The sequence below is a fragment of the Ascidiella aspersa genome, chromosome 2 (genome assembly GCF_963924565.1).
Source record: "Ascidiella aspersa chromosome 2, kaAscAspe10.2, whole genome shotgun sequence".
In the NCBI taxonomy this organism is placed as follows: Eukaryota; Metazoa; Chordata; class Ascidiacea; order Phlebobranchia; family Ascidiidae; genus Ascidiella; species Ascidiella aspersa.
This window is the reverse complement of record NC_139448.1, coordinates 10373268-10605831: the sequence shown is the minus strand read 5'-3', so window position 1 is coordinate 10605831 and position 232564 is coordinate 10373268. Positions and strand designations below refer to the sequence as shown.

General features: G+C 36.3%; 15 protein-coding genes across 18 annotated transcripts; 8 read left to right on the top strand and 7 right to left on the bottom strand.

The window, feature by feature from the left end:
• The first annotated feature begins 986 nt into the window (after positions 1-986).
• LOC146163577 (rho guanine nucleotide exchange factor 7-like) lies at positions 987-14849 on the top strand. Of its 2 annotated transcripts, XM_083383158.1 has the most exons (18): positions 987-1165; positions 1642-1750; positions 1828-1922; positions 2373-2566; positions 2915-3052; positions 3276-3399; positions 3904-3963; positions 4589-4732; positions 6298-6463; positions 6863-7047; positions 8299-8425; positions 8797-8912; positions 9271-9376; positions 9575-9655; positions 11959-12052; positions 12451-12505; positions 13002-13075; positions 14505-14849. In XM_083383158.1, exons 1-18 carry the CDS (start codon positions 1070-1072, stop codon positions 14572-14574), a joined length of 2034 nt encoding a protein of 677 aa, XP_083239284.1. In that variant the 5' UTR covers positions 987-1069; the 3' UTR covers positions 14575-14849. The 2 variants fall into 2 exon arrangements, with proteins under 2 accessions (XP_083239284.1, XP_083239283.1); XM_083383157.1 differs by lacking the exon at positions 14505-14849 and having other exon boundaries at positions 13002-14109.
• Positions 14694-16093, bottom strand: LOC146163576 (large ribosomal subunit protein mL48-like). The gene is made up of 4 exons (XM_083383166.1): positions 15868-16093; positions 15579-15763; positions 15157-15361; positions 14694-15051 (listed from the first exon to the last, which is right to left on the bottom strand). Exons 1-4 carry the CDS (start codon positions 16036-16038, stop codon positions 14965-14967), a joined length of 648 nt encoding a protein of 215 aa, XP_083239292.1. The 5' UTR covers positions 16039-16093; the 3' UTR covers positions 14694-14964.
• A 3443-nt stretch (positions 16094-19536) lies between these two features.
• Positions 19537-33878, top strand: LOC146163575 (DNA repair protein complementing XP-C cells homolog). The gene is made up of 15 exons (XM_083382390.1): positions 19537-19668; positions 20175-20306; positions 20493-20638; positions 20771-20912; positions 21487-21621; positions 22141-22821; positions 22984-23052; positions 23326-23506; positions 24858-24934; positions 25446-25682; positions 29548-29781; positions 31136-31291; positions 31968-32137; positions 32854-33037; positions 33708-33878. Exons 1-15 carry the CDS (start codon positions 19549-19551, stop codon positions 33876-33878), a joined length of 2835 nt encoding a protein of 944 aa, XP_083238516.1. The 5' UTR covers positions 19537-19548.
• An 8961-nt stretch (positions 33879-42839) lies between these two features.
• LOC146163574 (ubiquitin domain-containing protein 1-like) lies at positions 42840-52113 on the top strand. 2 transcript variants are annotated; one of them, XM_083381234.1, is made up of 6 exons: positions 42840-43022; positions 43437-43559; positions 43858-43968; positions 44356-44503; positions 46265-46385; positions 47848-52113. In XM_083381234.1, exons 1-6 carry the CDS (start codon positions 42956-42958, stop codon positions 47989-47991), a joined length of 714 nt encoding a protein of 237 aa, XP_083237360.1. In that variant the 5' UTR covers positions 42840-42955; the 3' UTR covers positions 47992-52113. The 2 variants fall into 2 exon arrangements, with proteins under 2 accessions (XP_083237360.1, XP_083237359.1); XM_083381233.1 differs by having other exon boundaries at positions 43858-43972; positions 44360-44503.
• Positions 52114-53003: 890 nt separating this feature from the next.
• On the bottom strand, positions 53004-54137 carry LOC146163573 (uncharacterized). Its single transcript, XM_083380543.1, has one exon. It carries the CDS (start codon positions 54135-54137, stop codon positions 53004-53006), a length of 1134 nt encoding a protein of 377 aa, XP_083236669.1.
• A 1086-nt stretch (positions 54138-55223) lies between these two features.
• Positions 55224-81973, bottom strand: LOC146163572 (cubilin-like). 2 transcript variants are annotated; one of them, XM_083381971.1, is made up of 78 exons: positions 81821-81973; positions 81056-81183; positions 77020-77112; positions 76753-76891; positions 76429-76458; positions 76306-76332; positions 76033-76154; positions 75708-75806; positions 75411-75555; positions 75307-75339; positions 74978-75096; positions 74724-74807; positions 74471-74600; positions 74176-74309; positions 74033-74116; positions 73821-73950; positions 73702-73728; positions 73481-73599; positions 73309-73401; positions 73076-73214; positions 72994-73014; positions 72781-72902; positions 72580-72693; positions 72343-72472; positions 72189-72206; positions 71973-72085; positions 71765-71857; positions 71510-71636; positions 71350-71388; positions 70991-71115; positions 70769-70864; positions 70439-70577; positions 70273-70302; positions 70028-70152; positions 69750-69833; positions 69508-69634; positions 69232-69368; positions 68829-68915; positions 68585-68714; positions 68286-68315; positions 67856-67974; positions 67563-67658; positions 67306-67432; positions 67159-67179; positions 66776-66900; positions 66559-66642; positions 66276-66405; positions 66006-66032; positions 65723-65835; positions 65388-65477; positions 64816-64936; positions 64620-64649; positions 64451-64546; positions 64116-64240; positions 63889-63984; positions 63537-63675; positions 63371-63400; positions 63126-63250; positions 62843-62926; positions 62596-62722; positions 61968-62104; positions 61569-61655; positions 61330-61459; positions 61034-61063; positions 60599-60717; positions 60304-60399; positions 59983-60106; positions 59836-59856; positions 59421-59545; positions 59206-59289; positions 58920-59049; positions 58690-58716; positions 58406-58518; positions 58090-58179; positions 57625-57745; positions 57429-57458; positions 57211-57354; positions 55224-56362 (listed from the first exon to the last, which is right to left on the bottom strand). In XM_083381971.1, exons 1-78 carry the CDS (start codon positions 81903-81905, stop codon positions 55770-55772), a joined length of 7953 nt encoding a protein of 2650 aa, XP_083238097.1. In that variant the 5' UTR covers positions 81906-81973; the 3' UTR covers positions 55224-55769. The 2 variants fall into 2 exon arrangements, with proteins under 2 accessions (XP_083238097.1, XP_083238098.1); XM_083381972.1 differs by lacking the exon at positions 76429-76458.
• Positions 81974-93253: 11280 nt separating this feature from the next.
• On the bottom strand, positions 93254-95420 carry LOC146163571 (uncharacterized). Its single transcript, XM_083382272.1, has 3 exons — positions 95239-95420; positions 93727-93859; positions 93254-93410 (listed from the first exon to the last, which is right to left on the bottom strand). The coding sequence occupies exons 1-3, from the start codon at positions 95376-95378 to the stop codon at positions 93321-93323; spliced, it is 363 nt and encodes a 120-aa protein (XP_083238398.1). The 5' UTR covers positions 95379-95420; the 3' UTR covers positions 93254-93320.
• A 12-nt stretch (positions 95421-95432) lies between these two features.
• Positions 95433-96644, bottom strand: LOC146163570 (18S rRNA aminocarboxypropyltransferase-like). Its single transcript, XM_083382271.1, has one exon. The coding sequence runs from the start codon at positions 96412-96414 to the stop codon at positions 95653-95655; it is 762 nt and encodes a 253-aa protein (XP_083238397.1). The 5' UTR covers positions 96415-96644; the 3' UTR covers positions 95433-95652.
• Positions 96645-97096: 452 nt separating this feature from the next.
• LOC146163569 (sperm flagellar protein 2-like) lies at positions 97097-126043 on the top strand. Its single transcript, XM_083381340.1, has 40 exons — positions 97097-97228; positions 97837-98000; positions 98289-98363; positions 98782-98898; positions 99024-99130; positions 99381-99540; positions 100292-100434; positions 100640-100793; positions 101249-101332; positions 101677-101781; positions 102353-102540; positions 104420-104570; positions 105255-105377; positions 106181-106376; positions 106550-106645; positions 107191-107306; positions 107935-108137; positions 108618-108745; positions 109477-109620; positions 110455-110588; positions 110989-111119; positions 111455-111574; positions 111991-112236; positions 112857-113013; positions 113569-113727; positions 114446-114600; positions 115304-115383; positions 116309-116513; positions 117604-117725; positions 118150-118372; positions 119024-119210; positions 119704-119836; positions 120214-120335; positions 121110-121292; positions 121949-122080; positions 122551-122627; positions 122762-122834; positions 123813-124022; positions 125124-125249; positions 125907-126043. Exons 1-40 carry the CDS (start codon positions 97171-97173, stop codon positions 125988-125990), a joined length of 5571 nt encoding a protein of 1856 aa, XP_083237466.1. The 5' UTR covers positions 97097-97170; the 3' UTR covers positions 125991-126043.
• A 2344-nt stretch (positions 126044-128387) lies between these two features.
• On the top strand, positions 128388-129756 carry LOC146163568 (uncharacterized). Its single transcript, XM_083380542.1, has 3 exons — positions 128388-128507; positions 128888-129004; positions 129532-129756. Exons 1-3 carry the CDS (start codon positions 128388-128390, stop codon positions 129754-129756), a joined length of 462 nt encoding a protein of 153 aa, XP_083236668.1.
• A 15653-nt stretch (positions 129757-145409) lies between these two features.
• Positions 145410-174212, bottom strand: LOC146163567 (ephrin type-B receptor 1-like). Its single transcript, XM_083381797.1, has 21 exons — positions 174024-174212; positions 173246-173349; positions 172823-172949; positions 172087-172268; positions 171346-171579; positions 170837-171027; positions 169948-170171; positions 169191-169304; positions 166274-166490; positions 164354-164477; positions 163722-163886; positions 161340-161505; positions 159922-160067; positions 158596-158737; positions 156028-156177; positions 151759-151835; positions 150531-150781; positions 149009-149201; positions 148164-148295; positions 147292-147443; positions 145410-146617 (listed from the first exon to the last, which is right to left on the bottom strand). Exons 1-21 carry the CDS (start codon positions 174082-174084, stop codon positions 146263-146265), a joined length of 3507 nt encoding a protein of 1168 aa, XP_083237923.1. The 5' UTR covers positions 174085-174212; the 3' UTR covers positions 145410-146262.
• A 2282-nt stretch (positions 174213-176494) lies between these two features.
• Positions 176495-180308, bottom strand: LOC146163566 (large ribosomal subunit protein eL6-like). The gene is made up of 5 exons (XM_083381441.1): positions 180268-180308; positions 179715-179946; positions 178234-178426; positions 177267-177451; positions 176495-176688 (listed from the first exon to the last, which is right to left on the bottom strand). The coding sequence occupies exons 2-5, from the start codon at positions 179925-179927 to the stop codon at positions 176536-176538; spliced, it is 744 nt and encodes a 247-aa protein (XP_083237567.1). The 5' UTR covers positions 179928-179946; positions 180268-180308; the 3' UTR covers positions 176495-176535.
• An 855-nt stretch (positions 180309-181163) lies between these two features.
• LOC146163565 (failed axon connections homolog) lies at positions 181164-187976 on the top strand. Its single transcript, XM_083382445.1, has 9 exons — positions 181164-181233; positions 181556-181679; positions 181832-182028; positions 182248-182383; positions 182471-182552; positions 182837-183058; positions 183290-183394; positions 185924-186030; positions 187114-187976. Exons 1-9 carry the CDS (start codon positions 181223-181225, stop codon positions 187162-187164), a joined length of 1035 nt encoding a protein of 344 aa, XP_083238571.1. The 5' UTR covers positions 181164-181222; the 3' UTR covers positions 187165-187976.
• Positions 187977-194080: 6104 nt separating this feature from the next.
• LOC146163564 (failed axon connections homolog) lies at positions 194081-201363 on the top strand. Its single transcript, XM_083380541.1, has 7 exons — positions 194081-194116; positions 194588-194784; positions 196851-196989; positions 197096-197177; positions 198829-199050; positions 200362-200615; positions 201343-201363. Exons 1-7 carry the CDS (start codon positions 194096-194098, stop codon positions 201361-201363), a joined length of 936 nt encoding a protein of 311 aa, XP_083236667.1. The 5' UTR covers positions 194081-194095.
• Positions 201364-205710: 4347 nt separating this feature from the next.
• LOC146163563 (failed axon connections homolog) lies at positions 205711-232302 on the top strand. The gene is made up of 9 exons (XM_083380539.1): positions 205711-205791; positions 206829-206952; positions 207363-207559; positions 207964-208099; positions 208213-208294; positions 208467-208674; positions 208859-208988; positions 214923-215029; positions 232269-232302. Exons 1-9 carry the CDS (start codon positions 205781-205783, stop codon positions 232300-232302), a joined length of 1029 nt encoding a protein of 342 aa, XP_083236665.1. The 5' UTR covers positions 205711-205780.
• The last annotated feature ends 262 nt before the right edge of the window (positions 232303-232564 follow it).

The window sequence follows — 232564 nt, the reverse complement described above, 5'->3', positions numbered from 1 at the left end:
ATGCAGCACAAAAATCAGCCTTGCGAAAAGTCTGACACTTCCTTGCGATTTTTTATCAATTAGCTTTTGACGTTGGCGTTCTTTCATAAAGAAACAAAAAAATATTTTTAGCTATCACGTTCAACATTTTTTTTATTTCTACATTTTACTTTTTGACTTTTAACTAGCAAAACCGTGACATTGTGTTTCTTGTCATAAAAAACGCGACAGATGGGAATATTGTGTTATGTTCTCCCAGCGGAACAAAAAACGTACAAGGCTTGATATTACTTGAAATGTAATACACTTGAAAATTGTTAAAGCGGCTACAAATTTATACAAATTATTCTTAATAAGTGAGGTTTATTCCTTTTCTTTAATTAAGGTTATGTATATTTTACTTTGAAGTTGGCAATATTTGCGTCGGATATACTTGTATTTCATTTCCTGCTCTTGCTCTTTGTTTGCGTTAGTTTACAATACGATTGTTCAGGCCAAAATTATTTCTAAACTATAAACCTTAAATCTCTATATTTGAATTTGTATTCTTTATGTTAACGTTTATACACTGTCATTTGTTTGAAACCAAGTGTTGAGTATTAGTGATTTTGGCACTGGTCTGGAACCCTGCCACTTTTTTATAGTAACGAAACGAGTTGTCAAATTTGAAATTGCTAGAAAGAAAGAAAATGGGAGAATAAATATATATCAATAATACTTGTCCCACTCAAACCCAAACGCCAACTCGGACCCTAACCTAAATAATGTTAACCTAGCAATATAAACTCACAAACAAAAATATGGCAGGATAGACCAGCGCTGTCATTTTTATTACACTTATCTTGGATCACACTGACTGAAAATAAATAATAAGCACACACATCGGACTAAACTTTTATTTCTAAATTTATTTTAGTTCAGTGGTAAACAACTTTTGTTGGATGAAATAACTCATTGAATTGAAAAACAATGATTATTTTTATTTTCTAGTGTTATTTTTCAGATTTGTATATTTATAAAAAGACCACATGAAAGACATATGAAACGTAGTTCAACATTGTGATTATTTCAGCTCGCATTTGTAAAAAGAATGGGGGAGTTTGTTCTTCCCAAAGTAAAGGCCAAATATGCATATCAGCGTCAAAATGAGGATGAGCTGACATTTGGAAAAGGAGCTATTATACAAGTAAAACTATTTTTGCTGTTGTTTGAGGGGTCAAAGTAGCACTTAAATACCTCAGTGTTCAAAAAAATCTTTTTGTGGAAAAAATTAATCTGTTTGGTTTGCCAAAGGCACATGTATTTTATTTTTGACATAGCTAATTTTTTTTAATTTACCTATTTTTTTACAACTTTCCGGTATCTATTTTATTCATGTAAAATACTTTGAAGTGTTCTTTATTGCCGGGGTGTCAATTAGGTCTATTGTATTTCAAATACGTAAAACAACTAAAGTCAACTACTTTGTATTATATTAAGCTTGGTATTATTTACCTTCACATAGTGAAAATGCTGTGCTGCGATACAAAAGATTGGCTAAAATGCTTAAATTATTATGTACTACTATAACTTGATATTTGTATAGACCTAAATATGATAATGAGAGATTTTCCTACATGAATACCTCTAAAAGTGTTATACCTACACATTTCCTATGTACAGTTAACCACAAAAGATGATGGTGGTTGGTCAGAGGGAAAGTACAATGGCAAGGTTGGCTGGTTTCCAAGTAATTATGTCAAAGAAATCAAAAAGGTCAAAGGAGAAGCAGGTACATTTTAACACCAAACATCACGTGCCTACTTGTCTTTTGTTTTTATTCTAATTGAATGGATTGGTACTTTTCAGGCGACCGGTCAAACAGTCCATCCACTCAAAAACAAGTACAGGCTAAAGAAGATGCAGCCCAGTCCCTAGAAACGAAACAGGAATTTTATCAGCAGGTTTCTAATAAGAAAATTACATTAAAGTTCAACTGTTGTGGTACTAAACATAGCTTTACTAAAACGTAAAATAATATTTGAATAAGGATGTCCAATATTACCAGATGGGAGCCGATACCCGATGCAAAGTGTTGGTATTGATACTCTCAGATACTAGGCTTCTATTGCTGTTGATCGGATACTAAAATTATAATTTGAGCCATGACTTGCAATTTAATGCAGCAAATTATTTAAGTTTATTAAAAAAATAGTAGGTCAACAGCTGATTAGGCAAATTTAATCTAATCCCCAAAAAATGTACTGTGAACAGTTCAGTGTCATCTATTTTGCTTGTATGACCAATCACATTATGTTTGCTAATTAGCAGGATCAAATAAAAAGTTAAATATCGGACATCGCTAGTTGTGACAATACTTTTTCCAGTCCTCTATAGTTTCTTTATTGTTTTAGGTTCTGCAAAATTTCCTTCAAACAGAATGGGAGCATGTCAAAGGGATTCAGACATTGCTAAAGATATACCTCAGACCACTTAGTTCTCAGCATGATATTTTGGCTGCGAAAGACTTTAAAATGCTTGCGGGAAATCTAGAAGAAATATATGATTTTCAAGCCAAATTTATGAGAGAAATAGATGATGTTTCAAAGTAAGATTTTTTTTTTAATATTCATATATTTTTGCTTTCAGATCGATGATCATTTTGTTTACATTCTTTGTTGATCTTAGCAATTTATTATGGTTAAATTCATTATTATTACAACAACACTATTAACACTATGCTCTCTCTTTTACTTTTTTCCTATTTTTCCAACAACACATTGGCATATTGGTCTGGCTTTCTATGCTTTCTCACAAATTTTGACATCTCTTGCATACATAAAAACACACTAATTTTTAAATATTTTTTAAATTTATGGTTGGCTTAATGTGCTATCTAGATTTTTTAATTTGAATTTGATTATCACATATTAAAGATTTGTTTTTTTGATTGCAGAATGCCCTACTTACAGCAACATGTTGGCCAAAACTTTGTGAAAGGAAGTGAGCGCTTTGATTCCCTTTTCAATGAGTATTGTGCTAACCACCCTTCTGCAGTTCAAATCCTACAAAAGAACAGAGAAGCCCTTACCCGGTACCTTGACTTTTTTTAAAGCACTACAGTTTTACTATTTTTTTTGTAATATCGAATCAACCGCATAGATGTATCATTCATTTGTTTACTGCATATATACCTCAACTTTTCTTCCTTTGCCGGACGCCTATCCTTGTCAAATGTAAACTATTTTTTCAATGGTGAAACCTCTAAGAATTGTGTTGTATTTGCCCTATTAAATGTCAATTACATTTGGGCTCAGGTATATGGAGAGTAAGGGCGGAACTGCTCCTGGAAATGTTTTCCTCACTTCCAACCTCAGTAAGCCATTTAAGAGGCTCGAGCAGTACCCGAACATACTTCGTGAGCTGGAACGACATATTATGGTAACTACATCATATTAACATTTCCTTGCCGCTGTACCATTCAGTTATAATTTGTTTGCATTCATTGTTAAGAAAGTTAATCAGTAAGCACACCTAAAAAGAAATCTCTTTTTTAGACATAGATTTTAAACTTCAGTAACGAGATATTAAACCGATATATTTTTTGCAAGTTTTTATATATGTACAAATTTCCGAAATAAAGTTATCCGCAGTACAAAATGTATCATATTTCTAAAAGAGAATTAAATGCTCACAGTCACTGCTTGACTGCTTGTTCTTTTTGATGTGATCTTACTGTTACCATTAGTTTTTTTTATAAAGCGGTGGTGTATTTCACTACAAAGGAGAGCTTGAGTATACTACTATACTATATATATATATATGATACATTTTATGTAATAACTGTAAATATAAATGCCTTTTAAACAGACTGATATCTGTTAATGTATTTTATGTTTTTAGTTTACTTTGATTTTAACTTTAAACCTGTTTTTTTGTTCACAGGAGAGCCATCCTGACAGACCACACCTCACCAAGTCTATTTCGCTTTTTGAAAAAATTAAGGTAGCAAATTTACATCTTTAACATTGTATTTAGGTAATACTATTATGTTACTCTACTTAGTAAGTAACAGAAAAAGTATGATTAACTGAAACAGTACTATATATAGTTTGGTATGACTCACCACTATTAACACAGGACTTCCCTAGCATTAATTCTTTCAACTCTTTTAATATAATAAAGCTTTCTGCAACCCTTCAATATATCTTTTTTGATTAGTATTTCTATATATTTTATAGACGATAAGTTGCAATGATTTTAGATAAAACCAAACCTTGTCTTTTGATGGGATCAAAACATGTCATAACAACAACTGCCAATATAGATATTTAAATGTAGCAATGAATGTATTATATGATATCATTTTGTTAAGTTTTAGAAATATGCTTTAAGTAACTTCAAACACTAAGTAGATAAAACAGTTATATCTTCTATTTAAATGCAGTTATATCTTCTATTAAATGTTGAACCGAAAAAACAAAAATGTGTCTTATTTGTAAATTTATTGTGAGCTTGTTTCTTCGCTAAACAAATAAAATCAGAAAATCCCTATTTAAAACTTGAAAAATCTTTTGTTTTTTCTGTTTCAATTGTCTTATTTGTATTACAATTGTCCACATCTTTTCAGCTGGTGAGTCAAGACACGAGAAAACGGAAAGAGGCAGAACAGCACATGCTCTCTAGCTCCATCCAGGGCTGGGAAGGGGAGTCGCTGAACTCTCTAGGCCAGGTCATCTACTCATCTTCCGCTGTCTGCCTAATCGGAACAGAGGTGAGCTAAATAGTTTCTTATAAATGATAGGTTTTTTATTATAAAATAATTGTAGTTCTTCACAGTGTGCATGTTGAAGGTGTATTGAAAAATTATGAAAATTAGAATATTTAAGTTTGGAACTTTCTTTAATCCAGACCACCTAAAGTTGCTTTAGTTTGTTTGTCAATGTGTGAAACAGGCAACAGCTTTACTATAGAGATGATTCCTAGTATCTATTTATACATGGTTCATTTTTAGTCTAGTTTTGTGTTTAAATTTGAAACAGCAGCAAAACAGGTTTATTACCACTGATTCAAATCAAAATAGTGAATTATTAATTATTTATGTCTTTGTTGTATTTGGGGATAGTTTTTATCGTGGAATTATTTTTAACATTTTTTAAAGTTAGGGTATTCTTTCAAAATCAAGATTTTACAAAGAGTAAGAAAATTGTGTAGTTTCAATCTGCTCTTAAATGGGCCTCCTAATGACTACATAGCTGACGTACTTCTGTCAGACATGATTTTAGAGCCCTGCTGCCTATATATATGGAAGTTGACTTCCGGGTATTGTGATGTAAAGCGGGGTTTCCTGACAAACATCAGGGATTGAAACCTACTATGTTCTTGTACAAGACCTTATTTTACAACTACCTGGTTAAATCTAATTTTAGCTTAGTCGCCATTAGACAAATATTTGTACTTTGTGAACCTAAAAAAAGAAAACTTGGGTTGTTGAACAAATTACTTAACACAGTGTCAACTGTAGTAAATTTAAAGTTGAAAATTATTTCAGTTATTGGGTCGTATCATAAAAAGGAACTTTTACCTTCATTAATAAAAGATAAACATATGTTTAGCATTTGTATATAGTATGTGTGTAAGGCCTAATTTTTCTTCTATGGTAAAATTGAATGACTAATTTAAAAAACTATGATCTTTCCAAAATGTCACCAAACCAGCACTTTTGATCATTTAAGCTAAATCTAAATATGGAATTTTACCTAAAATTATAATAAACTGCAATATAGACATACAGTTAAAATTTTCAGTATATAACTTGTTAAATTTCAGTAAACATAATAAAGCCTTAATTTTTAATAAATTTGGCATTTCATTTTTCCCAAACGTTTTGGTAAATACCTCATGCCAACATCAATGTAAAAAAATCATGTGGAGAAAAAAAGCGATACCTTTGTAACTTTGTAACACCTTGTTTTACCAACTGACTTATAAATCGCCTTCTTACTCTGTTACATTTGTCCTTTTTTCTCTTTTATGTTTTATCACTTTGTTCGCCACTTGAATTTTTACACTGATGGTGGCATGAGCTATTGCCTAAACGTTTGTGAAAAAGGAAATGTCAAATTTACTGAATATTAGGGCTTTAATATTTTTATCGAAATTAATCGAGAGTTATTAACTGAAAACTGCAACTGTATTTCCAAATCTCTTGTTTGCTGAAAATGTTGATTATATAGAATATTAACACTTAAGTATTTTTTATTTAAATTACTAAGAAAACATGTGTATTGTGTTCCAAAACTCTTGTTTGTTTTTTAAATATCAATTTTATTAAATTAGGAGCGCAAGGAGCGGCATTTTCTTCTGTTCCAAAGCGCCCTGCTCATGCTTTCATCCTCTCCTCGTTTGAGTGGCTTCCACTACGAAGGAAAGCTTCCACTCACTGCCTTGCAAGCCAAAAAGCTGACCGACTGTGCCTCGTATCAGCATGCTTTTGAAATATCAGGTATCAGGTTTGCACTAATTATTCTGTAAAACTTGGGGCATTGTATATTGTTTGTTGGTCTTGGTTTTAGTATGACTGTAACCTTTATTTATTTTCAAACTTGATACTACATTTTAAATTTTGGTAAAAAAGTTGTGCCAGCAATTTCTGTTGCATCCACTTGGCTATGTAAATAATTTTAAAAATAAATGTGTTTTTACTTTTAAGTTTGTTCGCTAATGGTTTGTGAAAAGTTTGAACATAAAAGTTTCCGTTTTACTCATTCAAAATATATCAAAAAATATGTCATCAGCCAGATCCTATTTTAATCAATTTAAATCAGAAAAATTGCTCAGCAAAATAAGTTACCTCTTACCTGTGGTTGTGCAAACTTTGACCCGGTATTCCCTTCATTCTCAGGAAACCTCTTTGAGAAGTTCATTGTTATTACCAAATCTGCGGACGAGCAAAAGAGCTGGCTTAAGTCGCTGGAGACCCAGTGTGAGAAATACAAGCGCACCTCACTTGCCCCCGTTGCAACCAAGCCAACACCCTCACCCATTGTCAAGCAGTCCCCTGTGACCCAGATCCCTCCCCCACCAAAGGTTAGTGTTTCAAAACTTATGTTGTTACTATAATGTTTCTTCAGTTGCAAAAGATTGATTGAGTAACAATTTGTTTCTATGGATTTCATAACACTTGCAACTGTTTCTAATGTTCTGTGAATTTTCCCTTAGTTGCTATTATTGAAATCTTAGTTTCTTAATCACTTATATCAGGGGCGTGCAACCTGCGGCCCGCGGAACCAAAATAGGTGGCGTGGGGTGGAGTGCTTTGATTTTTGGCCCACACCACAAAACATTTAGATAACTGTTAAAATATTGAAATTTCCTGACAATTCCCAACTCTAGGTCACCTTATATAGCATGTAATTTTTTGGTTCATTAAAATAACCACAGTACGAGGTGGGAAGCGATTTACCTAAAATTACGGCCAACAGTCATTTTAACCTTAAAGCAAATTATAATTCCTCCACGAACAAAATAGCCTAAAACGATAGCCTTTTGTATTGCCATTGTTTCAAAACAACCATGGAATTATCGCTGCAGTAGCTGTTAACAGTTAATTACTATAGTTTGTTTATAATTTTGAGTCAAACTTTATAGCAAAATTCCTTGGTTGTCGGAAGAAAAAACGAAAGTAATTCCAAAGTAATGTGGCCTGTTAACAAGATAAAACTACAAAAATGGGTTTTGGATGCTGTTGTGGAAAGTGTATGAGTTGTGTGAAAGTTGAATGTATGTATTGCCCTGAGTGCTGCAAATTTTTTTGTTCTTGAAATGATTTTGATATTGTGGTCCATATAGCAATACAAAGCATAATAAAGAATGGCAGCTTGATCGTTTTAACTCATTTGAAATGTAATTGTTTTTCAATCAATTTCAATGTTCATGTGAGTTGTAAAAAAAAAAAAAATTCTCTCTGCGCACAACTAAAAAGTAGTTTTTTTCCCGCAATCATCTCAATCTAAATATATAGACCTCGGGTTGCCAGCACTTAAATTCAAGGTAACCTGGATAGGATGGTTTGTGGTTGGGAAAGCAAGCCATTCAAAGCTCTCAATAAAGTGATTTTAAAGCTTTTCCGTTGAATCTCAATAAACTAAAAACGAAACGGTTTTCTTTTCGTGATGGTCACTTAAACGGGTAGTCGACGTGATATATGCAAGCGGCCCATGGTCTAATCCGAATACATATATTTGGCCCGGTTGTATAAAAGGTTGCACACCCCTGACTTAAATTATTTGTGAGTGTTGCTTTTACTTTGAATATTCTAAACAAAATTTTTTGTGTTAGCATGCATCGTCAGTGCCTGGCATACGGACACCACCTGTTGGTATCAGCTCGATACGCGCTCGAGGAGTAGAAGTGATTACCCACATATCACCCACAGTATCACCTCCCCCTTGTACTAACTCCGCAGGTATAAATGCTCGAAATTAAGTGTGTTAAAGCAAGTGTGGCCATGTTTTGTTGCAATTTTTTCAGCATTGTTTAAGTTTATGTGCCAACTTTAAAAGGCCTTTGATTTGGTACACAGGTAGGGTAAGGCGTTAGGATGTATATTAGGTAAAATTTTATATGTTTTAAAGATGCCTACCTGGCCATTACAGTTCCTAACCCAACATTGTATCAAGCACAGGAGGTCTGAAATCGTTGTCTATATTTTACATTGCACATTATAACTTCAGCCTGACAACATTGGTCCACATTTTAATGTATAGATTCAGTGGTTGCTGTCACTTAATGAGGTAATATTACCTTATATACATGTTTACAAATTGTCTCCAACAGACGGACACATTCATGTCTCAGCAACGGGTGAAAAAACCTGGTGTCAACGATGTCTTCGACCTTCTGCTCCAAGTCGCAACCTCAACTTAAGCAATGGAAAAGACCAAGGGACAGTGGTAAAACAGACCTTTGTGTTTTATGTATGCCCCCAGTATGTAATAGACATAAAATAAACATAATGATATTATTATATTCAAACAAAGGAATTACTCTTAAGCAGTTATTGGTCTAGCACCCAAAACATTTTTTTTTGCAGACAAAACATTGCTCTTTCTGGTTATCTGTGAAAATATGTTTTTAAAAAGTGATTGTAGGCTGAATGTTTTTAATTCTTTTTTAAAATCAAACTTTCATTTGTTTCTCTATATCCAATCTATACATCTGACATTTATTGCAAACTAGACATCAGATTTATTTAAATTTAGTGATTAAGGCTATGATTTATTTGTCTTAAAAATATTTGTTTTATTTCAGGAGAGAAGCAAAAGCCCAAAGCAGAACAAGAAGAAAAAAAAGAAGGATAGAAAACCAAGTGAGATCGATGAAGTTATTAATGTGGAAAAACCTGTTATTGACAAAGGTACTTCAAGAAGTAAATCACGATTTAATTCGAAAACAAGGGTAGTCTTTATTATTTCAACAAAAAAACAAGTGCTAGCAACTCTTTACATTTTCACTTATACTTTCCACCTTATTGTACATATTTTTTCGTTATCTTCTTTACTTAAATTTACACCTTGTTCTGTTTCCTGACTGTGTAATTTTGTATTGTCCACAGGAAAGGCTGAAGAGGAACAGGAAATTTTGGGCGTACTCGACAGTTACTGCATTCCAACTCTACCTAGAAACACAATAAGATGTAAGCACAAACAAAAAACTTTTTATGCTTAACTTCCTTTTTTCAAATTAAAAAAAATAGTGTTTTGATTTTGTTCCTATCATTAGTAAAAATTGCCAAAAATATTATGATTGATTGGCGATTAAATATTTGTACATTGCACAGTTAAAAGAAACTGAGCAACCACTGATAAATTTTAACTCTGAGAGTCTACCCAAACTAATTTTAGCATGAAAGGCAGAAACCAGCCAATCGTGAGTATCCGGTTTTGTGTTCCCACGACTGCTCGCAGCCAAAAACATTTAAAGTGCCACTTTGCAAGCTCTACATTGGAATACTTTAGCTGACCTTGTCCTGGTTGTTGTTAACTGTTGACTGAGAATGTAGAAGTATGTCACCAAGTCTTCTTACTTATCACCTAGTTACATGCGCGCCACAGCGCAGATGTGCAAGTAGCTCATTATGTGTCAGCAGAATTGTGATGTAATTTCCTGCTTTGTCCACCCAACGATGCGAAAGTGATTGTTGTGTATAAATATAGCATGCAATCTGTGAGGGCCTTTGAAGGCGTTCCAACTTATTTAGTCTGGGCAAGTATTGCAGTTTACTTAGCCTCGGTTTTGAGTAAAATGCTTTTATTACTTGCATGTATGAGGTGAAAAATGAGTTACTTGCTGAAAGTAAGTTCATTAGTGATTGTTGTAGACAAAACCTTGTTCATTTCAAATATTTTTAGTTTATCCATGTGTTTAGTAAGATCTTGATCTGCAAGTATCAGCAAACTTACAACAATATAAATTTACTTTAAACAAGTGCAACTAGTTTGGAGTGAAATTATGTTGTTTTTTTATTCGGAGAAATGCATTTCAACCACTTGCCATATGCTGTTTTCAGCAAGACGAATATAAAATTTATGAGATGGAGGCATTTAGCTAATGGTGATGTGCGAAACATGCTAAATTATTTATTGTGAACGTTTTGGGGTCTCGGTCAGTCTGGGTAGATGTTAATGTAACATATATCGTTTTTAGGTATATTGTCTTTGTTTAATTTTTGTATTTGCATTGTGTTAATACTACCAAGAAACTTGTTTTGTTGGCAGTAATCACCTAAGACCAGCTTAACCAAAGTAACCGTATATCTATCAAAAGCTGAAAGTGATTTTAGTTGAGCATTGTTGATATTGCCAGAGCCAGTGTTGACATTTCTGTTATCACAGTGTTTGTACTTGTCGCACAGGACATAATTGGGTAGTGGCTTGGCTTGACCCAAACAATAGCAATTTTATGCAGAATCAGTCATTTTTTTAGGTTTAGCATCATAACATTTTAGATAAAATGAGCAATACCTGAAAAGGTAATGCGCTAATGTTTGACTCTTAGTTTTAAGTGAGTGAATATTATAACGAGGTAGAGATGCTAATATTCACTTGTTGTGGTTAACAATATATCAATACTATTTCACTTTTTTTTTTTGTTGTTTAAAATGTTGTTTTACAATCAACCATTGCCTCTTAGCAATATTTACTTATGACTAAATCGCAACTTTGCTTAAATTAAACATTTCAAAAGAAGAAAACAGTGTAGAACATGATTTCCCTGGCCAAGACACACTTGTGCAAATATAAACCTTGTCAAGATTGGAAGAAACTTTCATTATTGTCAAGACTTGTCAGAATTAGATATAGCTCGTCAGTACACCACTGAAAATTCTGACAGGTATCGGTTGTAACTTTTTGTAAGCTTGCGGTTGTTAAGTAGATACATTAAACTTCAAATGTTTATCTTTCAGTGCAATTTTAGCTCCATGTTTTAAACCAGAGTAAACAGTATGCTGTGTTCACTGTTCAGTATTACTTAGATGTAGAAACATTTGATTATATTGACTTTTCAGGCCATTGCTATGTTGTAGTACTCTTGTGGTATTTTTGTAATTAGTATGTAGTTATGTTCATTTGATTAATTTGGTATATGAATATTTTAACCTTATCTGACAAATGAATTTCTTTCGTCACATTACTTCTGACATGCATGAGAAGAAATCTCAGTCACAAGGTAATTTAATTTGTAGACAGTATTATTGGCCAATAATTAAGATTATGTTAAATAATAAGAAAATTGTGTTAAACATTTTCTTCAGGGCTTTACGTAGAACAGAAATTCAGGTTAGTTTGGTTTTGTCCTGCATTAAGAAATAAGCAACCTCTATTAAGTAACTAGTGAAAAAATGTTTTACTCATACCAAATGTTATGGTTATAAAAATTCTCATTTGTTGCTATAGTTTACTACTTGGCTGAGAATTGGCATATGTTTTACTTTTTTAGCTTCTCTGTTCCAAGGAAAAAATCGCACAACTTCAATACTTGAAGAGAAGATCATTGTTGAAGACCCTGAAAATGATGCACTTATTGAGGAAAAGTAGGATTTGTTTTACATTTGTACATCTTAAATATTTTTCTTGACATTCCCTTAATTGTTGTTTACTAGACATGTCAACAAAACAGTTATAAAACATACAAACACTTCTTAAAATATAACACAAACGTTTCGCCATAGGCATATAGGCATCACCACAGTGGTTAATTTTATAGGCGGTTTTACATATATTTTAACTATATTTTTTGTCATTTTTATACACAGTGTTTTTTTGTACATAAACTAATAATGCTAGTTTATATGGCAAAGTATATATTTTTTTGTAATATTTTATGTTAACGTTTTTTTTTATAAACAACCAAATATCATCTGATTCAAAGCCAGAATCTTTCTTTAATTTTTTACATTGGAAAGTGATTCAGCTTATTATATTTATTTAGGAGTTTGGTCGACACAGTTTACGAGCTAAGAGATCAAGTGAAAATCTTAATACAGGTTTGAAAAATGTTATATGCAATATTTTTTTACATAAAAAAAGAATGTGTTTGTGATTTGAATATAAGAAAAATATAAACTTAATTAGAAAACAAATCTAGTGATGTGTAATCAAACTATCATTTCACATTTCGGAAAAAGTATACCGATGTTTTATCAAGACTTTTTATAAGAAAGCTAATTTTTAGGACTTGCTTTAAGTAGTTTTTTAAACCATGCAAACTAATCTTGGCTCACTAGTAGGTTTAATAATAAATTGGTAAATTGCGAACAGTAACCTATCTAAAACACTAACATTACATGATAGGTATGTATATTATCAGGGACTTGCTACCGTTGGTGTAAAGTTTAGTGAGCTGAGGTGGCTAAAAAATAAGTTAGCTTTGCTCCATAAACTTTTTGCCAGTAATTATCGCAGGTCTTTTAAGCAGAAAACTCCCTGTTTTCAATAACTAGTTTAATGCAATGAGCATATAAGCTGTTGTTTTTTCTGCAGGACCAAAGAAAAATGAGATCAAACCTGGAAGAAGAGTCCAAGTCACGTAGACGCCTTGAAGCCATAATACGCAGGTTGGAATCAAATTCTGCTCTCAACAATCATGCCTCCAACCAGAGTAGTCGAAAGTCCCCTGCTGACTGCTAGCATCAAAATTGCATGGTTCAGTTCGGTTTATGTTTGCATCAACGTTTTCAGTTCTCGGTTGCTATGTGCTGTTGTTGACGTTGCAAGACAATGTGGCCCAGCCTAGACCAAATGGATACGGCCATTAAAATCAACCTTATGCAACTAATCTACTTCTTTGAAACACAAGACATTTGACATTGGTATACCATTTAGTGATGACACCATTTTGTGATTTCTTCATAAATAGTTTTGCTCTGAATAAAATAAGCAAATTAGACCCATTTTAAGGCAGGACTTTTTGTATACTACACATCACGACACTAAATTTTGTTCTGTAATTTACAAACAAAGTAAAATATTATCTCAGTATTAACTTCTTTCAACCACTGCAAAGCTTTCAGTTGAATTTTTTCGTTTTATGTGTTTGCTTGAGATATGTAAAGCTGCGGAAACATTTGCTATCGTGTTCATGTTAGTGTTTAACATGAATAGTATGGGTGTTTTTAATACTATATTGGTTGTTGCAAGACCACAGTAACCAACATTTATTGTTAACGGTCTAATTATTTGATTCTTTGCAAAGTACTAAATCAACAGACTTGAAAATTCCAAATGAATCCCTAATATTGCACATAACTCTTGAAATAACGACCATACTGACATTCATAACCAAATCACTGTTTATGCTCATGTTTAAATAGAATGCTACAGTTAAATTATGTTTCGTGAAATTTTGCAGATATGCGTACAGTACACATGCATAAAAAGTTGAATTTTTTTATTTACTTTAGCAATCTCAGTTGCGGCATGGGTAAATCACCAAGTCGCCTTAATCATAATTTCTGCTTTCTGTTACACGCCTTTGGTAAAAGGTACTTTGCTGTCACTACATAACCTTTACTGCTTTACTTTTGTTTTGTTGTAATTGCGTAGCGGTATAAGCCGAATCCAGAATATAACCATTATTATGTTTTTCATATTTTTTTTGCACTTACAACTAGCATTATGTACTAAGCCCTTACAGTCAGCGAATTTCATTAAATTGACTGCTTGTAGGTAAACAAGTTTAACACCTATTGGAGAAATAGTTAGTCAATGTTCACTAATAATGGCATGCTCACCTAAACAAAAATTGTAAAATGTACCAAAGGCAAAGGAGTTTCAAAAGCTGGGACTATTGTTTAATACTTTTTGTTCAGTGGTTTAGTTAACTTTATCCAAGTAAAATAAATAACTATTGAGTTGTGGTAACCAAACACAATATTATAACTGAGATAATAATATTTTTACTTTGATCTGCTACCTTTTTTGGTAGCAACGTTACCAATGGTTGAAGCGTATTAGTTTTATTTGTTAAATAAGATATACATTTAGGGCAGCAAAACTGACTGATTCGGAAAACCAAGGGTCGTTTCGGGATCACAAAAAGACTGCATCGAGGTGAAGAAGTAAACTCTTTCAAAGAATGATTTGTAACCACTGGCTGACAATTATAAAATATGCTTTGTCATAATAACTGCTCAGTTGTACCCAAAAACCGGTACTTGTAAGCAAACAGCTGATGTATGTATTTCCCTACTAACAGTCAATAAATGATTGTTTTCTTTAACATTAAAGCTCTTACTTTATATACTTTTGCGCAAGTGGGTTGTAAATTTTTATTACATGCAATCAGTGTACATTTCTGCGAAATGACATGTTAATAAAAATAGCGCAACCTAAAAATGTGTTCACTATAATAATACAAAGTGTGTCAATAAAAATCATGGACCGTAAGCTAGATCTTAATTTTATATAAACTGTTTGATCAATGAACAACAAGGGCAGTTTATTATCATTTTTTGACACTTGTAATTGTTTCCTTCAAACGTTCCAGTCCAACTCGTCGCTTAAATAGGATTTCGGTGTCCTTTTCAGTGAACTGTTAATACAAATAAATGTTTAACAATGACATATTTATCATTATGTAACCACTTTCATTCTTTAAAACAAAAAATGCCTTGAAAAATTCCGAAAATTGACAAACCTGGTCAACTTGCAGGTCCACTGATTGAGGAACGAGTTGCATCAAAACTTGACATAAAATTGGTAACTGAATTGCCGAAACCTCCCGGACTTTAATAACCCTAGTGTGATAACTCATCATAAAATAAGGCGATATGTCTTCAATTTTTGCATCCAAACTGCCCTTCAGTTCTTTAAGATGTCTTTCGTAAGTTGGTTCTGCGTATCTGAAAATTTATAACAAAATGTTTTTTTTTGGCAAATTTCAACTCCTATATGCAAGAATATTGCAAAAAAGGTAAGTTGTTTAAAGTTATTTTTTTCAATGAAACAAAACAGAAAAATTATGTTACGGTGCCACAAAACCCTGAATTTCGACCCCAGAATATGTAACGTCTGACACAAAAAACAAACACTTTTTTAATGCTTAAAGACTGTATTTACACTTTATCAACTTTGACCAAGTATCTTTGCATCAGTCGATGTATGGCTGTTGCAAGGGATTCAACCAGAACCATATCAAAGCCCTTAACTTTAAAGCAAAGACTAGGGTAGTTTTCAACATGTCTCGTCATTTTATCTGGAAGGTCGTTAACTGGATCTTTTGTTCTCACCAAATGTCTTCGACTCTGAACACAAATCATAGTAAATGTAAACACAAACTGTTGGTTTAGTGACTCCCAACAATAAATACCATGTAACTTAAAGGTAAGGTAAATAGAGTAACACATACTTCTTCGCCGGTAAGACCTTTTATTCTGTATATAATTTGCTCTGGTGCCCTTCTTCGAAACCTTTTGCAGATGTATGGCAAAGCACATGTTGTTTCCACTCTTGCAGCAGGGCTGACAATCTTTGTTAAAACAGAAATTCCAGGCCCAGTACGAACAAGATTGTAAGACATTTTGCAACAACCTTAACTGATGGTTATGTAAATAAGTTTTACGTCACATAATAATCAATCTGCAAATTTAAAAACAAACAAGCTTTGTTGCAGCAATCATGATAATTACTCTTGCACAGTCACATACAACAAAACTATAAATTTACTTTCCAAACTTGTATTAGTATTATACAATGACATACTAGCGTAAAACAGCGATCCATGCAAATAGATAATAGGCACTTATTACACAGCTGACAAAGTAATTCAAATAGATTACGAAATAATGCAAAACTCTGGAAATGCCCATACCCTAATGTTAATCATAATCTTGTATGAGACTATGGATGCAAGCGTAAGAGCGATCCAGGCAAATAGCGACTTTGTATTCTTTAACCCCAATAAAACCCCTTTAAAAGTGTGGGGTACGTGTAAAATTGGTTGTTTTCTAACTTTTTAGCTTGTGGTACACTTAACAAAAACATTTGCAGCATTTTATTTTAATATACAAAGTAGATATAGGTGAATATCATCATATTATCAGTTATATGAATGGTGTACATTAAACGTTTGCATGCTTACCCTTAAAAATAGGTTATGTTCCTTGTTTACAAAAGTTCAGCGGCACACAGTTTGAGAAACACTCGTTTAAAGTATTGTGTATAAGGTGGCGTACCTCTAGCAAAGAAGAGGCTATTTTTCCAGCTCACCCATTTACCAAACAATTTGCACTACTGTAAACGGATCTGCCAAATTACAATACGATTTACTGCTAAGGTTATTTACAGTAGGCCTATTGCAAACTTCGAAGTTCGATAAAAAGCTTTATCTATAAATCGTATTGTAATTTTGCCAATGACCCGCTCTTACCCTAACCAAGTGGTTCTCAACCGGGGTTCCTTTTCTTATGCTTAATGGTGCCGTGAGATATTTGAGAATTTTTTAGAATTTGCACATTAATCTTAGCAATATACGTTTGATAAATAGGCTACAGTCACTCAAAAACCTGGTCTGTCGAGTATATATAGGTGGCCTTAATTACAAAAACTACAGTACATCAATAAAATCAAAAAATTAAAATTAATTATAAGACACGATAAAAAGTTTATGGAATAAAACAGTACTACGAGTTTAAGCACATGTTTAAAAAAATTAAATTATTGTAGTAGCGAAAATGGTGATTTCCCTGTTTGGTAAATCACAACATTAAATTAAAAATGTTATTTTAACTTAATTATAAACAATATAAAGTTTTGACTTACATGCGATCAAAGTAATAGATGTATTACATTTATATCTCAAATTTAAATATATAACTCCTTGAGACCACGTTCTTCGAATTAGGTCAAATGAGATTTGTTGTCGCACGTGACTTAGTTTCGCGGGAAGCTATTTAACAACTACTGTGATATTGAACTACAAATTCTTTCAACTTACCTTATACCAAAATTATAAAAAGTACCACACGATATTTAGGTTTGGTTGGATAAGTCGTAGTTTTCTGCAGATGTTTTGGGTTGGGCTCTATTCCCCAGTCTTGTATTTTATTAATACATAAGCTACAATGTCTTCATCGTTAACATAAATTTTTCTATTTTCTGTGGGCCAAATGCAAACCCAAGCGAAACACGTAGCCCACCACAGGCTTCAGTTTTAGGCAAAGACTTGATTCTCTGACAAGCAGTCTTATGGCCTATTATTTAAATTAGACATATTAATCGCACAATCAGTTTTTCAGGCTTTTATATGTAAATCGGGTGGTACTAAATACCGAATGGTACGGAATGGAACCAAATGGTACCCTTTGTAACTCGTAATAGAAACACTAAATACCGAATGGTACCGTATTGAATCCAATAGAACTCATTGTAACTCGTAATAGAAATACTGAATGCTACCGAATGGTACCGTATTGAACCTAATATAACCCATTGTAACTCGTAGGAGAATCATAGAAACACTAAATACCGAATGCTACCGTATGCTACCGTAAACCTAATATAACCCATTGTAACTCGTAGGAGAATCACTTAATACCGAATGGTACCGAAATACCGTATTGAACCCAATAGAACCCATTGTACTTCTATTTTAAGTGTCAATTGGAATAAGTCCTAAACCCGTCGGAATAAAACAGAGATGGTCGGAATCAGGCCTAAAACAACATTTAACCTTACATTCCAAAGTATATCACTAACTCTCCTAGTAATTGTAACTCAACCCAATTTCTAACCCCTACCGTTTACCCCCACTAACCCCAAACAGGTGTGAACAATCTCGTGTCAAAAGAGCGGTGCCCTAACGGTGCTGGTCAAACTAGGGTGTCAAACGTTGACACTAAAACGGCCGATGCCAGAACAACGACCCGCGATCGTCCGTTACCCTCCCCTTAAGGTATCGGACGTTTCAGCCATTTTATGAATTAAAGGTCTAGGTATGTCCTATTTAGACAATTTCGATCTTATTCTGTCATGGATATCACTATGATTGTATAGATTTTTTGTGCTTAAGGTAATGTTACTTTGTAGGTCTTATTGTGTGTTCCGCTGCTACGTTGCAAGAGAAAACAGTGCAATGAGCGCTCTTAAGCAAGAGGCATCACAAGACTCTTGAATAGAAAGAAAGTAATTTTTTGTAGGACATAAATTAAATGATTCACTTTTCAAGAAATGGCCCTGAAGCAATAATAAGAGCGCGTTTCAAACAAGCGTTATTGCAATACTTTTAGAAAGCGTCATTGCAATTTTCACTTTTAAACGGTCACTTAAAGCTTAATCACTTCTTATAGTATGTTTAACAACTAACAGATAGCCAAAGTTTGCAGTATATCGCGTTTAATAAGGCGGTTTAACAATAATCACTAGGGCGATGATTTTGACTTAATTATAAATTTTGATTCGGTACCATTCGGTATTAAGTAATTCTCATACGAGTTAAAATGGGTTCTATTCGGGCCCATTAGGTGCCATTCGGTATTTAGTAATGCTCTTAGGAGTTCCATTGGGTTCTATTCGGTACAATTCAGTTTTTAGTGATTCTCCTACGAGTTACAATGGGTTCTTTTCGGTTCTATTCGGCTCCATTCGGTATTTAGTGATTCTGTTACGAGTTACAATGGGTTCTATTCGGTACCATTTGGTATTTAGTGATAATCCCATGAGTTACATAGGTCCTGTTGGGCTCCATTGGATTCCACTTGGTACCATTCGATACCATTCGGTGTTTAGTACAACCCTGTAAATCTACCGAAAACAACAGCACAAGGTTTGATGTGTTTGCATCACCTTGAAATTGTTTCTGTACATGGCATGGCAACTTTGGTGGCCGTAAAATTAGATTTTGGTAATTTAGATGAGCTTTATTTAAATTATAGTGAACCCCGTCGATCAGCAGAAATGCACTGTAATTAGCATACCTATGTTTGGTCTGTAGGTTTGTATAACCTGTCTTTAAAACGTTGCACATCCCTGGTATACAGTGTTTGTTTTATATGTTTTAATAAACTGATTAAAGCGTGAAAGTACTGATAGAATGCCCCGCAAGAAATCATTAAAACTTGCCAAGGAAGCTGCCAGCAGTGAAGATGAATGGGAAGATGTAGCGGAGGATGAAACGGAAACAACAGATGTTAACATAAAAAGTGATGTGGAGGTATATATTTTTAATTTTTTGTAATTTTACTCTGTTTAGTTATATTCGTTATGATACACTTTATTGGTTAGTAAGATTTCTAGATCACACCTAAACACAAAGTGCTGTGTTGTTCTCCCCGTCTAGGAAGGATGGCAGATCTTGACGAGATTTTGTGGATGCACAGCTAACAAAAATTAGGTCAAAAGTGCACCCTGCCATTATAGCATATAGGAAAACCGCAGGCATATTTTTTTTCTGGGGGTACAGGTCTAGTTTGTTGGTTCACTTCCCATACTTTCCATTGTGTTTTTTCATACTTAATTGTAATTCATTTTTTTATACTCCTTGTAAGCCAAGGACAAAAATCCAGATATTTCTCCTGTTTTTTAATTGTTATTTTTCACATAAATCACTTTAATGATATTAAACAAGTCAAGGTAAACTTTTATTTAAAATTTTGTGTATTAACAAATTACAATATTATATGTTCAATTTGTTTACTGGGCGTAAATAACTTTTAATAGATTGAACTTGATGTTCCAAATGTTATAACAAAGCATCAAAAGAAGCAAAATCAGATGAGAGAATGGCTGGAAACTATGATCAAGCGGGCATTTAACAAGGGAAAAAAAGAGATTCACATAAAAATGCACCAGGTTTTCATAAATTTTATCCCAATGTTTTGTTACCCATATAAAAAAATCGAATCAATCCACCTGTGTTAATACATTTTAAGTTAAAAATGATATGAAATACATTTCTTAACTCACTTAAAAAACTACTGGCTTACACCTTTGTGAAACAAGGTTTTTATTGCATGTTTAGCTGTTTGTAATCAACAGACCCACTTGTTGTGTTTGCTGTGTATGGGCTTTCAACTAAATGATATTTGCAATCACCCTGAAGTCCAAGCGAAAGCTCTTTCAATTCTTCCTCTTCAATATGCTGAACTGAGTTCTACCAAAGTTACTTTAAATATTATTCAAAAGTAAGTTAATGCATTTAAACCTAAAAAATTATTGCTAGTTTTCAATTTACTTGGTTACAAATTTGTTTTTATATTAAATTTAATATGCCATATCTGGATATTTTTGTATTGTAATCTAAAATAATTTTTTAGACTAATGCAATGGATAAATGAACACTTCAAAGACAAGATTATCATGCAAAAAAAGAGAATTTTGAACTTAAACACAAGATTAAATGTCCTCAAGGAAGTCTCGGAAAAAGGAAAACTAGAATTGAAAATAGATCTGGTTTTGGTATGTTTTTTTATTTTTTCTATCCAGAGACTACTAGGTCTGTATTTTAATTTACTAAAATTAGGTTTAATTGTTTATCTCATAAATTCTGTTTTTATAGTTATAATTGCAGTCTGATTATATCTGTTTGCAGCCAAGTGGTAGTATTAGCAATAGTCGGGGAAGTATTGGTGCTATTTTAATACCAAATTAGTTGAGGCGTAGCAATGAATTTGGTAGCTGTGCAGCAATTTGTACTCTGAAAAAAAAATAGTAATTTAGGTTAATGACTGAAGCTATCGCTAAACTACATTTTAGGCTAATATCCTGAAACACATTACCCCTTGAATGTTAAGCATAGTAATGACATCATTTAGTATAAAAATGTTATTGTACATCCCTAATTACCAGTGATGCTAGAAAAGAAGAATAGTTGGCTGTGTGAAACAAAAATTAGAAGCCACACAAAGACTAATGTAATCTCACTGTAATTATAAAGCAAAATCTAAATGTCAGAATGATTTTTTTAAGGTTAAACACATTTTTTTATATTCTTCCTAAAATGAAAGCTGTAAATTATTTCTGTTTTATAAAGTTTCATTTAGCCATTTACCGAGTTTTGGGAATTCAAGCACGATTGGTGATATCCTTACAGCCAATCTCATACAAACCTCCATCTAAAAAGATGCTAATGGAAAAAGCCAAACATGTAATCGCCGTCAGGGAAAAGGTTTATTAAACTGTTGAATATGTTTACATTGTATTAGTATTATGCATAATATACTGTCTCACTAATATGTAACTGCATCTGCAAATGTAGATCAAAGGTGACAAATAGACTATTTGTTTATGGCTGTAATATTAACTTTTTTACAAGTTTAGTTTAATTTATAGCATATTCTAAAATTATCATAAAAATGTAAAGGGTTATTTTTACTTAAATTTTTCAAAAAAATTAGACCAGTGGGTTGGATTAAACTACTGGTCATACTGGATCCAATCTGTGGGCTATATTTTAGTCAGGTCTGGGCTTGGGTTTGTTAAGAGTTTATGTTCATTTTTGTCCTAACCCCACCCAATTTCGCTTCAAGCTTTAGTTCTTAATAGAGCCCAATATTTTAAAGTTAGCCACTGTATTTCACACCTGATACTAACCACATGTAATATGTCTATTTCTTGTAATTATATAATTAACTTCATTTTTTGTCGAAATTATTTTCCTAAATTGGTTTACCTGTTGAAATTGCAGATCAAAAAGATGCAGAAAAAAATTGACACGCAACATGAACTTGATACTGTAAACATTCCGCAGTTAGATGGTGCTAATGATATACCGCCTGTAAGACGATCACTAAGGAATCGTACATCAAAATCCAAACCAGTTCCTAATAACAATTCAATGGAAGATGATAAAGACTTAACTTCTGTGAAGTCTAAATATAACTTTAAAAGGCAGACTGCTGAATGTGATAAATCACAATTGCCGTTAAACTCAAACCAAAACGGTTCTAATCACATGGGACTTTCGCCTTCCAAAAAGATCAGCCAACTGGCCAAAGCAAATAACAGCAATGGTGATTCAGTTGACCAAATCATTTCCCCAGCTAATTGTGGTAAAAATACGACAAAAGAGTCAAAAAACAAAAACAACTCTGATGACCTAGTACTTTCACCAGCTAAGAAGATTAGTAGAATGGCTAAGATGTCTCATAATTCCTTAACTTCCGAAGAAGACGAATTCATTGAAAAAACTAGCAACAAAAGTGTTAAAAAAATTCAAAAGGTTGCTAGAAAAAATGCAGCTGACACTAAAGAACAATGCCTTGAAGTGGATTTCACATCAATCGATAAAAAACCTTCCAGCGGCAAATTGAAACAGTCTGTAAAACAGTTGCAGGAAAAAGTTGAAAAGGGTTCAACAAGGCCCCCTGTAAGTAAAACCTTTTCCAAATATCATAATGACAAGCATCAAGATTCTTTTGCGAATGATAAAGAAAATGTGTCTTGTCGTGCGCTTCCAGCTGTTACTTTGGTATGTTAAATATGGTGACCGTTTTAATTTAACATTTTAATTAATTTGATTGCTACTAAGGTAAAAACAGAAGCCTTGGATTGCGTTCAACCAAGAAAACTGCGGACATCAAGAAAGAGACAAATTAAAGTAATATGTCAAATAATAATTTGTTGCTTAATATTTACAGGTTAAGAAATTAGAACTAACTACCCTAGGTCTGCAGTTGTTAAGAATTTTTGTATGTTTGCCATGTTTGCATTATTTTTACTTAGGCTTTTGTGTTGAACTTGTAAATTGTATTGAGAAAAAATGTGTGATTTGTAATCCCGCCCAGTCAATTTATTTGGCCTTTTGGTGCGTATATTTTTTCGCAGCAACACCCTTTTAAAAAAGCTCATATTATTATCTTTTTATCCGAAGTCCAAAGAGTCGTCTCCAGAATACAGAAACTCTGGCGTTTCTTCAGCGCCACCCTCGTCTTCAGAAGACGACGACTTTGTGGAACCGAAAGCAACCAGTAAAAGACGAGCTCCTTTGAAGACAAGCTCTTCTTCAAACAAATCAACTTCAAAGAGAGTCAAGCGAGACGCTTCACTGCCAAGTGAGTTTCACATTTACAAGATAGATCAGCGGTTCACAAACTTTTCTAAAAATTTTGCCTAGTGGACCCGTCAGCAAATATTTTGATATTTTGCAGCCCCCATAAAAATTCAAGGATCATTTGAACCCCCTAGGCCATGAGCCCTTTTCAGGGGGCCAGGAAAGAATTTCTAAAATAATATGTTTTTCTAGTTTATTATTTCTAGGTCTACTCTACTATAACAAAACAAAAAAATTAAAATGTAATGAAATCTTGAAGCCGCAAGAAGATATGGCAACCCGATTGAGCTTTGAGAAAGATAGTTTGGCCACATTTTGGGCGAAACTAAGCAATTCATACCCTAAGCTTAATGTAATTGTCATGTCATTGCTGTTTGCACATCGTTGTAAATGTGGGTTTACAACACTGTTACTTCTGAAGACAACGCAGCGCAGTGTCTTGGATATTCAATATGACATGCGGCTGGTTTTTTCACAACTAACGTACAAAATGCTAACTAAGAATTGTGTTATTAAACTGTTAGAACAACTGAATCAGGCGGGCCTCGTATATTTTTTTACACTTAAAAACGTGTTTAATTACATTTAAGGAGGCAGTAAAGTGTTGGCGCAAAGCGCAAAAAAACGTTTGTTTGGTTTAAAATTCGAGTTCACACGTCTTCATCCATACTACTAATAAAATGTAAACAAAACTACTTCAAGGAACGCGATAACCTATAGTTAGTCGAGTTCAGTTTTTATTAACCTTTTTGTGGCATGGCGCACCTGGCAAGCGAAGCAAGCGCGATTTTGTTTGGTATACCCTGCATTTTCTTTTAATTGCTTGCAAGTTTTTATTACGCTGCCGAAAATAAAAAATAAAAAAGTTTAAAAAATATATGCCCAATATTTTTGAATGTGTTTTTCGTTTGTCCGCGACGTACTTGGCAGCTTTTCGCGGCGCAACGGTAAAGTAGCGCTGATCTAGTTTAAAAGACAGCATCAAAACGTAAAAATGTTGAAAAACTTAAGGACTAATTCTTATTGCGGACCCTTTGAAACTGCTATACGGACCAGTTGGTCCGCGGACCCCAGTTTGGGAACCGCTGAGCTTCATGCATTTACCTTATCTATTTTAGTAGGTAGTCTCAAAAACTTATTTTCCAATTGTGTAATTGTATCTTAACAATTTGAATAACAGGAAGGATACGTATAAAATGTATATTTCGAAAATTACAAATTTGTTTCGTATTTTCAATATATTTTGTGTTGCCGATTCTAAATGCAAGAATTATTCTGACTATTGGAATGAAAAAAAATTCAACACCAATAATTTTGAAAGTCAAATGACGAACACCATATTTGTTGTTTAGAACACAAGTCCCCCGTGCGATCGCGCAAACCGACACATCCACTTCAAGACGAATGGATAGAAGTTTATATTCCCCAGGTAAGGCGAACATTGGTTTGCCATGCTAATAAATGAAACCGACGTTTTGTTTCCTGTTGAATGCCCCTGAGGCCTGCGCATTTGCGCAAGTCAAACTGGAAAGGCGATTGCTGTGGGACATTGTAGTTTTGGCCGTTAAAGATTAACAGGGATTAAAAATGCCCAGGTTTTAAATAGAGTTTGATTGATACACACACGCACTAGAGTTAGACCTATTGTAATTTGCAATTGTGATGTAATTGAGGCATTTTCATTCTGTGTAATTCTAATTGTTGTTGTAATTTGCTAAATTTTGGCTCAATACATTGATATTGCAAAAATTGAAGTTTCTATGCCAAAAATTGTATTTGATGTAATTAATTACAGCTTTTAATGTAATTAATACATTTAAGGGAGTAATTGTAATTGCAATTGTAATTGAACTGAATTAATTTAATTGATCCAACTCTGACACACACAAAATAAAATAGGACACCTAAAAATCGCCATTGTTTATTTGTGCGCCCTGCAGACCGGTTGGGTTAACTTGGACTGCGTCAACGATCTCTTGAACGACCCGAAGTCGGCCGAGGCCAACGCCACCCAACCTCTTCACTACGTCATAGCCTTCGACGGTGACGCGTGCGTGAAAGACGTCACAGCACGTTACGCTTCCGGTTGGCTGACCAGCACGCGCAAGTTACGCATAAGTTACGTGGAAGCCGACTGGTGGAAAGAGACCCTGGCGCCGTATCAGACCGAACGAGAGGTGAGCAGTCTGTGTAAACAACTAGCTCTTGTTGACGACAAGTGTCCTCTCGACCAGGGGTTGGCAAATACGGGGTCGCGACCCAAAAATTTGGGTCGCGGGACCATTAAGTTTGGGTCGCGAAAGCCTTAATATATTTTAAAAGCGGCCTATATTTAGTAAGTTTTTTAATCGTTTTCATGAAGAGCCGTCTTACTTTGAGCGCGACTAGAATTGTCAAGCGAAATATATACACCAAGACCCGTGAAATATCGTGAGACCTTTGTTCAATCCAGGCTATGGGAAAGAGCGCTCGCAATCCAACACTGTTATGGACATTTACCACACCAAACTGATCTGCTGAGCCGGAATCTGGGTTTACTTCCTAGTTCCTATTATGTGTTTTTTTTTAACTCTTTTTATCCCATTTTCTGTAACCAAAGCGTCGTGAGCACGTTGTTCTCTTAAAATTAAAATATGCAAAACTTCAATAAGATAAATAATTTTATTTTGGTAGCCTAAATGCGGTATGTAATGAGCATTAATGTCTCTACTTTTGATATTGAAAATGAATAAAGAGTTATTCGAAACGTCCAAAATGATACCTACTTCTGTATGGGCTTTGATATTCTTATTACGTCTTACTACAACCTCCAACCATTATGCTCCAAAAATGTCTTTACTAATATTAAAACTTTTGCCAACATAAACTGCTTAATCAGGTAACCGGGATGCAGTTTTTAACGAACTTTAACGATATAAACAAGCTATTATAAAACGCTTTACGTGAATCTTTATGTTTGCAGAAATATATTTTTCGTGTGGTCAAGGGTTGTCCATCTTTTTAAATAAAAAGTTTTGGTAACTGAAACCAGATGCAGGCAATCTGGTTGCGCTCGTTGCGGGCCGGCCCTGCAGTGAAAATCATCCGACCCCGAAACTCTTTTACAAACTGTACACAAGGCAATGTCCCATATTTTTAACTGTTTCAACTGGACGAAAATGCACAAACTTTTAGCGCCCCGCACGTATCTCATTTGACTTTGAGTTATATTTGCGTTTTGAGAGAGTCTTCTCGGACCAAAGGTGACGTGCGCATGACAACCATAGGCCTAAGTAGGAAATTTGTCGTAGCATGAAAGCTAATTAAGTAGGCTATAAGAAATATGTTCATTTTTTATTTTGTGTGTGCCAAATACGTCACGTCTCCTCATTATTAAAGAGTTTGCCAATTTAAACCAAACAATCAAAACATATCACTGAATAAGAGTTATTATATTAAAGTGCTTAAAAGTCACACGTTTTTATAACAAAAATGTTAGTGGAAATTTAAAGCGCCGAGAACTTGCTGAGTTTGCTTTGGCCCGCGACTTGGTAAAGGTTGCTGATTTCTGTCTAAAAATGTATATTGTCCCCTGAAAAATCCTTAGATCCGCGCCTTATAATGTTGAGCTTATAGTGTTGAGTTTCCTAAAACGATTGCGAGACGTCGAGCATTTTTGGTGAGTTGCACCCAGTTTAACCCTGCAGCACCAAAAAATCATTACACACCTTGCCAGTAATTATTGCACTAAAGTAAGTAGGAAGCGGGGGTTGAAGGGGTTTGAGTTGGTGGGGCTCCTACCCCAAGAGCACATATTGGTTGCTAAATCATATTTGTCATCCGAATGAGACGTATCACAAGTAGTAAAACTCGAGGCATCTTTTAGTTGTGTTACAGAACCCTTTCTCTTTTAAAATGAACAAAGCACATAACATAGATTTGTCATAATAAATAGAAACACAATAGTTGCTAATTTTTAGCAAAGCTATTTTGTTAAAACCATCTCGAAGAATTTGGGTCGCGAGACCTCGGTACTAGTAATTAGGGGTCGCGCCAAAAAGTAATTGCGGACCCCTGATCTAGACCAGGGTTTCCCTAACTTTTTTGGACCACGGACCACTATTTGTGAATCTATTTTTTCGCAGACCGCAATACAAAGCAAAAAATAAATGAAAACAAATTTTATATATTTACAAAACTGACAACATCAATGGGACGGAGAAGATTGCTTCCCTCTGCTTAAATCATTAATTCATCATAAATTGAAAGCGCAACAAGTACGATTTACGATACTGGATAGCAAAAGCTTTCGAAATCAATAAGTTGTGAATAACTGCGGCAATTTAATTATCTTTGAAAGAGTACACATACTGTACAACAGGGTGAGAGGTACTCATACTGTACAACAGGCAGTAAAGTGTTGCCGCAAAGCGGGACAAAAAGCGTTTGTTAGGTTCAAAATTCGAGTCCACATGTCGTTATTCATATTGAAAAGTGTAATAAAACCACTTAGAGAAAACGCGATCACCTTATGGTTAATCTATTTCAGTGTTTGTTAACGTACTGTATTTAAGTCCGGGCGCACCTGGTGAGCGCAATTTTTTGGCGGGTATACCAGAATTTCTTTCAAATTTCTTGCAAGTTTTTATTACATTTCAAAAATAAAAATTAAAAATGTATGTCCAATATTTCTGAACACGTTTTCCGTTTGTATGCGACGCACTTTGGCACTTGGCAGTCAGTCTTTCACAGCGCAAGAAGCGCTAATCTAGTTCAAATGGCAGCATCATAACGCAAACAAACCTGATGTATAAATATCGTTAACGCATAGAGCGAAAATGTTTCGCACTTACATAGTTAAAATAGTCAAAAAGTAAGAGAAATGGACTCGTGTCTAGATTGTCAAAAGAAAAATTACATTTGCGGGCCGGATCCGGCCCGCGGGCCGTAGGTTGTCGACCTCTGCTGTACAACATATATGTGTAACTTTTAATTTCTTGTCATATCGCCACGGACCACCTGTGCAATCGTCGCGGACCACAGTTTGGGAAACCCTGCTCTAGACCAGTGCTTCCCAACCTTTTTCAGTTCGCGACCCACTTTTAATGCAAGTTTTATTGTGCGACCCACAATGAGATATGACCAAACGAATAACAAACAAATTAATGAGGAAATAAGATTAAAATTTACATAAAACCTGCATCTTCACTACTGGCGTTCGTACTGAAATAGAATGCGACCCAACACATCTAATTTTTACATATTTGTTATATTGTTGTATAAATGTTACGTAATGATAATTTCTCTAGTAGAAACAGTAGCATTTAGAAATGCTTCGCGACCCACTGGTTGGGGAGCACTGCTCTAGTCTATACAGATATATGTTGATTAACTTACACTCTTGACCTTACCACAACACTTACACATTGTGATTCACATTATGACGTCAAATATACCGTTTTTGTTGGATGTTACCTGAATTTTAGCCTGGCATATGAGGCGTTGGCTTATATCAGTGTTTCTAAACCTTTTTTGCGGCAACCCAAATGTCAAGCATGGGTGTATAACAGCAAAGCTTTGTGAACCCAAAATTCTCCACTGGACTTTTTGTGGGCGAACCAATTACAAGAAATTAGCATTAATAAGATATTTTGGGAAAAATCACCATGGCCAGAACTTATATATATATATATATAAATCTAACCGTGTGATTTACTGTAGTCGGCGACACAGCCAAATCTAACCGGGAATCAATTTGCATCGCGGCTCATTGGTCGAGACAAAATAACTTATTATATCGATCGGATCATGCGTAAAAACCCAGAGTTTTTTTCTTTGAATCGAATTTTTCAATTACCGGAGTTAGCATTTACTGTTCGCTAACTGTAACAGTGTACTCAAATAGGTATTCCATTAGCGCACAATTTAGTCTTCAAAGGTGGCACAGGACGAAAATAAGCTCCATGAAGATTTAAAAGCCACAAAGCCGCCTTTATAAACCGATTTAAAGTTTTGTCAAAAAAATGTCCGATTTTTTTCTCGAATTTAAACGTCGATGCACAGGCGATGGACAGAGAAGAAAACAAACAGCTGGAAAGCGACCTGCTGGCCCAGCCTCTTCCCACGAGCATCGCTGCCTGCAAGGATCACCCGCTCTTCGCCCTTCGACGTCATCTGCTCAAGTACGAGGGGATTTACCCTCCCGACGTGCCAGCTATCGGCTTCGTACGCGGAGAGGAGATTCTGCCGCGATCGGCCGTCCACCTTCTACACACCAGGGAGAAGTGGCTACAGTCGGTGGGTTTTATTTAATTTTTTGTAGTCGCTTGTTTGTTTAAAGTTGTTTTTTCGTTTGTGGTTTTTGTTTAAGGTCGTTTTGTTTTGTTGGTAGGCAATTTGAAGATGTTTTACAGGTTTTGGTGTTTTTTTTCTCAGTTTGTTGGTTATTTTGTAGTCGGTGGGCCAATAAGTCGTTGTCCAATGTCTGGCGTCAGGTCATTTTGCAAAATAAATTAAATCCAGTTCATTGCCTGCCCAGTCAATAGCAAAAAAGTCATTGGCACCAATATTTTGTTAAACTATTAAAATTTAAAAGGTAACTTCAGTCGGTGTGTTTGACTTGATTATTTTTTAGTCGGTTGTTTTGATTGTTAGTTTGAAGTTTGTTTGGCGTCGGCGGTTTTTGTTTAAGTTCGTTTTGTTTTGTCGGTAGGTAATTTGAAGACTTTTTGTAGTCGGTAATAATTTCTTGACTTTCTGTTATCTGTTTTGGTGTTTTTTTAGTTATTGGCTATTTTGTAGTAGGTGGACCAATAAATCATTGTCCAGTGGCTTCAGGTCATTTCCCAAAATAAATTAAGTGCAGTACAAGGCCTGTCCAGTCAGTAGCAAAAAAAATAAAATAAAATAAAAAAATGGTTAAACTATTAAAAAAGTCTGGTCGGTAGGTAATTTTTGAAGATGTTTTGACTTTCTGTTATTGGTTTTGGTGTTTTTTTCTCAGTTTGTTGGTTGTTTTTGGGTCGTTGGGCCAATATATCATTGTCAAGTGAATGAAGTCAATTATGTTTTTTAAATAAATTTAGTCCAGTTTTTAAGGCTATTCAGTCAATAGCAATTCAAATCTTTGGCTTAACTATCAAGTTAATAATTTTTTGTAGTAGGTTGTTTGTTTGAAGTTGGTTTGTCGTCGGTGGTTTTTGTTTAAGGCCGTTTTTTTGTCGGTAGGTAATTTGAAGATGTTTTGCAGTCGGTTATTATTTGTTAACTTTTGGTTATTGTTTTTGGTGTTTTTCCTCAGTTGTTGAATATGTTGTGGGCAGTGAGTAAATCTTTGTTCAGTAGTTTAAGTCAGATCATTTTGCAAAACAAATTAGGTCCAGTCCAAGGCCGTTCAGGCAATAGCAATTCAAGTCATTGGCACGAAAGTTAATCTATTAAGTTAAAATTAAATTTCATTCACGACACTATTTTCGTCTCCAACATAAAAAACAAACAAAGAGTGTGTAAGTTTTCCGTTTTTTAACTGTGCAACACTCAATGCTTAGCATGAAGGTAAAAAGGCTAGAAATTGTCAAACGCAAACTGTCCGTCACGTGAAAAGTAGCAAATAAAGTCGACATATAAAAAAAATTAACTTAAACACTACCAGGCGATGTCCGTTCGGGATGGCGAGGAGCCGTACAAGATGGTGGCCTCCTTTCTTCTAAACAAGAAGCTCAACCGGGATTCAGACACTCCATCGCTTCCCCTCTTCGGCAAATGGCAGACGGAGGCCTACAAGCCGGCTGTGGCTAAGGACGGCAAGGTAGGGTTTTTGAGGCTGATGCTCAGCGTAAAACATCTTGCGACCAGACTGGGTAATTTCTCGTTTTGACGTTTTGCGCCTAAAGGCCATATATCATATCAATTTTTATTCCTGTGGCTGTAACTGGAAAACAGTTGGCTCCTATGCAGTTAAATTGTATGTTTGTCAGTTGGCTCGAAATGCTTTAAAATTATGTTTTTAAACGGTGCCTGTAGGACAGGTTTATATTTTGACCAACTTACAATCGAAGTCAAACTGTAACATACCATTTGACACTTTGTATTTTAAAACGTAGAGAAAAAAATATTAAATTTACGCAAATGGAAGAAAAATAATTGAAAGGTATCGTGCAAAACCAACATTTTTTACAAATATACATTTATCGGTGGCGGCACCTGGAAAAAAGTTCATTTTTATTGTCGCTGTAAAATTTTGACAATTTACGGTTTGGGACGCAACCTTTTTCATTGTACATTATTTTGTCTATTCAACTGCCATTTTAACACATTTGCTATTCAACTATTTATTGGACTTGTTTTGCGAATTGCCGGACTCTAACTTCGTTTTAAATTGACATTTACATGACTCCTGTTTATTCTGGTCTACCCCGCTTTAATTCACTTTACTCTCTTTCGCGGACAAAACAAAACTTTTAAAACCTAAGTATTTATCACAGGTTCCGCGAAACGACTACGGTAACGTCGACCTCTTCCAGCCCAGCATGCTTCCCATCGGCTGCGTGCATCTGCGTCTGGCCGGCCTCAACACTGTGGCTAGGAAGCTGAACATCGACGTTTCGACCGCCATAATTGGCTTCGACACACACAGCGGCTACCCGCACCCCGTGTGAGTAGACATTTATACAATTTGGAAAATTCAATCGGCTAAAAAAAAATATTGACTCCGAAAGCGAAACCACCTCTCTGTTGACCTTAAATGTTTCTCTCTGTTGACCTTAAAGGTTTAAAGCATAAAGATTTACCTAAAAAACGTTTTGGCATACAAATACAATTACAAAACAAAATACCGTTAAATAAATATGTAAAGAACAAAGAAATGATAAAAAAGCTGAAACAATTCGACCAAAAAGCGAAAACAAAGCAGCGATATAATATCGGTAAAAACCCTTCAAAAGCAAAACAAAATCAACTCAAAAAGCAAAAATAATAAATGAACCCGTAACAAATATCTTCTAAAAAAATCAAAATTTGACAACACGGACGGGTACTGGCTTGCCAGGACTGTTCAAGTTCAACAATAGGCCTTTCGATTTCAAAGATTCCAAATAGCATCTTATATTCACGTTAAAGATGTAAAATTGTATACACATACCTTGTATTTGCTTCAAAAATCCAGTAAACACACTTTTAACAAAAAAGCTTTTCGGTGTGCTCAAGTTCGACATATAGCCTTTCGATTTCAAAGCCTCCAAATACCATTTAATATTCACGTAAAAAATCTAAAAAAATTACTCATACCTCGTATTTGCTTGAGCAATCCAGCAAACACACTTTTAGCAAAAACATTGATGCAATATTAGTATTCATGTTTATGAATGACAGTACGGACGGTTACGTGGCTTGTCAGGAGCACGAGGCAATCCTACGCGAGGCCTGGGCTGAGGATCAGCAGCACGCGGCCGAAAGGGCCAGGAATAAGCGCGATCAGCGCATCTACGGTAACTGGAAGAAGCTGATTCGCGGCCTTCGGGCGCTGGAACGGGTGCGGAGGAAGTACGACAACAAGGTGGGGAGAGTCTTATTTTTGGTAAAAGTTTCTAGTTCTAACCAAGGCTTGTCTTGCTTGCGAAGCCGCTGGCCTTTAAAAGTCACCTTTAAGACTGTTGCTCTTTAGGTTGTAAAAAGGGAAATTTTGAACCAATGAGCAATTTTGGAAGTCAAACGATTTAGTCTGAATCAATATGAAGGCACAAAGTTTTACGGAGAACTACTTGTTATTTATTTTGTTTTTAATAGACTATACACTTATACAATATACTAGCGTACACATAACACTTGGATGATATGTAATATGTGATTCGTTTTATTTGAATACATGTCTATGATTTTTTAAAGTCATTGTCACCTTGTTTAGTTTACCAGTTCCAACTCCTGTTTTATAGTTAGGAAAACAGTTTTCGATAAGTCCGACAATTTCGATTATAAACGTAGTCTACACATATGGGTCAACAAACACATAACGGTTTTACTGTCAATCAGGCGCGGATCCAGGATTTGACGTCAAAAGGTATAGGGCCTACGTCATAACGGGAAGTCATAAAGTTACTGTAAAGCGCGAAAAAAAAAGAAGCTTACCAAACAGTTTCTTTATTTTGTAAACTCTATTTGACTGATGTCAAAAAAGTCGGTACCGGCAATAAAAAGTCACCTCTACAAAACCAATTATTTTACAACAGAAAGATGAAAACGTCTCCCTGGAAGGGGCACCGACCACCAGCGACACCGCGTGGCAGGCTGAGCGCCTGGAAGAGGCCAAGAAGCAAGAAAAGTCAAAGTCGCGAAGACGAGGCCGTAACTCGAAGAAAAAGAAAAACGAACTTTTACCGTTTGAGTCCGAGACGTTGTAATCGCCAATACTTATTTTTTTCTAACTTTCGTTTGATAATGATAATTATTAACAGCAATTGACGATTAATCCACATTGTGCTGTCTATGTTGAGATGTTAGCTGTTTGCGAGTTGAGTTTAGGTTCTACCCGATTTACTTCAACTCCGCAAGTCGTGAAGAGTTGTAGTTATTTGTGAGGTTCTCTTGGTTCAAATATTTGCTTAACGAAGAGATGCAAATAATAAAGTTTAAAAGATAGAATAGTTGACGTTCGCTGTGCACTATACAAAACGCATCGTGTGAAAACTAACCGAAACCGTTACTCTAGAACCCTAGTCCCCGAACGTCCTTTTGATTTCCGATAAAATTACCTGCAAAGTTTTACGGACAATAGATAGTTTTCAAGTCAGGTAGATAAATAACTTGATCCACCAAGCGTGCAAATCCGTCCCTTTAAATTTTCCACTTGATTAAATTCGACGTTGAATAAATTTAGCGGACCATATTAACACTAAATTATTTTTCAATTGGAAACTATTTTACAATGACACCGTTTGTTAAACATCGTATATGTTGACAAAATACTTTTGTTGGGCGTTAAAATGGCCTAAAACACAACAAAAATGGCGTTATTACGCTTAAAAGCAAAAAGTATCAAAAATGATAGAATCGGATGAGTGAAAAATGTTATCTTTTTTTGTTAAAGGCGATGGATTGTTGCTTTAAAGCAAAGAGATTGCTTTAAAGTGAACTTAGTTGCAATGTTTTATAAACGAATCTTCGAAAGCAGGGATGCACTAGATTTTTTCTCGTAGATCTAGGTTTTTTGGAGTTAATCTAGGTTTCCAGCTTTCTACATTAAAATGAAGACGAGTCTAGGTTTTTTGAATTTACAAAAGCTTTGTATCTAAAAAAGAAATAAGTGACAACATTTTAAATTTCTTTCAAGGTAAAATTGTATTTCACGGTGGCTAAAAGCTCATACTAAATGTTAATGCAGCTCTGCACACTACAGTTCAATTAGGAAAAAGCGACCAGAAGCTACACAGCACCAAAGCGCTAGCACAAAAACCATAAAGTAAAAATAAACGTATTTACGACCAAAATTTTGAAAAAAAAATTATACCACAATACTAATACTGGCCTATACTTTCTGAATATAAAAAAAATATATAAAAATTATGAAAAATATTAATATTCAATATTAATATTCGTCATAAATGACAAGATGAAAACATTTCCGCACCGTTTAATTAACAAATTGTTGTAGACCTTGATCGCACCTTTCCAGTGATACCACACTCGATGCCACTAGTATGGGGCATAAGGGTTTAAATCGACGATAACCGATATTAATATTCATAACATATCGCGATAATTTTTAAACGTCTGTAGCATCCTCAATTCGAGATGGAATCGAACGATATTTCGCCACGGCGCTTTAGACTATCCTACCTGGCCAAAGAAAGAAAAATTTTCAAAAAATTCAAAGATTAAAAAATTCCATATTTATCACTGAATATGAACAATATCGCGATTTTTGCTCCCAGCAAAGCACCCCCCAAAAAAGATTAAATTTTCAATTCCGCACCGTTTAATTAACAAATTGTTGTAGACCTTGATCGCACCTTTCCAGTGATACCACACTCGATGCCACTAGTATGGGGCATAAGGGTTTAAATCGACGATAACCGATATTAATATTCATAACATATCGCGATAATTTTTAAACGTCTATACCATCCTCAATTCGAGATGGAATCGAACGATATTTCGCCACGGCGTTTTAGACTATCCTACCTGGCCAAAGAAAGAAAAATTTTCAAAAAATTCAAAGATTAAAAAATTCCATATTTATCACTGAATATGAACAATATCGCGATTTTTGCTCCCAGCAAAGCACCCCCCAAAAAAGATTAAATTTTCAATTCCGCACCGTTTAATTAACAAATTGTTGTAGACCTTGATCGCACCTTTCCAGTGATACCACACTCGATGCCACTAGTATGGGGCATAAGGGTTTAAATCGACGATAACCGATATTAATATTCATAACATATCGCGATAATTTTTAAACGTCTGTAGCATCCTCAATTCGAGATGGAATCGAACGATATTTCGCCACGGCGTTTTAGACTATCCTACCTGGCCAAAGAAAGAAAAAATTTCAAAAAATTCAAAGATTAAAAAATTCCATATTTATCACTGAATATGAACAATATCGCGATTTTTGCTCCCAGCAAAGCACCCCCCAAAAAAGATTAAATTTTCAATTCCGCACCGTTTAATTAACAAATTGTTGTAGACCTTGATCGCACCTTTCCAGTGATACCACACTCGATGCCACTAGTATGGGGCATAAGGGTTTAAATCGACGATAACCGATATTAATATTCATAACATATCGTGATAATTTTTAAACGTCTGTAGCATCCTCAATTCAAGATGGAATCGAACGAAATTTCGCCACGGCGCTTTAGACTATCCTACCTGGCCAAAGAAAGAAAAATTTTCAAAAAATTCAAAGATTAAAAAATTCCATATTTATCACTGAATATGAACAATATCGCGATTTTTGCTCCCAGCAAAGCACCCCCCAAAAAAGATTAAATTTTCAATTCCGCACCGTTTAATTAACAAATTGTTGTAGACCTTGATCGCACCTTTCCAGTGATACCACACTCGATGCCACTAGTATGGGGCATAAGGGTTTAAATCGACGATAACCGATATTAATATTCATAACATATCGCGATAATTTTTAAACGTCTGTAGCATCCTCAATTCAAGATGGAATCGAACGAAATTTCGCCACGGCGCTTTAGACTATCCTACCTGGCCAAAGAAAGAAAAATTTTCAAAAAATTCAAAGATTAAAAAATTCCATATTTATCACTGAATATGAACAATATCGCGATTTTTGCTCCCAGCAAAGCACCCCCCAAAAAAGATTAAATTTTCAATTCCGCACCGTTTAATTAACAAATTGTTGTAGACCTTGATCGCACCTTTCCAGTGATACCACACTCGATGCCACTAGTATGGGGCATAAGGGTTTAAATCGACGATAACCGATATTAATATTCATAACATATCGCGATAATTTTTTAAACTTCTACACGGCGCTTTATTCTAAAACCTTCATCCGTGAATGTAGTGTCAAAGAAACATGGCTTTGTTCGAACCACATCCTCGCATTCATTGTCTTTCGTGAAGCTTTTAGAAGTCTCTGCGTCAGACCATTGTTCTCGTGCTGAAGGATCTATTATCTTTTCGCACCAACTGCTCGTGCCAACCATGTAAACCGAAAAAAGGTCCTAGGATGTTACTATCTTTAAACCCTGACCCGTCGCGCGGTGAAAGTTGGGTGACCTTGTTAAAAAAATTAAAAACAAAAAACATATCTAAGAAAGAAATTAGATGCGAAGTTCGAAGTCTTAGGGACTTTTTTGCGCAACATATTCATGCATTTAATGAAATTCAAGGTGAGGAGAGTTTGTCAGTTGTTAGTTGTGATAAGACTAGTGGCGCTATGTTGTGTGAAGACAGTTGTGGTAGTGAAGGTGGCTCTTGTTTAGATGTTGAGGATGTTTCTCGTTTGGACGGTATGAAAAACGTGAGAAAAAGTAAGAGGGATGTTAAGCAGGAAGAAAAAATTAAGTCAATAAAGACCGCAATTCAATCGTTTGATTTTGATTCCTCGAGCGGTGCTAGCTGGGTGACTTTGTTAAAAAAATTAAAAACAAAAAATATGTCAAAGAAAGAAATTAGATGCGAAGTTCGATGCCTTAAGGACTTTTTTGCGCAACATATTCATGCATTTAATGAAATTCGATGTCTGTCAGTTGTTGAATGTGGTAACACTAGTGGCTCTGTGTCGGACGCGGAAAGTTGTCGTAGTAGCAGTACTTCGGGTGTTGAACTTAGTGACGATGGGTGTTGTGAAGAGCCCGTGTTGTGTAGTGTTGTTACAGGTGATGAAATTATTGACGATGTGTGTTGTGAAGAGCCCGTGTTGTATAAGAGCAATTCGCCGTTTATGAACCTATGTCACCACATGCCGTCGTATGAAAAGAATGAAACAGTCGAAAATATTAGTTGCGAGTTTTGGACCCCTGATACAAAAATAGCAGAACATCAAACATTTGAACTCACCGAATCCGAGTGGATTCCGTTAAAAACATCCGTAGTTGGCCGAAGTTTTACGAATAAAAATTGGTGTGATGTGTTTCGTCAAGCACTTAAAAAACGTAACCCGTTCTGTAGTTTTGCCTTTAAAAAGCATTTCTGGAATGATCAAAAAAAAGTTGAAACTCGTGCTTTTCACTGTGAAGCCTATTGTAAATTCGAATTTTGTACGTGTAATGTTAGCATCGATTTGCTCAGTAATACCAGCAAAACATTCGCGGTTACATACACGGGTGATGTAAAACACAGGAAAGGCGATATTGTGGCATGTAAGTTGAAGGGTGATAGAAGAAAAATAATGCAGGAAAAGTTGGCCAATGTTTTGCCCCGTAGGTGTAACCTAAACAATTTAGACAAGTTGGACTACGAAGTTGAAGAGTCAGGCAATCGCGATAACGCGCCTATTTATAACGTTTTAAGACAAGCGAGGGCGGAAGTTAATAAAATAAAACTTCCTTCGAGTAATGAAACGGACGCGATTAAGGCAATGCAAGTTGAACAAGCGGATAACTGTATAGGAAGCAAGTCCTCGTTGCCAGGAACAATTCGGTTTCATTCTAACATACCAAGTAGCCTTATGCTCTGGTCGTTGGATACTTTGCGCATTTTTCACGAAAGAACAAAAACAGATATTATGTACATAGACGCCACAGGAGGTATCACACGGAATTGAAAATTTAATCTTTTTTGGGGGGTGCTTTGCTGGGAGCAAAAATCGCGATATTGTTCATATTCAGTGATAAATATGAAATTTTTTAATCTTTGAATTTTTTGAAATTTTTTCTTTCTTTGGCCAGGTAGGATAGTCTAAAACGCCGTGGCGAAATATCGTTCGATTCCATCTCGAATTGAGGATGCTACAGACGTTTAAAAATTATCGCAATATGTTATGAATACTAATATCGGTTATCGTCGATTTAAACCCTTATGCCCCATACTAGTGGCATCGAGTGTGGTATCACTGGAAAGGTGCGATCAAGGTCTACAACAATTTGTTAATTAAACGGTGCGGAATTGAAAATTTAATCTTTTTTGGGGGGTGCTTTGCTGGGAGCAAAAATCGCGATATTGTTCATATTCAGTGATAAATATGGAATTTTTTAATCTTTGAATTTTTAAAAAAATTTTCTTTCTTTGGCCAGGTAGGATAGTCTAAAGCGCCGTGGCGAAATTTTGTTTGATTCCATCTTGAATTGAGGATGCTACAGACGTTTAAAAATTATCGCGATATGTTAGGAATATTAATATCGGTTATCGTCGATTTAAACCCTTATGCCCCATACTAGTGGCATCGAGTGTGGTATCACTGGAAAGGTGCGATCAAGGTCTACAACAATTTGTTAATTAAACGGTGCGGAATTGAAAATTTAATCTTTTTTGGGGGGTGCTTTGCTGGGAGCAAAAATCGCGATATTGTTCATATTCAGTGATAAATATGGAATTTTTTAATCTTTGAATTTTTTGAAAATTTTTCTTTCTTTGGCCAGGTAGGATAGTCTAAAGCGCCGTGGCGAAATTTCGTTCGATTCCATCTTGAATTGAGGATGCTACAGACGTTTAAAAATTATCGCGATATGTTATGAATATTAATATCGGTTATCGTCGATTTAAACCCTTATGCCCCATACTAGTGGCATCGAGTGTGGTATCACTGGAAAGGTGCGATCAAGGTCTACAACAATTTGTTAATTAAACGGTGCGGAATTGAAAATTTAATCTTTTTTGGGGGGTGCTTTGCTGGGAGCAAAAATCGCGATATTGTTCATATTCAGTGATAAATATGGAATTTTTTAATCTTTGAATTTTTTGAAAATTTTTCTTTCTTTGGCCAGGTAGGATAGTCTAAAGCGCCGTGGCGAAATTTCGTTCGATTCCATCTTGAATTGAGGATGCTACAGACGTTTAAAAATTATCGCGATATGTTATGAATATTAATATCGGTTATCGTCGATTTAAACCCTTATGCCCCATACTAGTGGCATCGAGTGTGGTATCACTGGAAAGGTGCGATCAAGGTCTACAACAATTTGTTAATTAAACGGTGCGGAATTGAAAATTTAATCTTTTTTGGGGGGTGCTTTGCTGGGAGCAAAAATCGCGATATTGTTCATATTCAGTGATAAATATGGAATTTTTTAATCTTTGAATTTTTTGAAATTTTTTCTTTCTTTGGCCAGGTAGGATAGTCTAAAACGCCGTGGCGAAATATCGTTCGATTCCATCTCGAATTGAGGATGCTACAGACGTTTAAAAATTATCACGATATGTTATGAATATTAATATCGGTTATCGTCGATTTAAACCCTTATGCCCCATACTAGTGGCATCGAGTGTGGTATCACTGGAAAGGTGCGATCAAGGTCTACAACAATTTGTTAATTAAACGGTGCGGAATTGAAAATTTAATCTTTTTTGGGGGGTGCTTTGCTGGGAGCAAAAATCGCGATATTGTTCATATTCAGTGATAAATATGGAATTTTTTAATCTTTGAATTTTTTGAAATTTTTTCTTTCTTTGGCCAGGTAGGATAGTCTAAAACGCCGTGGCGAAATATCGTTCGATTCCATCTCGAATTGAGGATGCTACAGACGTTTAAAAATTATCGCGATATGTTATGAATATTAATATCGGTTATCGTCGATTTAAACCCTTATGCCCCATACTAGTGGCATCGAGTGTGGTATCACTGGAAAGGTGCGATCAAGGTCTACAACAATTTGTTAATTAAACGGTGCGGAATTGAAAATTTAATCTTTTTTGGGGGGTGCTTTGCTGGGAGCAAAAATCGCGATATTGTTCATATTCAGTGATAAATATGGAATTTTTTAATCTTTGAATTTTTTGAAATTTTTTCTTTCTTTGGCCAGGTAGGATAGTCTAAAACGCCGTGGCGAAATATCGTTCGATTCCATCTCGAATTGAGGATGCTACAGACGTTTAAAAATTATCGCGATATGTTATGAATATTAATATCGGTTATCGTCGATTTAAACCCTTATGCCCCATACTAGTGGCATCGAGTGTGGTATCACTGGAAAGGTGCGATCAAGGTCTACAACAATTTGTTAATTAAACGGTGCGGAATTGAAAATTTAATCTTTTTTGGGGGGTGCTTTGCTGGGAGCAAAAATCGCGATATTGTTCATATTCAGTGATAAATATGGAATTTTTTAATCTTTGAATTTTTTGAAAATTTTTCTTTCTTTGGCCAGGTAGGATAGTCTAAAACGCCGTGGCGAAATATCGTTCGATTCCATCTCGAATTGAGGATGGTATAGACGTTTAAAAATTATCGCGATATGTTATGAATATTAATATCGGTTATCGTCGATTTAAACCCTTATGCCCCATACTAGTGGCATCGAGTGTGGTATCACTGGAAAGGTGCGATCAAGGTCTACAACAATTTGTTAATTAAACGGTGCGGAATTGAAAATTTAATCTTTTTTGGGGGGTGCTTTGCTGGGAGCAAAAATCGCGATATTGTTCATATTCAGTGATAAATATGGAATTTTTTAATCTTTGAATTTTTTGAAAATTTTTCTTTCTTTGGCCAGGTAGGATAGTCTAAAGCGCCGTGGCGAAATATCGTTCGATTCCATCTCGAATTGAGGATGCTACAGACGTTTAAAAATTATCGCGATATGTTATGAATATTAATATCGGTTATCGTCGATTTAAACCCTTATGCCCCATACTAGTGGCATCGAGTGTGGTATCACTGGAAAGGTGCGATCAAGGTCTACAACAATTTGTTAATTAAACGGTGCGGAAATGTTTTCATCTTGTCATTTATGACGAATATTAATATTGAATATTAATATTTTTCATAATTTTTATATATTTTTTTTATATTCAGAAAGTATAGGCCAGTATTAGTATTGTGATATAATTTTTTTTTCAAAATTTTGGTCGTAAATACGTTTATTTTTACTTTATGGTTTTTGTGCTAGCGCTTTGGTGCTGTGTAGCTTCTGGTGAAAAAGCGCCAGTATTTGCCTTATGTTTATCTGTAATATTTCTAAAAAAGTAAACTATAGGGCGCTCTTTTATTTTTAAACGTAGAAAGCACCACAAAACGTTACAAAATAAAAAAGTACGGTATCCGAAATAAATTACAAAAGAGTGCCAAAATATTTTTTTTATGTGCGTTCCTTTCTAAGTGCAAAAATCAAAGAGCGCCAAAACTAGTCTTCCAACTGCGTTAAACTTTTATTTTTTTTACTAGCAAAATTAGTTCTGCAAGACAACTGAAAACTTTAGTTAAACCATTTTAAACAATAGCTAAGAAAGAGGTAACTGTGAATAAAAAAACATTATTATGTGGTGTATACAAAGCTGATTATTGTATATAGACAGTGGTGTCAAATAAATGATTTCCATACTTTATAGTTTACATTAGAAAAGTGACAAGCACAATATAATTTAAATAAAGCAATAAGTATGTATTCTAGGTTTTTTAATTGTTAGTTAGGTTTATGTATAAATTTTTCGCTGGCAACCCTTCTTGAAAATTTTGTAATGAAATATAGCCTTGTTACCCTAGACAGCTATTTTTGAATTTTGACGAAGTCTGTTTTCACAACTATTTCATTACTGAAAAAATGTAGTAGGATTTTAGACCAGCCCCACTTTTTTACTAGTTGGTTTTTATTCGGTAAAATGTCTAAACTGTTTTTCAAGTTCAATAGTTGGTATGAGGGAAAATATTGGTGATACAATTCAGCAAATGAAATGCCTTATATCTTTGTACATTTAACCACAGTTATATATTTGTCTTTTTTAGACTTTTATGCTATTCGCTTCCTGTGCAAAATAACTGCATGCCTCCTGTTCTAGTTAACAAGATGTTGAATTCATTATTGTAACCTATCAACAGTAGATTTGTTTCCAACAAAGGGGAGATATAATGGGTTCCTGTTTAGGGGCAAATAGATCTAGGGACCAGCAACGGTATGGATCATCATCATATCCGGGTAAGGGTGGAAATGTTCTGATCCTTCTGCATTACACACTTATTGATTTTAAATATTCAGTTTTGCAATACATGTTTCTAAAGGTATAAGTATAATCTTGTCCCTTAAAATGTTAATATATGAACACTATATAATGCCCAAATTTAGACTTTAACTTATTATTATTTTTCCTTTAAATTTTTACCTGACAAACCTTGAAAACACCCTGGATAATCTTCGTACAATTTTAAAGCTAGTCTTGGTGGTTCGCTTTACTAGTGATAATTAATATATACGTAAGTTGTGACTTAAATAAGTTCTAAAAGGATAAAATACAACCTAATCTTAATATGACAACCTAGTATTTATATGATAAGTTTTATTTTCACCTTGTTTCATTTTTTTGAACTAATGCTCATTCTGTTGTTTATTTAGCAATGGGTAAAAACCAACCCCTGAAAAAGGAACATCCAAAATGGAAGAGTGATGTTCCTTTAACCTCCGGCCAACTCTTAAGCAAGAGGGAAGAATTCTGGGATACTGCTCCAGTGTTTGAAGGTACACTTTTTAAAATGTGAAATAAGAGTTTAATATAATCAGTCAAAGAGTTCTAGATATTTGTAAATACTTGTTAAAGCATAAAAACATCACTTTTTTAATTATTTTTTTGAAATTTTTTTATGTGTTTTTTTCATAAATGCAATGGTTATATTGAAACATTTAACATTTTTAAATCTTTATTTATTTCTAACGTGATTGTTTTTTAACATGTCATGCGATACAAGCGTTTTTCAACTTGTACCCAAATATTATTTTATGTGCTTAGCTTCATTTCAAGCCACTTTGCTTTTAACAGGCCAAAAGGAAATCTGGGATGCCTTAAAAGCAGCCGCTTCTGCATTGGAATCTGGCGATTGTTCGTTAGCCCAGGCGATTATAGATGGGGCAAATATTGTTCTTCCACACGGTACCTGTTATTTATTAGAGTTCAATTGTTTTAACAACCGAAGTTGGTGAAAACAATGTAGAATTAAACAAGTTAGATTTAGGCTTTATAATAATACCTAATTACATTGCTTTTCTGTTTACATTAATTTATCTCAAGTATTTTATCATATCATTCCTCTTTGACTACAATATTATTCTTATATCATACACAAATAATTTATAGTCTTTTTCTGACAATAGATATTTAAAAACTACTACTGTCATTGTTAATAAATACTGTGTTTTTAAATTGTAGCAATGCAAATTGAAACCTCCGTTCGGCTTGGCATGAAAATCTTCAAATTGTTGACGACATCTCTGTGTGATTCTGTTTACTTTGCAATTAACTCGGCTCATTGATTTCCAGGTACTCTCCTGGACTGCTACGATGAGTTAGGAGCTCACTACCAGGTTCCTGTGTACTGCCTCTCACACCCTGTAAATTTGGTGCAAGACGGAACCGTAAAGCGTCAGCAGTCCTTTGAAGAACCAAAAGAAATTAATGAGGACGACCAGTGAGTGCATTAATTTGTTATTGTATCTATTCTTGTTTGTCAAAATTTATGCCGACTGACATTCCCTGAGTTAATGATAAACTTTTCATTTATAGTCTTGAAAAAATATTTTGCTTGATTAAAATGTATATTCAAATAAAAGACTGTATCTACAAGTGTTATCTGCGTAGTACAGTTAGTAGTTACCTAAGCATTTAGTTATAGAGATATTATATACAGTTCAAATAATTATTTTAGGTTGATTTTTTACATTCCTTTTCTCCTGACCAATTTCTAGAATTATATGCTTAAGAATACGCATGTTTGACCAATTGATATTTGATGCAAAATACCAATCCGGGGCTTGTTACAAACTGCAGCATCTCTAAACGTTAAAAAAAGCAAAATTTTCAATAAAAAGTTCAACATATTTTTTAAACAGTTAGGTTTAACCCAATCCTTGTTGACAAGGTACTATGTTAAAATCAACAAAGACAAAATTTGACAGTTTGTTAGGGTTATTAAACAAGATATAAACCAGATGGATATTTTGAAATTTGTTTGAATCTTTCAATGCATTTAACCTACAAAGCTGTGATTAGTTATACTCATTACCGAATGCAATATTTATAGGCAAGTAGGTTTGACGTCTGTAGACTAATTAAAATGTCTATTTTTGTGTGCCTTCAATTTTGTCTAATTAAGGATGTTGTTAATTATGATAACGCTTTTTGTATTTTTTATTGGGATAATATTGTCTGAGATAAAAACTCTTTAAAATTCTGTCTAATTCTCTCCGTATAATCTTCCCTATAAGGTCATTTAGTTGTCCTTGCCTCATTTTTTCCAATATTTGGCATCACACAATAGTGTTAAAAATGTTCTTGTTCCCCCTTCTAAACTTTAATGTAACAAATATTTATGTTGTGCTCATCAGATATAGTTATTAGCTGTTTATTTTCAATTTCTTCTTGAAATGTGGGTCATAAACATAGCATTTTCACCAAAAAACAGGATTTCAAACAAGTGGGTCAGCGTATTAGCAGCAGTTTTTCAATATAGAGTTTGTATTGCTTAGGTTTATTGTAGTCATTTGAGATGAACACATCCTAGATTACATCATAAATAATGTAAAGCTTGGTCTGGACACCCCTAGTCACTTGCTATTCAGTTACTAAGATTAACCTACATATTAGTGGTCAAAACGGAAATTTGCTCTACTATACACTTTGCCATCATATTTAATTAAATTTTACAGTTTGTGGGTTTATAAAAGTTAGTTTTTTTCATGTCAGCAAATTTCCATGCATTTGGTTTAATATTGATATGCAAATGAATTAACCATCAGTTACACTAATTCGTTTAATCGTTTATAATACCCTACCATTGCAGGGTTAATGAAATCTAATTAGATTTGTTATAGCGTTGTGTTAACAGTTTTTTCACATTTTTCTAAAACACTTCAATTTTTCACTAATGTATTCAAGGCTATGTAGTGAGCTTTATATTGAATGTATTTTATTCAGCACGTTTTATTTGAGTAACACAGTTTACAGTCATAGTGTGTAGCGATCTTTACTTTCGGTTTTGAGTTACCATCTGATGACTTTTAAATAAAGGCTGATAGTGCAAATGACTTAATCTAAAATAAATGATTCAGTTCCAACGGTTCATTGTTTTCATTGTTACACGCTTGATTGTCTGACCAAAGTGCCATTAATATTTGCTCGCGGTTGTCCATCATTGCTTACAACACAATGATTGGCGTTTTTTGTTTGTCAGGTCGGCTTTGCAGGTTCGAATACGCCTGTCCACAGAAAAGGAGGTCATACTGAAAGTACTCCCAAGTGACGCTATTTCGGCGGCCAAAAAGCGGCTTGAACAGCAGGCAAGTGAAAACACGGTACGTTGTATTAGGGAAAATGTTCCTTGTTTTGCACGACTTGTGTTTTTGCTCGATCAGTTTTTAGAAACAAATTTGAAAAGGAAAAAAATGTTATCAAGATAGGTTAAAATCAGGTTTTCTTCTAAAAAAGGCCTGTCTTTAGGTGCAATTTATAGATTGTTGTCAAGGGCATTTAATATTTCAGTACGTACTCCTGTAGTAAAGATGCAGGTTTTATGTAACTATTAATCTTATTTCGAATTAGTTGTATTTTAAATTATTTCCAAACAATTTGGTGATATCTCATTGAGGGTCACACCATAAAACTTGCATTAAAGGTGGGTCGCGAACTGAAAAAGGTTGGAAAGCACTGGTTGATACCATCCTTTTTACTAACATTATTTCAGCTTTTCGGGTTTGGCTAAAAAAACAAGAAACAATTGCAGGATCCAACAAGCGATTCGCTGTCCTTTTCCATCAATAAACTCAGTAACCCCGTTTCGCTAGGCCAGCACTCCCGGTAATACCGCTGTGTAGTCTTTGTAGGATTTCCCCCGGGACTCTAAAAAGAGTTTTTGACCACCGTCGGCGGCGGCTCTCCGATCAATGCAAAACATATTACCGCGTCACGTCCATATGCCAAGTGTCTGCCTATGCAAATACTACCCGTATATAGTTCGCCGCCGTTTAACTAATTTACTTGGATGAAAAATAAACGTCGCGAGGTTGCAACCTGGTTGTATGGCCGTTATTTGAAAGTCCTGTAATGCAATGCTGCCTAGCCCACGTCGGCCTTCTAAAGTCGTCCGCAAACTATGCTAAAAAGCAAATTATACATTTGCTGTAAATTACAACACTGTGTAAAAAAATTACAAGCAATTTTTATTATTTTATCTTTAGTATTTATGTCCCAGTTTATTAGTTAAAAATTGACTAAACTTACGACGTAAACAAAAGGACCATTACAGCATAACAAATCTAACGTTTTGACCAATGTTGCGTTAACCATTAATGCTAAAGCTATCATCGGCGAATATTCTCAAAAATCAATTGTTTAAAACGCAGTTTTGAAACGTCTTTTAAGCTGTTGTGGCCTATAACGTTTAGCAAAAAAATGGCGCGCAATTAGTAAAAGGTTGTACAGGCCTGTCGTAGTACGTTCAGTCATATTACATGTGTTGGCATTACACGTCTCGTATTCCGTGCGCTACATATGTAAAGGTTGAACACACAAAACAACTTCTTGAAAGAGTGTTTAACGCGATTCTCAAGGGAATTGAGTCAGATATTCGGTACGCTCACATTTTGTGTGTGTGTGTGTCAGTGTAGTTTAAAACCAAGTAACACTGGGTTAGTTGTACAATTCGAAAACTAGCAAATTTCGCGACTCGCTTTATTAGCTGCTGTGCCTTCAAGACTGTAAAAAGGCAAGAAATGTAGGCAAAAAGCGAGCGAAAATTTATGTCTATAAAATTGCCAGGACGAAGAGTTGCCCGTTTCGCGACAACGATGGTTCTTTTCCGGCAAAATGCTCACAGACCCGATGCGAATAGAGGATTGCCATTTGAAAAAAGGCTTCGTGATCCTTTGCATTATGCGGGAGGAGCCCAAGGAATCGTCATAACCCCTTTTCTCGGAGCGTCTCCAAAGCATTCAAGATGCGCCTTGCCGTTTTGACAAGTACTAATCTCCGTAAGCATTCCTTCTAAATCCATTTTTAGCAGTATTTTTTTTTTCATTTTGTTTTACTCTTTCTTGTTTTCGCTCAGTATTTGCCGACACACGAGGCAAAATGGATGCCGTTTCTTTTTTTCGTTAATTCTTTTTAAACTTTCGAGTGTTTGTCGACGAGCGAATTTTCCGAGCAACAAGGTTTTACCCTTTATCCCTTTTAGTGTTTTTTAGTTACCGGCTGTTTGTTTATAGTGTTGCAAGCTCCGCGACCATTCGCTACCTAAGCTGTTGTTTTCTTTTGCGTTTTTTTGAGCGAAAATGCCTCACGTCGAAAGAGTTAAAAAAACAAGTAGTGCACTCTTAAAAAAATAACTCGCCGCCTTCATGGCACGAATGACCTCGCTTTATGTTTCGTCGCTCAAATGATTAAATTCTTGTTTTCAGACGTGCGGTGATTGACTCGCGTAAATCGGCGTTGGTTCGTTTTTTGGGAACCCGCCGAGTTGAGTTTCGCGTATTAGCGCGTTTCAACCGAGTCGTCGGTCGTCTCATATACGCAGTTTATAGCCACCGGAACGAACGAACGTACGTACGTAGAGAAATTTAATCGATTTTTCTCCGTTCAATTTAGCCGGCACCTGCAAGATTGCCGTAAAACGATTGTTAATGGCCCGCGGTCGAATTTCAACGTCATGCAGCTTTTTCGATGTTGAAAGGCGGTCGTATTTTCTGGAAAAGTTGCGCGTAAATGTCACTCTTGGATGTTGTTGTTAGAATTCCGTTAATAAGCCTTGTTTGTTTGTGGTGGTGCCTTTGCTTGGGTAGCGTGATGTTTCGAACTAAACTCTGGCATCTAGACCCAAAAGTAAGTGTTTGGTATTATCACGTAATCTTTTTGACGTATTAATTATATGCCCACCTAACAGCTAATTTGGTAAAAACTTTGTTGGGACTGCTAACGCTGTTGTTAAGGCAGACATTTTAATAAAAATATAAAAGCCATAACATTACGTCGATTTTTATCGAATGTTATTGCTTTCATATTTTTATTCAATGTGCTGTGAAAACCCCTTTGTCGTGTCGTAAAGCAGAAATGTTAACTAAATTATTTACTTCTTTGTCAGCCGCTACAAGTCAATTTGGGTCCGCCGCGATCGAAGTTGAACCCTGAATTATTTTGATTAGGGTGTTAAAAAGTGACAATATCTTACTTTGGCACATTGTTATTTTCTCATCGTAACGAGTCGTAATTAGCCTTGCTAAAAAATGATCCCATTTATTTTTAATAAACTGTAACAAAAAAAGACGAGCTGGATTCAGTGAACGTTACCGCATGTTCGAATCCCATTCGCCCTTAAGTAAACTTAAGTAAAACAGCAAGGCCCCAATTTTCTTCACTAAACGTTTTGCAGGCGAACAAAACATAACACACTGGCATAAATAAGTTAAGAATAAATCAATATATGCGCCACGTTTTTGTATTGCTTCTGTAGTTCATTTAAGGATTAGAGAAATCTTGTCAACCTTAATGAATCAACCAGGTGAACTAGTGAAGTTTTAGTTCGCGGCCCATAGGTTGAGAATCACTGAATTAGTGGCTCAACTCAATATCAAGGCCTACAGTGCTCGAAAAAATAGGCGTCTGCGCTTTCTCACTTTCAAGCCTTGTGCACCGGAAGTGTGATTCTATACCCATTTAATTGCACACCGGATATGGAAACTATACCCCTATAGGCACGCATTTCTTATTAAAGTCCCAGTGTTCGCTGTATAGTTGCTTTGTCAAGCCAAGGGTTTCTCCATGGACTGTTAATGATAACATAACATTATTTCTTCACATGTCACCCCAGGCCCGATTAAACGCACAATCTCTAATATTCCTAGCTGCATAAATATAATTGACCAGTGTCATGCCTGGAAAAAAAAGTAACATTTGGCTAATTAGCAATTTGCATTCCTAATATTAGTAAAGGTCGGGAGTTAGTGGCGATAAATGCTTTAAATAAGAGATTTTTTAGACGCGGTTGGGCCTTGCAATCACCTGACTTAGTTTTGTACTAAATCGTTCAAAACACAAGACCACCGAGGTAAAGTCGATTGGAATTAAACGTTTAACGGTAGATGTTAGTTGGTAAAGCTGTCCTTAACCTTTGTTCGTTTACTGGTTGGTCTTCGCATCTGTTTTTGGCCTTTTTTTTTCGGTGATATTATTTCTTCGCATAAATAATTTAACAGCGTGGTGTTTACTGCGCGAAAAACGCCCCTAAACGAACCGAAATTTCTTGTTGTTCCCGGTACTTTATTTATTGCGGTTGTGGCGTTTTCGAACAAAATCGATGAGATGTTGCAGCGATGCCTTGTTATTATCGAGGGCTCAAATTAAAAAAACGACAATAAGGAGCGAGGCCATTTACAGGGTTGGCGTATAGTCTTAAGCCTATTTTTTTTTTAATTCTTTGAATGAAGTTATTTGTGTATTAAAAGGTATTTGAAAAAAACAATTTTTTTCAAATGTCGTTGAATAGTCTTTACATTTATTTGCCGGTTTCTTATTTGCAAGTTAAGTGCGGTCAAACGAACAAGTTTTGAACTATTTTTTATTGTGTTGACCGTGGCATTTATACTGTTTCGGTTTCAAATTATTTTAAAACAGCGTCGAGCGATCCAATTTTAGTTCTTTACAAGCCTTTAGATTTTCTTTGTTAAGTTTTTGAATGATTTTAGCGCATTTTTCCAGCCAGACTATTTAAATATGTCGCTGTTTGGCAACAACTTAAACGTCTACCCAATAGATTATACTCAACCATTGACAATAACGCTTCCAAATGATTATAAAACATGGCGATAAGGCAAGAAAACAAACCAACTGTTGCGAATTCGTCAAATAAAACCGATAGTTTTCCATAAATTGATGTGGCCTGTCGAAAATATTCCGCCGTCTTATTCAACCGTCATTCATCGAAGTGTAAATAAATCTAGGAATGAGCGCTTATCGCTATGAAAAAGGAAACCGAAATATTTCTAAGTTAAGACCAAGCTGTTTTACAAGCAAACTTTAAGCCGTGGGCTTTTAGAAGTAGCTGGGTCACTGCGCCGAAAAAAATGGTCAAACATTAAAAAATCAATCCATTGACTACTTGCTAAATCTTTATCGCAATTTTGTCGCATTGGGCAGATTTGGGGAAATTTTACTGGACGTAAATTTCAATCGTAAGTTTTTGTTTGTTCGAGATAATAAAAAGGCCGGTTTAACATTATTTGCTGTCACTTTGCCCTAACTCTTTCGTGTCGCAACTTTGCTTGTCACGTTCGATACATGCATAACTCCTTACATTTATTAGTCTACTACGATTGGCTTCGTATTCTCTAACTTGTTTCGCGTTGGCAGTTCTGCAATGCACATCCACACTCAAAATTTAGTAAATGTCGGTGCGTGTAATACAGCTACTATGCTGCGATGCCTAAGCTCTTGTAAGCGCTCAAATAAGGCGTATGTGTTTAAAAGTGGCGGGTTGCAACTACAACATTTTCGAGATATCAAACCAATGTACACATGCTTTTAAAAAAAAACAACTAGAAATAGTGATTTTAATGGCAACGTTAACTTTAAGGCCGATAACAAGAAATAAGCATATAGGGCCTGTATTTTTGCAGCCCGTACAACGTTATCAATGCAAGTGGCCAGACCGTGTGAAAAACACGTGTTTTGAGTGTTTTAACATGCGGATACATGAGAACGCTTGGTATTGAACACACCCATGCGATACTTGATCTTTACCGAGAAAATTGTAGGTAATATTTGTAAAAAAACGTAATTCGTGTTTTAAACCTATTTTCGTTTGTTGTTTGTTTTTTTCTATTGAACTGAAGGTTTTATACTTTAATTAACGTTTGAACAGTTGCGTATCACTTGACGCGTTTCATTTCTGCTATTTTGTGTAAAACGTCACGTCATCCACGTTCGTAATGTTATTTTTTCTTTTTTCGAAGTGTCTTTTCGCATTTCTTTCGTTCGTTTTTATTTCTGTGTGTGTTTTTCATACGTGCAATTACAATTTGCGTCTCAAAATTACCCCGGATTTGTTTTATTTTAAGCAGTTTTTCCACGAAGCCATTCCGTGCTGCATTTGATGTTTTTAAGTTCTGTTTGGTTGAAGATAGTTCTTCTGCGTTAAATTAAAAAAAAATAAGCCTTTACGGACAGAAACTTACAGGTGGCTGATTTATGTAAAACTTTTTGCACACCACATGACAATTAGGCATTTATTTTTTCATCTTAGGTTCAGTTGCTAGCTTATTTCGTTTAGTGAAACCGTTTTTCTTTAGTCTTCTACATATTTGTCTCCCTGGGCAAGCGTTTTTCAACCATTTTTTGCGACAACCCAAGTATTGAGCGTAAGTGTATTAGCGAAGCTTGGCTACCCAATTCTTTCCACTGAAGTTTTTGCTAATTAAAAAAAAAATAAGAAACTAACATCAATGATAAAAGCTTGTGAAGCGCACCGCTCCGAACAAAAATCAGTCAGCAAGGTGTAAAACTTTAATACAAATATGCATTTCGCCTATAAATGGCATCATCAGTTTGTCTGTACAAATAAATAGTAAAAAATTAAAATATTAAAATATAAATGTAAAATAAATACATCCAAGATGAACAAAGACAAAGACACTCTGCGTATAAACCCCAACCACTACTGTAAAACAAAAGCAAAAGGAGCATGCGATACGTGTAGCGGCCACAGAAAGCCACTGATAAAAACACGGCCCAGAGGGAAGCGGTATGAGAATCAGTGACGTAGCAAAACACGGTAGATAAGAAAAGGTGCAAAGGCAAAAACAAACCTAAAACCACAGTTAGACAAGAAAACGGATATGACTCACATTCCGAAATGGAACGGCACAACGCAAAAACGAAAAAACAACAAATCCGCAAAGATATATATAAAAATATATATAAAAAGGCTACCGAATTTGGGGCAATATCATTTTTTGAATGTTAATTGAGGCTCTGGTGAGTTTGAGCCATTTAGCCTCACATTCATCGAGCTTGCTGGTGTCTGGCTCTTCAACGAAAATTACCGTAAAACATTCGGCAATATGCGGATGTTTCTTTAACTTCTCGCCATGGTAGGTTGCGTAGTGGTGAAGCAGCGCTGCGTTGTCGTTTGTTGTTGCTGAGTTAAATGTATTCCAGGTCGTTCGGTGTGCGTTCCACCTAACAGAAAACCTGTTCTTGGTTTGACCGACGTACTGGGCAGAGCAGATGTTGCACGTTGCCACGTAAATTCCGTGGTTTCTACAATTAAGGCTTTGCCGGAGCTCTATGGTCTTACCTGCAGCCTTAAGTTTACTCGATTCACCAACCATCCCTTTGTGTCCCCCATGGTGACCGCAGAGTGCGCATTTGCCGCACGGCGTTGACAAACCGACTGCATTGCCAAAGGTGTGCGCAAGTTGTCGGTAGTTAGTAAGAAGGTTACCGAGTGTATGAGGCCTTTTGTATACTATTTTAACTCGTGGTTGAAGCGCCTTTTCTTTGTTTGAGAGCCTGAGTAGATGAGCGAATGGAGTAGCCCATGCGACAACACGGTCTTTCGTCTTTTCTTTAGTGTGTCGGAGTCTCTCGGTCCACGATTTAGCCTCATTAAGGTTGTAATCCGTGAGGCCAGCGGGAAAACAGGACTTTCTGCATTTCATCTTCAGTTGCTCTAGACTTCGGTGGTAGTCCTCATCGGATTCATTAAGCCTCCTGAGGCGGCTTGCTTCACCCAACACAATAGATTTGTAAATATGCAATGGATGGTAAGAGGAGCCATGCAAAAAACATCTATTTTTTGCTGTGATCTTAACGTTGTCCCGAGTTGTGAATCCTAGTGAAGCCGTCTTAGAGTGAGCGTGAAGCACATCGAGAAATTCAACGTCATATTTAGGGTAATCCGAACAAAAAACCCGAAATGTTAATTGCAGTCCCTCGTTGGAGAATGCCGACAAAAGCGCAGATCTAATTCTTTGCGTGGTATTGACCCCGATGGATATGAAAATGAGTTTACAGTAGTGGTTGGGGTTTATACGCAGAGTGTCTTTGTCTTTGTTCATCTTGGATGTATTTATTTTACATTTATATTTTAATATTTTAATTTTTTACTATTTATTTGTACAGACAAACTGATGATGCCATTTATAGGCGAAATGCATATTTGTATTAAAGTTTTACACCTTGCTGACTGATTTTTGTTCGGAGCGGTGCGCTTCACAAGCTTTTATTAATAAATTTTAGAACTTTTATCGTCGGCATTATGTGTTCTGTTGGAGGGCCAGATTCTGTTGTTAATACACATACAAAGCTAACATCAATGAGTTCGAATTTAATTAGTATGATACAAGCCTTAGTATTGCTTTCGCGGTTTTCGCAAAGTAAATAATGTATTGTTCTGAACTACAGTTTTTCACTTATGTTACCACCTAGTTTTTTAATGGGCAAAACAGAATTGACATGTTCTTCTTAATCAGGCGATTTAGGTATACCCAAATACTTCACTGCCTGGCTAAAATAAATCCAACCTTTTCGTTTTGTTTTAAATCATGGTTTTGTTCTTTTCTTTCACTTTTAGGCTCACTAATTATTCCTGCTTATATTTTCTTATCTTAAAACAGGATTTTTTTGGCAAATAAACTCAAAAACGCCCACGCTAATTCAGGTTTTCGACAAACTGATTTAGAAGCCCCAGCTTAATGTGAAGAAATGGTAGCAATACTTAGATTTTTGTTCAGGGTAAATTCGTTTCTCTTGGGCCATTGCTCTTGTTCCCAATGCTTTGTTTTTAAACGCAAGGTGATAGACAAAAATTGCCTTTTTTGGAATCAACACCTAGTATTACTTTCATATCTATGTCACTTGCACTTCCACCTGATTGGTGTAAGGTGGTGTGAGCTCAATGTTATACTGTAACCAATTCTTCTTAATAAATTGCACTTACAGATCCGTGTATAGTGTACCCAACTAATTCTTCTTTATTGTCAAAATAATCGATAAAGTTTTGTGAAAACAATTTAAGTTGATAGAAAAAATCTAAGGCCTCTTTTTGTAAACAGCGTGATCTTTTTTTTGCAGACCAGTGATAATTCTTGGCCTGTTACCAACTCACTAGAGTTCCAAAACATGAGTAGGCCTACTACTTTATGTCAACGGGACACTATCGCAATTTTATTGTGCCATCAAATAAACTACAAGTGAACTAAGATTTCTAAATATATACATATAAAGTGCAAAATCATATTACAAACAGGAGGAAAGAAAAATCAAAGGCAATTGCGCTTGAACTTTACACAATTAGAAAAAAAATAAAATTCAGTAACACTTGCCGCTGTTTCAGAAAAAATACAAAGCATTTCATTTGCTACTTTCAACAAAACGTTTTGCGAAAAAAACAAATTTTTTTCATCAAAATGTTATCACAGTTTCGTCGTATAACAGCGCAAAAATAATTAATCGAAAAAATAGGTTTAAATGAGTGCGAAAAACAAAATGAAGATGTCATTGCACGCCTCTCAGTGACAATATCGAAAAGTGCAGTGAAGAGAGGGAAACAAATCATTCGGCATAGATGTACGTGTGCTGCGCTTCACTAGCGGTATCAAAAATACAATAAAAATAATAACTAAGAGTAAAATCATAAATATTAGCAAAATGATTAAGTCTAAAATAAACGCTAACAGTAAGTTAACAAATTACAGTAGTAACTGATAAAACGCGGCAATCAAGGCAACAATCATTTTAAGGTTGTGCGGTTGGGATGTCACCGAAGATCTACCGCTGCTAGTTGTCGGTGTGCTTGCAGTGGTAGTAGCCGCCGTGGTAACGCCTGTGGCTGGTGCAGTAGCTGCTGATGTTGGGGCGTTCGCTGTTGCATCGGTTCCTTTAGAACTCGTGGCTCCTGTAAATGCGGTAGCGTTTGTAACTGTGCCGACTGTAGATGTAGCTGCATTTGACATTGCTGTAGTTGATGTGTTGGTCATGGGGTCAGTAGAAGTAATGGCAGTTGCCATTGAAGAAGAACTAGTGGCAGTTGCTACTGTAGTTGATTCTGTATTGGTCATGGAGCCAGTAGAAGTAGTGACAGTTGCCAATGTAGAAGGTCCTGTGTTGGCCATGGAGCCACTAGAAGTAATGGCAGTTGCCGTTGCAGAAGAACTAGCAGCAGTTGCCAATGTAGTTGATCCTGTGTTCGTCATGGAGCTAGTAGTAGCATTTAGCAACGCAGTAGGTTCAGTGGTAGATATTGGGTTAGCAGAACTCATAGAAATTGTCATTGAGGTGGGCCCTGTGGAAATTATAGCGCCTGTTAACATGGTGTAATTGGCCGCTGTAGTGGTGAGTGTAGGAGTTAAGGAGCCTGTAGATAAATTGACGCCTACGGTTCCATTAGATGTAGTGACTTTGGTAATTGTGGTGGCACCCGTGGATATATTGTCGTGCGTCATTGTAGTGATGTTTGAAATTGTATTCGAGTCTGTGGATAAAGTAACGTTTGCAATGGGTGTTGTGCCTTTAGATGTAGTGTTGTTTACACTTGTTGTTGGACCTGCAGATGTAATGGCGTTTGTCAATGTAGTGGTTTTTATGGATGTATTGACGTTTGTAGTTGTAGTTATGTCACTTGTTAATTCTGTGGCGTATGTCATTGTAGTGGCTTCTGTTGAAGTAATGACGTTTGTAGATGTGATGGTGTTTGTTTCTTGAGTAATGTCTACAAAACCAGATGTAAGCTTAGTAATATAAAGAACCAAACAGTGTTGTTCACATGATTTAAGTTCCAGTCAAGTCCAACCAAAAAGTAACAAAAACCCAACGTAAAGCAAGTTAATTGTTTTGGGTGTAAAAATGAGACAAATAAACAAATACAATTTTATAAAAAAATAATTGATGGAAAACATTTAATTTCAATCCAAGTTATCTGAGTCAGTGACATCAGTCCAAGCTTAGTCATAAAGATACTTCAGACCAAGTCAGGTTATTTAAAAGCAATGACTTTGTAGAATGTAGACAGGTTGGGTACATATGAAAAACACTTAAATCTGATGCCAATGTAAGCAACTATGGCTTTATATTTGGTAGTGTATAGGTAAAGTGACAATCTAACTGGCTACAACCCCGCTTTTGAGCATTTACCTGTTGATATTGAGGCATTAGAAGCAACAGTTGTTATCGCTGTTGCACCTGTAGGCCCTGTGGTCTCCATCGAAGCATTTGCGACTCCTACAGTTGTGGTAGCCACACTCGTCCAATTACTGGATATGGTTGGACTGATTGTACCTAAAAATCATCGCATTAAAAAGTGTTATTTTTATCTAGATATCAATTAGCACAAGTTTACTCGCAGCACTTACTGTTTGCAGTTGAGTTGCTTGACACCGAATCTGTAGAATATTAAACGCACGTAAGTCTTTTTTGCAAAGTTAGAACAAACAGTAATAATATCTGTATATGCGGTGAACAGTTAAAATCTTCTATTGCCAAAAGTTTCTGTAAAGTTAAGGTTAATTTATATCGTCGGAATGTGCTGAAACATGACTTGCTTCCTACCTGTAAAGTTCCACGATAAAATAAAGCCTTGTCCAGCCACAAGTTGGTCAGAGTGGAAGTGAATGGTGAGATTTGACGTTTTGAAGTTGGTGGTGGAATAACCACATAGCTTACGAGTATTCTAAAACGAGACAAGTAACAATTGTAAAAAAAAAACAATATAACAAAATGTAGTTCAGGGTAGTCAAAATCCCGGCCCACAGGTCACATGTGGCAAGTAACATATTTATCTGTGAAGCGCGTAACATTGCCTAGATTACTTAAGTTACAGTGTTTCTGTGTGGCCCGGAAGCTTTGTAAACCACCCTGTAATAGTTAATACATAAGAGACAAATTAACAAAATAGAATACGACAGAATCGACCGTGGCGTATATAGTTAATTGATTAAATGTTGCAAACACTCAAAACCCTTAAAGACCACAGATTCGTGTACCTTAAAACAGCGTTAAATCTTTAAAACTTACATTGTAACCCGGTTCTTGAAATGCCAGATAGTCTGCATTACAGTTCATGTTACTCTCGATGTCGGATTGCATTACGTAGATTCCAACCATCTGCGTGTAAAATATGCTGCACTCAGTTACGGCTACGAATAAAAAAATAAGTATTCAAAAACAGCGTTATTCAGTATATTAGGCCATAATTTGAACCTTACGTTATGTCTGAATAAGGAAACAACAAATTTGAAAATGGAATTACACAGAGAACTAAAAAAGTATAGACGTGTTCCAAGTAATTTGCTATAAAAAGCCAATATAGCGGCAGCTATGCTGTACTTACCTTCCCCTCGGGTGGCACAATATGCCAGTAGCAGTCAAGGTTAGGTGCATATCGACTTGGATAGTTGGGGGAAGTTATGTTTCCACCCTTTCCAGTTACTGTTCCTCCACAGCCTAAAACCATATAGGTATAGAAGTATAATTTGTGTTGGTTTGGTGGACCGTTTAATTAAGAAGATTATTGTTACGAGGTACTTAACCAAATGATACATCAATTGAACATGTTTTATTCACTACATTACATTACACTGGTATTTAGCAACTGGAATTGAAACAAAGTCTTACTTGGATATAAGGCCGTGGAGTTTGTATCTGCACAATAAACAGAATGATGATATAACGACAGGTAGCCAAATATATTAATTAATGTTTACTTTTAAAAACAATGTTAATGGGTATAACCATGTGGTATTCTGGTGCAATTAAAAAACAAATTAGATATATAAATGATACATACACATACACACACATAAGTGTGTGATCCAAAATTGAAAGTCGTAAAATGATCACGGTACCTTGAAATCTCCAGAGGACAACAGCTTCCTCATAATCGTTATATCCATCGGTTACAAGTTTAATTGTTGCAGTGTTGTTTGGAATGGTTAAAACTTGATTGTAGTAATCGTTACATACTCTCTTTTCGCCCTGTGTCGAAAACAAAAACAATATTTAACGCCGGTGATACCAATCGAATAGTTTGAAATTACAGCGCCAAACATAAAATAAGAAGAAAGAAACTTTGTTATTGCACCAACATTTGTAAACAACATCTACCACATATATAATGTTCAAAATTCTTACATATTTTCCATATTGTACTCCTAGGTAATCTCCACCCTGGCAATCGTAAGACAGGCGGATCCTAATAAGAGTTAACTCAATGACCTGCAAAAGATATTTGTTTTTTTTTTATTTGTGATTTTTACTGTACAAAAAAAATAAATTCGAACTATAATTCTCACAGAAATATCATCAAGTATTCAATTATGACGTAACAACAAAATCTGTTTTCATACCTTTCCTGATAAAGCTGTCAGCTGCCATTCACATGTAGCATTGGTGGGAGATGAAAACGGAAATTTTGGCGAAGTCAGTAAACCAAAGGAAGATGTGAGGGATTCACTGCTGTAACATGATGTGTCTGAAATTTAATTCGATTAATTTTTCTTATGATTATCGTTGTCAACCTAAAGCCTAGTTTTCAAAGTTTTGCTTTGGCGGCCACTTTTGAATAAATGCATTCTCTAGAAAAATTCTAGAGAATGCATTTATTCATGTAAGTTTGTAAAAAGTCATAGTTAAGCTACATAAATAGACTATGTATAAGATACCGTTGGAGAAATTTAAGAGACGGTCTCTATTTCTTAGGCAGCTTTAATAATGTAGATTCGAAAAAAACACATACAATTTTTACCAGCACAATTTACTTACCAATAGGCTCTCCACTTGTATCTGCAAATTGAAACAGGTATGGTAAATAGAAGCACGATAATTCAAACTATTATTCACTTTGGAACGTATTCAGCATATTTGATCAACATAAAATGGAAATAGAACACAAAAAGGATTTGAACATACCTAGCTTTACCCAGGATATGATAAATCCTGGATCAGCACCAACTTCATCGGAGTGAAAAACTATCTTCACATCTGAAGTGTAGTAGTTATCAAAGTAATCCCATCGACATATCTTTTTTTCAAGCTTGAAACATGAAAATACTTTTAAAGAACACTAAAAGTGCAAATTGGTAGTGTTGCTATCACAACTGTTTAATTGGCAAGTTTGGTAACTGAAACTAATTGGCTCTTTATAAACGATGTATCATTTCTCATTAAAACACCACATCAAAAAAATACAACCTATAGCCTGTAAGGTTAGGCGAGAGCAAACTGTGTTACCTGTCCATTAGATGTATTTCCATTTACATAAAGATAATCAAAGGTGCAACCAGATACTTCTTCCAGATTTATTTTCAATAGAGATAGGCGAATATTCTGTGTAAAATAATCACATCTTTAGGTTAAAACTAAATATTAAGGTAGTTTGTTTGCAAAATATTTCTTAAATGAAATCAAAGTGCCTAAATTCACAACTATTTTTTATTTAAAAAGAAGACTTTGCAAAACGGATTTTTTTGTTATTCAAGTAAAGTTGTTACTTAAGATTATCATCACATTTGTTGCCAATCCATACCGCATTTGTTGGATTTTCAATTGTCCACAAGCAATCAAGGCTTGTAGTGTAGTTGTCAGGGTAACCAGGGGAGTAGATAAAACCCTTATTTCCATTGATATTGCTACCACAATTATAACCTGTATAATTACAATAAATGCATAAAATAGCCACAACTGTGAAGCAACAAATTATAACATTAATCATCACTAAAAGTTTGTTGACAAACTGATAGAAGTATCAGGCAATGTCATTAAATGTATGAAAAAAAAAACAATTGTCTTAGAAGTGGCACCAACAAGTACTGATAAGGTTTAAATTTTTGATTTTATTTTATGATAAAACATTTAAATCAACTATATTAGTTTACACAACTAAACACCACTACTTGTTTACATCTATCCACTTTTCGCTATTACTTAAAATTAGTATTACACTTAACTTAAGAAAACTTACTTAATGGTAGTGTTGTTGAATTTTGTGGAGCTAAAAAAATTAAAAAATGAATTAGAAATGTAACACATGTATTTTATAGTTATACAATTTTTTTTTTATAGTTTAGCAGAAATTCAGGTTTTGTTTTAAGGGTGTTTGATAAAAGTAATATTGAATGATAAACATCTCACAATCCACAACCTAACCATCTATAAATAGGTTTACACTTTTTATAGTTAAGATTATTATTTAAAGCATTTTTTTCTATATTCGCGAGTTCGGTTGGAATGTTTAGAATAAATAAATGTCTGCCGTACCCACGGACTGCCACGAAACATTGAAGGTTCCAGATTTGCCATAAGTTTGATAATAATACTCAAACCTCAGAGCATTTGATGAAGAAACAAATGATCTTGGTTTGTGGCCACCACAAAAGTAGGAGTTGAACTGTCCAAAATTATATTTTTTAATAAGCTATTATGTATATGCTTCAATTATCAAATTAAATAAAAAAAAAACAGCCATGTACCATATTTAGAAATACAAAATTACTTACAACATTTGTCCCGGTGTTGCCTTCAAAAACCGAAAACGATCCTGCATTACAAGGAACTTCAAATTCCACAAAACTAATATCGATTACCTGACATGGATAAATCATAATTAGTACTGGCTACATCTTTGGGAGTTTCAAATGGACAATATTCTGTGTAATTATCATAAGTAAACGGATGAAACCTATGTACTGTGTTATATGTTCCACAAGAGTAACAGCCAGGGCCGCCCAAGCTATGTAAGGTATTTACTGATTTTGATACAGAGTTTATTCTTTTTAAGAAGCTTAAGAGAGGGAGAAAGACACCTTATTGTTGCAGAGTTGTTGATTATAGAATTATACGGGATTATAGAACCATTTTAATTGTTTTCAGAGATTAGTAAATCTATAGTAGCTTACCATGCCAGGTTCCACTTGCACAGTCCACATGCATTGATAGTATGTGGAAAAGTTTGAAGTTGGAAATGTCAGGTTTGTAAAATATCCTGAGGTTGAGTTTAACAAAATGCCACCTGCACATGCCTTGAATGAAGAATCTATAAAAACAATTGTTTGCTTGAAAAAACATTTTTTGGTACACTTGCTTTAATGTTGCAGGAAACAGAGTCCGTTATTTTCCAAAAATGGTAACCAAGTTACACAAATTAAATAGCACTGGGGTATGCAAATTAAATACAAGTGGGTTTGTAAAGCAGGTCTAACCAGGTGATATCAATAAAGTTCATATATAATGCTATGTATCAAATACTGCCGATATTTTTACACCGGGAGGCTTCAATAGACCACCCAATTACTCATAGTAATGCAAGACACGGTAGAAAAACTTCTAGCATGCGGTAAGGTCCAAATTCACACCTTTTTTTGCAATATTTTATTACAAGGGATGGCAGATAAATAAAAAAAATTGCAAGGGTTTTGCCACACTAGTTTTTTTTGGGAATCACTGTTATATGTAGTATAACAGTAAATTGTCTAATAGTGTGTTCAGTTAAACACTGGTTTCTATGTTCAAAAAAATATAACTTACCAACAATTTGATAAGGCATGTTAAAGCCTTTTCTTCCAACAATGTGATCCGAATGAAAGTAAACATCCACATCACCAGCAAAATTTACTTGACTTATATATCGCCTTCCACAATGCACAGTCCAGTTCTGGATTTTTCACAGAAAATTGTTTTGATGCTAATTAATGTTTAACCACAATACTAATGGAACGAAAATTGTTTTCTTAATAAATACAAAATACTTGCTTCATTAATTAAACATACTCACATGAGCAATTGAAATATTAACGTAATCCCAAATGCAGTCAAAGTGTCCCTCAACATCAAAATCAGCAAACTTTAGGATGACAATCTGAAACCAGATTTGGTCAGTAAGTACATAAAACTGAACTGTTCCAACAATCACTTTGCTATACCACAACAGGTAAGGTTTATATCAATTTTTAACTAGATGATAAAATGATTACACACAAACTCAACTGCATTGCCTTGGGTCGGTAATTATCAATTTAAAAAAATGGCTTATATTTAAATTTGGATTAGGGTAGAACCTGTCCATCAGCAACTGGTATTTTCCACTTGCAGTCGAGGTCATTGCCATAAATTGCAGGGTATCCTGGCGATGTGATGTTGCCACTGCTGTTGGTTGCCACATACCCACAATTGTAGTTGGTTACTGCGAATAAATTACATTTAGTTAACATTGCAAGGCGATATCGTTCAATGATAACCAGGTAATTGATTTAGTATAGTCCAATGCAAAAAAGGAAATTTAAATATTATGAACAATGCCTACCAGGTTCACTAGAAGTCATGTTTGTTGGCTCTGAAAAATAAATATATTATAACTCAGTAGGTATAACCATAGCATGGGCGTGTCGGTCATCCCAATTTTATTATATACATATGTTCATCGTAACCAAAACATGAGGCAATTATAAACAAGCTAACTTAATACACACCAGCTGTAGACCACACAACTTCAACAGTTCCAGGATGCTGGTATTCCGAATTTGAATAGTGGTAAAATGAGAAAGTCACACTGTTAGATGTTGAAGAGAAGTTGCGGCCCGTTGTGGTGTTGCAAAGAAAATCTTTATACTAAAAAAAATATATGCGAATATTTGTTGTGTTTTTATAACATGGTAATTGGTCATGCAGTAGAATTAACTGAAACGCGTGCATATTGTAACCCATGATTGTATGGTACAAGCTGACTCGAAGCAAATGAAATATTATAAGATTAACAAAAACAAAATAAAGTGTTTTAAGGTTTAAACTTTCTGATAAACAAATGTCTTCTTTTTTACTTACCACTTGAACTGCATTCATTTGATCCTGTGTCACACTTAAATAAGTGTAGCTACAAGAGCCTGTCAGATTGAACTTATTGTAGCCAATCATAACCACCTTAAAATAATATCAATTATTTAATGCGCCTCAAATAAAACAAGTTTGTTTTTTAAACGTTTTAAAAAAGCATGGTTTGTCTAAAATTACACCTTACAGATTTTCCACACCTAAAATAAGTATATTTTTACCTTGGTTGGGTCCACAACGATTGTCCAACTGCATTGCATTGAATATCCAAGACTTAAATTAAAATTTCCACCAATTAAAAAACTACCAGATGAGTTGTTAAATGTTTGGCCAACTGGGCAATTAGCTGCAACAAACAAGTTCATACTAGTTATTTGAATTAGGAAAACAGAACTTAAATAAGGTAACACGGTACATTTTAGGCTGATTAACCCATTTACAAAAAATGAGCCAATTCGAAAAGAAGTAAAATAAAAATAAAAATAATAGTTTCAAAGGTATTCTAAAAACATAGACCACAATGAAGCATTAGCAACAGTTGTTATCGTTGTTGCACCTGTAGGCCCTGTGGTCTCCATCGAGGCATTTGCGACTCCTACAGTTGTCGTGGCCACACTCGTCCAATTGCTGGATATGGTTGGACTGATTGTACCTAAAAATCATTGTATTCAAAGTGTTATTTTTATCTGGATATCAATTAGTAGAAGTTTACTCGCAGCACTTACTGTTTGCAGTTGAGTTGCTTGACACCGAATCTGTAGAATATTAAACGCACGTAAGTCTTTTTGCAAAGTTAGAACAAACTTTAAATACTATCTGTATATGCGGTGAACAATTGAAAACTTCTATTGCAAAAAACTTTTATAAAGTTGAGTTTAATTTATATCGTCAGAATGTGCTGAAACATGGCTTGCTTCCTACCTGTAAAGTTCCACGATAAAATAAAGCCTTGTCCAGCCACAAGTTGGTCAGAGTGGAAGTGAATGGTGAGATTCGACGTTTTAAAGTTGGTGGTGGAATAACCACATAGCTTACGAGAATTCTAAACGAGACACGGCATAATTGAAAAAAACACACATTATAACCATGAGTAGGTTAGGGTGGTCAAAACCCCGGTCCGCGGGCCACATGTGACAAGCTACATATTCGGCATGTGGAACCTTGTTTATTAAAGCGTTTTCTATTCGCGTACCATTTAGCTAGTAATGTCAAAAACACATTTAGCTAGGGATGTTAAACACAATAAACGGATATTACAATATCAAATCTATGTGGCCCGCTCAATGTACGTCAATTTAGTGGCCCAAGAAGGTTGTAGTGTTGGACCACCCTGGAGTATTTAATACATATTACGGATAAGTTAAAATCAAACGACATGTTGAGACGAGTCACTAAAATCTAAACAGAAAACGATAAAATCGACATAGTCGTGAAATCATTAAATGACCACATATGCGTGTACCTTAAAACAGTGTTAAATCTGTAAAACTTACATTGTAGCCAGGTTCTTGAAATGCCAAATAGTCTGCATTACAGTTCATGTTACTCTCGATATCGGATTGCATTACGTAGATTCCAACCATCTGCGTGTAAAATATGCTGCACTAAGTTACAGCTACGAAATGCAAAATAAGTAGGCCTATTCTAAAATAGCGCCATTCAGTATATTAGGCCATAATTCGAATCTTACGTTATGTCTGAATAAGGAAACAACAAATTTGAAAATGGAATTACACAGAGAACTAAAAAAAAATACAGTAACCAGTATAGCCTTGTTCCAAGTAATTTGCATAAAAAGCCAATATAGCGGCAGTTATGCTGTACTTACCTTCCCCTCGGGTGGCACAATATGCCAGTAGCAGTCAAGGTTAGGTGCATATCGACTTGGATAGTTGGGGGAAGTTATGTTTCCACCCTTTCCAGTTACTGTTCCTCCACAGCCTAAACCGAATAGATAGAAGCATGATTTGTATTTGTTTGGTTGATTGTTTATTAAGAAGTAGATTATTGTTACAATGAACTATAACCAAATGTTACATCTATTGAACATGTTTTATTCACTACATTTCATTACACTGATATTTCGTAACGGATTTAGAACAAAGTCTTACTTGGATATAAGGCCGTGGAGTTTGTATCTGCACAATAAACAAAATATATATAAGCTACAGGTAGCCAAGTGTATTAAGAAATGTTTCGTTTTAAATACAATGCAAATGGATATAACCATGTGGTAATTGTGGTATTAAAGAGGATACGACTATTTTAAATGATCTTTCTGGTGCAATTCAAAAAATAAATAAGATATTTAAATGATACATACACACACACACGCTTAAGTGTGTGATACAAAATTCAAAGTCGTAAAATGATCACAGTACCTTGAAATCTCCAGAGGACAACAGCTTCCTCATAATCGTTATATCCATCGGTTACAAATTTAATTGATGCAGTGTTGTTTGGAATGGTTAAAACTTGATTGTAGTAGTCGTTACATATTTTCTTTTCGCCCTGTGTCGAACACAAAAACAATATTTAATGATACTAATTAAATAGTTTGAAATACAGCGCTAAATATTAAAATGGCAAGAAATTAAACTTGGTTATTGCACCAACATTTCTAAAAATCATCTAACACGTAACTCATGTTAAAAAAATTCTTACATATTTTCCATATTGTACTCCTAGGTAATCTCCACCCTGGCAATCGTAAGACAGGCGGATCCTAATTAGAGTTAACTCAATAACCTGCAAAAGATAGATATTTTTATATTTTGTGATTGTTACTGGACAAAAATTAGCTTTAAATTTAAACTATAGTTCTCAAATAGATATCGAAAAGCCCTTAATTATAATGTGGCAACAAAATCTGCTTTCATACCTTTCCTGATAAAGCTGCCAGCTGCCAATCACACGTGGCATTGGTTGGAGATGAAAAAGGAAATTTTGGCGAAGTCAGTAAACCAAAGGAAGATGTGAGGGATTCACTGCTGTAACATGATGTGTCTGAAAAATTTAATTATTTTTGTTCTATTTATTGCCTGGTTTTTAAGGTTTGGCTTTGATGGTCACTAAAGATATTATAGAGAATGCATTTATTCATGTAAGTTTGTAAAAATAATCATAGTTGTTAAGTTACAGAAGTAGACTTTTTTGGAGAGAACTTTGGATATATTTGAGAAACGGTCTCGATCTCATAGACATCTTTAACAACACAGATTCGACAAATACAACACCTACTGTTTACCAGAACAATTCACTTACCAATAGGCTCTCCATTTGTATCTGCAAATTAAAAAATGTATGGTAAATACAACCACGATAAATCAGATTGTTATTAACTTTGGAACGTATTCAGCATATTTGATAAATATATAATAGAAATAGAATACAAAAAGGAATTGAACATACCTAGTTTTACCCAGGATATGATAAATCCTGGATCAGCACCAACTTCATCGGAGTGAAAAACTATCTTCACATCTGAAGTGTAGTAGTTATCATCAAAGTAATCCCATCGACATATCCTTTTTCCAAGCTTAAAAAATGAAAATACTTAAAAAGAACACTAAAAGTGTAAAATGGTAGTGTTATTATCACAACTGATCAAACACCACATAAAATACAACCTATAGCCTGTAAGGTGAGGCGAGAGCAAATTGTGTTACCTGTCCATTAGATGTATTTCCATTTACATAAAGATAATCAAAGGTGCAACCAGATACTTCTTCCAGATTTATTTTTAATAGAGATAGGCGAATATTCTGTGTAAAATAATCACATCTTAGGTTAAAACTTAAAATTAAAAGAGTTTTGTTTGCAAAATATTTTCTTCAAACCAAGAGCCTAAATCCACAACCATTTTTTCATTAAAAGGGTAAAAAAATTGCAAAGTACTCTTTGTATTATTTAAATAAGGTTGTTACTTAAGATTTTCACCACTTTTGTTGGCAATTCATACCACATTTGTCGGATTTTCAATCGTCCACAAGCAATCAAGGTTTGTAGTGTAGTTGTCAGGGTAACCAGGGGAGTAGATAAAACCCTTATTTCCATTGATATTGCTACCACAATTATAACCTGTATATAATAAATGCATAAAATAGCCACAACTGTGAAGCAACAAATTATAACATTAATCATCACTAAAAGGTTGTTGACAAACTGATAGAAGTATCAGGCAATGTCATTAAATGTATGAAAAAAAAACAATTGTCTTAGAAGTGGTAACAACAAGTACTGATAAGGTTTCAATTTTTTATTTTATTTTATGATAAAACATTTAAATCAACTATATTAGTTTACACAAATAAACACCACTACTTGTTTACATCTATCAACTTTTCGCTATTACTTAAAATTAGTATTACACTTAATTTAAGAAAACTTACTTAATGGTAGTGTTGTTGAATTTTTGGGAGCTAAAAAATTAAATAAATAAATTAGAAATGTAACACATGTATTTTATAGTTATACAATTTCTTTTATAGTTCAGCAGAAATTCTGTTTTGTTTTTTATAAGGGTGTTTGATGTAAGTAGTATTGAACCATAAACATCTCACAATCCACAACCTAACCATCTATAAATAGGTTTACACTTTGTATAGTTAAGATTATTATTTAAAGCAATTTTGTTCCTATATTCGCGAGTTCGGTTGGAATGTTTAGAATAAATAAATGTCTGCCGTACCAATGGACTGCCACGAAACATTGAAGGTTCCAGATTCACCATAAGTTTGATAATAATACTCAAACCTCAGAGCATTTGATGAAGAAACAAATGATCTTGGTTTGTGGCCACCACAAAAGTATGAGTTGAACTATTCAAAATTATATTTTCAATGAGCGATTATGTATAAAAAATGAAATGCATTTATTTTCAATTTAAAAGAAAACAGCCATGTACCTTGTTTGAAAAATACAAAATTACTTACAACATTTGTGCTGGTGTTGCCTTCAAAAACCGAAAACGATCCTCCATTACAAGGAATTTCAAATTCCACAAAAGTAATATCGATTACCTGACAAGAATAAATCATAATTTAGTATACTAAATGCTACATCTTTGTGAGTTTTAAAAGGACAATATATATATACTGTTTAATTATCATGAGTAAACGGATGAAACCTATGTACTTGATTATATATTCAATAAGAGTAAACAGCCATGGTCGCCCAAGCTATGTAAGGTATTTACTGATTTTGATACAGATTTTATTTCAGTTAAAAAGCTTAAGAAAGGGAGAAAGACACCTTCTTGTTGCAGGGCTGGGCTTGATTTAATTTAAGAATACCATTTTAATTGTTCGGGAAAACAGCAAATCTATAATAGCTTACCATGCCCGGTTCCACTTGGACTGTCCACATGCATTGGTAGTATGTGGAAAAATTTGAAGTTGGAAATGTCAGGTTTGTAAAATATCCTGAGGTTGAGTTTAGTAAAATGCCACCTGCACATGCCTTGAATGACGAGTCTACAAAAACAAATATTTTAAAAAACATTTTCTGATAAACTTGCTTTAATGTTGCAGAAAACGGTGTCAGTTATTTATAATAAATCAAGTTTAACAAATGCAGAGCAAATTAAAAAAAAATAAATAAATAACAACTCACCAACAATTTGATATGGCATGTTAAAGCCCTTTCTTCCAACAATGTGATCCGAATGAAAGTAAACATCCACATCACCAGCAAAATTTACTTGACTTATATATTGCCTTCCACAATGCACAGTCCAGTTCTGGATTTTATACAGAAACATTGTTTTGGTGCTAACTAATGTTTTAACTACAATGGCACGAAATTTTTTTCTTAATAAACATTAAATACTTGCTTCATTAATTAAACACACTCACATGAGCAATTGAAATATTAACGTAATCCCAAATGCAGTCAAAGTGTCCCTCAACATCGAAATCAGCAAACTTTAGGATGACAATCTGAAATCGGATATGTTCAGTGAGTACAAATAGCTGTACTGTTGTTCCAACAATCACTTTACTAAACCACAACAACGTTCATTAGTTTAACTTGGTTAAAAAAATTGTTAAACCGAAAATCAACTATATTGACTTGGGTTGGTATTTATCAATTTAAAAAATGGCTTTTATTTAAATTTGGATTAAGCAAGAACCTGTCCTGCTGAAACTGGTATTTTCCACTTGCAGTCAAGGTCATTGCCATAAATTGCAGGGTATCCTGGCGAAGTGATGTTGCCACTGCTGTTGGTTGCCACATACCCACAATTGTAGTTGGTTACTGCGAATGAATTACATTTAGTTAACATTGCAAGGCAATATCGTTCAATGCTAACCAGATAATTGATTTAGTATAGTCCAATGCAAAGAAGGAAATTTAATCATTATGAACAATGCCTACCAGGTTCACTAGAAGTCATGTTTGTTGGCTCTGAAAAATAAATATCATAATTTGGTGGGGATAAACATGAGATGGGTTTTAGTCATCCAAATTTTATTAGATATGTTCAATTGTTTATCATACCCAAAACATGAGGCAATTATAAACAAGTTAACTTAATACATACCAGCTGTAGACCACACAACTTCAACAGATCCAGGATGCTGGTATTCTGACGTTGCATAGTGGTAAAATGAAAAAGTTACACTGTTTGATGTTGAAGTAAAGTTGCGGCCCATTGTGGTATTGCAAAGAAAATCTTTATACTAAAGGAAAATTTATTTGTGAATATTTGTTCTGTTTTGCATGTGGTTCCACACACCCACATTGTACCCATAACTATATGGCACATGCATGCTTACTCATAGCAAACAAGATATTATATGATCAACAGCAATAAATTTAAGTGTTTTTAGGTTTAAACTTTGAAATAAACAATGTCTTGTTCTTTACTTACCACTTGAACTGCATTCATTTGATCCTGTGTCACACTTAAATAAGTGTAGCTACAAGAGCCTGTCAGGTTGAACTTGGTGTAGCCAATCATTACCACCTTTAAACAATATCAATTATTTAATGCACCTCCAATAAAACTAAGTTTGTTCTTTCAACACTAAAAAAAGCATTGCTTTGTCTAAAATTCCACACTTCTGATTTCTGAAAAATAAACGAATTTTACCTTAGTTGGGTCCACAACGATTGTCCAACTGCAATACATTGAATATCCAGGATTTAAATTAACATTTCCACCAATTAAAAAGCTACCAGATGAGTTGTTAAATGTTTGGCCAACTGGGCAATTAGCTGCAACAAACAAGTTCATACTAGTTATTTAAATTAGTAAAACATAACTTGAACAAGGTTAGATTTATACAGTACATTTTAAGTTGATTTATGCATTTACAAAAATGTGCCAATTTGAAAAGAAATAAAACAAAAATAAAAATCAGACTTTAAAAGGTATTCTAAAGACATAGTTTGAAATATTATAGTGTAAGGGACAGAAAATAAAACTAGTGTGCATTTTATTTACATTACCTTGTTGATTGCTGGATGTTGTTGATGATGGACCTGGTCCTATAAACAGAGAAAGTGGTCAAATATATGTGTAAATTGAACTTACATTCTTAATGATTGGTTTGATTATTTGTGCACATTGTTTTCTTGTGCATTTGCACATATCTCAAATATAGTATACCTGAAGTGGAATACCAATAGATTTGGAAACCAGAAGACTCGAAAAATGCGTCAGAGTGGAAGCTTATGATAACAGTCCCAAAATAATCACCAGAAAAGTAGTCATAGCTACAATATTTTTTTCCAACCTAAAGATTTTACAAATTTTATTAACAATCCTTAAGTTAGATGAAATGTAAATTTTGTTACAATGAATTACATTTTACTTAGGTCTTTTATACAAAGTTTCTATTTTACAAAAATAACACATACTTACTGTTTCATTTCCCTGACGGATCATCACATAATCAGCAGTACAATTTGCAGATGCTTCAAGTGATAAATGGCCTGAGCTCAGGTATAACCCTTGCTGTGAAAAAGTATAAAAGTTCAGAAAACATTTTTCATAGAAAATTGCTTGAAAAGGTTTCTGACAGGCAATTTTAAATTACATTAAGTAGACAAAACAGTATACCATAGCTTACCCCGGGTTGTGCATGAATTGTCCATTGACAGTTAGTGTTGGGTGGGTAACTATTTGGATAGCTTGGTGATGTAATAACTCCAGATCTGTTTGTTAGGGTTCCACCACAGTTACCTGGATTGAAATTATTATTTATTTTTATATAACATAATGTTTTAAAAATCAATACATTTACCATAACGCATGCAAAAAATTCAAGTCAACACGATATATTTACCTGAAGTTGTTGGTGCCACTAAAAAACAAAATTAATACATTTATTATAATATTTGGTTATTGCAACAATATAAAATATGGCATGACAGTGTTTTACAAATTCAAAACATCAACAGAAACTAAACAAATTTTAGTATTTAGAATTGCATTATTACCTGTAAAATTCCAATAGATTAGAAAGCCCATGTGGTATGACTCATTATCAGACTTGAACCTAATACTCAATACATTTGTAGGTGAAGTCAGATCATTGCTAGAAGGTCGAGAACAAAGGCGCTTCACAGTCTAAAAGTAAGAAATTATTGTTTTTAAATTAGTGTGTAAAAAAATTACCAAATTCAAATTAGCATGTTTCGTTGTAACAAATCTCCAACCAGTCTTACAAATCTCACCGTCATGTTTTGGTCGGAAAACTCCAAATAGGTTCCCTGAGTGCAAACTTGACCACTTACAGAAGAATCATACTGATTGGGTAAGAGCACTGAAATGAAGCCAACTACAACAACCTGAAAAGAGACAAATGTAAATTACAGATGTTTATATAAACATCTGAATTTCATTAAAAAATTTTTGTAATTGCATGTTGTCCATACTTGATTTAAAGGGGCTGTTATGGTCCATTGACAATCACTGTTTTTTGGATAACTGGAGGGAAAGCCAGGAGAATGCAAAAATCCAAAAGGATCCGCGAGGCTTGACATGCCACATGACATATCTACAAATCAACATATTTTTACAAACGCTAGACTAAAATAAAAAAGCATCACATTTCATGTGAAATCGTTGAATAAGACTTTGAATCTTACCTGCAAGTGTCCCATTATAATCTGCAAAAAATAACAAACATGTTTAATTAAGACTAACTTTACATAAAAGTATTTATTTTACCTGATGCAGCCCACGCTAAAACAAACCCTCTTCCCGACACTGATGTATCAGAGTGAAAATTTATTTTTGGATTTGCCTCACTGAAGTAAAGTGAGTATTCATAGTCATAATACTGAGATCCACATGTTGTTTGAGGTGACTATAAAAATTAAAAAATGGATTGCGTTAAATAAAATTGTAGTGCATTGAATAGGCTAATAAATACTTTAGTGAGTCGCAATCAAATGTTTTACCGAATAATTGTTGTTGTAGTCAAGCTGTAAATAATCAAATGAACACCCAGGACCTTTTTCAATGTCATGCCACAGGTAGTAAATTCTGATGGACTAAACACAAAATACATTTATAAAATGTGAAGTGTATTGAAAACAAAATACATATTAGGCTTTTCTAAGACTTTGTCACCTCTTGCTTGCCTTTTTCGATTTCCCAACGACAATTGAAGTTGTTTGAATAGTTGCTTGGAAAGCCTGGGGATGATATGATTCCATTTTTGGCAGTCAGATAATTTGTACAATTGTAATCTGAAATTTGTGTAAAATCATATTCAGGCTGCTAAAAGTTTTGCTATAACATTTTAATCTACTTAAGGAAATAAATTCACTTCAAAATCATAAATAACTTACTTGTTGGTTGGGAAGTATTTACTGGCGCTAAAAAAAATAAAAAAATATATATCAGAAACATACTTTAAAAAGCTATTTCAGGTCAATAACATTGCAAGTATATCATTTTTGTCGCATACCAGTTGAATTCCATGATATTTTAAAAATTCCAGGAGCTCCATAATTATACCAATACTGACGAAAAATGACTGAATTTGTCCTTGCAATAAATGGTTTTATTGTGTTTCTTCCACACAGGTTGCTGTCAAACTAAATTACAAAAAATTAAAATATTTAAAAAAAATATATATAAATACCGGTATAAATAAATAATTCAAACACCATGTTATACCAAATTGTTATTGGTGTTTCCATCCACAACATAAAATTCCCCAGAACATGAAACATTGAAATTGTCAAAAACAACAGAAACAAACTGAAAGAAAAAAATCGTGTGAATTTTATATTTTTCCTCTTTTTATTTCAAAACCAAACCTTGGATGAATCAATCAAAACCTTCCATTCACAAAGATGCAACCCAGATTGCTTATGAGAAAGGGAGATACTTGAAAAGGTACCAGAATCATTGGTTAGAGTTATACCACCTGCACATGCTTTGTAGGACTCATCTAACAAAACAATGTTTGGCTAATATTTCCAACTAAAAACTTGATATAAAGTAGAACAAATCATTCAATCATCCATTAATAGGCTTTAGATTTTTTAACTGTCAAAATACTCAGTCAACACTTCCAGACACCTTACTTAGGTTGACTTGCAAACTACATACCATAAATATCATATTTCAACTGAAAAGCTGGTGCAGTTACTATGGCATCTGATACAAAGTAAACCTTTGTTTCACCCTCAAAGTACTTAGATTGGTATTGGACAGCATTGCTGCAGAATTTTGTTGAGTTCTGGGCAAAATATGGTAATAAAAAGAATGATAAAACAAATAAGGAAAATAATATTCTTATATTAAACATACCCTGCACAATTTAAATATTTAAGCTATTTTCTGGTATGAAGAATATAGTTACCTGGCTTGTTACTACTTCAATGTAGTCCCATCTGCAGTCATAAATGGGTTCGAGTTCAAAATTTTCAAAGTGAATGGCAACAATCTAGTGAAAAAAAAGTTTTTATTAGACACAAAAGTGTATTTTATCTAGTATATAGGATTTATAACGATTTATTCAAAGGTAAACAGTTTAATAAACTAATATTTTAAAACATAAATAACTTGTCAACAATGATATATGTCACACAAAATGCAATACATTTAAATTCAAACCTCCTTGTCTTTAGCTTTAATAGTCCACAAGCATGCAATATCATTTGGATAGTTGTACGGCATGTTTGGGGAACAGAATCCTCCGGTTTTATTCGTGGTGGTATAGCCACATTGAAAACCTACAACAACACAGTAGTGATTACTTGTACTCAATTATCAAAATAAGTTTGCACTGTCATTCAGACAGCATTAAGTCCATGGGTCAACGTGAACCATAATTATGTAATTTTGTTTTGTTAACTGTTTTCTTAAAATTTCTCAGTTATTTGAGTAGTGCCCATCGCGGATTGACCAAACCGTTTATATATAATGATCAATTGTTTTATTACCTGTTGGGAGGGTAGTGGAAAAATCTTGTGGATCTGTAACAAAATAAACAAAGAATATGATTCATTAAATTTGTCTCAAAGGAAAAGGTTTTATTAACACTTACCCACAGCCTCCCAGTGGACTTTTATAGAGCCTATATTTTGGTCCTGGTATGAGGAATAAGAATGTGAAGAAAATGTTATTTTCAACTTATTAGTTGTTGCAGTGAAGTTACGTGGCCGGCGATCTTTGCATAGACTTCCTTTAAACTGTAAAATCATATAATTTTAATCAAATTGGCACGCCTTGAAACATTACCTGATGTGTAGTATCAGCTAGAGTGCTAAACTCCATTTAAAGCCTTACTTTGGAAAATAAAATGAAAAACGGTTTATAGTTTAGTATTTAGTTTTGGTCTTACCACACTTTCTGAATAGTAATCGAGAAAAAACTCCATGTAGGTATTTCCACAAGCAGTATTGTTGGATAGGTCAAATTCAGGAAAAGTGATGGACACAACCTAAACAAAAAGAAATATCATAAAACATAAGCCACAAACAATAAATAGCTTTAATTAACAGGTTATACAAGTTTGCAAAACTGCGGACAGGCATAACAGTATGCAAAAACAAACTCTTAAAAGAAGAATACTTTTAACAGCGATAATGCTATTTTTGTGACCTCTTTTGGACAGTAAAAAAAACAACTTAACAACTCGATTTATTTCTGTAAAATAAGACGCTTACTTTGTCTGCAGGAACCTCAATAAGCCACTGGCAGTAAACATAAGTAGGAATTGGAGAAGTGATATTTTCTGGAATAAGGATGTCACCCGACGTTTCATTAAGCCACACTTCTTCATAGCAAGCTTAAAATGCATATGTTCTATGTTGGTTAAACTTTGTTGAAAATTGCTTACTCAAATTTATTTTTTATTTAAATAAAATATTGCATTGGTAGTTTATTTTATGCAGAGTCACACAACATCATTAATGTAACAAAACAAACAATGCCATTACCTCTAGGTATATTGTTGGACGTTGAATCTAAAAAAATAATATTTAGTGGTGAAAAAAACAAAGAAAACCATTGTGTAGAAGTTAAGTATATTAAACAAAAACAATTGAAGAGTGAAATCTTACTGTAAGATGAGGTTTTTGTAGAATTTGAATCTGTAAAAAATATTAGTGATTAAACAAAAAAACTTGACTTAGTTCCTTTAGTGTTAACCAAAATTATAAACAAATATTTACTTACCTTATAATTATTTTAAAAGTGCATTTAAATACCATTAATTTGTTTTGCTAATACAGTAATACTATTTATTTTTTGCATACTAAAATTATAACTATATTCATACTTTTGAATTATTAATAACAACATAAATAGACCGAACAGATATATAGACTTATGTATGAGAATTTACTTTGTTTTAAAAAGTATCAATTTGTTTAGTTATATGTCACCTGTGGTGTTCCATCTAATTTCGACTCTACGGAATTCATTTTCTGGATAAGATGAATTATAGAAGTACTCAATTTTCAAAACATTAGAAGTGGTAACAAAGTCTTTATTGTCAGCAGCAAGGCACAAATTAGTTTGATACTGCAAAATCAAATCAAAATTAAAGCAGTTAAACAGGGCAGCAGAGCATGTTAAAAAAACAAAAGTTAAGCGACTCGGCTTTATAGCTTTATAAAAAAATAAGCTTTATAAAGAAATAAAACAATTACCACTTGTTGAAAATCGGATCCTTGGTAAAGTTTCAAGTAGTGGTTGTTACAAGGTGCGGAGAGATTGAACCATAAGTACTTCACATCTATGAACTGCAAATCAAAATGTGAATAAGCCACAACTTCTTTAAGAGTTCACGTAACACATTAGGGACTCTCCCCACTGTGCTAACCTCGTTCTTCTTACGTTTAAGAGTCCAACAGAATTCAATATTTAAACTTTTATGAAGTGGAAAAACAAGGCGTAGCAGCATGTGGCTAATTTCAATGTAAAATCCCAAAGCGACGTTTTCGAAATAGTTAATTTGAATCTTGTTGGCTCTTTAAGCGAAACATCTACTTTCGAATAGCCAGTACAGAGAGCGAGCGTCAGTTTTAGTTTTTTTATAACGTTAGGTACCGGTATTTGTTTTGCGTGCGCACTCGCAGTCTGTTGAAAATAGTTCTGGGTATTTATTTTTCCGTTTCATCCTGTCTACTGACCAGTTAATCCCTAACGTACACACTTTTCCTGTGACGCTAGTTTATTCGAATTCGACTGCACGATAGAACAAGATGAACGCCATACTTGCGAGACGTTTTTTTACTGCGCTGCAATTTGTTTTATTAAAAGCGGAGCTATGCTGAATTTTTCGAATGTACAATAAATTGATAAGCGACCTGACAGTATGCACTTTGAAATGCGATGGCAGTTTTTTGAAATGCGATGGCAGTTTATTTCTCTTAGGTGGAGTTCAGATAGCACGGTGGTCATGTTCCCCTGTTGAAATATACACCCGGAAACCAAACCGGAATTAAATCAAATTCTAAAACCAACGTTTAGCAAAAACTGAGTGTGAACTTGGTTCGAAAGATGGGTTGCATCCAGCGTGACAGTGTTTAATAAACGCAACAAACGGTGTTTGCTAAATGTTATTTAACTACAGCATTTCCTTTGATTGCCGCTTGGACATAGGAGAGCGCCCTAGGGCCATTAAAATACCAAAGAACGCTTCGATCAGTAATTGCTAAATATTGCCTTTAACGTTTACTGTCAATTGAAACTAACATCACAAATAGGATCAGTTTTCAATGTTGATGCCTTGCGATAAAGTAACTACAAATGTTGGGCTAAGGGGTACCACCTACGCTGATTCAAAAATAAAACTAAGAATTTGCATAACGCATGGCTATTTTAATAGATTTCGTGCAACACCCTAATTTCGTTTTGTTGAATCGATAAAAGTGAAAACTGTTTGTTTGTTTACTTGGTGTTTTTTTAAAACAATCTTGAAAAATATTCAAGTTCTACCATGCTATTGCACAAAGAAACGGCTCTGTGCTTTAAATTCTCAAAAACTTGCAGCTCATAAAATTAAGTGGGCTGGCCTTTAGTCCAACCTATCGCTTCTACATTTTTCACCTATACAGTATAATCAGCAAAAAATATTACCGGAACACCGTATTTTTGGCAGCAATTAGTTTTATAAAGGCCACTTGAAAGAAATAGTTAGTTTAGCAAGCCAAATTATTTGTGTTTTCAGCAGTCGGCAGGGGCCGAAGTTTTGTCCAAATCGAGAAATCGGTTTTTGCGTGGGCCAATTGTTTAGCCCGACCTTACATCTCCTATTGTTCGCACCAGGAGAATTACTTTCAAATGCTATAAGCTTTGGATTTTGGCGAGGTGAAACTTTACTCTTGAAATCCAATGTAAAGAACCCGCGGTGGTAACTATTACCCAACAAAACGAAAAAAGAATCGTGGTATGGCCGCCCGGGCAGCAATGTACACACATTCCTTTTCGTCATTCGTAAGAGGCGCTTTTGGGCTAACTATAGACTGAAAAGCGCTTTGGTCGAAACTTCTCTCACGATATGACGATTTGTTTCACGGTCCAGTTCTCCCAGCTCTTGATTGTTTGGCGCTTATGCCACGAAAAATCATCGAAATCCCGGTGTGTTGTCTATGCTTGCGCTAAGTTGTGAGTGATTTTGTCTTTCTGTTTGCTGACCAACACGCCGATTTGATCATTGTTATATTTCCCGTGATCTTTTCTGCTACGCAGATCGCTTTATTGGCTTAAGCGGGCGTTAACCCCGTAATGAAAGCGTCTAATACAGTTTGCGAACAGTATATAGACCTTTTCTGGACACGAAAACATTTAACTTAAGCTAGCAATAAATTAACATTTTTTACAGCAGGTGTATGATAGCTGGCGATGAAGAACGATAGCTGAGCGAAACTCAATAAGTAACTTGGCCTTGGAACCTTGTATAGTAAAAACAAACATGTCAAACTGGAAAATCAAATTTACAAGTTTAACTTGTATTCCTATATCTGAAATACGTTAAAGCAAATGCGAAAACATTTAAAACCCGGAAGTCGTATACCGGTATGAACAAAATAGCACTAACCCAAGCGAGACAAACGCAGCTTGTCGATTTCCTATTTACTTTTTATGACATTCTTTAATGTCCATTTTTGTCGCGTGAGGAAACGACCTGAAATACATTCCGGTGTTTTAATTACGACATTTTGAAACGTTATGTTACAAAACATTTAGGAGACGGAAAATACGATTTGAGATTTAACCCCAAATTTTAGACAACGCCATTAAAATCAATATAATATTCACACTTTTCCTGTTTCGCAAAAATGTCCTTTACGACGTTGGCTGGTTTCGTTATCTTTTGCTTAGATTTATTTATATACTCCTATTAGGATATTTGCTTCATCCAATGAAATATTTAATTACCGAGCCTGGTTTCAAGGCAATAAAGCAAAGATAACATTTGACTTCTAAATTTATCTATCTTGTTGTTTTTTTTTAATTTCAATATAAAGTTGTTTTATTAGCAGCAAGCGTTTCATTAGTAACAACTTCTGCAACAAAGACAAAGCGTGGGCATTCTGCTGGGTCAGATAGGCTTTTTTGTTACGTGGGTATAGTTTGATTATGGAAAATCGTCAAATGGAAACAAGATTGGAAGGTGCAGCATCATTTCCTTTTTATCCTATACATATATGCGGTGCATTCTGCGAGGCGTGTATACTATAAATACTGATTGTAAATCGCAACGTAATTTTACAATTTAAAATGACTCATTTTTTTCCGAGGATTGTTGACGATGTTGTTAGAAGGAAATATATTCCTTCTGCGCATGTGCATCCTATTTCCTAGTTAGAGCTTCGTTACATTTGCGTTTGATATCTTCCAGTTTATACAGGGAATCGTTGTTTGACAGGTCATGCATTTATTTCAAAAAAACATTTTTCTAATCTTTATTCATCAACTGATTAACTAATTATTCTACAGAAAAAACTCTTTAAAGCCCAATGCCGCCCTAATAGGCCACAATCTCGATACTACCGTTCAGCGAACTGATCCAAAGAGACTGCATACCATATAGCTTCTGTGACGATTAAGCACATTTCCGAAAGGAAAAGCGACTATGTATTCTGGCAAGGATTTTACACAAACCTTCTGCAAGCCAAACCTTTAGTTCACACTACGTGTGGCCATTCTTCCAAAAAAACATTTTTGTAGACCAATAAAATATGAATAACTAAAGGATCGCAAGGATCGCAGCGATCGTGCCTTATAGAGATCCTTAATTTCAATGTGATCCTGTTTATCTTGGTTAGTATGGTTCCTAACCTTTTTCCTTGCTGCACCCCTTTCAAATCACCAAACAGTTCAAGCACCCCTTTCAAATCACCAACCAATTTTCGCACCCCCTTCTACAATTGCTTAATCAACAAAAAACATTTCAATTTTTATGGAAGTAACAAATAACACAGTAACGCGCCATAACAAACTGCGAGTTAGTTTACATTTAACTGGACAAAGAAATAAATTACAGTATTACGTTTTGTGTGTCTGATTCAGCATCCCCGCACCCCCTAGAAACAGTAACCAAATAACCCCTGGTTAAGAACCCCTTGTCTTATACGCATAGAAACAATCAATGCCCAGCCCACCGCTAAAAAAAAGGACCGCCTTTAGGAGCACCTGGGAGTCATAACAAACAAAGAAAAGCAAAAGCGCGAAAGGTACCTTGCCCTCGGCCACCGTGATCGTCCACTGGCAGCGAACTGAACTCCATTGTTCCGGTGTCGTCGTGTTTTCCGGGATGAGGATGGTCCCCGATGCGGCGGAGAGTTGCTCACCAGTAGGCGCGCATGCTAAAAGAGCAAAACGAAAGTGAATTCATTCAGTATAAATCTGAGAAGGCCGAACATTTTGAAAATTTTAGGCATCGGAGAGATGTCAAATGGATCAGCCATTACTTTTCCATTTGATTATAAAGTGATATGTAATATTTCGAAACCAGCACTTAAAATTATTTTTACTTTAATTGTCGGTTATATTTTATTTGCTATTGCATTATTATATTGGAATGTTCGATAATATGAAATCGGAGCTGGTAGCCGATGTCAGGTGGTTGTATCAAACACTATAGGGCGATACCGGTGTAGTACAAAATTATTTGTGTATTATTTCAGCTGCGGTTAGCAATCCAACTCAATTCTTTACCTTGAAAGTTAAAAGAGATATTTATAGAAAAATAATTAATTAAATATCGAACGGAATTGTTTAACGCTAAATGAAGTTTTAAACCTAAAACCACTACATTTGCACGATATAGTTTCATCAATTCTAATTTTTTGACGACGTTATTTGGTATAGGATCGGAGCGCCGTACTTTTTGTTCAAAATATCGGTTATCGGCCTTTGAATAAGTACAAAGTATCGGACAACACATTGGATATTCCGCCAAAAAATTGTCTATCCTTCTACAATAAAATCGGTCAAACGTACCTTGCGCCGCGTCTGCATTAACCAATCGACATGCTCCGATGCAGACCACTGCCAGCAAAAGTAAGCCGTGCGCCATTGACGCCATCGGTCAGAAGGGATCGTCAGCTTTTTATGAACTTTCCTTTCTAACAATTACGTTTTGACCTAACGCGATTAACCTGCCTGAAAACAGCATTATTATAGTTGCGGCTTTACTGAATGCAACTGTTTGCTGATCGTAAAGCAAAATCGTTTGAAACTTGCGTTCCTATAACAACATTTCCGTATATTTTAGGTGCTGCATTTTGTACGGCGGCTTGTTGTTTGATAAAAGTTCAAATCATATTGTTGGTAAAGGAATTTTCTTGTTCAATGTTTTTCAACTTGCTAACTGTTGGGGTGAAAACGACTGGATTGTCAATTATAGGCTTTTAAACTGTTGACACAGATCAAGTTGAACTGAAAACTAGCCACCCGGTACACAATGATGATTCACTGCAAATTATTAGGCTCGGGTTTGTAAAAACGCTTTATTATTTAAAATACATAGGGCGGTTCGTTACGTCACAGGTAACACGAGCGTAAAATACCATACGTCCGGTTTATAGACGCGGACCAAACCACGTCGAACGACTCTCCACCCTAAGCCTGCTTGTGTTTACCGGCAATCTCAATGACAATGCTCCTCCAGTCTGTTCGTTCAGTCCACACGCTTCTCTCCAATACTCAGCAATCAACATATCGTGTTCCTGCTATATGGCAAGGGCCAACCAGGATAAAGCTCAATTAAAAGGACGCCACAATTTTCGGCTCGATAAAAAAACTACTTCGTTCGCTTTCCATCCTTTCCGAATTTTCAAAAGAAGTGACCGATTTGGTTTAGCGATAACAATCTAAATTTTACCGATGGAGCGCCGCATTTTTTATGTATTTTTTTATGTCGCTCATCATACGTATAGCTTACTCTAAATTTGGTTGTAACTGGCGTCTTGATGGGCGGCCGTACATTGCAACCGCCTTTAACAATTAAAATACACCTTTGACATAAGGCGAAATGAGTACAAACTTTAAGTAGGTTTCGTTTCATGGAAAAAGTTAAAATTCAACAAAATTGTAAGCAATCGCCCACGCGGGATTTATTGACATGTCAACCACGCCTCTATTGTTGCTTGAAGGACTCTATGTGAGATAATGTTTGTCCATTTTCTCTCCGTGATCAATCTCTAGCAAAACTTTGTGAGGTGCTCATCGACCGAACGTGGCCATTGATTGAGTGAAAAACATAATAGAATGGAAACCTTGGTTTCGTTTATAGACCATCTAAGGTGCGATTAAAACCTTTTAATTCGTTCCGGCTGTTTTGTGTAGCATTTTATTAAGTAGATAAACACAAAAAAGTATCTTGTAATCCAAAAAAATTTGAAGTTAAAGTTATGTTCAGTATCGCTACATATATTGTTTATATTTGTCAATTGTTCAAAGCCACAGTTTTCACTAGATGCGGTAAGACATGCGCGATTATGTAGTCGCCTAATCCAGAATAAAATTTTCTCTATTAAACGATTTCCAAAATCACAGGGTATATTAATTTCGGAGCCATTTCACAATTTATTTCATGCTGAGTGACAAACAAACGAAAGGCTTGTGTGAATGAAGTCGTTACGTAGGGTGAATTGGAGCCACGTATCTAGAAAGTCAGTAAAAGTTGGGGCTTCAGAAAATGTATGAATTCGAATCGAGAAAGCTGTTTTAGATGCGGCCCCTCAATTGACATATTTTATTCTCAATGAAAGGCGAAAGTAGCCATTGTCAAGAATCTAGCAATATCGCGACAGGAAGCATAGCGGCGATTGTGCTTCTTGTTATGGGGTCGGCTAAAAACATCCGACATTGTAAAGAGGTAAATGCCATTCTTCTGCGCTGTGTAGGCTTGGAATGCCTATTGCCAATAAAAAACTAACCGGCAATAAACTCACAGTTTTCACCTGTTAACGTGTACAATTAACTGGACGACTTAATAAAGTATTTTAATACAAAGGCGTACTGGTTATCTTGGTTTTTTTAGTCTATCTAATAACTAATCTATATCTCAATTTTCACGATTTGATACAACGAGACAAACGGACATATTCATTAATCATATTATTTTACTATAATTTTAATTTGTTGACTTTATTTCTAGCTGAATGGCCGTTGTTGTGAGTGACTTTTTGCGATATTTTAAACCATCTTGATATGTGCTGGGTATAGTGATTTATCATGAATTTTCTCGTTGGTTCGCGATCATTGGTGGAAACAAGCCAATTTAACGATCGACAAAGCGTAATTCATTTGCTTTGGGTATTTGCTATTAACAACGCATGATATCACCTATTGGCCATCTATTTAAAGTCGCTCAAGAACGCAAGTCGCGAGAATTAATCATCACAAATTCCGAGGTAAATTTGCCTCGTCATTGAAATCCGCTTAACAACCAGCTGTACTTAGGCTACTGACAAATCTAAAATATAAACGCTCCTTGCCCTGTTCAATCTCAATGAATTCTTCTAATTAATGATTAAAACCCAAAGCGATTTTTTATAAGTAGTATTCGAACGGTGACCTGAATCTTTAGCACCCATTTGCGGCGCTAATACCTGTGCTGCCAATTCAGTAAATCTACCTTGCCACATAGAAGAAATTTCGGCGTGGGTAAGGCCCACAATAAAAAATCAATTACGAATATACGCGTGACTGCATGCCAATAGGTAACGCTCTCTTGCTTTCGGCATACAAAAAAAATACGGGGTAACGCAAGTCTGGTTTGCCTGAACGTTGCTTTCAGCCTGAATGTTATAGCTGCAACCAAAGGGGACATATGGATGTCATTTTAGGAAATATACGGTAATACGCTGATCTGCACATCTTTATTTAACTAAACTGATTGTACGTAGTCAAACTGTTTGCGATCCTGCACTGATATCCAGGCGAGGTAAAATACAATATTGAATACTTCAACTTGTGCTACGGTTGGCTAAAATTTTTCCTTTTTTACAGTTTACAGACACCTAATTTACCGTCTTTTTATTAGAATAATTAGACAAGCGCATTTAACCCCAAATGTTATCTGCAAATGAAAATACATCTACCTGCCAAAAATATTTATCAAACAATATGAATATATTTTAATCTAAACAATGAACTGTTGAACTCAATTTTACACAGCAACTGGTTTAACTTTCCAGTTTTACATTCCGTTTGCCGGATGTTGCTGTGTAGCTGTTACGTCGCCCCACCACACCGGAAACATTGCGTTTCTGTACTTACTATCGTTTTCCTGAATCATGCTACCCTGCTGACCTAATAACAAACCCTATTCTACGGGTGAGGATACCCGACCAACGAACCATGGATCCTGCTGTCTTTTCAGCAAAGGTTAGAACCCAAGGTTAATGACCCTATTACTGCAAACGAATAATTGCTCAGTTAAACCAGTGGTTTTTAATCTATGATATACACTTTAAGGAAGTCTGTTTAGGTTATACGCAAACAAATTAAGGTGTTATGAGTTCAGGAAAAAATGCAAGTGTAATAATATTGTCGAACGTGTAGGTTAATTTTTCTCATTCCAAATTAATCAACCTATAAAAACAAAATAGGTTTTATAAAAACAGTAAACCAGGTGGAACTCAGTCATGTAAAACGCCGCCAAAAAAGGTTGAGAACGCTGATTGAAACTCTTGCATAACACCGTTTAAATAGGTCACAATCATACTCTGTTTGAGGCAAAACCTTGCCCCGCTATTCTTCTGAGCTAGATGCACAGCATTTAAAATCGCAGTAGGAGCTGCCACCCACGTGCATAGCATTATTAAACTGAGGGAAACAATAAAATCATCATTTCAGGCGTTTTGTATGCAGCTGATCTGATTTAAACCAAATCGCTTTTCATAGCATTATGAGATCACAATGAAGCTACCTGAAAGCGCCGCTACTTCACAGAAACGACACAAAAACACCCAGCAAATACAAAAGGGGCGTTTTCCCCCTAAGTATTTTTACCTCACCTGGCGATACTCAATTTCAATAAAGCGCCTTTAAGATGCCTGGACATCGCATTGACTGACAATACGACATAGGCAAACAATGCTGTCTTCCGCACCATATTACAAAGGCTATTCACGCATCGCAGACTGCGCGCCCACTATGGTTTTGCGTCACTGACTTGACAGTAGAAATAATAGTTACTTACAAAGGTGCTTAAACAAGGCTTAGCACGCCGTCCTAAACATGCAGCAAGGTTACTACTACTTTTGTTTAAAAAGACTGCTTCAATAACCCGCCACCTTATTGCACAGTTTTCGCTTACACATTAATCACAAACATTAATAAGTAAAAATGACGTATGATAAGCAAAACCCTTTCTTTTGAGTCAAAAAGCATGGCGACACAGCCCTGAAGCAAATAGGATATGCGCAATCGCTGCGCGTTAAACAAAAGCACCCATTGAGTGACGTGACCTGCTGCATTTCTTCAGCAATTAAAAAGTATGTGTATAAATCTAACGTTAAAGCCAGTGGTTGCCACGGCAAAATCTCCTTATTCGCACCTTTAGTGGTACCTTGTTACATTAGCGGTACCTTGTCACAAAATTTAGGTTATTTTCTATCAGTCGGATTAAATACTTTAACGTCCGCCGCCTTATGCACCCATAGTAAGTTGTAAAATAATCATTTAGGGTGATTTGCATATTAAAGTGAAGAGCTTACTAAATCAATAAAAAATGTATATAAAGTGATTTAAGCAAATGCCAAACGTCGTTACATTTTCTAGGAAATTTATCAACACGTGTGTTATTTTTAATACCTAAGCTATATATGGTCACAGATGATAGCGAGTGATTTGAAGTACAGGACTACTAAGTTTATTTGGATATAGATTGTGAAAAATGGCGCTTCGGCGCCGATTTATGGCGCTTTGCATTGTTATGCCATTGCGGTATAGCGAACACTTGAAATTGGGAGACGATTATGACAGAATGTAGTACAGATGAGGCACAGAGATATATTCCGTTCCAACCAATCATGTATTACTAAGCATTGTTGGTCTAACTCGGTGTTTCTTAAACTTTTTTTCTCGCGACGTATACCCATTAAAATTTTATAATTTTAATTCATGTGGTTGTTTGTAACTGAAAATCAAGATCATTCGATCTAGTGTTTGTTTCAGAGGGTAAAATTATTAATTTAATTACAAGCGGCTCGACGCACAGTTTGAGAATAAATGGTTTAACGTAACCACGTTGGAAAAACGTAATGTTCTTTCCTTCGGCTTTCAACCAAGTGCTGTTATAAAAAAAAACTTTTTGTCAGCATCCTAATGTTGTGCCAACGGAACAACCAAACGGATGTGTTTAACGCCTATGTGACCTGTGGAGAAAAACACCTTGAGACGACCAATTAGCCAACGATTACTTTCAACCACAGCCAAAACATTTTGATTACATAACGCGAATACCTCGACACCAGACTAGTCGTAATAATTACTTCCGACCAAAGCAGGTGGTCCCTTCAAACTTATGCGGAAATGCTCTTCAAACTCGACCTACAACGCACATCCGACACCCGAGATAAAATTAGGGTGAATTTACTGAAGTTTAAAATGATTTTTAGATATATAAATTGTAAATGTTGCCTGTTTGATTTCATCCTTAATTGTAGTGCTTTGTTGCAGAATCATATCCGCCATTTTTTAAACATTATTTCGTAGAATATTAGATTTCAAAGTGTTATTTTAAGTATTATTGCTTAAATGTAATATGTATTACTTATAAAGAATAGAATATTGGCGCTGGTGGTCTAGAACAGTGGTTCTCAACCCCCGGTCCGCGGACCGGTGCCGGTCCGCATCAACTTCCCCGCCGGTCCGCCAAATATATTACAATTTTATATAGGATGTTAAAAGCTTGTCCATTAAATGTAGAACTTCGACAGTTCCGTAATTTGCTGCTTTGTGATGCAACATAACGTTAGTCTACTTAGGACTTTATTGTTCGTCACAATGGTGCAAGTGTTGTACGTAAAACGCCTGTGATATCAAAAAGACCGAAGCAAATTGCTTTTTTGACGTTTCCCTTATTTGCTTTAAGTTGCATATACTTTTGTCGTAATTACATTTTGAGTTGATTTTGATTTTTGAAGGTCCACCGGTCCGCAAAACTTTTTTTGAAATTTTACCGGTCCGTAAGCTAAAAAAGGTTGAGAACCACTGGTCTAGAATCCTACCACAACGCACATTTTGTGAAATTGGGTTAGGGTGTGGGTTAGCGTTTGTGTTTGGGTGGGTTAACCATATTATTCCTAAATAATAATACTTGACCCAACCCAAACATTGTGCGTTGATTTAATAATTGTTTGAAAGCTGTGGTAGGATTCTAGAACAGCGCCAAAATATTATACACTATCCATTAATAAATTTATTTATTCATATATTTTTCTCCCCCCTGGAAAATTTTCTGCGTGCGACTCTGCTAATGGGCTATATAAGTCCTAGAAGCGACTCGGGGTATTCGATTGTCCAATGGATGAACAAAAGTAGACATTTCTCCATCGCGCTAATTATACCGGGTATCCGCAAATCAAGAGGGCTTAAGTTCAGGGTCGCGAGTGCTGTTTCCGTTGCGGATGCGTTCGAACTGTAAATAAATGCGACGACCGCAGATATCCCACGTTCTAGTGACGCTTTTTGGTCTTGGCGCAATCGCGGCGAACCAGTGTCTGACCTTATCAACGAGGCGCTTAGCCTTTCTTTAAAGTCACGTTGTTATCGTTCTAATTGCGACGCAATACGCAAATCCAAAATGGCGTCGATCGTCAACAGACTTTTGCCTTTTATCTCCTCATTTGACCTTTTTGTGGTTAGGCTTTACGTTCATGTGCTAAGGTGTTTGGGTCGTGGGTAACCTACAACTTTTGAAAATAGATATTAATGGTGCATTATTAAAAACACTATGTTCATACTAAGGTGGTATCGGTACCGGGCCGATGCAAAAAGGGCATTTCATCAATTGCACGTTTTCTACCGTATTTTTCATTGACTCAGAATGAAACTAAATTTAAACTAACCACAGTTTCCAAGGCAAATACATTTTTCCAAACCCCGATGGAAGCCATTAACTTTGTATATTACTGATATTATGACGTAATATGAGATTGACCTGAGTTATGACGTAATATGATATCAGACCGGACGGCGAAGTTTAGCCCATCATTTTGGGTACGGCTTATTAACGAAACGCGACGTATGGCACATTCCTCATTTCAATGCACTCTTATATAACAATAGCTACGAGTCGTAATCCGCTGAAACCTAGGATTTAGTACTTCCAAGCGTGCTTTGAAGGGCGCCGTTTGACAGGAATTAATCACTCAAATTTGCCAACTGCGAAAGCGGGGCGTCGTTGGAGGGATTGGCCAATCAATTAATCAGGATACTTTGACTGTCCAAACCAATCAGGACCAACACGGCCGAATATAAGCCAACTCGTTAAGTTCAATTGCGCTGCTGCTTGGACAAGTCTCTCTGACGGCTGACGTATTTCAACGTCACGATGTGCACCACAGGTGCCGCGTGACGTATTCGTATCGGAAGAAAGCGATATTTTGAGACAATTATGCACAATCACTTTACCATAAAAAGACCATTCAGCTTGCCTGACACCATAGCACGTGAGTGGCCGCCGCAAAATGTATTATTTAAAGTAAACAAAGCGTCAATTCCGAAGCGATCACAAAACGAGACCCCAGTGTTGTTAACAAGCCCAAGTCCAAGTCATCGGTTGCCTAAGTCAAGTCACTTGTTTAAAATACTTCACGTCTTTTTTTTTTTTGGGGGGGGGGGGGGGCAAAAAGAGTCATTAGAGAATTGTGATTTAAGTAACTTAAATCATTAGGACACTGCAAGACCCCTAATTTTTGTTCAGAATACCACCAAATAATGTATTACAAAAAAGTATCTTTACTACAACGATTTAAATCTATAGGGTTAAAACAAATCATTTTAACAATCAGGACACCAAAGCAAGGGTATTGAGAGTTTTTGAGGGACACCCACTCTTATTAATGTTATAGGCTTAAGCGTCGTAATAAAAAAAAACATATCTACATATAATATTCATCATACGACTTTGGTACTCGTTCAGTATTACCGAATGGTATTGGCTTTCCGCTACGATGCCTTATCAATTTACGATTCTAATGGTATATATTATTAAAAAAGGTTTTGTCAACGGATTTTCCCAAATGGAAATTTACCATCTGCATTAGGATAAATATGCAAAGAATTAATTGTCTGAGTTCGGCAGATATGTTGTAGTTATCTTTAAGGTTTTCAAAAGCAATCATTTTAGCAACAATTTCGGGAAAACCGCTTTTTTTAATAGAAGTATAAGGACTAATTTTTAACAGTATTCACAATTTGTTTAATCTCGACGAATTTCTCGTGTAAATTTTAGTGTAAACACCTGGTAACTTTCGTCAATTCAGGTTTCCTGTTTTAGTTAAAAATTTTCGCCCTGGTTAAAATTATTTCGAATGTTTTTGACTTTTCAAATATTTTTATTGAGCGCGTTTTTTATCACAGGCGAAAAAAATCATTGCAGGGCTTACTGAAATTTGATATTTATAAAAAATAAATGTCGCATGGCGGAAACGCGCCACTTCCCTTTGTCGGCTGGTCTATGACGTAAATGCAAGGTTGCTTAATTAGGCTGAACTTCCAAGTTTCTGCATGTTTAATTTCAATCAAGTGCAAGTGGCAAATTACTGATTGTTTCCTTTTGGTTCACGTGTCATTTGACTGTTCACGGAAAACCGGACACACAAACCCATACATTTGTGGCATGTGCCAATAAAAAAAAACTTTTTCTGGTATTATAAAAATGCGTCATAACTAGGGCGAATTTTTTTTAACCAAAAAAAAAAAAAAAACTTACAAAAATATTGACAAATTTTGACCTAACGTGTAAATTTTGACAAAATTTTGACTTTTTTTGACAATTCAAAAAATATTCGCCCTAGTCATATCGTTTATTATTATCTTTGTTAGGCTTAGAAAATCTTAATAAATAGTCACCTTTTATACTTTAGTCACGCGATATTGCGTTTGTTGGTAAAGTCAGCAGTTGCCGTAATCTTCCGTGTTTTTCGTTAAACGCAGTATGTTAGGTTAGCTAGACAGCTTGCGAGATAATACCTTTCGTTTCAGAGATTGCCAAGGGGGTTTGGATAATGTTACCAGTATTGTAGAAAACAGATCATACTGATAAATAGAATTCAGATCATACTGACTAATATTTGCGCCGGGCAGTGGATTACGTTTAAAACCACACGAGTCCGACTTCCGAGTCCAAATGTGGTCGAAATATATGGTGGACTTCAGCCAAATTAACCGACTCTGCCGAGTCCCGTATCCGGCTCAGCAATTCTTGTAACCAAAATACGGTGGGTATATAGGCCTAGCAACCTACTTATAAGGATGTCCTTTTACTAACCAACCCACAAAATGTGGGCGGAAAAATGCTATTCCACTTTTACGATTTAGAGCAGTGGGTCTTAACCTTTGGTAACTTGTCGAACCCCTATGTTATTCTGTAAGCGTTCGTCGAACCCCAAATTTTCGCTCAGTATTCGTTTCTTCCTCCTAGCAGCTGAAACTGGGCATAATCAAAACACACACTTACATTTATATAGGTTAAATTGGGCAAACTTTCAATTTATAAAGTTACATGACACCTTGACACATAAAAGAGATTCGAGTTTAGCTTGAAATAACAGCATTTATGTTTCACAGGACGTTCTCGCCGAACCCTTGAAACAGCTGCTTCGAACCCCAAGGGTTTGATCGAACCCTGGTTAAGAACATTTAGAGTGTGCGACCATATGGGTTATGAATTGCAACTTCGCAAGCGCACGACAGACACGAAACTCGAGAAGTTTAAAACTCACATTAAACGCAACAAAAACAATGGCGTCGAAATTAAACCCAAGTAATTTCATTAAAAAACAAGATGCATTACGTTGTGGTTTGCCTTACTTTTTTGTCTGTTATTCAATATTAATAGAAATCCGTTGTCCATGCACAAAATGGCCCAAACGTGTTCAGAATCGTGAAGATGATTGTTTATCAATGATGTCACCTAGCGGATGAATTTCTTTACGACGAAAGTTGATTGCTCGCTGAACAAGGCTGTAGCCTGTAAGTTAACATCTTTGAATTAGTTTTCCCGACTTCCCCTTTTTTTGTAATGGTTAATATAGTTTTTGTTAGGGTTCAACTCGCTGTCAGTAACGTGAAGCTTCTTAAGCTAATGCGAAACCTAAATCACCAGAATAAAAAGCAGGGAGTCGAACCGTTTGACTTTTCCGGTTCAGGTTCGGTTCGGGTTCAAAGATTTTTTCGGAATCCGGTTCAGTTCCGGTTTCGGTTTCGAGCATTTTAAAAGTTCCGGTTCAGCTCCGGTTCGACTAAATTTATTTTCAAAACCGGTTTAAAAAGTTCCAGTTCGGATGCAATATGAGATGAAAATGTGGGTCAATAAATGTAGATCTACGCGGCGTTAACAAGCTGCTCGTTATTAAAATATCTGAAAAATAAAAAACTAACGTTTTATGTACCGGTAATCACTATTCATTATTTTCCATAAAATTTTGAACATGGCATAGATTAACTCTGTAAAATAGAGGTTGTGACGTCATGCTGGAGTGAACCGCTTTTATTGACAGGTTCGGGTTCGGTTCAGGTTTATTCAAAATATTGGGTTCAGTTTCGTTTCGGCTGCTCAGAATCTTACTTAAAACGGTTCAGGTTCGGGAGAAATTGGCCCAAAACCGGTTCATAAAGTTCCGGTTCGACTCCCTGATTAAAAGCTTGTTATACAATTCATAACTTTAAATCAAGTCCTCTTCTTCCCTGTTTATGCTAAAAAATTTGGGCGCAGTTAATCTTCTTGCTTTTTGCTGTCTGCGCTAATATTGTGTGTTGGATGTTGATGTAACAACGTCCTCTTCAAGTGAAGCAGATTTAAAAAAGTAGTCTCCATTTTTATAAAAGGATAGTTACAGCAGACATTATTCTGATACAACGTGATTGTACTACTGATTTCGCTGGACGGTAATTTGACTGTTTTCTTTTAGTTTTTATCCTAGTTATGACGTCAGCAACGTCAGACCAAAAAGGGGGAAATCCTAAGTTGAAAATTCTGGTTACGCCACTGCTGGTAACCAGTTAGGTTTTTAATATTTACCATGTTATTAAAGGTTACACTTACTAATAATATTCTTCTTGCTAACATTACGCTTCAATGTCGATTGAATATAAAAGAGTCCTGTCCTGCTAAAAAGATTTGGATGATAAACGGCAAACAGCGACGTTAATCGTATACACTGGTACAATACAAGCTGCCGTTACAAGGCACAATTGTTTGATTTAATTTGTATTGGGCAACTTAGAAAGACATAATATAAATTTGAATAAAAGTGGTTCTTCAATAAATCCAGAATTTGCTTGAATGCAGTTCGGTGATTCGATCTCCCGCCTTTACCCCTTCCTTTCTCATGAGTTCGCGGTTTCTTGTCTAAAATAAAAAAGTGCAATTTGATATGTGGTTATTTAATTGCAAGATGATTTGTTTAAATAATTAATGACATTTCTTTCTTGGTTTCACAACATCATAAAGAACGAGAACACCAGTGGCAGAGAATTTTTGATATATATTTTAGCAAGCGTTTAATATACCGAATGATTAACTGTATTAAGTTTTGCAACATATAGTTGTTTCATCCAAATTAAAAAAAATAGAGTTGAGTACTTTATAAACGCATGGATAAGTGATTTGTTTAAATGCGGTTTTACAGAAACAGGACACTAGAATAGGCATAAATTCCACTAACCCGAACAGGTTCTTTAATGCATTGTCGCAGATCCATGATTTCCTCCAAACAGGCTTTTTTCGAATACTTTGTTGTCATGTTCCTTGCACATAAATAATATGCAAACATCTCACGATCGCAGTAATTATGGTTCCTGAAAAGTAAAAAAACTGTACATCATTTTACAGGCAATCAAGAGCTTGTATGTAATAGTTGAAAACGATTTTATTTTTAGGCATAAATTTGTGGTGTCTCCAATTAGCTTAGAATCACCTATCATAACATGGTTACTAGAAGGAAAACTAACACATTTTAACACTTGTCTTGTAAAAAAAAATTAAGGTTATAAGCAAATAGTTGTCATTCTAGATTATTTTAACCTAGATCAGGATTATACAATCTAAATGCTAGATTGTTTTTAGATTAGTACAAAAAAATGATTGTATTATCTAAATTATTGACAGATTCACTAACATCGATAAATATTTTAATAATTTTATAAGTTTAAATTTTTGCAAATTGCAAATTAATTAATGTTAATTATGATGTATAAAATCAAAATTTCAATAAGTGGACAAGTTCAGTCAAATGTTTTACGAAACAAAAAATCTTAGATCTATGGCTTAAAGCAAGACAATGAAGCAATTTTACAGGCATTAAGCTTTATAATGTTATTTTTTTTTACGAATGTATTGAATATTTAAAAAAATTATTTTAGATGTCTTTATGAAAAATCTAGAAGTTACTAGTTGGATTTCTTGTAATTCTAGATCAGGGGTGGACAATTATTTTTTACTGCGGGCCGCATGAGAAACTTAAAATGTTGTGGCGGGCGAAAAATAGGATATGAAATACACGCATTATGACTATAGTGACAAGATGTCGTGCGACGGTGCGAGGCGCCAAAAATTTGCACCTATAGTTTATAAAGTAAACTTTAATTTATATTTGGATGTGACGCTTAGAGCACAGATCAGCAACATACATTGCTTAATATATTGGCGATTATTAAGTTGTTCGGGAAATTGAGCCAAAAGTTAAGGTTAAAAACAAAAAATTTCACACAAATAAAATACAACGTTTTTTTGCCTTTTGAGGCTTAATTTACCCAGATTAAAGCAGTATAAATCGGGAGAAACACACAGCATGGCATTAAGTAAAGTAGGTTGACAAAATTTGAATCAGTATTTAAAAAACGGTCGGTATTTCGTTCATATTTTAAAGACAGTTAAATACATTTGACGGAAGCGCAAAAATATATATATATATTAGGCTAAGTTTGTTAAATTTTTGTTGAAGAGTGCCACATTGCAGAGGACGTTTTTTGTTTGTAAATGCCGAAACATACGTGAAAGGCAACAGAAATTCGCGAAAAGCCGGAAAAACAATTTCCATTTTATTATTTAAACCAAGCTAACCGCGGGCTTGATTAAATAGCTTGGCGGGCCGTATGTTGCCCAGGTCTGTTCTGGATGTTTGCTGTAAAAAATGTCAACTATGAATAAGCATAGGTCAATCATTTTTAAAACATACATGAAAGGTCGCTCGTAATCTTTTTCCAGCATCCTCAACTTGGCACGCTCTGGCTTGTTCATGCTGTCCACAAGATTCGGCAAGGCTTGTATGACAGCCCTAGTGGGCTTCATCTTGGCCTTTTCCTTATCATAGGCCATGTTTATAAACTTACTAAGATTAAACCTGAAACACACCGAAGTTTGAAAATAACACTATGGCAGCTTAACAGTTAGGTTAATTAAATTGGATGATTGAAACAAAACAATTTATTGTTTATATATAGGTGTGCAAAAGTATTTATAAGAGTTCATATTTCACTGAGATTTGTCTATACAATACACTTAAGTAGATTTTCAACAAAGACATTTAAACCAAAAATGATATATTTATACTTGTACATTTATATAGAAAAGGCCTATGTCACAGCATTGATCATGAATTAGTTTCATCTTCAGAAGAATCGCCACTAGAAGATTCTTCACAGTTATGAAGAATTCTATTTGGATTACCGCATTCTAGACTTAAGTCAATATCTAAAGGGTCCCGATCTGAATCAGAATCTTTGTCATTATTTGCAAGCCACTCCTGTTCAGCATTAATTATATCTGCTGATGTCTTGCAGTTGCAATAAATGTCCAGTAATGATTCGTTCAAGGACAAGAAACTGTGGCCCCACTTAAAATAACTTAGAATTTTGACGGCGTCTTCACTAAATCCAGTTATATAAAGAGTTGCTGCAAATGCTTCAACGCATGAAAGTTTGCAGGGTTTGCCATAGTTTATTGGGTTGGCTGCGACAAGGTAAGGTAAAAGTCTCGGATGTCCACCCTTCATTTTTGAAAAAGGAGTGTCTTCCAACCGAGCCCATGAACAGTCAATAACAGAAACACCATTTTTCCCAACTGCTTCATTGTCACTGGCGCACACATACTGTGATGCCATTGGACTCAAAACGACTCCAGGAAAAAATTGTTGAAGGCGTAGAGTTTTGACAATTCCCTTTCGAGAAAGTTTTCTTCCACTGCATTTCTTTGGGTCGCAATGCTGCAGATCCCACATAGCTAATGGATAGCTGAAAGCAGCTTCGGTTGCGCCAAGGTCGTCTGACACTCTTCCACCTTCGTTGCCAGTCCACTGCGATTGTTTGAAGACATTCTTTCTTTTCCCTTTGTGCTTCGTATTATTTCGCGGCATAATTCTTTAGGAATATACCACCGAACAGCTGTATTTTTTAAATTAATTCTATAGGCGAGTAATAAGCCATTAACAAATTGAAAAAGACTGTTTTACAGTTTTGTACAATAACGTTTCATTTAAACTAAAAAAAAATTAGTTTTGTTCAGGTTGTGTTGTAACAATGATAGCATATAACATGGGTAAGATAAATAACAAGATCAAAAATAACACAGAAACGTAAAAAAGTAAAATTGTAGACTAATTTTCCACCACAATAAAACTTTGACCCAAAATGGCTGCTAAAGTGATTAAAGAAATGAACAACTATAAAATACTTACAAAACATTATATCACGTAAAGTTATTTAAAATTGACGATGTAAAAGTTTGGCATTATTGAAAATTAGTTACATAAAAATATTTATTGCATAGTCTTTTGTATATACTATGGTTATTGTTAGTTGATTACGCGGTATTTAACTTTTAAAAACATTAAACACCCCCACTTTATAGTTCAATCAGATTTAATAAATTTAACATTTTGCAATTTATTATTCTTAATTAACCATTAATCTAATTAAATCGTTTTATTTACATTCCTGAATATTTGTAATTATTTATTAATTTTATAACAGCTGGATTTAGTACTAAAACGATTGTCATGGCGATAATCAAATTTCATGCTCGAGTTAGTCAGTCAAGTTTTGTTTTGTGTCGGCAATTTACACTAGTTTAAAAATCTCATGCTGCGTTAAACAAATTAATAACCAACGCCATGACAGACATTCTGTGCAAATGGATGAATGATGAGGTGAAGCTTTCAAAGTACATAGGTGAGAATTTTACTTTGAAAGTAATGTTGTATTCTTCACTAAAGGCACACAGTCCAAAGCATTATCAATTTATAATGCACACATACTAACATTAAGGATATAGAGCAAAACCAGCTATAAGCGTAATAAACCGTAATGACCAGCAATCTTAAGAGCATCATCTTGTAGGTAGCTCGCAATGACCATAATATTTATATATTATATTTTTACCACTAAACAGGTATATCACTCAATCAGACAATCACTGCAAATGCAATGACTTCTTGCTTAAACATTTCGAAAATTATAAAAATAAAATATTATTACATTTAGCAAGAGCTTCCTGAATTAAAATGTTCAAGGCGTGGTGGTACTAAAACTAACAAATTTATGTAAATTGTAATATGAAAAACAAAGTAATTTTGGTCTCTCATTGAAAAAATATCTTGGGTATAAAGAAGAAAAATATCTTTAGCTTTTCCAGCCTAGTTCGTGATTTAGTTGGACTGTGAAGAATTTATTTGATTTTTACTCCAGTCATCAGTTCAGGTTTTGATTTTACGAGAAGAAACAACACCTGCAGATTTACATCATGGTCTTTAGTTCAAGTATATATATTGCTTTTTCAGAAAAAACAACATTTGCACAAGATTTTGCTTCTGGGTATTATATCGGAGAAATTCTTCACAAGTTTCAGCTCCAGGATGACTTTGACAAGTTCTCCAAAGGTCACACGGCTGATGCCAAACTCAACAACTTCACTCGTCTTGAGCCCACGCTACATCTTTTGCAAGTAAATATATTTAAATTGAATATATGCAAAACCAATTCTAAACTCAGTAATGCTTTAAGTCACTTGCGAATGGTGTTTGTTTTGTTATGTGCCATTATTTTCCGATAAAACAAAATTTTATTTATCTACCTTACCAATGGTAATGTTTAGAGAATTTCCATTCAAATGTTTTTTATATTTGTGCTATCAGTAAAAAGCGATCAGTTTAGTAATGTTTTTTTTATATTTATTCTATCAGTCTTTTCATTTCTGCTATCAGTAAAGGTTTTTATTACCTCTTCTCTGCAGATTCCATTTGACACCAACATAGCTTACAATGTGATGATGCTAAAACATGGCATTGCGACAAGACTCTTATACCAAGTACGTTGAATTATTTTTCACATATTTTAAATAGATGTTCATCTAGGTCACATCTTGTTTGCCTCTGCACTGTGATAGTAACTTACTTGCCTCTGCACTGTGATGGTAACTTACTTGCCTCTGCACTGTGATAGTAACTTACTTGCCTCTGCACTGTGATGGTAACTTACTTGCCTCTGCACTGTGATAGTAACTTACTTGCCTCTGCACTGTGATGGTAACTTACTTGCCTCTGCACTGTGATGGTAACTTACTACGTAATTCTTTAGATATTAATCACTTTTTTTTAATATTTCGCGACTAAACTATACCATTGTTTAGGTAAAAGAATTTTACTTGAATTACAACATATTTTTATTACCCAAACGGCAAAATAAATTTTATAGTGCAAAACACACTCAATTTATTTTATTTGTAGCTCTACATTGCCCTGCAAAGAAAAGTTAAAAGTAATTTAACAGGGGCAGCAATGCAGTCAATGCGGGCCTCAGCTCCTGTCAAACTTGAGCAAATAGAAAGTGGACTTTATAAAGAGGTAAACAACAATAACTTTCTTCAAATTAGATTCCTTGTTAATTTGTTGTCTTGTGATCTAACTAAATTTGCAGTTAAATTTTATACTAAGGTTCTTTTCATCACAAATGATATATTTTAATTTAGAGATTGAAAACTCTGTTGCCTCGCGAATCAGACCTCACCTTGGAAAAAGTTTCTTTAAACTTTGAAGCAAAGCTAAAAGACAATGAAAGAAAGGCAATGACTGAAAGGTACATATTAATTAAATTATCTCCATTCTATTATATATATCTGCGGGTTAGACATTTTATATATTTGATCAAAATTTCAATAATATGTTAAATTGGGGCGTGTTGTTTGAGATTTTAACTCAATTTATCTAAAAACGAAATATTTTTGTGAAATGTGTGGCTGGCTGACATCTGTGTTCCCAAAAATTATAAGAAACAAAAATATCTAGCCATTTAGGTTAAACAGTAAAAATATTTTAACTATGCTCAGGTATAAGGAGATGGAAAAATATGAGAAGATCAAGCAGGAGAACCGACATGCCGCTTTGGAGAAGTCACGCCTTACGAGGCACAAGCAGACTGAATTACTTGCAAAGATACAAGCCGCAACTGTTCACATTCCCAAACCACCTCCTTCTAAAACTTTGAAGGTAATACAGGTTATTCAAGTAACAAAGCACATTAAAAAAAACAACTCAATGTGTGTTTTGTTGTCTAGAACAAACCATTCTTGTATATATTGAATTGTATACTGCCATGTGTATATTCACGGATTGTTACTTACTAATCCTTAGCTTTGTATTTTAAGCTAACGGTATAGGTATCACCAGGGTTGCCATACCGTGCTTATTTCTAAGATTTGTGCTTATTTTTGGGTGCAGTGTCTTACAAAACGCAAATGTGCTTATTTCTAAGAAACGTGCTTATTTTAGAGTTGTGTGCTTAGTTTGTCTTATTTTAGTTTCTAAAAGCGTTCTTTATTAATTTTTAATTTATATTTACCAAGTTATTTAACCCAGATTATAACAGTAATGCATTAAATTACATAATAACAATGGATCGTGATTGTTTATTTTAAATTTAAAAAGTACATTGTAGCCTATAGAAGTGTGGTAGGTTGCTATAGCAATCAAGTAAACTTTCGGCTTGACTTCAGGACTGGCTTTTTTGTGATCAGCCCAGAGGCTATGGAAAGCACAATGCTACTACAAAAAAAATTGCTAGATGCACTACAAAAAAAAAATTTGCTAGATGCAACAGACGTTGGCAATTGCATTCTCAAGAAACTTTTTTATAAACACATAATACAAGTCCTTTTCCAAACAAATCAAGTTTTTTAAGTAAACTAATTAATTAACCAAGTTTGTAAGCTAACATCTTAGTCTTATATCATATTTCCAGGCAATGAACTTGAAAAGGGAACTGAGGACTAAAAGAGAAGCCAAAACGGTAATTGCTGAAATTTCAGGATTTGAAAAGAATCTAAAGAAACTGGTCGCGCCAACGTCTTCTGCCAAAAAAGATGATGATGAGGACAACTACAGGTAAATAATATACAAATATTAAGATGTTTAAGTAAAAGTGTACAAGTATATATTTATGTACGTCTAACTAAGACAGATATTTGCTTATACTCGGTAAAATAATTCAAAAAATTAAAAATTTTAAATAAAAAAAATTAAAGAAAACAGAGTGTTATTTATGCTACTACATACGAAGCTGTTTATGTATTTTTTATTTCTGTTTTAGCATGGATCAGGGCGATCCAATCATAGAGAGCAGCGTCGAGTATCTGAACAGGATCAAGACTCGACTGGAGGAGGACTCAACTGCTCGGGAGGAGAGAGCAAAGAGGCGCCGAAAAGTCCTGGTGGATCAGATGAAAGCTCATCATTCGCAAGAGGTGAAAACAACTAAGTAGACTAAAATGTTCGAAATTACTTGAAGCGTCCAAAAGTTACGTGTTAATTTCACGTAGAAGTATTTATTCTTTGCGTGTAGTTAAATAAGAGTCATTGCTAAGTCAAACGATTTTCACCCCAAAATAGTATCTTCGATTTAAATTTTGCAAATTAAGTGCATCTTATCACCCCCTATATATACTAGTAAATAAAATAATAATTCGCAACCAAACACGTGTAAAGGGTTATGTTGGTAGCAATGTTAATTGCCTTTACTTTATTAATTGTTATATACCAAATGATTTTAATCCCAACGTTGAGCGGCTAACTTCATACTATAGTTTGGCGATTTGAAACCAGAAACGCGGCTTTCGCGAGTTTTGTTTAATCTTTTGAGCCCTGGTTGCCCGTTTATATTAATTCCGCCTTTCAAATGAACTGTTTTTTTTTTCAACAGGAATCGCTCCGCCAAGAGCAGGTGGTGCAACGGCTGATGCGACAGTCCCAGCAGGAGCGGAGAATCGCCGTGCAACTAATGCAGGTGGGTGGGATAGCGATTTTGGTTACGATATTTCAACTGGTGCTCGTAGTCACACTGAAGTACGCGTTGCAGTGTAATAATAGTTTTTGACAGTTTTGAAAAAATAGTGCCTCGATAGGTGAATCCATGTATGTGTTGAACTATGACGAGCGTTAATATTTCCTTTAAAATAGTTCACCTTGATTTATCCCATTTATTTTTAGTGATATAGTATTGTGCACCTCGTTATGTCGCAGTGTGACTTTTGGTTTATGTTTTGCTCGTGTTAATTCGTCCGTGTTTTGTGCTTAAATAGAGGTTATAGCTTTCTCCTAAGCAATATTTATGCCATTCCTTTTGCTTAGGCTCGCCGAGAGAAGGACACCATCCGGAAGAATCGTATCTTCCAGGAGAAGCAGGTGGAGGCGAGGAGGTTGAAGAACTTCAACGAGGCGCTCGACCGGGAGGCGGTGAGTACAACGTAGAAATTTAGCTTTGACATATAGCGACAAGTACAGAAGACTCTTCTTAGATAGTCGTCAGTGTAAAACGACTATGCTCTAAGTCTATAGGAAGTGTCCAAACATAACAGCCCTTAATTTATACCAAATCTCAGATTTGCTATTTGTCCAATACAAAGATAAAATCAGTAACGGCCATTTTTTGTTGTTGTAGCCATTTTTTCAATGCTGCGATTCGATAAAAAAATTAATTTTATTTTGCATCTGAAATAACTCGACTTCACAAAGCAATGTAAGTAATGTTTCAAGATTGTTTTTAAAAGGCCTATTTTTTACATTTTCGTCAAATTACTGGCATAGGACGGCCGTAGGCTACTTGTTGTCCCCAAACATTCTAGTCATCATATTAAACATGCGAAGAAAACTACTTCCACGCGAGAAACCAGCCAGCGAGAAACCAGCTAACGAAAGTACAACTTTATAACGCACGGAAGTACATCTGACTAACCGGTTACTCGTGCAGCTTCAACAGTAATACCCTTGCTTTGAACACGCCTTGAAAACCCCTTATTTTCGGCAGGAATTCTGCAAGCAGGCGCGCGAGGATTACGAGGCTGAGATCGCCCGTGAGAAGGAACTGCACTCGCGTATTATGGCCGAGCGCGCCCACGAACGCTATCGGCGCCACTACGATCTGTGCCAGGACACCCTGGGTGCCGTGATCGACTTCGCCTGCAAGGTGGCCGAGTACCGACAGCTCACCGAAAAGTAAGCTTCGGAAGTTTTGCCTTTAAAGGCTGTTGGTTGATCTTAACGCTAAATCAAAGTGTTAATTGTGAGAAGTTTATCTGTTGTATGAATTAAAAAATACTGTTTACTATGCACTGCGAAATAAAACTTCGGTCGTTTTGCGTGTAAAGGCTGTTGATTGATCTTAACCGTCGATTTTGGTACTTTTTATTTTAAAAGCAGTTTTATGCGTGGTGAGAATCGATAAGTAATGTTTACTACGCAGTGTTGGTCCGTAGCTGTATTTATCGTATTTAAAAACAGAAAAACTACTGGTATTGGTTCAGACCCCCCCCCCCCCTTTTCGGAAGTGACATTAACGTTTTTTGTTCGTTTTAGTCAGGGTTTACCTCACCGTCCGAAGCTGCGTGTTTTTTTCAGTGTAATTGGGTCACACGTCTTGCTAATGCGACACCAAAATCAACGCCTTTTTCGTTTCTTGTTTTGTCGACCGTAAACGCAGGATATTTTTCTCTTTCGCCTTTCGTTATTCGTTCGGGTTGGCTGATCAACAAGTGTGTGTTCGACAATTAATAACAATCAATCAAGCGGTCTCTGTAATTCATCGGGCCCGCTGCCTCTACGACAAACTATACACGAGTCCATTTTAAATACTTTTTGAGTATTTTAACTACGTAAGTGCGAAATTTCGCGCTTTGCGCGAATTTTTTTTTTACGTTTTGATGCTGTCTATTGAACTAGATTAGCGCTTCTCTATCGTTGCGCCGTGGCCAAGTGCGTCGCGGACAAACGGAAAACGTATTCAAAATAGGACACATATTTTTCAACATTTCTTTTAATTTCATTTTCGGCAATGTAATAAAAACTTGCAAGAAATTTTTAAAAATGCCGTTTTCCCCCCAAAAAAATCGCGCTCGCTTCGCTCGCCAGGTGTACACTAACTTAAAAAGGTTAAAAAACTGATATACTAACTATTGAAGTGCCGTTTTTTGCAGATGTTGCGCTAATCAAATAACACCGGGCAAAAGCGATCTTCGTTTAGTATTGCAGGTGGCGAAAGACGTGCTTTTAATTTAGCGTAGTCCCGTAAATGGATTTACCAAAATCGATCACATATATTTCTCCTAAAATTAACGATTGCGCACTAAGCGGTTTCGCAGTTGGCGCCTGGCAGGATTGTCGGCGACGTGTTTTGCGTCTAAAAGTTTGCTTTTGCTGGACGTTAATTAGCTGTTTCTGATGATTTTTTTATTATTTATAACGTCATTACAATCGCTGTTTTATGACGTCATATCTGTCACTATTTTATGACGTTATTAACGTCAGACGGAAAAAAACGGGGAATGCCCGAAGTTGAAAATTTAGGACCCCCCCTTTTTGGATTTCTGGATACGCCCCTGTATGACCTGATGAAACGCGGTTGCGTGAAAACATTAATTGAGGGGTTACTCATTGCAGCCAACCTTACTAAAATTTAGGCGATTCAAGAGGGAATGGTTGTTTTTGTTAGCTTCTTTATTTATATCTTTTGAGCTATGCTCTCACAGTTCGTAAATTCTATTTTTATTTAAATGTTTAGCTACATGAAATTCTTTTGCCGTTTAATATCGCCTTTTTTCCCGGCTTGTGCTTGTGTCCCTAAAATCTAAAACTGTGTTAAATATTACCCCAGTATGTACATTTCCCTGCGCGAAAAACAAAAGAATTAGCATCTTAACTTGCACACAGAACTGCTTTAAACATCAAAATCTTCGCAAAAAACGCTTAGAAATTTTTCATTTTCGATTTTTTAGGACAATCTAACTAGCTAACTATGACCAAACTAATACTATGAAAACCTATGTATGCAGTTTTTTGTTGACATTTTTTCTTTATTTTTCATTATTATTGCTTTTAGAAAAGTGCCAGACAAGATGGTCCGTGAATGGCGCGAGCTTTTAATGTCAGGAAAGCCGCTTTACATGGACGACGGCAACGAGCAGCGGCTGATGGAAGTCCAGGGAAAGAAGGATGAGATGCTGGACGAGATGGACTTTGCAGAGTATCAGGTACAAAGAGCTTCGCGTCACAAATATTACATCTACCAATAGTTCGTTCGTAATTTGTAAAAGCCCAAAGTCTAGGTGCCGCTTCTATGCTTTTCCAGGTATATAGGCCGGGTGCGTGATTTAGTTTGCCGCCAAACGAATGTTATGACCGTGTACTCTTAAGCCAAGGGTTCGTAACTGGTCCGTGTACCCCTTGGAGGTTCGTGGACGTGTTTTTTAAGGTCCATGAAGGCCAAATAAAAATCTTGTTGCATGATTTGAAAGATGGAGTAAATTTACAAAAGAGTTTAATTGAAAAACTATTTTCTCATTTTTGACCGAAAACATCAGGTATGCAAAGGTTATGTGTTTTATAACGATAATTTATGACGTCAGATTAGAAAATTTCATATCGGCCTTGGGTTATCCGAATAAAACATATTTTTTTGTAATAAGGGTTAAAAAAATGTTTAAGAACCCCTGTCTTAAACTTTAGCAAATTATAACTCCAAGTAAAACTCAAGTTTTTCGGGACTTTATTGCTCTTGTGCACCAACATTAGCCTATAGAACTATATTTGTTTTCATATTACGTTGCTCTAGTTTTTCTCCAAACTAGGAATTACCAACAAAGGTTTGAATTTAACATATTACTTTTTCCATTGTGATTAATTTACACGATCAGGAATATCTGCTTTCAATTTAGAACATGATTGGAGAATGGGTTCCCACACAAGGGGAAGACCCGGATCGTTTGGTGAAGCCGAACAACAACAACATCTTGGGCCACATCCTGCATCGAATGTTCGCAATAGTCGCACCAACACCGGTTAGTAAACTGTTTTTCTTGATTAGGATCCAGTTATTTTGTGATGTGCCATAGAAAATAAACATCGTTCGCCGAACAAGTTTTAAATACTAATATTTTAATCGTAGCATCGTTTTATTGATTAAAAGTCAATTTCTGATGTCTAAGTAATTTTCTTATGGTCAAGCTATCTATTTCGTAGTATAACAATGTTTTACTAAATACTAACAGGAGCTTGGTTAACCGGTTAATATAATTAAAAAAAACTTTTCATTTTTCTTCCTACAAGTAAACGAGATTTCATGTTAGAGCCGATTCCGGTGTAAAAGATAATTGTAGGGCTATAAATTCTATTATATCAAAAAATCAAAAAATCACCAGGCTGATTAGCACATGCTATTGGTGTCGCTTTCTCTTCTAAATTTTAACCCAAAATTGTTCAACCTATGCAAACCGGGGCCGCAGAGTCGGAGTCGGACTCCGGCCTGGAGTATGACAATGTAAAACTAGCCGAGTCCTGAGTCCCGAGTCCGACGTGAGCAAGCGCATAACTGGATTTTAAAACTATGGCCGCCAACTGTAAATTGTAAAGGCGAAATAGCAAATGGTGGACATTTTCCAACCATGAATTGTGAGTGGATGATTTATATGATACTCCCATGAGTGGATTGCTGAATATCCACCGTATTTAGTTACGTAAATTGGCGAAATGCGGGCTGTAGAGTGTGAGCCAGACTCGGGTTATTTTTACCCGATTCCCCAGATGCAAACTCAAAGAAACCCGCTGCGAAGAGCGGATAAAACCAAACCAACCTTGCTTTCAGCCTCCCTCGCCACGACCCATCTTCCCCGAGTTCCCGGTGCGCGTTGCCGTTCTGGGCAAGATGTTCTCGGGCAAGACGACGCTCATCTCCCGCCTGGTCTCCCAGCACCGGGTCGTTCGTCTCGCGGTCGACCATCTGCTATCCAAGGCCGTCGAAGCCTTCCAGAACGGAGAACTCACCATCACGCCTCGAGACTGTGAGCATATTCTGAGTTGATTCTGTTTTTTGGGGGGGCCTTTTTATTTACGCTGTTAAGTCTTGAAAACCTGTTAAAACTATTAAATGTTTTTTGGAGTCAACTCTCTTTTAAAAACACCCAGTATTCGTGATAACAACAACATCCCATTTTACCCTGTTTTCTTTTTGCAGCTTCAATGCAGCTGGTCAACGTGACGTCGATTACAATCGAACCGCCGACCCCGGCTTTTGACAACAAGGATGCCAGCGAATTCCCGCAATCATCCGGTGAGCGAGATGTATTTTAACTTAAAAAAAGTAATTTGGGTGATTCAATCAATGGAAAAAGGCTTTTGGCTTCTGTTTCGCAACTTTCTTTTACCTTTGCTTGTTTTGTGAGGCTAAATATATGAAATGTTTTTGGATTGTATTAAGCGAAATAATTCATTTTTACACCGATTCACAAATCCCTTTTTTCTATTCCCGCTGATTTAACATGTTTCAAAAACTCATTTTTCAACAAAATTAACTGACATCGTTAAACGTTAGCTAAAGTCTACATAAACTCATGATTTTCACCTCAATAATCACCTTAACTTACATTGTATTACTAAATAAAACTGCTAGTGTTCCTCATTACTCTATTAACTGCGCCTTAGAACTATCATTTTATTTCACTAAATAATTTTAGGTAGAAAAAGTCTTAAAAATGCCTATGTTTAGTTTCTTCGCACCTATATTTACGCCTTTATAAAATGCAGGTTGGAAGAGATGCTTTCTTCGGGGTGATTTAGCTTACTGGATTGGTTAACCTTTAACTTTTTCTTCCTCAGATGAGGAAATGGAGAAACGTGACGAAGAGAAGGAAGTGTCGCCCGGGGATTCGTTCCTGTCTGCCGAGCAATCTCCAGGACTGTCGAGCCGGGCTAAACTTGGTCAGCAGGCTATGGTGAGACGCGAGAATCTATACACCACTGTAACGCGTAGTGAATAGTTCTTCTATTCCAAGCAAATACAATGCTTCGAATGACTACTATCTGTTGCTAAAACCAGGGGTGTGCAACCTTTGGACCACAATTCCAATGTCGCCCGCAGAGCAAAAATATATGGCTCGGGGAAGGCTTCAGTTAATGACTATTAGTTTTATGGCCCGTTTAAATAAGGCAAGTTAATCGCACAGTTAAAGCTTGTTGTCTGCAAAACTACAATAATAACAGCACTATATCTGTTTGATACGTCGCTTGCTTTAAACTGTTTGAGTTGCGGGCCTTAGCAACTTCTGTAGCTGTATAATTGGCATTTGTTTAACTTACATGGGTGAGTTATAAATCAATTTTTACCTATTGGGTACACCCTCATCGAACAGTGCTAACTAATGAACACCTGGAGAATTGACTTTAGGTTGTCAGCACTTTATAGTTATTGCGAATCTGATCAATGAAAAATGTATTTGTCTCGCGGTTCAAGTCGCATAGAGTTATTTCGCGCTAATATGTTTATCTGGTTTCCATCTTCACAAAAATATCAAAACGACAAACTACAACTTTAAAACTAAGCGGAACACTATTTGCTCACAGCATTACATGAAGAAAGGCCAGCCGGTTTCCGATGCGGTTCTGGTCGAAATCACCGTCGAAGCGATCCGAAAAATTCCGGACGGAACCGGTTGGGTGTTGGACGGCTTTCCCACAACCGCCAACCAAGCCGTCTTGCTAGAGAAGGCTTTGACCGGGAATGACGTGTCCGTTGATACCGGGGTGCTCAAACGAAAAGCCAGCAAGTAGGTGGTTTAAAAACTGAACAGTTCGGTAAATAGTTTAAGGAAAGGAATTGTTTTGGATAAATTTAATGTCTCTCTTTATATACACATTGGCGTTTCTTGTGATTGTGTTCTGGCATATGTTAATTTTTTCTCTCGAAAATTCTTACTAATCCTTACTAAATTGGATAAAAAATCCTCAATAAATTAATTACAAAACACATAACTCGAACACTAAGTTGAAAGTATCTAACGTAAATTTAAAACACGTTTTACCCTGCCTCTTGTAATGTAACTGTTTTAATATGCGAAAAGCGGCTTAATCATACACATTTAACTTTAACAAACTTTGAAGTTTCACTGTTATTTATATGTTTTCGCCCAGTTGAAATATCATTGCCCTGAAGAAGATTTTCTCTATAAAGTTTTTCGAAACGTCGGTACATTTAATAAAAATATTACCGGACGGACAGTTCTACAATTGATTTAACATCTTGTCAGGAAGTCCAGTTTGGTCCAGGACCCCAAGCCCGATAAACCACAACCCCCCGCCCCTGGGGGTCTCGATGTCGTCATCGTACTGGACGTTGACGACGAGTTGGTCCTCAAACGCTCCTCGGGACGCACTCGTAAGTTACACAATACACATGCCCTTTCTACTGTATTATTATCTTGTTTCAATTAGGTACTCAGACAGTGACGTTTTTGGGCAATCTGTCGCCTGAATAGAGTTGCAACTTGACGCTTCTTGCTTATTTATTAAAATTATTAAAAAACAAAAAACATTAGGGGTATGTGGGCAGATCTAAGTGCCCGATTTTGACCAAATTTGAACTTACATCCTAAAGAGAACATGTCCCGAATTGTATAATTAGCGTTTACCTGAAATAATTATTGAACTAATACAGGTTTTGTTGTTCGTGGGTTTACACACGAAAAAGGTTTTTATGTTAAATTTTACTTGGACAAACTGCCGAATTTCTGCCGACAACAGTAATTCCCAGCCAGTGTGACGAGTGATCTTTTGGGTTTTAAAAGATTATAATATTTTTCTCTATTGCTACTTTAGAACACTTGTTTTACGGTTGGAATAAAGCTTCTTTACATTTTTCACAGATAATGTATTTTTTTTTAATTTATATTATTGCGACACCACTGCAAACCACTGAGCAAAAATGCTGTCCACGTTCTATTTTTTCTGTAGAGTGCCACAAGCCAACAAACAGAGAACCACTGCTCTGAAAGTTCATTTTTGCGTACCGAAAATCTGAAAATACCCGCTTTTAATTCACTCTAAACAAGTCTTCTTACTTCACTATAAATCTTAAGTCTTCTTTTACTTATTCCCTTCCTCCTGCAGAGAGCCTTGTGAGCGGCGAGATTTACCACGAAGAGTTTCGTCCCGCTCCTCCCGGAAGTCAGACTGGGATGGAGAAGGCGGACAAAGTGGAGCCGGTCGTTGATCCAGCCTTCGACAAGGAACAAGTGCAACATCGGATCTCAAGTGCGTATGCGTTTTCCCATTCTTTCCTTTAAGGCGATTGAACTTCATAAAACAGTTAGGCAGGGGTTCTTACCCTTTTTATGTTCGTGGCCGACTTTTATTTTGAAAATATCCCGTGGCTCACTTCTTCAAGTACTGCTTAAATTGGTTATAATCAACTAAAATGTGTAATAAATTAAGAATAACTTAAAAATTTGAAAAGAAGATGAACATTTTATAATAACCCACACATAAAAATGTTCACCAACTTTAAAGTTTTCAAAATGCTCCTGTGACACACACATGGCCCACCGGTTAAGAACCCAAGCGCTAGGATATGGGAAGTTTCTAAAATACCCGGCTCGGCTGAGAAACGCAAAATATACTCTCGACTGGTTTAAAGCTTTTTTTTAATTTAATTTGATGTAACTTGCTCTTTGTAAGTGGTAATTTTGTAACATATAGAAATATGATTCAAACAAATATTTAATAACTAGGACTTTGTTGCACAGAATTTCCTGACAAAAACCTGCTCTAAGCATTTTTGGATGCCGATGTATTGTTTTAATATACTCGCCCCTTTGTTTTACTGTTTCAAAAATACGAAAAGTACAAACATATTAGATGAGAGTGTAAGCCTTAGAAGACGAACTCCTTGAAAAAAAATTCAGCCTTCCCAAGAGATAGAAAACGCTGTGATTTACATTGCAGGCTAAACTACCATATGTAGTCGCATTGATTTTTTTCTGAGATTGTTTCGTCTAAGTGCAAATTAAATCTGAATCATAAACATAATAAAGCTTTCAAGCCAATTTGAACATAACGTGCACCGTGTCACGACTGTCCTCTATCCAGGTTACCACGACAACTGGGAGAAGCTTGAGAAGTTGTACAAGCAAGTGTCGATCGTACGTCACGTGGACGCGGAAGTCGATTGTGACATGGTGTACACCGATATGGAGAAGGCGCTCTTCGACACTCTGCATAAGGTAATTGGATAGAAGGTAAACGTTGGATTGTAAGCTATGAATTTGTTTGAAAATTTTACAAATGATTTCAAATTCAAGCTTCAACATTCGGGTGTTAGTAAAAACGCATTAAACTTTACCCTTCAAATATAGACAAAAACTGAAAATAGTGTTCGAAATTACACAAAACGGAAACTTCGTTCTTTAGTATGTGTTAAACTGCTACTGGAATTCAGTACTTTTGCGTAAAGGCTATCAAGCCAAGTATTTAAAAGGCGACCAGAATCAACTTATTTTTCCCTGTGATATGTCTCTATTTCCCTCAGGCACGATGGCCGATATTTTTGTTATTCGTACCTAACCCAGATCAACAAATACCAGTTTTACACCGTGTTGTTGTAATATCGATTGTTCACTTAAGATCCAGGGAAAAGATGCGCCGGAAAAGGTGGTGGAAGAGGCTCCCAAGTTGGAAGACATCGAGAAGAAGCAAGCGGAGCAAGTTAGCACGCCTGTGAAGGAAGTGACCAGGCCAGAGTCGGTTTCCAGCAAGTGAGATTCCCGTTTGTTTTTCTCCAATTTGTTCGATTACAATGACAAAGCTTATGAATCTTTAACATTTAAAACTAAATATATTTTTTTAAAATGGAATTTGATAGATGGAAGGGAAGACACGTTTTTAGAATTGTCTTCAGGTACATCGTATTTTATTGTTTTACAATAACAACATCTTATCAATATTTATTTTTGTCTTTAATGCATGTTCAGATTTTCCAAAGAGATATATTCCTAATGTTAAAAATATATTTTAATCTGTAGCATATCTTCACTCAATATTAATGATAGGCTGTGCTTTAATGTATTTTCCACTGTTTGTTTTGCTCCAGAAAATCAAAACGTTCCTCACAAAGTCCGGACAGCAAATCGTCCGCCAGAGGGCGTAAGAAGAGCGCTGAGAAGAGCGAAAAAGGGGGAAAGTCCCGGAGTCGATCCGCTTCTGGCAAGAGGTACCTTTATGTTAACAAATCGAAGATTAGTCTGCTATTGACCAAGTTTCATAAAACTAACATCTGCCGTACAGGCGTACACCGATGCAATAAAATAAGCCATTTATATTGGCGCGTTTTTGTTTTCACGGGTTTGTAAAGTTTTCAAAGCAAGTACAGTTTGCAAGCAAGATGACATTGTTTTTTTTTGCCTCTCTTCACTTAAAATAGCTAGATTTACATACTTCTTATAGTGGTTGTAAACAAGGTAAACGCCCCCACATATTGGTCATGATCAAAAACCTAAAAAAATCAAGAAAAAATCGAACACCTAAAAAATTAAATCAAAGATCTAAACAATTTGTACTAAAAAAATGCTGTAGTGCCATTACACGGTTAAGGCTTCTTTTTACACACTCTCTTTATCCTTTAAGCAGCTCCAAGGGCAAGAAAAAGTCCCGCTCACCCACTCCCGTTCCTCAACCGGAGCCAGAGGTTGAGGAGGTCCCGGGTCCTCCGAAGCCGGAGCCGGGAGACGCGGACTGGGAGTACGTGAATGAGGAGCTTCCTCTTCCGCTGGTGCACGCCTGCGTCCCTTATTGGGAGAACGCCGAGAGTCAGTACGTGAAGAACATCAAGTTCGTCTTCCGACAGATTCGCGCCGAGCGTGAGAACATCGTCAGGTGCGTTTAATAATGTTTACAATAGGAGATATTATTCAATAGGAGGTAATAGAAGTTTTAGAAGTGATCGACAGTTTAGGATAGTTTTAACGTTTAGAAACGATTGTTAAACGTTTTTGGATTGATATGCTTTTGGGACCGATGTACGATTGTACGTTGTAAAAAAGGTATACCTTTCGGGATCGTTATTCGTTGCGATTATGTAAAACGTTTTGTTACAACCCTTAAACGTTTTGGGATCGTTAATCTTTTGAAATGTTCAACATTTTGTTGCAGTTCAACGTTTTGAGATCTTTATACGTTTTGTGTGTGGTAAATGTTGGGGGACTGTTAAACGTTTTGGAATCGTTAAACAAATACGCTGGTAAAAAGTTTTGTGAGAAAACGGTAGTACAGTCCCCTGAACGTCATGTTATCCAAAACGAGATTATTTTACTGATTTATGGTGAAAGCCAAAAAGGCGAGTAAATCGAAATCACCTTAATAATTACGTTTCGCACTTGTATCATCATCAGTTAAAGTATGAATGATGATGTCGATTTAATCGATCCTTTTTGTCTTTGATATTCTTTATTAAGGTACATTACAGATATGTTCACAGTGTACCTATCTCTCGCCAGGTACATTTACGAGATGCGCAAGGACTTCCGTGAGCACCTGAGGCGTCCGGATCACAAGCAGACCTTCGTATCCTCGTGGCAGGAGGACTTCAACGAGATGGCCGACGATTTGAGAGACGACGACGAGACGAAAGCCGAGCTGCACCAGAGGCTGGACGTAAGGGAAAACGGTGTTTTTGTCGCTCTGTGTGCTGTTTAATCTAATTTCGCTTTTTTCGCTTTTTTTTAATTTGGATAGAAGCACACCAATGTAGGTCAATTAGAAATGTTTGCAATTTAGAAAAATAATGTTATTAATTAGAAAGCGAAATATAAAAGTATTTTTGGGATTATGATCATCCATTATTACATGTTTTAAATGAAATTTTGTTGGTTGTTCGGCAAACAAAAGCGTATCTGAATTAATCGTTTGTTGCAAGCTGGTACCAATTTTAAAACCAAACATAAGGACTATACCAAAATAAATTGTTATTATTTCGCTGTAATACTGTGGTGAAAATTTTAAGTTGTAAGACATTTCAGTTGTAGTTAGAATAATGAATTTATATTACGCCAAAGCAATCGTGCCGACAGTTTATTCACAAAGTTTGTGGGAATTTACAATATAGAAATTACGGTAGTGATACGACTGGGATATTATTTGAGGAGTAGTTAGATGTCATAGAAGCGAATTTCACGCACCACCGAATCTTACAAACATAAAATCCCCCAGGACTTACGCGAGAGGTTATGGGACATTTGCGACACGCGCAAAGAAGAGATGGAGACCGAACGGAGCAACCTTATGTCCGAAGGTTTGCTGGAGGACCACCTCGGACTTCTCACCAACTTCTACCTCACTATGATGCAAGGAGAGATCGACCGCTTCCAAGTAAGAACTTGAGTCATTAGGCCAAGTTTTTCGTACAGATCAGGTTACAGTGTTCTAATGACTTAGTACCTTTAGACGTTGTTTTCAAATGACTTGACTTGACCTGACTGAAGTCTTTTGGGCAAATGACTTGACTTGATTCAAGTCATTGAGTCAAATGACTTGGGTTGAAATTAGGTATTTTTATTTAACGTTTTGTTATAAAATTGAGCTATTTATCTCAATTTTTGCAATTGTTTTTTTTGCTATTTTTAGTTAAGGTATAGCTCATAATCGTGCTATAATGCCTTCACTTTTCACAAATTACTTAACTGGGACTTTGAGTCATTAAAAAATGACTTGTTTGCAACACTGTCAGGTGGTCTCGATTAAAGTTCCTTTTCGCTAAGTCATTTTACCACTTATCTATAGACCAGGTTGCGGGGTCTATTTTAATGTTGTATTGATGACTATAGCAGTAATTGTGCTCAACTTTGTCGAATTTAAATCACGGATATAAGTATTATGACGCGTCCAAACACTTGACTATATGTAGTTTTGGCATGGCTATTTTATTTTCGATAAAACTGAAAAGTTCAACTGATTTGTGTTAAAAACGGTCGTGTAAAAAAACGCTAATCTTACAAATAAATTAAAATGACGTTTCTAAGTTGTTGCGTCTTATACTCTGCCTGACGTCGTCAAGTTTTTCAAACTAAACGAACACATTTCCTCCCAGGACACGATCCGCTTGGTGAAGGACTACTACGCCGGAATGCAAGCCAAGATCCCGGCCGAGGTGAAGACCCCCGGCAGCCTCCCACGCATGCCCCTGGTCGAACTTGAGGGTGGACAGGACGCCACGGCCACGCAAAGTGCTACCACCGTCGGCAGGTTCGTACCGTCCAAAACTGGTTTAAACCTGTTTAATTTACTATGGTTAGTTTACTTAGGAGCTAATTCGATGAACCTTACGATCTTTCGCTGTCTCCTAGGAATGTTAAATATTGCTAAACATTTTGATTTCGTCAATTTTCGTTTTTCGTTTTTTTGATGTTCCAAATAAAATCCTATCCTATCCTATAGTTCCGTGGACAAAATGTTTCTTAAAGAATCTTTGTCCATATTGTTCTAGCTAGATTCACATTTGGTAATTTCTCAAGGCACACTAAAGTGTCGCAGCACACAATGATCAACTTCTTTGTATTGTACAGTCATAAAGTACTTTAACTAAAAAATGAAACAGGAAAAAACAGACTAAATGTTTGCTTGCAATTTGGTTTTCAATCAGATGCCTGCGAATGGGCAGAAAATAGTGCATTGTTTTGTGGCTAAATACTAAGGCGTGGCCTACAGTTCGGTAACCACTGTTTTATACTCATAGAAGCGGATTTCTGTCGTTTTTTACCGTTGCTGGCGCTTTGTTAAATACAAAAACTAAACTAAAAAATAATTAGAAAAAGGAATACTAATAATTTTTAAAAAAACAGTGCGATTTTAGCCAATATGCTTTTATAGCTGTGGATGTCAAATATCAATTATCGTTATTGCTTGCCGGAATGCATTTGTTTAACACTAAACTTTCCACTGATTTTAGTGAAAGTCCCGCCGTGTCACCCTCAGCTTCGCAATCCGACACCAAGAAACCAGTTAAGAAGCCGAGTGACGAAGCCACAGGTAAAATCACGTTTTAGCATAACGTACAAAACGTTTTGTTCAACGTTTTGTTACAAATTTGGGTCTAAAATAAGATTCGATGATTTTCAAAGATCCATGGTGAAAACTAATGGATGCGATCCGATACTGAAGTCTTTATCAGTGTACACGTACAGGAATTTATTAAAACACGAAAAGGCTTAAACAAGTGGATTCCTTAATTCGAATAAATACTACAAAACAATGTTAATAAAACAGAAACAGAATCAGTAAGTTAAACATCATTGCCAAACACTTACAAGTAACTAACAAAATGAGCTCCTACCGCGACAAGGTAGTAACACCAACTGCCGTAAGGACAACTACAATGTCAAGGCACCATGTGCTCAGTAACCTTTGACCGCAAGTCATAGAATGATTTTACACAATTAAATCGGTCATAAAGTACTTACATAAACATGCGGTTTAGCAAGCTCACTGTTAATCTTAACACATGGGATGCAAATCAAAATCACACAAATTAATTTACGTTGAGCTCAACTATACTCTGTTCAGTTGAAAGTGTTACAGCCCATACAAAGCATGGAACATTATTCGAACGTTTTATGTACCTCTTTATGTAATTTCGACGGGTGACAAACTCAAAATGCAATTTTCCTTTCAAAATTTAATCTGCTGTAGTTTCTCTGTCGAAATTGACGCATTTTTCCTCAGCATTCTTTTTTGGCCATTGATATCAACCCAATCCCACGTGTGCCAAGATGGTATATATATTACAGCCTTTATATGTTCGAACAAATGTAACGTTATTGAATTTCGACGCGAAAAAATATAGTTTTTCTAACCATAATTTGTCTGTTTATGTGTGGGCGTTAACGAAATTATTTTGCAACACTTTCAATTGTTGCCTTGAAAAATAAAACGATCTAACCTTTGTATTACACAGTGGACCAGGGCTCAGCTTCCCTTGACGAAAGCAGGACCAAGATCCCGCTGGTTCAGCGGGGGGCACCGATCGGCAATATGGCGGCCGAAGACGGCGCCAAGGGTAAGAAGGGCAAGGGGGCGCCCCCGCCGGGGTCCGAGTCGCCCACCCAGGACGCCAACTTGGAGGAAAAGACGATTGCGGAGGGATTCAACTTTGCCACCAAGTAAGGGTTGATATTCATCCGCTGAGAAGGCTTTTCGTTTGAAATCGTATCTGTGCATAAAAGTAAACTTCTAGACGTCTAAAAATCAGTAGAAAACATTCATTTACCACTCAACGTGTTTACTGTTAATGCGTTGATTTGTGTAGCTCAGTTGCTAGTGCGACAGTCGCGGTATGGCCGAGGTCGTGAGTTCGAATCTTACCACAGGCTAGTTGTTTGTCTAGCCGAGCGATTTATAAACTGGGGTCCGCGACCAATTAGAGTCCGTACAGCAGTTTTAGAGTGCCGCAAGGAGAATAAGTTTTTAAGCTTTTCAACGTTAGGCTTCAGCGAATGTATTTAAACATTATCTATCATCATTATTGTATTTAGTTGTATCCTTTATTATTCGATCGTATAGTGTATTTTATGATGTCTCTTGTGACATCATAAAGCATTAAATATGCCGTACTCACCTGCAATCAGCAAATCGTTCGCATTAGCTAGAAAGTTGTTACGTTGGAAATAATGGTGACTGCGCTAGTGTACTGCAAGAAACAATTTTTATAAGGCGGACGAATATCAAAATAATTGCAACGGGTCTTTTTTTAGAAAAGTTTGGGAACGCCTGACCTTGCTTGCACAAAAATCCTTAATTGATCAACTGATTTCGGTTGGCCCCTTTGACGGCCTCCATTAAAACATATTGACATAATAATTTTAATTGCGTGACAAAAATGACAAAAGTTCGTTAACACTTGTTAGCTTACTCCGCAAAGCAGCAGCGAATGATTTAAAAAATTCTTACGAGGATAGTGATTTTTATAGGATAATCATAAACAGTCATTAGAATTACGAGAGGAGCTGTTTTTGATTAATATTACTTTGCCTGGTAGCAACAGTTAATATAGGAGTATTTTTTTACATTGCAACAATTGCGGAAGACATGGATCATATTCATTAAATTCGAATTTAATGATGCTGTTTGTCTCCATTGATCACTTTGAAGAAAATTGGGTCGGCAAAGCTGCAATGCTTTCGCTTATTTGTGTCAGGGCGAAAACAATGTAAAGAAAAACTGGCCTAATGTTTACATTACTCTCGCCCTCAGCATTCTGACAAGCTCGGTCCAGACTTGCATTAGTGAGAAAGAGGCGGAGGAAGAGGAGGAGAGGAGGATTAAAGAGGAGGAGGAGAAACTCAAACTCGCTCAAGCGAATGCCGCACAGAAAGGTGAGAGTTGAACGCTACATTTTGTTGGATGATAAATCAGGCAATAAAGTAAAAAATGTATTGCTTTGGTAAGAAATAATATTATGTTAAAAAATCAAAAAAAATATCGACTTATCGAGACGGTAAAACGTTTTGTTGGCAAAATATGTATATTTTATCTAGTAAAGCTGAAAGTGTCTCACATTGATATTTACCTTAGCTTTTAACAATGTTTTTACGACTGTCGCGTTATGACAGACTTGTTTACAAAGTTTTCTTTTTCTAAATCACTATTGTAAAAAGGATTCGGAAAAACATTCACATCGACCTGCTTTCTATTTCACTAAACGTCCTTTATTTTACTGAGACTTGTATTTTAAACTGACTTGTTACAACACTGCGCAACATGAGGTAAAAATAAAGCAATAATAACTGTAATTCACAGCGGCCGGAGCAGCGGGAGGCAAGAAGGGAGGCGGGAAGAGCGCCAAGGGCAAGAAGGGAGGAAAAAAGAGCAAGTCTCCTACTCCCATCCCTCCCACTCCGGTTGAGGAGGAGAGCGAAGAGGACAAGAAGCGTAAGGAGACGTCGGAGCGGATGAGGGATGAGTATTTCGCCGTGCTCAGAATGGAGGAGACCTCGGTGAAGGACCGACTGGACTTGATCAAGTTGGTTTTCTTTTTGCAAGTTGCTTCGAAACTATAACTTTTTAGAATTATTAGATTTTTGTTAACATTATCTGAGTTCTACATTAAACCTACTTTTTTAGAATATGTTAAAGTAAGAATTCTTAAATTTACATTTACATAATTTATACTTTATTAGAATATGTGGAACAGTAACAATCCTTAGATTTACGTTAACATCATCTTATAATAAAATTTACATCATTGATACTTTCTGTTAATTACTGTAAGCTTTTATACGATTTTACTGCTACAGCCTTTATACTAATTTGCTAACTTTAACTCTCACTTGAACCGTTTCGAACCATCCAACTTTGTGCGCTTTCTACTCTCGCAAACTACTTAAAAACATAGCCCTCCAACAGCGCTATCATGGCTTTGGTTTAATTAAATGAACTTAATCGAGTAAGAAATCAACACGTTGAAGAAAGCAACACGTGAGTGACTGCAATAAGTTTTTCGAAAACGGACTTCAACTGAATCAGGTCGACAAAGAATGTGCTTAAACCTTGCTTCCACCATATTAGGTCCGTCGCGTCGGTATAAAAGGTTGCACGTCCCTTGAAGTAATCAGTTCACACTCTATTTACTTACACCGAAAAGCCATCTATTTACTTACTTACTTCTCTGCAGATCGCGCGCCACAACGACATTGAGCGAATTAAAGTCGAACGCCGAGCAGAGTTTCGCCGACATGCTCGACTGGCTGGGCGCGCGCTATCTGCGCGAAATGGCGGCCATCGACAACCTGAGCTCGGTTGCCAGGGGCAACATCGAGGCCGGCGAGCAGCTCAGACACTACTTAAGGCTGGAGCAAGACGTAAGACCGATTTTCGCTGCTTCGATAATAGCAACACAATCTAAATTTCTCGAAACCTTTGACGATCAATTTATATTTTATCATTTTTTTTGGTCTCGATACGATTTAAAGAAAGACGAAACAAAATGGAGAGAACAAAATGCTAGATTCAAGTGGCCATTGTTATATTTGGTTCCACTTCAATATATTTTTTTTAATCAGTGTTAAATCCATAGTATGATTTAAATGCCGACAATTTACGTTAAATTTTTTAAAGGTAATTTTAAGGTTCTAATAACTACAAATTTGTTTAAATTCGTGAAAGTAATGTTTCGTTTGTACTAATGCCAGTTTCAATTGATCAATTGTAGTTTCCGAAGTTTATTTATTTAAAGCAAGTATCGAAATTACGTTATTTTTATAAATCCTAGGAAAGCGAGACTTTTCCTCTGGATAGATCGTTAAGCATTAAGGCCAAAGCATTTGATTAGTCTTCCAAGTGTCGTTTTCGCAGGAGTTCTGGGTCGACATGGGCCTCAAAGTTGTCCGCACACCAAGCCCTCCGCCACGCCCTCCAGCGGTTGAAACAGCGACTCCCGACTGCTTCACTGTGGCTCAGATCGAACATCTGCACTCACAGTTTAAAGGTATTTGATTACGTGTAATTTCGCGATTTTCTTTCTCTTGGGTGACCACGCTTATACGAAGACTTGAAGTAAAACAACTTGAATATTAAAATAATAATACGATTTATAAATAGGGTAAATACAAAGAATGATTAACAAAACAACAAAAAACATAAAAAAATATCTGAATTAAACTTTATCTAAAAAAGTATTACTGCATATCAGAGTTAACCTCTATATTATCCCACCAGGCGCCAGTCAACAAAATGTTGGTTAAATTAAGCCACCAACCATACAAAGCTCAATTTGTAAAATCGTCGTTGATATCAATACTTGAAATTGACTGTTCAACGACATAATGTTTGCAAAACGTAAATTACTCGCAATTTTCGTTGCAGACGTGGCGCCGAGTGGCATTCTGACCAGCAAGGCGTTCATCGAGCTGCTTGCTGACACAGCGGCTCTAACATATGGTGCTGACGTGCTGCCCGACATGTGGATGAATGTGTCTTACGCGCAGGTTGGTGTTCACTCTCTTATTGTGTGGTTCGTAACTTTTTGAAGTCAATCTTTGTTGATAGCCGTATTTATCTATAATTCTGAATCTGGGTCAATGCACTTAAGTCAATGTTTTTAAATGACTCGACTTGACTTAAGTCTTTGGGCAAATGATTTGACTTGAAGTGCTTAGAGAAATTACTTTGATTAAAAAAAAGTGTTTTCATTACCAATATTTTACAAAATTGACCATCGAAACTACCGATATGCTTTTAAGAAGATACCATTTTATATCATTTTCTCTTAAAATTGTCTAATTACCATCTTGGAGACTACCCACAGGAAAAAAGTAGAAAACATATCTTGGCGGGCCGGACCAAAAAGTGGATCTGAAATGCACGTTTATGAAGGGTAATTTTTTCAATAAAATATCCTATAATTAATAAAAAAAAAAGTCGGGGATAAAGAAAGCCGCGTCCGGAAAAAAATTTGCTTTGGGCCGTGATGTTTTCTGGTGTGCTTTAATTTAAAGGGTAAGTTTGAGGGAAAATACTACATTAATATCTTTATTTTGAAGAAGGCAAATAGGCTTCGTAATGGAAACCGATTTTTTTTGCCTAATATTCATTTTGTTTATTTGGCTATTCTAATAAAGACATTCGGTATCGAAACAATCGGATTCCGATACCTATGCCAAAAAAAAACGGTTTTTAAATTTTGAAATAAAATACCCACACATCCCTATAGATAGCCTAAAGTTTCCATAGCAACCAGCAGCAGCGCTTTCTCTTCCCAGCTCGTTGACCTCTGTGCGATCCTTTCGCCGGAGTCGGACTACATCGACTGGAGGAAGTTTCTCCTCCTCGCCTCCCATCCGTTCCCGAGAGCATCCGACTCCCAGCTGCTCCGAGTGAGGAGCGACTTCGTTGAGGTTGATCTTGCCAGGAACGGTTGGATCACCGAGGATCAGTACAACAAGGTGAGGAGAAATGAGTAATCTTCCTATTAATAAGCCTTCCATTCCTCTTATTTGTTTTTGGTTAAAAGTAGGCCTATAGTTTGTATTTTGGTGTTAAAAAACTGTTTAATAAGGTAAACTGTTTAATATATACTCCGCAATTTATTTCTTCACAAGGCGGACAGTTTTACATCATGGTTTCTAACTATGCTTTTTATTTTATTTATTTTTTTTTTGGGGGGGGGGGGGACTAAATCTTCTGTTCTAAAGACGTGAAAAATTTTTACGGTGAAATGGTCAGATCTTTTGGGATAATATCACATTTTCAAATACTTTTATCAAGATACAAAGGATTAGTGAAAATCTTATTTTTTAATTTATACATGTATTTCAAAAGTATTCAATGATATACTTAGAATAGCTTAACAAAGAAAAATATTGCGAAGCTAGATAAGTAGTCAGGTTGGCGCAAAACCACACGAACTTTCTTCTTAACTTTTTCTAACAAATTATCTTCCGCTTCGTAGTCCAACTTCACTGCGATATGGAGCGTTTTAGACAGTGCTTGATTCAAAGCTATCAGGCAACATAAATACAGTTCGAATAACGTCAATATTGTCTCAAACAATATTTTAGTGGCGATTCTTGCGACTGTTTTGATCATTTGTTTCCCGCAGGTCGAGCTGTGGTTCGCTGCCGACCAATCAGAACGCCCGGTTTCACCGGAAGACCCGGAGGACTCGTATCCTTACAACCGGAACGTGAACCTTCGGAGGCTCTTCTTCAGTCTCTTCGCTGACTGGGAGCAGGTAACGAGATTTGGCAGAAGCATTTTTTCACATATTCCTAAAGATGCGTGTTGAGTCTTCCGGACCTAGTTACTGGTGTTTTGTACAACCAAGTATCTTATTCGAGTTAGCTGGCGACGCGTTTAGTATTTTGATCCAATATAAGGTAGTGAAACATATATCCACTTTAGGATTAAGTTATAGATTTCTATTACCTCGATTGCTTGGTGTCAGGGCCATCATCATTCTTCTTCCTTGCTAGTTTAATATTAAAACGATCATTTTTAACCACTCTTTCTTAATAATTATTTAGTGTCAAAGCTGCATGCCTGAAATTACGCTGTCAGCCTTTGTACGGAAGTAACTGGCAGATGATTCCCAGGCCGTTGGTAATGTGGGCCTTTAATAACCTTGATTTAGTGCTATGGCTCGTTCACGACCTTGCAACGTCCAAAATGTCTTTGACTTTGTTTACGAATTTAACCTGACAGATGCCGCCTCGACTGGACTACGTGAATATGCTGATGTACTTCTCTATGGACCGCGACCCGCTGCTGGGATTTTTCAGGTAAACACTGGCGACCGTAGCCCGTTCTGTATTCCACCTGGTTGTTTTCTTTCATTGGAGTAGAATTTGACTTCTCTGATGTTGTCAAAGGTAATTTTACTCTTGTTAAATACGGACACGTCGTTTATTCGCAGAGCTCTGAGTGTGGCCTGCGGTAACCCGATGCCAAGAATTACTAGGAGGTTGGAGGGAGCCGCTGTCGATAAGGTTTGTGTGTCTATTGGGAAAATGGAGCGTTGATGCTTAAATGGAGCTTGAAGTTGCTTTTGGGGGACAGGGTTGGCCTGTTGTTTCATTTAGTTGGCATTATTAGTATTCCCGAAAATTCAATTGCTGTCTGGACCAGCCTAATAAAGCGTTCTTTAACGTAACAAACTACCCTCCATCGCTGGCTTGGAATGCAATTAACGCTGAAAATGTTTACTACTTGTGACTTTTTTACCGAACCAGTCGACCAAGAGTCTTAAAAATTATTTCAGCCGATCAAACACAAGTTTGGTATATATGCACTTGATCAACTTCATGTAAAATGCTCGGGTCAAAGTCGGTTTAAAAACTTACTTGAAAAACATCAAAAACTACGTTGTTGCTTCCCTGTTTAAACAATTTAACGATTGTAAAAGTGTGATTTCTTGTTGCTTCGGAGGCCGATAAGCGGACGCTGATATCGAATGGCACGTCGAAAAACCTTTAAGCTGACAAATAAAGTGATATTGCCGATTTTAACTGCAATATTCTGTGTTTTTACATAATGTTCTGTGAGTTATGAAACCTCTGTAGTTCTTTTTGCATCTTATAAATACAGAGAAAAGACAATCAACTAAAAATGTGGTACCAGTCATAGATTCAAAATAAATCATAACATTTTTACGCTACTATTCTAGCAGATAGACGTGGGTGACACTTTGTACATTTCATTTTCAACTGTTCCAAATGATACTGTCGATATTAACTGCAATATTCTGCGTTTTCAAATATCGTTGTTTGGATAATTAAAACTTTGTGGGTTTTTTGCATCTTAAAATACGGAGAAAAGACGTTGTACCAGTCATAGATTCCAAAATAAACAACAAAAAGTTTACGCTGCTATCCTAACAGATACATGTAGTACTTTGTACATTTCGTTTTCAATTTTTCCAATCCTTCATGCCAGATCGTTGTGACGTTAAAACATCTTATTCAAAGGAATCTGAAGTGGCACCCGAAGACGCCGTTGGCGCAGGGGTGAATGAAGTGACCCCAGGGTATCGCGAGGCCCACCTGGAGGCGGACGCGGTCCCCGAGTGCCCAGTGACCCCCCAGGCCTGGTGGTTGGCCCTCCACCACGGAAGCTCCCGGATTGGAGACTCGCATCGCTTCTCGATATCTGAAGACCCGGAGGAAAAGTTTTCGATGGTAAGTGGTATATTGGGCGTGGATTGAAAAGTGTGTATGAAGGCATGTGGAGGTGTTAGGAGTGTTGTGATGTCTGTGGTGCTAACTTGTTAGTAGGACTGTGTGTGTAAAGGCATGTTGGGTGTAGTTAGTGCTGGAATGTATTTAGGGATGACTTGTGAGTGGTACATGGGGCGTGGGTTAAAATGTGGTGTGGAGGCATGTGGTTTGTGCGTCGTTGTCATAAATACGAATGATCTCATACACACACTTGCATCAAACCTCACCCAGCACTTATCGTCGTTTCTGGTGTTTTTTCCGCCTTGTAGTGGTGAACCGGTGGGCATTTTGTAAACTTTTCGAACAAATCTAAAAATAATGGTTGGAGATTGTAGTTAGACGTAGAATGAATATAAAAGCCTATGCAAAAGTAGGTAGCATTTTTGGTGTAAAGGCATTTGGGGGTGTTAGAGTGTCTGTGGTGGTACCTTGTGAGTGGGACTGTGGGTGCGAAGGTAGGTCGATCCGGATGTGGGTTGGGTATGCTTGGTGATTTGGTTGCGAGTTTGGCTTAGGTGTGTTCGATAATATCGCAGCCGATACCCGTTTCCTGGGTAACAGTATCGGTACTCGTCCGATACCAGGGTGGCATCAGTTCTAACCCGAACCTCAACTATTTTTACCTTGAAACTGAACTTTCGGACCTTTCGCACAATAAAGGAATTTTTATCCATTTAAACCTAAAAAAATATTTCGAAAGTTTTCACTTCCTTACTTGACCATAGTTATGACGTCATTAGGAATCGAATCTTGTTACGAAAAAAATTAGGGTATCGTAAAAGTTTTTGGGGGTGTTACGTAAAATTGTTTTGGGGTGTCGGAACAAATAACTAGTGCTGGACATCCCTAGTAGCTCGATTTAATAGTGAATCGTACGCTTTAGTGTGGATATGTGTTACATATTATTCAATATGTTAAAATGCTGCATAAATGATTCAAACATTACTTTATTTTGTTTTTTCTCAATTAGACTTATGGTTCTTTTACTTGTTAGTAATGGAACTTTTACTTGTTAGTAAAGATGCACTTATTGTGAGATGCGCATAATTTCCGTCTATTCAGGATCACATTCGGTCGCTTTACGCCGAGCTCGAATCCGATGAGCGCGAGGTTCTGCCCATACAGACTCTCTTGCGACACCCGGTGTTCGAAGACGCGGCTCTGGAAACAAAGCGTCATGGGTGCCCGGTAAGCAGTGGGAAAACTAAAATCAGTTAGATAGTTTAAATATGTAAACCATAATAGTTACAGTACAAATCTAACTTGAACAAAAAAATTGTTTAATGGAAAAATTGCTAGGATGTAAATCTAACCTAAATTTAGATGAAATTTTACCCAAACGGCAATTTCGTGAACCTCACTCTTATTTTGGTAAAATTATTGTTAAGTTAACTTCGTTATTTAATCAGGTCAATCCAATGCAAGATTAAATTTATATTAACTTCCGCGATCGTTGGTGCTTCCAGTTAACTGGCCCTTTTTAAAAAAAAAGGTGTGTAATACCTGCTAGAAACGAAAATAGACAAAGGGTTACTCGCGCTTAATTCCCCGTTACTTCTGTTACCACATCGGCAAAAATCAGGGGTGGCCATTAAACAAAATAAGTACGTTCTTAGGGCACCGCGAGAAGTCGAATTTGTATTGGTGTTTAGTGTTTAAGGAAATAATTCGAGTTGGTGAGACGACTCGGACTCCACTGTCGGTTAATAAAAATCATGTAAATTGTTCATAACTTGACCCTCAATTAAATATTAAATGCCGCATAAATTGCACCAAAGGCATGATCCGGCCCTGGTTTGAATGCTTTCTGTTTAAAACTTTGCTTTCATTTTTTTTACTTTTAAGGATGTGCGATCGATTTTCACTCGGCAAGCTCTGCAAGCGTTGGACGGCGACGACGCTGCCTCCGACAACACACACGCCAACTGAATCTGGAGGCCCGACACGATTGCTTCCTAGTTTTAGCGCTGAAGGCATAAAAATAAACGTCTGTAATCTTTACTCTGACAGCGTTGGCCCATTCATCAGCCGGTAAACGTAAATTAATTCGAAAGCTGACACGCGATTTCTAGATGTCTGTGCACTTCTGCATATCACTTGTTCACTTTGCAAGTTATTTTTACTCTTTTAGCCTTGTTTAAAAAATGTTTATAGACCTATATATTTTTATTCCTAAAAAAGTTATTTTTAGTCGCTGTTTAGGAAGCTGGATTTAATATGTTTATTGAAGTCGCGTGTAATAAAAGGCGATCATCGTTTTTGTGAATTCTGTTGGCAATGAAAAAAAAAGACTGTTGGGTATATAGTTTTGTCATTCTTTGGTAGCTATTTTATATTTATTGTTCGGTAGCTATTTTTTATATTTGTTTTGTGATTGTTTGGTAGCTATTTTTTATATTTTCCACAAAACTCACACCTGTTCACAGTTTCCTTAAAAACAATAAGCAATTTTAATATTTTGCTAATTTATTTATACTTTCTGTTTTATATACAGCATGCAGTGACTTCTATATAACAGCTACTTGGTAGATTTAAGATATAACTTAATGAAAGGCGGTGCAGTCCTATACTACGCATATTCATATTTCCCATCAGAATTTCTTTTAACTTGTTTGTTGTAAAAAGTATAAAAATCTGATTCGAACTTGTGTAGCTCGTCTAAAGCAATAGGCCGGTCAGGTTTGGTGGTTGCGGTCATTTTGGCGGCAACCCTGGTGAACGAAGCCTCTACTGTTGTATGCATGGCAGAATTATATAACATAGTAAATAATTATATAACATAGGAAATACCAACAATCGTGCATGTGAATACTGTTTCATTTTCGCGCATGTTATTGTTATAGCCCATTTAAAGGATTTTTGGTCAAATGATGTGCGTATTTGACTTTTTGGCGTTTAGCTTAAACGCCAGCGGTTCTCAACCAGTGGGCCATGGCTCACTGTTGGGCCATGGAAACGTTTTTAATGGACCACAGACCAATTTAAAAAAGCTAGATTTATTAAAGGCATGTTTTAAAACACATACCGGCGGGCCACTGAATACAATTTGAGTCCACTATTTTGTACTTTGAAGGTCTAGAATTGAAGAGTTAAAGAATGAAGCGAGCAAGTTTTTTAAAAGACCTCTTCAAGAAAAAATGGAGTTTGACTTTTATGCAAATAGTATCTTCGGTTATGATTCAATTGACAAGGAACGGTAAGCTGCACGGATGCCCTACTCTGTGTTTTTTGCTTTACTTTTACCAGTTGGGAAAAGTACAATTGTCTGTTAGAATAGCAATTTAATACTCAAGTTACCTAAACTTCAGACAAGGAATGTCGTGCAATCAAAATAACTTTTCTGTCATATTTGGGTCTCAACATTTCGATGTGCTATGTGGGTCGACTTAATTGGGGTAAATGTCATTTTACACACGATTTTAAATAACGACGAGAGCTCACGCAAACATCATAAAGCATAGCGCGAAAACCACTGGTTGCACCATCTTACATTATTTATTTGCATTTAGAACGATGCGCCGATATATTGCCAGGAGAGCTGTTTGTTAAGTATGTTAGGTTTAAGTAAAACTTAGTAAAACGCGTCTAAGAAAAACAGTGACAAAATGTATGAGTTCATACACCGGAATTAAAGGTGCCGGAATTAGAAAAAAATTGTTGAACTACCCCTTAAAATGCCAAATTGCCTTGTAAAATGGTGAGAAAGTCGAGATTTTATGATTGAGATTCGATCCAACAAAATTGACTGGGGATCGAAGAGAATCTATAAAATTCCTTGCGAGAGCCATCACGGATGAAGACACTAAGTGGCCGAACCAGTGTGCTCCCAAACTTTCCGAAGTCGCCATCCATTTCATGAAGGACTGCAGCAAAAGTTTAGCTTTGCGGATTATCGAAGGACGTTCAAAAACCTTGAGGTAGGATAGTTTGCTTACCGTTTCAAACAAAGCTTGCTTTAAAGCAGGCCTGTCAAGCTTTAAATTTAAGTCTGGTCTTGCATAGCGTCACTCAGTAACGTCATTAAATCAAAATAATCCCGAAATCTTATTTTTGCTGGTCAAAAAATGCAAAATTATAAACACTATCAGGAAAAAGGAATCTGAGATGCGTTTTTTTCTATAGAACTCCAAGGTTAAAGAAATTCATCATAATTTTCATATTAAAACTATAGGTAGGCCTTTAATTAGGCATTCATGGACTCCGTAAAACTAGTCCATTTGCCCCCAAAAGATCCACGGGCTCAAAAGCCCTTGTCCTACCGGAGCTTAAGGACCTTCAAATGCTATTCAAGCAAATGACGGACGGCAATAGCTTGTCTAACATCCGATGCATTCGCTCCCCGGAACCCAGGATGATACTTCGAAGGACGATCTGCGATGCGGAAAGCACACAGACTTTGGCCTAATGTCGTTCTTGTTCCCGGACGAACGCGTAGGCGGCTTGCAGGTTGAGGATATGTTAGAATTAATTTGTTCAATTCCGGTTGGAACTCTTCTAAGTGCAATGCGTATGATGATAAGCAAGCTAAAGGAACAAGTTTTTAAAAATATAAAATTGTTGAAAGTATTTTTTAATTATTTTACAGGCTTTAACATTAAGGTGGCAAATTACCAATTACCCAGTGGGTCTGCTAGTTTTACCTTAAGCACTACTGATGTGATTAATCTTACTTGCGTGTTGTCCAAAGATAAACACAGCAATCCTTTTATTTTCTATTTATTCACTTTTAGCGGTTCTTTGCACAGCAATTAGTATTCGACTGAGATCAGCTTAGCAGTACTGTTTTTTCTAAACCCTTAAATCTGTAGCACACTTGTTTGATTCAGGTCAAAACAAATGATTGGAAAGACGTTGACACTGATTCGCAGGACATCGACTGCGTATTGATCGCCTGCGACATGCTGCAGTACATTTCAAAGGGAAAACTCAAATCCACTGCAAAAGCAAGCTACATTTTTCAAAGCCTCTTTACTTTTTCTTGTAACAAAATTGTTCACACCTATAAGTTATTTTGTTTTTTAAACATATCTTGAGTTAAGTTTTTAATAGCATCGATTCTCGACTTTTAAAATCGACGATAAGTTGTTTTAGTTTTTTGATTTAATCATGAAAAGCAGTATGTATCAGAAGACGGAAGGACATTGTGCATTAATAGCAGGCGCTGATCAAGGATTTTTGTTTTGGGTTTGACATGATATTTTGTTCGAAGATTACATCACAAAGTTACGTCATAAGATGACGTCACAACGTTAAGCAAGCTACATTTAAACATGACGTCATAAAAAGTAAATTTAAGTATAAATACAGTTTTAATAAGTTAGATCCGTCAATAATAAAAATACCATAACGCTCTGGAAAAGCAAAATCTTTGTCTTAAAAACGCAATTAAAAAGAGTTAACTTGATTATAGCGAGACACGTTCACCTGAAGCTGTTTTTTGTAAATTTATTGTCGCCTCAACTGTTTTTAGGTTTACCATGTCGCAAATCCGAGCAGCCCCGAGCTGAGATCACTCGAACGAAGAACATATTTTTGTCATCCCGATGGCGACACGGTCCTAGATCGAGACGTTTTACTAAGAGAGTCAGAGACAAACAAAAACATGGAAACGGTGCTGGATGTAATTGGACATGGGCAGCCGATCACTGCGGAACGTTACGCCCGTGCGCTTTACGCTTCTCTCTACTACGCCTAAGTCACCCGGCATTAACATATTTGCTGTAGTATGACAGCAGATCTCCGAATGAAAAATAACTTTTTGAAACAATTGGTAGTTTGTTTCCCTCAATATGAGTTATAATAACATATGTTTTTATTAAAGCAATATATTTAACACAAAACAACGACTTCGTCACCATTTCAGCGCTCTCCATTTAATAAAATATAATGTCATTCGTCTAATTTTGTACATAAAACTTGATTACATAAAAATAAACAGCGTATACACTAATAAACGGATTTTTTTCCGACGATGATGGTTTGTTTTATTATAAAATGTTAGTGATACATGCCGTTACTACGTATATTCATATTTCCCATCAGCATTTCGTTTAACTTGTTTGGTGTAAAAGGTAACAAAATCCGAATCGAAAAACTTTTGGAGCTCGTCTAAAGCAATAAGCCGGTCAGGTTTGGTGATCACATCTAGATCGGCGGCAACCCCTGAGAACGAAGCCTTTACTCTACTCTTGGCAGAATTATATAACATCGTATTTCGATCTCCTGCTGAAGATGTACACCAATACATAAGTATCAGTTTCTGGCAATATCTCCCGTTCCGGGTTTTCGCAATGACTTCAAACAGAATGAACCTACAAAAATAAGTTAATTTTTTTCTCCAAGCATTGCACAAATGAAGATGAGGCTATATATTGACGTCCTTAAAACATGTATATTTGAAAAACCTAAAATTTTCAGCCTGACAGATGTGAAATTGAAATTAAGTCTCAAATCATTTAATGAGAAGACGTCAAAGTGTTTTATTTTCAATTAAACTATTTTATTTTGAAACAATTATTCTATTTTTTAGGTTGTACACCTAGATTTTAAATAGGTATTTACGGACCCCCTAAAACTAGTCTACGTACAACCAAGGGGACACGACAGTTTAAAAAAACCTTGTGCCAATTTTGCATGGATTTATGAAGACCGACGCACAGACGAGCTTATGGATTAACTAAAACCTAAGAACTTTTCGTTTAAAGTATTTGTAAACGATAAAAAACAGTGGCTGATCTAGTTGTCCGGTTTAATCTATCGCAAAAGTGAAGTTTATCATTTTAAATCAGTTGCGCCTTTCCCGTTTAATTCAGTTTTATTATAAAAAAATGTCGCATTTTGTCAGCACGACCATATTCTTTGATCCGAGTGCCAATGACCAAGTAGGACGGACTTCAGCTGATGAGCGACAAAAACGTGTTGTCAAGTTGCAGTGAACCTATACTCCATAGCCAACGAGTTTCTGTCGAACTAATCAGCCGATAAAACAACTGCAATTCCCTCTATAGCAAATGCGCTGCAGTATTAAGTCAGTGGCGCATCCTATAACACGACAAATCTATAGATAGACACAGCTTGAGGTTTATCGACCAAAGTTACCTCGGCTCTTTATCTTCCAGTGATGCCAACAAGTGATCCCATGGGTTGTCTGCTTCGGCCTTGGTCACTTCCTGGTCAATTACGAGTGTTATTCCGTTTTCTAGTTTGAATGTTGCATAGGCGTACGTGCTGTTCGCTCGCATTTCATTGTACAACTTGAAAGCTTCATGGCTGATATTAATACCCATGGTTGTTGGGTTGCTTTAATTGCCTTTTATATCGAAATTTGATAACCTGCCAAATATTACGGGTGTTTGTATAACTTCGAATGGCAACACGTAAGAAAAACTCAGGTCAGACTGTAATTAGGTTCGCTTTTCTTTTGTCTTTTGTTAAATATTTGTTTCACATTACTCTAAAAAGGACGTGGCCTTGCGAAATTCTTGCAGTAAATTCAGGCCGATCTTGAATTTATAAAAATCTTGAATTTATAAAAGTTTTCACTGCACAGAACTCATAGTTAACTTATTATTTTCGAAGTACGCTATGCTAAATAAGATAAGCCGACATATGACACAAAAATTGTAAAACGGTATTAAAAAATAGATTGATTTACTACGTCGAACCTATGGCAACTGACGCACCGGTTAAAAAACGCTGGCTTAAATCATAAATGTCTAACTCAAATCAATATGCTGTTGCGCTTATAAGCGATGATGATGTTGCGACGAGATGAAAGTGTTTTGAAATGTAATTTCCTGTTCGTTCAAACATAAACAGTCATATTAACAGATGACCAAAAATGATGGTTAGTAACAAAACACCACCCATCTAACCAATATAGGGGAAAGTAAATTTCGTTTAACAAACATGTAGCTTTGTTGCTATTAAAAAGCTTATTATAGGCTACAAACCACTATTAAGTTACGTGAATTTAATACAGTACTTTGAAGTGGAGGTTATACTTGACTGATAAGCAGTGTTGTAGTGACTTAAGTCAATGACTTGACTTAAGTGCACTTAAGTCACTGTTTTTAAATGACTTGACTTGACTTAAGTCTTTTGGACAAATGACTTGACTTGACTTAAGTCTTTTGAACAAATGACTTGGGTTGAAATAAAGCATTTCTTCAAATATTTTTTTTATAAAATTGAGCTATTTTTCCAAATTTTTGCACAAAAACAAATTGATTGCTACATGTTCTGTTTTCCTTATTTTTTAGTTCAGTTATTGTTCATAATCATGCGAGTGTAAAAATTCGAATAGTTTAACGCTTTATTTTTATGACAAGGACATGACTTGAAGTTGACTTGCTCTAATTATGACTTGACTGGGACTTGACTTGCGCAACTGATGACTTGGACTGGGACTTGACTTGTTGTTTATTTGCAAAGACTTGACTTGAACTTAAGTTATTTTACAAATAACTTGACTGGGACTTAAGTCATTTTTAAATGACTTGTTCACAACACTGCTGATAAGGCCCCGTGAGTTTTGGAGTCGATATAGAGTTTGACCATCATTTCTTTATTTAGGATAATGAACCAACTTGGCTTCATTGTTCCAATTGGAAAATTTGGGTTTTGAGAAAAATGATTCGTTATCATCTTATATTTCGCCGACAGAAAGTCGCATATGGCATTGGCTATAATTGAAATCCTGAATAACCACTAGCAATGTCCGATAATATTGAATCGGGCCTTTACCCGGTAGCAAGTGGTAGTATCGGTACACGTCCGATAATAGAGTGACATCGGTGCCTATCCAAAACTATAGCAGTACTTTTCGCGGTGATTTTTGAACGCAGAGATTGTACCCGGAAAGGTGAATTTGATATAAAATACAACTAGAAATTTATCGTAAAATACAACTAGAAATTTATCGTAAAATACAACTAGAAATTTATCATACAATACAACTAGAAGTAACTAAACTTTTCAAAGCTAAAGTGAAATTTGGCCCAATATCAGGATAAAAAACGTTTGAAGGTTTTAAGTTCATTTATTTTGCTCCTTTGGACATATTAATGACGTCATACGTAATAAATCGGATCGCGATGCTTTTTGTAAATGGGGTATATGTATCGGATTAAAATGTCAAGGATCGAACAACAGTACATCCAGTAATACATCCAGTTGATCTGCCAGTTATGGCGCATTCCTGACACGATAATCTCGGACATGCCCAATCTTGCCTGGGAATTTTAGGGATTTGACAATTCCACCCGTCAATGTTAGTATGTTACACAACTAATTTGTTGGATAAAGTAGGACTCGAACGTGGAGTGAAAAACACGGCACATATAGACAGGCTTTGGCCTGGTAAACATTTCCTTAAACTAACGAATTACAAAAAACGGAGCCACGTTAAGTGCTTCACGTTGTTGTGCAATCTCACGCATGTCTTAATCTTGCCTGATGTGAAATATAAGGCTTGAATAACGTCGTTCGTCAATATTTTTCGGGCTTTTAATCTTTAAAAATATTTATGGTTCTTACCACGCAAATCTCTAATTAACACGGTCAGTTGTAAATCTCTGTCTCAACTGTTTTTAGGTTCACCGCGTCGTAAATCCGAGCACTCCCGAGCTGAGATCACTTGAACGAAGAACAGTCGTATTTTTTTGTCATCCCGATGGCGACACGGTCCTAGATCGAGACGTCTAACTAAGATGTCAGAGCCCAACGAAAACATGGGAACGGTGCTGGATGTAATTGGACATGGACAGTCGATCACTGCGGAACGTTATGCCCGTGCGCTTTACGCTTCTCTGTACTACGCCTAAGTCATCAGGCAATAACATATTTGCTGTAGTATGACAGCAGATCTACCTTATTGCTCGCATTACAACAATCGGAATGAAAAATAGCACAATTGGTAGTTTGTTTCTCACAATATTAGTTATAATAACATAAGTTTTTATTAAAGCAATATATATACACAACACAACGGCTTCGTCACCATTTCAGCGCTCTCCATTTAATAAAATATAATGTCATTCGTCTAATTTTGTACATAAAACTTTATTAAATAAAAATAAACAGCGTATACACTAATAAACGGATTTTTTTCCGACGATGATGGTTTATTTTATTATAAAATGTTAGTGATACATGCAGTTACTACGCATATTCATATTTCCCATCAGCATTTCTTCTAACTTGTTTGTTGTAAAAAGTAACAAAATTCGAATCGAAAAACTTTTGGAGCTCGTCTAAAGCAATAAGCCGGTCAGGTTTGGTGATCACATGTAGATCGGCGGCAACCCCTGAGAACGAAGCCTTTACTCTACTCTTGGCAGAATTATATAACATCGTATTTCGATTTCCTGCTAAAGATGTACACCAATACATAAATATCAGTTTCTGGCAATATATCCCGTTCTCGGTTTTCGCAATGACGTCAAACAGAATGAACCTATAAAAATAATTTTGTTTGTTTCTCCAAACATTGCCCAAATAAAGATAACGCTATAAATTGACGTCTTTAAAATATGTACAATGTATATTCAAAAAACTTGATATTTTAGCCTAACAAATGTGAAACTCAAATTAAGTCTAAAATCGTTTAGGGGGAAGACGTCAAAGTGTTTTTTTATCAAGTTGACTATTTTATTTTAAAACCGTTATTCCATGCTTTAGGTTATACACTTAGAATTTAGTAACAACTGCAAATCCCTCTATAGCAAATGCGATGCAGTAAGAAGTAAGTGGCGCATCCTATAACACGACAAATCTTCAATCCCTTCAATCACCATTTCCTTCAGATAAACACAGCTTGAGATTTATCGACCAAAGTTACCTCGGTTCTTTATCTTTCAATGATGCCAACAAGTGATCCCATGGGTTGTCTGTTTCGGCCTTGGTCACTTCCTGGTCAATTACGAGTGTTTTTCCGTTATCTGGTTTGAATGTTGCATAGGCGTACGGGCTGTTCGCTCGCATGTCATTGTACAACGCGAAAGCCTCATGGCTGATATCCATATCCATGGTTGTTGGGTTGCTTTGATTGCCTTTTATATCGAAATTTGATAACCTGCTAAATATCACGGGTGTTTTTATAACTTCGAATGGCAACACGTAAAAAAAACTCAGGTCAGACTGTAATTGGGTTCGCTTTTCTTTTGTCTTATATTAAATATTTGCTTCACATTACTCTAAAAAGGACGTGGCCTTGCGAAATTCTTACAGTAAATTCAGGTCAAATCATGGCCACTGCGAAAAACTATGGGCCGCGTCGGCATATATTTTACTGGTCTCCAATGCAACACGGTATGGAAAATAAACCTTGAAAAAATGTTTGCGTGCACTGAGAATATTAGAAAGAGTCAAACAAACAACAATCTAACGTTACCGTTTCAATATGAAACCAAAACATTTTTTGGTAGACCGTTTTATATCTTGAATTTATAAAAGTTTTCACTGCACAGAATTCATAGTTAACTTATTATTTTTGAAGCACGCTATGCTAAATAAGATAAGCCGACATATAACACAAAAATTGTAAAACTGTACTAAAAAATAGATTGATTTGCTACGGCGAACCTATGGCAACTGACACACTGGTTAAGAAACGCTGGCTTAAATCATAAATGTCTAACTCAAATCAATATGCTGTTGCGCTTTAAAAATAAGCGATGATGAATGTGTTGCGACGAGATGATTGTGTTTTGAAATAATATCCTGTTCGTTCAAAATAAATTTTATTTGACAAATATGTAGCTTTGTTGCTATTTAAAAGCTTATTATACAAACCACTATTAAGTTACATGACTTTAATACAGTACATTGAAAAATGCAGGTTATACTTGACTGATACGTCCCCGTGAGTTTTGGAGTCGAAATAACATTATTTCTTTGTTTAGGATAATGAACCAACTTGGCTTATTTGTTCCAATCGAAAAATTTGGGTTTTGAGAAAAATGATTCGTTATCATCTTATATTTCGCCGACAGAAATTCGCATATGGCATTGGCTATAATTGAAATCCTTGATAACCACTAGCAATGTCCGATAATGTCGGATCGGGCCTTTACCCGGTAGCAAGTGGTAGTATCGGTACACGTCCGATAATAGAAAGGTATCGGTGCCTATCCAAATCTAAACTATTATAGTACGTTCAGCGGTGATTTGTGAATAACGCAGAGATTATGCCCGGAAAGGTTTATCGTAAAATACAACTGGAAGTAACTAAACTTTTCAAAGCTAAAGCGAAATTTAGCCCAATATCAGGATAAAAAACGTTTGAAGGTTTTAAGTTCATCTATTTTGCTCGTTTGGACATATTAATGACGTCATACGTAATAAATCGGATTGCGATGCTTTTTGTAAATGAGGTATATGTAGATTAAAATGTCAAGTATCGAACAACCGTACATCCAGTAATACATCCAGTTGACCTGCCAGTTATGGCGCATTCCTGACACGATAATTTCGGACATGCCCAATCTTGTCTGGGAATTTTAGGGATTTGACAATTCCACCCGTCAATGTTAGTATGTTACACAACTAATTTGTTGGATAAAGTAGGACTCGAACGTGGAGTGAAAACACGGCACATATATACAAGCTTTGGCCTGCTAAACATTTCCTTGAACTAACGAATTACAAAAAACAGAGCCACGTTAAGTGCTTCACGTTGTTGTGCAATCTCACGCATGTCTTAATCTTGCCTGATGTGAAATATAGGGCTTGAATAATTTCGTTCGTCAATATTTTTGGGCATTTTGTTTTAAGAACAAACTGTTTCAACATACCTGGTCACCTGTATGATATTATGGCTACCTCAGTTTGCGAAACAATCAGGTGCCCATTCCGACATTTGTTTGCTTATAATATAAGTTGCAAAATTCATTCATACAATTTGTAGTTGATCTTACTTAGTAATGTTTACTATTATTATTATTGTTAATCGTTATACCCTGGGGCATTGTTCGTAAGTATGTTCTTGATTTAGAGGGTGTCAAACCCACATAAGGGACCGTTCGTAAATTTTATCGAATCCGTAACTATACTTTGTAAAACAGGTACAGCTACAATTTTATTTTAATCTTCTGTTAGCCTGTAAATATTGCAATAAAATGTACTGTTTGAGCTTATATATGTGGGTAGCCGATTAGAGAGAGAATATGGTGCGTTATTTTCCGTTTAAATCAGTATCTCTGTATACTATCGCTCTATAAACGCATAAATTGAAAGTTCAATATAGCTAAGTAGACGGCTAAGTAATATTTGCATTTAAAGGCTAAGATAGAACTTGTAAGGATAAAAAAGTCTTAAAATGCTCAGAGTTGCTTTCATTTGAGCAATTGGTTGCAAATAATGTCAAACGGTGTAATGATTTAAGAACAACAACTATACGAAGGTGACTCACTATCTTTCCTTAAACTTGGTCCTTGTTATAATTTTTTTCCATTTTAACAATTTCCCAAAAAATGGAGCTTTGTTGAAAATAAACAAAGAATTATTCGAAACGTTTAAAATGACTTCATATTCTTATTACGTTTTACTACAACCTCCAACCATTATGCTCCGAAAATTGAGCATTACTTCATTTAATTCAGCTTTGTTTTGTTTAAATAAAGTTTTAATATTTAAGTTGTAAATAAGCGATCTGGTCAAAATTCTAGGTAAATTACCAAACAGTTTTTTTTATTAGATATAGAAATCACTCTTTCTGCGGTTTCTGGCGGCGGGTACATATGTCACCAGGCGCCAAAGTACGGGGGCATATTATGTCTTAAAAAATTTACCCAACAAGGGTAACACACCAGTCACTTCCTTAAATACAATTTTCTATTAAAATTTGAATTATTTTTTCGTTTAAAAAAGTATATTATGTTGTAATAGAAAAATGTAATTAAACATGAAGGAGGGGCGCCAAATTGCGTAAAATACCCAAACTATATTGGTGACCTATTTGAAGTAATTGCAATTTTTTTTTTGAAATAGTCTGATTATGTTGCTGGAATGCCTTAGACAAGGGGTTGCCAGCCGAGGGTAATCACGGTGTTGTAAACATGACATTTTAAAAAGTCCTCCCGGCCAAGTCATTCGTAAAATAACTTAAGTCCAAGTCGAGTCTTTAAAAAAATAACAAGTCAAGTCCCAGTCCAAGTCATCGGTTATCAAGTCAAGTCCCAGTCAAGTCATTATTAGAGCAAGTAAGCAAGTCAAGTCCTTGTCATAAAAATAAAAGTTTTAACTGTTAAAACTGGTTATCTCGTTCGATTATGAGTAATAAGTTAACAAAAAATTACGTAAGCGCAACATATATCAAGAAAATTGTTTAACGTGCAAAAATTAAGATAAATTACAAAATTTTATCATTAATTGTTTAATGAAAACACTTGATTTTAGTCATTCGTCGAAACGACAAGTCCAAGTCAAGTTATTTGTTTAAGAGACTTAAGTCAAATCAAGTTTTTTTTCCCAAAAGACTTAAGTCAAGTCAAGTCATTTTAAAACAGTGACTTAAGTGCACTGAAGTCAAGTCATTGACTTAAGTCATTACAACACTGGGTATTGACTTAAGTCATTACAACACTGGGAGCCTTGGGGGTACGAGATTGAACATCATGGGGAACGAAGATCCTTGGGCCACAGAGCAGCTTTTTAAGCAGATTTCAGTAAAGTTTTCTTGGAGTTGTAAATGATGTTATGCCATTACAATCTTTGCTTTGAAAAAAAAAAAATTACTACGAGCAATTGTTGTTATTAGTAAAAAACATCATTGTCTTGTATTCTTATAACAACGCGTTTGTTTAATTGCAGATGTTTTGCGTGTTGTCTTGAGTATAATCGAACCATCGTTTGAGCGAGTTTCATCAATGAAGCAGCAACAAATATCTCACTGAAAAGTGACAAACAAATAACTGAGATTTAATTTCTTTCCGATTTTTGCAGTTTTTAGTAAAATACCGGATTACCTTTCAATTGAGCTATAACAGCAATATAATTTAGCAATATATATCTCACAAATTCGATCAGATTTTGGGGGATACGAAGAACGCTCCAACCGGACAAAGGGGTACGAGGAGCCAAAAAGGTCGGGAACCCCTGCCTTAGACCATTTTGATAAAACTGTTTTAGCCCAAAAGCGTCGAAAGATAAAAATCAAAAACTAATGTTTTGGGCAACTTAAACGATATAAACGCGTTTTACGCGAATTGATTATCGTCATACTCTTTACATTGAAAGTAACATCTGCCAGCAGGATAGTTTTGTATGACGTCACGTTTATATGTAACTTTGTAAGGTCCTATTTTGTCGTAGCCTTATGATGTTACGGTACAAAGTAACTATGTGACGTCACGTTATGTCATAACTAGGGCGATTATTTTTTGACCGTCAAAATTGAATAAAAATGCAAATCAATTGTTTACAAAATTAAACAAACTGTAGTCAGATTTTTAAAATTGTCGTTCAGTTAAAATTTTATTCAACAAATTTAGTTTTGAATTATACTCGGCGACATTTAGCTGTATAGTTAGATCTTCATTAGAGCAATATACGATATACGCGAACCGGCATAATTAACCACCAAGGCCTAGTTGATGCATTAGCTTTAGCTCGAATTTCTTTTTTGCTTTATATAGTTGTTGTTTATCTCTGATTTGGACAAGTTAATTGACCAGTATTTGCTGTCTTCGCTTGTGAATTGCAATTATCCCATTTTCTATTTCGATAATATCCCAAGTCTTTGTTAATTTTCTGCAAATTTTTATATCGAATATTTCAACAGTTTTACACAAGATATTTCTAAAATATTCAGCGTCTTGTTTTGCATAAACCCGAAAAAAATGGTTTGTGTTCGACCGGTAGTCAGTAAAATATCAAAAACGTGTGGTTGACAATTCCTTAACACTAATGCAATAGGCTACTTCGAAGAACAAAAATTTATTTAAATTAATGTATTTTTAATAGGTCAAAATTTTGTCAAAAAAATATATTTTTAGGTCAAAATTTCTTATTTTTTAGGTCAAAAAATAATTGTCCTAGTCATAACTATGAATAAAATCCATCCAATTTTAGATGGATTACCAAACAGCTTATCAGGTTTGTAGAGCTCTTCTGGCAAATGTAATTTTTATTCCGACGTTTCGACGTCCTATACAGGTCGTCTTCATCAGGGTAAATAACACTGAATGCGACTAGTACAGTGCACGATAAACAAAGGAAAAAAAGGAAAAAAAGAATGGAACGCAAGCACGTTACAACGCAACAAAAACAAAACGCGATAACGAATGATTGGGCCTCTAATCTTTAAGCAGGTGCCTGTAGCACGCTGAAAGCATCACGTCCGTTTTGATGTTCATTGTGTTGCCCCGTTGGTGAATAATCCAAGACTCAAGAAATAGTCTTTTCCTGTAGTCAGATTCCCGGGCCAAAACAGACGCCGCATTAAAATCAATACGAATCTGACTACAGGAAAAGACTATTTCTTGAGTCTTGGATTATTCACCAACGGGGCAACACAATGAACATCAAAACGGACGTGATGCTTTCAGCGTGCTACAGGCACCTGCTTAAAGATTAGAGGCCCAATCATTCGTTATCGCGTTTTGTTTTTGTTGCGTTGTAACGTGCTTGCGTTCCATTCTTTTTTCCTTTGTTTATCGTGCACTGTACAATTCGCATTCAGTGTTATTTACCCTGATGAAGACGACCTGTATAGGACGTCGAAACGTCGGAATAAAAATTACATTTGCCAGAAGAGCTCTACAAACCTGATATTATGCCTGGTAGCAATAGCTTATATATCAAACAGCTTATGTCCATAATAAAATTAAATTAACCGTTACACTTAGCTAAAAATCATTCCCATAACAATAAAGCAACCACAATACTCTGTTTTGTTAATTTTATTGTTGTAAAATCTTACAGCAACAAAGTATTTTAAAATCATAGGCCGGCTGGCTTTTCATCAAATTCCCGAAAATCATCATGTACTAGGAAGGATCTTTTCATGTGATCCCCACAATTAGAGTACATCATTCTGTCGCGTACTTTTGCTTCAGACGGATACCACAATATCAAATATACATGATTAGTAGGACATTCATCAATTGATGCATTTCCGTTAATAACGGCAAACCTGAAATAAACAGAATAGGTCAGTAAGTTATTTTTTCCTGGTGGATATTACACGGAAATTAAATTTGTTATATATGGGCTAGGTTTGATTGATTGATTGATTGATTGATTCCAGGGGTGTAGCTTATTTTCCAGGTGCCAGTATTTTCAATGTATCGGTGTGTTTTATTTTTATTTTAAGTAGTTGACTTAAAGAGATTTTGAACAGCGAGCTTCTTGAACAATACGACCATTGTATCAACCTGTAGTTTTTTTAGAAAATTGGGAAAGCGTCGATAATTGAGGTGCCAATATAGGAGTTAAACCGCTATCAGTTTGAGTTACGTTGTCAGTATAAAACTAGTTAATTACTTTAACGGGGTTTCAAAATAAAAACTAGACGACGGTCTAAAAGTTTAAAGAAATTCTGATGGATACTAATACTGATGTATATACCTGTTAAATGTGATGCGACTATATGTCTAAATTAAAAAAATATATCTTACCGACCTTGGTTAAAAAAGATGAAACTAGCGGTTTTACGTAGGCCTATGTCAATAGTTTTCCAATCAGACTTTTTTCACAATGTGCGACAAAATGTTTATATCTAAATGTGCGCATACTTGTCAATATTTTCTGATGTGTCGTTTAAAATGTGCGCACATTTTTAATGATATGAACATGGCAATATTATCACATCTAAGTGCGTTACTAATAGGGCTAGGGTTAGAGTTACGGTTGCAGTTTGAGTAGAGTTAGAGTTGGAAATGACTAGATGGCTTTAATCGCTTGGGGCGCAATTAAGTCACGAAAAACGCGAAAATTAACCAAGCATTTACCTCGGTTCCTCCTCATTTAAGGAATTCCACATGTCTTTCCATGGATTACCAGATTCATCTTTATTCACTCTCTTTTCAACAACAATAGAGGTTTGTTGTATTTTAAAGATTGCGTACTCGCAATTGCTTCCAGGCCTCCTCATGCTTCTGTAAGTTTCCATAACCTCGTCGCTGATCGCAATTTCCATTTTCTAACCACGTTTTTTTATGTTAAACTTGAAAATCTGTTAACATAAAGATCTTTAATACCCAAGATATTTTTAACCAGATTAAATGCATTTGAAACGTTTGGCTGTTTGAAATAAGTCCTATATATTTACACAAAAGAGAACCATAGCATTTGCACAACCATGGCATTTTTACGCGAGAAAACTATAAACTTTTTGCAGGAGTATACAGGGTGCCTTTAGAAAGCTTTCAAATATCAGGCGGCAAATTTGTTATTTCTATGTGACCTATGTAAGGCGGAAAGACTGAGGCCGTCGCTCTATGGCTTATCAAACAAAGCCTCAGTGAAGAAGCAAATATCCGACTTTGCCCGACTGTCGTCGATGCCCTTCACTAAACGCGATTAGTAGAAGAGAAAGGCGATGTTGTTCACCTTCAGTAGGCTTCTAAGACTTCGAAGGTTTTAGAAACTATTATTACGGGCAAAGACATGTCTATAAATGGTTCAGTTGAGGCAACTCCGGGGTGTACCGTCACGGATATGAACATAAGTAGGCTTTTATAATAGATATTTGCTCGTTCGTGACCTGTACTATGTTATACGTTAGTACAGTGCTTTCCAACTTTTTTAGTTCGCGACCCACCTTTGATGCAGGTTTTATTGTGCGAACCACAATGAGATATGACCAAACAGAAAGTAGTTACAACGTACTGAAATAGTTAATGCGGCACAACACACCTAATTGTCATATATTTGTGATATTGTTGCATAAATGTTAGGTAATGGTAATGCAATAATTTCCCGATCTAATAGAAAACTGTAACATTTAGAAATGATTCGCGACCCACCTGAAATAGCTTCGCGACCAACCAATGGGTCGCGACCCACTGATTGGGGAGCACTGTGTTAGTGGACTTCTAGCCCGTTATTCAGTTTACCCTTTTCCACGTTGTAACACAACAGAACATAACGTCCCAAAACAGTTCTCAATGCGGGGTGAAGGATATGCTTCACCCCTAAACAAGTTAAGGGCAGGTTGGCATATCCTAAGCTAGTTGAACCTTAAAATCCTTGATTAATTCAATTAACATAAGGCTACACTGACTGCATGCAATCTGACTCCACTAGATCGAAATTGAACAAACTGCCTTGATATTCTAACGAGCATGTAAATTGTATACAGATTGGGCAAAAAAAAAACATCTCGCAGGGTGACACAAGTAGGCTATTTCCACACACGAATGCGGCAAAACAAAATGTGCTCGCCTCCGCACAGCCATTGTGTTTGCGATAAGAAAGAAAATGAGAGATCACGACCTAACAAAGAGTCGGCGAGCACGACACAATAAAGTGTTCCATGAACCATAACCATGTCGTCTCATATTATAAAGCAGTGCTACGTTTCATAATACAAAACAGTGCTCCGTCCAAACTACTTTGTTGTCACGACCCCTTTTGCGTTTTCAACAACCTCTGCGACAGTTTACAATCATATCCAATTTGGAAAAATGTTTACATGATTAGACAGGTTGTCTCGAAGCTTGACAAGACTGTTGATCTTTACACCATAAGCATTCGCAACTAAAGTTACAGTTTTAAGTGCCCCATGAAATTTTATCACAAAGAAGAAAAATGTAATGTTCGCTTATGTCGCAACGATGAGTAATTAACTTTTCGTAAACTCGTAAAGTAATTAGTAAAGATTCATTTACTTTAGTGTTTGTCATTCTAATTCAGGGGTTGGCAACGTTTTTCCAGTCGCGGACCAAACCAATCCCAGCAAGGTCTTGACGGGCCACAATAATTTTCCACTAATATCTTAAAAAGCATTAGGCCTATACGATATAATATCTCTCAATCCAAAACTAATCAAAGATTTTAATACGCAATTAAAAAACGTATAATTTCATTCAAGAAAACCAAAGCAAGGTCTTCAAGAAAAGCGCGAAAATGCATTTAAAAAAATCAAACATTGATGAGGTTATTTTATTTGCCCGCAGATTTATTGCTGGACAGAAACTCCGTTAAAAGTGGTGGTAAAGCACAAAAACATTGCGGCAAAACAAAATCTGCTCGTCGCCACAAAGGACCTTGTAAAATGTTCTTTATTCACCAATCCAAGGTCAAAAGCTATCGTGTTTTTTCTTATTTGAATAACGTGGCTGCAAATTAAGTAAAAAGTAAGCTATTTCTATAAGTTCTCTGAATAACTTTTACTGTAATACATTCCTCGCTCCTCTCAGAAAAAAAAAAAAAAAAAATAGAGTAGTATTTTTTATTTAACAAAAATACATTTTTCGCAAAGCGTTTATTCTACAATTAGAGTTTTGCCAACATAACTCATCTAATTTTTGACGTGCTTCGTGTGCAGCCATACAGCTATAGGGTTAATAACCCACACCATTGGTTTGCCAAACTTTGGTTAACACCATTGTATCAAACAATGCAAGATTATTTCTTGGTATCCAATATGAGTCTCCTTTTAAGTTAACCTTTCCAATTTAACACTTAATAAAACAAATTTTCTCTTCGTGCAAATATTTTGTCGCTATCACCTTCAATTGGTTTTGTCTGAAATTTCAATTTCATATCTGCGCACGACATCTAACGATAGCCTTAGGTTTCTCGTTTTAAAACAACTCCTTATAAAATAACTTAGTGACTTCCATTCTTAAAATGTCATGCGCCCGGTAAAAAAATTATTATAACAAGACCATGCGCGTTGGCATATTCGGTGTTTATATGACATACATTCATTTCAGACACAAAATACAGCATTGCTTCTTGGGTATATGCAATATGCATCGTACACTGTTTTACGCAGTTAGTTTAAATGTTTTATCTTCGCTTTTTTCGTTTTGGGCTTGGAAAAACATCGTCAAAAACTCTTTATTTTACAAATATTAGCTACGGTTACGCAGATAATGGCAAATATATATATCTTATACCAGCAGAGGCGTATCCATGGTATTTTGCGCCCGGGGGAAACTATAAAACTTGCGCCCCTCATCCATGTTTAATCATAATTTCTATTACATTAACATACAATATCTTACTTTATACGAAAAAAACAACTCAAATTTTAATAGAACATTGTATTGAAAGAAGAATCCTTGTGAAATGTTGTAAGCCTCATTTTTGGCGCCCCTGTACCTTGGCGCCCGGAGACATATACACCCCTTTCTCAGACTATATAAAATATTCGATAAAAACGGTGAGGGATTGCTACAAAATATTTAAAATGTATTACCAAGCTTCTAGAAAAATAACGCGAACATCGAAAACAAAAAAGCACGACCTATTTCAAAAATGACCAAAATTGAAGAAGTAAATCACAAAATTCAAGCTTTCAAATAAAACAAGTTTTGTCAAAAAAGCGTAGTCGCGAGATGCATTTTCAAAAACAGTCATACGACAGCATCGGTAAAAACGGTAAATTTAGTATTGTCTAGCACGGTTCGCGATATTCTACAAGTTCGTTAATACAGCCGATCAAACGTGATTCGACAGATCGATACAGTTACCAAATAAAATCGTTGCTCGCAAATAAATCGGATATTCCAACCCCCAAAAAATGTACGACCCCCCAAAAAATGTACGAAGTGTGCTTCTGTAAAAAACATACCTGGTCGTTAAAAAGGAATTTAAACACATGTACGAATATTTGCTAGAATGTCTAAACTAAAAAAGTTATTAGTATCTATAGCGTACGCAAACTAAAACAAATTCCACTTGACTAAAAAAGTAGAGTGCACTCAACAGTTAAGGATTAAACAAAAGCACCTGTAATCCTGTATATATGAATTAGATGTGCTACAATTTCGTTAAACGTGGAAACCCTCGGAGTACCAAAATTACAAAACAAAAGTAAAGAATGGAGCATAATGGTTGGAGGTTGTAGTAAGACGTAATAAGAATATCAAAAGTAAAGAAATTATAAAATAATCTAAAAAAAGTGTACATATGTAGAAGACAAAAATATTAATGGGTTACCACCTATCCGTTACAAAAATACTTTTTTCACACTGCTTTGTGTTATTTGTCGACAAATTTCGTCCAATTTACCAAAAACGTTTCAGTTTCAAACCAAAGACGCTGCGTACTGCGAGCTCAAAGATGACGTCATTAAATCTCCGGGGAGCAGGGGGCTCTGACTACCGGCGGTGGTGGACGAATCCGCATGGCGTCGCATCGCGGTGGGGGGCGCGAGAAAGGCGGTCGACTCTGTGACGTCACATAGAGGTTTGGCGAGCACGCGGTTGCTGCCCCAGGTCGTCGAGCGCGCGATACCGACGTCATCCATGACGTCACGGTCGTCGGTGTCGGGTTGGTCGCGCTGGCACATGGTGTAGTTGTGGCGGGAGTTGCCCTGGGTTAGGGTGGGGACCGGAATTGGGGTCGATGGGTCCGAGTCGCAAAAGAACATTTCCTCGGCTCTGCACGATTCAAAATGGGGTTGTTTCAATTGTTTAAAAGCCCTGTGAATTTCAGAGTTAGTATCGCCTACAGGCGACCAAAGTACAGGCGACCTTGGCTTGTTCTTGTCTCCGGATTGAAAAATCCCTTTGCATTTCAGAGTTAGTATCGTATGACTAACTATAGAACAAACCTGGACAAACTATCCAAAGGAAGGCAAGCAGCTCGAAATTTCATCCGTGTAATATCACCGAAAGTAAACAAGATATCGATCAGAAATTTTAACGCATTACTCAAGGCGACCTAACTTAGCCAGCAAACAGAATTTTTTTCCAAAAAAATGATAAAATATTAACATTCAAGGCCGTCGAGCAATTTAATCTGACCCACAACCTATTTAAAAAAAAAACTTATTTAAGCTAAAATAAGTCTTAACATTTATTTTAATTAAATTTTTTTTATTTAATAACGTACATTGCGTTCTGACCTATTCCTACTCTAATAAGCTTTTCAAAACCGGGGCGTTCACAGCTTTCTTTTGAAAGAAAGCACACTTTATATTATATGTATTTTAGTGCCTTTTTTTAACCCAGCTCTCTCAAGCCATCAGTCAAAGATAGCTGCCCACTTCCTGTGAAACTGATTTTCTCCGCGGGCAGCAAACAACAAACTTTTTGCCGTAAAAAAAGCTCACCCTGTGCTTGCGGGGCTTGCCAGCACAAGCAGGCTCTCAGGGTCGTCAATCAGCGACTCGAGACTGGTCACCAGCTGGTCGAAGGTTGGCCTGGCGTGGCGATCTCGCTGCCAGCACGAAACCATCAACTGGTGGAGCACGGAGGGACAGTCCTGCGAAACAATTAGGCCCGGGGGGTTGGATTAGAGCAGGGGTTCTTAAACTGGGGTCCATGGACCCCTTGGAGGCTTATTTTGCTGAAGTCGGACTTGGGAATCGAAAAAGACTACTTTAGAATACAGTGCGCATGCGGAGTAGCAAATTTCACAGGTGATAAGGCCGAAAAGTGAATGTTGTAAAGATAGCGTGTGGTAAATTTTTTGCCAACCATGTATTCTGGGAGTTGAATTATGTGACATTACCATGAGGGGAATGCTGATATACACCTTATTTTTAGTTACGTAAGTGAGTGGAATATAATCTACCACATGCTATTCCATATTTAAAACTTACATTTTTTACATATTTTTTTGTGCCGGCTTAAAATTCTGTTTTTTTGTTAACCGATCGGCAGCTCAGAATGGAATGAAGGACGTTTTCGACTTATAATTTTAGGCTTAACGTAATTACCGGCTGTTTTTATCAAGATATTAAAAAAATCCTGGCCATTTAAATTTAAGAAATAAAAAAATTAATAAAAAAGTGTATTTTTAGAGTAGGTCAGCATTAAAAGATTTTTTTTCGAGGTCATTTAAAAACAAAAGTATAGCTACAATTTCTATTGATTGCAACATTTTTTCTCGATAATTTTTTTGGGGATTTTTTGGAGAAGGCAACATGCAAAAGCAAAGCACTTGCTCAATTATTTTAACCAAAAATGGAGCCCGTTATACCTCTGGCGCGGGCAGACGAAATCCCTCGTTGACGGCTTGCAGCACTTGCTGGTTGGTGAGGTCCCAGTAGGGCTTCTCGCCGTACGTGTTCACCTCCCAAGCGAACACGCCAAAGCTCCACACGTCAGACGCCTGCAAAAAAATCCAACGACAATTTTTACTTCGCTCTCTACCGTCGACTTACAGAAGGGCTGGCGCCATTAAACTAAAACTGAAGTCAAGGACATGCCTAAGTGCACTTAAATCGCTATTTTAAATGACTTGACTTGGCTTAAGTCTTTTGAACGAATGACTTGACTTGGACTTAAGTCTATTGGACAAATGACTTGACTTGGACTATAATCATTTTTCACATACCTTGGGATATTGGGATTAAATTGTTTTAGTCTCAATTTTTTTTTAAAATAAGTTTAAATGACATTTATACTTTAGTTCAGAAGGCGACCAAACCAAATCATCCGGTGATTCAATTTTGGGTCGTAACTCAGAGGTTGAGAAAAACTGGTGTAACATAATCCCTTCGAAAGGTTTTTTTAAAAAAGCGTGCTGATCAACTTGGAGTCACTGACTTCAAGTAACAATGGTGACCTATCGAATGGTGTCCGCAGGACTTCAAATAAACAAATACTTTTATAGCTAAACAGCGATAGAGTTTTGTTTATTACTAGCAACGATTTAAATGACCACTGTTTATAGCTGTGGTTCCTAACAGGAGTGCTAGGCACACGCGGTGACTTTTCAAATGGCTAAAGATGCCGAAAAAATTTTGGATACTTTAAAACGTTGCTCATTTGTTACACCGAAACTATACGAACATCCCTATACCTCTTTTCGGATATTCCTACCTGTGAGTAAGCCCTAAAAGCGACGGCCTCTGGCGACGTCCAGCGGATGGCGATCTTGCCTCCTTGCGTCGTGTAGGTGGGGCAAGAGCAGTCCGAGTCACTCTCGCGCTCCCCCATGTGGCGAGTAAGACCAAAGTCGGCCACCTTACACACGAGGTCGCTGTTGATCAACACGTTGCGCGCCGCTAAGTCTCTGAGATTTGAAAGAGGGATTTGCCAAATTGCGCGTACTTGAAAGAATTAAATTATGATTTTAACTTAACTGAAGTGGGTCACCACAGGGTAACACAGTTCAATAAAAAATTTTTGAGACTTTTTAAATAAAATTTATAGGTTTTTAAAGAAAAGTAAATTCGATCTCGAGGTTATTTATATGCAATTCGAGAACACAACAGTATAAATGCCACGGTCAACACAATAACAAATACTTAAAAATGTTGTTTTACTACCGCACTTTCTAGACACAGAACTTAAAATAAACTTAAACACTGTTGATAGACTTTTAGAAAAACATAGGGTTTTTAAAGATGTTTTATTTACACAAAGCAATTCTTTCAAAGATTACAGACTTGGTGACAGCCTTGCACCGTATTTGCACACCTTAGACCAGTGTTTCTCAACATTTTGAGCTTACGGACCGGTCAAATTTCAAAACCAATTTTGAGGACCGGTGGACCTTCAAAAATCAAAATCAACCCATAATTCAATTACGCAACAGTATGCAACTAAAACACTTCTTAGCTTTCACATACAACTGGTCTTAAAGTTTGACTTAAACGAGTTGTAGCCTACTTTTAAACAGTTGCAGCATTCTGACGTACAATTAAGTCCAAAGAATATCATTAACTATATTTACGTCACAATGCTGCAAATTACGGAGCTGGCGAAGTTCTAAATTTGATGGATAAGCGTTCAACATCTTGAATTTTGCAATTGAGATATAAATTTTAATATATTTGTAGACCGGCAGGAAAGTTGACGCGGACCGGCGGTTGAGAACCACTGCCTTAGACAACACCAGTTTTGAATTTCATTGACTAAAGGCGGCAGGCACCAGCCAATATCTAGTCGCGCTTACCAGGATTTTCAAATAAACAAATACTTTTGTCCCAACAGCGATAAAGTTTTGTTGATTACCAGCAACTTGTATGACCACTGTTTATAGCTGTGGTTCCTGACCGGGGTGCTGGGCACACGTGGTGCCATTTTTAATGCTCGAAGGTGCCGAAAAAAATTATTTTTTAATAAATTTCAAAGCCAAAAAGGTCGAGTAGATCGACAGCATCTTGATTAAGACGTTTTGATACGAACTTGTATCATTTCGTATCAAAACGTCTTAATCAAGATGCTGTCGATCTACTCGACCTTTTTGGCTTTGAAATTTATTATTAAGCTACATTACAGATCCGTGCATAGTGTACCCAAATTATTTTTTATTCTCTAAAAATCTGTTTTTTGCATTATTGAAAAGCATGTTGATACAACTCTTTGTATAAAATTAGAGTACAAAAAACGCGCTTACCTGTGCACGTACTGCAGGCTGTTCAGGTAAGCCATGCCTCGCGCTACACCCAGCATCATTCGCACCAAGGCCACGGCTGGGAAAGCCTTGTGAGCCTCACGATGCGCGCGCAGAAATGCCTCCAGGCAACCGTGATCCATGAGCTCGGTCACGATCATGAAAGGCCGTGAGCGCATCACGACCGCTTCGAGGCGAACCACGTTGGGGTGCTGGAAACGCTCCAGAGCCATCGCCTCGCGTAGAAAGTCGAGCTGTAAGGGTGGAGAAATGGATCGAGGGTTAAAAACATTTGTAACAATGGTAAAGAAATCGATAAAATTTTGGAGCATCGCTGAAAGTTGTAGTAAGACTTAGTAAGAATATCAAAGCCCATACAGAAGTAGGTAGTATTTTGAACGTTTCGAATATTTCTTTATTCATATTTAACATGGTGAAAAGACATCAATTCAGAAATAGATCGGGGGTGAAAAACATTTGTAATAATGGTAAAGGATTCGATAAAATTTTACAGCATAATGGTTGGAGGTTGGAGTAATACGAAGTAAGAATATCAAAGCCCATACAGAAGTATAGGTAGCATTTTGGACGTTTTGAATATATCTTTATTCATATTTAACATGGTGAAAAGGCAGCGATTCAGAAATAGATCGGGGGTGAAAAACACTTGTAATAATTATGAATGTCCGATAATATCAAATCGCAGCCGATACTCGATGGGTTAGTATCGGTATGTGTCTGATACTAGGGTGGTATCGGTGCCGATCCGATACCAAATTGATATATCACTTTGAGCCATGATTTGCCATCCAACGCTGTGATCTTAAAAGGTAAACTTATTAAAAAATAGTAGATTAACAATTGGAGGTAACTAGACTTCTAAACGTTAAAGCGAATTTTGGATTAAAAACTTGGAAAAATTAGCTTTTAGTGTTTCAATTTTGCCGATTTTGCTTATTAAAGCATCGTAATGACGTCATTTGCTATCGGATCGCGATATTTTTCGTCCAAAATATCGGGCATCGGAATGAAATGTCAAGTATCGGATATCGCCAGTAACAATTATGGTAAAACATTCGCCAGAAATTGCTCGTAAAAAAACCGCCCTAAAAAGTGTCTTCAGTTAATGTGACACATTGTGGCTTAGCAATTCATTATCAAGCTATAGACCCAATATATTATGCAAATTTGTAAAACCTCGAGACGCGAAACGAGGCTACAAGAATGGTACCTGTTCGTGCGGCTCGCATTGGGCGTGAAGTTGCTTGATAGCCACTTTGATCGGCTCCGTTGTGCAGTCACCAGATCCTAAAAAACAAGAAATTAAAATTCAAAACAAGGGTTGACTAATAAAGCTAACTCTGCATGGTTACACAAATAAAAATAAAGCAATCTTTGGCGTTTTGCCACTTTTCTATTAATAAGCCCTTACTTCGTCCTACGAAACTACGAAATATGTCATCGAAAGTCTTGTTTCGAACAATATTTATTACGAAATTGCATGACAAAAGACTATAAGTTCAAATTATAGCAAAAAAAATTAAAATTAAGGTGAAATGTAAATCTGAATAAAACCATAAAACCGAAAGATTTTAAAAAAAGAAGATTTTATATGTCGCTAATTTTTTTTTCAAAACACTAAAGGTATTGTTTATACAAGATTAAAACGTAACTTTGGCAACCTTTTAAGCAGTGCAAAAAAGCTTTGGAATTTTTTTTTAAGAAAAATACAATAGAAGGCGAATAAAAAAAAGTATATGACGAAGAAGGAGGTAGCATTCCTTGACACGTTTCTCCAATAGAAAAACCTGATCACTCTTATTTCAAGTTTTCAAGCTTCAAACGAGATTCTAAAAATATCTATAGTGCTTAGCAAAACGTTGCCCAGCCAGAAATGTCCTATACTCAGGCCCAGAGAGGAGCGAGTCGAAAATGCTTGCTACATTTTACATTGCTTTCAGTGTACTAGTGATAAATAAGCGGTAATAGTTGGTCAAAAAGCAGCTTCAGAAGGACTAGATTTTTGAACACATATGCGTGTGTATCGTTTATTGAACCCGCCCCTATTGAGGTAAAGGCGATATCGTCTTGCCGAAAACAACTCAATGCTTATTGACTTAGGCCAGAAATTATACATCTACCAGTAGGCCGACCTGGACCCATCGTCCTTCCTGGACCGTGGAGAGATAACAAGGTTAGATTTTGGTTGGGAAAGACAAAGGTGGGCGGCTTTTGGGATGGTTTTGTTCTTTGAGAGATACAGTATAAAAACAAGCATATTTTTTTGGCAAGTTACTTCTGCTTCTACATTTTTTAAACCGTTTACCGTCGCTTTACATATTACCACACTTTACTTTCCTCATAAGGCCATTTCGAAAAGCGTGTAAGATATATAGTGTTTAGTTGTTCTTAGGAATGTCCGATGAAAAAGCAACAAGGTCAAACAGGGTTGCCACACAGTTTTGTGAAACCAATTCAAAGACGTTTCAGGGAAAATTAAAAGCTTTTTCCGTCGCTTGACTTTTTTTTTTAATCTAATTCGAAAACAAAAAAGTAGAAATGCCATGGGCAACACATTACAAAATAGTTGAAAGGCTTGTTTAACAACGGAACTTTCTAATTACAAAACTTAAGCTTGACACAAAATAAATTAAAAATCTATTCAAAGATTTCTAGAAAAAAAGGGTTTTTCAAAGACTTTTTAATACGCAAATCAATTCGAAGACATTCAAAGACTTTACGACAATCATGTCAAATACGACTTTACAAACGGTTCGTTTCGTAAACAAGCCTGCAAATAATACCGTGTCGTCATCCAGTAAATTTCGGAAGCAAAACCCAACAAAATTATCAAAAATAAATATTTGTAAATGTTTCATCAAAATTGTTATCGGCTTGAGTAGCCATGCCTACACGAAAATACCCAGTTTAGACAAGGCTTCTGCAAGAAATACATTAAGGTGTTGGATCGTTTACCTAATTCATACAAATAAACGAAGGACCATGAAAAAAAGAAAAAAATCGGCGCAGTTCTCAAATCCAGTGAACAGCTTAGGCAGACGGACAAACAACAAACAAACTCCAATTACTAATCACCATGTGGCATTTTGCCGAAGCAACGTTTACCCGAAAGTAATTTCATTTCGTAACGGCGCGTTTCTCTAAACGGCGCGAAATTAGAGGCGGGCCTGCTGTCGGCGCCCAAGGTCATCCAGAGTCGGTCTCAAGGTCGAAGGAAGCGGCGGCTTGATGATGACGTCATTCGACGACGAGGTTAGGCACAGGACGTGATTAACCGTGGGCGGCCAAAGCGGCTTACACCAACCGCCAATAAACAAAGAGACTCGAAACGAGAAGACGACTAGGTTCTTGTCGATTTGTGACTTTCATTTTAATTTTGCACAACGCCAAATATTAAAATCGCGATAGTTTTTAACCGAGGTCCTACTTTTCAGTTATTTGGTAGGATAAAAGATTGTTAAACTTTTTCAATCTAAAAACGTAAACAGCAGATTTTGGACCCCCCTAAACGTTGTTTCAATCTATTTAACAGTCCTCCAAATTATAGCCTACTATTAGCAACTATGAATATTTTTACAAACTTAAAACAAATTTGTTCTGAAAATAAAGTCGAAGACTACTAAGGTTATTCTTGTTGTCAACACTGTCCCAAAAAATATTAATTTCGCAGTAAATTTGCAATACTCGATATAATGAGCAGTATTTTGCAGTGTTGAAATGACTTATTAATGACTTGCACTTATGCCACTGTTTTCAAATGACTTGACTTGAGCCATTTGGGCAAAATGACTTGATTTGAATTTAGTCGTTTGGACAAATGACTTGGGTTGAAATGAAGTGTTTTATTTTTGTTTTAAAATTAAGCTATTTATTTTAATTTTTGCACAGAGAAGAATTTTTCGTTATTTTTTAGTTGAGTTATTGCTCATAATAATCGGACAAGTTTACTTATTTTGATAGGTTAACGTTCAATTTTTATAACAAGCACTTGTCCTGAAATTGACTTGCTCTAATTAAGATTTGTCTGGGACTTGACTTGGTAATATTTCAAAAAGACTTGACTTTGACACAAATTATTTTACAAATCCCTTAACTGAAATTTAAGCACTTTCAAAATGACTTGTTTTACAACACTGAAAATTAAAGCAATTTAATATGAAGTAACTCAGTTTTGAACTGTAGGTGTACATTGTACAAGAAACAATAAAATTATTTTTTTAAAGATTTGACTGGGACTGCATAAAGACCAATCGACATTAAATAAAATGACATACTATATTTACATTCAAATGTATAAATAATTGACATTAAACAACGAAAGGGGTAACGAACAAGTGCTGAAGTGCGACAGTATTTAAAAAGCAAATTTAGGTCGGCAGTTATAAACAGTTTTGATCGTTTTGCTATTTACATACAATAAACCTGATTGTAAATGGTCAATTGGTCAAATTAGAATTTGTGGAATACTTAACTTTGCAAACAGACCCGGGCAACATATATAGGCGCCCACGACGATAAGTCTTAACTTGAGCGAACTCGCTTATGTCATAATTGCCGCTTTGTGACGTCACGAATGGCTGAATTGTTGAGGGATATCCGGGGAATGTTTTTTAATAGGTATTGAAAGGCCGAGCTTTTCTGGACTTTGGCCCTTGCATTCTTATAAGTAAGTTAACGACGTTTAAGTTTAGTGCAAGCTTGGAAACTCAACTGCTCGCGTATATCGCGTATTTATTTTTTGTGTGTAAATTGGCGAGCAAGTAATTTATCTCCTATTTACATTTTTTTAATTTTCTTATCTTCTAGATCTCTCCGACCGATTTTCGTTGTCCCGGATAAACTAGTATTTTGTTGCCATTTTAAACGCAAAATTACATGGTTGCATTTCCACCGGGCTATTCCAAACCTGCGAAGCCTTTTTTCAATAAATAAAAGTGTGTTTTGTACCAAAAACAGAACAAGCCAACCAGCATTACGAAAAAACGAAGTCGCATTGGCATGCAGGCGAGTGCAAAATCTCATTCACGTAATGTCACAAAATTATTTCAAGTCGCAAAAATAATTCTTTAAAAAATTTAGTGCTTGATAATGAAATGCAAAGCCAAAAAATACGAGAAGATCTACATCATCTTGAACAAGACGTTTCGATACGAGTTTGTGTCCTTTTCAGTCAATGTGACTGAGAAGCAATTCAAGCACCACTTATAAAAGGTGGGACGCAATTGTTATCAGTTTCTCAAAGTTTCTATAGTTTGGAGCATTATAGTATAGAAACTTCTCAGTCACATTAACTGATAATGATACACGCTCGTACCGAAACGCCTTAATCAAAATAATGTCGATCTACCTTTTTGGCTTTGCAATTCATTATCAAGGTACGTTATAGATCCGTGCACATTGCACAGTGAACCTAATTTAGTGCTTGTTTTAATAAAGGGACTCATAGCTGTACAATAAAAGCACACAAAGCTGTTCTCACCGATCTTGGTAAGGGTTCCTTGGTAGACTTCGCCGAACTCGCCACACCCAATCACCTTGTGGGTGGTGACTAGAGAGGGGAGGGTCTCACACTCGAACTCGTGGGGCAACATCGGACCCAGCGAGAAGGGGTCCACGTAGGTGCGTTGATCTGCGGGGACCGAAAGAGAAGGGGTGAGTATTCTGGTCTTTTTAATTCAGGCGTTTTTTTTTTTCAGCTGGTAATTAACGCAAGCAACTCTCAGTGATCCTTTTAGTTAAATGGCGAATAATTTCATAATTTATTTTGTTTTTTCGTAGTTCTTAATTAAAAAGTTTTTTTTAACGTAAGCTTGAAATAAATTTTCTGAACGCGACATCGAGCAGGCAAAATTATGATAACAATAAACGCATAACGTGGCCATATATACTATTTTCAATTTTCCACCATGGTGAATTTTTCTTCTAATTTTTTAGGCAAGGTATGGGCCAGCGCATATTGTGAACAAAGGCACTACAAATGCTCGTGGTTTCAGTGATTTTCAACCTTTCATGGGTGATGACCCCGTCCCTACGATATTAAGATATGTGGCCCTCAATCACATGAATAAAAATACTTAACGTTATTTATGACAATAAACGAAATAAAAAACAAACGAAATCACATTACCTGAAGCAGTCAAATAAGATCACTTTAGATAAAACACAATTGAATGTAATTGAAAGTGGTCGTTTTCAAAAAAGTTTAATTGGAGAATAATTACAAACAAAAAATAGGGTCACGGAACGTTACAAAATGGGTTTATGAGCTTACAACACAACCACGGGTTTTAGTTTTACTGTTCTAAAAACAAATATCGTGCTACCATAATGAATATTATGAATTTGGCCGCCAAGGAGGGCCGAGGGTGCTGGTTGCGGAACCCTGCAACTATAACTACAGTTCCAATTGATTGTTAAAAGTTTGGTAAAAAAAAGTCTTTAGACGTACAAATGTCATACCCCACGCCACTATAAGTGCAATTTCCAATTACAGTTGGTAAAAGTTTGGTAAACGGAAACAAATAGTGCGACGTACTAATGTCATACCAACAACTCTTACTGGAAATTCCAATATGTCGACTAAAGTTCGGTAAAAACAAAAAAATCGTCGGACGCACAAATGCCATATCAAGCCAGCAACGACAAGGAAGGGACAAAGTTTTAATCCCGGCCTGACAACGAACACAGCTCGACGTCGGTATTAAATCGGCATTTCGGCCGTTAATGCAATAAGACAGATCGGGCGGGGGCGGCGAGGCAGCTGACGGCCTCGATTTGCCGCGGCTAATTTGCCTAAAGGCCGTCCGTGATGAATAATTTATTACGTTGTCGAGTTGGCTCAAGTTCGTTGGAGAAGTGGTCGCTTTCAGATGCGGGGAAAATGGAACTGACATGGGTGCTGAGTCGATGGGACGTGACTACCAAACGCAATAATACACGCCCGCAGGACACGAAAAACATGTCTAGTTGCAATTTTAGGAAAATTTTTGCCTATTTTGAAACGAAATTTAGTTTTGCCAAGTTGGGTCGTTTTACCAAGTTTTTTTACTAAGTTTTGCTCATTTTTAAGCAAGGTAATTTGCTAGGCTTTGTCGTTTTCGGCAAAAGAAGTGTTTCATTTGTAAAGCCTTAAGTAGACACAGATAGGAAGACAGTTAAACTTTCACTTTTCGTGCTTACAAATATCATAAAACAAAAAAAAAACTGTTTTTAAAATAACGATCCGACAAAATTTGAAATTCTGGGCAAGTAATTAACTCCATTCGAAAAATTAATTAGAAAAGATCGCGTTGGAAGTCGAGTATGGACTGCTCGGTTTCGCACAAACGATTAGATAAAATTGACTGATGAAAAGGCAGCTGTGTCGCAAAGCTTATTGTTAGCGTATAAGCGTCCACAAAGACACCGAGACGCATACAACACATGCCAAAAACTCTCGACCGTCATAAAATTTTAACCCGAGCCAGAACCAGGGCTGTGGAGTGTCAGTTAAATAAAACGAGTCCCGACTCCGGCCAAATGTGCAATTTTGTCGAGTCCGACTCTACAGTAAGTAAGTGTCATATAACTCATCCACCCACAATACATGAAATAAAAGACAATACATGGTTGAAAAATAATCAACCATATGCTATTGCACGGTATTTGCACCTCGAAATTTGGTACTGCACAAGTGCACATGCACACGCTGGACTCGAGACTCGGGTAGTCTTATTCGAGTCCCGAGTCCGACACCAGCAAAACAAACCGACTCCGTCGAGTCCCGAGTCCGACTCCGCAGCCCTGCCAACAAGCCACAGAGACAAGCCAGGTTGGAAAGTAAGTCCTGCGCGGGGGATTTACCAATTTTAGCGGGCAAATTTTACAAATAACGTTATTACAGCCGCGCAAATTTGGGCGGAAATGTTATTACAGGCTTACAGCCGCGCAATTTTAAGCTGCAAAATAGTTTCCCCCGCGCAAAATCCAAATTTTCCAATCTGACAAGTTACCGACTCTACGGAAACGAGGCAATTGCGACAAGGCAGAATACAGGAGGGCCACTCACCTGGTATAACGGTGTGGGCGGTGAGGTGCTCCATGTGCGGCGCCAGTCCGTTCTCTCTGGGCGCATCCTGCTGGTCGTGGAGCGGCTTCTTGTCCCGCGACCCACTGGCGCACTTGAACCATAAAACGACCAGAGTGGCAACCTGCAGGGAACCGGATAAATATTAATTGACCCAAGGTCTTTTGCGACTAGAAACTGTCGAAGAGCGCCTTGCCTTTTTATGCGGTTCCTAATTTTACAAAAAATGTGGATATTTTGCCTAAATTTCCACCTCTGCTCATATAATTCTGTCTTTTTGGATTTTTTTTTATACGCAAATGACGACAAAAAGAAATGATAAAAAGGCAATAATGCTCCCCCACCCCGGGATAGGTGCCTCATTGGCATCACAGAATCGCCGAGGGTTCTCAGCCCCGCAAAAAAGATCGCCTTGCCTGACGGCGGCCTTTACTGATCCGTGATAGAAGAAGAAAGCTAGAGTGACAAACATTTTTTTTATAAGATAACCGATAAGCAAGCTTCTTAATTGTTTCCGACGGTTAAACCACTTCTAAATAATAAATTACAAAATTAGGAGCCCGATAAGCGAGCTTCTTTATTGTTTCTGACGTTAAAACCGCCTATAAATAATAAATATCTAATTACGCGCATCTTTATATAGGTTGTTTGGGGCTAGGATAAACAACTGCTTGTTATGTTTGTCCAAAATAGCCCTGCTGCTGGAGTATTGCGAGCTAAATGCATGTCAAGCAGCACTGTAAAACTGAAGTTGGTTTGACACCAATTGTATAACATGTAACAGTGCTAAGTTACAAACGCGGTTCAAATTAACCTTAAACTTTTTTTTTTTTCTTCAAATCGAGGTGTGATTTTTCTTTGCTCCATCCTTCAAAGAATAAAACATCTTTAAGGTTTAGGCCAGTTTGAAGTTCGGACGTGTTCAAACTTTAAGAATTCTATAGTTCTACGTTCCTCTCATTTTCAAGTTTTACAGATATGCTGAAGGAAAATGGGTAATATTTCTCGGCCTTGGAATCAATTTTCTAACATTTCACCTTCGACGCTCAAACACTTTCATGTATAAGGATTAAGGAATCTCCGGGAGACAATAGAACATAATATTGCTTAAAATTCGATATATTAACAGTTTAAATATAATTTTTCATGACGCAGAACATTTTCCCGGTTTCCTAATTTTTAATACAAATTATTGTAAAAAAAAATTAAAAATTGTTACCAAAAAGTGCATTTCCCGGTTTTCCACCTTTATAGCCACAAACAACATAACTTAACAACAAGAAAACAAGCAAAATTTCACCAACGCACCAAAATGAAGAGAACGGCCGCAGCTGCGATGAGGTAGGGGTGGGCGATGGCCGGTGAGCTCGGATCCTGGGATTCGGTGACGACGGACGAAGACGGATCATCGGGTAGAGTCGAGAATAGCACGAGGGGACTCAGGTCGCCGTAACCTGCGCAAAACAGGGTCGTTTTGGGGCTCTATCAAGTCTACAAATTATGCTCATTAGGATCCTACCGCAACGCGCATTATTTGGGTTAAGGTGCGGGTTAGCGTTTGGGTTAATATTATTAATAATGATACTTGACCCACCCACACCAAAACGCTAACCCTTACACAAATATTGTGCGTAAAGCATAATTTGTATAGACGGTACCTTTGTTGTACTTTTTTTCTTTTTTTTACGTACCAAATTGAAAGAGCCCTCATTTTTTAGACTCTACAGAAACTTTTCGGGCAGAGAAGACTTTGAAACGGCGAAGTAAGACCTAAACCGCGGCTTTCCCGATTTAGGGCCACTATAGCAGCATATAGGTGACTATATACCAGGGGTCGGGAACCTATGGCTCGCGAGCCATATATCATATATGGCTTTTGATAAAGGAATTTTCCCCTCAGATAAAAATAAGCTGTCATTGTAGCATGATGTGAATAAAACTGGACGCGGGGGGCCATAGCCCTCTTTAAAACTGTACCGTATTTTTCTTTTTTTTTAAACAAGACTAGTAGCATTTTTTCGCTTCGCGCGAATCCTTATTGTCTATGGTGCCGATTAGTCCGTTTGATGGAATCTCTAAATGTTAAAAAGGTCATGTTTTTTTTTTTTTTTTTTTTTTTTTTTGCGATAAAAGGGGAGCAGTCTTTTAAAAAGCAACTTTTTAAACAGCAACATTTTAAATGACTCTCATCGAAATACAAGCAAAAGTATTCCGTTTTTATGGCTCCCTTGGCTAAAAAGGTTCCCGACTCCCGCGATATACAATATACATAGCATCGGGCTTTAACTTCTCGTCCAGTTAACTTTATGTTAAATAGTTAATCTACTTGTAAAAGTATATTTGAGGGATCCAAGCACTGAAACACCGTGGGCTAAATTGCTTTTAATCCCATTCCATATAATTTTTTCACATTTAAACTAATTATTCTTAAAACACTTACACTGAATGCGCAAGGTCAATTTCCTGTTTATTAAAAAACAAGGTATACCTAAGCATAACAAGCCTATCTAACTACTGATAAAATAGGGGGTTTTAGATTGCTACCCTATTTAGGGAACGAGAAATATTTTTTGTGCAATAACTCGAACATTTTTCGAGGGGTAAATATATCCTAAAACTTTGCAACGATCTAGATTCTAGAAGATAAGCGAAATATATTAAAAAAACACTGCAGTTACCACCGTCCACGCATTTAAAACAAACCATGAAAAAACAAGGAGACTCACCGGCGGCGTTGCGAGCTCGTATGGTGAGGCTGTACTGCGTTCCCGCTTCCAGGCGCGCGATAACGATATCGTTAGAGTTGGAAGTTGCATTGGAGGCTTCGCGATCCTGAAGAACGCGCGGCGAGTAAGGGGCTTTCCCCAAGTCGCTGCTCTTCGACCACAGGACCTTGAAACAGAGAAAGACGGTCATTTTTGTAATTTCGGTAAAAATCGTGGATTTGCTGACATAGCCAACTCATTTTGCCTTTTAAAGGCAAACAGACTACTAGGGACTGTACATATTTCGACCAGTCAGCTTGCAGCGAAATCGCAGTATAGGAAACGAATGAAAAATCTTTCGGAAAATTATGGCCTCGCTAAAATCTTGCTAGCGTGCAGAATTCATTACAAAAGGTTATTCTGTTCTAGGACAAAGGATTATACATGTAATTTTGCGATGGACTCCAGCCTTAAGACCGAGATAAGAACAACACCAACGTCCAATAAAACACAATTCGGAATAAAGCAAAAATAGGACGAATATCTAATGGTATTATTACTGTCTAAATCGGAATAAATCCCAAATCCGTCGGAATAAGAGCTATAAGGTCAGAATCAGACCTAAACAACACTTTAACTAACCCAAACCCCACCCCTAAGTACATTACTATCTCCCCTAACAATTTCAACACTAACCTACTTTCTAACCCCACCCATTAACCACCAATAACCCCAAACAGGACCAAAAATCCGGTGCCAAAACAGCGGCGCCCTGACGGCGCCGGTCAGACTAGGGCGTCCAAACGTAGTCACCAAAACGGCCGATGCCAGATCGACCGATGGCCCCCGATTTTTTCTGCTTTAGCGACACTGGTTTCAAACTTTGTCAATTGCATTCTAGCGAATTTGCGAATTGCATTATAGCGAATAATAACTATAGTCTATGGGGAAGTGTTTTTGGTCCCCTTTTAGGTCATTTTGCTTCACAATGCTTGAATTTTTCCTGGAAAGAAACAGAAATGTTCCGAAATCAAACTTTCACGAAAAAAAATCGACATTACAGTGCAGTCTAACTGCATTTGTTGGAGGCAGCCTCTCTCGGCAATTAAGAAAAGAACGTGTTTGCGCGCACCGAAATACTCCAAAAATTAATTTCACGCGTTTGTTGCCGCAACAGCGGGAAGGGGAATTTTTGCACCGGCGAGCTGAGGTCTCAGTGCAGGTGAGGGCGCCACACAGAAACTTTCGCGTTAATTCCTCGGCAGCTGTCGTCTGATTTCGCAGCGGCGAGAGCTAAGCGACGGGCACGCGGTTTAATATATATGCATAATTGAAAACAAATAAGTCAGACCGTGCCTAGCTTGTTTGCTCTGTTCGGCTGCAACGTCGGTAAGCTTTGTTTACAGACAACTCACTTTTCTCGACCTCACATAATCTGATAAGCAGCCGGCGAGCTCGAAGCGGCTGCATTAGTTACACACGTGTGTATCTCCAAACAGTAGCTATTGAAAAATAGAAACTGTTAGCGCTGTGAGGTAGCTACGCGACCGATGTTCCAACAAAGTTCCAACCAAGTTAGTACAGTCGGTTTCCAATTAATCGCAATTTTTTCGAAATTTTGACGCTGGACAACCGTTTGGTTTTACCTGCGCTCATGCCTTTGAATTAACACAAATAAATAACGGAAAATTATATTTTTCTTTCAAATAAATCATGATTAGATCAGGTGCCCAGGGTATTGGTGCAGAATGAGTGAGTTAGCGGAACAAGCTTTTCGCCTTCGGACTCCAGCCATAAGACCGACATCGATATAGGAATAAAACACATTTTACCAAAATGGATAATAATTAAATAACTAATCATCGGGTCTAATCGGAATAACACCTAAACGGCCAGAATAAGGTATAAAGAACGTTTTAACTAACCACAAACCCCATCCTGAACTTCAACACTAACCCCCCTTAACAATTTATCCTAACCCAAATTTTAACACCACCCATTCCCCACCCCTAACCGCAAACAAAGAAAAACAATCTGCTAAAACAGCCACGCCTGAACTGCCCGGTTCAAGTTCGCAAACAACTGTTTCAGTTTGAGGCACACTAAAAAAATCGCAGGACACTTTTATATTCTTTAGACTTTACAGTCTTGATCGAAGTCAGTCATTTATAAGATATTTCGCCACAAAATAAGGCATCATCATTCTCTTAATTCGACTGAAGATTCCGACGATGCCTTATTTTGTGGTGAAATAAGTTTCTCTTATTAATGACTAGAACTTATAAGTTACAGACTTTAATTAAGACAGGAAAGCCGAAAGAATATTTGCTTGTGACACCCCAGTTGAGAACCACTGTGCTAAAGCGAAACTTTTGAAACACCAGCCTTGCAGTTTTTACGCACCTGGTATTCCACAGTTGGGCCGTTAGCGTACCGGGGCCTGTCCCACCGAAGCATGACGCTCGTCGTGTTGTGTGACGTCATTTTGACCCCTGTGACGACAGAGGGTAGGGTCTCCCCCGTGGTGAGGGTGGCGGACGAACCGCTGGCACTCAACAAGTAGGAAAACTGGAGAAAACAAAACCGAGTGTAACGCCAAAATAACGATTAGAAAATAGAAAAGGTAACCTTCCGTGGAATAAACAATTTCTTTTTTTTTAATTCAAATATGCAAACTTTATAAACATTCTAACTGGAAAAAGCTGTTTATTATGGTGCAGTGCAAATGTTGTACTTTTGACTGCGTTGCACTCAAATAGACGACTCTACTACATGTGCTATCTCGAGACATATATTTTTATTGTTTATTTTATTTATAGTATTATTTATTTTCCACAAAAATAAAAAAGCGAAGACACAACATAAAACAACAAAGGCTAAAATTCCAAGTTTCTCTTAGGATATTTGTAAGAATTTTTCATCTTCCTCTTAAAATTTGTTTTAAAATTACAACAGAAAGGTTCAAATTATAGCTGCCGCCTTGATCGATAAAAAAAAATCGAACAGAAAGGTGCAAAAGTTCGACAGCTCCTTACCTCTCGAAGCAGAGCCCCGGGAATGTTCGGTCCGTTGAGGTTGGCTTGGTTCCGCACCAAGTTGGTGGCGTTTGGATGACGCTCGAACGTGGCGCCGTTAAAGGCCACCACTGTGAATGTATAGCTGCGAAATCGAATTGAATCGTTTAGTTCTGTTGTTCCTAAACTGATGTCCGTGAAGACGTTTTATTAGGTCCGTGTGAATGTAACTTATTGATTTATAATGTTCATATAAGCCAGAGCACAGTCTTCACTTTGCGTTTGAATAACATTAAATCATTCGAAAGCTTGTGAAGTTTATTGAATCCTGATTTGAATATAGTAGACTAATTCCTGGAATAAGATTTTTTTTAATTTTTCTTGTTTCAAACAAGAATGTTGTTTTCCATTATTTCATGTAAGTTAACGAGGTCCTTCGACAAAAAAAAACGTTTGAGAACCACTTACTTAAGAGTTAAGACTTTTTGTGGTTCTCACAAAAAAATGGCGGTCACTTTGCATTTTTTAATGAATAACAAACCACATTTAAAAAAGCTTGTAAATTGAAAAGATCCCTTTAAAAATGTTCACTCGCTTAAAGCAAAAATACAAAACAGCTTTTCTGCGTTCAACCCAGGATACCCGCGGTTTTCAAGTTTCGTTTTGTAAAGTAATTGGATCAAACATTAATTTATAAAAGCACAAAGTGATTATATAGGTCGAAAACTTAACAACCCTTGGCAGAATCGATCTGACATTTTGGAAGCGACAACGTTGAAGTCATTTATCGAAGCATGATCTTACACGCCGGTCACATAAACTCGTGCAAGAAATAAAATAAAAAGGTAATATATAAGTTGTTTTCGCATTCGAACAAAATCGATCCTTCGCACCAGGAGAGTCACAATGTTTTTTGCCAAAATTCCAGGTTAATTTATTCAACCACTGCATTAAAATGAAGTAGTCTGGCTGTGATGGCCGTGAAAGATAACGGTTTATAATATCGATGAATTAAACAAAACATATATTAGTTCTGCGCCTGTCGTTCTGATAGGAATTTGACTCATCGAGAAAGAAAATGGTGACTGTAATGCTTCATGGTTGTTACGATTTCTTTATCGTATTTGAATTACGTGTTTAAATGACACGAGTTTTTGACTGCAGTGATTTTTGCGATTTTACAATTCATATGTTACTTTACTGATATGAATTTCGGATTTCAACGTCATCGGTTATTACAGCCTGTCGGCACATTCCACAAATAAACTTGAATTTAAATATTTATTCAGAAAACTTTAACGCCTTATTCGTCAAAAAACTTTTTTCCAATGACATTCTGATTGACTTTTAACTAAGTGCCGCTATTTGTCACCGTCTTTGTAGTATGTTAAAGATGTATTGATCGTGCCGCGGTGTCCATTTTTTGTTAATCTAAACAACTAATCAGAATTTTCTCTCGAATAACAAAATCTGCCTGAATCCGAAAGGTGAAAACAAACGATTCTAGTTGCACATCAATGATAAATATTATACTAAGTACAGAATTTAGGTAGCCGAAAATCAGTTTGTTTAAATGTTACAATAAGATAATAATCAGTATCTCAATTCGAATGAATCAGCACCCCTAGCAGAAACGCTCCGAGCAACCCTAGCAGAAACTTAAGGTGCTCAGTCCCCCTAAATAGTGATAAATCTTTCTGTAAAATGTGTACATTTTTCTGTAAAATATGTGTCGTTTGATGGGTGCCATTGTGGAACGAGTCTAAACAACTATTAACAGAAGTTGGTGATCCGCGCAATTATAACACAATTATAAGCGTACAATTCTCGGCAAAGCGAATTTATACGCGAAGCGCGGACGAAAAAAATATCTCGATTCAAGAAGTTTTCCGTCATAAGCGCGTCAAAAACAACAGGTCGAAAAATCAGCAAAAGGCTCACCTGCTGTGGCCCCTCAAGCCGCTCACGGTTAATGGGTGGGGACGTTCCTGGCATCGACGTGGATGAAAGCTGAGGTTGCTGCAATATTGGCGCGAGGTTTGGTCTTGTGAGTGGCGAGCTGAACAGTTGGTGCGCGAGGATTGAGAGGTAGTTGAAGCGGTAAGCGATGCTGATGATGTTGATGATGCTGATGATAATGCTGGTTGCAACGTTGTTGCTGCAAAATCAGTTATTTGGCGCTCTGGATCAGACAGACGTTATAGTGGCAAAGCCTATAACCATGGCGCCGAGTTTGGGGTGTTTAGGGTGCTCCGAGCATCACTAGCCTAGCAGAAACTTGGGGTGCCCAGTCCCCCTAAATAGCGATAAATCTTCCTTTTAAATGTGTACATTTTTCTGTAAAATACGTGTCGTTTGATGGGTGCCATTTGGGACTCTGAGTCAAAGACTGGTAAAAAAAAAAAAAAAAAATACTTTTAAAAGGTCCGTTGTGTCAACCCTAAGTGGACCCCTTAAAATATTGCAGGAAACCACAAACTGCGATTTTAATATAACAAAGCAAAGTTAAATGAGATGGATTAATTGCTTTGCTTTCAATCAGTTAATCTTTTGTGGGTTGAGTTTCTTTTGTATATACAAAACTTTGGTTTGCAGACCCCAATAAACTGTTTCACAAAACCTTGGGGGTCCGCCGACGTTTGAAAACACTGTCATAACTGAGCTATGGGGAGCGATATGCAAACATAAAGATACGTTCGAGTTTTACAAATATTTCTCTAAAACACCCTTCGACCATTGTGCTCCGATTATTTAGCATTTTTTATTTTTATGGCAAGGTTAGAGTTTCTCCAGAATAGGCTTTTTAAACGTGGAGGTTTGCGGTTTCACAGGAGTCCACATGTTTTTTTAAGAACTTAAGGAAACTTTTGCTTCTTACTTTTTGTATTTTGATTTAGCTCTGAGAAAAACCTTTCAGTGGTATTTTTACTGGTAGGGCCACAGAGCTATGTTAATTAATCTGGTCCATGAACGAAAACGAATTAGGAACCCTGTGTTATTTGATTTGCTTAAGTTCAACAGCGATTAAACCTTCCTATATAACTGATACTATAAGTGGATAGAACTAAAGTCAACTGACTTTTAGCGAGATTGCAAAGCTCAAAGTTTGTTTTCATGTATTTTGTTTTATTTACCGTAGGAACCGTAGACATTTTTCTGTATTTTACGCCCTCTGTATTTTAATCTTGACCAATTTCACAGCCACAGGACTTGATTTTAAGATAGGTCAAGGAAGTTCAACTTAAAAGACGCATTTCAAACAAGAAAATCAGCCATAAAATACGTTGTCTTTGGTCCATGGTCAATAAGGTAGCCTAATCTTGAACTAGACTCGAGCGCCCCGAAAATATACCGACTTCTTCTGTTGTTTTTACTGTAATTGCGTAGGCTGTAATTACGCGCGGGCCACTTCAGTAAGTCGTATTAGCAGGAAGCGTATTTAATGGCGGAGCGACCGCGGAGCGTTGAAATTCCTCACCGCTCGCCGCAAATGGCAATTACTGTGATGTGGAAGCAGATAGGTCCGATAATGGGCAGGCCCGCCTGATCGCCGTGTGATCAACAACAGGGCCTGAACGTTCTGGCAAGAGGTCTCGGCGCGTAATGTCCTTCGATGAGACAAATCGACAATCAACGATTTGAGTTGAAAACAAACGAAAAAACATCCGCTAATTGTAAGGCTTTTGCTTATTTTCGATATGCTGTAACTTTTTTAAGGCATTAATTACCTGTTTACCCAAAAGTTGTGAAGACATATTACTATTTTAAGTTGACATGGCTCGCACTTCTATGTATATTTAAAACCAAAATCTTTTTTTTAATTTTGCGTTTCGTAAAAAAAAGTATAATCATGGCGGTGACTGCCGAAGCCCCCGTTCAATAGATCAATGTCAAAATCGTTTGCCCGCAATTTTACGCCTAAGGTTGCCGCAGGGGCGCCAAGCATTGGGGCATCAGTACTATCGATTTTGTCGCGTGTACAGTCAAAAACATTTGCCTTTATAATGCTATTACTGCTGTGTACGTTAATGAGACAACAAGACGACCGCGCTGATACTGTAGGGATCAATAGTGTTTTCGATACCACAGGTTTTTGTATTAAGGTTATTTTACCCTAGCTATATTATAGCTAATTTTTGTTTTATTGTGGAGTACATTTAGAATAGTAGGGCAACTTTTAACACAAAAGTCCCGTTCTAATATACTTGGATTAAAATTTCTTTTTGAGAGAATGTGCGTTAAATTTAGAGGTTTTGCAAATCTTTGAATTGCGATTACTGCAATTAGGTCAAACGTTTTAAAAGGATAGGTAAACCAAATTATTTATGAAGGAGCTACAGTAAGCACACAATAAGCTATTTTAATGTTTAGTGGGGTTAGGTGAATTTCGAAACAAAATAATTTTACTTCATTAAGCAGTTTTATTTTACGGTTTGCAGTCGATCGCTTTGCATTTTATGTTTACAATTACTTGGTCTTACCTTTACACTTTTGCGAGAACTGTGTAATGTAGTTTTTAATTTAAATATAAAGTTTTACACATCGCCAGTTACGGCAGACTGTAGTGCAGTGGTTCTCAACCTTTTATGGCTTGCGGCACCCCTACAAAATTTTTTCGTAGGCAAATCACTAGAATGTCATAATAAACCGAACTGGAACAACATACATCAACTCTGCACAACGCAAGTTTCAATTGGATATCTTCCACTCTAATCTTACACAAAAATTTGTAAGATATGGCAAAAATAGGATTTTTAAAGATTCTCAAATATCTCTTGGCACCCTTGGGCATTAGAAATGGAACTTCAGGGTGCCGCGGTTGAGAACCACTGCTGTAGTGATAGCAACAACTATTTACCTGAAACGTTCGAGGTACTGGTACTAAGCGGGCAAGCTTGGCATAAAACGCAATAGGACACTTTTCGGCATCGACCAAACGACAGGGGTTCCTTCCAAGCGAGTTCAACTGTGCCTGAAAAAATAAAACAGTTGCAAATTAGACGTTTAAGATTAAAATAATCCATCAAAAATTCAACAAATTAGCAACTAAATTTAGGACATAAATTTAAACAGTATTTTTGAAGTTTAACTTGCCCTGATAATGCGTTTACACAGACCTTTTTCCATATTATTGATTTCAAACATTATGTTCGGTAGTTTTTTGAAAAAAAATGCGATAACGAAATTTTTCGTTTGTTTACCTGCAACCTTCCTTGTATATCTCTAAGTTCCTAGCCTAAACGCTTCAAAACGAAATATTTGTTTTGAGACAAAAAAAATAATCCAATTAAACTCTTACGGTATCCTGCGTTCAATTTGAGGGAAACTATGGCACTATACCTGTGAACAGTTTAAAAAATATATAGTGAAACACGCCCGAACAATCGCAGGACTGACAATAATTTTTCCAAGCTTTTGACTGAAAATGGAGAACGAAAACTATATTGGATCGATAAACGATCGTAGTGATCTCCGAACTGAAATCAAGCTCTTTCAGCTTCCGTGCAATCGATATAAGACAGAAAATGTCAGAAATTGTGACCAGTTGTAAAACAAATGTACAGCAAAAATTCGGCAACGGCCTTAAATGGCCGCGAAACACGTGAAGGGCAAACCTGGTTGTTTCGCGATCGGCGTCACGGTAAGTTGAATGGGGGCGCTGGGAAGGGTGGCGCACACTTCGCAGTCGTGGTGGGGCGGGGGCGCGCCTGGAACCATTGGGGAACCTTGGGCCAAAAGGCCGCCGCCAGCCCCCTCGCACCGGCACCCGGTGGAACCGGGGCGAGGGGAGAAGGAATTGGCCGGACACGGGGTGCACGGTTTGTTGCCCGAGGACGATCTGCGCAATAAATCAGACTTATTTTACATGACGCATATTTTTGTTGGATGGTGGCAGACTGCCTTGAAGCGCAATAGAAATTTTTTGAAAGATTTGCTAAATTCGATATTTGCATTTTTATTCGTTGAGCGAACAGTTACGTAAAGCAGTCGACATTTCTTGGGGGATATTTTTAGATTTTTGCGAATTCGTTTTGACGAAGTTCATTTGACTCGGATAAACGGGTCTGTTAATAGTCTCGGCCGTTTTTATCTAATATCGAGATTATTTAGATCAAAAAGTTTGCAAACATTTTCGATCAAAATTACACAAAGACCTAAAGACTGTTTCGGCATTCTAACTTTCTGGCCGAGTTAAAAGTATTATCAGGTTCAGTGTTTTTTTTAGGGTGTTTTGGGGGACCGAAACGGTCCCTTTTTTTGGTATTTAAATGAAACACTTGCGGTCTCTTAAAACTACTTAGCGGTCACCAAAACCAAACCTTAAAAAAAAAAACTGGTTTATTGGGTATTAGTTAAAATGCCCACACTAATCCTCATACCTTTAAATTCCTAAAATTTCTTATAAAAATACCGAGAAAAGACGACCACAATTTTATAACAAAGTTCATCTAAAACTATTAACTTACTATTTACACGCAAAGCATAGTTTCCAAACGCACTTACTTGTAGAAATTGACCGGGCAAGGACTACACATTGTTCTGGCAGAGTTGGGCTGGTATCCGGGCAGGCACTCGCAAGACCCGGTCCTGACCTTCCACTCCCCCGAGCTGGTGCACCGGTACAGTGGGCCGGGGTGGTCCGGGGAGGCCGGGTCCGTCAACGGTACAGAGTTGGCCACGCAATATCCCCTAACCTGCAAATACAAAATGCTTCAAAGTAAAAAAGAAAATATACGATAGCTCTTACTTAAACGAAGCGCCATTTAGGAGCTTTCTTCATAAACCTGGTAAAAGCAACTTAAACTGATTTGCACAATACTTTTGGCTCTATTGAAGTCCAAAATTATTAAGTAAAATTTGGCAATACTAAGCTTTGTGTCATGCAAGAATTAAAGTTGACAAGAGGCTAGAAGAAACTCACCTAAACAAGTGAAGTGTGATTTACTCTAAGTAAAATTTGAACCAAACCTTGTGTTATCTCTTTTATTGTAGATAAAAGATTAAAAACTAACCTCAACAAGTGAAGTGTCGTTTTGACCGGTATGGGTTGCTCTGAAGTTCGCCAGTTTGTTTGTGATGGCCGGACAAACAACGTAATACACCTTGGTGGAGACCAGGGAAATGCAGGCTCCCTCGTCCACGATTGCAATGTACATGGCTTTGTGCCCTGGTGTTGTCGGTATGGGAATGCTCACCATCTCGTGGTTGATCTTCTTCTGTGTCTCGGGTGCCTCGTTGAAGCGAACCTTAAATATAATGTATTAAAAAGATATTACATTTTTGTAGTGGCATAGTGGCTTGTTTTAGTTGTAATATTATTTTAATCTTAAACTATACATTTTCATAACGAAACAATATTTTAAAACCATAGAGGTTTCCCAATTTTTTCAAAAAAATAAAGGTAGCCGCTTGGGCTACATTTATTATGCTAACTTCAAGATTTTATCATTTATGTTGAATATTCTGCAAAAATTCGAAGTCATTTGAACAGCAATTTAAACCTTAACAATTTTGGAATATAAGTAAATCTAAACATGTGTTTTGTGACCAACATAAAACATAGAAAGTCAACACAAATAACATTGTTTTTATGTGCGAATGTTATTACCCTAAAACTTGGTTGATATTCTAATTCCACTTTTTTTAAAATTAAGGTCAATTCGACTTTATTTGCAGTTCTATGTAGACATTTCACTTTGTCTGCAAACTTCAAAAAACAAATTTCACAATATGGCCGACAATGGTACATTTACCTCGGCAGCTACGGTGTCGACTTTGATGAATTCATAGTCGTTTAGATCCACTTGGTTCGCAACTGATTCCTTTTCCTTGTTGAGCCTGTAGTATACCTTAAAGGTTTCCCGACAAATTGTGTCCTCCAAATCCTGGCATTCCCGCATCCAAAACTGCAGGTCGACATACACCCGGGAAACGCCTACAAGCAAAATCAACAGTTTATTTTCCCAAGTTCGTATATGCATCCTAACAATACAGAAAAGTGTACCACAATGAACAAAACAACAGCTTTGGTTGATTTCAAATATTAACTTAGGAGTCTAAGGAGTCGAATTCATCATTTCAACAAACCATTTACCAAACAAGAATGGATTACAAAAGAATTACAAGAATGACTAAAATTTTAGTTTACACAGTTTAATAGGGCAACTTTTCCACTTTTTAAAAATTCATTCTAAAATTAGAGGTAATATGTTTTGCACTTTGCAGTGTTGTCAACAAGTCATTAAATGACTTTAATTGTCAGTCAAGTCATTTGTAAAATAACTTAGTGAAGTCATTTTAAATACCGGTACATAACAAGTCTAGTGCCAGTCCTTGGAAGTCATCAGTTACCCAAGTCCCAGTCAAGTCATATTTAGAGCAAGTTAACTTCAGGTCATTAACTCAAGTCATTACAACACTAACCTTTTGGTAAAGGGGTATCATTGCATCTCTTTTTCTCACAGAACCTATGCTAGGGTATAAACTTACCTGTTACATTTAAGTAAGGGCTTCTCAGCCAGCTTTGGATGTCTCTTGATTTCTCTTCCTGAGTGTCGGGGCAGATTTCAAACCCCCTTGGGGTGGTGTTGCCAAAGAAAACACTTACTTCATCCCACTGTAAATATATAACATGATTTATTGTAGAATTTTAAAACAAATAAAGATATACATTAATTAATTATTAATGGTCAAAAATCAAAATTGTTCATAAATTTGAATATTTTTTTTATTTAGCCCATGGTATCAATGTGTGAGGCATATTAATACAAAGGTTCAGATCATAGTATATTTTTCATATTTTAATTTTTATATTGGTAAATAAATATATTATTTTGTTTGAAAACCTGTGTTGACATTAACAGACACATGATCATATTACTTTGAATGTAAAATATAACTAAGGCATTTTACCCCAATATGAATTGATGAATTAACCACTTTCGATCCATTGATAATAGTCTCTTTTTTCCATCCATCCAAACTAGATGCTTCAGTTGAGGTGGTTAAAATTTCCACTACAACACATCATACACAGTAGTATAAAGGTTAGTTCAAATATATAGATATATATGCCAAGTAGAAGACCATATATGGGTGTAACTTTTGTCCAAGAAGTATTAGTGTAACAAATTTGGGGTGAAGAAAGTTTAAGTAAATAATAAAACCAATAAAATATATTTTTAATGTGTTTTACATACTAAAAATGAATCTAGGATTTTGGCACTGGTCTAATCCTACCACATTTTTGTCTCTGAGTTTATGTTTTTAACATTATTTGTGTTAGGGTGTGAGTTAGGTTTGGGTGAGACAAGTATTATTATTATATTTATTCCCCCATATTTATTTCTTCCTTGCTATTTCGATTTTTACACGTTTCGTTAATGTAAAAAAGGTGGTAGGATTCTTGACACAGCCAGATTTTTTTAATTGTAGGAATTCTAAAAGCAATACTAACGCTTAAACTTTTAGTTTGGATCTGTCTGTTTCATACCACTAAATGTTTAGTTTTGAATAGTTTATCACAGGAGTAAAAACAAGTAAGCATAACATGTTTCTTTTTTACCACATATTCATTGACTCATAAAACTTCAACACACAAAGCATTTACGAGCAGGATCAGCCATAAGGTTACAATAAGTTATAATTTTTCCCCAAGTATTTATCACAAGGCAGCGTTTCACCAACCAACCTTGGTATGCTTCAGCACAAACATTTAAAAGGTATAAGATGTACACATTTATAAACTTCATCGGCAAAGCATGTGACTTGGACTTTTTGTCTTCAATAAACGGAGGTCCATCGTCCGAAAAGTATACCGTAAGTCCGCATCCAGCCAGTCCAAAATCGTCACACAAAATCAATTGCTGAGTAAATTAGGTTCATTATACGTATCTTGAAAATAAAATCCGAAATTGATACATAATTACCACATGTTAGGGCATTTCAAAAACTATTATTAGGCACATGTAAACTAGTGTTGATCCAACTTCACACATTTTCAAAGTCATTATTTGTCCTCGCTCATCGCATGCCTTTTTTAAATAGTATCTAATCAGCTATGAATTTAAACCCAGTAACGATTTTGTAGTTTCATGAACGGCCTTTAGAAAAACCCAACATTTTGTAATAAAAACAAGCTAACTTTGACTCCTTAACATGCCAAACATAACGTTTAAGAAGGCTACTGGGCCCTACCTACAAAATATGCCGAAGCGTTCTTCGCTTTTTTACGTTTGTTGTTTTTCTCTTTTGCCACCAAATTTATGAATAAAACAAACTACGCCGCACTGCCACCTAACGCCGGTAGACGAAACAAGAAACTGACAAAATACTTTTTTCAGCAAGTTTACCTACGAATCAATGCCAATCAATCTTTTCACTACAATAAGTACAAAACCCTTCTAATTTTTTTGACCAATCCTTTTGAAAAATTAGTTATTAAATATATCAATATTTAATGTCCAAAATGGGTAAGTGGCCCAATAAAGGATTTTTATCATTTTCGAAAAAAAAAAAAAATTTGGAAAAAAAAAATGTTCTAATTTTAATTCCAATCTCATTTTAAGAAGCTAAAATAAATCTAGTTGTCCAAGTCTGCGTACATAGCTGCGTACAAGTGTTTAACAACTGTGGTGTAGTTCAAGTCCTTATAAAGCTGCTCTTTGACCAACGATATTACAGATACAGTTAGTTGGCGACGGCTTAATATGTTAGTTATTTACTCATTTTTTGTACGATGATCGCAAATGGAGTTGACTGATAAACATCGGATCATATATCCGGTGTGAGGTGGTAGTAGCCTATGGGTTTTTGTCCGATACTAGGGTAGTATCGTTGCTGATACGAATTGAATATAGGAATTTGAGCCAGTATTTGCGATCCAATATGGCATGGGTGGCCAATTTATTTTGGATTGCGATCGAATAAAATATTTTTTTATAAAGGCTTTTGATAATAAAGTGACAACAACAAATGACGTGACCTGTATTTTTCCACAATGAATCCGCAAGATAACCGATACAGGTATAATAAAAGATATTAATAGCCTGACCCTACAATATTGTCACCTGCTATAACTATACTATCTTGTGCTGCTGGAGGCTTGAGCTTATCTAAGTTTATGGACTGTTTTCGTTCTATTTATATAAAGGCCTACTGCTGGAAGAAGGCTCTTTTTAGAAATCCGACACATGATCGACGCGTTGGCTACCCTTGCAATATAGCGATTTTGAAAAGGGAACATATCAAAACATGTACCGGTAGCATAGGTTAACATCTCGTGGTAACTAAATTTCTTAATGGCGAAGAACCCATTTTTACTAGCGATGGCTACCAGAGTCCCGAATCCAAAATTTGGAAACAATAATGCCACAAACTGTAAATAAAAGGGTGGAATACCGTATAATAAAAATAACAATTTCCAACTATGTGGGCTATTGTGGCATCGAAGAAGCTCTATACCACACGCATCGATTGTAGTACACAGACTTGGACAACTAGATAATTCTAGTTTTCTAATTCATTGAGTTAGAGCAAAATGCGACTAATTCTAGTTCTAACCTAATTTGTGAATTGCTTGTGCGCTCTAATTCTAATCTAATTCGGATTTTACCAAAAATGCTACTTTGTCCACGGCATTTTTGGTCTGTCAGTTCATACACAGAATTTCAATTAGAATTTTAGGTTGGAACGACTTGTATGTAATTTTTACAGTCTAAAAAGGCATAACAATTAACAGGCACATATTAACCATTCACGTTCTTATAAGAATAAATTAAGTTGGTTGTAAAAAATTAAATGTGATTTTTTTTAGAAATTTGGTAATTTCAATTCTAATCTAATTTGAGAAAACTCAAAACGATCTAATACTAATTTAGTTTTGAAAAGCTAAAATAAATCTAGTTGTCCAAGTCTGGTAGAACATCCATGATTCATCCTAATGGGAATATGTAAGAGGTTAGAAATACAGGCTGAAGAATCAGACCAATGTAGGCTACGACTTGACTTGACTAAGTTGGTAAATTACGCCGTAGTATTTAAATGGATTAGTCTAATCTTTCGTTTGGTGTCCAGCTAGAATATATTTTAATGCGTAGTGTTCTGTGGGTTAAAAAGGTTGAAACTTCGCCTTTTATAAACTTGTGGCATAAGTAAACACAATCGAGATTTTGATTTTTCTTTTATTAGAGATCTGAGAAGGTTTAAAACTTCAGCAAGTGAGGGTATTGACCAGTCTGGAGACCGAACTTGCTGGAAAGGTATCCTGCCAAGAATGTCGATTTTTTGATCAGCGGCAGCATTTGGTCATCCATCGTCTTCTGGTCAGCAATCCTCTCCTCGGAAACAGTGTACTTCTGTTAAAACACAAGAAAAAATGTTATTTTTGACCAGTTACACGCCGCCAAATAATTACATACTTAAGATCAGCCGAAGATCGACTGAAAGACTACAAAACAAAACTAAAAATATCTTAATACCCAAACTTTTGAATGGTTGACTTTATTTTACATAGGGCATTGACACCTTGATTTCCTATAGCAAGTAAATCTCAATAATACCCAAAATTGTTTATCCAGAATATAAATACTATTGTATAAAAAAGAGTGCAGATGTAACACAATTACTTTTACTTTAATATAAAAAAAATCAACTATTAAACATATTAATGCCTGGGAATTCTGGTTGGTACATTTGCGCAACCATACCCACATTGTTTATGTAGCTTAGCGACATCCCACGCATAGCTGCGACCTGCAACTATAATTTAAATTTGCCTCAGTACAAAATGATTGTTAATTTCATGTAGAATCAACCAAAGCTGAAACATGGTAACATCATTGGCAACATGGAAAAAAGTTTATAATAGGACAGTTGGTGCATTTTATTCAGTCGCTAAAAGTTGACAGTAAGAAACTAATATTAAAACACTTGCCTCCTGTCCTTCTTCGAAGATCTCTCCTTCACCGTGCTTAGGTTTGGAAAGCTTCTTCCTCCTGAAGTAGGCGTCGTTTACACGCTCTGGGATTTTCACACCGGAGATGTCGATCTTAGTGTTGGTGCCAATCACAAACGATTGGTTGATGCGACGAAGGGGAACTCCGTTCACCTTGTAAGGACCTTGAAGCATAACACTTAACAGTCATATCGTTATGAGGCATTTGTTGTAATACTTTTGAGCATACATCAAGGGTAGGCAACCTATTTTTAGTAGCGGCACAAACCAAAACTCGATTGATTTCCGAGAGCAGTAGTAAATTTAAATTCGCAATTATGTTTATTAGGTTCAAAATTTGATTTCTCCTACAATCACAACGAAAGGTGCAATAAAAATACTTAAAAAAAAAAAGAAAACTTGATATATGTAATTGTTAATCTAGTTTGTTTTTTGTAATTTCAATAGGGACATTTAACTCTCAAAAGTGTTATGTTTATACTAAAAAGCCAATGGATGTGCATTAAGCGCAATAACAGCATTTAGATGAAATTGGGCAAAACTTCCATTTTTAAGAGTTTCAATTCATGGGATGGAAGGCGCCAGCAACTTTAGGCTGAAATGATTTACTCAGAACAGAACAAACTAGAATTTGCATAAAGCCCACATTGTTTTTGCATTTATGTAGTTAAAATAGCCTAAAGTGTGAGAACAGGCCTCCGATTGTTTATAAGAGGTGGGGGCCAGATTATTTACATTGACAGGCCATAGGTTGCCAACCTTTGTCATACATTAATTAAGAATTTGTATAAAATAATTTGGCCACATGTCAGAAATGGATGTTGACGTCATTTTAATAGGATAAAAATATATTTTCAGACGGCACTTCCAGAATCATCATTCATGTAGCAACTTCACTCATTGCTTAAAAAATCTTATCTTATATAGCAATATTTCAAAAAGCTACCTGTCACAAGCAATAGACCAGTGTCAAGCTGCTTGAGGAAGACAACACGTTTTCCTCGGTTGGGTCCAGCAAGGATGATCAGGACTGTTCCTGGGGTGATCGAAGCTCGCAGTTTGTGCTTGTGCTGGCTGAAGGGCTTCTTGCCATGAGATCTCAACTTGCGTGGAAGATCCTCAGTTGGGTAGTACCTGGGCTATGAAGCAAACAATGACATCGTTTTTACTTTAAATTGCAGAAATCTATAGCATGTTTTAAATACCATGGTTTACATAAACTTACAAATACGAAATGGGTTATCATATCAGATTTGCGATTTAGGAACTACCAACAGAAAAAATTATCAGGCCGGCTTTCCAGCAAGCGCTGTTTTGTAGAGGTTCAAGCTCTAATGACAATAGATTTTCCGAATTGATTTGATAAGATAAAGTTATATTTCAAGTACTACCTTGCAATTGAATTACCAAGTGAGATACGCAAACTAGGGGCATAACTAAATTCGAGGTTTTGACATGTCAGAAATGGATGTTGACGTCATTTGAATAGGATAAAAATATATATTTTCAGACGGCACTTCCAAAATCATCATTCATGTGGTGGTAACTTAATATAGTTGTTTTGTTTTGATAATACGCATTTAGCCTAGAGAACATGTAATTTTCAAATTATTCTCAATTTTCTATTCAAGACAACGCATATTGTTTGGGTTAGGGTGCGGGTGGGTCAAGTAACATTATGTTTAATAGTAATAATAACTTGACGCGCCCTCAACCAAACGCTAAACCACACCCTAACCTAAACAATATGCGTTGTGGTAAGCGGCATTTAAAGAAAGTTTTTTTTTTATTAATTTTTACGTACATAAGTGAAAGAGCGCCAATAACAGGGTAACACTAATTTACGGAATGATTAATGGTCGGAACACTCACTAATTTGATGAATGGTCGGAATGGAATGAGCTGTCTGAATGAAAAGAACGAAGCTGTAGGAACAGAATGAACTGTGGGAATGAAATGAACGAAGGACAGTTCATTCCTAACTCTAACCCTAACAGCTTCGTTCATCTCATTCCGACAGTTTATTCTATTCCGACAGTTCATTCTGTTCCTACAGCTACAGCTTCGCTCATTTCATTCCGACAGTTCATTCATTCTGCTCCTACAGCGTCGTTCATTCCATTCCGACAGTTCATTCTGTTCCTACAGCTTCGTTCATTTCATTCCGACAGGTCATTCTGCTCCTACAGCGTCATTCATTCCATTCCGACAGTTCATTCCGTTCCGACCATTCATCAAATTAGTTTCGGCCCTATTCATTCCATTCCGACTATTCATCATTCCGTAAATTAGTGTTACCCCCAATAACACTTTACCTAACCAAACCCGCACCACCATAACCAAAACATATCTAACAATTGTTTGAACGCTGTGAAAGATTCTAGACAAAGCGTCAAAAATTATACTAAAAACGTAAACTGTTCTTACCATCTTCTTTACACGGACAAGTCGAGTGCCTCCATTCTTGTCGCCACCAATCTTCTTCTCGACCATTCTGGAGTCACGTTTCTTCTCGATCTTTGTGACGTTCTTGCGCTTTTTGAAAGCGTAGCGCTTGGCGTACATCACCGACTTGGAGTAGCGGTTGATGCCACCACCCAAGGGCTTATTTCTCGATGAATGCGGCTTCTTGGCAGCCATCTTTTAGGCCGTTCGGTTACTGCAACGTAATAACACATATAATTTAACTAAACTTACAGGAATTGTCTTCAACTGACCGCATAGCTAGCCTAAAACATACATAGTCATTAATAAAATGTTCAGCATTTCAGCAAAGTTTTACTAACTTGCCTAATGTTAAAATGTTTTACAGCCAGTTGTAGAAGAAAAATACACTTACAGCACAAAATGTTTCTCGAAAACATGTTACGAAACTAAAACAATACTTCAGCTTTTCATAGTATAAATAAATTGTAATAAATCGTAACATCTTCGGTCGATTTAGGGAGATATAAAACATGCATTACAATTTAACACCCACCCGGCCAACAGGCATAAGAAAAGGGCATCCGGGAGATTTTCGTTACAGAATCTCTCACAAAACGCCTCCCAGTGGCGATTTAAATTGGGGATATCCCAAAATACATACACATGCACGTGTGTATTTATTTATATTTTAGAGTTTGCTTAAACGAATTATATTGTTTTACAAATTCAAATTTCTGCACATATAGGCAATGACATGTTTTATTAAATTTCAATTTAACTACTGCTCTGTCTTTTTGTCGAAACATCACTTTATTTGTTATTTCACCAAAGCAATTAATCCTTTTAAAATCATTTGGTTTCTTATTATTAGGGCAACAGTAATCTAATCTAATGCGGCCAATTTTTTTAAGTTGTCATTGCTGAATTTAAAGTTGGCAGTGCTTCGACACAATTTTGTTGTCGTATGCATAAAAAATTAGCTTCACACGGTTGCTGTTTGTAGCTTTTACAAATCTGCGGCAAACACCGGAGGCAATTTTTCTGCGATGACGTAATTGTTTTGAACATTGCTAAAAAAGGGTGTTGCCGGTGGTTTAGTGGCTGACTACAGTCGGTGGCTAACTTCGCATGAGCTTTAGACGTGTTTTGTTATTGCTCGGTTATTTTAACGGTGCGATATATAATAAACTGTAGTTAATGCTAGGCAGAATTTTTGTTATCTCTAACGATTTGTTATTTATACTTCTTTTGGCGGTTAATTTCAATCGTTGCGAAAAGACCAGCATTCTGTAGTGGAATTTCGGCAACCGAATTTTATTGACTGTTGTAAATTATATTATTTATATAAACAATAATTATGAAAACTGTCATTCCAAAATAGCTTATGAAAGAATATTAAATTATTTTTGTTGTTTTTTGTAAATAATTTGTTTTACGTTTTTACGATTTAGTTGCTTTACCAATTTTGTTTAGTTTTTATCTGTTAAGCTACAAGTGCAACAGAGAAAATGTCGACCAAGTAAGGAACAATTTTGCAATCTTTTGTTTAAGTGTTTTGCATGTAAACTATTTGTTACTATTGTAAGAGTATAAATGTAGGCCTACTTGAGAAGGAATGCTATAATCTTATCTGATTCTGATATAGGCTGGCATATAAAATTTCAGTGGAAGTTCTTAATTACAAACGTTCAAGTAAAAAAATTTACACCTAAAGTCATATAATTTATTAAATTGAATTTTTTCTCAAGAAAAATATGCCAAAAATATATCTTAACTAAATCTTGCAAAGATGGTTAGAAAACTTGGGTTGATACTCACAAAAAATCTGTTTATTTTTTCAGAACCAATGATGCTGCTTGCGATCTCATTATATATCATACAGGACCAACCTTCAAAATTCCAACTTCATCACATTTTTGCCTTAAGTTGGAAACTTATTTTAGAATGGCTAATTTGCAGTACAAAGTAGGTTTACTGCTTATGTCTATTTCAATCAGATTTTTTAGAAATTATTGAGTTAAAATTAAAAATTTTTGTATTGTTTGTCGTTTGATTAAAAATTGTGTACAACATTTTACTTATTTTTTTACTATTTTTTTTTATTTTTTTGTTTGCAGCTTGAGGTTACAACAAGGAGTTCTTCCAAAGGCAAAGTACCCTTCATTACCCACAAGGACAAGGAGTTGGCAGATTCAACCTTTATCATTGAATACTTGAATGAGGAAATGAATGTTGACCTCAACTCTAATCTTTCGCCAGCAGAAAAGGGAATTGCTCAAGCATTTAAAAGACTTTGTGAAGAGAATCTGTACTGGTAAATAGTGGCTGGGAACTTTCAGTATTCATTGTCATGCATTTATTTGCTGTAGAATATTTCGTACTTTGGAATATTCAAAAACTTTTATCACACAATTTCATTATTTTTCCGTGTGCCTAATATGTAATTTTGTTCTACTGTGTGAAATATGGCTTTTTACCATTGCATATTGGTGCCAGGAAACTTGAGTTTGACTATTTTGTGAAATGTTTTCAGGGTGCAAACATATCATCGAATTTTTGTGGATTTTGACGGTTTTCTTAAAACCTTGCCAATTAAGGGATTTAAAAAGAAGATGTTACCTGTATATCTTGCACTGAAAGTAAAACCAAATGCAAAAGCCAATTTAAATGTGAGTTTTGGAGTGAAGTATATTGGAAGGAAATTTCTGATTTATGTACTATGTCCATTTTGTATTCCTTGTATTTGTTTAATTTAGGGCCATGGTATCGGCAGACACACAAAGGAAGAAATCACTGAGATTGGGAAAAAAGACTTGACAGCAATATCTGACTTTTTAGGTATAAATTTTTTTTATGTGACACTTTTATGGATTTGATACAAAGTTTGAATCATAAAAAAACATACATTTTAGGGAATAATATTTAATAATTACTTTTCAGATATCAATCAGACATTTGCCTGTGGACAACAATAACCACACTTTATTACAAACTTGAAAATAATGGGTAAAACATTAAGGAGGAGTATACCATCCTTTATAAAAAAAATAAGAGTTTATAAAATTCACACAAGGATGCATTTTTGTGCCATGTGTTAAAAGACATTGTTGTTTTCCCTATAGGTGAAAAAACATTTCTGATGGGGGATCAAGTCAGTGAAGTGGACGCTTCCATTTTCGGTATTGTCGCTCAATCCGTTTACGGATTTCCGGGATCTGAGCTGGAAGCCTTTGTGAAAGAAAGCCTGCCAAGCCTGGTGGCATACTGCGACAGAATGAAGGAGAAGTACTGGCCGGATTGGGATGAGTGCTGCTTGGTTGAGCAAAAAGACGAACAAAAAACAGGTAAGGGGCTACCCAATGTTTTGGGCCTTTCTGAGGTAAAAAGGTATCAGTAAATCGAATTGTTTTAACCAATGTAAAATATAAAGATGCAAAGATATGTTTTGTGTTGAGTTGCCCTATCCCCTATTTTATTGATCTGTCATAGTGTTTTCCACTGTAGTAAACAGCCTAAAAGCAAGACTTGAAGAAGTGGCTTTTACCAAAACATTTTTTTACTTAATACTTGTGCAGAAGAGACTGCCAAAGAAGTGACAGTGCAGGAACCAGCAGCTGGGGAGGTAAATGGGGATGCGAAAGAAGAACAGACAGATGACACACCAAAAGAAAACGGAGTTGGTGAGTATGATGTTCCCATTGGCAGAAATAAAAACAACTAAAAAGTAAGACGAAAAGTTTTAAGAGGTGATCTACGCCTAAGCCAAATTCTATTCAACAAACTCGACTTGATCTGTCATAGAAATAAAACCCAACTTCACCTCATGAAATTCTTGATAAAAATGAAATAATCAGATTTTTTTGTAATTTAAAATAACCAGAAATTCAAATGCAAATATTTTCACCTCAATCGTTTTACCTGTCTCTGAAAAGCCAACGTGGTGTCAAGGCTTCTAAATTGTTGTGCTTAAAACCATTTCCCCGATAAAAAAACATCACAGCAAAAGGTGATAAAATGCCGGCACCTGCCCGCTGCCTTCATCCTGCTACACATCGTGACAAATTACCTCGGTCGGTTTACCTTGGTTTCCACGCCCCGTGACCGAATCTTTGTTCAGTTATTATAATACCTGCAACGCTCTATGCGTTTGTGAGTACAGCGAATACCGGTAGGGCTATAATTGATGCGGGGCGCGTGGCCTTAAAAGTCACGTACGACGGCGGTCTGTTCGAGGTCGTTTAACTTGAACAACCTTCAGTTAAGATACCGTGAATAAACCAGCCGAGGCGTTAAAACAGCGACAAAGCATGTAGAAAACCAGACCTTGGCGATTCTTTACACTGGCAGCGCAAGCTTAATCATTATGTACTTTTTCGTGTTACCTGGCCAATAATTATCGGCACTTTTTTGCGGCCATATACCGATAGAGTGGGCCGATAATTCAAACCTATCGATATATCAGTATCGCTAAATAAGGATCGATGTTTACTACAATAATATTTCAAAGCGTTTCCTACAAATTTCAATACAAATATTAAATCCATAGTATTCGATAAAATCGACATTTCGCAGTTTAGACGTTTCATCACTACCTCATGCCTGCGAAATGTCGATTTTATCGAATATTATGGCTTTAATATTTTTATTATAATTATTAAAAAAAACGTGTACTGTGTTCCAAAGTTTTCCTACAAAAGTGATGTATAAGAATAAATCGGTAGATAATCGAATTCAATTTGCCTTATACGTACTATTTTTTAGAGTTGTCACTGTATTTCAGCTTTTAAATAAATTAGTTATCGGTTGTCAAAAGCAGAAAAAATGTTTTTTGTCTATCGGTATTGGTCCAAAAAGTAATATCGTCCAATCTCTAGGCTTCAACAAGTTTAGTTCGTATAGCGTTGTAAACCTGAAGTGTCAATTTCTGCTTGCGGTTGCTTGCACGCAATTGCAGCCTTCAACATGTAAAGTTGTTGCACGTCGTTTACATACATGAAAGCCGCGTTCGGGCTACGACGTTAAGCTTCCTTTGCTCGATAGTTTACGCAATTTCCGGTACAAGCGCACCGATACAAATCTTCCATGTTCTTTTATATTGCGTTTTTTGTCCAATGAGGGACGGTTTGTCGTGGATTTGTGGCTCAGCGAAGTGACGAACTTCGAGCGTGTTCAAAGTACACTTTTCCCGGTACAATGTGTTATTTTAAGCCAAAATTTGATTTAGTTTGGTTGGGTCGCTGACTGCAGTGGTTTACATGGGTATATATGTATTGAGATTGGTTCTCAGAAATATTTCTCAGAAGTTTGAGGAAATTGCGAAAGAAATACTAATGTTCGCCCTAATTAAATTCAAGTTTGTCGATGCTGTTGTGTTATGTTTTGTAACTTCCAAAAAGTTACAGTGTGTTCCGAAAAGGTACAATGTGTTAAGTCATTGTTTTCACCCCAAAATTGGATTTAATTTGGTTATATTTATTGAGATTGGTTTTCAGAAAGATTTGAGGAAATTGCGAAAGCATGTTTTGGCACTAAAAAGTCTGGCGTACATAATTGTCTCGCTAAAATTCACAACTTGCCAAAATGGGTTGAGAAAAATTGCTCAAGCAGTCATTATCTGGAAAACTAAGAATATAAGACCATGGCATTAACGTTTAATATAACTATATAATATATGCTGTATGTCGGCCTACATTTGCCTTTCGCTCACCTCGCTACGTGTTTCCGTCGATGCCAAGGTGCCAATGAAATTCAAAATAAAAAAGCATTGTATAAGTCAATGGCATATTGTAAGTTGTTAAATGTTTTTGAGCGTTTACCCCATAAATTATTATATAGAAAGCAATTCAGTTGAGCACTCCCTTTAAAAGAATGTATCAGTCCGTATACTAGAAAACTTGATGTGAAATTCGATTTTTTTTTCTAGTTTTTTAAAAGGGCGTTTTAACAACAAATTCTCGTCCTTTAAGGTAAAAATTGTTCGAAAACCTCAACGTATTTTATGGTTCATCAGGGTTGACAGTGTTACCACAAAGTCTTTAAACCATTACAAACCGATAACAAATTGTATTGAATTCTCGACAAGCTTTCGCACAACCGTGCTTGTCGAGAATTTAATAGAATTTGTCTTTATACAGTGCCACCTGATTCCTCTATTTAGCATTAGACGAATAAGACCAGTTATAAAGATTGCTAATACTTTTTGTCCCCAGGTGACGAGGAACAAGCAGCAGCCAGCGAAGAACAGAAGCCGGCCGAAGTTCAAGCCGAAGCACAAAACGGTGAAACTGGCGACGCCCAAGTTGATGAACAGCAGAAGGTAAGTTGTCGCGAATTAAGTCATTTGGTAAAATACTCGGCTTCCCCTTTTAAGCGCTTGTTATGTAATTTAGGTTGGTAAAAAAACAGCGCCAGAGACGCAAGATCAGTGCTGTTTAACCGGTGTGCACCAAAAACGTATGGGGTGCACCAGTACGAAAAGGTCTACAAGGGTGCATCACAAACTTTTAAAGAACCGATAATATTTGACATTGAATGCTGTTTTATGACATGCAATAGTACTCGCAAGCAGCCTGCAGCCATAATAATCGAACTCTCACCGACAGTGTGTAAAACTTAAACAGCCTCGCTCGGTTTAATTGACATGATATTATTAATATGCATAATGATTTTTTATATCGCTTTTTACCTCAGTTTGACTTTTAAGTAAACAGGGCGCATGAATTCGTCACAACAATTTTAAGGGTTCACCAAACCAAAAAAGGTTGAAGAGCACTGCGCCAGATCACAGTTGTTGATAAACACATATGTATGTGTATCTTTCATTAATATAGGTAACGTACATTTCTGGGCGTTTGTCAACATTTTCTAAAGATGTTTTTTGGAGAGTAACATCACTAGTCTTTCGACACTAAAATCGTTCTTGTTAAAAACAACTTCCCACCTAATTATTCGTCGAAAACCGTGGTTCTCAAGCTTAATGACTTGTTGCACCCTTCCTACAAAACAAGAATATCAAAGGCCATACAGATGTTGGTAGCCTTTTGAACGTTTCGAATTTATATATTTTTTATTGACTATGTTGAATATAAATAAATATATATACGAAACGTTTAAAATGCTACTAACTTCTGTATGGGCTTCGATATTCTTACTCCAACCTCCAACCATTATACACCAAAATAATATTAAAACTTTGACGATTGCCCCTGAAAAGAAAGCAATAACAAGCAACTTCTAATAGTCACAAGAAGTATCCATTTGTAAACGAAAATGATTTTACAAAATTGCAAAACGTTTCGCGATACATTTATGATCTCGTATAACACAGTTTGAGAATTACTGGTTTACAATAACAACCATACATGTACTATATCATTTAAGTTTTTTTTTTCCTTGACAGGCAACTGAAGCCGGTTCCGAACAAACTGAACAGACCAACGAAGCCACCTAAACACGACAGCATTAAAAACCTAACTTTAAAGGACCTTTTAACTTTTCAACCTCTCTTAAAACCTATTTCAAACCTTCTATTGCCTCTTTTTGCTGGAAAAAGAGTTTTAAGACTCGATCGTATATGAAAAGTTCCAAAATCGATACAAGTAAATCGTAGCTTCGTTGTTCTATTAGTGTGAAACTTACGACTAAATATTTTTTTACCTGTTCGCCAACTAATCTGGTGTCTAACCGATTAATACTTAATTGTGTAACCTAATAATCACCCAAACAGCACTTTTCTGTACAAGAAACAGCCTCGACTGCCCAACACACCATAGTTTTTGGCGATTTCGATACAAGTGCTGTACTTCGTTTGTAGTGATTTAAAGCTATTCTTATGTTTGCCAATTCATTGACGCACTATAATGCAAGCCAGCAGCCGTTACACAATGTACCTGATGACACCACTGCTATACTTTTAAACTCGTACTCTTATCTATTTAAAAGTTCTTTAGTTCTGTATTTGAGATTAGCTGCACACGTTTTTTTTCTGTTAAAGAGTTACGCTCTCACGTAATTACATCTAAGCGAATTTGACGTGCAATATTCGCGCTGTTAAATAGGTTTTGGTTGTTAAAAAACTAATGTTTTACAGCCTGTCGCATATGTAAACAAAATAGTGTTGTAATGTTACTGATTTTTTTTCGCTTGCCCCACAATTTACGACCAACGGTACACAATATATCTTGTAGTATGTTAGATCCGGTTTAGTTCTTCTGCAATATGTTATTGTTTTCTATATGCCCAAACAATTCCAAATAAACTATTACGCGCCATTATTTGAGATTTGGTGATTTTATAAATTTCCTATTTTTTATTGTAGCTAGCATTGCGCGCACTTGACAAGCCATAATTCCAAATAAGGCAGTATATTAGTGCAGGTAGGCTTACATTACACAAAAGTTCAAATACATTTCACGTCCGGAGTCAACTGAAATCAGTTGATAAACTGTAAGGAATAAACGAGGCAGGATTATTGTTTTCTTAACCTGTTTGACCGTCTCTTCATAATAGTAGGCTTGTGTGATTTTTTTTCCTTTTGGAGGTTCCGTGAGACCCGAGTTGTTCAGCCTACAACAACCAACCGTTTTTCCCCTAACTCTTTTACCCTAGGTTTATGTAGTATCAGCTTTCCCTATAAAACAGGGGTTCTTAAACTTTTTTTACTGCGGCCTCTAAACTTTTTTTTAACCAAGCGTGGAACACGGTCGGCAAAAAAATCCAAAATGACATCATAAATTGACGTCACAGTACAAATACACTTTATAAATCTGCTGATTTTGGTCCAAAAATGTGAAAGTGAATTGGAGTCTAAATAGGATTCAGTGCAAAACCGTATTATTTTTAATCAAACGGTTTTCTTTAAAAAAAGATTACTTCTTAAATACACACTAATATTTTAAGTAGGCCCTCATGGACCCCCTAAAACTAGTTGGCGGACCCCAGTTTAAAAACCCCTGCTATAAAAGATTGTGAAACACCAATATATACTCCGTGTTAGCTTAATGTTCATGGCTTTACATTTTGCTGTAAAATCGTATTTTAGCGCGTTTTATTTGAAAGTGACTGAGGTATGAGTAAAGGAAGTATAAGCAAATTTTATAAATAAAATCAAGGAGCAGGTAAATGACCGATTGTGTATTACTTCTAAAGAATACAAAAATTATTGCCAGATTGTTAAAAATCATGGACCTCTAAAAAAAACAGTTTAACGTTTTTTCATGCCGCAGATTTAAACACTTAATTATCTGGCGTGTCAGAGAAACTCCTGATGAATGGTAACCCCATTTATAGTAGTATCTTTCACTGTTCAAATCTCGCGCGAATGTTGAAAAAAAGGATTAAATGGTGGTTACGAATAATTAAAAAGTTAATATAATTCGCGCGAGAAAATTAGCCTTTATTAACTTTATTTTTGGCTATATTCATTAAAACACTGAAACTTCTTATAATTCGTCATATGGCTAATCAACTGGAATGCAATATACACTCCTCCTACTAAATGACTTGACTATATGGAAACACGTGAGGGGGTTTGTCAGATTAATGAGTCTTCCTTTATATAATTGCCAAGATGAATCGACCACACTCCTTCAAGATTTGAGATGGCCTGTCTTCGTGAGGCCAGACAGGTCCAATTCGTTCCTTTAGTTCAGATACATGAACAGTCCATTTTGCTGTCTCAGTATTTTCTCTCTGCACTAGGCAGTACTGGGTGATACTGGTTCAGTTACAAAAGCACTCGAGTTTGTTGTCTGAGTAAAAGCCGTAAAAGCCATTTTATATTGATTGAACACGCTATTTATAAACGAAAATCAGTTAACAAAATTTCTGCGAATAAAGAAAGATTTACGTCATTAATTCTTATAATACTTGTGTGAGTTTGTCAAGTCCGACTGTAATTTGCCCATTTACGTAACTTAGTTAAGGTGTTCAGTAATCCACTCATAAGGTTTCATGTAATTCATCCACCTAAAGCGGTTGGTGCTTTATTGCTTAGCTGCGACATGGTTAAGAGGTAGCACAAGCACAAACACGCGTTTATAAATGTACAATTGCGAAATAGGAAAAAAAGGCGATCTGCACGCTTTGGTGAACGTGGATGCACATCGGTAGGTTTGCTACAGGACCCCCCTCCAGAAGCGGGCATTTGTGAAGCTGCGTAGGTTCCAGGGGAAATTCGTCGGGTTGCTTCGTTACGTCATTTTTGAAAACAGCGACGGCATTTCGAGTCGTAGAATAGGTGGGCGGAAAATGTAGGGTGCTAAAGTTGAAATGGTGTTCGTCAGAGTTGTCCACACGTGGTCAGGGTCAAGCGACTATATGCCTAGCATGTGGGCGAGTTCAATTCGCTCTTGAGTACGCCACGTCGGTGACGAAGTGAAAAGTGCGGGTTGCATCGAAGGCGAAAATAGTTGGCGAGCTTGCATAGGCTGTCTTGGGAACGGATCCTTTGAAGGGTTTGTGCGTCGTTCGAGACGAGCGAGGAAGAGCTAGTACCAAACGCAGGTAGGCTAGCTTCCATTAGCGGTCTTAAGAACGGAACCCTGTGGATTGGTGCGACGTTCAAGACGAGCGTGATAGCAGCTTTCTTCAGCGGCCTCGTCAATCGAATATCCTCCGTCATGTGTTGTAGCCACCTGGGACGAGTGTGCCAACGAAAAAAACGTCTCGAGCAGAGCGGTCATTGTCACGTCGGGGTCACCAGTAAAGCGGTTGGTGCTTTATTGCTTAGCTGCGACATGGTAAAGAGGTAGCACAAGCACAACCACGCGTTTATAAATGTACAATTGCGAAATAGGAAAAAAGGCAATCTGCACGCTTTGGTGAACGTGGATGCACATCGGTAGGTTTGCTACACACCAACAATACATGGTTGAAAAAAATTCAAGCATATGTTCTATTCCACCTTTATATTTTACAGATTGCGCTCTATATCTGTTTCGAAATTTCGTACTGCGCATGTGCACGTCGGACTCGGAACTCGGGTAATATTTCGTGGTCTTTCCCGAGTCCCGAGTCCGACTTCAGCAAATTAAACGGACTCCGTCGAGTCCTAAGTCCGACTCCAATTCCGCAGCACAAATAGGATTCGCGCGAAATGCCAAAAATTGTGCTGTTAGACTAATTTTACGGCGTTATGACCGCGTGTATTTTTATTTGAATAATGTTAAGAAATAATAGCTTAGATTTTTCTGCGAGCTAGTTTACATCATCAAAAATGCCATGTGGCATCATCAAAGGAGTCATATATGACTCGCAAGTCATAGATTCCCAAACCCTGCGCTATGGTGACATGTAACAATATTACAAGTCGGCAAAACAGAACAATCTAACTCAGTGGTTCTCAAAGGGAGCCACTTGGCTCACTTTGATGGGAATTTTAAAGGGGAGGAAATTTGTTCCAGGGAGGAATTGGAGAGGAAAAGTGGATAAAACTTATTATTTGATAATTATAACACATAACTAACTGCTCAAAGTTTAAATGTGAACGTCTACTTACTATACGACTCAAAGTAGCCTTATGTGAAGACAATATGCTGCTTTAACTGTGTTAAATCTATGTCATAATAGACTATGTTTGGTTTACAATATCTATTGTTTCGTCACAGTAAGTAAAGTTCACTAGCACCAAGTGTCTGTTTTACACTGTTTGTTTGTTTGTTTTAGCATGGTTGCAAAAGCATGGTAAAAGTAATACGTAAAAGTAAAGAAATGGTGAAACATAAGATTGCCCAGATCCAGCATATAATTTAAATTCTGCAAAATGCCAAAGCAAATGCTCGAGAGCGACATTTTCCAAATCATTGATTTAAAAAACATGTATCTTTACAGAATTTAACTTATGAAATTAGGTTTAAAGGCGTCTCCCAGGATACGTACATTAGATGTCAGATCATTCGTAACTTAGATGTCAGATCACAGCAGGGTTGCTGAGTCGGACTCGGGACTCAAGTAAGACTAGGTAAAACTACCCGAGCCCGACATGTCAAAAAATTTTTACCAAATTTCGAAACTATTTTCCATGAGCCCTACGAAGGATTGCGGATTATCCATCTCATTTCAGTTTCGTAAATCGGTGAAGTACAGGCTGTTGAGTCTGAGTCGGACTTGTTTTTAACCGACTTCGCAGCCCTGGTTGCCAGTGCAAAACCAAACATAGAAAAATGTTTGGCACGCGAGTTGTTAATATTTTGAAATTATTTATAATTTGGCACACTGCATACGAAAGGTTGCCGGCCCTGTCATAGATAACAGTGAACATTACAAAAGTAGTGTACAACGCGTTATTCATCGTTAATGTGAACCATGAGCTTCATAACAAAAAACAATGAAAATTGAGCAGAAAAGCATGTCAGTTTTTCCCGAAGATCACCGTGTTTGCAAATGTAAAGTGTACCTTTTTTTGGTTAAAATATCTGTAATGGAACTGAAACCACATTCAACTTAATATGTGGTCGGAAATGGAAGAAGTGTTTGCTCTGCAACGGTTAATTTGGCATAATTAGCACAAACTTGTGGATCCAACCACCCTGCTGAGAAAAACAAACTGTCACGAACACAATACTGTGCCCGCTATTTTGGAATATACTTCAACTTTTTCAGCCGGTACCTAGAAGTGTTAACTGTCAGTTTCGCTTTAAGCTAGGTTTCTCAGTCGCACAAAAACACACGTGCGTACTTCAATGTGGAATGCCCTGCTTTACCGCAGTAAACATCTCGCCAATGTTAAGGCATTGCAACTTTATACAAACGGTTAGTCGTAGACAAAAAAGCACTAGAATGCAATCGGGCCATAAGCTACGCAAGGTTACACTTGACCCAAACCCCGTAACCTCAACTCCTGTCCGACCCTGTACATTTTAGATGAAGCAGGATAAAAGAGAGTTGGAGATATGCAGATTAGTAGTGTCCATAAGGGTGGACACAAGACGCATTGTGCTTTATCCACAAGCGTTGAGACCTAAAGTTAAAAAAAAAACGTTTTTAGTCAAAAAAACCCGGAACATTTAAATGTTTTAACTATTGACGCTTTCGGTCAGGGGCAAATAAATTTACCTTGACGCTTACAATGATTATTGTGCGAATAGACAGTAGTGCGAAGTATATTGTTTATTAAATATATGGTGCGATACGCATCACTGATGATGATCGAAGCTAAATAGGTAAAAAGCCCTTAATAGAAACACGCGTGATCAATATCTTCGTTATCGAACCACTGCAAGATGTTCATGTCATGTAAAACAATACTGTTCAAGCGTTTGTGGATAAGTTATTCCCTAACTTTACAACCAATAAAAAGTAACATCTCAGTTTAATTCGAAAATGTTAAAATTACTACATCGCACTATTAACTTTTGATTTTTTTAAGATAGCGTTAGCGTACGTTTGCTAGTACAATAGACTTGAAAAGTCGACCTATTTCTTCTTTTAAGGATCCACTACAATTTTTTTGAAGATCGTCTACAATAATCCCGAAGAAGAAATTCATTGCAGAAATGTATCAAGTTTACAAGTTTTGTATGCTTTGCATATTGCTCTTCAAAGGAATTATCATAGAGGGTGCTATTGGTTTGCTGAAAGCTACAGCCGACAGGACTTCCATGTAATTGCAACTCGTCTAGTGAGGATGTCTCTGTTGGTGGTGATACCCTGAGGCAGGTCGTGTAACGTTTTCACTTTAAATCGATTAATTCTCAATTTGCCTAAATAATTTTTTTTAAACTTTTTTTTGTTATAAAATTGGATTATTCTACTCTAGTATATTGGTTTTGAAGAAAGTAAACTGTTGTCTTTTTAAATAAACAGAGTGTGCGCTTCTGAAAGAAAGAAATTTCAACCTAAAATATGTCCAACAAGTAGGTTAATCATGTTAATAACCAAGGTTTAGTATTGCAGTATCGTTTTTGATGAAAATAATGTATAACAATTTTCTAATTATATTGTAGCATAACACAGCATTTTAAAGGTGTCTCACAATTTTCATTAAATCTTAAAACAAATTATTGATAATAAAATTGTCAAACCATTGAAATGCAATAATACCACAGTTTTCAAAATAAAATAGTTTAGTTAGGCTACAAATTAATCAATTAATTTTAAAATTAAAATCATTATGTTTTTGCTTGACATAAAACAGACAAATAAAGTATTTGCAAGTAATATAATTTGTCAATTATTTTTTTATCATAAATTGTAACAATATAAAATTTTTAAAAATAGTTCATAATGGATTTTTAAATATAGAAGTTTTATAATATCCTTGTAATACAAATTTTTTTAGAACCGAGCAAAATGTCTGTGATATTGTTATGTTTCACCTCGGACCAAGCTCAGTGGCGCCGAGTTTGTCTCTGTTCTGTCTTAAACTGGAAACCTACTTTCGAATGGCAAACATAAAGTATGCAGTAAGTAAATACTTTTTTAAGACATGAAATAATTTTGTGTACTTGCCCTTTTTGTTTTGCACAATTATTTCATTATAATGTTGTTGAAAATGAATAAAGAGTTATTCGAAACGTTCAAGATGATACCTACTTCTGTATGGGCTTTGATATTCTTATTACTTCATGATAACTTTTTTGGTAGTTAGGAAAAAGGAACGTAAGATGAGTGGTAAACATTAGTAATTAATTTTTGTGGGCATTAGGTTTTGTTGTGAGCATACACTTTATTTTATAGAGTGTCAATTACTATATATCAATCCATCTTTGCTTTGTGAAAGTATCCTAAACCATCTACTGTGGGACATGATACAATATTTTTTTAACTAATAAAATGATGAATGTTTAACCAGTCTGTGCCCTAACTGCATTTGTATGTTCATCTGTGGGCTTTTTTTCAATTGTTTGGTATAACTTCTACTTTTGTTTTAATAGCTTGAGACAACATTGAAAGGTTCTTCTAAAGGAAAAATTCCTTATATAACCTATAAGGGCAAGGTTGTGGAAGATTCTTCCTTTATTATCGACTTCTTAAATAAGGAACTAAATGTCGACCTTGATTCTCATCTTTCACAAGCCGAAAAGGGAATTGGCCAAGCTTTTAAAAGACTGAGTGAAGAAAATTTGTATTGGTAGGGATAATTTAGAAATTCCAAGTTTTTTAAACACAAAGCTTCAGGACATTTACCAAGATTAACAACTAGGTGCTTTCAATTCTTATTACTCAGTTACATCATCATGTCTGCACTATTTTGTTTCAAATTTACTTTCTTTTGCCATTTAATTTTAAAATTTTAAGAAAAGAGATGACGGAAATGTTGTGCATTTCTTTACAATTATGTAAATTGTTTAAAAAAACGTATATTTAAGTTTACAGATACCAAAAATATTTATTCCTAATTCTATTATTAAATTTTTACTAAAAGTGTTTTTTTTCAAATTTGTAACCAATTTTGTCCCGAACTACTTGTTACAAATTTTGACATTTCTTTTAGCTGCTTACCCTTCCGATATATCTCTATGTATAGACCCTTTAAAAACAAAGAATTGAAAAGACAAATATGTGTTTTGGGGTCAAAGCCATAACTTTGATTTGGTATAAATCAGTGATCGGCAACTTTTTTTGCCGCGGCCCAAAGTACTCTTTTTAGAGCTATTAAAGGCCCACTATGTAAACCACTAGGAAAACAGTGGCGGATTCACGATATCTGATTTTAAGGTAAAATATTACAAGGCGTCTTTATGCCACTGCTATACCATAGTGTAAAACATTCTATAATACGAAGAATATACGCGCAAAGCGCGAACATTTTTTCAATTACATAGAGTTAAAATTGGCAAATAATATAGTTCGACAGGCTCTCAGAACCACATCTGGCACGTGAGCCTTTTCAAGCTGAACCAAATTTAAAAATTCTATGACACACCAAACATTTTTTTTATTCGGGCCGCGGCCCACAGTTTGCCGACCACTGCTATAAATAAATGAACTTTAGCCATTAGAAGGCGGTTGTCTAGGTTAAATTATCGTGTAATTATTTTTTTTCCTATTTTTAATATCGATTGGCAAGTTTTTAAAACTTGTAAAACTTTCCTATATGTCTTAGCACATTTTAGTAATTTTGTGAACGGTTTTTGTGCAGTTTGTAAACGTTTTTTTGGGAAACAATTTTAGCAGTTTTTTTCGCCCTACTAATTAGGTTGCGACGTGCTCCACTGTATTTAATTAGTTGTTGTACTATATACGGAGCGCATTAACAAGGTCGATTAGCCTTAACGTTTCAAGTAACTAACTGGATAAACTTTGTACAAAAATGCTACGTTCTTCATTCATTTGTTGGCTGACTTGCTTTACCTCATAAATGTACGATTGTATGTGTGTGTTAGGCCTGCAATCGTATAAGTTTGATTTCATCATGCCAATAAACCGGTAGGAAGCCAGAGCGTACTTTTCGCGGATGGCGTTTAGTTTACCGAACTATCGTTAGCCACGATTGTTTAATAAATCCACGTTGCCAACTTCTACGTTTCCTTCAAACTGTGGTCCATGGACCCCTTGGGCGTACGTGAACTAGTTTTATGAGGTCCATGACGGCAAAATTGAAATATGAGTGTATATTTAGGAAGTAATCAATTTTTCAAAGAAAAGAGTTTAGTTAAAAATAAAACGGTTTTGAACTGAATGTATTTAGATTCCAGCATCTCACTTTCACATTTTTAGGCCGAAATCAGCGTATTTCTGAAGTCTATTTGTTTTGTGACGTCAATTTATGACGTCATTTTTGAAAATTTCTTGCCTACCGTGGTTCACACGAAGCAAAAAAAATTAAGGGTCCGCGATAAAAAAGTTAAAACCCTGCCTTAAGGCTTAAGACATCGACATTCATACTTTGTTTTGAAAACAACAAAATAGCTTACAAGCCAACTTTATGTGCACTAAAACAGGCAAGCGCGCCAAATGAAATAATCTTGGTAGGTTTAGTTTCATATCAGCCTGACAAAAGTTCGCATTTTCTTGCATGCTGACATCATCGCGTACATGCGTCTGGATAAATGTAAACAATTCAATGTTTAATAGAAAAAGCAATCATTTGTACTGGAATTTGTCAATATTGTTTTTGGAAAAATTATAGTGGGAAATGTTCAACCTAAAATTGACCCTTGCAAAATTACGAAACATTACAAATTTCTTTCCAAGGGTGCAACAGTATCAGCGCTTTGTTGTGGACAGTGGTTCTTTTCTTAAAAAATACATGCCTATGAAGGGAATGATGAAAAAAATGTTCCCTGTGTACATCCACATGAAAGCTAAGCCTGGTGTCAAGGCGAACACGTGGGTAAGTTTCGCAAAGTGGATGAAAAACGCACATACGTATAATTCAACAAAACTTTCGCTCAATGTCAAGGAATATTGCTATAAAACATTTCTTATTCAATTATCAGGGCCATGGCATTGGCAGACATACAAAGGAAGAAATCTATCAAATTGGAGAAAAAGACTTAACAGCGATTTCTGATTTTCTTGGTACGTTTGTGCTTCAAGCCGATAATTTACCTTGTTTTAAAATAACCGAAAGGCTACAATGAAACACTTGCTACACTGGTTAGTATGATGGTACGAGATTTTAGGTAAACACACTATTTATCAAAAAATATGTTTTGTGTTTATGTGACTGAAAGAAAATCCGCTAAAGTTTATTGTTGTACAGCTTTGCAAATACGTTTACATGCTCTTCATTCACGTTTTGGTGATTCGCATCCAATCAATAAAATTTTAGAGCTAGTTCAGCGGCTGGTTTTGCAAAAATGTCGCTCGATGGCTCACATAAAGCGAATGATCAATGACTTTTCACATCAACGCACACATCGTGTTGATTTTAACGAACACGTTCGTAACCAACGCGCAACGCACAAGTGTGAACCAATGTGCAATATACGTTTTTGTTTAACCTTGTTAAGAGCGTGTTTTTCTGAAATACTTATGTACAATGTTTGGTGCAGCGACGGAAAATCGGAGCGATACATTAACCAAGACATGCTTGCATTTTTCACGCCAATGCTTTTCTCGGGCCTTTTATTCACCACCAAAAAACTAACTGCACATTTTTGCGGTCAGCCCTGCTCTGTGCCACTGAACTTGCTAAAACCATGGTTTGGTGATATTTAAGCACCGCCGCAAACAGAGAGCTTGAGGCCCACAAGGTAAACGGGATGTGTTTGTTTTTGCAAAGTACTCTAATGCCAACCGCTGCAGCCGAAATCTCATGGCTAAAACAATTTTTAATCAACTATGCAAGAGTCGTCCGTTGAATCTACGCGCCGACTCAACCGACGACTCTTGTATAGTTGATTAAAAAATATTAAATCGCTGGTGTACAGTTTTAAACCATCAAATTTAAAAATTTATGTTTCAACTTGTCTTACGAAAAATCTCTTAGAGGATTACCCAATTGAGGGTTTCCACAAAGTATTTTACCCTTTAAAACCCTTTAAATGTATTTGTTTTGATTTGCGACTGAAAAGTCTTTAAAACCCCTATATTTATTCCAAAGTCTTTCGAACAGTCTTAGTATTTATTTTATATGCAGTTAAGGTTACATGTTTTAACGTCTCGTAGTAAACCTAATTTCACAATATGTGTGTTGTTGTGTTACCCGTGACATTTATACAGTTATATATTCGAAATATATTCGAAACGTCGAGCTATCCAATTTTAGGTCTTTAAAAAGATATGAATTCACTTTCAAAAGTCTTTGGATTTATTTCATAAAAAATGTGTGACAATAAGCGAGTTTTGTCGAATAAGTGTCCCTGTTCGTTTAGGTAGGAAACCCTTCAGGATGGGAGATTCATGATGGGAGATTTTTAAACACCCTTTATATAGTCTTTGAATGGATTTTATGTGCATTTTAATATATAAACTGTTGCTACCAGGCTTAGTAATATAAATCAAAAAAACAGTTACAATTACCAGAGGAGCTGTTTTTTTTATTTATATGTGCATTTTAAATTACGTGTTTTAGAGTCTCTTAGTAAACCCAATTTTAAACTATGTGGGTTGTGTTACCCGTGATATTCATACTGTGATATATTCGAAATATAAGTCTTCGAATTTATTTCATAAAAATGTGTGACAATACACGAGTTTTGTCGATTTAGTGTTCCTGTTCGTTTAGGTGAGAAACCCTTCATGATGGGAGACTTGCCCAGCTTGGTTGACGCTGCCGTATTCGGCGTGCTCGCACAGACCGTCTACTGTTCGGCCGGCACCGAACAAGAAGCTTTCGTGAAAGAAAAGCTGCCCAAACTGGTCGCCTACTGCGACAGAATGAAGGACAAGTTTTGGCCGGATTGGGATAAGTGCTGCTGGGTCGAAGCTAAAGACACGCCCAAGCCTGGTGAGGAGTTAAACTATGAACGCCGTCATTATTTTAATTGTCGCCCAAGGCTACTTGTTTCCCTTAATACAGTAACCAAACTGGTAAAAACCATGGCTGCGAAATAATGATGAAGGCTTTATCGTGGTCATGGCGAAAAATAAAAGTTTTTTTCGATTTTAGTTGTTCAACGATTCAAGGAGTATCTTTCAATTCATAAAAGATGTGATGGCAAATTTGGCCATTCCGTTTAAAATCAACCTTCTACAACAAATTATTCTTGCAATTTGACCCGAATTAAATCAATAATACCAGCCAATGGAAACACTTAAGAAACGACTTTTTAGCAAATAATTAAACCCTGTCAATAACTAACGTACTTTAGTATTTTATAAACAGGGATTACAAAGTTTTATTTCACGTTATTGTTAGGATACGGCAGTGGGAGCGCCCTGCGAGCTGCTAAATGTGGCCGAATCCCCCCTAAAGATGAGTAATTATTGAAAATTACGACCGACTATTTCGTGTTTAGGCGGCATTGGTGTTCCTGCCTCAAATAATTCGTTAATGTTTCGCTTTTCGCGACACGCTTCCTCTTGTGCGAGTTCAGAAAAAAGGCGTTTTGTTGGCGGCGGTGGCCGCACCCAAACGAATCGAACAACACACAGCAACGCAGTGATTCGGCAAATTTCGCGTGCGTGTTGAAAATCTGCAAGGGTGTATATTGATAAAAAGTTGCCCTTTGATAACAATACAGCTGCTGTGATAAGAAAACGCGATTGTTCGGATATACAGGAAGCATTCATAGGAAATTTTTTTAGTATGACTTATATTGCGATTATTTGGGTCCTAAAACATTAGCATCTAATGGGGTTCGGTTACTTATGGACAAAACGTTGAGCATAAGAGGGCAAACTAAAGGTATCTCTAACCATTAGGCTTTAGTGTGCAAAACTTTAAAATACGCTTGTACAATATCCTATAGCAAAAAAAAAACACTTACGTCGTCTTGCGTTTTGGGGCAAAAAACAGTGTATCCCTGTGGATCCTAACATTTTATTTATAGTGCGCCCCGTCCATGCGTTATAAAAATTTTGTGGTTCCCCTGTTTCAAGTTTTAAAAGCACAAGTCACTGAACTTCACACTACGAATTCTCTGGCGTCAGAATAAAAGCCACCTTAGTTTGACTGAAGAATAATTAAAGTATAATACGCGCGTGTCCCTATAGTAAGACAGCTCCGTTGGCACAGGGGACTAGAAACCCATAGACATTCCAAGTACAACATGTATTTCTTGTAATTTAAACTATTTTCTAATTTTATCTCTTGTAGAAGAGGCAGCGGCCAGCGAGGAACCAAAGCCCGCCGAGGAACAAACCGAAGCACAAAAATCCGAGGAACAAACCGAAGCACAAAAATCCGAGAAACAAACCGAAGCACAAAAATCCGAGGAACAAACCGAAGCACAAAAATCCGAGGAACAAACCGAAGCACAAAAAGCCGAGGGTGGGGATGCCCCGACGCCTGCTCCAGCCCCGGCCCCTGCCCCGGTCCCTGCTTCAGCCCCGGCCGATGATCAGCAAAAGGTACTTTTTTAGACCCATGTTTTTACTTTTAAACAGTACTATTATTTAAAAAAAACATTTTTTTTAATAAAAAAACGAAAGTCATAATATTCGATAAATTCGACATTTTGCTGTTTACAAAAGTTTCGCCAATACCTCATGCCATCGTTAGTTTAAAAAAAAGTAATGATAAAAACAATAACACATACACTAAAAAGGACAAAAATAACATGAACAGAAGGCGATTTTTTTATGTTTATGTGTAATCGTTTTTTACTTGTATTTTTACACTGATGATGGCATGAGGTATTGCCAAAAGTTTGTAAACAGTGAAATGTCGATGTTATGAGAATAATGGCTTAAGTATTTTCATTAAAATTACATTAAAACTTGCATTGTGTTCCAAGGTTGTTTTTACCTTAAATACGTACACTACCCTTCGCTCTCGAACGGAATTATGTGGCATACCTTTTTTCCGAATTCTTTGTGGTGTACAAATTAAGATGTTTTTTTTTACATAAAATGTGTTTAGAAAAAATAAACAGCTTTGTCTAATTTTGATAAACCTCATTAGAAGGTTTATCGCGATCGAATAACTTTACTAATTACAGACTTGTAAACTTATACTAAAACTGTTTGGTTTAATCATGTATAACTATTGACCTATATGACTTTACATATTATAATATTCAGTCTATTACTATAGGTAAACTATATTTTTCCAGAAATGATTTTTTGTGTTTAACAGGCGGCTGAAGATGCAGAATAGATCAAATACGCATTGACCAAGACTTAAAATTTATTTGTTTTGTATCATTCTCATATTATTTAATAATATTTAATAATAATATACTGCAATTGTTTTTCGATTATTTAAATGTGTTTATGGCGTAAGAGTATGGGCCATATCGGTTGAACAATAACTGTTACTTGTGAATATTTTTCCGTATAATTCAATTCAAATAGTACATTAAGATTTATAAGGTTTAAAAGCAGTTGGAAAATTGTAATAAATTTGCAACATTTTTTGACGTAGGTATAATTTGTGGATATCTTTCAATAGACGGGCTTCATGTGGGTTTACCCACGTTTCTGCAGTATGTTTGCAACGTCACTTTGTGCTTTATTTACGCCATTAAACGAACTATGGTGTACGTGTACCCTGAAACTAACATAAATCATGATGAATTGGTTGAATATGTATATTTATTGATGTGGAACAATTATTTATTTTAATTTTAACCATACCTTATGGTAACATTGTGATCTTTGTACAAATGTTTTTTTAATCATAAACACCTACTATCTTCTTGTACTGTACTTATAGTGGGTACTAAAAGGATATAGCAGTCTGGTGATATTTTAACCAAATACAATCGGTCAATTTAAAAAATATTAAAAAGTATATTCCTACATTACTTGTCAAGAAATTTGTTCTAATCACTATATATCAGTGCCTTTTGTTAATCTAAACCTTATGTTTTCTCTATATATTAGTAAAAAAGTTCACTATTTAATCTATCGGCCTTTTTCGACAAGTTTCATTTAACTTTCTTTATCTACATTTATCTATTAATTTTACGCCGTTTTTCCCTTTTTTTTTATATAGATTCGTTCATTGTATAAGCAATTGCGTGCATGTTGTTCAATGTTACACCCATACAAACTACTATGCATTTCGCACAGTTCAACTTTTTGTTAGTTATTTCATGTCGTTTGTGATAAAAACCCATTACACAAAATTATATCTTCATATTGCTGGTTTTGGCTTCTTTCGAAGATCGTATACAGTATTTCACTAGACGCATGTATATAAAAATATAAGCTTTGTGTCGACTCGCAAATCAGTGTTTTTGTGAGGGTTAGAGTTGTTGTTTCCGATTTCGGTGGACTTGCCTGTTTTTGTAAATATAATTTTGCTAACTTTAAAAATCTATGATATATCATACGTAACTTTTTTTAAATACCTTTCGGCCTACAATAATGTCACGACACGAACGTTTTCAGGTGAAGGTCAGATACTGTAGGCGCATAACTATAAATAAAAAAAAGTTAACGTATAAACCGTGTAAAAAACTTATGTATTTAAGACTTGAACGTAACTATCGATACTGACGAATCCAATATATTTTTCCGGCCTCGAAATCTTTAGCCTACTTTTTCAGTTGCAAGCACTCTTCGAAAATAAAATCATTTATTTGGTGTGAGCCACACATACTCTATGCCTGGTATTACAAACGGCCTTCGTTGTGTACAAATTGCCACCACTAAATAATATATTTTGTCTAATTGGGCGACCTTAACCCAAAAATCCTTTACGTTTCGCGTGATCCTACTTGGAGATTTGTCCCTTTTGAGTGAATCTGTTTAGCTTAAAGGCGCCGTTGATATCAAAGCACTCTCACATAAAAGTTTTGAAATCGTAATGAAAAAGGCGTTTTCGAATATACTAAATGTAACGCGAATATCTCATTCTGGCTCTTTTATGGTATACATGATGTACCTGACACTCGTTCTACATTGTGTGGCAGGTCCACAGCAGAGATTTTTAACGCTATTTTCGTACATACCCCGATTAGAAATTTTGCATACGGGAAAAAGGTTAAGTTGTGGTACGATTTTCATATAACCCTGATTGCACATAAAAAAATGTGCGCTGCTCGATCAACATCGGATCCAATTGGCATGAAATACAGACTGGCCTGAAAGCAGCTATGGCTTGTATAACATAAATGTATTTTTTAAAACTCAACAGACGAAAAATAATTTCAATGTTCTAAAAAAAGCAAGGCCTATAAACTTGTTTTTGGCGTTGGCTAGTAGAATCGTAAACGCGTCCAACTATAGTTGTAACTTGAATTCTTCCATTTTAATAGTGTCTGGCCGAACAGGAGACGTGACGCTGTTTTGCACAATGTATACAGAAATGTGCGCACATTTTTGAGATTTACAGTTAGAAAGGAAGAGTTGGAGGAACAGTCAAATGACGAGTTGGACTCGTAGTCAGAGTAGGATGAGTTGGTTCGAGAAAAATACTTTAAAGAATAGTTGCGGTGAGAGTAAGGGAAGAAGATTTAGGGACAAAGAGTTATTGGATAATTTTTCGTGGAGAAGAGTTGAATGTTAGAGGAGAAGAAGATTTAGATAAAAGGGTTATAAGAGCGTAGTTGGTGTAGACGACTTAGAGAGGTAGAGTTAAAGATGAAGCGTCGGGGATAAACATTAGGAAAAGAGGGTTCAATTGTTTCCGCATTACTTAAAAAAAATGTGCGCACATTTTTGAAGGCACTTTTTAATGTAGGCTAGCCTACCACATTTTTTGCACATATTCGCGTGCTCATTGTGCAAAAAATGCTCGCATCCCGTCTCCGTTGTCGGTTGATTGTGACCATCATCATAGGGCTAAAGCCGTAAACAAATACCGTAGGTAGGCCTACATGATTATTTGCATTTGCTGAAACATTGTTAACAACTGAAACTTTTTTGTGGTGCGCAGAGAAGTTTAATTAAAAAATATTAGGGGGAGGCCCATAGTGACGTTTGCTGAAGTATTTTTTGTGAACTTTAACATGAAAATTAAAAAACATACTAAAAAAACATAGGCCTACTAAGTTTTCAGTTTTAAGGAAATTTATTTAGTCCAAAGAAGCCATGCATATTATGGCGTGGCACCCAATGTAAACTTAAAAACTCTTTAAACTGCATTGTTTTGATATTTGTTTACTTTCCTGTTAAGTTAGCCGTTAGCCCATTGATTCGACATTAGCCTATACTTTTAAGTATAACACAATATTAGACCATCAAAGCAGAAATAATCTAGAATCATAATATTTAGACCACCGACATAATAAAGCCAAATTCACAGTGATAACCACGATAGAATAATCTAAAATCCTATAGATAAGATGTCGAAGTAAGCATTGATTTATCCAAAGAGGTTATAATCTCTTTGGATTTATCGGAATAAGACCTAAATGGACAAAATACCGCCTCAAACTAGATAACACCTGTCTGACATCGGCCGTTTTGCTGGCGGCGTTTGTGCGCCGCTGTTTTGGCCTTGGATTTCCTGTTTGGGGTTAGAGGAGGGTAATTGGTGAGCTTACATTGGGTTAGGGTTAAAACTATTAGGGGAGTTGATATTTCGCACTCACTTCGCTCGTCAGGTGCACCGCCACGTTTTTAAATGTCTCTAGGTGCGCCCCTAAGTGAAAAAGAAAACACTTCTCTGTGACCTATAGTCTTAACACATTTCAGCTAATGAACATTTAACTATAGCTTTGAAGCGTGGAGGGGTTGTTGGGAGCTATAGGAAGGCTGCTGACCCTATAGACGAGGGCCGACGGCTGCCTAAGTCTCTTACAAGTTCTTAATCCGACTCCAAAGGACCAGGCCGCTAGAATACCTGTCCTTAACTTCTTGTACTCTAAGCAAAGACAATCCACTCAGTAGATAGTTGCTCTTAGAGTATATTCACAAATCTCAGAAATACAGCGATAAACAGAGCGGTGATTCAAGCCGCTAATCAGTAAGACGTAAAAGTATGCTAAATGCTACAGCTTGCATCTCAATTACTACCAAACAATTCTGGTTTGTCACATTTGTTGAATGCGTGTGCCTGTTAAATTAAAAACTTGTACTGTTTTTTGGATCTGGATAGGTTAGTCGCAGCTGCACCACAAACGAACTGCGAGATGGAGCCAGAAGGCAAATACTTGTGTCGAATTTCCGCAGTGACGTAATAATTTCGAATGTAAAAAAATACGGGGTGTTGCCCACTCAGTTACAAGCAGCATCCGATTAATGTCTGGGCAGAGTTAGTTTCAGTTGATTTCCGGATTTCCTCTCAAATAAGCCCAGCAACACCGGGTTATTTTGATAGATAAAGAAAAAGTTAATTGAGCATGACCTTATTGTAGTAAAGGATGGGAAACCACCTATATCTCACTAGAATACACGATTACACGTTTATTTGCTAGTGGGCATTTCACAAATTTACTAGCCCTCAAACCGACTTTAAAGTTTACCTGGCAAGTGTTTTTATATTCGGATATTTATTTTATAATACGTAAATATATATTAAAAACATAGTATTTAATTTTACAATATTATGTTCTTGAGAGTTTTGTTGTTTTCTGGTATAAGTTGTTTTGGTTGTTAATTTGTTATCACGCCAGCAAAAAAAGATGTCCACTAAGTAAGTTTTATTTTCATAGTTACGATATAAGCAAGGTTTTTGCATATTTTAGGAATAGAATTAAAAAAATTAACTAATTAAATTATTACAGCATGTTTGCTTGTTTGATATGTTTTAAATGGCGACATGATTCTATATAAGCCTCTATTCAAGCTTTTGCAAGTTCAACATGATCACACCACTCTTATTATTAGCACAGAAAAAAACGATGGTCCAGAATCCTACCACAGCAAACATTATTTGGGTTAGGGTGTGGGTTAGCGTTTGGGTTTGGGTAAGTCAAGTAATAATAGTGTTAAATGATAATACTTGTGTGGGGCACGAGTTTAATAGTTGAAGTTTCTGACTCTCGTTTTAAAGTTGACTCAAAGGTTGCGTGCGAATAACTCATTAGCCAACCACAAGACATATAGGTTATTAGAATTGTATTATCTGATAAGCAAACAACGGTTAAACTATAGAAGACGGACAAGTTAGCATATAGTAGATGCTACTTGCAAATATCAAAGGTTGCGAACAGCAAGACGATAACTCAGAAGAAGTTCGTTTTCGAGCAGATAGCGGTCTTAAGTACAAAAATCCCTGTGCTGACCTCACAGAGATAATGCAAGTCAGTAAGTACTTTGCACTTTGGAGCGAGTAGGCAATAAATCTGGGGCATAAGCCGTTACAGCGTAAATTGCACAATAAACACAAAATCTCTTAGACGGTAAATAGTCGTGCGCTACACTAACCAACACCCTAACCCAAATACTATGCGTTGGTTTAATAATTGTTTAACGCTGTGGTAGGATTCTAGGCCAGCGCCCAGAAAAGTGCTTAGAAAATAAATTAGTTTCAGCAAGTAAGTGTATTGAGTTATAACTAGCCAATAAATCATTTTTTTGTTTAAAAAAAGTTTAGTTGTGTTTCCCTTTGCAACAAAAGCATTAATTTTCAAGGAATCAATTTACTGTTTGGTAAAAGTTTGCAGAACTACTTGGATGCACAATTTTTATCTCAATGCTTAAAAAATAACTAAATGTTGAAACTTTCAGAACAAAAGATGCCAACTGTGATCTGGTGATGTTTCATTTTGGGGCTACCACATTGGTTCCAAGTCCCTCAGCATTTTGCCTTAAATTGGAAACCTACTTTCGAATGGCGAATTTGCAGTACAGAGTAAGTCACAGACTAACTGTATAATAATTAAAGGGTATGCCTGGAATATCCTGTCTGCATTCCATCATTGTGGTGCGCCAAATAAATTCACACAAAATGTAATGGCCTGAAATCATTACAAAATGTTGCAAAATATGTGTCAAAAAGGTTGTATATTAAAAATCACTATAGTCAACATTTCTCAACAGTATGCAACAGTTCTCTTCAGATAACGTCGCTGTCATAGTGTTGGCATTCAATGCCAAAGATCTTTTGCGTAAAAACTGAAATGCAATCAAGGTAGCATGTAAGTTATTAAGATTGCTACCTCTACATAAAAAAATGAAATGATTTTTGGCAGACTGAGTCGGATAACACAGCTTTTCTACCCTTACTATAATAAAAACATTTGTTATTTATATATTTTCAAGCTTGAAGTTACATCAAGGGGTTCTTCGAAAGGCAAACTACCATTTATCACTCACAAGGGTAAAGAGGTGGCAGATTCAACCTTTATAATTGAATACTTGAATAAGGAAATGAATGTGGACCTCAACTCTAATCTTTCGCCAGCAGAAAAGGGAATTGCTCAAGCATTTAAAAGACTGAGTGAAGAGAACTTGTACTGGTAAATAAAGGCTTTTAAAATGTGTTGCATTCTTGGTGGGCTTATATAGGATGGTAACAAAACCCTATTTTAAAAAAGTAGTTAGCTGATTGCATGTAATGCATGTCGTAGTGTTATAGCTGATCAACTTTATATCAAAAAAGACAACAAACCATTAATCAAACACATTTGTTTTTACTTCTATTGGATATTATAATATTAATCAGTAACCTGAAATAATTTTGCTCCATATTGATTTAGCCAATCTGAGTCGTTGGGTGAGTATGATATCTCCCTAATAATTACTATGCATTTTTCGAATTTGTAATACCCAAATTTTACAAGATTAAATCTAAATTTCAACGATATTTTTAACAGAATTGCATGTAATACAATTCCTTTCTCTAAACATTTTTATATTTTAGGGTGCAGGTCTATCAGCGTTGGATTGTTGATAGCGGTATATTCGTTAAAACCATGCCAATCCAAGGCTTTAAGAAGAAGATATTCCCTATGTATGTTGCTCTTAAAGTAAAACCGTCTTTAAAGACAAATTTGAATGTGAGTGTTAATAAAAGTTAAAGAACTTTTCATTACATTTTGTTAATGTTTTAAATGAGGCCTAATGGAAGTTTAGGTTATGTTAACAGTTTTTACCCCTTTTTTATGGTTAGGGCCATGGCATTGGAAGACACTCAAAGAAAGAAATTTATAAAATTGGAGAAAAGGATATGACATCCATCTCTGATTTTCTAGGTAATTTGTGTTTATCATTTTCATCTGTTGTGCTGTTTTTGTAATTGCAAAAATTACCAAAATATAAAATCTGTTGCAAAAGCAAAGCTAAAACATCTATAAGGCTAATTCGTATTGCTTGGCAGCTTGTGTTTCGCAAAAATTCATTAGACACTGTTTGTGCTTTTAATAGGCGAGAAACCTTTTTTGATGGGAGATGAGGCTTGTGAAGTGGATGCTTCCATATTTGGAGTCCTCTGTCAGGCGGTCTACGGATCTCCAGGCTCTGAACAGGAAACTTTTGTAAAGACTCTTCCGAACTTGGTTACTTACTGTGACAGAATGAAAGAGAAGTACTGGCCTGACTGGGATAGCTGCTGCTGGCTTGAACCGAAAGATAGGTCGAAACCTGGTAAGGCTTTCAGTGTAAACTGTGATACTTAATAGATTTTTTTAATTTAATGGATCCAGTTTACTAATATGTCATCCAAATCAAATGGTTTTATACATTAGACACAACCAGTTACCTATATGTTAATATTTAGACGCACTGGCTCAAGCAAGCTAAGATATAGTTTATTAAAGATTGTTTTTTCTTTCACTTTGCATATACAAGCAGCTGCGGAAGATGCCAAGCCACAGGAAGCAACAGCAGGGCAGGTTATTGGAGATGAGGAAGGAAGTGCAGTTGATCCACCAAAAGAAAATGGAACAGGTGAGTAAGCTTTTTGTGTCTGTGTGCTCTTGAATTATTCCTTCTTCTTTGCTAGTGTTGTAATGGCTTAAGTCAATGATTTTATGGGTTGACTTGACTTAAGTCGTTTTAGTAAAGTGACTTGACTTCAGTCTTTTAGGCAAATGTCTTAACTTGGACTTTGAATTAGAGGTTTGACTTCGAGATGCACCAATAATATCTTGGCTTGGGCAACTGATTACTTGGACTTGGACTTAACGTGTTATGTTTAGAAAAGACTTAATTGGAATATAAGTCATTTTTAAATGACTTGTTTGAAACACTGTTTTATGCATGTTATACTTACAGTTGACTACAGGGACAGAGTTGTATACTGTTAGTGTTGAAAATGTTAGTCCATTTAGAAATGAACATGCTTGCTAAAAAAGGTACCTATATGGTGCTTCGGGTTAAATACTGAGAACTATGGCTGCAACATTCAAAAGCGCCTTAAATGGTATTAAGTAGCTCTCCGAAGTTAGTGATGACTGCGCAAAAATCCTTCTGTAACAGTCCACTCGAACTTTGACCCTTTGGCTAATAAGCACTTCAAATTAATAAAGGCCTTAGAGACGCTTTAGGATGGACGTTGAAAGCATTTGTTTGTATAGGGCGTGGCTTTTACAAACGCTAGTGGGGTGATACATAACAAATTCATGAGATAGGTTTAGCGGCATTGGAATTCGTACGTAGTATCCGCTATAATCTCGCAAATTACGTCGATTTTAACGCTTTATTATTTAAGAACGGATACCGTATTATTTACGTAATTAAATCACAGCAATACGTAACGCTGAAATGCTGAATACTTGGGACGACATACCAGCAATCTTTGCTACAATTATTAAGAAGGTTATTGAAATCCTAATCTTTTTGCATTGAAACGAAACCATTGTCTACGCTACTTAACACGTTCAACTGTGTTGTTTTAACAACGCAGCGTCGTTTAAACAGCAACATAAAAGCCCGCAAATTAGAAAAAAGCCGTAAATTAGAAATGCTCGTTTCTAATTCCGGTATCGGCTTTATTAAATAAGTCATCTCACTATTTGAACCAAACACTGTAAACATCGAGTCCATCATTTCCGCTTGTTTGACACTAATAGTGCTTTACAATCTGGTGCTATTTACACATACGCGGCTTCTATGCATTCAGTTCAATGGCCAAAGTGTAAATCTGATCGTTAGAACCTAAAATAAGACATTATTCCGGTTAAAAGCTTTAACAGTGTAACGATATTAAATTAGGTAGGATATTTTTTGGTTACTGGAGATAATTTGCTCAAATTTTCAGATTACCAGGCTAACAAACTTATTGAATATGATGTAGGCACGTTATGCTTTCTTCTTACCGATTTGTATTACTCGTAACAAATAAGAAAGGGCTTACTTTTTAGGCCTTGTCTGTAGGAAAGACGCTTAGTTATCCAAAAACACATAACTACACAAATGGCCAAGTGTTTGAACAACTCGGGCTTTTTTTACAATATTGCGGTATAATTTCCATAGGGTGTCTACGGTGTTGTAAGCACAGTCTCCTGTCTGTGAATGCAGCTAGGATACATAATAGATAATAACATGATACTAGTTATTGCTCAGTTTACATTACCCGTTTAGCGCGTGAATTAGCACATGTTTTACAGCACGAGGACACATTATCGACTTTGTGTAAATAAACCTACGTAACAGAAAGTAGGTACATCAATGTGTAATCCACTGTAAAAAAATTGCAATATAAGTTACTCCTGTTTTGTTGCCGACCTTCAGATGCACACTCACATTGGCACCACTAATATCACCCTACCAAATAAAACGCTATTCTTGGTGATAGCCGTTAATTCGTTTTACCCACCAGGGCCTTTTAGGTGTATTATTAGGGCGGTTATTTTTTAGCTTGGCAAAAAATGTTTTCACAATTCACACGTTAGGTCAAAATTTGTCCAAAAATTTCATCGGTAAAATCGTTTGCAAAATGTACTTTAGAAGTATTTGTATAGGTTGTATGTGATTCCACTGGTCGCCAACAAAACACCAAGAAATGCCTAACAACATAGACTGGCGACTCCTAAATAATAAATAAATCTCTTCATATGTCAAAGTTTTGTCAAAATTCTATTTTCAAGTCGTTGTAAGAACTATTTTTAAGGTTAAAAAGTAACCGCCCTATAGTCATCATCCGTGTATATGGTTTTCCGGTATTAAAATACATTTAAGAACGCTTGGATGCTAAGCAAAATGATTGTACGGCAGCGCCTTTTCCAATTTTATTTGTAGTCAATATGTTTAAAGACAACCGTCAGCTACCTACACATACAGTCAACATGTGTCAGTTGGCAAACACGCAAAAAGTCGCTTTTGGCTTTGGCATCTGTCGAGGGTATAGGTTATTTCTGTGCGCATTGCCCTTGAAGTGCCCTTGGAGCTCTGGTGACGGTCCTTCCGTTCATTCAGACACTCTAAAGCAGTGTTGTAAAAAGGTCATTTTGACAGGTCATTCTCAGTCCGAGTCTAGGCCATTGCTTTAATAATGAAATATCCAGGTCAAGTCACTAACTTTAGAAATAAGTCACTAACTTTAGAAATAGCGCAGTTCCACTATACTTTACCAGGGTGTTATTTCTTGGTTATTCTATATTCTTTCAACGGGTCTTATTTGTCAGTGTTCATATACTCCCAATGTTGTGCTTCCAGTTTCGGTGCTTTAGCAGGCAAAAGCGGATGTGGCCCGAAGTTGCGTGTTATAGGTTGGACATGGTGCACTTTTACAAGATTGATTGCCAGTGGTCTTAATATAAATTTGGCTGCGAAGCAAACCTATAACTTGTCTTTATAATTGAAAAATATTTGACAATTTTTTCTTGCACCCCTATACGCCTCTAATTGGGGACAAAAATCAATAGTGTGACGTAATCGATTTAGTTCTTTACAGCTACATACTCTAACCTAGCGGCAGAAAACCTTCAATGCAGAATTTGTTCATATCGCTTGCTTTATTCTGGCCGCGAAGCGTCTGGCTGCCTACTGTGCTTTTTTTGTCCAGCGCGTGCAACATTCATTGTGCGAAGTGGCTTGTCTCAATGAAACTAAGCACGTGCGACTTGCCTTTTAAAAAGAGGCTTCTCTTAGTAAATTAACTTATTGCTTTTACAAAACAACATATTTTACCGCCGCAGATTGAAATGAAAAATTGTGGAGGCAGTGTACACCACTCTGTTTCCAGTTTTTATTCTATGAATGAAATCACTTTAATTTCTATATTTTTGTTTAGTTATTTTCCCTCATAGGTTAATTATTTTAAATTGAAGTTCAAAATTTTGCTGTGAAGCAACCTATAATTTGTCTTTATAATTGAAAACTATTTAACAATGTTTTCTTTAGTTTTTTAGACACCTCTAAACACAAAAACGGCCGAATTTTAATTTTACCCCCCTAAATTACTCCCCTTTTTTTCAAGAGGTAAAATGTTTATTTTAACATCAGCTTTAAATGGTTCTCTAACATTTGTGAAATCTTCAGATGTTTATGTCATTTCCTTCTAGTGTAAATATATCATTGAAATTTCCTAAAGTGTTGTGCATTTTGACCCCCCGGATGAAAAGTTCAGGGGTAAGGTTTAAAATTTTGTTACTTAGCATTGTATATGTCATGTATCCATCATCCATAAATATATCAGATTTTTTTTACATTTTTTTATCTCTGAAAAGTGCTTAAAACCAAAATTAGTAAAAAATGACAGTTTTGCCCCCCTAAAAACCTCCCCTTAGATCTTGTGCACAAAATTTTATATTAGAAACAACTTTGGGAGGGTATTTACCAGTTGTGAAAATTTCATGTTCCAACTATGTTTTTTTCCTTGTCAAAAGTGAACAACAAAAAAATTGACTGAAAAAAAAAAATAATAACTAGACAGGGTGTGCGGTTTTTGTATATTTTGCTAGGGTAAAAAAGCGCGGTTGTACTATATTATACCAGGGGGGTTATACCGCAGTTCCACTATACTTTACCAGGGTGTTATTTCTTGGTTATTCTATATTCTTTCAACGGGTCTTATTTGTCAGTGTCCATATACTCCCAATGTTGTGCTTCCAGTTTCGGTGCTTTAGCAGGCAAAAGCGGATGTGGCCCGAAGTTGCGTGTTATAGGTTGGACATGGTGCACTTTTACAAGATTGATTGCCAGTGGTCTTAATATAAATTTGGCTGCGAAGCAAACCTATAACTTGTCTTTATAATTGAAAAATATTTGACAATTTTTTCTTGCACCACTATACGCCTTTAATTGGGGACAAAAATCAATAGTGTGATGTGTTCGATTTAGTTCTTTACAGCTATCTACTCTAATCTAGCGGCAGAAAACCTTCAATACAGAATTTGTTCATATCGCTTGCCTTATTCTGGCCGCGAAGCGTCTGGCTCCCTGCTGTGCTTTTTTTGTCCAGCGCGTGCAACATCCATTGTGCAAAGTGTCTCGTCTTAGTGAATTAACTTATTGCTCTTACAAAACAACATATTTAACGCCGCAAGTCTAAATAAAAATCTGCCAGGCAGTGTACACCACTTTGTTTGCAATTTTTTTTCCATCAAAAAATCACTTTAATTTCTATATTTTTGGTTAATTATTTTCCCCCATGGGTAATTATTTTGAGTTGAAGGTCAAAATTTTGCTGTGAAGCAACCTATAATTTGTCTTTATAATTGAAAACTATTTAACAATGTTTTCTTTAGTTTTTTAGACACCTCTAAACACAAAAATGGCCGAATTTTAATTTTGCCCCCCTAAAATACTCCCCTATTTTCCAGAGGTAAAATGTTTATTTTAACATCAGCTTTAAATTATTCTCTAACATTTGTGAAATTTTCAGAGTTTTATGTCATTTCCTTCTAGTGTAAATATATCATTGAAATTTCCTAAAGTGTTGTGCATTTTGACCCCCCGGATAAACAGTTCAGGGGTAAGGTTTAAAATTTTGTTACTTAGCATTGTATATGTCATGTATCCATCATCCATAAATATATCAGATTTTTTTTACATTTTTTCATATCTGAAAAGTGCCAAAAACCAAAATTAACAAAAAATGACAGTTTTACCCCCTTAAAAACCACCCCTTAGAACCTAGGCAATTTTTTTTTTATATTAGAAACAACTTTGGGAGGGTATTTAACAGTTGTGAAAATTTCATGTTCCAACTATGTTTTTTTCCTTGTCAAAAGTGAGCCATAAAAATTGACAAATAATTCGGACAAAAACAACATGTGTCCAAAAAAAAATTTTTTTTTCGGGCCACATAATTCGGACAAAAACAACATGTGTCCAAAAAAAAATTTTTTTTTTCGGGCCACATAATAACAATTCAAACGCAAAAAACTAATTTCAAACAAAAACGATCGAAAGAAGGGCACATAGTTATTTTCGGGCACAATATTCGCGTTAATAATTTGTTTAAGTTAATTAAATGGCGTTAATATAATTAGAGGCAGGTGAAGTGACTTAAAAGCTGTAGCATTGGTGATGACAACACCACTAAAACGCGAACGCAAATAGTACTGCACGCGTATAGCTTGCCCAAGCACTTTTCAGTAAACACCTAATACAGTGGTTCTCAACTGGCGTGCCCCGGCACCCGGGGTACCATTTCTAATGCTCCAGGGTGCCGCGAGAAATTTGAAAATCTTTAGGAATCTGATTTCTGCTCAAGTCTTACAACTTTTTTTATGATTAGAGTGGAATTAATCCAATTATAACTTCCTACGTTGTGTAGAGTTAATGTGTGTTGTTCCAGCTCAGTTTATTGTGACATTCTAATGAATTACCGGAAAAATCTTGTAGGGGTGCCGCACACTATTTGTTATTTCTGAGGGGTGCCGCTAGCCATAAAAGGTTGAAACACACTGACCTAATACTTGCTTGTTTTTTCAGGTGACGAGGAGCAAGCAGAAGCCAGCGAAGAACAGAAACCTGCCGAAGTACAAGCCGAAGCACAAAACGGTGAAAGTGGCGACGCCCAAGTTGATGAACAGCAGAAGGTATACTTACGATGTTTAAATTAGATAGAGGTGTTACCTAATCGTTCGGGTCGGCCGTGACAAACTGCGAAATGCCTCCGTTTGCGTTTTAAGGTTTTTATTTGACCTGTGTTTTAAATTAGTGGTTCCCAACCAGGGGTGCATAGAGGCCAGGGCTGCGGAGTCGGTTAAAAGCAACCCGAGTCCGACTCCGGCCAAATGTAAGATTTTGTCGAGGCCCAAGTCCATTAGTCCAGCTCCGACTCTGACTTTACAGCCTTTATTTTACCCATTTACGCAACTCAATTAAGGTGGATTTCCTGCAATCCACTCATATTGGTGTCATAATTGATCCACGCATTACATGGTTTAAAAATATTTCACATTGGCTAATACACTTTTTTACAACTAACATTTTGCGGCCTTAAAAGTTTTTAATTTTGATACTGCGCATGCGCACGTCGGACCCGGGACTCGGGTAGTTTTACGCGGTCTTACTCGAATCCCGAGTCCGACTCCGGCAAAACAAACCGACTCCGCAGCCCTGATAGAGGCCCGAGGGTTCCATAAAAAGTTGCAGGACTTCCGCCAGTATGTTTAAAATAGACACGATTTTTAAAGGAAGATTTTCTTGTCTATACTATTTTTGTTTTCGAGGATTTTTTTTTTAATTTCAAGTCTACAAATCGCATTTTAGGTTTGCTAATATTTAGGAATGTAGGCTGAGATTCGCAAAATTAGTGGTTGAATCTAATTAAATTAATTTAAAAATAACTGAGATCCGTAAGAGTAATGGTGTTTTTAGAGGCCCGTCACGAAAAAAGTTGGAAGCTCACTGGTCTAAATAGACAAGATATTTGTAATTAATTTTTGTCGTTTTCAACTGAAAAAAAAAAACTTTATAGTTAACTAACGTAAGTAGCACGTATTACTTTAATCACCGTTACATCGAACACTGATGGAGTAGTTTCCCCATTGCACCGCAAGTTCAGACGTGCACCTACACAGCGTTTAGTTTCTCGTCGTCGCCCTTATGTCTCCCAGGGGCGAATAAACTGAGCAAACTGTAGCTCAGAGCTGGGCAATTATTTTTGACAGCGAGCCGCATGGAAAACAGAAAAAAATATTGGCGAGCCAGGTCAAAAAGGGGATCTGAAATTCACTTACATAATGCAACGTGTGATTCGTTTTAAAAAAAATAACTTTATATATATCCTTGTTTTGGCATGCTTGAAAGTATATAGGAATAGGTAAGGATGCCCTACAAGAGTAATGTTTTTAATAAAATATTCTGAAATCAATAAAAAATGTTAAGGCTTAATTTTGCCTAAAATATTTTATTGAATATGAGCCGCGGGCAGGATTATATTGCGTGGGGTGCTGGACCCAGGTCTGGTGTAGCTTGTGATTACCAACTTGAAAACTCACCGGTATCGTAAAGCAAAGAACGATTTCTCTACAAACTGTACAAACGTTGTATGGCAGAAAATAAAACATAACAAATATTTCTGCTGTTTTTTTGTCAGGTTGCTGAACAGAGTACCGAAGCCTCTTAATGTGTTACAGCCAATTTCCCGACCTAACCAGTACGAGTTAATTTCTTTCTGTTGCATTTAAAGCACCGAAGCCTTTTTATCCGCCAAGTTTCTATATGGTAGCCATTACGTGTTGAAGTAGTGTTAAATGTATTACTTTGTGATGACAATTAAAACCAACGGGTGAATTTATATCGTAAATATATAGGTGTTGGATATACTTTATGTTTATTATCGCTTTTTACCAGCGAAATTCCCCAGTTGTTTGCTCTGTGGCGCTGTTCGATATTTCTGTTCTGTAAGTTTTGGGAACCTCGTTTAACGTGTTATATACATTCCCAATCTAATATAAAATTGTGCAGTAACCATCGTCCCAGGTTGCGTTGTACACGACTTGTGCCGTACACAATGATAGCCAAGCCGAAAATTTGGTAAAAATCTGTTCGACAACAATATATTCGACAACAAATTATTATTCATGTTTATGGTGTCTATGTTTATTAACCCTACGTTTAACTGGTGATCTTACTAACCGGAAGTCATACAACATCCTATCGTGTAATTTTGTGTGAGGAAGATTTTTCTCAACAGCACGAACCTTAAGCGACGGTTGCCTTAGGTGTCCAGAGTGTTGTACGCCCAAAGTGACCAACATATTTCCCACCATACACCATTTGATGTGCGCCCGTACTTAATCAACATTCGTTTGATCATATATGGATCCCACAATTGTGTTTTGTTATTTAAAAAGATTCCTAATGCACCATAATGCAAGCGAGCTGTTGATACATAAACTTCATTAATTTTTTTTTTCAGGTTTTTTCAATGTTTTTTCTTCGTTTTGCTTATTGTCTGTGAGATCTTATATAATTAAGTTAAGTTTGTTGTATTCTTCGTTATTCCGTACTCTTAACAGTTCCGACGTGCTGCTTTACAAAACTAAAAATTTGGAAAACACGTTGCCGTATTTGTTCATCAAAGTTACAAAGTTCAATCATAGCTAGACGTGAATAAGCTTTACAGTTGTCTATCCGTACTATATGACAACGTCCACTTGTAAAGGCACACAATTTTTTGTTGATATAAAACTAACCTTTCTCGCTGTACCCCCCTCTTGATAATGGTGTTATGAAAGCGCAATTTAAAGTTGCGCTGTGTGATGTTCTACCTATTTGTTATGCGCTGTTGCTTAAAAGGAAATGTGCGATATCTTTGGTGTAATCAATGTAGTATTATTCGAAGGCGAAAATATCGCTGTCACACCCCACTTATTATTGTTTAACTTTTAGTTTAGTAATCGCTTTAACGCCACTGCCTGCATTGCGTTGCATGAGATTCAGTAGACTTTATTTTTGTCGTTTTGTTGCAGTGTTGCTTTCCTGGACCTTGCTTTAAAGCTATTTTCGATTTACCCATTTTTGTCCTCGTCCGCCAAATAAACCCTCTAACAACAAATTATTTTGCGATTTATACCTTCAGCAAATGAGCACTATGGAAAATACAACATCAATTTGGGGGGATGAGTTTTTAGACTTATCGCAACAATAGACACCGATGATGGTTGATAAAAGTACCATCAGAAAACGCTTGTCATTAAAATATATATATGCCTGCGTTTTTCTCACCCATTAAACTTCCTCTTAAGATTGTAGTTGGTTAAGACCCCAAACAGATGTGGTTAGCAAAAACATAGAGAAGGGTGAGGGCACTGATCTTAAGCATTGAGGTTTTTTCTATGTTTTTCCGTTATGCTTTGTATATCGGACTTCGTTTTGCTTATTGTCTGTGAGATCTTATATAATTAATTAAGTTTGTTGTATTCTTCGTTATTCCATACTCTTTAACAGTTCCGGCCTGCTTTACAAAGCTAAAAATTTGGAAAACACGTTGCCGTATTTGTTCATCAAAGTTAAAAAGTTCAATCATAGCTAGACGTGAATAAGCTTTACAGTTGTCTATCTGTACTATATGACAACGCCCACTTCGTTAAAAAATCGTGTAAAGGCACACAATTTTTTGTTGATATAAAACTAACCTTTCTCGCTGTATCCCCCTCTTGATAATGGTGTTATGAAAGCGCAATTTAAAGTTGCGCTGTGTGATGTTCTACCTATTTGTTATGCGCTGTTGCTTAAAAGGAAATGTGCGATATCTTTGTTGTAATCAATGTAGTATTATTCGAAGGCAAAAATATTGCTGTCACAACCCCACTTATTACTGCTTAACTTTTAGTTTAGTAATCGCTTTAACGCCACTGCCTGCATTGCGTTGCATGAGATTCAGTAAACTTTATTTTTCTCGTATTGTTGCAGTGTTGCTATCCTGGACCTTGCTTTAAACCTATTTGTCGATTTACCCTTTTTTGTCCCCGTCCGCCAAATAAACCCTCTAACAACAAATTATTTTGCGATTTATACCTTCAGCAAATGAGCACTATGGAAAATACAACATCAATTTGGGGGGATGAGTTTTTAGACTTATCGCAACAATAGACACCTATGATGGTTGATAAAAGTACCATCAGAAAACGCTTGTCATTAAAATATATATATGCCTGCGTTTTTCTCACCCATTAAACTTCCTTTTAAGATTGTAGTTGGTTAAGACCCCAAACAGATGAGGTTAGCAAAAACATAGAGAAGGGTGAGGGCAGACCCCTGATCTTAAGCATTGACATACTATTATCGCTATCATGATCAATCGCCTAATACCAATAGTTTGTTAATAACAAAAAATAAAAATTCTTTAAGAGTTAATAGCTCAATTAGTTTTCGTAGTACAACCAGTACCTAGCTCTTATTAAAATACGCCGCACGACCAAACTTTGGATTGTTTTATTTTGTTTTTATTATGTTGCGATAGCGACGAAATATATTTGGTTCAAAAATATTTTACCATCATTAACCTGTATTAAATTTGGAAATAAGTAAGTCGGCCCATAAGTATGGTTGGAGAGAGACAAGAAGATGACCAACTAATTTACATCAACTTACAAAATATTCATCATTAGAAGTTGCAGAATATATACAGAATTGTCTGTATCTGTCAGCAGTTCGTAAAACAAATTACAGACGAGGGCAACTAAAGATCCAATAATTAAAGCAAAATAACATATAAAACATTATGGTTTCTCTTTTGTACTACATATGTATAGTACGATAGTGTAGTTAAAAAAATTAAATTTATTTGCAAACTTTATGCTAGATTTGGAAAGCGCTAGATGTTGCTAGTAAGTCGTTTTGAAAAATCTGAGACTATAAGGAAAAATACATTAACGTTTACAAGGTAGCATTTAAGGCCTACTAAGCAATAAGCATGTTTGCAAAATTTAAACAACGGTAACCTATAAAAGGGGCATAAAAAACGAAATTTTAGATTTTTTGTAAACGCTTCTTAACAAGCGAAATGATTTTTCGAAAATATTTAAATTTATCAATTAAATGCTTAACGTGGCTTTGCGCATTCTTTTTTTTCTAACACTAATTCATAAAAAAATAATTAGCAGGGTTGTAAAGATCTTAGTCATCTGTTTCAAATGTCGTGACTTTAAAGCAGTTTTGAAAAAAATTGACTTGGTTTGATTTAAGTCAATTAAGTAATTCCTAGATTTAAACTGAAGTCATTTAATTGAAAACACTTTTATTATTATGTAAATAATAACTTTTGTTTTAGTTTGGAGGCTTGCTATATGACGCTTGATTTTAATTTTATTTGTTTTGTAATCAAAATTGTAAAGGTTTGTTTTTTGTTTTGCGAATGACTTGACTGGGGTTCAAGTCGTTGAAATAGACTTGTTTACAATACCGTCAGAAAGTTACAAAAGTGCTTTTCTCGAAACAAAAGTGTCAATTACTTGCCGCTAAATTCCACTTGGGCTATCTCCCAGCCGAGTTATTCAAAAGTTTAAGTGATGATTTGGCATCTTACCCCTCTCTTCTTTATTCAAGAGACCATGACGGCGAGAAACTAAGCTTCTTAATCGCACAAACAGCATTAGAAGTCTGCTATGCATCCATAGATATATTTTAAAAAACGTTTCCACTGATAAAGTAGGTCATTATTAAGACGTTCAGCGATTGCTTAATGTACAGATTTTGAAAAAAAAACATATCGAGTTTTAGGCTACATGTTATCATTTTCAATTAACCCCTCTTCTGCTCTTCTGTTTTAGTCAGCCAAAAAAAGTGTTGTAAACAATTCATTTTGAAATAACTAATGTCACAGTCAAGTCATTTGTATAAATCATTTTTGAAAAGAACTTAGGTGCAAGTGAAGTCATTTTTGAATAGGCATAAATAATTTTGAATAAAAATAACTCTCAAGTCAAGTCGTCAAGTCATTAAAAACAGCGACTTAAGTCAAGTCGTTGACTTAAGTCATTACAACACTGTCTAAAATTGTTCTCAAAAGCCAAAACTTGTGGTGATCGACCAAAAGTTTGAGACGATTAACTAAATGTAACCGAAATGTGTGCGACGTGATTGGCGACACGAATACCTCTCCATATTTGGCAAGCCTACGTAAACAGCATGCTCTCTGGTGCAATAACGCCGCATACTCATGCGTCAAACGTCGTTCCACGGCGGCTTCCGAGTGGCGCTTAACACAACTTTTCCGGGGATTAAGCGGAAACGAATCCACTTGGCATTGCAACTGTTAAACCGGTTAGAGTTGCAGAAGCTGGCGCGCTTAAAATAACTGACAGCCAAATTGCTGGGATCTCAAAATGGCGGTGGAGTACACGTTACCTCGGTATGTTAAGCTGTTTCGCTGCAAGGTATAACCTTTGTTCGAAGTCGAAAACATATAGCTGGGTTGCTTTAGCCATGCTTACCTTCTTGTTAATATTTTGTTGTTCACATGCCACAAATACCTAGTTTTTTGGGTAAAAGTCGTACTTGAGTAATTCGAATTCTGGAAACCAGGTGGCACTGTTAAACGAAAAATTGTTTTGTATTTCTGAGCTTTCGCGCAACCGTGTTTCATCTTCAAACCTACTGTGACCTGGTGGTTGTGCGAAAGGCTTTTAATCATAAAAAGATAGTCGTTCAACAGTGCCTAATCGTAAATACAAAAAGCATTTACACAAATGAACAACATTTAGGTGAATTAAAATTAAATATCTAGGCACATATATCAATGAAACATATTGGCAAATTCAAGTTTTTGCTGCCTTTTTTTAACAGTACTAGCTAATGAGTCTATGACTGATTTTGATGTCAATGTGTTTGCGGTTCGGGCGCATTTACAATTGAAAGTTAAGATATAGTGTTATCCGTAACAGGAAGAGGCCAATTGTCGTTTTGATATCCTTTTCCACCGTAAATGTCCCGGTAGGGGTGCGAGGCCGTATCGAATCACACTCGAAATTGCAATAGAATCTGTTTTATTGTCTTCGAATCGTAAAAATTCAATCGCGACTTGTCAATTAATAATGCAGAAAGTCGTCGCAAACAGAGCCAGCCCCCGCAATTTGTTGTAAAACCGTTGAAAACACGCTTTCACGGTGTTTTGTGTCTATCGAAGTTGTGAAAATGCTATATACACTAACCGAAACTTCTAAAAACCCGCACTCTGTCTATCTCGAAATATGTCCTATTTATTCAAATAAAATACCTTTAATTTTACCAAATGCCAAAAGCAAAAGAAGAGGACAACATAACCAAAACGCTTGCTTATACAAAAGTTCCGCGTTTTACCACTTTCATATCAGAACTCCTGTCGAGTGACATTAAAAGTTATTCTTTCGAAAAACATTTTCGTTATTTATTTAACCGTTATGAAGTATGACGTCAAGATTTTGGTGTAAAAGGAAACAAATTGTTAACAACAAATGAGGAACATAAGATATAACGCGAAAGGGAAAAAACATTTTTTCCAAAAACGCTGTATTAAAATCAAGTCATTCATTACTTAAATCAGATTCATGTATCTTTGTTGTCTGTTCTAATTAAAACGTTAAAAAACATTATTTTTTTCTATGACTTAGAACTGTTGGATCACATTGTTTCAAATGTATCGAACATATATACAAATATACTAAAGATAGGTTATTAATAAACATTTTTACATAAATGGAAATTTCAATTTTCGCTGACAACGATATTTAAGACAAAATTAAGACGATGCCAAAACAGTCAACTCCGTAAAACGATAAGGGGCCTTTACACACAAACAAATTAGGCCGACTCTCAGCTGGACGCCGTAAGTCTGACGAAACCGAAATTGAAATAAATTTTCGAAAGATCACGACATCCAGTGATGCCAGGCAAGGCACCTTTCGCGCGCGCGCGCATCACTTATTTATGACATCACAAAGCCGTCAGCAGCGCGTTTGCCAGAATGCGCCGAAGAAGCCTGACAATTCGAGTTGTTTCTTTAATCGCTTTCTTCGGGGAAATCGAGAGGTTGGGGGCAATGGGCAACGTTCAAGAAGAACCTGCAAGTGTTGTCCGTTTTGTTGAGGTTACGTAAATATCAACGTATAGTGTTAAACATAGGTTTCTGGGGAATAGCGCAAGCGCGCCGTTGGTCGTTTTTTTACCGCGGAACCTTATACCTTTTGGCTCCGCGTGGACCACGGTAGGGAAGAAATTTTCAGAGATGACGTCATAAATTAATGTAAAATACAAATAAACTTCAGAAATCTGCTGACTTTAACCTCAAAAATGTGTGAGTCAAAACACATTAAGTGATAAAACGTTTTCTTTTTAATGAAACTTTTTTTTTAATTACTTACTTCTGAAATATACACTAACCCTTTAATTAGGCCTTTAAGTACCCCCTAAAACTAGTTCACGAACCCTTAAGGGGTCTATGGACCCCAATTTAAGAACCCCTGCAATAGGGGTATTTAAATAATTTCGAATTAAAGACCATATCTTTATGACAAGTGGTAATATCGTTACTCGCCCGATTACTGTTGAATAATAATATGGCGTTTTCTTGCTAATGTAAATATAGTGTTTTCTTGCTAATGTAGACGGATCTATGAAGCGCACCCTTAATCTACTTAAATGTTGTGATCCTGATCTGCATGCAAGATTAACAAAACTCAAGGTTCTCGGTGCCACTGTGATACCAAGTTATTAAGGAATTTTAAGCATGTTAATTTATTAAAAAAGAGTAGGTTAACAACTGGATCTACATAACTAAACTATACCTACCGCTGAAGCAAAATTTGGCCTAACACCTAAAGAAATGATTTGAACTGTCCATTTCGTATAATTTGCTTGTCTAAGCATAGTAATGACGTCAGCATATCAAGTAATGACGTATTTCGGTATCGCTTTATATCGCCATACTTTTTTTTACAAAATATCGAGTATAGGTGGAACAAAATGTCTAGAATTGAATAATAATCGCAAACCGCCTTCTTAAAAACAATTGCAAGCGTTTGCTACAATTGCTACAAGATTTCGCCCCTAACGCGCATGAACAGAAGTTTGCTCTAATAAACATTGGCACTTTTAGAATGCACCGAATAATGTAAAAAAAAACGTAAACCCCTAAAACAGAATTTCTTCAGTCAAAAATCAGCGATTTTTTTCTATATTATAATTCAACAAACTTGTTTGGTTTATGTAAACTTTAACGTTGAACGCGAGACATAAGGTGTCTGACTTGGACCCCAAAGTTCAAGTGCACGTTAAGATTTTTTTCAGTTATATGTTAAAAAACAACATTCTAACACCTTAATCACAGTATATTTGTTAAAATACGCTATGGGTTGCTGTTAAGTTATAGGTTATCTGTTGTAATGTAAAAAAGTTCAACTTTTTTATCTTTTTGTTAAACAGTGGCATTTAATTTTCTTATCCCTCTCTCCCATAAAAAATAAAAAAGGCTAATATTTGTTTAGGATTACAATATGAATCCAACAGAAACGACGAGTCTTGAGTCTTGGTTCGGCCATAAGAAATATAAAGTTTAGCCTTGTATATGGAGACTTCTAAGCCTCCTCATCATAACAGGCAAGGTATACACCGGCGGTGATGAATGCATAATCTTCATTACTGACCGATACAGCGGCTGCAGACAATTACAAGCGTGTCCCTATATACAAAAAGCAAAAAACGCGGCAGGCTTCGCATGTCAATATTTGATAGCGGTGACGAAAGTCGAGCATCCCGGCACCGTTTCGTATTGCAATGACAGCAACATAATCGCGTCTATTCAAACGCTCGTCTCTTTAATCTGTTGGAGCGGCGGGCTTCAATTTGTAGCGTGCCGGATTGTTTCGCTTTTTGCCGCGCCGGCGGACAAACGCACAAGCCGGACAGTATATAGTTTACTTTGTGATCAGGTGTTGGATCCTCTTATGGCGATTGCGTTACACGCGGAACTATGCCCGCTGGTAAGCGCGTAATACGCTGCTGTCCAAAGTATAAAAAAATAGTTTCCTTCCTGCTAAGTGTTGTTGGGAAATGATAGGGTTTTTCCTCTTACAGCTATACGTGTTATATGTGCATTTGTGTAAAGTAAAGCTATATGTCTAAATCTAGAATTTCGGACATTAGTTTTACTGTGGGAATATAATGAAAATAAAGGCGTGTTCAAACTAAGTAAAAACGGTATTATTTTATTTTGGAGTTAATAATGCCTTCAGTGGTCAGCACTGTAAAATATAAACAGTTCTGTAAACCAAAACCTTATAGTTTTCTTTTTTGCGTTTATTTAACTGCAATAAACGATAAAGTTCAAAAAACAGTTGTGCGTCGTATTGGTAGCAAACCAAAATTGGTCTACCCATAAGCAACCGCGGGCGCTAATGTATTAGCCGCTGACGTTTTATTAATTTTTCGAATGTCGATTCAAAAGCGATAGCGTGGTAAATTACTTAAGATTTATTTAGGAAAGCAACTATAAATGATTAAGCCTCCAAGTATGTTAATTACTGTTCTATAAGCGGCCCTTTAAATATCTATAAAGGTGCTACATTTTTTGGTTTATAACATAGGCATCGTACATGGGTAACTTATAACCGATACAAGCGTTTAACTCAACTTTGCCTCGAAACGGTTGCCTTTATAATTAAGATTGCACATACGAGCTGATGTACCTTCATTATCTGTAAATTGGTCACAGTCGGATATTGATCATAGTGGTCCAAAGATAAAAACACCGCATCAGAATAGACCCATAAAATACGAAAACAAGTCGATTCGTACATCTTTCTTTAAAATGTCGACTTTGTTTTCTCCCTTCGAATCAAGTTTAAGTTAGGTGGAAACCTACAGCGAACCAGCAATTTTATCTCGACGCGGTAACATTAACTCGTTTTTACGACGTTTTTTGACAGCGTAACATCTGCCTTGCGTGTTTTTTTGAAGCGTATTATAGCCGAGGCTGTCGAAAGCCGCAGTGAGGCTGCCAGCACGCTAAATGCATGTTCTCCGATTGACGAATCGAGGACGAAAGGTGGGGTTGTAGGGACCAGGGGCGCTACAAATTGGCCGTTAAATCCGGGCGGTGACAATTTTGACGCGCACTTTGCCCGATTTCGATCTCGTCCCGAAAAAAACGCCGTCCGATTCGGGCAACGGGCGGGCGCGCCAGCCGACACAAGTTACTGATAAGCAACTGTGTTTATGCGACAATAACACGCCCCTGACGCGAAATGGATAATTCATAGCGAATTAGGGAGGAGTAGAGGCTGTGTTTCAGCGGCCATTGGGGATAGCGGGCAAAAGCGCGAGTAGCACGCGCGTACACTGTCAATTAAAATTTAGCCTAAACGACGCGCGATAAGATACAATCTCGCAGCTCGCCTGGTCGCGAACGCTGGCAGTGGCTAACGCACGACTGGGATCTAGCCATAGCGACGACACCTTCTCGTGAATTTAATTATTAACGAGCGCGCTCTGTCGCCGCCCGTGCGGCCGAATTAGTCCGAAAACCGCGCGCGGGTGCAAATTGCCGCCGGCCGCTTTACCCAGTGTCCGGGTCGAGATATTCGAGAAATATATTTTCATTTGGCGCCTGAACCGCTGATAACTCGCCACGGGGGCCATTATCTCTAATTAGAAACCGAAATACGCCGGGGACACTTCGCCGAGGTCGCTCTCGCGCGTTAATTTCACAAATTCGAGCGTGTCCGTTTGGGAAAACAAGATAAAAACTAATCCGCGGCACCGGCGATTAACCCCCCTTTAATTCGCCTCTTGTTGGTTCGAAATATGTTTAAATTCGCTTCGGGACATGTGTTTTTTCACCTCAAATTGCACGTCTTGGCAGCGGGCGCTGGTCGGGGACAAATTGAATCCCTATTTCTCCCCTGTATTTACCTTAATGAATTCAAGCTTCCTGACAAGTGATAAATTTTGCGTGGGTTAAAATAAAATTTCGTCGCCAAGTCCGCCAAATATAGACTATAATTTATCGCATGCGGGAAACATAAGAAGCAAGAAATTATCGACGGGGACCGCGGACTAATGTGTATTAGATCAGGGGCGTATATTTAAAATTTAAAGCTTTGTTTTATCTTGTATAACGTAAATTAATTTCGCAAAACCTAATCTCGTGTCGTAGAACGTAAATTCATTCCGTAAAAAGTAAAATTATTTCGTTAAACGTAAATTCATGTCGTGAAAAGTAAATTAATTTAAAACACCTAAGAGGCAAGTAAACTTTTTGGGTCAAAATAAATTAAAGAAAATTAATATAGCTAAAATTGTGTAGTTCCGTGTGACATGGGTGGCGGACAATGGTCATTATAATCCACTGAGAGTTATTTAAGTAATCAGGATAAACTAAACATACCTGACAGGGAGGTTTTTCCAACAAAAATTTATTCGACCAAAAACTTCTCTAACTTCGGTCTGGCCGCGGCTATATTTAAACCTAAATTACTCGAAGGTTTTCCGGCTTTACTTGCAGGACAAGTTAACAAAACAACGACTTACCCAACAGCGGGGCGGGTCGCGATTTATTCCCACTTTTGTGAGGAGCGCGATCCGGTGAAAATACGCCGCCGAAAACCAAACAGAGAGATTTTTTTGGCTTAGATGTCGTTCGAGAATAGCGCGCGAGGATTGCCGGCTTTCCGTTACGGTCGCTAGCCCGGGGCGTAACTCTAACCCCCGGGGGGCCTTGGGTGAAGTAGCTGGTCTATGGGGGACGGCTGTGAACTCGCGGCGAACCCAAACAAGGCGATTACCAAGTCTCCGGATGTTTTGTGCTAACGCCCGACTTGCGCTGATGTCTCGGGCCTAGGATTCGTGACAAAGCGGCAGGGAGTGACTCCATTATTGTTCGTTTGATGGTTTTGTTGAGGCGAATGACATTTACCAATAAACTGGGGACACAAAATGAATGGTTTAAATCTGTCGCAGGCCTTTCTTGCAAATATTTATTCTGATGAAGCTTTTTGTGGCCATTTGTTGACGTAATGTATATGCTTGCATTAGTGTTATTCAAATTTCATTTGTTGTTTCTATGGATAAACTAGGCTATTCTTGTTTTGTTATAGATAAATGCTTTTCAACTCGATATGGCCTCGCCTGATGTTCAGATTGTACATAAATATAGGTTTCCGCCGTTGAAGGTATCCTTATCGCGCGTTTTAATACAAACCACCACTCCCACCTCAGTGTGCGACACCACAAATGTTATTCATCGAAATCCGGCTGATCACCGAAATCAGAGTTCGCTATTTTCCGAGGGATTTGTAAAACGACGTCGCTAACCGCTCGGCGGCGCCGGGGCGCATTTTTTCCCGCCGAAAATTCTTTCAGAGTCGTCGAGGCGTGGCAGCCAGGATCCCCAGGCACTTGACAATATTGATAAAGCTTGGGTTCGCCGCTCGCCAGAATAACGATTTGTTAGGATTTGCCGAAACGCGCGGGCCCGGAAAATTCCGGACGGTTAAGGCGATGCGTTCATTCTGAATAGAAAACGGAACTAATGCAACAGACGTGATACCGATTGTACTGCGACCCCAACGTTCACGTTCGTTACTTTGTTTTATTTGGGATTTAGGTGTTCAAATAAAGACCTATAGTCGTCTAAACCGTGCAGTACTTGGCATACTTTTATTAAGTCTTACATTATTTTGGTGGCGTTCTAATAGTGTAACAATGTTTTAATGAACTTTTTAATTAATTGTTCGGCGGAAAAGAATGATAATTGGATGGAAATGACTTGAACGTATGTCGACATTAATCATTCGTTAATTTGCCTTGTGTTTCTTACCCAAAAAGTCATCGCGCATAGGTCACAGTGAATAAATAAAGTACTCGACAAAAACAACTCCTTCTGTGACGTAGGCCACCCATCAGCAGCTATGATTGGTTAAATCCGGATCGGTAACAGACAAATCAAACGGCGGCTATTTCCCGCCGGATCGCAGTCGCCTTGTCGTGATTAATCCCTCGGGCGACCGCCCACATCGAAAGCGACTTTTACCCCCGTAGAGCGCCCCCTAAGCCCCAGCGCGATGAATCACGGGGGCGCTGGGTGTCACATGGCCGGGTGAAGAGTTGATTTTGTGGTTTAGTCAGAGTCCTTTGGGAGAAATCACGTCGCGGTCGCTGGAATTGGAATCTGTCGTCTCTTTGTTTGAGCACTGATGGCGAGCAATTAAAAGGACCCGGGAGGGAAAGCACCGTTTGCGCGAAACGTCTGGTGGCGATCCGGATAAGACAAAGTACAGTGGCTGGTTTGATTGTGGGCTTTGTGCTGTCACAAGCAGAGGAAATGAAAGTGTGTGATATTACTGTTTTATCGGTGACTCTTCCTCTGTATAATGTTTGTCAGAACAGGTTAATACACTACAAATCAACTTAGCCTTACGTTTAAGTAATACTATGTAAAATAAGACTACAAAATTGACTGAAAAAATTTAGGCTTAACACATTTCAACTATATTCTACCAACAAAAATTTTAAGAAATTCATAACATACATCGCATGGATGGTATCTACCGACGCACATGATAGAAGAGTATTGCACTTTACGGTTTTAGGCAATACATAAAGTTTATTCAAAACCCTAGTAATTTCAAAATTTAATAAATTTCTGTTTAACCAAATTTTGCAATTGGCGCAATAATAGCGAGATGTTGTTCAATGTAAGAATTTGTTCGTAAAATATTTTCTTTCCCTGTGATTCGCCAGAATTTTATAGTAGCTAGCAAAAAAATAAGTGGGAAGCTTTGCCAGAATAAATTGATGCCCATCGCTGGGAAAAACCGCATGAGGCAGTTTGCCAAATAAAGACATCATCTCATCGTACAACAAGGCGGACCGCAAAACGTCAAAGACAGAACTGTATCGGCTCGAAATGCGGCTCGCCTACGCCCAGCGTCCAAATACGTTCGGAAATTGCCGCGAATCTTCAAGAAATACTCTATTTTGGTTTGCACTGCTTGGTGCCCGCTCGGCAATTAGCGCAACGATTACGTATATGTCAAAATGAGCGCAAAGCAATTTTCGTTGCAACGCCACCAAGTAAGGGCGCAAGGACGAGCAACTCGTACGTGTCAAAGGACGAGCAACTCTTAATGTTTTGGTGTCGGACACAAAACGCGAGCACCGCATAGAACAGGGCATGTAATGGAGGTGGCGATGAAGGGCTACCAAAGTAACAGTGTTACACCATTTACTGGAGTCCTACTTAGCGGCCTGGCGGATGCCAAGCGCTAAACGAAGTATTTAAAAAACTGTTTTAAATATGAACGAGACGAAAAAATAATAGAAGGCCTAAAACAATAAGAATCAGACTAAAGCGTAAAATTGAAACAGTTATGAAGTTTCCTTAGCTTCCCCCAACCCAACTGCCGTTATTTTCCTTGTTCTTTCCACTGACAACCACAACGAGGAAAAAAAGCAGTGAATGTAATTAAACATTTGGAGACAACGTAAAAACGTGATAAGAAACTAGCTGCGGATAAGCTATTTCTTCTCACAACTTCTTACACGTCCTTTTTATTCTGTCCTAAAGGCAACAAAACAAGGCTACAAAAAAGAGTTTGGACATAAAACAAACCTTTTCAACCTTGAAGAAATTCCTCACAGGTGCAGCAAGCCATTGGGCGGGCGTTTTTTGATTGTTGCCAGGCGAGGTAAATTGCCGTGATTATTAGCAGAGACACTTGAAAGTCCATGTCGAAATATCTCGCAATCGCTAGCTAGTGTGCTTTAATTGGCCATTGAACGATGCAGCCTAGTGCTGTTTAGGGTTTTAGAGTCGCTTTTGGCTCTCGGTAATTTGGTGCTAGCTAGATAAGTGTGCATATCTTTAAATGCAAAGCGGCCACCCAATGATTTTAACCTCGAAATTTTGGCGTGTTATGTAAAGCTTGCAAAGCCGCCATCAAACGAAGTTTTAAAACAATTTAAACTGTACGTTTAGGTTATTGTATTTGTTTTTATGGGGAAAGGGCTGTTTGCTATATGCGGTATTTTTTATTTAAATGAAAAGAGTCACGATAGTTTTATGTTGTCGTAACATTTGTATAAACCACACTGTGAAGAAGTCGTTAAATTGTCGTGACAAATTCAATTAAAACACGATTTATTTTTGGTGTTGCAATGCAACGAATTACGCAAATTTAAATCGATTACGGTGAACCAGCCAAGTTCAAAATTCGAGGAAAGCACTTCTCGGTCAAATAGCTACAGGGCGGATTACACAACAGGCAAGTGATGAGCGCGGCCATTTTGGGAGGCGTGCCCAGGCATTACAAGACTGTAGAAGGCAGGTGCCTTTTCGGCTCGACTGTACAACATGCACTTTTCAGACAGATAATTGCGACGCCTTTCAGACCGTAATAGCGATCCGTAATTAAGCCCACATTGCAACAATTTCGGGCTCATTTAGGCAAACACGAAACTCGAAGAACAATGCCGTAAGCGTGGGCACACGGTCATGGAGTAAAGTACCTTACGGGCCACAACAATGATCCTTATTGTGGAAAGGTGCAACTTCTAGATGCGAGTTGTCACGATTTTTCGACATTTCTTTCATTTTTCCTTTCTCGCCTTCCTCGCAGGGAGCCGTGTACGGCTGTTTTAGCCTAAACTGCGCTCACGGGCCCTTTGAAAGTGTGTGAGCGATTAATTCCAGTGCGTTATTCGCGGATTCGCGGTCGCCTCGGTTTGTTTGCTTTGAATCAGGGCGTTTCGGCATCGAAACGTGACGGCAGGAAATTACGACAGTGTTCGGAGGAGGTGCCAACATACTCTAGGTACGGAACAATTAGAGTTTTCTCGAGAACTGATGGATTGAGCCCTGTGAGACATCTGTATATCGTTTCAAGGTACTTTTTTTAAGTTGTTTATACCAATAGTCAATTTGACCAAAGTTTATACCATTAAAAACAGATACAGAAATCTTTACAGTTACATGAAAAAAATAGAAATGTATTAAGTCTTATATTATTGTGATACCCTTGACAACCAATACATCATTAGAAGTTAATTTTGTGGTAAAATTTATGAAGTGCGAATTTTAATATAAACAACGATTGGTCGCTAAGTCCATAATGCTCACTATACGAGGGTTGCGGGTTCGATCCCCGCTCTAAGTAGTTTTCATTGCACTAAAAGCGATAGCAAATTCGCGATTGTCACCCATACATATATACTTATATATTCATCATACATGTTTAATGTTTTTGTATTGATTCTAATATTAAGCGTGAATTATTAAATAAAGGCTTTGGCAAAACATTTTTATGTACTTAATGTTTATTTTGTATACTTATTTTTGTTGATGTTTTGTAGAACTGGTAGTGAGGTGAACGCGAAAGCACCATAACGCAACGAGAGAAAAAGCATACAGAACAAATCAACAATGATCTAACTATGTAAACTACTGCAGTCGGCGACTCAACCAATTCAAACAGCAACCCATTTCAGCATCGCACCAATGGATTAGCAAGCACCGCCTTACGGATATTTAAAAAACACCTTTTGCCATAATGTACCTCCTTGTGTGATACAGCCCCAAAAAACAAAAACGAAAAGCGTAGACCTTGGCACCTGACAATCAACCCCCGGGAGCAATCCGAGTCCATGTG

Excerpts from the sequence above, each read along its gene's own strand:
- LOC146163577 (XM_083383157.1), top strand. The coding sequence starts at position 1,070 with ATGGGGGAGTTTGTTCTTCCCAAAGTAAAGGCCAAATATGCATATCAG. Across the intron at positions 8,913-9,270 it reads GAAAAGACCAAGGGACAGTG|GAGAGAAGCAAAAGCCCAAA; the intron begins GTAAAACAGACC and ends GTTTTATTTCAG. Across the intron at positions 9,377-9,574 it reads AAAACCTGTTATTGACAAAG|GAAAGGCTGAAGAGGAACAG; the intron begins GTACTTCAAGAA and ends TATTGTCCACAG.
- LOC146163576 (XM_083383166.1), bottom strand. The coding sequence starts at position 16,038 with ATGTCTTACAATCTTGTTCGTACTGGGCCTGGAATTTCTGTTTTAACA. Across the intron at positions 15,362-15,578 it reads TTGGTCAAAGTTGATAAAGT|ATACGCAGAACCAACTTACG; the intron begins GTAAATACAGTC and ends ATAAATTTTCAG. Across the intron at positions 15,052-15,156 it reads TGGACCTGCAAGTTGACCAG|TTCACTGAAAAGGACACCGA; the intron begins GTTTGTCAATTT and ends TTGTATTAACAG.
- LOC146163575 (XM_083382390.1), top strand. The coding sequence starts at position 19,549 with ATGCCCCGCAAGAAATCATTAAAACTTGCCAAGGAAGCTGCCAGCAGT. Across the intron at positions 19,669-20,174 it reads ACATAAAAAGTGATGTGGAG|ATTGAACTTGATGTTCCAAA; the intron begins GTATATATTTTT and ends AACTTTTAATAG. Across the intron at positions 25,683-29,547 it reads CGTATCAGACCGAACGAGAG|GCGATGGACAGAGAAGAAAA; the intron begins GTGAGCAGTCTG and ends GTCGATGCACAG.
- LOC146163574 (XM_083381234.1), top strand. The coding sequence starts at position 42,956 with ATGGGTTCCTGTTTAGGGGCAAATAGATCTAGGGACCAGCAACGGTAT. Across the intron at positions 44,504-46,264 it reads GAAATTAATGAGGACGACCA|GTCGGCTTTGCAGGTTCGAA; the intron begins GTGAGTGCATTA and ends TTTGTTTGTCAG. Across the intron at positions 46,386-47,847 it reads AGCAGGCAAGTGAAAACACG|GACGAAGAGTTGCCCGTTTC; the intron begins GTACGTTGTATT and ends TAAAATTGCCAG.
- LOC146163573 (XM_083380543.1), bottom strand. The coding sequence starts at position 54,137 with ATGAACAAAGACAAAGACACTCTGCGTATAAACCCCAACCACTACTGT.
- LOC146163572 (XM_083381971.1), bottom strand. The coding sequence starts at position 81,905 with ATGGCGTCAATGGCGCACGGCTTACTTTTGCTGGCAGTGGTCTGCATC. Across the intron at positions 76,459-76,752 it reads AATTAGATGGAACACCACAG|ATTCAAATTCTACAAAAACC; the intron begins GTGACATATAAC and ends TATTTTTTACAG. Across the intron at positions 65,836-66,005 it reads CTCCACGGCCTTATATCCAA|GCTGTGGAGGAACAGTAACT; the intron begins GTAAGACTTTGT and ends TATTCGGTTTAG.
- LOC146163571 (XM_083382272.1), bottom strand. The coding sequence starts at position 95,378 with ATGGCCTATGATAAGGAAAAGGCCAAGATGAAGCCCACTAGGGCTGTC. Across the intron at positions 93,860-95,238 it reads GATTACGAGCGACCTTTCAT|GAACCATAATTACTGCGATC; the intron begins GTATGTTTTAAA and ends TTTACTTTTCAG. Across the intron at positions 93,411-93,726 it reads GCATTAAAGAACCTGTTCGG|ACAAGAAACCGCGAACTCAT; the intron begins GTTAGTGGAATT and ends TTTTTATTTTAG.
- LOC146163570 (XM_083382271.1), bottom strand. The coding sequence starts at position 96,414 with ATGCCGCGAAATAATACGAAGCACAAAGGGAAAAGAAAGAATGTCTTC.
- LOC146163569 (XM_083381340.1), top strand. The coding sequence starts at position 97,171 with ATGACAGACATTCTGTGCAAATGGATGAATGATGAGGTGAAGCTTTCA. Across the intron at positions 101,782-102,352 it reads AGGCGCTCGACCGGGAGGCG|GAATTCTGCAAGCAGGCGCG; the intron begins GTGAGTACAACG and ends TATTTTCGGCAG. Across the intron at positions 114,601-115,303 it reads AGTGCTACCACCGTCGGCAG|TGAAAGTCCCGCCGTGTCAC; the intron begins GTTCGTACCGTC and ends CACTGATTTTAG.
- LOC146163568 (XM_083380542.1), top strand. The coding sequence starts at position 128,388 with ATGCATTCGCTCCCCGGAACCCAGGATGATACTTCGAAGGACGATCTG. Across the intron at positions 128,508-128,887 it reads AACGCGTAGGCGGCTTGCAG|GTCAAAACAAATGATTGGAA; the intron begins GTTGAGGATATG and ends TGTTTGATTCAG. Across the intron at positions 129,005-129,531 it reads AACTCAAATCCACTGCAAAA|GTTTACCATGTCGCAAATCC; the intron begins GCAAGCTACATT and ends AACTGTTTTTAG.
- LOC146163567 (XM_083381797.1), bottom strand. The coding sequence starts at position 174,084 with ATGAAGTTTATAAATGTGTACATCTTATACCTTTTAAATGTTTGTGCT. Across the intron at positions 171,028-171,345 it reads ACGACACTTCACTTGTTGAG|GTTAGGGGATATTGCGTGGC; the intron begins GTTAGTTTTTAA and ends TTGTATTTGCAG. Across the intron at positions 166,491-169,190 it reads CAGTACCTCGAACGTTTCAG|CAACAACGTTGCAACCAGCA; the intron begins GTAAATAGTTGT and ends CTGATTTTGCAG.
- LOC146163566 (XM_083381441.1), bottom strand. The coding sequence starts at position 179,927 with ATGGCTGCCAAGAAGCCGCATTCATCGAGAAATAAGCCCTTGGGTGGT. Across the intron at positions 178,427-179,714 it reads TTGTCCGTGTAAAGAAGATG|CCCAGGTACTACCCAACTGA; the intron begins GTAAGAACAGTT and ends TTTGCTTCATAG. Across the intron at positions 176,689-177,266 it reads TCTTCGAAGAAGGACAGGAG|AAGTACACTGTTTCCGAGGA; the intron begins GCAAGTGTTTTA and ends GTGTTTTAACAG.
- LOC146163565 (XM_083382445.1), top strand. Across the intron at positions 181,680-181,831 it reads TGGCTAATTTGCAGTACAAA|CTTGAGGTTACAACAAGGAG; the intron begins GTAGGTTTACTG and ends TTTTGTTTGCAG. Across the intron at positions 186,031-187,113 it reads AAGTTGATGAACAGCAGAAG|GCAACTGAAGCCGGTTCCGA; the intron begins GTAAGTTGTCGC and ends TTTCCTTGACAG.
- LOC146163564 (XM_083380541.1), top strand. The coding sequence starts at position 194,096 with ATGGCAAACATAAAGTATGCA. Across the intron at positions 194,117-194,587 it reads TGGCAAACATAAAGTATGCA|CTTGAGACAACATTGAAAGG; the intron begins GTAAGTAAATAC and ends TTGTTTTAATAG. Across the intron at positions 194,785-196,850 it reads AGTGAAGAAAATTTGTATTG|GGTGCAACAGTATCAGCGCT; the intron begins GTAGGGATAATT and ends TTTCTTTCCAAG.
- LOC146163563 (XM_083380539.1), top strand. Across the intron at positions 208,100-208,212 it reads CTTTAAAGACAAATTTGAAT|GGCCATGGCATTGGAAGACA; the intron begins GTGAGTGTTAAT and ends TTTTATGGTTAG. Across the intron at positions 215,030-232,268 it reads AAGTTGATGAACAGCAGAAG|AACTGGTAGTGAGGTGAACG; the intron begins GTATACTTACGA and ends GATGTTTTGTAG.